Source organism: Macrosteles quadrilineatus, unplaced genomic scaffold (genome assembly GCF_028750875.1).
Source record: "Macrosteles quadrilineatus isolate MER2022 unplaced genomic scaffold, UCM_ALF_1.0 Scaffold_1__1_contigs__length_201487025, whole genome shotgun sequence".
Classification (NCBI taxonomy): domain Eukaryota; kingdom Metazoa; phylum Arthropoda; class Insecta; order Hemiptera; family Cicadellidae; genus Macrosteles; species Macrosteles quadrilineatus.
Genome location: NW_026542594.1, coordinates 58,017,305 through 58,279,685, shown reverse-complemented (window position 1 = coordinate 58,279,685; position 262,381 = coordinate 58,017,305). Strand labels below are relative to the sequence as shown.

The following is a 262,381-nucleotide window of genomic DNA, read 5'->3' as shown; positions in this document are numbered from 1 at the left end:
TTGAGAAACATACTCTTAGGATATGTTGGATACTTGGCTAAACGCTGAGAAAGCCAACTGAACTGTTGATGTGTCTCTGTTAAAAAAATTTAGTAATTTGTTTAACCCTTAGAGTGCCAGGCGAGAAATAAAAGTAACGCTCAAAAAATGCCGATGATTATTCCCGAAGGTCACGCTTAAAATGCCGAGCGCGATCTGGCGATTTTTAGGTTAAAATTTCGTAAAAATCGAATTTTCGATATTTCGACCAATGAAAATCGATGTATCGCATCTAGTAACTTTCGACTCAATGTTAATATATGGGTTAAAAGAATCCGAGTATCCATTCGGTTGTTATGACAACTGTTCGATCATTACGAAACGTCCGGTCAGCCGGACGTTGGCACTTTTGGCTCGTTCTAAAAACGTCCGGTCGGCCGGACGTCGGCACTTTTGGCTCGTTTTAAAAACGTCCGGTTCCCTGGACGTTGGCACTCAAAGGGTTAAGGACCATCAAACTGGGACACTCACCATACAACCATTGACTATTGGATACAGAAGCTACAACTTTCTAATAATAACTGATGTTTCAATGAAAATAGAGTTTCTCTGTTTAAATTAGTACTTCGGCCTACATAGATTGATTGATACCTAGTATAATTTAATTTTGGTTTGGGCAAACAAGAGAATACTTCCACAAGATATGGATTCCTTAAGACATTTGCAATGAAAATTAATTGGTTGTCAGCTTCTTCGAATTTGGACAATACAGTCATACAGAACTGCAATAGTAAACTGATGTTATAATGAAAATTAGAATAGGTACTGTACTGTAATGTCTAAACAAACATTAAACCTAGTGTCTGCATTTCAAATTTATGATTAAAAAACTAAAAAGTTATTAGACTGATTTCATTAAGGGTGTTTGGTCGTAAATTTTCATGTCTGATTTTTTGTTATTGTTCAATTGTACTAAAAATTAGAGATACAAATTTATAATATAAGAACAAATTTTTATTTTGAATACTAAGAAAGATATGGAGGGAGCTTGAACGTAGTAAATTTTTCATCTTTGGTACCAATTCACTGGGAGAATGGGTAATATGCGATTCTCACCAAAATTGGCATTCAGGTGTGGAAAAATAAGATATTAATCACTAGCTATTTAAAATTATGATTTTTTAAAATTTTAAAATAGCTGTTGTTTTTGGGGGAAATTTATCTGTATGTTGGAATTTAAAAAAATGTGATATGTTAATTCGTTTGGGCTGTGAATTCGTACCTTTGATGCCTTGCGCTGTCGGAGCACTACTCGTTAAGAGTTTGTACAAAAATTATTACAAGATATTCATTTTTTTAACACAGGGGCTTTAGAATACTTTAACATAACGTTATTATTAACATCTTTTAACATTGAAAGAATATGTTTATCGTTGTATTCTAAAACCCCGGTGTTAGTACACTCTCAACGAGTAGTGCTCCGACAGCGCAAGGCATCAAAGGTACGAATTCACAGCCCAAACGTGTTAACATATCAAATTTTTTTAAATTACAAAATACAGATAAATTTCCCCCCAAACCAAACAGCTATTTTAAAATTTTTGAATTTTTATTTTAATTATTAAAAATAAAATTTAACATTTTAGCGAATTTCTCATATAGGGAATAAGCTATTACCGTAGTACTCATGGTAAGACCTGGACTCGGGACCGATTTTTTTTTTCGTTTTGAGGTCCCTAGAGGCCAAAAACACCATCCGTTCAAATTCATATATATACATATATTTATATATTTATATATATATATATATATATATGTGCCCGTTAGCACTATAACTCGAGCAAAAATGATCCGATTTTGATGAAATTTGGTACAAACGTGTAAACCTATGTTTATTCGAACAAGTTCGCGATCCAGCATGATCGGACCATGGGAACAGGGGTTTACGGGGGGTTTACGGGGGGTTTTATGGGGTAAAAATGGGTTTTTCCCATTTTTGACCCAAAAAACATAAAATTTAGCAATTTCTTTCTAAACCATTTTGTAGAGCTTAAAAAAACAAATAATTTAGTATACTGAAGCGTTATTATGCGCCTAATGGTTACAGAGAAAATTTAAAAAAATTGTAAATTTAAAATTCCCATGTTATTCTTACGGAGAATAAGTAAACTGTTGTAGTTTGCTTATTTTGATCAAATTTGGAAAATGTTTTTATTTCTTACTAACTACTAACATTTTACAAAAAAAAAACAGCTTTACCCTCCCTGATGCAGCAAACCTAAATACTTGTTGTTCAGTCAAGTTGCCTTTGTTTTTGTATTAATTTTATATGTCTTTGTTTTTAACAGTCCGTCTGTAATTCCCATCACATTACCATATGTCAAGTTTCATTGTTGCATTCATTCATCGCGAATCACCTCTCATAACAACATGTACCGGTACTCATTATTTCTCTCATAAATTAAACCTCTATTATACCAAAACCTTCGACCTTTTACTCTTTATTATAATGACACCGCACATTTTTGGTCCTAGGATTATATCTACGAACATTTGTGCGACTTTTCTCAGTTTATTTTCAATGTCTCGGTTGAACGTATTTCATTCAGTTCTGCTAGTTCCACTCCGCATTCATCACTTCGAACTTCGACACTTCATTTCGTCTACAACTTCAGCTTCAAACGTCATGAATGAAAATGAAAGTAAGGTTATGTTTGTACTTCTTCGAAGACAATGAAGACAACTCATCGTAAGTTATCAAAGTAAATCAATATCAACCTGGAAATAATAAAGAAACCCTGATTTTATTCCTCAGTCGTCCTTATCCTCAAATTACTCCATCCATTTACAATATCTAGACTACTTACTTGTTAACTCATTGAACGATCTAGGCCTACTCCAATAACTGAAAGACTCTGTGACATTCATATCAATTTTTTAAACATTATACCAATCCTTCAGTGTTTATATTTTTTGTTGATTGGTTCCGAGTTTAGGCCCACAAACTGTTTAATTGAACTAGCCTAATTCATTATGTTTTATGTAACGAAGTGAAATAACTTTGGTGTCTTGTGTATTTTGACTGTATTTTTGTTCAATTATGGCTCCTGTGAACCTAGCCCCGATTAAGGTTTGTACTTATAAAAGACTAACCAAACAATTCAAAGTTAGGCTTGGAAAAATTCAAGAAAATATAGATTCTATTAATGAAAGTGCTAAAGCAAACAACCTATCCTCTGTGCAAATAAAATCACTTCATAACTATTTAGATGAAATCAGGAAAAAGCGAGACGACTTTGAACTAAATTTCAGGCGCGTTTTAGAACATTGTTCTGACGAAGAACTCGATGGCATTATTCTAAATGATGATGAAAACACTATTGGTGAATTATGTATACATCTTTGCAGTACTATAGAGTCACTAATCCCTATTGACAAACCTCAATCTCCCCCTCAAGAAATGGTGAATAATTCCAACTGTACTGCTTTCATGCAACCTGTCCGCCTACCGCAACTTGACTTGAAAACCTTCTCGGGAAACTCAACCGAGTGGATTAATTTCATCAATCTTTTTGATAGCGCTGTACACCTCAACACATCTCTGTCTCCAGTATCAAAATTTCAATACCTACTAAGCTGTCTAACTGAAGAACCTCTAAATTTAATTAAAAACTTAAACATCAGTGCATCTAACTACGAAATCGCATACAATTTGTTGCGCGATCGATACCACAATCACAGACGCTTAACTTCTTTACATTTAAATGCCATATTGGATCTTCCCATTGCCACATCTGAAAATACAAAATCAATACGTGAATTTCTAAATCATTTCCTGGAACATACACAATCACTTATTGCTTTAGAAAGTGACATCACTACCAATGACAATCCTTTGCTGTCAGCTCATTTGCTCCGTAGACTTGATAGAAATTTACGGCAAAAACTTGAACATTACCGCTCATTCAAATCATGTGAAACTCATTCGTTACCATCTGTGGACGAAATCATTAAATTTCTCAATGAAGAATGCTCAAACAGTGAAGATGCCAACCTGCACTCTTCAACTTTTTGTCACAAGGCTAATTCAGAGCCTGCCCTCACATCTAGTAAAAATTACTCCAAACCAAGCACCCGCTATACTGCACTTGTAAGCTCAGATGATCACTCCACTTCTGTAAAGACATTTCCATCATGCTTTGCCTGTCAACAAACCGATCACAAAATCTACATGTGTCTGGTTTTTGCTAAGAAATCTCCAAACAAGCGTTACAAACTTGTAAAGGAGCAAAATAAATGTATTTCATGTCTTGGCAATCACACACTCAAAGATTGTCGCTCAACAGGCACATGTCTTAAATGTAAACAAAAACACCACACCTTGTTACACTTCAAAAATGTTGTAAAGTCGGTGCAGCCTCCTCCTATAGCCAAACCCTCAAAACCTTCAACTGCTACACCTTCTGTAGTCGCTTCTGCTCAGCCAGAAATGTCGCTCTCGATTTCTCAGCCTGCAACTACAGTACTTCTAGGCACCGCTCTCATTAAAATTACCGCTACTAATGGAATCTCTCATGTCTTTCGATGTCTGCTCGACAGTGGAAGTCAACTCAACTTCATGACAGAGAGGGCAGCACAGCTATTAAACATCTCTCGTCACCGCTCTACTCACACAATCGTGGGAATCTCTGCATCGCAATCCTCGACAAAGGGACATGCACTCCTAGAACTATCCACACTAGGCAGTGAAGTAATTGCTTCAAATCAACTTTTCCATATTCTAGATAGAATTTCCGCTCCTTTGCCTCGTACTCAACTCTCTTTTGAGGTTTACGAACTGGTAAAACCTTTTGTCCTCGCAGATCCGACCTTTCATATTCCTCAGAATATTGACATTTTCATAGGAGGTGCTTTGTTTCCAGAACTTCTTACTCATCAATCCTACCCATTGGGCTCAAACCTTCCATTCGTTATTGGAACACGATTGGGATTTGTGTTAATGGGCAATGCACCAACTTTGTCTAATTCTTCTCCCACCTCATGCCATTCGTCTCTACTATCCGCTACAGACGAGTTACATAATACTCTACTTCGCTTTTGGCAACAAGAAGAGGTACCGCAGTGCAATCTTATCTCTGAAGATGATCGCCTCGCTGAAGATCACTTCAAATCAACTCACTCCCGCTCTCCAGATGGAACATATGTGGTTCAACTCCCTTTCAAGGACCAACATCAACCTCTGGGCACTTCAAAATCTGCTGCTGAACATAGACTTCACTCAATTGAACGAAAGTTTGAATCCAACTCTAATTTCAAGGAATTGTATACACAGTTTATGACTGAATATGAACATCTCGGACACATGGTCAAAGCATCCCCTTCCGATCTTTCGCAGCCACACTACTATTTGCCTCATCACGGTGTACTGAAGGAAACCAGTAGTACAACCAAACTTCGTACAGTTTTTGATGGTAGTTGCAAAACCAGTACCGGTGTCTCACTAAATGATATTCTTTTAACCGGTCGCAAACTTCAAATTGACATTTGTGACATTTTGTTGAATTTTCGTTCACATAATTATGTGTTCAGTTGCGATATAAGGAAAATGTATCGTTGCATTCAAGTTCATCCTGACGACCAGAAGTATCAGTTAATTTTATGGCGTGATCAAAAGACTCAAGAAATCTCCACATACAAATTAACGTCAGTTACATACGGTCTAAGCAGTTCACCTTTCCATGCCATCAGAACGTTACATCAACTTGCTGACGACGAAGGAGGGTCCTTCCCAGCAGCAGCCAAAGTTCTACGGGATAATACGTATGTGGATGACGTCATCTGTGGAGCTCATACACTCAACGAAGCTAAGCAATTACGAGATCAGCTGATTGAACTTCTTGCACGTGGTGGTTTTGAGCTAAGAAAATGGACATCCAATTGCCCAGAAATACTCCAAGATTTGCCTCAAGATCACCTAGAAACACCAGTCTTTTTGGAAGCCACTAATCACCCTCATTTTGCCATTCTTGGACTACATTGGTCACCCATTTCAGATTGTTTCACTTACAACTTAAGTCTCCCTGATGGTCCTCCTACAAAACGATCAGTGCTGAGCATTATAGCACGCATTTTCGACCCTACCGGATTTTTGTCACCCGTGACCATGTGGGCAAAAACCCTCATGCAAATACTCTGGTCACAGAGTATCCAATGGGATGACACTCTTCCAAATGAACTCACCGAAAAATGGCATATTTTCGTTGATGAAACCTCTCTACTTTCAAGTATTAAGATCCCTCGCTCGTTCCATTTCACTACCACATGTTCCTTAGAACTCCATGGATTTTCAGATGCCTCCGAAGTAGGATATTCAGCAGTTTTATACTTCCGCTGTCAGTTTTCAACTGGAGAAATCATCACTCGCAGATTCTCGCAAAAACACGTGTAGCTCCTTTGAAACGTGTTACTCTACCCCGCTTGGAACTATGTGGTGCATACTTACTTGCAAAACTCACAACCTACTGTTGTACAATTTTCAAAGAAAAGATTGACTTTTCTCAAACTACATTATGGTGTGATTCATCAGTAACCCTCACATGGTTACACACCCCTTCATATCGACTAAAAACGTATGTTGCCAACAGAGTTGCTCAAGTCCAAGAATTGATCCCCTCTCACTCCTGGCGCTACGTTCCCTCAACGGACAATCCCGCTGATTGTGCGTCACGTGGTTTGCTTCCCGCTCAACTCATTGATCATCCTCTATGGTGGAATGGCCCTCCATGGTTAATTCTTTCAGATGATCATTGGCCATCTAATCGCTTCGTTCCCATAAACTTGCAAGACACTCAAGAATGTAAAACTACTCCTCTAAATATCCTAGTTTCAACCCAACCTCCAGAAAGGGATCTTCTCTCCAAGTACTCATCGTGGTCCAAACTACTTAGAGTAACAAGCTATGTCTTGCGGTTTATCCACAATGCACATAGCTCTGACCGAAGACATGGGCATCTCACCGTCTCTGAACTTAAGAACTCAGAGCGTACGATCATTAAGTGTGTACAAGCTACATGTTTTACGAACGAATTGACTCTACTTCACAAAAACAAACCCAGTACCTCTAATCTTCAACGTTTAGACCCTTTTCTGGATGCTTCCGGCATAATTCGTGTGGGAGGCCGGCTTAAGAAGCTATCGCTGAAATTCAACGTCAAACACCCAATAGTACTTCCAAAGAAGCACCATATCGTTGATCTTCTCATAGACTTTGTCCACACTACTCACTTACATTCCGGACCACAACTGACTCAAGCAATCATTTGCCAAAACTATTGGATTCTTTCGGCTCGTCGAGTCATACGGACACGTATTCATAAATGTGTAAAATGTTTCAAAGTGAAACCAAAGAACATCACTCCACTCATGGGAGATCTTCCTACCGCAAGAGTAACTCCAGCTCGACCATTCACTACCAGTGGCATTGACTATTGTGGCCCATTTGACATGAAAGTTGTCAATCTTCGCGGAATGCGTCATATCAAAACCTACATCTGTGTTTTTGTTTGTTTTGTGACAAAGGCAGTGCACTTAGAAGTTGTAGAAGATTTAACAACTGAGGGATTCATCGCTGCACTCACACGATTCATCTCCCGAAGAGGATTCTGTAAAGATATCTATTCCGACTGTGGCACGAACCTCGTAGGCGCTGATTCTGCACTGCGTCGAACAATCAAAAACACTCTGCGCACCAAAGAATCTGAAGAACAACTATTGCATTTCACTTCATCCAGGAAAATAAATTTCCATTTCAATCCTCCTGCTTCGCTTCATCAAGGTGGTCTATGGGAAGCAGCAGTGAAAAGTGTCAAATACCATCTGCGCCGTGTCATGGGTGAACACATTCTTACTCTCCTAGAATTCATGACTCTGACTACACAAATAGAGGCAATCCTCAATTCCCGTCCTTTGACACCATTATCTAATGACCCTAATGACTGTTCAGCACTCACTCCAGGACATTTCCTCATAGGATCTCCGCTGGCATCAATTCCAGAAGAAGACCATGCAGATATTCCACTAACTCGGCTCAAAAGATGGCACCTAGTACAAGCTCTCCACCAAAGGATTTGGAAGCGCTGGCAACTAGAGTACCTTCATACACTCCAGCAACGATCCAAATGGACTCATAAAACAGAAAACATACAAGTTGGAGATCTAGTCTTGATTCACTCTTCATCGCCTCCTTTGTCCTGGCCCTTAGCCCGTGTCACACAGTTGCATCCTGGCACAGATGGACAAGTCAGGGTTGTTGATCTGAAGACTCAACACGGTTACCTTACCAGACCAGTTGTTAAAGTGTTCCCTCTCCCTCAAAACTAAGCCATAAAACTTAGAAAGACCTGTAAATAGTTGTAAATAATATCAAAAATATTCTTCATTGCTCCGTTTTTTGTACAATTTTGTGCTCATCGTTATAAAACTATCGTTTTATGGAGGCCGGTATGTTCAGTCAAGTTGCCTTTGTTTTTGTATTAATTTTATATGTCTTTGTTTTTAACAGTCCGTCTGTAATTCCCATCACATTACCATATGTCAAGTTTCATTGTTGCATTCATTCATCGCGAATCACCTCTCATAACAACATGTACTCATTATTTCTCTCATAAATTAAACCTCTATTATACCAAAACCATCGACCTTTTACTCTTTATTATAATAACACCGCACACTTGTTAAACTAATTCTATTTAAATCGGGAATAAATGTTATTTTTAAGTAGACATTTCAGTGTAAATCCAATCAGACAAATGGAAATTCGCTTAGTCTGCAGGTTTGCTGCGGCGGGGGTATTTAATTTTAAATAGCTAGTGATTATTATCTTATTTTTCCACACCTGAATGCCAATTTTGGTGAGAAACGCATTACTCATTCTTCCTGTGAATTGGTACCAAAGATGAAAAATTTACTACTTTCAAGCTCCATATCTGGGTCGCCGGAAGACTGCCCCCCGGAAAACTACCCCCCCCAAGCAGGTTCCTACGTCATATTGACGTCAGAGACCGGGGGGGCAGTTTTCCAGTCACGGACACTCCAATTTAGTTGTCAAACAGTTCTAATCTAATCTAACCTAACCAACCAAACTTGCTGTAACATTTCGGAAATCTGTTTTGTATTCACCACTTGCCTTTTCCAACGGAATTACTCAAATTAAAATTAAAATTACATAGCATGATTTGTCTAGGGGGGGTAGTATTCCAGTCCCGGACACGGCTTCCATATTGGTTAGTTAGCAGATTTTGTGACGTCACGTTTCACCTGGGGGGGGGGGGGTAGTTTTCCGGGGGATAGTATTCCGCATCCCCCCATATTTCGCTTAGTATTAAAAATAAAAAAATGTTTTCTCATATATTTGTATCTCTAATTTTTAGTACAATTGAACAATCACAAAAAATAAGATATCCAATTTTGACCAAACACCATTAATGGGGTGAGGTTCATTTGTCCGAGTTTTCAACTGTCCGAGTTTGTTAAAAATTACAAAATATTTGAAAAATCATTTGTCCGAGTTTTCAATTGTCCGAGTTTTTATAAATAACTAATAATAATTAGATAAATCAACTGTCCGAGTTTTCATTTGTCCGAGTTTATCAAATTATTTTAAAAAATATCGAAATATCAAGTGTCCGAGTTTTCAACTGTCCGAGTATGGTTTAAATAATAATAATATTTCGTTAAATCAACTGTCCGAGTTTTCATTTGTCTGAGTTTTTAAATTATTTAAAAAAATATCAAAATATCATTTGTCCGAGTTTTCAACTGTCCGAGTAGGGGCAACATCAAAATGTGACACTGCGCGCCGAGACTAGCGTGTCTAAAGCGCCTGTTCAGAAGTCGATGTGAACCCCTTCTGTGAAGAAGGAGTCGGGCATTGTGCGAGCCGCGAGAGGCCCTTACGTCGACTTAAGAAAATTATATTATTTTTATTATAAGACTAATTTTACAATTTTTAAATATAAAATCAAACTGTCATCACCAAACACAACCAACCAAACTTACTGATAATATAATAATGGTGGGGGTATTTTATATTATCAGCAAGTTTGATTGGTTGTGTTAGGTGATGAGACCAATACTGACATGTGTGGGGTAAGGGCGCAGTGGTGGGAGAAAGTGAAACCCCTCCCCCGCCACACGGGCTCAGCCCAAGGTCGCCGACGCCCCCTCAGTCTCAGTCCAAATCTGAGTCAGACAACATGGCGGACACCAGTGTGTTTAGTGTCGAGGAGCGTTTGGTTGCTTCTGTGTGGGTGCATGAGCGTCCTCACAACAGAAAAACAATGGAGGAAATCATGAATGACTTTGCAGTGCGGTTTGAGAAACCTTCACCGTCCCGGCAAACATTAATAGCGTGGGAAAAGAAGGTGTTTGCAACGGGATCTGTTCTCGACGCGCCAAGAAGTGGACGACCGATTACTCGAGTCGAAACCTGCGCTGCTGTGGAAGCTTCCGTTGCACGTTTGCCAATGAAATCCACCAGAAAACGGTCTTCAGAGCTGGGAATTCCACGAACAACAATGCAAGACCACATGGGAAAGGATTTGGATATGAAGTGCTTTCGGCCCCTGTCAGACAACGACATGGACCTTCGTGTGCAAGCGTGCCAGGTTATGCTTCGACGCTTTCCGAGGCACAGAGACAGGAAAAACGTCATGTTTAGTGACGAATGTGCGATTTACCTCAGTTCTCGCAACCGGAATGTTTATTTCTGGTCGAAAGAAAATCCTCACTTTTATGAGGAAGTTGAAAATAACCTGCCTCATGTGATGCTTTGGGCTGGGATAACTTCCGACCACCTGCTTGGCCCCTATTTTTTCGAGGGCACTGTTAACCAAGACAGCTATCATCGAATGATAAATGAATGGTTGGTTCCTTAACTAAGAGCACGGCGAATATTGGACACAGTTATTTTGCAGCAGGATGGTGCTCCACCACACTTTGCGCTGAGTGTTCGCCGCCGCCTGAATGAACTCCTGCCAGACCGATGGATTGGGCGAGGGTATGCGAACTGTCCTTTCCCAATGCCCTGGCCTCCAAGGAGCCACGACCTGACGACAGCTGACAACGCACTGTGGGGTTTTATCAAGGAAGAGGTGAGGAAACAGCGGTATGTCACAAATGACGAGCTAAGAGAAGGAGTAAGGGCGGCGTTTGGACGAGTCACACCTGAGATGCTGCGACGAATGAGCAAAAGAACATGGCGTCGAATCAAGCTCTGCCGAGACCACGGAGGTATGCACACCGACGTTTTGGACTAATTTTCTTGTTCACTTTTAAGTAATTGTCAATAAATTTGTGATTAAAGAAAATTCGAATGGTTTGACTTAATACCTATAAAACTTATATTCAGTGTAAATTGACTTTTCGGCCACCCTGTAGTGGCAGAATATTTCAGTTCTGGCGGATAACATGCAACTTGGGGTAGTTATAGTATACAGGTTCCTGAACGTAAAATCGCCCAGACCCCAATTTTTAAAGACTTCGGTCATGCGTGATGAGGAAATCAAGATAGCGGCCCTAAGAGGATGCTGGATCGTCATTAATTGGTTATAATACCCAATTGCCTTAACCAATTTTAATGAAATTAAACAGCACACATGTGTGTGGATACCATATCTCGGCCCAGGTTGTAAATTGTCGAGTTTAATCAAAACATTTGTAAATTGAATGAAAAGAAATAATAGTGTAAAAAGTCACCTAAATTATTAAAAATACTAGAGAACCGAATAGTTCAATGAGCCGCAATAGTGTGAAAAATAACGCCGAGAAAAACGTTATATGCTTAAATTTGAGTAATTCTAGTTACATCTTAGAGTTGTTTAAACACTTGTTAGAAACTAATTTTAAATATCTGTATTTGCGTCGTCAAGGTTCACCTACATTATTTCTGCCCTCAGTTTTAACTGATAATTAACTTCTAATGAATGCTAAATGACCTGCTTCAATTCGAGTTAACATGATGCTACAAAGTTTTTCCAGCATTGAGAATTGAAGAAAACTGTTGCTTTACTGATAACCTGTGTTAAGTATTTTAAGTTGGGTCATTTTATTTCTTTGATTTGAGACATCCCCCTAATAAAACAAATTTTCTCCGTATAAAATCCTGAAAAGTCGGGTGATTTAGTATCAACCATTTCATGTGATCCATTTTTACCCAAAAACTCTGGGTCACCAACTGGACAGCATAATCTGCTTTGAATAGGCTAAGGCAGCAACACCATTGAATGTTGGTTAACATATTTTAACGTGTTGTCTCTCAGTCACAGTATATGTTATTATTATTATCTCAGCCCCGCATCAGAACGTTCTCACGTTATTCAGTGGAGTTTCTCTTAATATCTGTCCAAAAGTTTTGAAAGTATGGATTCATTTGTCGAAATAGGTTGGATAACTCTTGTAGCTATAAGATTTGGATGGCAATTTTCATTTTCTCTTTTTAAACAGCGTATATTATTTGCCTCTCCTGAATATTTAAAATAAACTTTACCGTCACTCCTCGATTGTTGAAACACAAGGTCCGCCAAGATTTATGGTATAATCTTACTACTTGAACTTATCATAGGCAAGGCATTATTATAGTTTCTAATAACACAGAGGATACGCGTCCGGTAACCAGACGTGGATTAGGCGTCCGGTAACCAGACGTGGATTAGGCGTCCGGTAACCAGACGTGGATTAGGCGTCCGGTAGGGGGTCCCGGAACGCCATTACCACAATGATACGATGTTCAGCCATCAATGTTCGTGGTGTAGTGGATAGAGTGCTCGGCTGATATGCGAGAGGTCCCCGGTTCGAAACCCATCGGTACCTTTACCTTTTTGTCACAGATTTTGCTTTGAATGTAATTTCTTCTTAACTGTACATCTTTTGTTAGAATTTTCGGCATTTATAATTTTATGTTATGAAGAGAATTAAACCTTCATTTGATTTTTTTCACTATCAGCAAGTTTGGTTGGTTAGGTTAGGTTATGACAGTAACTGCCGGACGCCTAATCCACGTCCGGTTACCGGTCGCGTATCCTCTGCGTTCTAATAAATGTTTTGAAATATCTCGATCTGTCAGTGTCAGAAGTAAACATTTCTTGCATGCATTAATTTGATCTGACATGCAAGTTTACTTTACCACCGTGACAACACTGTGCTTTGTATATTTTATCACTTCCAAAGTAAGTTGCATAGCAGAGCTGGCAAATATTAGGCTATTCATCTCACCAAGTGAATGTGTATCTGGATGGGTATCTGTTAGACCAGGACTATCTTTTTCTACTCTCCTCATACGCATAAGATATCTTATTATTAATTGTCTCATCCTCCGTTTTCAATATTTCTTCTTTGAACTTGAGGCATTTTCTGTTCTTCCAAAAAAACTGATTAAATGTTTAACTTGTTCTTAACCTACTGAATATTACAAACAAAAAGCTAATGAGTTTCTTTTTATAAACAGCTGTTTTTTTATATTTTAAATTTTGTTCTATGTATTTCTTATGGGGAAAACCCGACCTTTGAGAGGGTCTCACACCCTTAACAGTAGGAATTTAAAAATTCTAAAACCTTATTGCAAAATTATTGAGACGAATCTTTTGACACCTTAAACGTTGAAATTGGTCCACAAATAATGGAGGAGTCGTTGCGTTAACAAAAAACGGCTTCCCGTATTATGTATCTATATAAAAGGCAAAGCCCTCACTGACTGACTGACTCACTCACTCACTCATCACTATACTGCGTATACTTCAAGTTGGCCGATGGACCCGGGACTACCTGTGGCCACCCCTATAATCCCTCGCAGTGTTCGCCGGAGCAGCCCGATGTCTAGGCGATGAGTCACCTACTGGCTGTGTTTATACAATGGTAAAACTTTTTAACAGAGTAATAATTTTACATTTTCAAAAGTGTATTTGAAATCTGCTAAAAAAGTTATGAAAAATGATATAAAACTCGACCTGAACAAAAGGATTTAGGCAAGTTATAAGCTGTAAATCAATAGTAATAGGTTAAGTTCGGGACTGTTTGGGTGAAATTAAATTGATCGTAGAATTTGTTAATAGTAAATCTGTTTTAATGAGATATAATAAGCCTAATACGAATCACAATAACAATCAGTCAAAAACGTTATATATACAACATGCTATATACTGTACAATGCAAAATACTATACAAAACAAATCATACGCATCAATAAAAAAACAATACTGTACAACAAATTATTAACTATTAAACCAAATTAAACCTTCAGTGGTCTGTAATTGCTTCTGATAGTTTCACTGGCAAGGTCTTCTTAAATATGGATTCTTGTGTTCTCTCTGCAAGAGAAAAAAGTAATTAAGTAAATAAGTAAGTAAAAGTAAGTTACGATTTGTTTGTAACCAAATTGACTGACGAAAAATTGAAAACCATTTATTTAATTTGAGCAAAGTTGTCAGCTGAAAAATTCAATTATGCTAGAAAAACATCTTTTCAAACTTCTTAGTAAAATAAAATAGAATTAAGCTAAAAAAAAAAACAGATTATACACGGTAATTTATGATAACTATAATTTTTATAAATAATAATACGTTTGTTTACAATCTAGTATTTTAATAAGTAGAAGTTTTTATAGTTTTAAATATTAAAATAATTTTATTTATTAAAACTAACTCTACAAAACTGATAAAAATACTTTTTTTAATAAGGGAAATAACTTACTCATTCAAGCTGAGCGACTCCCAAGTCGTCTTCCTCATCGCTGTCCCAGTCGCTGTCATCCACATCCGAGTCCCCTGGAGCCAGGTTAATGATAAGTTCCTGCACACTGGTATCGTCGAGACCTTCACTAAGCCAATCGTTGTCCATTTCAGTCTTCACGTGCTTGACACATTTTTCCCAGGTTTCGGGGGGATAGGAGTTCACAGCTTCCATGAAGAGTGTCTGAACGTCTGACAACTTGAATGTGGTGTTCTTTGATGCTACGTACCGCTTCAAATGGCCCCATACCATTTCAATGGGGTTATAATTACAATGATATGGTGGAAGTCTGATTACTCTAAATCCTAGGTCAGCAGCTTTCTTGTCAATAACATAGGAAGTAAGCTGAGGCTTATGAAGTTTGATGAGATTGTAGAGTTCAGGCTTACGCATATCTGGAGTAAATGGAATTCCACGGTTATGCAACCAGTCAATGTACTCCCCTTTTCTAGACGATGTTGTTGGTGCTGGATTATCCACCCGGGAATGATAGGGGGCATTGTCCATCACTATTGTAGAGCCAGCTGGGATTGATTTTAACAACACCTCAAAAAACCAGCCTTCAAAAACTTCGTGGTTCATCTCTTCGTGGAAATCAACTGTCTTTTTTGATTCAAAAATCAATGGTGGTGAGTTTATCCAACCATTGTATCCTCCTGCATGGCATATTATGAGTCTTTTCCCTTTTCCGAGCGGAGCATTTAAGTTGCAATCAGACTTGTCGTCCGTCCATCCCACCTCCTTTGTTGAGTTGGCGTTAAGCCACGTTTCATCGAGGAAAATTACATTTTTCATATCAACATTTTTCATTTTTCTTAAAAATCTACACCTAGATAAAGCAATACTAGGTTTTTCCATTAGCAGTTTTCTTTTGTTGAGCTTTTTCCAGCGGAAACCAAGGTTTTTCAACAATTTGGATAACGTTCGTAATGAGCCACTGAATAGACTTGCCTCACGAAGTGTGACCTGAAGTTTTCGGAGCGTTGGTACCTCTTTGCGTCTGTAATAATTTACCACGTGCCGACGAATCGCAGTTCTGTCAAAATCGTCCATGAGCGAGAACCGTGACTGCTTGTGCTTTTTCTTTTTTGGCGTTTGAAGTACAGGAGTCGAGTGGTTACATACAGCTACAGCTTCTTGTTCACTTTCTTCTGCCAAGTCCAGTTGAATGTCACTAGAATGAGATGTATCAGCACCAACACTAACACTTTTCAACTCCGCCTTTATTCTTCCCACGGTCCGTATCGACACCTGACACGCTTCGGACACTCTTTCGACAACTTTCTTTACGTCTTTTAGCGGCCCTTTGTTGTCGCGTTCTCGCTCGAAATACTGGAGGACAGACGCAATTATCGTTCTAGCTTGGGAATGATACACTTTACCCCGTTTCTCTGAAGGAGGCATTACATAAGAATTTACGGCGAACAAATTAAATTGACTACTTTTAAAATTATATTCACTATACGTCCAGAAATGTAATTCTAAATAAGCGCAAAAACACTGGCCGAATTTCACGTACTCACGATGTGCACCCCTCGACTGTCACTACACACACTGGTCATATATTTGCAGTTTTACTAAATGAGTCACAACCCCTCTTTTAGAAATAGTATGAATCATCTAGAAACAGACTTGTTTGCAGATTTTCTTGTTGATTAACTTTAGCATTGTAACACCCTTATCACATTAAATATTATTTTGTTTTGGTCGAGTTTTATATCATTTTTCATAACTTTTTTTGCAGATTTCAAATACACTTTTGAAAATGTAAAATTATTACTCTGTTAAAAAGTTTTACCATTGTATAAACACAGCCAGTAGGTGACTCATCGCCTAGACATCGGGCTGCTCCGGCGAACACTGCGAGGGATTATAGGGGTGGCCACAGGTAGTCCCGGGTCCATCGGCCAACTTGAAGTATACGCAGTATAAATTCTCCCACTTCCCATTTACCTAGGAGGCTGAAATTTGGTACACTGATTCTTTAGGCATTAAATAGGAAAACTAAGTTGTTTTTATTCTGATCAGACTCTCGGGCTCCACCCCAGTGGCTCTGGAGTTTCCCATGTTAACCTTATGAGTACTCATATTTAAATGGAATTAATGAATCTTAACAGCTGTTTCAATTAAACAAGTTGGTTCTGTTTTATGATGTTCAATAGCATTAAAGTTACAAGAATTACCAACAGGGTGCAGCACTATTATTTCTTTTACATTTATGACAACAGCTAATTTGCAAACCAAAAGGTGAGTGAGCGTAGCGAACGAACTTCAACCTGGAGGCGAGTTAGCGTAGCGAACAAGCTAGCCTGAAGGCAAGTGAGCGCAGCGAACGAGCTCCAACCTAAAGGTGAGTGAGCGTAGCGAACGAACTACAACCAGGACGTGATTGAGCCATGCGAACGAGCTCACTTATGAAGTAAAACGGGGCAAAGTCCGCGGGTACAGCTAGTATCTAAATAAAAAGGCAAAGCCCTCACTGACTCACTCATCACTAATTCTCCCACTTCCCATTTACCTAGGAGGCTGAAATTCGGTACACCGATTCTTTGGCCATTAAATAGGAAAACTAAGTAGTTTTTATTCTGATCGGGCTTTCGGGCTTTGCCCCAGTGGCTCTGCAGTTTCCTATGTTAACCTTATGATTTTTCATATTTAAAAGGAATTAATAAAATCTTAACAGCTGTTTCAATTAAACAAGCTGGTTCTGTTCTATGATGTTCAATAGCATTAAAGTTTCAATGATTACCAACAGGGTGCAGCACTATTATTTTTTTAAATTTATGACAACAGCTAATTTGCAACCAAAAGGTGAGTGAGCCTAGCGAACAAACTTCAACCTGGGGGCGAGTTAGCGTAGCGAACAAGCTAACCTGAAGGCAAGTGAGCGCAGCGAACGAGCTCCAACCTAAAGGTGAGTGAGCGTAGCGAACAAACTTCAACCAGGACGTGATTGAGCCATGCGAATACTTATGAAGTTAAACGGGGCAAAGCCCGCGGGTACAGCTAATATATATATATATATATAAGATAAGATACAGTATATTTTTTCATTTGTTTTAAAAACGACCATCTAGTAAAAATTTTTAGCCAAACATGACGTATTTATCAGTTGAAATTTGTTAAAAAATAGCTACCAGTAACAAAATAATTACAAAACATTTATAGGCCCTAGATTGTCCTTCTGTTTCCATGAAAATATATCAATAAAACTACAGTACTGTTTTCATTATAATAAAACCTTGATAAAACTTAATAATTTTGGGAGCAGAACCTGTACTTCATCTTAACCTCTGCTCTTTGAACTGAACTAGTATTTACAGCTGACTCCCTGACTTCAATTAATATATTTGTTTATTTACATTCTTCCAATAGCTCCATAAGCTTAACATACAAACTTTACAGGCCAGTGGGGCTAAGCCCCAAGGTTAAATACAAAACTGAATATGCCTATACTCTTAGACCACCCGGCCGGCTTCTATATCTCCAATATGAAAGCAAATGGAAACCTAATTGCAACTGGAACCTCCTATTTTGCCCCAAGAAATTCAGCTAAATTATTTTCAAACCCAAAAAAGCACCCCAAAGGGCAGATTTTGGGGGGTGGAAGTGGTTTTTGGGAAATTTTCAAAAGTAAAGGGGGGTCGTGTTATACCTAATTTTGAAAGGTTCTTGAGTCCTGAGTATTTTAGTAGAAAAAGTTTTAAATTATTTTCATCCCTATTTACAGGGTGTTCAAAAACGTACAAAAAATACCTCCGCCGCAGCAAACCTGTCGACTAAGCGAATTTCCATTTGTCTGAATTGATTTTCAATTAAATCTATTTAAATAACATAAGTTTTAGTGAGTGCCTAAGGTTGCTGCTACAAGGAAACTAATAAAGTGTGTTTTTTGGTAAAATATTTGTACAATGTCGTTGTGTCCAACATTGTTTGTATTAAAAAACTGCATGAAATCATATAAAAAATGAAACTTTATTTAACTTATGACTTGCTTGTAAAACTTTAATAATACAATATCTACTGTTTTTGTTTTTGTTTTTACAAATAAAAATTCAATCATATGTTAATTTACAAACAGTCTGTTAGGAGATTGAACATGCCGCCCACCTTGAAAGTACCACTTACAACAAAATACAAAAAAGAAACTATTTACAAAAAATGTCTTATCGATTGTCTTTGGCCTTTTCAATTTTCAATTGGTAATACACACAAGCGATTTACAGATCTCTTGAATGTTCCTGTAGAGGTTCGCACTGTAGCCACTCTAGTTTTTCCATCAAGTCCAGGATGAATATCTTCAACAATAGCAGTAATCCATTTTAAAGGTGGTAGATTGTCATCTTTGATTATGACTAGTTGACCAGGTTTGATATTATTGGCAGTCGTGAACCACTTTTGCCTTTGTTGTAATTGAGAGAGGTATTCCTTGGACCAACGGCGCCAGAAGTGTTGCATAAGCTGTTGTAATCGTTGCCACTGTGATAGACGATTTTCTTGCTTAAATGTATAATCTGGATCTGGTAAACTTGTAAGTGCTTTCCCAATTAAGAAATGACCAGGTGTTAGAGGAAGGGGATCTTTAGGATCATATGACAGAGGAGTTAGAGGTCTTGAATTCAGGCACGCCTCTATCATTGTAAGCACTGTATACATGTCTTCAAATGTGAGATTGGCGTTTCCCACAACCTTCCTTAAATGCTGCTTTACGGACTTAATTGCGGATTCCCAAAGCCCTCCAAAATGGGGTGAATTCGGAGGTGAGAAATGCCATTTGATGCATTGAAAAGATGTAGCATTTATGATTTGTTCTTGATGATCATTACTTTTAAGAAGGGAGTAAAGTTCCTTTATTTCGTTATTGGCTCCAACAAAGTTTGTTCCGTTATCGGAATATATGTGGTTACATAAGCCTCTTCGAGATGTAAAGCGCTTGAATGCTGCTAAAAAGCCGTCAGTTGTTAAGTTGGATACTAATTCCAAATGAATAGCCTTTGTGGTAAAGCAAACAAAGACTGCAATGTAGCCCTTAATTAATGAAAACTTTCGAAGGCGGTTTGACCGTAAATATATCGGTCCGCAATAATCAACTCCTGTAATCTCAAAAGGCTGTGATGGATTCGTTCGATGTGCAGGTAAGTTTCCCATTTCAGGTTGTGTGCATTTCGGCTTTGTTTTAAACATGGTATGCACTTATGGATGATTTTCCTTATAACGTTCTTGGCATTGATGTATAGAAGTGCTTGAGGACCCACATGAAGATTGCGAATGTAAAAAATATTAAAGACAGACGACATCACAACATCAAAAGGAACCTATTGCCGGCCTCTGACTAAAGTTGCAGTCCTTACCGTTGGAGGGGAAAAGATGTAATATGTTTCATATTGACTCATTGATTTGTGTTCTTTAATATGTTTAATTTATGCCTGCCTTCTTTATTTTAATTGAACTAACACATGTTTTATTATTATTATAACTTTGTAAATAATGTCCAATTTAAATAAAAAAAAAAAAAAAAAAAAAAAAAAAGATGTGTACTGTATTTAAAAATGGACATTATTTACAAAGTAATAATAATAAAACATATGTTGGTTCAATTAAAATAAAGAAAGAAGGCAGGCATAAATTATATAACATATTAAAGAACACAAGTCAATGTTAATATGAAACATATTACATCTTTTCCCCTCCAACAGAAAGGACTGCAACTTTAGTCAGAGGCCGGCGATAGGTTCCTTTTGATGTTGTGATGTCTACTATTCGTACTTGGCCATCGTGACCTGGGTAGACAGCCGAGATTCGGCCAAGGGGCCATGTATTTCTTGGGCAGTTTTCCTCAATTATTATTGCAAGATCGTCAATCTTTGGTGGATCCAATTTCTTGTGCCATTTGCACCGTCTTGAAAGGCATGGAAGGTACTCGTGCACCCATCTCTTCCAGAAGCCGTCTAGGAGTGATCTAACACGAGCTAATTGTCGTTTACACAGTTGGTCTTCGTTTAGGTTGATTTTGTAAGCTTCTCTTAGAAAATGGTTTGGTGTGATTGGTTCGGGGTCATTGGGATCCAAAGAAACATGTGTGAGTGGGCGAGAATTTATTATAAATTCAACACGAACCATGAATGTCTGAAGCTCTTCGTCTTTTGGGTACTGGCAGCGCATAACTCTCCTTAATGCGGTCTTTACAGACCTAACAAGTCTTTCTCAGCAGCCTCCCATATGTGGTGCTCGCGGGCAAATGAAATTCCACTTTATCCTGTAGTTCACCACGTCTTTTTGGATCTTTTCATGTTTGAGTGACTTTACAGCATTTCTAAGTTCCCTATCTGCAGCTACAAAGTTTGTGCCATTGTCGGAATATAATTCTGAGGGAACTGGTCTTCGGCTGATGAATCGTTGAATCGCCATTATACAACTCTCTGTGTTAAGAGAATGAGCCGTTTCGATATGAATTGCTCGAGTCGATAAACAGGTAAATAGGACACCATATCTTTTCTCATGTCTGCGGCCAACAGTAACTTCGATAGGTCCGAAATAATCCACTCCAGTGTAGAAGAATGGATGTTGCACTTTTGAGGTCCTTAACTGTGGTAGTGCAGCCATCTGAGGAGGATAAGGTTTGGCATTGTCTATGCTACACCTCATGCAGCTCCTTTGAACTTTCTTGGCGACTGATCGTCACCAAGAAGATTCGTTTAAGATCCAGAACTGTTGTCTAGTCATATTGATAACAGTCTCGATGCCCTGATGGAAACATTTCTCGTGAAACATTTTTACGATTAGTTTAGCCGTATGACTTTTGTCGTCTAAAATTATAGGATGCTTTTGTTCTTCGCTTATTTCTGGTGAACTATGTATTCTACTCGACAGCGAATATGTTCATTTTCAATTATTAAATGAGTCAAATAGGATTTAGCAGGCAATACAATTTGGTGTTTTCGACTTTGATCTAACTTTGCGTTGTCTAGTCGACCGCCTACTCGAATGATTCCGTCATCATCCTTAAATGGAAGAAGTGTTATTAGTTTGCTTTTCTTGTGAATTTGTTTTGAATATGACAATGATTGTAGTTCTTGAGGAAAGAAACGTTTCTGTTCATGTTTTATCCAATGCTTAAGACTGTGGTTTAATTCATCGTGTGTTAGAGGTCCTGTAATCTTTGAATCCTGAGTTTTACAATTTTTTATAAATCTCAAACAGTATGTGGTGACACGAATCAGTTTCTGTAACTTGGAAAACTTCTTCAGTATATAGTCATTATCTGTTTGTTTTTCATTTGATTGAACTATTGCAGCAGAAACTGTGGACTTTCTTCTTTCTGGAATGTCAGTTGAAGGTGTTATGGAAGTAATTGGCCAGTTGCAAGGTTCTAACGATAACCAATATGGCCCTGAATTCCACAAATCAGATCTTATGATTTCGTCGACTGTTAAACCTCTGGGTACGAGATCTGCGGGGTTGTCTTGACTTGGCACATGTCTCCAATCTTTATAATCACTTAGATCCTGGATTTTTGCAATACGATTTGCAATGAATGTTTTCCAGCATGCTGCTTCTGCATTTAACCAGGATAAAACAATTGTAGAGTCTGTCCAATATGTAACCCTTTCAATATGTTTGTTGACAAGAGCGGTTTTGACATTTGACATTAACTCAGTTAGGAGTAGAGCTCCACATAATTCCAATCTTGGAAGTGACTGTGTTTTCAGTGGTGTTACTCGAGATTTTGAACAGAGAAGAGTAGTTTTAGCAGTTCCATCGCTTAGTTCGTGTCTCAAGTAAATTGCTGCTCCATATGCCTTTTCAGAAGCATCTGAAAAACCATGAAGTTCAAAAGTTCCCTCTGTTTGGATCATTGTTACACATCTTGATACATTAAAATTGCTGAGCAAAGTTAAATCCTGTTTGAATTGTAGCCATCTCTTGTGTAATTGTTCTGGGAGTACATCGTCCCATTTCATATTTTGTTTCCACAGGTCTTGCATGAGTATTTTTAGCATTTATTATGATTGGAGAAATGATTCCTAAAGGATCAAACAGTTTTGCTATGTCTGAGAGCACAGTTCGCTTTGTTACACTTGTAGAAGCTGCCTTATTGTCTGTTGATGTACTTGTACTTTATTTTGTCAGATTATGCATCCAAAAAAAATGCCTAAGGTCTTGATTGTGCTATCATTAGAGTTGGGAAGTTTATGTGCTTTTCTTTCCACCATATCATCTGGAAGCTCTGCTAAAAGTGCGTTACTGTTGTTGTTAAACTTTCGCAAATTGAAGCCACCACACTTTAACATACCGAACAGTTGATCTCTTAATACCCTTGCTTCATTAATGTCGTCTGTTCCTGTCAATACATCATCCACATAAAAGTCTTTCATCACTACATTGGAAGCTTGTGGATATTGTGATCTTTCATCTTGAGCCAATTGTTGAATAGTTTTGATTGCTAAGTAATTCTCTCCAAAGGATTCTTAGCATGTCTCGTTGACTTGGATGGATCCAGATTTGTCGATACATCTTCTCTATGTCTGCTGTCAGAACGTAAGTGTGAATCCTGAATCTCAATAGGATAGAAAATAAATCATCTTGAAGAGTTGGACCAACCATAAGCGAGTCATTCAGAGATATCCCTGTTGTAGTTTTTGCTGAAGCATCGAAAACTACTCTTAATTTAGTTGTTGAACTGGCTTCCTTAATAACTGGATGGTGGGGTAAATAATACACTGGTTTGTCAGTATCATTTGCAGTAACCTTTTCCATGTGTCCAAGTTCTTCATATTCATGCATGAAGGATTTGTATTGTTTTTGCAGTTCACTGTTATGTTTAAATCGTCTTTCAACTTGATAAAATCGTTTGATTGCTAATTCTTTGGAATTTCCTAGGGAACTTGGATCTTGCTTCAGAGGCATTTTGACAGTGTAGCGCCCATCATCGCCTCTTTGAACTGAATTGTCATACATTTCTTCACATAGTTTATTTTCTGATGTCATTGTCGCCTTTTTTATAGGTTCTTCTTCAATTTTCCAGAATGCCTGAATATTCTTATCAAGGCTTTCCAGTATAGTTAGATGACAAGACGTTTCAGTTGATGAATTTTGATTGTGTACTTTGCCTCCAACTATCCAGCCGAGCTTTGTGTTCTGAAGTACTGGTGAATTTTGATTCTTTATCCTTCCATCTTCCAAAAGATCAAATAAAAACTCTTGTCCTAACAAAATATCAACTTTAGATGGTTTGCAGAATGTGGCATCTGCCAAAGTGATATTCCCAGGGATATCCCATTGACTTGTATTAACAGTGTGTGTTGGAAGTAACCCTGTTATTTTAGGAAGAACCAAAAATGTTGCAGTTGCTTTGTAACTAGAATTTCTTGACTGAAATGTTGCTTGTACCTTGTTTGTAGTTTTAGTTGTTCCTTCGTTTATACCTGTTACTAATACATTTGAATTTTCTTTCTTTAGTTTTAACCTTTGGCAGAGATTTTCTGTCATGAAGTTAGATTGGCTGCCATTGTCTAAGAATGCCCTGCACGTGTATTTAATTCCACTCGGACTTATAACATCCACCAATGCTGTAGATAATAAAATCTCTCCACCTTGGAAATTAGTACTTAGACTTGTTGTAGTGGTACTGGTATTTAATGCGTCATCACTACTTCCCTGCTTGTTGTTAAATGTAGCAGTTTTCTTTGGTTGTAATGATTTAAGCCTTGGGTCTGATGTGTTGTAATGAAGTGCAGTGTTGTGTTTCTTATTACAATGCTTACATCCTCTAGAATTGCAATGTTCTACGCGATGTCCCGGTTTTAAGCAATTAAAACAGAGTTTTGCTGCTGTCAATTTGCTTAAACGTTCTTCATGAGAAGCCTTAATAAGTTCGCTGCATTGATATACATGATGGTTTCCATCGCATATGAGGCAGATGGATTCTTTGACAGAAACATATGTTTTCGTGTTTAATTTATGAGGATGAGCCAAGTGTTGTCTTGGATGGGCAGGTTTGTTATGGAGTTGATATGACGTTGAGTTAGTGTGAACAATGCTGTGGTTGACGTTTTCTAACATTTGACATCTTTTTTGTAAGAAGTCTGTAAGTTCCTTTAAAGTAGGAAGTTAATTTGGTAGGGTTGAAAGTTCCCACTCCTTATGTGTGGATGTGTCAAGCTTTGTAGTTATGAGATGGACAATGGAATGGATCATTTTCATTAATCTTTATGTGTAACCCCTAAAAAGCCCTGATGTGAGTTAGAGTGCTATTTAGTAGGTGCCTTAAGCTTGTTGGGTTGTCCCTTTGTACGAGAGAAAGCTCAAAGAGTTATCTTACATGTTGCTGTACAATAAGCCTAATGTTTTGGAACTGATCCTTAAGTAAGCTTAAAGCTACGTTGTAGTTAGAAGCTAATAGCTCTAAGTTCTTTATTACATTAGCTGCATCACCAGTGAGTGCAGCTTTTAGGTAATGCAACTTTTGGACATCGTTTAAACTTTCATTTTTGTCAATTAATGCTGAAAAGGAATTAAAGAAGGGCATCCATTCATCAAACTTCCCAGAAAAGCTTGGTAGATTTATGGTTGGTAGTCGAACTGGAATGGACGAGTCTGAGGACTGTGTACTGTTATTTGAATTAGAATTGTGATTAACAACAACTTCGTTATTTTGTGGTGGTGGACACGTGTGTTGTTCAATAAAGTTAGCTATTTCTGCACAAAGCTCAAAATATTGCTGTTCAAACTCATCCCTTTCAGCTTCATGATTCAATTCTGAATCTGAATCAATATCTTCAATCTTAGATTGCACATTTTCAAATTCTACCCAACTTCCTTCTACCTTTTGTAGCCTAAGTTCTAATTCCTTTACATGCTGACTTCCTAAACATTCATCAAAAAAGTTTTTACATCTTGTAAGTTTAGCCTTAATATTACTTCTAGCTTTCACTAATTGTTGTAACTGATCTTGCTTTGGCATGGTTTGTTGAGCGGAGCGAGCGAAGCTCTTATACGTCGACTCTTATGCATTTCGTAATACGCAAACTCCTCCTAGACGGCTGAATCAATCGTTTTCAAATTTTGCATGGTGATAAAGACCATATCGGTGAGTGCCAACATCTATATGGCGTTAAAAAAGTCTCTCAGGAATCCGCCCCACTGGGTCTCAAAGTTTCAATGTAATCCTTATGGAAACAGTATTTGACACATAAACAAAAACATATGATCAGCTGTTGACTTTTAAATGCAGTAGATAAAGAAATAGCTGATGGCATTAATCCACGGATATTAGAACAGAAACGGTATGAATCATAAATTATAATCAAATGACGACACTAGCTTGAGGTCCGTGACGTAGGAAGTGGTAAAGAAAGAAGTAGTAAAGGTGAGCAGTCTGGAGTGTGGAAACTGTTTGTGACGATTAGATTTAGGTATCTGCATTCCTAAAATTCAATGGGAAGGGAAGAAAAAGGGTCCGCGACGTAGGAAGTGGTGAAGGAAGTTGTCAAGACGAGCTGTCCGGAGTGTGGGAACTGTTTATGACTATTAGATTAAGGTATCTACGTTCCTAAATCTATGGGAAGGAAGGAAAACGGTCCGCGACTTAGGAATTGGTTAAGGAAATAGTCAAGGCGAGCTGTCCGGAGTGTGGAAACTGTTTATGATGGTTAGATTTAGTTATCTGCATTCCTAAAATTCTACGGGAAGGGAGGAAAACAGGTCCGCGACGTAGGAAGTGGTGAGGGAAGTAGTCAAGGCGAGCTGTACGGAGTGTGGGAACTGTTTATGACGATTATATTAAGGTATCAGCAATCCTAAAATGCTGTTGGAAGGGAAGGAAACAGGTCCCCGACGTAGGAAGTGGTAAAGGAAGTAGTAAATGCGAGCTGTTCGGGGTATAGGATCTGTTTATGACCATTAGATTAAGGTATTTGCAATCCTAAAATGCTATGGGAAGGGAGGAAAACAGGTCCGCGACGTAGGAAGTGGTGAAGGAAGTAGTAAAGGCGGGTTTTTCGGAATGTGGGAACTGTTTATGGCGATAAGATTAATGTATCTGCAATTCTAAAATGCTATGGAAAGGGAGGGAAACGGGTCCATGGCATAGGAAGTGGTGAAGGAAGTAGTGAAGGCGAGATGTTTGGAGTGTGGGAACTGTTTATGGCGATAAGATTAATGTAGGAATTAATGAAGGAATTAATGAAGAATTAATGAAGGAAGTAGAAAGGCGAGCTGTTCGGGGTATAGGATCTGTTTATGACCATTAGATTAAGGTATTTGCAATCCTAAAATGCTATGGGAAGGGAGGAAAACAGGTCCGCGACGTAGGAAGTGGTGAAGGAAGTAGTAAAGGTGAGCTGTCCGGAGTGTGGAAACTGTTTATGACGATTATATTAAGGTATCAACAAACCTAAAATGCTATGGGAAGGGAGGAAAACAGGTCCGTGACGTAGGAAGTGGTGAAGGAAGTAGTAAAGGTGAGTTGTCCAGAGTGTGGGATCTGTTTGTGACCAATTGATTACAGGTTTTTTCAATCCAATTATGCTAAGGGATGGGAGGAAAACAGGTCCGTGATGTAGGAAGTGATGAAGGATGTAGTAAAGGCGGGTTTTTCGGAGTGTGGGAACTGTTTATGGCGATAAGATTAATGTAGTTAAGGTATTTGCAATCCTAAAATGCTAAGGAAAGTGAGGGAATCAGGTCGGTGACGTAGGAAGTGGTGAAGGAAGTAGTAAAAGCGAGCTGTTTGAGGTATAGGATCTGTTTATGACAATCAAGGTGTTTGCAATCCAATTATGCTAAGGGAAGGGAGGGAAACATGCTCGAGACGTAGGAAGTGGTGAAGGAAGTAGTCAAGGCGAGCTGACCGGAGTGTGGGAACTTTTTATGCCGATTAGATTAAGGTATCTACAATCTAAAATTCTATGGGAAGAGAGGGAAATAGGTCCACGACTTAAGAAGGGGTGAAGGAAGTAGTAAGGAGAGCATTGTAGAGTGTGGGATCTGGCAACCGTTTGTAGCAGTTAGATTAATGTATCTGCAATGTTGAAATGCCAAGAGACGGGATGGAAGCATGCCCACGAAATAGAAAATGGTGAAAGAAGTAGTAAAGGATAGCAGTACGGAGTGTGGGCAATGTTTGCGGCAATTAGATTAACGTATCCAAAATACTAAAATGCTATGTTAAGTGATGAAAACAGGTCCACGATGTAGGAAGTGGCTTAGGAAGTAGTAATGTATGAGCATAGGGAGAACCGTCTGTGGCAGTTAGATTAATGTATCTTCAATCCTAAAACGCTATGAGAAGGGAAGGAAACAGGTCTATGAAGTAGGAAATGGTTAAGGAAGTAGTAAGGCTTGCAGTGCAGAGTGTGGGAACTGTCTTTGGCAATTACATTAATGTATCTGCAATCCTAAAATGCCAGGGGAAGAGAGGGAAACGGGTCCACGACGTAGGGGGTGGTGAAGGAAGTAGTAAAGGTGAGCAATGTTGAGTGTGGGAATGGATCAATGTATCTGCAATGCTAAAATGCTATGGGAAGAGACTGTAGACTGTAGGTTAAAATGATTACGAAGCACGAATCGATACATATTTCGATACATGTAATCATTTACAATAGAAATTTACAACTGAGTTCACAACAGCTGATTTTTACTCCATGGAGGCTAAAAACGATTTTTACTCCCTAAAGAGTAAAAATGCTACTTTAGGCCCAAAACGCATGCATTAAAAACGACTGTTTTTACTGCAGCATGACAAAAACAATATAGCCTAATATGAACCCTTGACGACTCCGCTCAATTTTGTGGATGCCTCTGCGAACGCCACCTAGTTAATGTTTAATAAAACTTGAATGAATGTACAACTGAATAAATATTGCAAAGTTTGTAAGTACTTTAAATTTACCTTAAGGTCGTGGTTTTATCGTGGAGTGAAGGACCAAAAATGTACAATGTCGTTGTGTCCAACATTGTTTGTATTAAAAAACTGCATGAAATCATATAAAAAATGAAACTTTATTTAACTTATGACTTGCTTGTAAAACTTTAATAATACAATATCTACTGTTTTTGTTTTTGTTTTTACAAATAAAAATTCAATCATATGTTAATTTACAAACAGTCTGTTAGGAGATTGAACAATATTAATAGCTTGGTATAAAATAAATAAATTTGCCAAGTTTGATCAAAATATATCCATAAACAAGCAAACTACAACATTTTACAATATTCTCCATAAGAATAACAGGGGAATTTTAAATTTACAATTTTCTCCGTTACCAATAACCATAAAAAAAACATTTTAATATACTAAATTATTTGTTTTTTTGAGCTCTTTAAAAAGGGCTAGAGAGAAATCGGGAAATTTTGTGTTTTGAGGGTCAAAAATGAGAAAAACAAATATTTACCCCATAAAACCCTGTTCCCATGGTCCGATCATGCTGGATCGCAAACTCATTCAAGTTTATCCCTTGAACGATTCAACTTTTTGAAGATTCAAAAGCTGTTATCTCAAAAATGTCAAAGGCAACATGGGTTTCATTACAAACCACATTGTAGTCCTTAAAATTAGCTACAATTTTTGTATTTAATGTTTTTTGGTATCTTTATTGGTTAATGAGCTGTAGCAAAATTATTGTATTTTAATGTTTTATTAAATGGTATTCAAAGTATTTTCTGTTGTAAATGTACACGTATATGTCTCAATTAAAACTAATTATGTCTAAAAAAATAAAATAGTACCAAGATTGTTAATCTTGGAAGATTAATAAAGGAAAGAACACAACTGCAAATATCCTTAGTTATTTACCAAATACCCTTATTGTGTACACTGTCAAATAATGAATGTGGGAATGTAATGTGGTTATTTTCATCTAGCTTTTGGTTAAGTGTTAGTAGTATTTACATTTACATAAATAAGTAATGGATTTAGTTAAACTAATATAATTAAAACTTGATTCTTGACAACTGCCAAAGCCGACGATTTTTATCGCCAGTGTGGCACCCTGGGTCAATCTTTGTGCTACAAAAAACGTTGTGACACCGCGATTATTGTCGCGTCAGTGTGGCACCCCTCAGCGACTATTCCCGTCGCGATTATCATCGCGCGACAGAAACAGCCTAGTGTGGCATTACCCTAATAAATCAAATCAAAATCAAATCAAATCAGTTTTATTCCACAATATATACAAAGTTTACAATTTTTCAAAAAATAAAATACGAATATATATAGTCTTGAAGCATTATACAGTTCATTGTTTACGTAAAATTAAATTTACAAAGTTATTAATAGTATAAACTTAAATACTAGTTGAAATATGTTTGCTCCGGCTAGAATAATAACTAATGTAATAATGGAAAGGAGTCTACATAGACCTCAGTGGTCTGTGCATAGACTCGAGTTGTTAAAAATTATATTTTTTGAGCTAATTTGCAATTAAAGAAAAAGTGTTAAAATTAAATAAAAATTTACTATATGCTATGGGAACAGGATTTAAAGATCATATACAAAAAGGGAGTAAATATTCATTAAAATTGTTATCAACAGAATTTTTTTACGGGGAAGCCAATAAATAGAATGGAAAAGAATTATGTTGGTTGCAAGAGTTTGCAGAGGTCCTGTCGTCCAGTGTTGTAAGACAGTGGCAGGTCGCCTGTTATCAGTAGTGATAAGAGCCTCGGCCTCTTCATCACTGATATCCAATAACCATCTATTAACTCGATTTTTTAATACACCTATGTAGGGGAACTAAATAACTGAGTTGCTCTATACATAGTGGAATAATTCCAGAACGAAATATGTGCTATGTAGAAACAATTTGTTTTTGAAAAGGATTTGTGCTGCTGAATAGTGGAAATTCCAATTCTATTTGCATATCTTGTATTGTGAGTGTGGGTTATGGAAGTAAAAATTGAATTAAAGTTTTGAAATATAAACATTAGAAGATCTTTGATAAACAATTTTGCAATGGGGAATATTCCAGTTTCATGAAATAGTAAATCTGAGGGGTACAATAGTGCTACAATAGAGTGTAATAGTGCTTTGAATGAATAATTTGTTTGAATCCGCATTAATAGCCTACATACTGCTGCTGGGCTCATTGACAAATTCTTAAAGAGCCTTCCATTTTGTTCCATACAAACCCCAACTCCGTTTGTAGGCAAGTAGTACTTCTTCTCCACTATTATGGTATTGCTATTTTACTACCGCAGGTCCATTCACCTCTCGTACAGGTCCAGTAAGTTCCTTTTGTTTTATCTGATCAAACGTAACCAGTTTCACGCACACGCTCCTTGATTTCATGATGATTTTTTTTAAATTTACAAGTAGCATTTAAGCACATCAATATTCATTCAAAGCAATATTAGAACATTGGAACTATTGTAAAAAAACTAAGAATATTTGCACATGTGTTCTTTCCTTTATTAATCTTCCAAGTTTAACAACCTGGGTATTATTTTATTTTTTTAACATAATGAATTTTAATTGAGATCTAGACGTGTACATTTACAACAGAAAACACTTTGAATACCATTTAATAAAACATTAAAATACACTAATTTCGCTACAGTTCTTTAACCAATAAAGATACAAAAAAACATTAAATACAAAATATTGTAGCTAATTTTAAGGGCTACAATGTGGTTTGTAATGAAACCCATGTTGCAAATTTCCATCAACCAAATTTCATCAAAATTGGGTCATTTTTAATTGAGTTATTGAGCGGAGCGAGCGAAGCTCTTATACATCGACTTTTATGCATTTCGTAATACGCAAACTCCTCCTAGACGGCTGAATCAATCGTTTTCAAATTTTGGATGGTGATAAAGACCATGTCGGTGAGTGCCAACATCTATATGGCGTTAAAAATAACTCTCAGGAATCCGCCCCACTGGGTCTCAAAGATTCAATGTAATCCAATCTGATCAATGTAATGTAATCTGGAAGCAGTATTTGGCACATGAACAAAGATATATGATCAGCTGTTGACTTTTGAATGCAGTAGATAAATAAATAGCTGATAGCATTATTCCACAGATATTAGAACAGAAACGGTATGAATCATAAATATAATCAAATGACGACCTTAGCTTGAGGTCCGTGACGTAGGAAATGCTAAAGGAAGTACTAAAGGTGAGCAGTCTGGAGTGTGAAAACTGTTTATGACGATTAGATTTAGGTATCTGCATTCCTAAAATTCTATGGGAAGGGAGGAAAACGGGTCCGCGACGTAGGAAGTGGTGAAGGAAGTACTAAAGGTGAGCAATCTGGAGTGTGGAAACTGTTTATGACGATTAGATTTAGGTATCTGCATTCCAAAAATCATAAGGGAAGGGAGGGAAACAGGTCCGCGACGTAGTAAGTGATGAAGGAAGTAGTCAAGGCGAGCTGTCCGGAGTGTGGGAACTGCTTATGACCATTATATTAAGGTATTTGCAATCCTATGATGCTATGGGAAGGGAGGGAAACAGGTCTGCGACGTAGGAAGTGGTGAAGGAAGTAGTAAAGGCGAGCAGTCCGGAGTTTGGGAACTGTTTATGATGTTTAGATTAAAGTATCTGCAATCATAAAATGCTATGGGAAGGGAGGAAAACGGGTCTGCGACGTAGGAAGTGATGAAGGAAGTAGTCAAGGCGAGAGCTGTCCGGAGTGTGGGAACTTTTTATGACTATTGGATTAAGAAATTTGCAATCATAAAATGCTATGAAAGGGGAAGGAAACAAGTCCGTTGCGTTGGAAGTGGCGAAGGAAGTAGTAAAGGCTAGCGGTCCGGAGTATGGGAACTGTTTATGACAATTAGATTAAGGTATCTGCAATCCTATGATGCTATGGGAAGGAAGGAAACAGGTCTGTGACGTAGGAAGTTGTGAAGGAAGTAGTAAAGGCGAGCAGTCCGGAGTGTGGGAACTGTTTATGACGTTTAGATTAAAGTATCTGCAATCATAAAATGCTATGGGAAGGGAGGAAAACAGGTCCGCGACGTAGGAAGTGGTGAAGGAAGTAGTAAAGGCTAGCAGTCCGGAGTGTGGGAACTGTTTATGACGATTAGATTAAGGTATCTGCAATCATAAAATGCTATGGGAAGGGAGGAAAACGAGTCCGCAAAGGAGGAATTGATGAAGGAAGTAGTCAAGGCGAGCTTTCCGGAGTGTGGGAACTGTTTATGACGATTAGATTAAGGTATCTGCAATCATAAAATGCCATGGGAAGGGAGGTAAACAGGTCCTCAACGTAGGAAGTGGTGAAGGAAGTAGTAAATGCGAGCAGTCCGGAGTGTGGGAACTGTTTATGACCATTAGATTAAGGTATTTGCAATCCTATGATGCTATGGGAAGGGAGGGAAACAGGTCCGCGACATTTGAAGTGGTGAAGGAAGTAGTCAAGGCGAGCTGTCCGGAGTGTGGGAACTGTTTATGACGATTAGATTAAGGTATCTGCAATCATAAAATGCTGTGGGAAGGGAGGGAAACAGGTCCACGACGTAGGAAGTAGTGAAGGATGTAGTCAAGGCAAGCTGTCCGGAGTGTGGGAACTGTTTATGACGATTAGTTTAATGGATCTGCAATCCTAAAATGCTATGGGAAGGGAGAGAAAAAGTCCGAGACGGATGAAGTGGTGAAGGCAGTAGTCAAGGTGAGCTGTCCGGAGTGTGGGATCTGTTTATGACGATTAGATTAAGGTATCTACAATCTTAAAATTCTATGGAAAGAGAGGGAAACAGGTCCGCGACGTAAGAAGAGGTGAAGGAAGTAGTAAGGTGAGCAGTGTGGAGTGTGGGAACTGGAAACCGTTTGTAGCAGTTAGATTAATGTATCTGCAATGCTGAAATGTTAGGTAGGAGAAAGGATGGAAGCATCCCCACGACATAGAAAATGGTGAAAGAAGTAGTAAAGGCTAGCAGTGCGGAGTGTGGGAAATGTTTGTGGCATTTAGATTAACGTATCTAAAATACTAAATTGCTATGGAAAGTGATGAAAACAGGTCCACGATGTAGGAAATTGCTTAGAAAGTAGTAAAGTATGAGCATAGTGTGAAAACCGTCTATGGCAGTTAGATTGATGTATCTTTAATCCAAAAATGCTATGAGAAGGGAAGGAAACAAGAGTCCATGACGTAGGAAATGGTGAAGGAAGTAGTAAGGCTTGCAGTGTAGAGTGTGGGAACTGTCTTTGGCAATTACATTAATGTATCTGCAATCCTAAAATGCTATGGGAAGAGAGGGAAATAGGTCCACGACGTAGGGGGTGGTGAAGGAGAGTAAAGGTGAGCATGTTGAGTGTGGCAATGAATAAATGTATATGCTATGCTTAAACGCTATGGGAAGAGACTGTAGACTGTAGGTTAAAATAATTACGAAGCACGAATCGATACACATTTCGATACATGTAATCGTTTACAATAGAAATTTACAACTGAGTTGACAACAGTTAATTTGTTCTCCATAGAGGATAAAAACTATTTTTACTTCCTAAAGAGTAAAAATGCTACTTTAGACCCGCAACGCATGTATTAAAAACGACTGGTATTACTGCAGTATGACCAAAACAATATAATAAAACCCTTGATGGCTCCGCTCAATTTTGTGGATGCCTTTGCGAACGCCACCTAGTAATGCTAGCTAACGGACAATTACATATGTGTGTCTGAACGGATGGTATTTTTGGCCTCTGGGGGATGGGGGACATCAAAATGAAAAAGTAAATCGGTCCCGGGTTCAGGTCTTACCATGAGACCTACGGTAGTAGCTTCTTCCATATATGGGAAGTTCGCTAAAAGAGCTTGGAAAGTATGGATTGCCTTCCAAAATGTTAGCAGAGCTTTTGTACACTTGTAGGCTGGTGGCAATCCTGATGATGGATTTGTTCTGATACCAAACCAATCCAAAGATTTGTTGTACTTGTATATGACATAGCATTACACCTTGACAGCATTAATGACTGTAGTTGTGTACTTTTTACTAACAAGAACAGAGCTATTCGGAACACGAGAACATTCGGCCCACTGAGAATGCGTTTTATCAGGTAGAAATCTTAAACATCTTTTTCTTAAAATCTCCAAGACAAAAATTAATTGTCACTATTAATAATGCTTACATGTACCACAGCAGTATATTTTTTAAACAAATCAATTCTTTCTTTCATTTTGTTACATATTAAAATAAAGAAGACAAAAGATTCTGAGAAAAGAACTAAACATATGGGTAAAAAACAAACTTCTTAAGACTATAATATAAACAAACATTACAACTAGATTACAAAATTTTTGTTAACAGACATGACAATAACATATTTAACAATATACAAGTTCTAACTATTAATAGCTGAATTTCACACATTTTAAAAGTTCAACGCTTTACTTTCAATAATTTTTTATAGGCTAACTGGGACACATTTTAATAACTACAAAACTGGAATGTAATCAGACTTTTAAAGAATATACAGATCCAAATGGCCAAAGACTGTAGGCCTACTTGGATGTGAAACCAACATTTAAGTACATTGATCCATACTACACCAACACCTAAATGTGGATTTTTTTAGGAAGAGGTAAAATGTAAATGAAATATTTTGTTACAATGTTAAATGTTTTATGAAATATTAAGTTACTTTGATTTGTTGATTTTTTATAAATGTGAAAGTTAATGAGATGAAAGTGAAATAAAGGTATACAAGGCATTTATCTATGATCAGCCTAGACCGGGGATTATGTTAAAAATTTTGGTAATAATAACTCATTATTCTTACTAAAAACAACCAGTAATCAGAAAAACAGAAAATAAAAGCACAGCCTAATGAATTATAATAGAAGAAAATATGAATATGGTTATAGACCTAAATTATTTCAAAGAAACCATGATTATGATTATGGAGACACATACGAGTCTTCTTACTTGGATGGCTACACAACATCTCTAATATCTTATGAGGAATCAACAAGGAGACATCATGCTAACTCTCCTCGCAGCCAAAGTGAATATGGGCGACCAAGAAAATCCTCGAGAGAAAATAAGTACAAGTCACATATCCCAGAGAGTGACAACCGTCGCAAACATGATGACCCAATAAAAAATAAATCAAAACAAGCTAAAAACGTACAAAACTTGTTTTATCAATTTGATGTGGATACTGATAATAAATATAACAGAAGTAATAGGAAATCAAAGTCTCCCAAAACAGGGCGCTATAAAGATAATCATGATTTCAAGAACCTAGAAGGAGGTTTTGATTTTGAGAAATATTTTGATAGTACCAAACAGAACAGAAAACCCTCTAAAAAATATCCACTTGATGACAAACATATACAGGACAGAAAAGATAGTAACAAGGAACAAACATATTCAAAAAAACATGGGGATGAAATTAACATTAATAGTTCACTCAGTGAGGAAATTGAGCTGACAAACATTGACTATCCACTTTTAGCTTTTAAAGATAATATGTTGCAAGATAAAAGTAAAGCTTCAAATGTTGTTTATCTACCAACGGTATATTGTAAGGATAAAAAAGCTCAAAATAAAACAAATTTAATATCCAAAACCCATCAAGCAGATATGCAGGTGTTTACTGCAAGTATAGATGGGAAAAGGAACATCTTTACTTTAGAAAACAGTGATAAAAAACAAAAGCAAAAAAATGCTGCAGATAAGGAATTTAAACAGGAAGGACAACTACTGACTAAGAAAACTCTATCAAACAGTGATTTTCAAACAAAGACCTCAACAGAAACTCAAACTGAGGAATCTTTGGTTTTTGACCATCGTCCTAATGCTCAAATCCTTAAACATGCAACGTCTGTTTTGGGTTCTATACTTGGAAGGGCAGATTTTGAGTCTAAATTAAAAGATATTACATCCTTGTATAAATCAAAAGGAGCCAAAACAAACAATGAGTTAATGGCAAGGGAAAATTTATACTCATACCAAATCGATGTTGATGTGGGAAAAGTTCAAAATAAATTTGGATCTACATCAACAGCCTTGAAAACATATAAAATTAACAATGAAACCTCCCAAATAGGATACAAGAAAATTAAAACCCCTGTGCATGACGACTACCCAGTTAGAAAAGAATATATGAAAATAAGGAATGAGAATTCAATAATCACCAAACCTACTGTATCACGGGGTAAACAAACACCAAAATTCTTGTACAATGAAAAAAACAATATTTGTAAGTTTGATGAAGTAAAAAGTTTTGATCTAGAGTCATTAAAATGCCACAGCCAACCTGATTCAAAAGAATCAGATATTCAAGGAGTTTCAAGTCAGTTACCAAACTATGATGACGTTCTTGAACCTAGTTTAATAAAGCCAACTAAATGTAACACGGAAAAAGAAAAAAACCTAGAGGTTTCAAAACCTCCAACCTTTTATATTGAACAAACAAACAGTAGCATTATGGCTGGAAACGTTTCATCATACCCGCATAATATACAGGTTTTTAGGTCCAACATATATGATGCATTTAAAAAATCAACAACAAGCATTAAGCAATCAACTAAGGACCATATAACTTCTTCACCTGGCAAATCATCTTCTCTTTTCAGTCAGGATACCAGAGCTGTCGCTCATAGACAGTCTGGAGTCATTTCATGCAGACCTGACACTAAGTCTACAGATCCAATATACAAGGTTGAAAATATGGGGTTGTTTGCTGTAAAGCCTAGGGATGATTCTATAGCAAAGCAAAACTCTCATTCTGACATAAAGGAGTCTCAAGTCAAGGTCCCGTTCGGAAAGTGTTCTATAATTGGGAAGCAGAACCAGTCTGTCATTACTAAAGTCATAAGCCCAATAAGGGATTCTTCTTCAGCTGAAAAAGAAAACCATTCAGTCAGAAAAGAATTCAGAGCTGACAGGCTTAGCAGAAATTCAGAGATGATTAATAGTAAAACCCAGTCAGTTGTAAAAGAAACTAGAGCGTACAGCACAAAAATGGATTCTTCTTTGGCAGAGAGAAAACGCCGGTCAGTTGAAAGAAAACATGGAGTAGGCAGACCGAACAGGGAGTCTTCAGGTGATATACAAGATCAATCATTGGTCAGAGCTTCTAAAGGTGCAGGACTAAACTATGAAAAACAAGTAGAAGGCATTGAAAATATGGGTAAAAGTAAAGGTAGTTCTAGTTCTAGTTCTCATATTAACATTTTTAAGCCAATAAAATCAAAAAGTATTTTGAGAAAATGTCAACATTTTGGAAAGAGCATAACCATTGAAAATAAAACTCTATTGGAAGCTGAAAACTATTACACTCAGAAAAATGTCCATAAAATTACAGAAAATTCGGACAGTGAAAAAAGACAAGCATCTTGTGTGGATGCACAAAGGACAGATAAAGGGTCATCTAGTAGATCAGCAACAAATGTCAAAGCTTCCAAGTGTAGATTTTCAGGATTATATTCTAGAAATAAAAATAAATGTCTAGTTGGGTCAGAGGCAGTGGAAGTAGAAGATTCTAACAAAAAAAGATCTGTAATAAGTAAAACATTTTGGGAAACTGATAGTGATAGTGTGAAGAAATTGAGGAAAAATCTATATCATGAATCTCAAGAAGAGACAACTTCAAAAAACAAATCGAAAATACATTCCGTGAGTGGGATTAGAACAAATAAACATAAAGAAAGTTTGAGCGAAACAGAAAGAAAAAGTGTAGTTTCATTAAATAAAAAATTACTGTCAAACAAAAGAGACATCTCAACTAATAATGAGTCAGACAAGTCGTTCAAACAAACCCCTTCCAAGGCACGTTTCTCAGGTCAAACAATTGAGTCCAAAAACAAGAGTAAGGGGTGGAGCTTTTTAAAACGTTCAAAAGCAAAAATAAAACGTGAGTCTAGTTATTCTGAACTAGAACCTTCATCTGACACAACCAATCAAATATCTTCACAAACAAGTATAAAATCACAGAATAATACAGAATCTTCTGACACACACATACAACATGGAACTAAAAAGGAAAAGTCATGTGATTGTATTTTACAGTATATCCAAAAAGCAAGACAGTATGGTAATTTTTTCCTGGGTACAACTTTGCATGAACAAATTATAGGTATTTTAAAAGTGATATAACATAACACTTGGTTAGTTAGGTACTGTTTATTTACTGCTTTTTATTTTGGAACATCCAAAATTATGTCCTTCAATCAGTTTTGATGTATGTATAATTTGTTTTAGTGATAAATCTAAATATTTTATATCTAACCTTGAAGTTTTGTCAATTTTTTAATACTAAAATATTATTCTTTTAGCTACTTAATCATATTATCAATATTATCATACTAATATTACAAATGTGAAAGTTTGTGTGTTTATTTGTTTGAAGTTCAATCACGCATTGGGTTGAAATTTTGTATGATGATGGCTCACATTCCCAATTAACATAGACATATTCTTATCTCAAAAATCTTTTCGTGCTCTGGAGTTTCCCATGTTAACCATATTTAACGGAATTAAAGAATTTTGTCAGCTGTTTCAACTACATATTGGTTCTATGATATTCAATAGCATTAAAAAGTTGTAAGGTTTACCAACAGGGTGCAGCACTATTGATTTTTTCATTTTTTGTTACATTTATGACAACAGCTAATTTGAACCAAGCAGCAAAAAACCTGTGAAAACTTAATACTTTTTACTTTCTCCCCCTATACCATAGTATATGGAGTAAGTATTGTTTTCGTAAAAATGTTTGAGTTCGAGTTTTGAGTGGATATATTCGTTTTGGGTCCCCCTGGACCCAAAAAAGTGGTTTTCGAAGTGATGTCTGTGTGTGTGTGTGTGTGTGTGTGTGTGTGGGTGTGTGTGCGTTTGTATCGGGGTTCATTGGGGGACATAGATATGGATACACACCGACGAACAGAGGACCAAAAACCTTCTGCGGACACACACCACGTCCGCAGAACGTTTTGACAGTAAAAACCCATTCTACAGGTTCCTACGAATCTGGGAATACCACTTTTGTACATTAAAAAATATGTCCTCACTTCGACTGGTTTATCAGACTCAGAGTTTCGCAGTGTGTCCACCACGTCGCGCTAGTACGCTGAGCTCTTCACACAAAATCACACGTCACCCGTACCAAGTAGCATAAGGGGGACAAAATTTGAATTTTTTCATCACACGCCTGTTTGAATTTAGATCGTATTCCTGCGGACCTGGACGTAAAAATACCGCTTTTGCTAATATTACAGTGTTGTCATACTGAATAATTTACTGCAGGGTTGCCACATCGAACCTAGAACCTCCTAGACGGCGGGGACGGCTCGGATGTTTTAAGCAGAGCGTGTGTAATGTAGGCTACGTTCAAATACAACGTTTGGGGGACTTCAGCGCAAATTAGTCCTAAAAATAGTTTGGCTCGTTTAATTATAATGATATCTTGCGATATCTTGTTTACTGTACCTAATCGTTTCGTACAGTAGCAGAAACTGCTTTTTGGGAACATTATTCAGACATATTGAGATTTTGGGCCGAATCGGGTTTTTAAATAAGTTTTGATAATATTGTGATACACTAGTTTGCACCAATAAAAGGAAACTTTTAAGATCCCTGTCAGCTTTTGTATCTCACATAGTTTCTGAGATATCACAATAAAAATGTGAATTTTCTCAAAGACTGTAAGTTTTTACATGAAAACAAATATCTCAGTACAATTATGTTGTTATTTGACCAACCGACTACAAACTTGGTAGGTACCTTTAAAACCTCAGTAGTAACAACATTAGCAGAAATTCACTCAACACAACAGCGTGCTGCTTAAATGACTAATTTCTTTATCACTCTAAGTCAACTTTTACTTAGGTTCTTAAAAGGCAATATAACATTGTTTTAGAACTTTAGAACAAGTTAATTATGAGCACTAGGAATATGTTTAAGGGAACTTTAACAAAATAATATGTCAACATATGTCAGATTGTTGGCCAGAACTTTTAATCCGATTTGAGCTTTCAATTAAGAAACAGGCTTGTTATTGAATGTAATTATGCCTTATTATTAACATTTCGTAAACTATTGTAAATATAATTAGGTTAAGTGATGTAATAATGGTTTAGTTTACCTCTGTCAATATGGTCCTTGCGTAGTTTGTCACTACTGCAGTTTCGTGCTCGTGGAGCACATCATCAGGTGAAGGTCACAAAAAGTTAAAACATTTTCCTTACGTGAAGGTCGTCAATTTAACACACCGAAAAACACATAACACACGAACAGCACGAAAAAACATTTAACTTGGCCAATACATTAAAGACGTTACACACGGGGTCCGGCGCCGGTAGAAGGCAAGTCATGACTGACGTGTGTTGTAGTCGGTAGCCCCCCCGTCCTCACTTCTCTTATCAGAACCTTTTCTTTGGTCTTGTTCCAGGATGTGAATGGCGGTATTATAAATAATGTTTGACTGGAATGAGAGTTGTTCGTTTAAAATATGGTTTGGATGTACTTTAGCTGCTCGGTAAATCTCAAATTCTTTGATGGTGTCCATGTATTTACTTTTATGACAAGTATGCATTACTTCTAAATTTGTTTGTATATCGGTATAACTATGGTTTGAATCAATGATATGGTTGGCAAAAGCTGATTTGGAGTTCTTTCTTGGTAAATGTTCCTTAAATCTAGTTGCAAAAGAGCGTGATGTTTGCCCAATATAAAAACTGGGGCAATCATTACATGTTATTTTATACACTCCAGTGTTGTTTAATTTGTCGCTATTGTCAGTTTGTCTTTCTTTTAAATTACTGGACAGTTTGTTTGTGGTTTTGTAAGCAACTGTGATATTGTTTTTTGCTAATTCTTTTTTGAGAACATTATTAAGTACGATGCCATATTCTGCACTAACATATTTTTTGGGTTCTTTTGTATGTATCTGATTATCCTTTTTATTGTTTCTTTGTTTCCTAATCAGTTTGTCGATCAGGGCACTCTCATATCCGTTAGATACTGCGATGTATTTTAATATGTCTATTTCATTGTTGTAATTTTCTGGGCTTAGTGGTATGGAAAGCAGTCTATGGACATAGCTATTGTAGGCAGATAATTTATAATTATGGGGATGATGCGAAGTTGAATGAATTGTCTGGTCAGTGGTTGTAGGTTTCCGGTAAATTTTAAAATCAAACCTGTTGTTTGCTCTTGTGATGGTAACGTCCAGGAAATTTAATGTCTTATTTTTCTCAATTTCAACTGTGAATGTCAAGTTCTTGTGAAAAGTATTAAAGTATGTGCTGAGTAGCTTAATCTGCCTTTCATTACCCTGGAACACGATAAATGTATCGTCTACGTATCTGCTGTAATGGATGATTTTGCTCTTATAGCGATTTAAATCAGAGAATAGAAACTTGTTTTCAATTTTATTCAAAAACAGTTCTGACAGAACACTGGAAAGAGGCGACCCCATTGTCAGTCCCTCGTTTTGTTTGTAATATTTGTTATCAAACATAAAATAATACTGTTTTAAAACACATCTTGTTAAGTTTATAAGTTCGTTTTTAGCCTCGTTAGACAATGTAGAGTGTGTATTTAAATTATCTTTCAATATATCTAACGTTTCGTCGATTGGTACGTTAGTAAATAAATTTACAACATCAAATGAAGCGAGTATATAGGATCCCTTTATAGTCCAGTCAATGAATGATCCAAAAGTAGGTGTAGAGTGCGTGAGCAGGTAACTAAGCGATTCCTTCAGAAACTTGTTCAGGGGGCTTAGGGTGTTAACATACCAAAAGTCCTGACTCCTAGGTGGTGAGCCAGTGGGTGGAGGGGGGAAAAAGGGGGGGAAAAAGGTACGCATTTTGGTTTTTTTGATTATATCTCGAAAACTATCAACTTTTTGTATACTATAGTAAATTATAAAATTGAAGAAGATTAAATTTTCTACAAGAAAAGTATATAATGTGTTTATTTTGGTTCAACAGATTACGAGTTATAACTTATTTAATAGATATCTTATTAAAATACTCCTTCCATAAGAAATACATGTAAATTAGTATGCGAAATGGGGCGAATCCTATCCGCCCAAAGGAAATATAACTGATATTCTAGAAATATTGACAAAATTTCCAGTAATTTGACACTTTAATTATGAAATTTTGTCAAAAATTAAAGCGAGGGTGAGCGTTTAAAAATGGGATGATTTAAGGATTTTTTTATATTTCCAATAAAAAAACACCAAAACTCGAAATTTTGTTACCTCGCCCTCGCCTTAATTTTGGATCAATTTTAATGATTAAAGTGTCAAATTACTGGAAATTTTGTCAAGATTTCCAGAATATCATTTATATTTCCTTTGGGCGGATAGGATTCGCCCCATTTCGCATACTAATTTACATGTATTTCTTATGGAAGAAGATTTTAATAAGATATCAATTAAATAAGTTATAACTCGTAATCTGTTGAACCAAAATAAACACATTATATACTTTTCTTGTAGAAAATTTAATCTTCTTCAATTTTATAATTTACTATAGTATACAAAAAGTTGATAGTTTTCGAGATATAATCAAAAAACCCAAAATGCATACCTTTTCCCCCCTTTTTTCCCCCTCCACCCCCTGGCTCACCACCTAGGAGTCAGGACTTTTGGTATGTTAACACCCTAAGCCCCCTGAACAAGTTTCTGAAGGAATCGCTTAGTTACCTGCTCACGCACTCTACACCTCATTCCTTGACTGGACTATTAGGTCAATGTTAGATATTTTATTTACCAAATCAATTGTATTCTTTACACTATGATCATTTTCTAACTTGGTTTCCTTCCTAATAATAATAATCTTATCTAATTTCTGTGCAATTTTATATGCCGGTGACGGTCTATAATTAACTAAGGGCCTTATTGGGACGTTTTGTTTATGTATCTTTGGTAACCCGCGTAGAATTGGAGCTTGTGGTTTTGTCATTTTGTTTTGCATGATTTCCTCTTTAGACAAAAGGTTGGTACAGGATGAAATCATTTTATTTATATCCTTAGAATAAGATGCTGTGGGATCCCGAAAGATCAATGAAATCGTGGACTTTGTTTGCGTACTCTTGTCTGTCAAGGATGACAATACAGTTGCCCTTATCTGCCTTCGTGATAACAGCGCTGTTCTGCTGTAGTTTGTCTCTGATACTGGCAGCGACTTTTTTCAGAGGTTTGAACCTCGACAGATACTTATTTCTAGGGATAGGATTATTATTAGTTTTTCTAACTTTATTTACAATCATTACTCTGGTTGAGTCGTGAGCTTCATTAGTTTTTAAGCATAGACGATTAGATTAAGGTATCTGCATTCCTAAAATTCTATGGGAAGGCGGGAAAACGGGTCCGCGACGTAGGAAGTGGTGAAGGAAGTAGTGAAGGCGAGTTGTTCGGAGTGTGGGAACTGTTTATGACGATTAGATTAAGGTATCTGCAATCCAAAAATGCTATAGAAAGGGAGGGAAACAGGTCCGTGACGTAGGAAGTGGTGAGGGAAGTAGTAAAGGTGAGCTGTCCGGAGTGTGGAAACTGTTTATGACGATTAGATTAAGGTATCTGCATTCATAAATTTCTATGGGAAGGGAGGAAAACGGGTCCGCGACGTAGGAAGTGGTGAAGGAAGTAGTCAAGGCTAGCTGTCCGGAGTGTGGAAACTTTTTATGACGATAAGATTGAGGTATCTGCATTCCTAAAATTCTATGGGAAGGCAGGAAAACGGGTCCGCGACGTAGGAAGTGGTGAAGGAAGTAGTCAAGGAGAGCTGCCCGGAGTGTGAAAACTGTTTATGACGATTAGATTAAGGTATCTGCATTCCTAAAATTCTTTGGGAAGGCAGGAAAACGGGTCCGCGACGTAGGAAGTGGTGAAGGAAGTAGTCAAGGCTAGCTGTCCGGAGTGTGGAAACTGTTTATGACAATTAGATTAAGGTATCTGCATTCCTAAAATGCTATTGGAAGGGAGGAAAACGGGTCCGCGACGTAGGAAGTGGTAAAGGAAGTAGTGAAGGCGATTTGCTCGGAGTGTGGGAACTGTTTATGACGATTAGATTAAGGTATCTGCAATCCCAAAATGCTATGGAAAGGGAGGTAAACAGGTCCGTGACGTAGGAAGGGGTGAAGGAAGTAATGAAGGTCAGCTGTCCGGAGTGTGGAAACTGTTTATGACGATTGGATTAAGGTATCTGCATTCCTAAAATTCTATGGGAAGGGAGGAAACGGGTCCGCGACGTAGGAAGTGGTGAAGGAAGTAGTCAAGGCTAGCTGTCCGGAGTGTGGAAACTGTTTATGACAATTAGATTAAGGTATCTGCATTCCTAAAATGCTATTGGAAGGGAGGAAAACGAGTCCACGACGTAGGAATTGGTAAAGGAAGTAGTCAAGGAGAGCTGTCCGGAGTGTGAAAACTGTTTATGACGATTAGATTTAGGTATCCACATTCTTTAAATTCTATGGGAAGGGAGGGAAACAGGTCCGTGACGTAGGAAGTGGTGAAGGAAGTAGTAAAGGTGAGCTGTCCGGAGTGTGGAAACTGTTTATGACGATTAGATTAAGGTTTCCGCATTCCTAAAATTCTATGGGAAGGCAGGAAAACGGGTCCGCGACGTAGGAAGTGGTGAAGGAAGTAGTCAAGGCTAGCTGTCCGGAGTGTGGAAACTGTTTATGACAATTAGATTAAGGTATCTGCATTCCTAAAATGCTATGGAAAGGGAGAGAAACAGGTCCGTGACGTAGGAAGGGGTGAAGGAAGTAGTAAAGGTGAGCTGTCCGGAGTGTGGAAACTGTTTATGACGATTAGATTAAGGTATCTGCATTCCTAAAATTCTATGGGAAGGGAGGAACACGGGTCCGCGACGTAGGAAGTGGTGAAGGAAGTAGTCAAGGCTAACTGTCTGGAATGTGGAAACTGTTTATGACAATTAGATTAAGGTATCTGCATTCCTAAAATGCTATTGGAAGGGGGGAAAACGAGTCCGCGACGTAGGAATTGGTAAAGGAAGTAGTCAAGGAGAGCTGCCCAGTGCTCGGAGTGTGAAAACTGTTTATGACGATTAGATTTAGGTATCCGCATTCTTATGACTCTATGGGAAGGGAGGGAAACAGGTCCATGACGTAGGAAGTGGTGAAGGAAGTAGTAAAGGTGAGCTGTCCGGAGTGTGGAGACTGTTTATGACGATTAGATTAAGGTATCTGCATTCCAAAAATTCTATGGGAAGGCAGGAAAACGGGTCCGCGACGTAGGAAGTGGTGAAGGAAGTAGTCAAGGCTAGCTGTCCGGAGTGTGGAAACTGTTTATGACAATTAGATTAAGGTATCTGCATTCCTAAAATGCTATTAAAAGGGTGGAAAACGGGTCTGCGACGTAGGAAGTGGCGAAGGAAGTAGTGAAGGTGAGTTGTTTGGAGTGTGGGAACTGTTAATGACGATTAGATTAAGGTATCTGCAATCCTAAAATGCTATGGAAAGCGAGGTAAACATGCCCCACGACGTAGGAAGTGGTGAAGGAAGTAGTAAAGGCTGGCAGTGCAGAGTGGGGGAACCTTTTGGACAGTTAGATGAATGTATCTAATACTTAAATGCTATGAGAAGGGAAGGAAGCAGGTCTCTGACGTAGGAAATGGTGAAGGAAGTAGTAAGGCTTGCAGTGCAGAGTGTGGGAACTGTCTATGGCAATTACATTAATGTATCTGCAATCCTAAAATGCTATGGGAAGAGAGGGAGACAGGTCCACGACGTAGGGGGTGGTGAAGGACGTAGTAACGGTGAGCAGTGTTGAGTGTGGGAATGGATTAATGTGTCTGCAATGCTAAAATACTATGGTACTGTAGACGGTAGGTTAAGATTATTACGAAGCACGAATCGATACATATTTCGATACATGCAATCGTTTAAGCCCCCCACACACTACCAGACCAGATCTCCAGACCAGACCGTCTGGTCTGGCGTCTGGCACTTGTCTTATCGTGTGTGGGGCTGTCTGCAGACCGATTTTCTCGGACCAGACTGTCTGCGTGTCTGATGGTTGAACCCTCAGACCACAGACGGTCTGAGGTTCCCCCACCACTATTTTTGTCTGGTCTGTGAGTGTGTAGCGCTGTCTGTCAGACGGCCGACCATCGTGACAATCTTCATCCATTTGTTGGAGTTCTCACCACGGTCTCTCAATTACGAATTAGGACCGTCTGGTCTGGGAGTGTGTAGAGCCGTCCAAGACGGTCTGGTTGCAGCCAGACGGTCTGGTCTGGAGGTCTGGTCTGGTAGTGTGTGGGGGGCTTTACAGTAGAAATTTACAACCGAGTTGACAACAGCTGAATTTTACTTCATAGAGGCTAAAAATGATGTTTACTCTATAGAGGCTAAAAACGATTTTTACTTCCTAAAGAGTAAAAATGCTACTTTAGACCCGCAACGCATGCATTAAAAATGACTGTTTTTACTGCAGTATGACAAAAACAATATAATATGAACTCCCCATAATTATAAATTATCTGCCTACAATAGCTATGTCCATAGACTGCTTTCCATACCATTAAGCCCAGAAAATTACAACAATGAAATAGACATATTAAAATACATCGCAGTATCTAACGGATATGAGAGTGCCCTGATCGACAAACTGATTAGGAAACAAAGAAACAATAAAAAGGATAATCAGATACATACAAAAGAACCCAAAAAATATGTTAGTGCAGAATATGGCATCGTACTTAAAATTTAGAAGTAATGCATACTTGTCATAAAAGTAAATACATGGACACCATCGAAGAATTTGAGATTTACCGAGCAGCTAAAGTACATCCAAACCATATTTTAAACGAACAACTCTCATTCCAGTCAAACATTATTTATAATACCGCCATTCACATCCTAATGTTTATATAAACTCATTAGAAAATGTGTAGTTCATTTTTGGAAAGTAAATACTTGGTTTTTGCCACCACAGTAGTTGTAAAAGTATAAAAATTATCGTCCATCTGGCAACACTGAACTGAAGTGGAACTGATCTTTCAGACAAGGCCCAATGAGATTGCGTCATTACGATGCATCGATGTTCCTTGCAGTAACTTATCGACTTCTAAAAATAACACCAATACTTAACCGATTAAAGTTAAATAATACCATGCAATAATAACAGTTCATTTTTATTTGTTGTATGAACTTAGTTTTTTCAGAATTTAAAATAAAGCTATGACAATGAATACAAACCCTTTAAGAATCGCAATGCTTTGTAAAAAATTCAGTCTGGAAATATTTGAATTTTTGATAGTTCCCGCGGCAGGCACTAGGTAGACTATCGCGACTGCGCTGCCAAGTCAGCTGACTTGAGTGAGAGAGAGTGAGACAAAGAATTGGTTTAGAGAGATAGAGTAGCGCAGCGGCCGCGCGAGTAATGGTACTACGCGGCGGTCGCGCGAAGCTCAATTCGGCAGCAAAATTCCAGTCTGACTATTCTCAATTAGCATTTCGCTTCTTAAAGGGTTTGTATTCATTGGCTATGATCATGAAAGTAGTCTCCAATGTTGTTCAGTTCCTTAGAAGAAAAAATGTGTATCTCCTCCAATGAGTCAGCTGACAAAATTAAACTTGAGTCGTCAGCGTAGAGACATAATTTTGAATTTTTTTTATGAATTATCATATTTTCTATGCCCCTCAAGTAACACAAAAAGAGCAAAGGCATTGAATTATATAGACTTTCTCTTAAATTAATTTGTCCTACACACTGTGGTGATATATTGGATATTTTTAGTATATGGTAGGTTAACCGAAAAATTGGTTATCCAAAACGGCTTTCCCCCCTTAATTTCGGTTAACCGAGGTTCTACTGTATATAAACAACTTCTACATCAACAACATTGATCTTAATCAAGAGCTAAATACATTCTTACCATTTCAGGAAATACAGAAACACGATTTGAATTTTGATCGGTACTTCAGTTTCTAACATTTTGCAGAGATACAATAAATACATACAACCAAACAAAGGTTGAGGTAAGACTAGTTTCTGCATTCTTAGGCTAGGCAACGTAAAAATGAAGATTCTATGGGATTCACATACAAAACTGTAGGCTAATATAATTTATACAGATTTTGTGTATTTTCTGTAGAGACGATTTTTATTTCATAACTAGCTGACCCGACAGACGTCGTCCTGTCCTGGGTTTATGTCAAATGCTCGTTCATTTTCAAGATGAGCTCGTTCGCATGGCTCAATCACGTCCTGGTTGAAGTTCGTTCGCTATGCTCACTCACCTTTTGGTTCAAAATTAGCTGTTGTCATCATAAATTAAAAAAAATAATAGTGCTGCACCCTGTTGGTAAACCTATTAACTTTTTAATGCTATTGAACATCACAGAATCAAATTGATTAATTGAACCAGCTGTTAAGATTCTTTAATTCCATTTATGAGTACTCACAAGGTTAACATGGGAAACTCCACTGGGGCGGAGCCCCTTTGACGGATCTGCACCAAACTTCACACAAACCATCCTTGAATAATGCTTAATAATGCCTGAAAGTTTCATTACAATCTTTCGAGCGGTTTCGGAGTCCATAAAAGACAAACAAACATACAAACAAACATACATTGGATTTTATATACATAGAAGACGTATATAGTTAACATTAAAAAAAAATTATACAATACCGAACAAAACGGGAGTTTTGAACGTTCGTTTTTTTATTTTAAAAATTGTTAGAATATATTTTAATGGCAATAGACATTCTCACCAATCCAGTAAATATACGAAGGCAATTTCAATCTTTATATGTACTGTTGCTTCCTCGAAATAGTCCACGTACATTGGAATTTTAGCGTAATATACGCAATTAAAGACAGACAAAGAAAGTAGACGGACTAAAATTGAGATACAACTTATTTTCGTTGATTCTAAAGAACGTCGAAATAACAAAAAACTTGCTGATTCTACGCAATATACGGACAGAACTATGCTATTTATGCTGTAAAAATTACGTACATGTGTTAACTTCACGAATATAACTTAACCTTGAACTTAACATCTTTATCCGTCTGAGTTTCGGCTTTACTTGGGTGATCATTATAAACCAAAAATTCATTCCCATCAAGTTTTTAAATGACTAGACCCCTTCTATACGAAAATGTTGAAAATGGCACAACTCACAAACGATTGTACATTTTTTTTACATAGGTCTAGTGTTATTTAACACATTGCATGATTAGTTTTTTTTATTAAACTATTTAAGCCGAGTCCAGTTTTCTTTTTCGAGGACGCTACGCACGAGCCCGGGTTTTTTCTTAACATTTCTTCAGGCACCTACGGGTTTGTGGCATCAATAATTATTAGATAAAATCTATTAGTGATTTGGTGGGATTTGAACCCGGGACATTATCCCGTGCTCTGACCACTAGACCTGATAGCTCTCTATTATCTTAGACCTAGATATCAGGAAACTGTTAACATCCTCCTGGATATCGATTGCAATACTGGTTTTGGGCAGGAAAGGGATATTTGACATGCCACATGGCTATTTTTTCATCAAAATTCCAAGCGACTCCTTTATCTAAGAACTAAATATTAATGTCTTTAGCCACTTGATTATAGAATGTATTACTTTTTTAAGCTGGAAAGGCAGTCAAATTTTACCAGTTTCTTGATAATACTTTTAGATCTACTCCTTCATCATACACCTAAAGATATCTTACCAAAGGTACACCCCTTTTTTAAATCAATTCCGATAGTGTTTCTGAGGTAGAAAGGCAGTGTTATTTGACAGGTCACATGACTAGATTCCATTAATTTTTTTTAAGCTAACTCTTTTATTTAAGACCTATATAAATCTTAAATTCGCATTATCATCTTAAAAAACCAATACACTACTGTTCAAGGAACGAAATGCATTGTTGTTAAACATGTCGTAGGACTAGTTTATAACCTAAATCTCTATGTTGACTACTTTATCTTAGACATATAGATATTTTGATAACGACGACTCAGACCTCTTGACCTCTTTACCTCTTGTAGCACATAATCTACTACTTTTTCTGGCAGAAACGACAGTTTTATTTGATATTTTGCATGACTAGTTTCATAAGGTATTGAAAGTTTAACGTAGACTCCTATATCTCAGATTTATATTGAACGTTTGCACAACCCTCTTAAAGGTTGATTGCCTTAATGTTTTTAAGGGAGGAAAGTTAGTATTGTTTAAATGTTGCATGACTAGTTTCTAATCAAAATTGGCATGTAAATTTTTATTTATATTTTAGAATAGAAATATACAAATCTTAAAAATTGCACAACCTTCTTCATGTCAGTTACACTACAGAACTTTTTTAGGCAAGAAATGTAGTGATATTTGGCTTGTCGCATAACTTTACTGTCATAAGGAGTTTAGAAGTTCATTGAAACTTTTCAAATTTAGATCAACCTCTGATCGATTGTTTTATTGTCACCGTTGCCTAGCAACTATTTATTATTATTTTTGCTGATTCAAATTATTTATTCACATAACCATGAGTTGTAGTTGTGTTGACTATCAGTGTGCATTATTATTTTAGTGAATAGTGGTAATAGTGGGAATATTTTAGTGTGGTGAAAAATAGCGTTCGTGCCACGGGCCGAAATGGTTTTGCTGGTTCGAGATAGTTTTTAAGTTCGAGACGAAGTCGAGAACTTAAAAACTATCTCGAACCAGCAAAACCTCATTTTCGGCCCTAGGTACGAAACTAGGGTACTATTGTTAAATCTATTTTAAATTACCTGTTAATACATAACCAAAACCTTATTATCTGTAATCAGATGTTTTATCTTTACTTTGAAATGCTTGTTTTATATTTTTAGAATATCTCGGGAGCAAAACCTGTTACCTCTTAACCTCTGCTCTTCTAACTGTGAAATTTAAGTATTTACAGCTGACTTAAATTAATTTATATATTTACATTCTTTCAAAATGTAAACATGGACAATTTGGAAGCCCATGGGGCGTAGCCCAAGTGAAAAATGAAAATTAAATGATATAATATTGCATTGTCATCCATTTGTGAGCTATGTTACAAGTTTCTAGTCTCTTGCTCATCGGGAACTTCGTTTAAAATTGATTTAAAATGACTTTTGTATTATTTGAGGAAAATATGGTGCTCTACTCAACAAATATTCAATATAATATTTAATTCATTTAAAAAATGTGTTTATGATACAATAAACATTTATTCAAGATCTGATAGTCTAAGTTCTTCAACAACATCATCCATTTCATCACTATCTGATTCTTCATTCTTCTCTTCATTTGTTGGTTGGGACACCAGTTTTTTGTTCTTTTTCAGCCGCTTTGTCTTCTTTTTACCTTTAACAGTATTTCCCTCAACAGTCCTGAAACACAAAAACAATTGTGTAGTTTGCTGCTTGCATGCAGTTGCCTACTATTCATTCTTGCTCGTGTTTTCCCGTTCATTGTCGGTATTTTCACACAAATCAAAGTGAACGAATATTTGTTATCCCCGAAACAAACAGTTGCTTCAAAAACAACACACGTGTAGACGTCTGCTCGTTAATCGGCGAATAGCAAGACAACTAGATCGCCGAACATAAATTATTTCGCGATTGGCAAATGGCGCATGTCTCGGAGCCGCCTTAACTCTAGGTTCAGAGTTTTACTAGCCTATAGTGCTGGGAACAAAAAGGCTAAATGCATATGCAGACATAAAAACCAAATTAAAATAATCTGTAGCAGGTTAATGAATAACAAAGAGTGAAGGTTATAAAAGGGTGTAAGTTAATCAAAGTCCTACTGTAACTTACATTACTTTATTATGGATATTTTTGTTTTCTGTGTTTATATACAACATTAATATTTTTGTAAGGAATCGTCCCAATCTCTGGTCTTGTTACTATCTAATATTGACCTTTTGTTAGATAGCCCAATAACAATAGTATCTAGGTATAGAATTTATCCTGCTTGGAACTTTACCTTACATTCTGATTTGAAGAAGGGGATATAAAATACTTAACATTGACTTAAAAACTAAACAACAACTTATACTAATATTGTTATATATTCTTAGCCCTCCGAGTGTTATTTGTCGCTGCAGCGACACATAACACACTTTGTGTAGTGTTTACGGCAAAGGCTCTATGACTGACAAAATCGGATTGAACTGGATCGAGTTAGGTATTGTTTTATTTTACAGATTCAGAGCTTTCTCCGGAGGTCTGTCTCTAAGCGCTATTCATTTTAGTTCCGAAAATATTGTAGCAGACAGCTGACGTGTGTATTTGTAAACAGCTTGGTTAGACTCGGACCGATGACTGATGTGTTTTATTACGTTTATCATTGTTTTAGTGTTAAAAAACAAAAGTAGTGATATACGTGGTGCATTATAAGAAGATTTAAGTGATTTTGAAGGGCTGGTTGATGATCCTGAAGAAGTAGGTAGTGATATTGATGTAAATTATCAGCCAGATTCCTTGCTATGGTTAGACTATGCATTCTTAGCTAAACGCTATGTACTGAAATCTGTTTTTTGCCCATAACTTATTTATTTGCAAATCTACTTCCTTATATTATTATATATTTGTAATCCTCATAAAATTTTGAACAAAGTTGCTATTTTCAAATATTTATAGGCTTATAATTTATACAATTTCATTGAGCGCAAACTTATTATTTTTTTTTTAAATTTTCCCAAATATTTTTTTTTACCTAAAATTTTTTTTGAAACAAATATTCCTTATGTCCTATGTATAATATTGAAGCCCATGATTTTCCAAACAAAATGGTATATAGAACAGTATAATTAACATTGTTTTCAAGCTTATCAGATCCGTTTTAATAAAACCTTGCAAATGAGCAAAAATTAGGCAGACATTAAGGCCAAAACAAGGGACACTCGGAGGGTTAAACAATTGTCAGTTTACCCGAAGTTATCAGTGTCGCTGTCGCTGTCAGAGTCAGATGGGAACAGCTCCACAGGCCCTGAGGGTGTTGATTCTGCTGGCTTCTTTGTTGCTGGTCTCTTCATTTGAGGCAGCTTAAAGTCTCCAAGCTACAACATTTTGAGATATAAAATATATCATAAAAAACAAAACTACTGTAACATATAAAATGAATAAGGAGTCTAAATGAATCTAGTTTTACAAAATCAACTTGTGTTATTTGTATATTTTTTTCTTTTCCTACACCATTGGCATTAAATATTGTCCTCAACACTGCAGAACTCACATTGAAATGAAAACGTAAGGACTCAACTCAAGGTCTTTTTGACCGGGTTTAATAAAACAGCCTTTTTTGCTTTAAAGTGATTTCAACTCAGTTGACCACGGTAAGTGTACAACAGGTATATTCATGGATCTTTCAAAAGCTTTTGATAGTGTCAAACACTTCTAGAAAAGCTTAAAATTCTGGGAGAATAAGAAGAGCTCTTGATCGGTTCACTTCATATTTAACAAATAGGTCTCAATATGTAGAAATCTCATCTAACAGATAAAAATAAACGGTATCAGCATTCTGACACATACTTTCTCCCATAAGTTTATCAACAACCTTTATCATGTGTAAGCGGTGAGAGTAAATATACGGAAATGGGATTTGTTCAATTTTGTTCAGAATTTAAAGGACTATAACATACTAAATTTTTATCAAAATTGTTCGAGCCAATTTTGGGAAATCCGATTTTTCCGTTATTTTATGGGGTTTTTGTGGGGAAATAACATAATTTACAATAACTTTTGAACCGTAATTTTTACAGAAAAGGGATTTGTACCATTTTGTTCAGAATATAAAGGACTATAACATACTAAATTTTTATCAAAATCGTTCGGGCCATTTTTGGGAAAATCCAATTTTTCCGTTATTTTATGGGGTTTTATGGGGAAATCCCCATCTAAAATCAAAATTTCTAAAAATGAAAAAAAGCTATCAAAATTGTAAGGACCATAACCTACTATGTTAAATCAAAACTGGATTTTTGTCTAAAATCCTATTTTTTGTTATTTTATGGGGTTTTTATGGGAAAATAACATAATTTACCATAACTTTTGAACCGTAATTTTTACAGAAATGGGATTTGTACCATTTTGTTCAGAATTTAAAGGGCTACAACATACTAAATTTTAATCAAAATCGTTCGGGCCATTTTTGAGAAATTCCGATTTTTCCGGTTTTTTATGGGTTTTTATGGGAAAATCCCCATTAAAAATCAAAATTTCAAAAAAATGAAAAAAACGCCTGGAGATACCATGGATTAGAACCTACATACCAAATTTCATCGAAATCGGACCACAGGTGTAGTCTCTAGCTCTGTACACATCCAGACACACACATACGGGGTTTTACCGAATACTCGCAAACACCTAATTGTGGCATCTTTCAACCTGCGGCCACCAGTGGATGAAGGAAGGTGGTAGAAACATGTCTGCATCGATATTTTTAATGAACACTCCATTTTAACATCTAACATTCCAGTTTTTAAATTGTGGCACCATGCCACAAATCGGTATATATCAACAGTGTGTGGACAGGATGCCACTAATGCGTTGTAGTGCTTGAGCGGTGTGTGCGCCCCCCCTACTTCTCGCGTGCGCTGTTGCCAGTTCTCCGTTCTAGTTCCTTCATTCCGTTCTGTATTCATGTGGCTATGCCCTAGCCGCTGTAGCTCATTTCCCGCGCTCATGACGTCGTCTTTTATTAGTGTAAGGATTTTATATGAAGTTTTTTTCAAAGCTCCAATAATTTTTACAATTAATGGATTTAAAGTCAATGGACCAAATGAAATGTCGTGACGATTACATAAAACTACATGCTATTTTGTTGATATTTTATCGTCACATTGTATGTATGGTTTACGAACTGAGATACTTGGAATAAAGGCCTTAATGTGCTGGGTAAATTGTCAGTTTCATGGGAATATACAAGAAATCTATTCTATCTATATATTAATTACGTAAGCCGATTCTTTGCGTCAAAATTGTGGGCGACTGGGAAGTCGTAGAATGACGTGAGAGGGCTCAAATTAAAGGTCTTTATCCCGTGACGGCGGGAAAAATAGTGAAATTCCCAAAATCTTAACACAAAATTAGATATAACGTACAATGTTCTCCATAAGAATAGCATTATAAGGCATTTACTGCTGATTTTTGTTTACTTCAATCCAGCTGATCGTGATTTTATCATTAGCAAGTAAGCTTACATTTGGATTACTCATTTGCCAGTCAATTCTGCAATGTAATGTATACTATATAAAACCAACTATATAAAGGGATAACGTTACCTTTAATAATCAAGACTTTTTAGTTATGTCAAAGTTGAAATAAATTGTTTTCAAGATTTAAGAAACGATTCAAGATTAAAATAAGATCTTCTTTGTTTTTATTTCAAAACATATGTAAAAGATTTATTCCAATTTTTTTTTTAATTTACTAACATTTATATTTGAGATTTATTGTAGTGTTTAATCAATATTTTGTATGAAGTGGAATAACCTCAACGGTTACTCTTAGAAAACAATTTGGGAATAGAGATGAAGTAGGTTCGTACAGGTATTTAAACGAACCAAAAATATTTATGTCGTGATTAGTTTCGATAACTGGGTAATGGAACCCTAACTAGCCGCAAAATAGTTAGTAATTAGACGTTGACTAGGCCCTTTTTTGGTAGAATATGTAAATCAATCGCACCTTTAGGAGGATTAACACCACATACCTACTTACACTAGGCTAATAGTGTTTTTTTTAATGTTGATCACAAACAAATTTAGGTCCAAGTTCTGTCAATGGGATGCCTTTACTTAAGAATAATTTTGTTAAACCTTTACAAAATGAGCATAGACTTAGAAATAATAACTGGGTAGGGTATCTCAACACACCATTTTTTGCCTTTTTTTATTTGACGAAGACAATTTCCAATACTGTATTTCAATCGGGGAAGCCTTGTTATCAGCATTAACCAAAAAACCAAAGCTACCTTAATAAACCAATATTTATTCATAAACATGTTTGCTGCCTTTAGCAGTTAAACCTCTGGAATCATTCAAAGTCTTTATTGAACATAACGTCATCAACAAAAGCAAACAAAGACAAACAACAAACTGTTTTGTTTTTTTTGCGCAAAAGATATGTTGTAGTGGGATATCTAGGCCTATCCTGACATATAGATAATTTGATTCTGAGTTTGTTTAAATATTCCAACAATAATTCCTTTTCCGTAGCTTTTTAGGGACTATGTCCCTACAAGCCACTAGTTTACGTTAAAATACGCAATAAGTATGACTCCGTTTTTTCTGTATGCATATAATTAATTCATGGTAATGTAAAAGTATGCGTAACGAATTTTTCACCTCACTATGATGTTTTTAGCTGTTTTACATACATTTAGCTGGTTTATATTGGTGGCTGAAAGTTACGTTATGCTGGCCATGCCAGCTGTCATCGTCATATGGGGACCGAGCAGGGGTTTACATCCCTAGGGCCGCAAAATCACTTGTTCGCCTATTTACTTAAAACATTAATGTATATTAAATGCACAAGCAGTATCCATGGCATTGCAATAGACTTGTTTTTTGTCACAGCTGCCTAGACAACTATTTATTGTTATTTTTGATTTTGCTGATTCCTCAAAATATTTCACATAAATAAGAGGGACGTTATATTGCTAAACACACTTGGGTGAAAAATAGCGCTCGTACCACGAGCTAAAATGGGTTTGCAGCTCTCGATCGTTTCACGTTCTCGACTTCGTCCCGAACTTAAAACCCGATATCGAGTCGGCAAAACCTCACTGTAGGCCCTAGGTACGAAATATACTATTTTTTTACGGTGGATTTAGAGACCCAAAGATTCTTACCCCGTTGCGAAGCATGGGCAGATAGTTAGTTATAAGATTATAAAGTCTTTACTGTTTTGTCTGTACATTGCGTAGACTCATGAAGTGTTTGGTTATTTCTACGTTGTATATAATAAGACAGCCGAAACGAGTCTTTAGTTTATATCTGTACGTTTGTTTGATTCTTACTGTCATTGTGCCTGTAACGCCAAAATTCCAATTCACGTGTCCTACCTTGGGAAAACTAGAGTACCGTTCATGATCCAAATAGTTTTGTAATTGTTTGAATAAATTTGCCAAGTTTGATCAAAATATATCCATAAACAAGCAAACTACAACATTTTACAATATTATTTATAAGAATAACAAGGGAATTTTAAATTTACAATTTTTGAATTTGTCCTGTTACCAATAACCGTCCAAAAACACTTTGATATACTAAATTATTTGTTTTCTAAGCTATTTAAAAAGGTCTGGATATAAATTGGGAAATTTTGTATTTTTAAGGTAACGTTTCTCTCCATTTCATATATTAGTAACAATATGTATAGTATCAAATTCAGTAATAACATTGACTACTGTATTTAAACCTTAACACAAGTGTTTATATATTCATTGAGGCTACTGGTGCTACCGCTGATGGCTTATGCATGTGTACGTTAGTAGCTAGCAGACAATTTGCCAACTAGGAACATGAAATCAGCTGTTCCCCGTCCTCACTGTCGCGGTTGCTCGCCTAGCATGTCAACAGCTGACTGCTGTAAAAATTGGATGAGGCGACAGTAACTTTTTCTAGTACGCTTCTTTACCATGGCATCTGCCAATTCAATTTTGTCCTAAAAAATGTATACACATCTCTAAGATTTGTTGCCTACTAACAAGCAATTTAAATAAAAAAAAAAAAAAAAAAAAAACTATTGTTAATCATCCTGCAAAACTGCTAATAATTCATGATCAAATTTTCATCAGAATTCCGTTATAAATCAACGATCACATAACACCAATAGATGGAGCACATCTATATAACTAACATACAAGCAGTTGAAGCCAGGTCCGCCATCTTAGTGCAGGTTAGAAGTTTTAGATGCCAATGAAAACGGCACCAAAACTCAATGTCCAGCTTCAAAATAACTTGACATTTAGACTAAAGGTAAATCGTTGACACTTCGTGTGTAAGATGTCAATTAGTCTAGGACACTATTGGTTCTAATTAAAAGCTCAAAAGTTTATATTTTCTATTTTAAATCTTGAAATAAAGTCGGTACTTTTAAATGAGTTTTTAAATATGACATAACAAAGTTCGTCGGCTGCTACTGTTTTTATTTCTTCGTCAGGTAAGTAAAAAAACGGTGGATTTTGTGGCTAAAGAGCTCAATTTCTTGGATTATATATTTTTTTAAATTTTTATAAAGGAGAGTTGTATAAAGAGTTTCAGAAACCATCTTGTGACTTTGAAAATTTTTACATTGTAAACCAAACGCTAAACCTTTAACACACTTTAATACGATATAGATACATATATTATAAATTAATTTGTAGCTTTTTAGAATTTTTCTTTCGCCCAACAAGTTTTTGTAATTATTGTAAACTAACTTTTTCTAAGATACGGTAAACGCTAGGAAACAAATTAAAAGCGTAATTTAAAGGCCATTGTTCAACCGTCATGAATTGTTACATACCAACCTTTAGGGCCCATTGGTGACATTGGGGGGTGGAAGTCTAAATTTAGTTCATGACAATTACGTCAATGACCTTGAGCTCTGCTAGTAAGATGCTGTGGTATGGTAGCGTGTCGGGGAGAAGGGTAAAATTATTGTTCATGCTTACTCATTCGCTCTTACCCACAAACAAATTTATTTCAAGCCTAAAATGAAGAATGTAGATCTAACTTCTATATTCGTTTGGAAAACGTCAGTAAGAGGCAAGTCTAGACTGTTCCTATGTATGCGCGGTCCATCACTAGTTACTTTCTTTACTTATTTTTTTTGAAAGCCTATGTGTCGATTATGTATCTTGAGCAATGTAAAATCAAGATGACGTTGTTCAAACTAAGATATAAGTTTGGACTTCCTTGTGTGACCAAAATGGTCGCCTACAGAGCAACAGAAGAATCTACAATTTCTTATAAAATCAGTTTTATTGACATTTGCAGACAGTTTTATATAATTGTTTTAAGGAAACCCAAAATCTATTGGCAATCGTAAGTTAATATAATTTGAACTTTTTGCCTTATACAAATGAAATACCATGTGCATGGTCCTCTGGTCCTGTTAATAAAATTTTTTGAAGGGTTTCTTTTATAATTTAAAACTATGTCATTGCACAAGCATTTTCAAGGACTCTCTGCAGTTTTGCGTACTCTTGCAACTACTAATTCAAGAATCAGTTTGATGACCGATTAAAAATAATGTGTTTATACGTTATAAAGATTCAACTGTTAAATATCATAGTTTTTTAGGGTGGGACTGGAAATTTAGACTATATTAAAGATTTGCATTCATAGTAGAACATTATATACTTTAAGTAAACCAACAGAAAAAGATTGTTTAAAATTTTCAAGTTCATTTTAGAACAAACTGTTTGCTCCGCCTCCCAGTTAACTGAGAATTTCAAGAAGTAAAAACATATTAAATAAATAATAAGTGAAGTTAAATATATCCCACAGTGATTTTAAAAAAACATTACACAAACTTCACGGATGCCAATATACTTCTAACAACCTTACTAGGAATTTCCTAAAACTGATATTGTACGTTGAAAAAGGTTTATCTATCTATCTATTCTATTCTATATTTTATTCTATACTATTATAAAGAAGAGGGGGTGTCTGTGTGTGTGTTTGTATGAGCTAATCTAAAAAAATACTGATCCGCCTATGCTCAAATTGCACACAAATGAAGCTACAGCTCCGAGGATACAATAGAACTATTGCCGCTTCGATATTCACCTAGGGCTTTGCCCCGTGGGCTTTCAAAAATCTGAGATGATAGATTTAAAAGTAAATATTGATTGATGGTATCCATGGTAACAAAGAACAAACCTAGTAAGTTTAAAAATGTAAACAAGCAGAACTAACTAACTGTCAAATTTATTTTGATTTCACAATTCAACACAGCTGGTTCAAACCTTATTAAATACTGCACGAATATTAGAACAGAGGGGGTAAGGATTATAAATTTAAAATAATGATGTCACTAGCCTGAATGTAAACATTATTTAACATTACCTAAAGGAGCTGCCAAACCATATGTAAATGTAATTTCATTATTATAGGATTGTTTCGGTAACAGTACTTCATTTGTTTATGATCTAACTATACTGAGTCTGTTTGTTAATTATACTTAAATATACTTAATTTTGTGAAATTTTGTAATAATATTTATTTATTTTTATAATAATTCATTGTAAAAGAAATCATTCGATGGATATAGGAAATAATCAACATTCTATATTGCCTTATCAACCTAGGCCCTTATCCTGAGTTATGAGGTATTTGGTATTTAGTTCTTTTGATTTATTTGTTTGTAAACAGTAATATAACCCCCCTGCCCCAGCAAACCTATAGACTGAGCGAATTCCCGTATGCCTGATTATAATTTCACTAAAATATGTTAGAAAATTGCCCTATTAACATGTTTGGAACTATTGTGATAGGTTTTCGTTTACAGTGCAAACCATTAAACACATTCTTTTATTATAGGTATATGTGTGCTACACTATAGGATACCGTATAAATTAAAAGACCATATTTTCTTAAACCGTTTCCTCTCCCATCACTGCAATGATCATGTTCTACTTATATGCCAACCCCGTACGAAGGACGGGTATTCTACTAGTTATTAATAAAGTTGAGAATACTAAAGGTTCTACAAAACAAAACATTGAATAATAAAAATACATTTGTATGAAAGTAACAGATAGATTGACAAAATTGTAAAACGATCGTATAATATCTAGCAATATCAAATTATTTACAGTATCACGGTTACAACTTTTAAACTACTTTTGTTATGACTCAATGTTAACCTCTTTAGGACCTTTCATTTTATGCTTTTGTTAGTGGGGACTGGTTAAAACACCACAGTAGGTTTTACAAATATGATTGTGACATGATATTATAATCTGAACTAGATTATGCGTGTTGATAATAATATGTATTTTAATTTAAGTACTTTAATTGATTCGGTTATATGTTTACCTCATATAACATTTGAACATGGATTGAAACATTAGATGTCTTTGGAATACTCTGAGAATGAGAAGCAAAACATAACTTTCAGCAATGATGCATCGAAATCTACCTTTACTGACTGATTCAGAAATGTAATTGCAAAATATTTTGTCCACATGACTAAAATGTAAAAAAAAAAATAGATGTATCAGCACGAAATAGTTTGTAAGATAAAAAAAGCAGTCTAGGACAACTTATATAGCGTTCTAACCTCAAACATTGTTATTGTTTCAGTGTACAAATTCAATTGATACAAAATAACTACGTTACCAATTTCTGTTTGTAAACAAAAATCAATTTTTTAATGGTTGCGTTATAGCTATTTACATTACAAGTGTAGTAAGAGCGTTTTTACTTCACGCAGGTGAATATTGTGCAACGAGCGGAAGCGAGTTGCATAATTCACCTAAGTAATGTAAACAGCACGCTCTTGCGTAACGTGTAACGTACAAGATTTTACCTGACCCGACAATAAACATGGGTTACGTACAATATTTTTCATTATCCATTTCACTCATCTTCTATCAGTAACGTTCTTTTACTAACAAAAGCTAGGTTAGGTAGGAAAATACTTTAAGCATGATAATAACATTCAAGCGCACAGCTGATTTCTAGCGTCGAACATCGTTGGCTCCATAGAGTTATATTTTTTAAGTTAAGCACTCAATGTTATTTAAATGGGTTTCTTTACATCACCGAGTGAGTTTTTGATACTTTACATCACTCGAGAAGTAAGGAAGTTGTATACATCACGCTTGGGATAGGGAAGTTTAACATGGTGGGTTAGGTAAAATCAATTTAAATTATTCTTTACTACACAAATTATTTGTAATGTAAAACATTGTTCAGCACTCGGAGCAAAAGTATATTATTTATGGTACTTAAATTGTTTTATAGTACGTGGCAGTATAGTATTATTAGTTTATTAGTTGCTTGTTGCACTGTTCTACACACTGCTCAAGCTCTACAACTCATTAAGTGGCATCCTGTCCACACACTGTTGATATATACTGAATTGCGGCATGGTGCCACTATTTCGAGTGTAGGCTGGCGCGAGAATTGGCAACGTAGCATTTGGAAAGTTATAGTTCCGGCGGACGGCGCGAGGCGCGCTAGCTACCTGTATGGTTTCGTGTTCCACAATTCGGTGTGTACCTGCGCTACTTAAACTCACATCAACGAGTTCAAAAATACTCAATTGTGGCATGTGATGTTTAAACGACGTAATAATGCTGGAAAACCTCAAAAATGATCGAATTAGCTGTGGCACCCTGAAAAAGGTGCCACAATTTTTGAAGGTGCCACAGTACGGCCGTGTGCCTGTGAAGGATGCCACTATTCGGTGAATACAAACACACAGACACACACACACACACACACACACACACACACACACAGACATCACTTCGAAAACCACTTTTTTGGGTCCAGGGGGACCCAAAACGAATATATCCACTCAAAACTCAAACTCGAAAATTTTGACGAAAACAATACTTTCTCCATATACTATGGTATAGGGGGAGAAAGTAATAAAGTAATGAAATCAAACTCAGCTTATAGACCAGTCAAATTTGGGGTGCCTCAAGGTTCTATTCTTTGGCCTTTGCTCTTTTTGTGTTACTTGAGGGGCATAGAAAATATGATAATTCATAAAAAAAATTCAAAATTATGTCTCTACGCTGACGACTCAAGTTTAATTTTGTCAGCTGACTCATTGGAGGAGATACACATTTTTTCTTCTAAGGAACTGAACAACATTGGAGACTACTTTCATGATCATAGCCAATGAATACAAACCCTTTAAGAAGCGAAATGCTAATTGAGAATAGTCAGACTGGAATTTTGCTGCCGAATTGAGCTTCGCGCGACCGCCGCGTAGTACCATTACTCGCGCGGCCGCTGCGCTACTCTATCTCTCTAAACCAATTCTTTGTCTCACTCTCTCTCACTCAAGTCAGCTGACTTGGCAGCGCAGTCGCGATAGTCTACCTAGTGCCTGCCGCGGGAACTATCAAAAATTCAAATATTTCCAGACTGAATTTTTTACAAAGCATTGCGATTCTTAAAGGGTTTGTATTCATTGTCATAGCTTTATTTTAAATTCTGAAAAAACTAAGTTCATACAACAAATAAAAATGAACTGTTATTATTGCATGGTATTATTTAACTTTAATCGGTTAAGTATTGGTGTTATTTTTAGAAGTCGATAAGTTACTGCAAGGAACATCGATGCATCGTAATGACGCAATCTCATTGGGCCTTGTCTGAAAGATCAGTTCCACTTCAGTTCAGTGTTGCCAGATGGACGATAATTTTTATACTTTTACAACTACTGTGGTGGCAAAAACCAAGTATTTACTTTCCAAAAATGAACTACACATTTTCTAATGAGTTTATATAAACATTAGGATGTGAATGGCGGTATTATAAATAATGTTTGACTGGAATGAAAGTTGTTCGTTTAAAATATGGTTTGGATGTACTTTAGCTGCTCGGTAAATCTCAAATTCTTCGATGGTGTCCATGTATTTACTTTTATGACAAGTATGCATTACTTCTAAATTTGTTTGTATATCGGTATAACTATGGTTTGAATCAATGATATGGTTGGCAAAAGCTGATTTGGAGTTCTTTCTTGGTAAATGTTCCTTAAATCTAGTTGCAAAAGAGCGTGATGTTTGCCCAATATAAAAACTGGGGCAATCATTACATGTTATTTTATACACTCCAGTGTTGTTTAATTTGTCGCTAGTGTCAGTTTGTCTTTCTTTTAAATTACTGGACAGTTTGTTTGTGGTTTTGTAAGCAACTGTGATATTGTTTTTTGCTAATTCTTTTTTGAGAACATTATTAAGTACGATGCCATATTCTGCACTAACATATTTTTTGGGTTCTTTTGTATGTATCTGATTATCCTTTTTATTGTTTCTTTGTTTCCTAATCAGTTTGTCGATCAGGGCACTCTCATATCCGTTAGATACTGCGATGTATTTTAATATGTCTATTTCATTGTTGTAATTTTCTGGGCTTAATGGTATGGAAAGCAGTCTATGGACATAGCTATTGTAGGCAGATAATTTATAATTATGGGGAGTTCATATTATATTGTTTTTGTCATACTGCAGTAAAAACAGTCATTTTTAATGCATGCGTTGCGGGTCTAAAGTAGCATTTTTACTCTTTAGGAAGTAAAAATCGTTTTTAGCCTCTATAGAGTAAACATCATTTTTAGCCTCTATGAAGTAAAATTCAGCTGTTGTCAACTCGGTTGTAAATTTCTACTGTAAACGATTGCATGTATCGAAATATGTATCGATTCGTGCTTCGTAATAATCTTAACCTACCGTCTACAGTACCATAGTATTTTAGCATTGCAGACACATTAATCCATTCCCACACTCAACACTGCTCACCGTTACTACGTCCTTCACCACCCCCTACGTCGTGGACCTGTCTCCCTCTCTTCCCATAGCATTTACGGATTGCAGATACATTAATGTAATTGCCATAGACAGTTCCCACACTCTGCACTGCAAGCCTTACTACTTCCTTCACCATTTCCTACGTCATAGACCTGCTTCCTTCCCTTCTCATAGCATTTAAGTATTAGATACATTCATCTAACTGTCCAAAAGGTTCCCCCACTCAGCACTGCCAGCCTTTACTACTTCCTTCACCACTTCCTACGTCGTGGGGCATGTTTACCTCCCTTTCCATAGCATTTTAGGATTGCAGATACCTTAATCTAATCGTCATTAACAGTTCCCACACTCCAAACAACTCACCTTCACTACTTCCTTCGCCACTTCCTACGTCGCAGACCCGTTTTCCACCCTTTTAATAGCATTTTAGGAATGCAGATACCTTAATCTAATTGTCATAAACAGTTTCCACACTCCGGACAGCTAGCCTTGACTACTTCCTTCACCACTTCCTACGTCGCGGACCCGTTTTCCTGCCTTCCCATAGAATTTTTGGAATGCAGATACCTTAATCTAATCGTCGTAAACAGTCTCCACACTCCGGACAGCTCACCTTTACTACTTCCTTCACCACTTCCTACGTCATGGACCTGTTTCCCTCCCTTCCCATAGAGTCATAAGAATGCGGATACCTAAATCTAATCGTCATAAACAGTTTTCACACTCCGAGCACTGGGCAGCTCTCCTTGACTACTTCCTTCACCACTTCCTACGTCGCGGACCCGTGTTCCTCCCTTCCCATAGAATTTTAGGAATGCAGATACCTTAATCTAATCGTCATAAACAGTTTCCACACTCCGGACAGCTCACCTTTACTACTTCCTTCACCCCTTCCTACGTCACGGACCTGTTTCCCTCCCTTTCCATAGCATTTTAGGAATGCAGATACCTTAATCTAATTGTCATAAACAGTTTCCACACTCCGGACAGCTAGCCTTGACTACTTCCTTCACCACTTCCTACGTCGCGGACCCGTTTTCCTGCCTTCCCATAGAATTTTAGGAATGCAGAAACCTTAATCTAATCGTCATAAACAGTTTCCACACTCCGGACAGCTCACCTTTACTACTTCCTTCACCACTTCCTACGTCACGGACCTGTTTCCCTCCCTTCCCATAGAATTTAAAGAATGTGGATACCTAAATCTAATCGTCATAAACAGTTTTCACACTCCGGACAGCTCTCCTTGACTACTTCCTTTACCAATTCCTACGTCGTGGACTCGTTTTCCTCCCTTCCAATAGCATTTTAGGAATGCAGATACCTTAATCTAATTGTCATAAACAGTTTCCACACTCCGGACAGCTAGCCTTGACTACTTCCTTCACCACTTCCTACGACGCGGACCCGTTTCCTCCCTTCCCATAGAATTTTAGGAATGCAGATACCTTAATCCAATCGTCATAAACAGTTTCCACACTCCGGACAGCTGACCTTTACTACTTCCTTCACCCCTTCCTACGTCACGGACCTGTTTACCTCCCTTTCCATAGCATTTTGGGATTGCAGATACCTTAATCTAATCGTCATAAACAGTTCCCACACTCCGAACAAATCGCCTTCACTACTTCCTTTACCACTTCCTACGTCGCGGACCCGTTTTCCTCCCTTCCAATAGCATTTTAGGAATGCAGATACCTTAATCTAATTGTCATAAACAGTTTCCACACTCCGGATAGCTAGCCTTGACTACTTCCTTCACCACTTCCTACGTCGCGGACCCGTTTTCCTGCCTTCCCATAGAATTTTAGGAATGCAGATACCTTAATCTAATCGTCATAAAAAGTTTCCACACTCCGGACAGCTCACCTTTACTACTTCCTTCACTACTTCCTACGTCACGGGCCTGTTTCCCTCCCTTCCCATAGAATTTTAAGAATGCGGATACCTAAATCTAATCGTCATAAACAGTTTTCACACTCCGGGCAGCTCTCCTTGACTACTTCCTTCACCACTTCCTACGTCGCGGACCCGTTTTCCTGCCTTCCCATAGAATTTTAGGAATGCAGATACCTCAATCTTATCGTCATAAAAAGTTTCCACACTCCGGACAGCTAGCCTTGACTACTTCCTTCACCACTTCCTACGTCGCGGACCCGTTTTCCTCCCTTCCCATAGAAATTTATGAATGCAGATACCTTAATCTAATCGTCATAAACAGTTCCCACACTCCGAACAAATCGCCTTCACTACTTCCTTTACCACTTCCTACGTCGCCGACCCGTTTTCCTCCCTTCCAATAGCATTTTAGGAATGCAGATACCTTAATCTAATTGTCATAAACAGTTTCCACACTCCGGATAGCTAGCCTTGACTACTTCCTTCACCACTTCCTACGTCGCGGACCCGTTTTCCTGCCTTCCCATAGAATTTTAGGAATGCAGATACCTCAATCTTATCGTCATAAAAAGTTTCCACACTCCGGACAGCTAGCCTTGACTACTTCCTTCACCACTTCCTACGTCGCGGACCCGTTTTCCTCCCTTCCCATAGAAATTTATGAATGCAGATACCTTAATCTAATCGTCATAAACAGTTTCCACACTCCGGACAGCTCACCTTTACTACTTCCCTCACCACTTCCTACGTCACGGACCTGTTTCCCTCCCTTTCCATAGCATTTTTGGATTGCAGATACCTTAATCTAATCGTCATAAACAGTTCCCACACTCCGAACAACTCGCCTTCACTACTTCCTTCACCACTTCCTACGTCGCGGACCCGTTTTCCCGCCTTCCCATAGAATTTTAGGAATGCAGATACCTTAATCTAATCGTCATAAACAGTTTCCACACTCCGGACAGCTCACCTTTACTACTTCCTTCACCACTTCCTACGTCACGGACCTGTTTCCCTCCCTTCCCATAGAATTTTAAGAATGTGGATACCTAAATCTAATCGTCATAAACAGTTTTCACACTCCGGGCACTGGGCAGCTCTCCTTTACTACTTCCTTTACCAATTCCTACGTCGCGGACTCGTTTTCCTCCCTTCCAATAGCATTTTAGGAATGCAGATACCTTAATCTAATTGTCATAAACAGTTTCCACACTCCGGACAGCTAGCCTTGACTACTTCCTTCACCACTTTCTACTTCGCGGACCCGTTTTCCTCCCTTCCCATAGAATTTTAGTAATGCAGATACCTTAATCTAATCGTTATAAACAGTTTCCACACTCCGGACAGCTCACCTTTACTTCTTCCTTCACCAATTCCTACGTCACGAACCTCAAGCTAGTGTCGTCATTTGATTATATTTATGATGCATACCGTTTCTGTTCTAATATCTGTGAATTAATGCTATCAGCTATTTCTTTATCTACTGCATTCAAAAGTCAACAGCTGATCACATGTTTTTGTTTATGTGTCAAATACTGCTTCCATAAGAATTACATTGAAACTTTGAGACCCAGTGGGGCGGATTCCTGAGAGACTTTTTTAACGCCATATAGATGTTGGCACTCACCGATATGGTCTTTATCACCATGCACAATTTGAAAACGATTGATTCAGCCGTCTAGGAGGAGTTTGCGTATTACGAAATGCATAAGAGTCGACTAAGAGCTTCGCTCGCTCCGCTCAATTAGTCAAACTATTAACTTTTGTTTACGAATTAAGAGCTATAGCAATTTTATGATAATTTTCCCGACATTCACCATAATAGTGTAATAATAAATATGGCAACGTCAGCCCTACAACAGCTGTTTGATGGGAAAACATAGCTGGCACAGAATGAATTAGCAGAACGACTAGAGGGAGAGAGAGGGATAGAGGGGAGAGGGGAGATGGCATAACCAGTAACAAAAACAAATAATAGAGTGATATGTCAATGTCAGTTTTGAATGTTTTTACTTTGAAGTGAATTTGTAACTTATAATAACATTGGTTTTGTTTAGTGGAAGTTTAATAGAAAGTTAAATAAACATTGCCTATTCTGTTTGCAACTTATTTGATTGTGCAATTATTATACTGTGGCAGGAACATGACAACAATATTTGATTGTATGTAACATAACCTAGAGTGTCGAGTTTAGGCCAAATAGACTATACCCGGCTACAGTGAAATGCGAAACGGCACACGGAAGATTTCTCAGGTGCCGTTTGACGTCACTAACTGCTGACATCACTTTGAGGGAACACCAATACCGCAACGATACGGTTTTGAGCCATCGGCCTCGGTGGTGCAGTGGATAGCGTTGCCGGCTGATAATCCGAATGTTCCGGGTTCGAATCCCGCCGATGGCACTAACTTTTTTCAACAATTTTTTCATATCAGCAAGTTTGGTTGGTTTGGTTAGGTTATAACAGTTTAATTTTATAATTAAAAAATTATAAAATTAAAATTATAAAATTATAAAATTAAATTTTAGGCAATTATAATTTTATTTTATGAACAAAACTATTTTTTAGATTAGTAAACCTCTATTCGATTTTTCCATTATCAGCACGTTTGGTTAGTTTGGTTAGGTTATGACAGTTTAATTTAATAATGGAAAATTATAAAATTGCCTGTTTCTTCAGACGCAGCAGTTAGTGACGTCAGCAGTTAGTGACGTCAAACGGCACCTGAGAAATCTTCCGTGTGCCCCACCGCAGTGAAATGTGTTTTAATTTAAAATTAAGAGTTAAATGTGGGATTTTATTTCAAGATAATAGCATAGATAAAACATACTCCCCCAAGTAGATTTCTCATCCTTATGCAACAGCTGAAGACAATTTTATTGTTAGTTCTGTACGGTTTATGTAGAGGTCGTGTTTTGATTACAATTTGTTTCCAGTTATTACAGTCATTTAAAACCTCGTTTAGACAAATAATGCGATCTAATCATAAACAATAACTTGTCTCCAGTTATATAACCAAACAGTAAAGCACAAATCTAGAAATTAACCCTAAAATAATAGAAACAAAATTTTGTCGACACTAGCGCCCAGTGTCACTGTACATGAACTAGACACGAAAAACAAGCTTCAAAATTTACAATGGGATGACAAGTCTACTTGTATTGGTTAGTCTATGATAATAGGCCTACTACGTTTTTGATTGATATTTTTAGTCTGTCAGAGATGAGTGACTTATATAACTTCATTCCAAATGATTATTTTAAATTAAAATACCTTATTGCATAACTTATATTGGAGATATTTGCAATGAATGTATGTATAACTAAATTTAAAAGTTCAAAAGCCTTATTTCATATTGGTGTTTTAAAATTATAAGTTACATGTAATTATATTAAGTTATCTGTTATATATATATATATTTCTTTTTACAAATTCTGTTTCTTTATTGAATTGAAATCATTATTATCATCGACTCAATAGCCTACTAGATTTGTTTAGTCAAATAATTACCGTTTTATTGAAAAAATAGCCTTTTAAAGAAAATAAAATAAGGTGAAATTGACTAGGCCTAATAAAATTATATTTAAACTTACTCTACATTAAATTGCATTTTAAAAAAGGTTTTTGACTAGGCCTGATTAACGTATTATTTGTAATTACATTTATTTATAATAGAAAAAAGCTCGGCTCGGGCTCAGCTCGATTGAAAATCTCAGGCTCGCACACCTCTAGTTGGCACCAAAATTTTTGGTATGGTTTTTGGTTTTCAAAATAGATTATAGATAACGTTATCCCCAGTATTAATATAGTATGCAGTACATTGCAGGGTTAACTGGCTAAGAAGTAAACCAACTGAATACTGGCCTGGAGATATAACGCGATCACCTATATTAAAGCAAACAAACATTAGCTGTGTATGGCTTCCAATGCTATTCTTATGGGGAACATAAAGTTTAATGTGTTAAATTTTAAAATATCAAAGAGATCAGTGAGTAGGCCTACCAAATCGATGCATCGGTATTTCCATGCATGCTGAATCAAATTGCGATTTGATTCATCGAATCAAACATGTCGATGCATTTTGGATTCATTGCACACCACTACCGATGACAAATGGCATCTAGGACTAGGACGGAACCAGCTATCTTCAGCATTGAAAGCAAGCACTATAATAATAACAACTCGGCTACCCAGACTTAGTTTGTGAGGCAATCGGAATTTAAAATCTTACTGTGCGCTTAATGCATATATACAGAGCATTATTTATATAAATTTAAGTGCCAGGACTGGAAAAAACATACCAGCACTTACAGATACTATCGCCCCCCACCATTACCCCCGACAAATAAATTGTTTGTATCATTCAAATATTCATAGCTTTGTTAATCATACATTTAAAATGCTTTGTCACAAGCAGGCTTACGCCGATAGAAATATTAAGATTTAGGTTTAGACATTGAATGAATTTAACTGGAATCAAACTTTGAAATATAATTTGTGGTTGGACGATTTCCACAGTGCTTGTGAATCAAGCCCTGGCATATATTTACTTGTCACCTAAAATATGTCCTTCACTTCAATATTACTAAAACTAAAATCCAAAAGACATAGAATATTCATACTTGATAAGACTTTCAATTGCATAATTTCAAATGTTTATAATAGCATTAACACTTAAAGCTATAAGTCAAACTTGTAGGACATATAATGAGCAAACAGTGTACTACGGTACCTTGTCATTGTTGGTGACTTGTTTGGCATGTTGCCGCTGATGGACCTTGTTCCAGTTGTTGTAGAAGGTAGCGATAGGTGTTCCTCGAGCTCGCACGCCATTCTCCCACGCCCGCACAGCCGCAATATCAGCCAGTGACAGGGTCACTTTGCGTCTCTCAGTCTCAACAAACTTCCCATTCTCTTCCATCTTGGCTAAAACTTGCCTAAGCTTTTGGCTGTACTTGCCCACACGGCATTCTTTCACAAAACTTCTTAGCTGAAAGTTAGAATAAAACAAGTGGTCTATGAGAACAAGAAGGATTAAAATAAATACTATGTTCTTTGTGAAAACATGAATTAAAATTAGAATTTCCTTTCCAATAGGCCAAACTGTTTACAAAACAAGAAAATTGATGCCCTTAATATATTTTCTTGTAGGTAAAATGATAGCTTGTTGTCTGACATTGAATTATCTATCGTGCAATATCTCTGATTTTTTTTACCCTGGTCTTTTAACAGCCAGATTTTTTGTGCGCTAGCTGTGTTTTGTACGTTATCTTTTCCCATCTTTTTTGCGCGCCCAATTGAGTAATCAACTAATTTGATAAAGCATCGCTTGCAGTTGTCTGCTAAACACACGTCACCGTGCAGACGATGCATTACACCACACTTATGTAACTCAACTGATAATACAGTAGCTTGTATAAATATTTCATATAATTGGTAAAATAATTATAAACAGTTGTTGGACTTGTTGTTTCACGTTTAAAAGTGTAAATAAAATATAACCAAGAAAACACGATAACTTTGTAAAAACTTTTTGTAAGTAAATAGGGGGGGACCTGGGACTTACCTGGGACCTGGCCAGTCCGGGCATGTTACCTCTAACAATGCTTTATTTTCATTAATAATAAACACAAGAAAAATAAATCTAAATTTACAAATATTACTACAAATTTGGATTCTTTCAATAAATATGTTGAATGCCTGCTCCATCTTCAAATTCTCTAGCAGATCTCCATTTTTTTCAAGATCTTCTCAAGAACATGCCCGTTGCCCTTAAAATTGAGCAAGTAATCTCACTCTAATCCAATTAACTACCAGACTGAAAGCCCTTAACCCGATTTTCTGACAACCTAGTTACCTAGTCGCTAGTGCTCTTATCAGTGTTTGCAATTGTTGCCTAGGATTCCGCAGACTGATGTTATCATGGGAGTGAAAGAGGCATTCCGGCTGACGTACACTTTCTTTTCTTTTCTTCTGCATTTTTTATGACATTGTCATGAGGTTTGGGTTTGGAGACATATGAGGGAGCATCGGTGCCTATGACACGGATATCAAATAATGCTTCCCTCTGTGTCTCCCATACCCCTCAACATGCCAAGTCAGCTTTAATTGCAGGCCTATTTGCATTTCCATTATCTGCTATAAGGGGCCCTTTTATACCATTCCTTCCTGCCAGTTGCATAATGTTTCCTAAAGCATCGCTAATTTCATTGTGCCGTTTTATAATTAGGCTACCTACAGGACATATAAGGGCATGGTCTGTATTAAAGTCTTTCCCACAGCCATCACATTTGGTTGGTAAGCGGACATTACTCACAGATAGAACACAGCACTCACTGAACTCAAAAGAGGTTTTTAGTGCAAGAGATTGTAATAAAACTTCGCACCCTCTTTTTGAGGTTTCATGAATGTGTTTCGATTGCACTACTAGATCAGCGATCCCTATTCCTCCGCTTTTTACTGTTAGATGTAGTAATTCATGCTCTTCTTTACATAGGGCTTCTTGTAATCCAAACAGATTGGGGAAAAGTGATGTTCAAATAGTGTGCTGGATTGGACTGAACATTTCTAGTTAACACGTTCGCTGCGGGCCATCAAATGGCAGCCGTAGCCCCAGTGCGGCGCAGCCCGCAGCGTCGAACAAACCCGATTGCCGGGTGATTGGCTCTCATATTTCGGAATGACGAATAGCAAATAGCGAGCGGTGATGTCCTGCTTTATAACGAGAGTCGAGGTAGTTCGCTAAACATTCACAGATAGCAGCACTGCTTGGAACGTAGCCGTTCCCATTGTATTGCCTATTGAAGGGAGAAATACGGGACAACAAGTTGATTTTTAAGTTTGCCAGACGGGGATTTTATGGGGAAATTTTACTACCAACCTACAACACAACAAAAAGCAAGTCACCCACTACACGCTAACGTGGTATAGGTCCGCCTTCGACCGACGCTAGAGCAAAAACGAAGATATACGAAAGGCATTGCCGAGCGTATCCGATCGGTTACGGCAGCACCTGAACAGCGCTCGGCCCGTATCCGATCGGATACGCCCGCAGTGAACGTGTTAAACTTTTACTACTCTCTGAAAAAAGGTTCATATAGCTTGTAATGATTTTGTAGCAACAGTATGGGCTGATTGAGGGTGTTTTTCAGCAATCTTAGCAATATTTTAACACGCTGGGTCCAAGCATTAATCTTTTCTGTTGCAGATTCTTTCTTTTCTTCCTCGCAGCCAATAAAGCCTCATAAAAACTTGCTGCCATGAACAACATCCATTCCCTCCATTTGTTTCATAACTTTTTTGGGAATTTCAAAATCATTGTTCCAAATTAGTTTGGTTTTTTGGCTTGAGGGTAGTATCCATATTTTGGACCTATTTATTTGAGATTTTGCCAGCATTGTAGACAATAGACAATAGACAATTCCTGTATTACAATTTCATCAAGAAATGTTACAGCGTCAAATTTAAATGGTATAAGATACAAAGTGAAATAAATGGAAAAGCTTCTTCAGTGTTGTGTGTGTGGTCTTGCCATGCAAAGAACTCCTTTAGGGTGTAGAAAGCTTTTAAGAGTCAACGATATAATCTTCAGGATTAAGGATTCCTCCTACCATATTTTGGTTTACTACTCTAGATGCATCTTTTATTTTTACACATTGAACAAGTCTGTTGAAATAAGTTTCTGTAAACTGTTTTTTTTTTTTTTCATTTGTATCAAGTTTTTTACACTTGTTCTTTAAAGATCTATCGCATCGGATGGCCTCATTTACTAGCTCATCATACTTCTCCTCCTTCCACTCATTAATTCTTCTATCAATTAGTCTTCTGATGTCTTTTGTTTGTTTTATGATTTTTTCTCTCTGCAAAATAACATCAATGAAACATATTAATCTTTCAGAGGTTTCTTTTCCAGATACCAGCAACAATATTTATTCTGCTAGTAATTGTACAAATTTGTCTCCAACCGATCCATTTGGCAAATTATATTGCAATCTTTTAAGAGTAACGATCTTTTCCCAACGAGGCAACCATCTAGATGGTACTTGATCCTCAGAGATTTGTATTGGATTTACTTTAAAAAAGTTTGAAAGATAATCAGGAGATCTGCATTCAGTGTGTTTGGGTAGAATAAGAGTTATCAATGAATCATTACATTTTTTTGAATGATCTTTGTTCAAGTGATTGAGGAATCTTGCATGACTTTTGAAAATAATCTAACATTCAGTACATTTGTTTTTATTAGTTTCTGAATCAATAACACAATAATTGCTGTCTGTATCTATTTCCCAAGTTTTACATTTTGAAATAAGTAGATCAAAATCAGTGGCGTTGCCAGGTTTGGAGCGCCCTGGAGCCTAGAGTTGCTTAAGTGCCCCCCCCCCCTTTAACATTGAGCGTCACCACTACGTATTAAATTCCCTTACAATAATGGTCTTTTAAGATGATCATGTGTTCAATAAGCACCTAAAACACAACTTGTGCCATACTAAACTTTTATTTCACAATAAATTACCAAACAGATTTTGGCACTCGTGCCATCAGAAGACACTTTTCGCCAGTGAGATGTACTATATTTTTCGCCACACCACACATCACCATTCATTAAGCTGCATGATTCACAAAACATACATTTCGTACATTGTTTACTGGTTAGCCCTCAAAATGGTTTCCATCTGGTTTAACTGTTGAATGTAATTGCAAACAACACTGTTATTAAAAAAAAAAAATCATTTTGTTAGGTCATAAGTCGATAAGGAGTATTTTAGTAGTAAAATATAACATGATGATAAACACAAAGAAGTTTTTCTAATAAATAGCATTTGCCGGTCAGGGGCTCGTTTCATAATTAACTACAAGTTACAAGCTTTAACTTGTAATTTGTAATATCCACTAGATTTGCATTAGGCGATCAGCTGATTTACTAATAATATTAGTTGTAGGTAATTATAAAACAGGCCTCAGAACTATTTTATTCGGCCAAACCAGCGCACGACTTTTATAGCCCTTAATTTACTGTACAGCTAATATCCTCAACATCATCAGCTGATTCATTTTTGCCTATATGGAGGAAATAACACAAAAAACTAGTTTAGCCCCGCAACGTAAGTACAGTACCTATTGAAAACAGCTGTTGTTGCTGCAGCATATGATGAAATTCATCTTTACCCAGCCCTTAAGAAAATTTGTTTACAAAAATATAAATAACTTTAAACACAGCATACATTTTCTGCTTTATTTAGCCTAAGGTGTTGAGTCTTTAAGTAAAAACTAAAACCCATAAATAAAGCAAAGAGATATATATTTCACAATCTGTTAAAATTTTGTTTTGATTTGAGCATTAGTTTTTGTTTTATAAATTGCTACAAGTCGGGTGTTGTTCAAAAAGCAAGACAAATTATTTTCTAACTTGGTTTAATATGTTTAATGGTTTTGGTAGTTTAATAAGTAAGATATATTTTCCATTGTATTCAGTTATGATAATGTAACTAGCAACTTAATAAACATCACAAAACGTGTAAACCCCAGCAGCAGACTATACGCCTCTGGCGCCGCCTGGTTATAGGTGGCAGCGAGCGAGCACCGGGGCAACGATCACCTATTTATCTAAGAATATTATAATTAGGCTTGGACAGAAATGTAATTGTTTATAATAATAATATTTGTTTTTAAAATATTTACATGATCAGAGAAAATCTTACTTTAATTTTGTATTTAAATGTACTGTATATCAGAATTTTAAAAATATAACAGTTTTATTTTCCATCCTTCTCTGTTCTTATAACTAAAATATATTCTGCTGTCCCCATTCTAAGGTTCTTGATTGAGGTTAAGGCCAAGGGTATTGATCCTCTTCTGTTATTTTTTACTTTTAATGATAAAGTTGATCACTTGGGGAAAATTTAGAATGCATTATTTTGTTAAATATTTGATAAAAACGATTATAAATAACACTAACTTATAGGGATGGATGAGTCACGAAATTTCGGGAAATTTTCGGAAAAAAAATATTCCTGATTTTCGGGACGGGATTTGATCCGATCGTCAGCGATTTTGCCGCTTCGAGTGACGATAACACCGCTATCGCGAGAGATGTTCATGATAGTTCCGTGAACGCAGGAGGCGAAGTCAATTCGACGATCGCGCCGTGACCGCGGAGTCGGGGTCATACCGACGATCGCGCTGTGACTGCGGAGTCATAACGACGGTGGCACCGTGGCCGCGAAATCATACCGACAATTATACTGTGACCGCGAGTCATACCGACGATCACACCGTGACCGTGGAGTTATACCGACGATCGCGCCATGACGGTGAAGTCATACCAACGATCATACCGTGAACGTGGAATCATACCGACGATCACACCGTGACCACGGAGTCATACCGACGATCGCGATGTGACTGCGGAGTCATAACGACGAGGGCACCGTGGCCGCGAAGTCATACCGACGATTACCCCGTGACCGTGGAATTATACTGACCATCGTGCCATGACCGGGAAGTCATACCGACGATCATACCGTGACCGCGGAGTCATAACGACGATCACACCGTGACCACAGAGTCATACCAATGATCATGCCGTGACCGCGCAGTCATACCAACGATCACGCCGTGACTACGGAGTCATAACGACGATCACGCCGAGACCGCGGAGGCATACAGACGATCACGCCGTGACCGCGGAGTCATAACGACGATCAAAAGGTGGCCGCGAAGTCTGAGTCATACCGACGATCACGCCGTGACCGCGAAGTAATACCGACGATCATACCGTGCCCGCAAGTCATACCGACGACCACGCCATGACCGCGGAGTCATACTGAGGATCATGCCGTTACCATGAGTCATTTCTACCTCGAGTCACAAGTTTCTATACCTGTAAATTTTTACCCATTTTTTGGTTTTTGTAGATCAGTGCCTCAAAATGACTTTGTTATTTTTGTTTGGTAACTGCAAAACTCGAGACTTTCTTTTTATGTACAGGAAAAAATCCTGTCCCGTCCCGAAAATTATACTCCGTTCAAACAGGGGGATTAGGAGGCCCCAAGGATTTCCATGGGGTGTCCTAATCCGTCAGGTGCCACGGTTGTTTGAACGGAGTATAGGAAGGAAATAAAAATCCCGTCCCGAACCAAAAATTCAATCCCGTCCATCCCTACTAACTTAAGTATTTTAGTATAAATTAAATGGAAGGAATATTTTTGCTTGTATTTATAAAATTTCAATAATAGTCCGGGCATATTAATCATAAACATAATAGTGTACACTACTATACTAACCTGAATGACTGCTGGAACAATGACGTCAGGAAAGCTTATTCTGTGACTTTCTCCAGCACAGTATTCAAGTAACAGTTGGTACACTTGCTCAATGATAGCATCACGGAATCCATTTTCCCCCAAACCTGCCTTTGATACTCGCAACACACAAGTAAAGTCCATTGGTTTTACTGACATTTTCTTATTCTTCTTATTGAAATCTGTCAGTGTTAGAGCCTAATTGACAAAAAATTAAATATTATTATGAGCAGAACTAGTTTTTAAAATTTAATTCTATTGCCTCTACGTAAAAACTAGTCTTTAGTTTATAGTTTAATTGTTTTTTACAAACCATCTCTTGAAGGTCTTTTGAATTTGTTAAGTCAACCTTCAAACAAGTGACTTTACAAAAAAATCTAAATAAAGTACTTTCTCAACTTAGGTTTCTGCACATCTGCTTATAGCGATTTCTCTACAGGGAAATGAGTACCTATTTTACGTATGTAGCATATTACCTAGACCAGGGATTGACATAATTTTTCATTTTAATGTCCCCAGAGGCCAAAAATGCTATTACTTTAAATATCTTATCTTACTAATATTATAAATGTGAAAGTTTGTGTGTTTGAAGTTCAATCACACATTAACTACTGGACAGATTGGGCTGAAATTTGGCAAGATGATAGCTCACATTCCCGTTTAACATCTAGACATATTCTTATCTCAAAAATCCTTTCGGGCTCTGCCCCAGTGGCTCTGTAGTTCCCCATGTTAACCTTATGAGTATTCATATTTAAAGGGAATTAAAGAATTTAGTCAGCTGTTTCAACTAAAAAAGTTGGTTCTATGATAAGCAAACGCATTAAAATGTTATAAGATTTACCAACAGAGTGCAGCACTATATTTTTTGCATTTATGAAAACAGCTAATTTGAACTAAGCAGCAACAAAAAACTGTGATACACAATGAGAACTAACTGTCAAATTTATTTTTCTCTATTGTTTAGGCGAAGTGGTATAACATTATGGCTATGGTAGATGTGTAACTATAGAATACTGTAAATTTAAAGAAGCAAATTTTATCAAACTGAGTCCTCCCTCATTGCAAACGCAAAGCTTGAGTATAACTGCAATAAGCATTTTTTATACTATATGCCAACCCCGTATGAAGGACGGGTACTCTGCTAGTATATTATATATCTGGTTGTGTGTTGTGTCAACCAACCACACTGTGAAAGTACAGCTGATGTTAGTGTTGCTAATGATTTATTGTGAGTGAAGATGGAAGAATTTGTGATTTAATTCAAAGAATATTGACATAAACAAATTGTTTATTTATATTTAATAATTGGTAGTTTTGCAACTTCAAGATTGAAATTTTAAATTTTGTACAGCACGGGTACAACAGCTAGTATATTTTATATGGTTGTGTGTTGTGAGAACCAACCACACTGTGAACGTGATTACTTGAGTACTTCTAGTATTATTTCTGTGTTGACATATACTAAAATTCCATGAACACAGATATAATACTAGAAATAAAAATCATACTTCCATTGAATACCATAGGCTCTCAAAATCTATAAACAGTCATGTTGTTGTAGCTCCTAAGGTTTACAATAAACTTAACCCTTATCTCAAAATATGATGTCAAACAATTCAAGAGAAAGTTTTATAACTGGTTAATATTAATAAACACACTTTATTCACTTAATCAGTTTTTTTCTTGCCAAATTGCTTTCTAGATCGTTCTATGCACTTAAATACAAATCCCCACTCTCTATAATTAATAGTCTCTATAAATAATTTTTCACATTGAAACTATTATTGAAAACTAATTCTCTCTTTTTTAAATGATATGATTTATTCAGCATTGACTCCAGCATTGATTTATGACAGTATAAAATAGGTTTACGTACCTTACGAAACTTGTCGCTTGTAAGACTATTCAAGGATTGACGACGTAAGGTACGTAAACCTATTTTATACTAAGATATGATGTTATCAGAAATTATTTTCTATTTTATCTGTTATTGATGTTCCAGGCCAGCTTGGAAGAGAAATTGTTTGATTTGTTTGTTTAGTTGTTTTATTCTATAAATTATACAAATTAAGTTTCATTTGATATTTACATATACTTTAATTTGCTTCATGACTGTTGTAAGAAAGACTTAGTAAACCAAAAGTATGGCTTTTATTCATTCAAAATTACAACCATGTTTTAGTTCAGAACAAATACAATATTTACAAACAAATCAAATAATAAATATTATCAGGTGATAATGTTCACATCACCACATTCTCCCCCACTATTTTTCAAGGTAGGTATAGCATATGTAATCCTTTAGATATGACGGAGGCTTGACATTCCTCTTTGGACGTAGTTCCCCCACAGTCGTCTCTGAAGATGGGGTCTGAGATACCATTTCTTGAGTTTCATTTTGAACTTCATTGTGGTCAATGTCTGAATTTATATTTTCAACAATCTCTCTCTCAGTAGTGTTGTCTTCATGAGGTAGATCACCAGGAGGTAGGCCAGCGGGTGCAAGATGTCTCAGGGATACTTGTGATTCTGACCCATCTCTTCTTCTGACGAGAGCGTACTGTGGATTTGATTCCAAAAGTTGAACTGGCTCCAAAAGGTCATCATATTTATTAGATCTTACAAACTTTCTAAGCAGGACAGGACCAGGAGCGGATAGCCAAGATGGTAAGGAGTCTCCATTGGTAGTTCTTCTGCTATGTATAAAGAATCTTTCGTGCGGTGTGCAGTTTGTCGCAGTGCATAAAAGAGATCTGACTGATTGAAGAGCCTCCTGTAATACTTCTTCCCATGCAGCAACTGGCGGGTGTGGTTTTTCAAAGCTAGTAGGATGGTTCGCCATGTTGTTCCATTGAAGCGTTCAATCTGAGAGTTCCCTCTAGGGTTATAAGGTGTCGTTTGACTTGTAGCTACTCCGTACTTGTGAAGAAAGTCCGTCAGCTCTCGCGACATGAAAGATGAACCTCTATCTGAATGTACAAAGGACGGGGCTCCAAACATAAAAATAGATCTGAAAAACATCTGATAACTGTTGCTGAACTAATGTCCTTACAGGGGTAAGCAAATACAAAACAAGAATACTCATCCACCATGGTTAAAAGGTAACGGTTTCTGGTTGTTGATGGAAGAGGGCCCTTAAAGTCAATATTTAGACGTTCGAAGGGAGTGGTTGCCTTTATCAATTTGCCTTGGAATTGGTGAAATCTTGGCTTCACTTCTGCACATGTTTGACAAGCTGACGTCATCCTTTTTACATAATCCAAAGTGTAGTTTAGATTTTTAGTTCTAATCCAATGAAACATTCGAGTGATTCCCGGATGGCAGAGAGATTTGTGTAATTCAAACAACTTGGCATTATCCCAGCGAACCGCACATGCCCGAGAGAGCGTATCTGCTTTTACATTCTCCCTACCAGGTCGGTACACTATTTCATATTGATAAGGTGTTAGCTCTAGTCGCCATCTCATAACTTTATCGTTCTTGATTTTTCTTGTATGCCTCTTGTCAAAGATAAATGATAAAGCTTGCTGATCCATGTATAATCTGAAGTCTCTTCCGATAAGAAATGGTTTCCATTTTCGAAGGGCTTCGACAATGGCAACGGCTTCTTTTTCAACAGCTGAATACAGCTTCTCAGATTTGTTTAGAGTCCGTGAGAAAAAAGCAATTGGCCGATTATCTTGACTCAAAGTTGCTGCCACGGCTATGTCAGATGCGTCAGTCTCCACTACCAGTGGCTCTTGCCCATTCCTAGGAGTAATTACTGAGTTTGCAATGTCAAGTTTGAGGGCTTCAAAATCTGCAAGCGCTTCCTGTGACAAAGGAAAAGAATTGACTTGTGTCAGGTTTCTTATTTTATCAGAAAACCGATGTATCCATTTTGAATAGTGAGCGAAAAATCCTAGGACTCGCTTTAGTGAAACTTGGTCTTTGGGAACAGGAAGTGACAGTAGAGATTCTAACCGATCTGGATCAGGTCGAATAGAGTTATGGGAAACTAAATGTCCCAACAAGGTTATTGAAGACTGGTTGAACTTGCTCTTTTCGTTGTTGATTACAAGTCCATACTTAGTTACAGCATCTAAAAATGTTCTTAGATTCTCATCATGATCCTTTTGATCCTTTCCACATACGGTCAAATCATCCAGATAGGCATACACTCCATTCAGTTTTTCTTTTCTAATGATTTGGTCCATGGTCTTTTGAAAGCATGCCACCCCGTTGCTTACGCTAAATGGGATTCTTCTGAATTGAAAAAGACGACCAGCAGCTTCAAAAGCAGTGTACTTTTTCTCTTCGTCAGAAATTGGTATTTGATAGTATGCTTGCTTTAGATCAATGGCACTAAAAACCTTGTTTGTCGCTACAGTGGATACTAGATCATCTATGTTTGGTAAGGGATAGGCGTCTAACAGAGTAAATTTGTTTATCGTTTGCGAATAGTCCACACACAGTCGCTTGTAACAACTTCTAACTTCTCCCTTTGTCGTTTGTAACAACCAACACTTGTGCACGCCAAGGTGACGAACTAGGTTTAATGATCTCCTCAGTCTGTAGTCTTTCCATTTCTTGTTTTATAAATTGCATATCTTCATCTGAGTAACGTCGTGATTTTGTGGCTATTGGCTTACAATCTGGAGTTAAATTGCAGAATAGTTTGGGTGGTTCAACTTTGGCACAGGAGCACACCAACAGAGGAGGTTTCTTACCTCCAAACCAAACCTGTATATTTGAGTGGAGTTTCATGATATCATGTCGATAAGCACGTCAGTACAAAGATCTTCAAGAACAGTCAACTTAAAATTGTTGTAATTGTGATTCAACAGATTTAGGTTGATTTTAACAAACCCGTGGACGTTTGATTTCATATTAGAAGCAGCTAGTGATACTCATTATACATTCACATTGCTTAGTTCAAATTAGCTGTTTTCATTATACATTTTAATTTTGTTTAACTGAACAAACTTCAAGTTTACAAAGCTTGATGTACTCCCGGTGTCTATTAAGCAATTTGCTTTCAGGCCATTCACTTTAGCTTCAACTGTAGAGTCCTTCAATACTATTATGTATTATGTGTTGTTGCTATTAGTGCAGCTGATGTACTAGACGTCTTCTGTTTTACTTTAAAATGTTGAGTTGGATTACTTTTACAGACTCTCGCATAATGCCCTGTCTTGTTACATTTCCCACAAGTTGCTTCTCTGGCTGGACAGCGATCTCTAGAGTGTCTGTCATGCCCACAAAAATAACACTTGCCATCAACATTTTTAATAGCGGAAAACGTCGCTTCTTCCTTTTGTTGTAGTGGGAATTCTTACTGACAAGCTTGCTTTGCCAATTCATTCGTTGCACAAGTTTGCATTCCGTACATAGATTTTGGATAGCTCTCATTGAGCTTGAGCCATTTCAAGAGCTCTAGACTGTTCCACTGCTTCAGCTAGGTCTAAAGTTTTATTTTCAAATAGTCTCTGTTGTATGTATGATGAGGCTAAGCCATTGATAAAAGCATCACGAATGTAGTGATCCCTGTATTGAATTGCATTATTAACAGCTTTAAAAACGCAATCTTGGCTCAAAAGTTTCAGTTCCGACACATATTTGTCAATAGTCTCACCTTGTTGCTGTTTTCTAGTCATTACTAAATATCTTGAGAATTCATTCTGTTGTTTGATGTAAATTGAGTTAAGAACTCTCAAAGCGTCTTGGTAAGTTTCAGATTCCTTGATAAATCTATAAGTAGTAAAAGATAATCGATTAGTTAGTAGTTTCAAGTTTGTCCTTGTCTTCAACGAATTCTGTCATGGTTAGAAAGTCTTCGAATGTTTGTAACCAGTGCGTCCATTCCTCTGAGGCAGTTGGAGATTCCGGGTTGCTATGTACTATGAAAAGAAAGTTGATTTATGTTTTAATACAAATTTTTATTCTGTAGCAAATTATTGTGAGTTAGCTTTTTTCAGTGAAACAAAACAAAAACAAATTAATGTAAACAAAGTCATATGATAAATAAAAGAAATTAGGAAACAGTTGGTTGAACACAGCACCTCTCCCCTAAGTTTTAGAATCACATATTCATTCTTGTAACCGGTTGTTTTTTCCTTGAGCTTCTTCTTAAGGGATCACATCATTTGTCCGAGTTTTCAACTGTCCGAGTTTGTTAAAAATTACAAAATATTTGAAAAATCATTTGTCCGAGTTTTCAACTGTCCGAGTTTTGATAAATAACTAATAATAATTAGATAAATCAACTGTCCGAGTTTTCATTTGTCCAAGTTTTTAAATTATTAAAAAAAATATCAAAATATCATTTGTCCGAGTTTTCAACTGTCCGAGTAGGGGCAACATCAAAATGTGACACTGCGCGCCGAGACTAACGTGTCTAAAGTGCCTGTTCAGAAGTCGATGTGAACCCCTTCTGTGAAGGAGTCAGGCGTTGTGCGAGCCGCGAGAGGCCCTCACGTCGACTTAAGAAAAATTATATTTTTTTTATTATAAGACTAATTTTACAATTTTTAATTATAAAACTAAACTGTCATCACCAAACACAACCAACCAAACTTACTGATAATATAATAATGGCGGGGGTATTTTATATTATCAGCAAGTTTGGTTGGTTGTGTTAGGTGATGAGAGTTTAATTTTATAATTAATAATTGTAAAATTAATCTTATATAAAAATAAAATAATTTTTCTTAATTCGACGTGAGGGGCTCTCACGGCTCTCACAACGCCTGACTCCTTCACAGAAGGGGTTCACATCGACTTCTGAACAGGCACTTTAGACACGTTAGTCTCGGCGCGCAGTGTCACATTTTGATGTTGCCCCTACTCGGACAGTTGAAAACTCGGACAAATGATATTTTGATATTTTTTTAAATAATTTAAAAACTTGGACAAATGAAAACTCGGACAGTTGATTTATCTAATTATTATTAGTTATTTATCAAAACTCGGACAGTTGAAAACTCGGACAAATGATATTTTGATATTTTTTTAAATAATTTAAAAACTCGGACAAATGAAAACTCGGACAGTTGATTTAACGAAATATTATTATTATTTAAACCATACTCGGACAGTTGAAAACTCGGACAAATGATTTTTCAAATATTTTGTAATTTTTAACAAACTCGGACAGTTGACAACTCGGACAAATGAACCTCACCCCTTCTTAAGACAGGGTTTGAGGCTTCACCGTTTGGTAGAGGAGCTAGAGGTTGGTTAAAGCGAGCTTCATCTTCAGTATGGTTGTTGAACACATGATCATTTGCTCCCTGAAGTTCTTCATCTTGAATTGTAGACCCTAGAGGAAGTTTGATATTGATAAAGTAGTCCCTGTCGTCCTTCTCACCGCTTAAATTTGAACCAACCGATCTTATTTGATCAATGTGTCTCCTGTAGGTGGAATTTCCAGATTCAATATTATAGTGGCACGTGCCCAGTTTTTGTAGAATTCTTCCAAATCTCCACTTTTGTGGCGTTCCGTAGATTCTAAAAGAAACAGAGTCTCCTTCTTTAAAGTTCCTCCCATAAGATTGTTGGATAGTCTGGTCATTTGTGCAAGTATTTGAAGAGTTAAGAAGTGTCAAATCAAGCCTTGACCTCAACGGTCTGCCGATGAAAAGATGAGCAGGTGTTAACCCTGTAGTTGCATGAGGTGTTCTCCTATATGCCATGAGAAATCTGGCAACCTTTTGGTTAAGGGTACCAGGTTCATCTTTCATAGACCTAAGGGATTGTTTTAAGGTCTGAACATATCTTTCGACCTGCCCATTGGTAGCTGGATGATATGGGGCAGAACGTTTATGGCATATGCCATTCAGTTCTAAGAAGTTTTTAAATTCTTGAGAACTATATTGTGGACCGTTGTCTGAAACCAAGATATGTGGAATGCCAAAATTGCTGAAGAATGTTCGCAGGCAGTCTATGGTTTTGTTTGTAGTTGTAGAATTCATTGGAATAACTTCTGGCCATTTACTGTACGCATCCACAATAATTAAAAAGTAGCTGTTCATAAATGGTCCAGCGAAGTCAACGTGAATTCTCTCCATAGGTTTTTCAGGAGCAGACCATGGATGTACAGGTACTTTGGTTGGATCATTACGATGCTCTTGACAATTTTTGCAATTTCGAACCAATGTTTCAATATCATGGTCAATATTTTTCCACCAGACATAGGAGCGAGCTAAAGCTTTCATCCGAACCATACCTATATGTGCTTCATGAAGTTCTTGAAGAATTTTGTTTCTTAATGATTTTGGTATTACAACTCTATGTCCTTTAAATAAGCACCCCATTTGATAGCTCCATTCTGATTCAGTGTCTCTGAACTCACTTGAATGGTTTATGAGCTTTCCTTCATTAAGAGCTTCATAGATGTCTGACAGTTCCTGATCTTTTTGAGTTTCTTCTGCTATTAGTTTGCTTGAAACGGGAAGGGCTTGGAGTTGTTGTATTTCAAAAACATCAATGTTGTCTATTTGGTTAACATCTTGGCAAATATTTGAAGGTAAACGGGATAAGGCATCTGCGTTGGCATTTTCATCAGTAGATTTGTATTTGATGTCGAAATTAAAGGCTTGGAGGAAAACAGCATAATTTTGTAATCTAGTAGCTGCTAGAATTGGTATACCTTTTTTGTCACCAAATATATATGTCAATGGTTTGTGGTCGGTGAAAAGAGTAAAGTGATGGCCATACAGGAAGTAATAAAAACGTTTTACAGCAAAGTAGATGGCTAATGCTTCTTTCATTATGACACTGTACTTCATTTCCGAGGAGTTCAATGTTCGTGATGCCATTGCAATAGGTCTTTCAGACCCATCCGGATAAACATGTGAAAGAACGGCTGAGATGCCATGCTGGCTTGCATCTGTAGCTAAGATGAGTGGTAAGTTAGGATCAAAATGAGTAAGAAATATGTCTGATTTCATTTCCTCTTTAATGTTTTGGAATGTTCTTTCACAGTCCTCAGACCAAAAGAATTTCGTAGATGACTTGGTGAGATTTATAAGAGGATATAATTTCTCACTTATGTTTGGAATGAACCTTCTGTAGTAATTAATCAGACCAAGGACGTGTCTGACTTCATGTATGTTTGAAGGGCGAGGCAAATGGTCAATAGCTTCAGTTAGTTTTTGAGTTTTGTATATCCCTTTGTTGCTAATTTTATACCCCAAATACTCAATCTCATTTACCATAAAGCTTGATTTTTGTCTATTAATTCTAAGATTGTACTGCTTAAACCTCTCAAATACCTGTTTTAAACGGCTAAGATGTTGTTCGTTAGTGGTGCCTGAAACAACTATATCATCATAAAAGACTTGTACCCCTTCTATCCCTTCAACAACTTTTTCCATTGCTTTTTGCCAAATAGTAGGAGCTGCAGATATTCCGAATGGTAATCTATTATATTGGTACAAACCTCTGTGTGTATTTATTGTTAACAAATAACGATCCGACTCTCTTATGGGCATATGAAGAAAAGCCTCCGATACATCAATTTTACTGTAGGTGATACTGTTACCAATTTTAGATAAGATTTGTTCAATTGCTGGAACTGGGTACTCAGGGACAAGAAGAGATGGGTTGAGTGTGACTTTGAAATCACCGCACAGTCGTATGTTACCATTGGCCTTTACTATTGGAACTACTGGTGTTGCCCAGCTGCTGTAATCTACTTTAGAAATAATACCTTCTCTTTCGAGTCTATCAAGTTCCTCATTCACTCTAGGAATGAGTGCAAAAAGAACTGATCGAGCTTTCTTAAAAACTGGTTTAGCATCGGGTTTTAAATAAAGTTGTGCTTCCAATCCCTGAAGTTTGCCTATGTTTTTAACAAATAGGTCATTTTCATATTGTTTTAAAAGATTTTCCAAGCCCAAGTTATTTTTGGAACTCAGTTGGTTGATTTCTTGCCAGTCAATTTTTATTTGTTTCAACCAATCCCTACCAAATAGAGTATCACGGTCTCCTTCCACAATGTATAGAGGTAAAACTTTGGTCTGTCCATGATAGTTAACTTTTACCATAGTTACCTATTGGAGAAAAACAGTGTTTATTGTAATCTCTGAAAATAACATTGCTTGGTTGCAACGGTCTGTGGCTTGGAAACATTCTTTTAAAGTTATAGTGCGACATGATTGACGCTCCAGACCCAGTGTCTAATTCCATTGTAGTTGGTCGGTCATTAAGATTAACTTTTAGCAAGATCTTATCATTTGAACCTTTGGAATTATACAAAATATCAACAACATTGTGTGTGGGATCATGGACACATACTGTGTCGGATGTTAGATTTAACTCTTTGTGTACAGCTTTAACATTTTTAGCTGTAGAAATAGTTCCAAACTTTTTAGTTGGTAGTTTTATCACTGCATTTGGATTTGACAAACAGACTTTAGCAATATGACCAATTTTTTTGCAATAATTACAAAAGGTGTTGATATGTGGACAAGGTGTTGTATGTGATTTTCCACATCTGTAGCAAACTTTATTAGGATGGATGTTGTTACTTACTTTGTCAACTCCAATTGATATGTTATCACCACGGTGTAGTGTTGCTGCATCCTGGTAGGCTTTCTCGAGTGTAGTTGCCAGCTCCAGTGCTTTGTCCATAGTTGAGACCGATTCGCTGATCAATTTGGCTTGAATCGCTTCATTTCTCAATCCTTGTATGAACTGATTTCGTAATGCTGTGTTGAAAAAGTTGCCAAAGTTGCAGTATCTTGACAATCCTTTCAATTCCGTTGCAAAGTGCTGTATGTCTTCACCTTCCTGTTGACGTCTATTGTGGAATTTGAAAGCTTCTGCTACTTCGTTTGGTGGTGGTGAAAAGTGTTTGGTGAGTTGTTTAATTAATTCTTTATACGAAAACTCCGTAGGCAATTTAGGTTGTAACAAATCTCTAAGTGTTCCATAAGTTTTCTTTCCAATAACATGTAGCAGTGTTATTGTCTTGTTTTCCTCAGAAATATTGTTGAATACAAAAGCTATTTCTAGTCTTTCTAGGTAGCTGTTCCATGTTTCTTCATTATCATCAAAGGGTTCAAAAATAAAGTTCCTCGTCGCCATCTGCTATGTACTATGAAAAGAAAGTTGATCTATGTTTTAATACAAATTTTTATTCTGTAGCAAATTATTGTGAGTTAGCTTTTTTCAGTGAAACAAAACAAAAACAAATTAATGTAAACAAAGTCATATGATAAATAAAAGAAATTAGGAAACAGTTGGTTGAACACAGCACGGGTCAATTTGCAATTTGTCTGGTCTAAGGAATTTCTCCATTGTAATGGATAAACTAACTGAGTTTATCAATGAATAATAAATTGTTGTAAGAAAGACTTAGTAAACCAAAAGTATGGCTTTTATTCATTCAAAATTACAACCATGTTTTAGTTAAGAACAAATACAATATTTACAAACAAATCAAATAATAAATATTATCAAGTGATAATGTTCACATCACCACAATGACAATTTGTAAATTGCAATCTGACCCATCCTATTGTACTTTATTGTACCGAATGGAAATAAATATATTTGATTTGATTTGATACTTTTGTTTTGATTTTGATTAAATTTTGGCTTGAAGGTGTAAGGTGGGATAAACTTAAATGAGTTCGCAAACCAGCAAGATCGGGTCATGGGAACAGAGTATTATAGGGTTTTTAATGTTTCAAATTGGTTTATTAACTTTTTTTTTCTTCGATAGAACATCAAAATCTTCAATTTTCATTACAGCCATTGTGTAGAGTTGAAAAAAAAACGAATAATTTTGTACACAGGGTGTCCATCAGGCCAACCAGAAAAAAATCATAAGTAGGTAGTTCAGGTCGTACTTTTCATATAAAACTTTCCAACTTTCCAAGGTTGTTTAGTGCTAACACAGTTCACTATTTTAGTTCTCAAAAAAAGTTTACTCAGTTAAATGAACAACATTTTTTATTACTGTAATAATAGCCTGATGCAAGTATGCAATTTTTAATTTTTACTCTGATTAAATATTATAATCAGAAAATTAAAAACTAATTGAACTTTAACCTGATGTTTATGAATAAATCATTAAATAGTTATTTGTGTAACTAGTGGGCAAAGTGGCACTTTGCTGCACACGAGAGCAATGTTTACGCACTCGCCTGCGGCTCGTGCGGAATGATCTCGAGTGCAGCTAAGGCCTTTTGCACTCGTGTTACACATTATATTTTTCCTACAGTCACTATAAAGCATATAAATAATTAGTCTTTCAAAGACTATACAACACGTTTTTAGGTTCAGCTGGCAACACAAATGGAAATGGTGCCCTAGAGAAAGTAGTACCCTCGGTCCGTATCACTCCGCTATTTTTTTTTATGTTTTTGTAATTTGAAGTGGTTTTTTGTGGCTAAAAAAATGCTTTAAAGGTATTTTCTTGTTTATTAAGATTGTAGGAATGTTTTAAAAACGTTTAAAAGAAAAGTCCAGAAAGTTCAGAAATACCGAAACTATAAACACGAAATGACAAGTTAAATCTTAGTTATAATAGTCAATCACCTGCTCATAGTATTATTATCTTTAAGTGTTGCCAACCTATTTCCAAGCGTACACGGATTACGTGCATAATAGAACCACGCTGTTTTGTGTTCTTTCGTTGGAATCTTGATGTGCGGCAAAGTATAAACCGTACGGCAAAGTATAAATATGCAGCAATTAGCAGCTTTCTGTACTATAAACAATACAAGGAAGCCAACTTTGTCGGGTGACTGTAGGAAAATAAATAATGTATCAACACCAAAGTGTTTTCGATTCTCCAAACCAATAACTGAAAAATCTATTCTCAATACCAATACCATTTTTTTTATTTTACCAAAATTTCTGCTTGGATTACTACTCCAAACCCTGACTTTATGTACTTCCTTAAAGGATGTATTTTGGAGTAGTGGGTTGTTTTTTAAGTTGCCTAAAAAAAAATTAATGCAGCCATGAAAGATTCTTACTAACCAATGTAGTTTTAAGCCCTTCTAAACATATTAAATAAATACCATATTAAAGGTAGCTGAAGATATTAAAAAAATAAATCAAAAGAAAACTTTACTATAACTAGAAGTGTGCCATCCTGAATTTATCGATCAAGTCAAATTCAATGTAATATCATGATCATCTACAGCTGTCGCAAAGATCCTAATATTGCTCAGAGGTAACGGAAACATGATAATCGTTTCCCTCGGTCACAGAAACGTTACCATCGTATTCCCCGATCATGGCCTATTTCTGATCTGATCATTTCCTGCGGTCGTATAACATTGTCTTTGTCTTCCGCCATTGCGACAAAACCATGAACATATCCTGCGGCCTTTTACATATCATAATACTCTCCTGCGATCACGGAAACATTATGGACACCTTCCATACAGTAAAAATAACAGTAACGGTAAAATGTTGAATATCTCCCGCGGTCATTTGGACATAGCCAAAGTCATCTGCGATTGTGGCAAAATTCTGATCATTTCCCGCAATTTTGTGTAATCCTTGCCACTTGTGGTTACAGCAATCCTGAATCCTGAATATCTCCCACGGTAGCGGAAACATCATCATCGTCTCCTGCAGTCAAAGAAAAATCATTGTCCTCATCTGCAATCATGATTAATTGGAAATTCCCATTAGAAATTCAAAATTCACACAGCATATTTCCTGGTTTTTCCGGGTTCAAAAAACTCATGCATAAATCCCGGATCTCCCGGTCGCTGGACACCCTGTCTATACTGAAGTGTTGTTGTACTGTACAATTAAAGGTAACATAAAAAATTAAAAGAAAACCTTACAATTTATGTGTCATGTTAATCTTATGAAGGAAAAGAAAACTGTTAGAGTTTTCTTGTTTATGGATATTTATTGATCTAATTTGGACAATTTGTTGATTTCATCCCGTACTATTAACGTTTGATTAAAAAAAAAACTTTTGTTTGTAAAATAATTTAGTACAAATCTATCTAATCAGACAAAGAAATTTGTTTCGTCTGCAGTTTGCTGCGGCCAGGGTATTAACATATTCAATTAGTAAACAGGGTGGGGCAGAGTGGACTCCCTAGTTTCAATCAGTCGCTGAAGAGCGTGCACGCGAGTTAGCGGAGTGGGAGAGGTTTCATGTGGTGGGGGGAAAGACGCCATTGTTAGTAGTCACCATGCCGTAAACTGGCGAGCATCGTGGTTTTGTAGTCAAAACACGTTCTTAAAAAATAAGGATAGTGTGGTGGCGTGCATTTCGTAGACGGTTTGGTTTGAATTGTCATGATAGTGTTCCCGATACTAAAACCTTAAGGAAATGGATTACAAGTGTACGGGCGACCGAATCTGCAACTGAGGTTTACAAAGTTTGACCAAGGACCTTGGAAGCCCTTAAGGAAGCAATTGTTGATGTTATCACTGGAATAATGCCAGATATGCTGCGTAGAGTTTTTGAAAACTTCATTGAACGGCTGAATATGTGCATCGCTCGTCAAGGTCTTCACCTGGACGATATCATTTTTAAAACTTAATGAAAAATAAATGGCATTGTATTTAGATTTCAGAAATAAAAAGCTTTTGTAATAATCTTGTATGGTTTTTATACAGTTAACCGATCAAATCAGGGAGTCTACTCTGCCCCACCCTGTAGTTCAAGGTAGTGATGTGTCAAAACCATCGATTTATATAGCCTAACTGGATCGCGCCCTGCAACGAGAGTACAGCGCTGAAAACGAGCCGGCGCTCAATAGGCTCCCCCCACCACAAGTGGGGTTCCACGTGGCCCCGGAGACTGTCTCGTGCGTTGACTTTGGAGTTTAAATGATTCACGTTGACCTGTCGGATTTAAATGATCATTGGCTCAAATGAAAGCCGATAATTTAATAAATAATTTGATACTAAATGTTATAAACTAACTGGAATAGAACTGGAGTTATGGATCGTTGATTAAAAACAAAACCTGAAATATTTTTTTATTTTCGTTGTTTGGAGGCTCACAGTTCAGAAAAATCTTGTCTGATTTGAATAACTAATAGATCAAATTAAAGCCCATAATTTACTGATTATTGTTAGTCTAAAACATATAAAAAACATGAACGATACTGGAGATATTGATTTTTAATCAACGAAAGTCCTTATAAAAAATACATTTTATTTTGGCTGTTCACCTTGCGCTTGCTTGAAACTCGTCCGATTTGAATTACAAATAGCTTTTTTTTTCTTCCTTGTGGGGTTGGGGTAATAGCCTACCCCTAGCTACTTCGGCCTGGAGACCTATTGTAGCACTCTTTAAATCATTCTGACAGCCCTGGGCTTCTCAAGTAGCCCAGGAGCTGAAAGACACCCAGCTTCCTTATCTCTGTTGGTTCCAGAAATAACCTCCCCAGAGATGTAAGCCTTCTTTGGGCCAACGCTGGACAGTCCAGCCATAAGTGTTCTGAGGTTTCTACCTCGTTCTCGCAGAACCTGCAGAGGTCTGTCTGTGACCTACCTATGGTCCTGAGATGTTTTCTGATAGGACCGTGCCCTGTTAACACTCCTACTAGTAGACTAATGTCCCCTTTCTTAAGGCTCAGCAAGCCTTTCCATCCTTTATCAGTGGGGTCAATTAGTAATTTAGACGTCCTCATTCCTGGGTAGTTCCTCCAGGCCAGAGCCTTTTGAGCCTTGACCCAGTCTTGGACTTTGGCTACTCCTGAGCTTATGGTCACAGTAGGGTTCTGGTCCTGACAGTTGGTCCTCCGCACCCCTCCTGGCCAATGCATCGGCTTTTTCGTTCCCCTCATGCCCCGAATGTCCAGGAACCCAAGACAATTTGACTTGGTTCCGCTCTGCTAACATTTTGAGGGTATTTTTGCACCCTTTTACTGTTCGTGACTGTGTCACACATGACCCCAGCGCCTTCAATGCTGCCTGGCTGTCAGAGAGAATAAGGGTTTTCCCCTTTCTTAGATTCTTTCCAAGAATATTATTGGCACAGCACTCAATCGCCAGGACCTCTGATTGAAATCCTGTTGTTGTTCTGCCCAAGGCCAGGGATATTTTGGTTTTATTACCATACACTCCCAACCCTGATCTCTCATCCTTCCGACTTCCATCGGTGTAATAAACCAAGCATGCTCTATCAAAGTTGAAGTTACACTGTTGCCAGTTATCTCTTCCTCCTATAGCAACTTGGTAAGGAATCTCGAAGTCGTATTCCTTTGTCATGAGGTCTGGTATACTTAGTTCCATGTCCATGCTTGGGAAGTCCCTTAGGATGGACAGGTGACCAGACTGCCTCTGTAGATTCAGCTCGCCTCTGCTTCCCATTTTTAGGGCAGATATGGCTGCACATTTCTTGACTTCCAGCCCTAGTGGGAGCATGTCGAGTATTGCCTCCATTGCAGCTGTGGGGCAGGATTTCATGGTCCCACAGATCCCCGAGCACGCTAGCCTTTGCAGCTGCTGCAGTTTACTGCCAGCTACTGTCTGCTCTGCCTTAGGCCACCATACTAAGGCTGCATATGTAACCATTGGTTTGACTATGGTTTCATAAGTCCAAAGTATAAGTTTGGGACTCAGTCCCCATTTCTTGCCAAAGGTTCTTCTGCAGGCACCAAAAGCTCCTGTTCCTTTTGCAAGTACATAGTCCAAATGCCTGCTCCAGGTCAGTTTCTGGTCCAGGTAAACTCCAAGGTATTTTGTTTCCTTCACAAGTTTCACACTTTTCCCCTGAATTTTCGGGGCTGTTAGGTTTGTTCTCCTTCTCGTAAAGGAGATTATCACTGTTTTGTCAGGGTTAAATTGTGAGCCCCTCTTTGGAGCACCACCCCTCAATGAAGCTAACGGCTGTCTGGGTGAGGTTGTTCACTGTGGCTGCATGTTATGTTTTCCTCTGACAGTCAGCACTAGGTCGTCTGCAAAGGCTTGGAGGTCCATATCTCTCCTATCAGCCTCTCTCAGTAGATCGTCCACCACAAGAGCCCACAACAAGGGTGAGATAACTCTACGAATAGCTTAAATGAAAGCCAGTATTACACTAAAGATCCTTAGACCAAAACATTTGACGTATCTAAATAACTATATCTAAATACTATAATCCCGCATATGTAACTAAGGGATACAAATTCTAGACCACTTCTAGATGAGCTAGAGACTTGAAATCTTCGGTGGTCGTAGGTCTAGTGACTAAACCCCCGGAAAAAATCCGAAAAGTCGCATTTTCAAATTTTAACCCCCCCGAAATTTCGAATTTCCCCCCCATGTTATCCTTATGGGAAATAACATTGAAAAATACCGAATTTGGTACTCTCATATGAACCGCTTAGAAATGTGCTAGAGACTTCAAATTTGCGTAGTATTGTAGTATGAGATCTTATATTACCGGTGGAATTTGCAAAAGTCCAATTTTCAAATTTTAACCCCCTCAAAAATCCAAAATGGCGGACCTCTGAAAACGAAAAAAACACTTTTTTTTCAACCGGATGTAGCTCGAAAACGGTAAGAGCTAGAAAAGATTTGAAAGCATATCCAGGAACAGGAATTAAATTTTCTACAAAACCCTCTTACGCGTTTTCCGAAAATCGCACTCCTTCACCTTCAAAAAACGCCCTACTTTCAAAATTTGGTAAATTTTTATTACATTTTTACCGGTTTTCGCCATTTTTTTATACTTAAATAATTTTTCTTTTCAAAAATTATTTTTGCTTTGTATTCTCCTTACTTTACTTTAAATTTTACTCATTACATGTTTCTTCGTAACTTTACTCCTTGACCCCCAAAACTTAATTTTAATCTCAAAATTTGAAGGTTTTTTGCCACTTTTACGAGCCCCATGTTATTCTTATGGAGAATAACATTGAAAGTGGTCGACTTTGGTGTGCTCATCTGAACCATTTAGAAACGTGCTAGAGACTTGAAACTTGGTATTATTGTTGTAGGGGATCTTATATTAACGGTGAAATTTGCAAAAGTCCCATTTTCAAATTTTAACCCCGCCAAAAATCCAAAATGGCGGACCTCTGAAAACGATAAAACACGTTTTTTTCAAACGGATTTAGCTCGAAAACAGTAAGAGCTAGAAAAGATTTGAAAGAATATCCAGGAACAGGAATTAAATTTTCTACAAAACCCTCTTAAGTGTTTTCCGAAAATCGCACTCTTTCGGGTTCAAAAAACTCCCTACTTTCAAAATTTGGTAAATTTATTTCAACCTTTTACCGGTTTTCGCTATTTTTTCATACTTAAATCATTACTTTTTGCAAATATTATTATTGCTTTGTATTCTCCTTACTTTAGTTTAAATTTTACACGATACGTGTTTTTTCGTAACTTTACTCCTTAACCCCCAAAACTTAGGTTTAATGTCAACATTTGAAAGTTTTTACGAGCCCCATGTTATTCTTATGGAGAAAACATTTACCCCATAAAAACCACCATAAGTCCCCGTTCCCATGGTCCGTTCATGCTATAGATTTACTCTGGTTTACTTAAGGTTTTATCCCCCTATCGTATTTACAACCCCCCCCCCCCCAAATATTAAATCCCCCCAATGTTATTCTTACAGGTGCATAAGTCTAAATCACGTTTACACATTTCTAGATTAACTGGATATCTGAAATTTGGCATGATTGTTGATCTTGCGCCCTTTTCTAAAAGTGACATTTTACAAATATAACTCCCCCCCCACGAAAATTAGAATCCCCCCCAAATGTTATTCCTACAGATGCATCGGTCTAAATCAATTTTACCCACTTCTAGATTAGCTAAAGATCTGAAATTTGGCTCAATTGCAGGTCTTGTGCCATGGCCCTTTTCTATTTACCCCCAAACAAAACCGCGAGCCAAAGGCGAGTCACAGTTATAACTTGAGATACTGATCTTTAACTGTAATCAAATTTCAGAAAAATTCATATTTGCCTTCATTGGAGGCTTATGAATTGCTTAAACTTGTTTGATTGAATGATTGACATCTCGTATAAAAACCCGTAATTTAACAGTTATTTTAAGACTAAAACTAAGTCTTTGCTGCCTTCATTCAAACAGGAGATAAATGAAAAGCTATAAGACAGTGTTTAAAACTCCTTAGAATATATACAGGTGTCCCGGAACTCACTACCAATATTGTTCCTGAGTACGAAACATATCTAAATATCATATTTAAATAATTGTCCTCAATAAAAAGTCCTTAATAACTCATACAACCGCCATTTTCTTTTTCAAATATAAATTTTTTTCTATAAAGTGGTTAACCCTTTCAGTGCTATGGAACGATATATCGTTGTTTTAAAAAATGTCTAAGGGATTGTGGTGATGTGAACATTATCACCTGACAATATTTATTATTTGATTTGTTTGTAAATATTGTATTTGTTCTTAACTAAAACATGGTTGTAATTTTGAATGAATAAAAGCCATACTTTTGGTTTACTAATTCTTTCTTACAACAATTTATTATTCATTGATAAACTCAGTTAGTTTATCCATTACAATGGAGAAATTCCTTAGACCAGACAAATTGCAAATTGACCCGGAATCTCCAACTGCCTCAGAGGAATGGACGCACTGGTTACAAACATTCGAAGACTTTCTAACCATGACAGAATTCGTTGAAGACAAGGACAAACTGAAACTACTAACTAATCGATTATCTTTTACTACTTATAGATTTATCAAGGAATCTGAAACTTACCAAGACGCTTTGAGAGTTCTTAACTCAATTTACATCAAACAACAGAATGAATTCTCAAGATATTTAGTAATGACTAGAAAACAGCAACAAGGTGAGACTATTGACAAATATGTGTCGGAACTGAAACTTTTGAGCCAAGATTGCGTTTTTAAAGCTGTTAATAATGCAATTCAATACAGGGATCACTACATTCGTGATGCTTTTATCAATGGCTTAGCCTCATCATACATACGACAGAGACTATTTGAAAATAAAACTTTAGACCTAGCTGAAGCAGTGGAACAGTCTAGAGCTCTTGAAATGGCTCAAGCTCAAGTCGAGAGCTATCCAAAATCTATGTACGGAATGCAAACTTGTGCAACGAATGAATTGGCAAAGCAAGCTTGTCAGTAAGAATTCCCACTACAACAAAAGGAAGAAGCGACTGTTTCCGCTATTAAAAATGTTGATGGCAAGTGTTATTTTTGTGGGCATGACAGACACTCTAGAGATCACTGTCCAGCCAGAGAAGCAACTTGTGGGAAATGTAACAAGACAGGGCATTATGCGAGAGTCTGTAAAAGTAATCCAACTCAACATTTTAAAGTAAAACAGAAGACGTCCAGTACATCAGCTGCACTAATAGCAACAACACATAATACATAATAGTATTGAAGGACTCTACAGTTGAAGCTAAAGTGAATGGCCTGAAAGCAAATTACTTAATAGACACCGGGAGTACATCAAGCTTTGTAAACTTGAAGTTTGTTCAGTTAAACAAAATTAAAATGTATAATGAAAACAGCTAATTTGAACTAAGCAATGTGAATGTATAATGAGTATCACTAGCTGCTTCTAATATGAAATCAAACGTCCACGGGTTTGTTAAAATCAACCTAAATCTGTTGAATCACAATTACAACAATTTTAAGTTGACTGTTCTTGAAGATCTTTGTACTGACGTGCTTATCGACATGATATCATGAAACTCCACTCAAGTATACAGGTTTGGTTTGGAGGTAAGAAACCTCCTCTGTTGGTGTGCTCCTGTGCCAAAGTTGAACCACCCAAACTATTCTGCAATTTAACTCTAGATTGTAAGCCAATAGCCACAAAATCACGACGTTACTCAGATGAAGATATGCAATTTATAAAACAAGAAATGGAAAGACTACAGACTGAGGAGATCATTAAACCTAGTTCGTCACCTTGGCGTGCACAAGTGTTGGTTGTTACAAACGACAAAGGGAGAAGTTAGAAGTTGTTACAAGCGACTGTGTGTGGACTATTCGCAAACGATAAACAAATTTACTCTGTTAGACGCCTATCCCTTACCAAACATAGATGATCTAGTATCCACTGTAGCGACAAACAAGGTTTTTAGTGCCATTGATCTAAAGCAAGCATACTATCAAATACCAATTTCTGACGAAGAGAAGAAGTACACTGCTTTTGAGGCTGCTGGTCGTCTTTTTCAATTCAGAAGAATCCCATTTGGTGTAACCAACGGGGTGGCATGTTTTAAAAAGACCATGGACCAAATCATTAGAAAAGAAAAACTGGATGGAGTGTATGCCTATCTGGATGATTTGACCGTATGTGGAAAGGATCATGATGAGAATCTAAGAACATTTTTAGATGCTGTAACTAGGTATGGACTTGTAATCAACAACGAAAAGAGCAAGTTCAACCAGTCTTCAATAACCTTGTTGGGACATTTAGTTTCCCATAAGGCTAGAATCTCTACTGTCACTTTCTGTGCCCAAAGACCAAGTTTCACTAAAGCGAGTCCTAGGATTTTTCGCTCACTATTCAAAATGGATACATCGGTTTTCTGATAAAATAAGAAACCTGACACAAGTCAATTCTTTTCCTTTGTCACAGGAAGCGGTTGCAGATTTTGAAGCCCTCAAACTTGACATTGCAAAATCAGTAATTACTCCTAGGAATGGGCAAGAGCCACTAGTAGTGGAGACTGACGCATCTGACATAGCCGTGGCAGCAACTTTGAGTCAAGATAATCGGCCGATTGCTTTTTTCTCACGGACTGTAAACAAATCTGAGAAGCTGGATTCAGCTGTTGAAAAAGGAGCCGTTGCCATTGTCGAAGCCCTTCGAAAATGGAAACCATTTCTTATCGGAAGAGACTTCAGATTATACACGGATCAGCAAGCTTTATCATTTATCTTTGACAAGAGGCATACAAGCAAAATCAAGAACGATAAAGTTATGAGATGGCGACTAGAGCTAACACCTTATCAATATAAAATAGTGTACCGACCTGGTAGGGAGAATGTAAAAGCAGATACGCTCTCTCGGGCATGTGCGGTTCGCTGGGATAATGCCAAGTTGTTTGAATTACACAAATCTCTCTGCCATCCGGGAGTCACTCGAATGTTTCATTGGATTAGAACTAAAAATCTAAACTACACTCTGGATGATGTAAAAAGGATGACGTCAGCTTGTCAAACATGTGCAGAAGTGAAGCCAAGATTTCACCAATTCCAAGGCAAATTGATAAAGGCAACCACTCCCTTCGAACGTCTAAATATTGACTTTAAGGACCCTCTTCCATCAACAACCAGAAACCGTTACCTTTTAACCATGGTTGATGAGTATTCTCGTTTTGTATTTGCTTACCCCTGTAAGGACATTAGTTCAGCAACAGTTATCAGATGTTTTTCAGATCTATTTTTTATGTTTGGAGCCCCGTCCTTTGTACATTCAGATAGAGGTTCATCTTTCATGTCGCGAGAGCTGACTGACTTGCTTCACAAGTACGGAGTAGCAACAAGTCATACAACACCTTATAACCCTAGAGTTAACTCTCAGATTGAACGCTTCAATGGAACAACATGGCGAACCATCCTACTAGCTTTGAAAAACCACAACCTGCCAGTTGCTGCATGGGAAGAAGTATTACAGGAGGCTCTTCATTTAGTCAGATTTCTTTTATGCACTGCAACAAACTGCACACCGCACGAAAGATTCTTTATACATAGCAGAAGAACTACCAATGGAGACTCCTTACCATCTTGGCTATCCGCTCCTGGTCCTGTCCTGCTTAGAAAGTTTGTAAGATCTAATAAATATGATGACCTTTTGGAGCCAGTTCAACTTTTGGAATCAAATCCACAGTACGCTCTCGTCAGAAGAAGAGATGGGTCAGAATCACAAGTATCCCTGAGACATCTTGCACCCGCTGGCCTACCTCCTGGTGATCTACCTCGTGAAGACAACACTACTGAGAGAGAGATTGTTGAAAATATAAATTCAGACATTGACCACAATGAAGTTCAAAATGAAACTCAAGAAACGGTATCTCAGACTCAAACTTCAGAGACGGCTGTGGGGGAACTACGTCCAAAGAGGAATGTCAAGCCTCCGTCATATCTAAAGGATTATATATGCTATACCTACCTTGAAAAATAGTGGGGGAGAATGTGGTGATGTGAACATTATCACCTGATAATATTTATTATTTGATTTGTTTGTAAATATTGTATTTGTTCTTAACTAAAACATGGTTGTAATTTTGAATGAATAAAAGCCATACTTTTTGTTTACTAAGTCTTTCTTACAACAGGGATATAGAGAGGAAGGTTATTTTAACAAAAAGTAGCAAAACGGTCATTGGTGACCTGCATGTTCATAGGATACACTAACAACTACTTAGCTAATTATTTGAATTATTCAAATATTCATGTTTATGTTGGTGTCAGGAGTTGTTAAATTATGTGTAATAATTGTGTGAAATTATGTTGTTTTGGGGTTTTCTGTCACATATTTATGTTATTATGTCAGTGTCAGGAGTCGATCTCTTTCAATTTGATTGCATACTAAAATTTTATTATTACCTGTATTTTTTTTTGTAGCCTTAACCTTTGTAACCAGCTAAGTAAATAGTTTTGCGTTTAGGTTTTGAGATTCGGGATATAATTTTTTTAAGTTTCAGTTTCGGCTTTGAGATTCGAAATTTCTGGTTTTGACCATCACTAGGTGATAGAAAGAGGAATTACTCCTTTACTAGAAATGAACTCAAACTATAGGTAGGCCTAAATAAAAATTAAAAAGTTTACTCTTGAAAATGATCATCCCATAATCCTATATACTTCTAAAAGAACTTATCAATAATGATATCATTTAGTTTTAATCCATACAAGTTCCTGTCTCTACCTCAACAATGAAGGGCAGCACAGGGATGTACGTATCAGTGTCTTTGGATAGCCTCGTCAACATCTGACAGCAGTGGAACCTCAGAGGAACGTACTGTAGTGTTGGCACCAGCTTGATACAACCCGTGATCACCTGCAGAACAAAACAAGTAAGGGTACTGTTGGCACCAACTTGATACAACCTGTGGTAACCTGCGGAAAAAACAAGTGCCCTACTGTTGGCACCAGCTTGATACAACCTGTGATAACCGGCAGAAAAAAACAACTGGGGAGTTATAACAATCAATCCTTGTCAACATCTGACACCAATGGAACATCAGGTGAACATACTCTTACTGTACTGTTGGCACCAGCTTGATACAACCTGTGATCACCCGTAAAATGAAACAAATGATGTTTTCCACTGAATTAATTTAGTCAGTTAAATTTAAATAAATATAAACAATGTATCCGATGAAACACTCTTTGTAGTGGTTTTGAAACTCAAGACCATTTTAATCACCTTACAATTTGATAATGGGTTGATCAAGGATTATTCTAACTAAATAACCCACAAAGTTTTATTTATTCTATTCAAACATTCTTTTTTTCATTATTGTACATGAAATTAGCACATAGAATTGCTTCAAAATATTTTTATAAGACTACATTAAAAACTAACCATACTAAAATTTTTCCAATTAATACAGTGGTCTTGAAATTAAAAAAAATTCTTTAGCAATTTTTTTAACTTAATATTACTAACTTCTTTTTTAATGTTATCTGGTAAATTATTATAAAATTTTCCTCCAGCATATGTTGTTTTCTTTTTGTAAAACTCTAGTTTGTGAATAGGCATTGATATGTTTAGCCTGTTTCTAGTATTGTAAGAATGACTTTACCCTAGTAAACCCAACATGTATGACAACACAACAAAAATAAAAATATGAACGAACCTTGAAAGTCTATAGTTTATAAAATATGGTATTTTACTAGGTGGCGTTCGCAGAGGCATCCACAAAATTGAGCGGAGTCATCAAGGGTTCATATGATATTTTTTTTGTCTAACTGAAGTAAAAACAGTATTTTTTCATGCATGCGCTGCGGGTCTAAAGTAGCATTTTTAATATTTAGGGAGTAAAAATCGTTTTTAGCCTCTATGGAGTAAAAATCAGCTGTTGTCAACTCAGTTGTAAATTTCGATTGTAAACGATTGCATGTATCGAATATATGTATCGATTTGTGCTTCGTAATCATTTTAACATATTACAGTCTACAGTCTCTTCCCGTAGCATTTTAGCATTGCAGATACATTAATCCATTCCCAAACTCAACACTGCTCACCTTTACTACTTCCTTCACCACACCCTACGTCGTGGACCTGTTTCCCTCTCTTCCCATAGCATTTTAGGATTGCAGATACATTAATTTAATTGCCAAAGACAGTTCCCACACTCTGCGCTGTTAGCCTTACTACTTCCTTCACCATTTACTACGTCATTGGCCTGTTTCCTTCCTTTCTCATAGCATTTAAGTATTACAAATTCATTTATCCATCTGCTCAAACGGTTCCCCCACTCTGCACTGCCAGCTTTTACTACTTCCTTCACCACTTACGTCGTGGACCTGTATTCATCGCTTTCCATAGCATTTTAGTATTTTAGATACGTTAATCTAATTGCAACAAACATCCCCACTGTCCGTACTGCTAGACTTTACTACTTCTTTCACAATTTCCTATGTCTTGGGCATGCTTCCATCCCTTCTCATAGCATTTCAGCATTGCAGATACATTAAAACTGCTACAAACGGTTTCCAGTTCCCACACTCCACACTGCTCACCTTACTACTTCTTTCACCTGTTTCTACGTCGCGGATCTGTTTCCCTCTCTTCCCATAGCATTTTAAGATTGCAGATACCTGAATCTAATCGTCATAAACAGATCCCACACTCCGAACAGCTCGCCTTTACTACTTCCTTCGCCACTTCCCACATCGCGGACCTGTTTCCCTCCCTTTCCGTAGCATTTTAGGAACGTTGTGATCTTAATCTAATCGTCATAAACAGTTTCCATACTCCAGACTGTTCACCTTTACTACTTCCTTAACCTCTTCATATGTCACGAACCTCAAGCTAGTGTCGTCATTTGATTATAGTACCTGGGGACCGAGCTTTGCTCGGGGAAAATCATTAGTTCACTCTGAAAGCACCGTAGTATTGGAGATGCATAAATCCACACATCTACATCCTACACAATTTCCTACGTCATGGATCTGTTTCCCTCCATTCCATTGCATTTAAAGATTGCAGATACCTTAATATAATCGTCATAAACAGTTCCCACACTCCGGACTACTCGCCTTGACTACTTCCTTCACCACTTCCTACGTCGCGGACCTGTTTTCCTCCCTTCCCATAGCATTAGGATTGCAAATACCTTAATCTAATCATCATAAACAGTTCCCACACTCCGGACAGCTCACCTTGACTACTTCCTTCATCACTTCCTACGTTGCGGACCTGTTTTCCTCCCTTCCCGTAGCATTTTAGGTTTGCTGATACCATAATCTAATTGTCATAAACATTTCAAACACTCCGGACAACTCGCCTAGACTACTTCCTTCACCACTTCCTACGTCGCGGACCTATTTTCCTCCCTTTCCATAGCATTTTAGAATTGCAAATACCTTAATCTAATCGTCATAAACAGTCCCCACACTCCGGACAGCTTACCTTGACTACTTCCTTCATCACTTCCTACGTCGCGGACCTGTTTTCCTCCCTTCCCGTAGCATTTTAGGTTTGCTGATACCTTAATCTAATTGTCATAAACATTTCCAACAATCCGGACAACTCGCCTAGACTACACTTCACCACTACTCCTTCACCACTTCTTACGTCACGGACCTGTTTCCCTCCCTTCCCATAGCATTTTAGGATTGCCCATACCACAACATACCATTGGACAGCTTACCTTGACTACTTCCGTCACCACTTCCTACGTCGCGGACCTGTTTCCCTCCCTTCCTATTGCACTTAAAGCTTGCAGATACCTTATTCTAATCGTCATAAACAGTTCCCGCACTCCGGACTACTCGCCTTGACTACTTCCTTCACCACTTCCTACGTCGCGGACCTGTTTTCCTCCCTTCCCATAGTATTTTAGGATTGCAGATACCCTAATCTTATCGTCATAAACAGTCCCCACACTCCGGACTGCTCGCATTTACTACTTCCTTCATCACTTCCTACGTCACGGACCTGTTTCCCTCTATTCCCATAGCATTTTATGATTGCCTATACTACTTCCTTCACTACTTCCTACGTCACGGACCTGTTTCCTTCCCTTCCCATAGCATTTTAGGATTGCAGATACCTTAATGTATTCGTCATAAACAGATCCTAGACTTCGCACTGCTACCCTTGACTACAATGTATCGAGTAATCTTAAGTATAATCTTTGCTCAATATTAACAAGTGATGTTTTTCCTTTTGTACTGTATTTGTAATTTCCTAGTATACTGTGGGTAGTTGGCTTATTATGAGCACATGCTAAAACTTCAAATCTTTTGTTTACTTTTTACTTGTTATTTAATTCAGCCAACATGGTTACCTAGCAACCCATAAGACTAATGTTAAAAAAATGTGATTTTCAGTTTCATTTTTCTACGGATTCCTGAGAGACTTTTTTAACGCTATATAGATGTTGGCACTCACCGATATGGTCTTTATCACCATGCAAAATTTGAAAACGATTGATTCAGCCGTCTAGGAGGAGTTTGCGTATTACGAAATGCATAAAAGTCGACGTATAAGAGCTTCGCTCGCTTCGCTCGCTCCGCTCAAAAAATTATTTTCACACACTTATTTCCATTGGACTTAAAGATGGGTGACTTTTATTGATTGTGTACATCACATCACAACATACTGAGTTTGGTTTGGTTTGGTAGATGTTGAGCAGAGTATGGCTTATGATATACTACACAATTTTATTCACAATCAAGGAAGGTATTTCTGTGAATGCCAAAATTAAGGCCAGGTATGGTCAGATAACCCTCCTTGCTTAGCTTCAAAGCTCATTAACTTCTCAGGGAAGTTGGTACATACACAGTCGATCAATGTCTTTGTTGTGCTGGTCAGTCTTGTAGCTGGGAGAGGCAGTCGTATGAGTCCAACTCCAAACGTTGACAATTCTTCTTCAAATAGAGTGTTACTGTAATTTTCAATCAGTCTGTCAAAATTCACATCACCCACCATAATAACCTTCTCCTTCTCTGCGTGCAGTGTGGACAGTATTGCTGATATCATATCAACTGGATGTTTTGCCTTGTCCGTTTGGAGGTCTATAGATTCTTAGTAAGTAAAAGGTCATGTTTTTTGTCGTATCTTTGCCAATACACATTCACAGATAAGTTCTGTACACTGATCTCAGTTATCTCTTATATCAATTGGCTCAAATTTTACATCAGCTGTTTCATCAGCATAGACGGCAACCCCACCTAGTCTGTGGTTTTCTCTGGCAAAATCAGTAATTAAATTATAACCCACAAGTTTTGCTTGGTTCAAATTTTTTGATGATAGACTATGCTCTGTTAATATTACAGTCGTGGGGTGAAGTTCGCTTAGTAGGTGATTTAGTCTCTCAACTTTTTTGGAAAGCCCTCGTACATTGTGGTGCATTATTTTGATCTTATGTCTTGAATTTTTTCTTGTATTTGAGTATTGATGAATATTCTTGTCTTGTAGCTGGCAGGCATCTTTTTGAACTTTGTCCTTTTGTCTAGGCGTTGCTCTAAAAAAACATGTTCAGGTTGTTTTGGTTTATTGTCATCTGGTATGTGCATTGTTTTTACACTATTAAGAGCATTAGTTGTGAGACAGGAAGCCTTGTGTACCCTCGAAGCAAGCTGGTCATTTGGCACTACCAATAACAATTTTTTTTAACACATTGAACCAATTGGGTGATAAATCATTATAATCACATAAAACGCACATAGTTTTCTTTTAAGCTCTTTGATTGTCTCTTCCTTTTCTCTGTCCAACTCCTCAAAAGTGTTTTCTAGGGACTTGAGCTTTTGTTTCTCAAACTGGAGCTGGTTTTCCATGTTGGTTACTAATTCAAAAAGCTTGTTTTTCCAAAGTGATAAGCTTTCAATTTCACTTTGCAAAGTTTCTAATTTTTCTTCAAATAGTAACTCAGTTCCATTCTTTTTTTCAAAGATAAATTGAGAAGTGAGTTCTTCATTTTTGAGTGCTATGGCTTGAAGTTCTTGTACCAATGTATTATTCTTTATTAGGGGAGCATTACCAACCTCGGCAGCCAAGTTAAGAGAGGTTTCTAAGTTGCTTTCTTCTGTATTAAAGTTAACTACTTTATCATGGATATTTTTGGGATTCTGAGTGTGGGCTACAGATAAGGTTTTATAAATGGGTAGGCTATTGCTAGTAAAGTAACACTAAGTACATTTGCATTCTTCTATTTCTTTTGTTGTTAATTTCTTAAATTTTTGGTCAGTCCAGTTTAGACATTTGGAGTGGTACCATAATATGCAACTCCCATTACATTGGATTCCTTTGTATTTTACTCCTATATTACAGGTTCCGCATGGGTATTGAGGCACTTTCCCTTGTTGGTTTGAAATAACTAGTAGCCTGAAATATCTATTAGAAGTTATGTCATATAGAGAGCCTGATTCCTCAGGTACCTAAGTTAAAATCTCTGAATGAAATAAAATGACTTTTTGTTAATATTTTGTGCTTGATTAACTGACAATCAAGTGCCATGTCAATGTAAGCAGATGTTCTGTGTAGGTAGGCAGAGTGCCTAGGTCAGATGCTGAGGTTGTAAGTGTATGTCACTTGTCGGTCTGTCTTGGTGGCAAGTTTGCTGATGTGTTTGTTGAGTTGGTGGTGATGTGGAAAAACTGGTGTGTTGGAGATTGCGTGTAAGTTGGCTCTGACGTCACTTATTCTTTCTTGATAATTAGTTGTGCTGATTTTGCAATTTATTAGTTCACTTCAGATATTGAATTAGTTGTATTTTAAGGAAAGTATAGAAATTTTATTTAAATTAAATTTAAAAAATGATCATTAAATTAAATTAAAATTATGCCGACTGTTGTAAAAAAAAATAATAAGTCATGTAGAGAAGTAAAGAAATCCATGGAAGAAGAATTATTCAGTCAGCATTTCGAAACTTTCTCAGAAAAACGGCAGAAAATTATAATGCGCAATGCAGGACCTAGAGCAAAACATGGATGCTGGCTATCATGCTTGCCTCTGAAGAAACTTAATCTGGACATGTCCCCACAAGAATTTAGAGATGCACTTGGTCTACGTTATGGGAAAACACCAATAAACCTCCCATCAAAATGGGAAGGATGCGGAAATGAGTTCAGTACAGAGCATGCTCTAAAATGTCGAAATGGAGGTCTGATAATAAGAAGACACAATGAAGTAAGAGACACGATAGGTAACATGATGGATCAAGCCTGGGGAAACTGCATTAAAGAGCCCTTGATAGCAGAAGGCAGTCATCTCAACGGGAGTATTTCAAAAGTTCCAAAATCGGATGATCCAAAGAAAATATTGCCGATCGTAAGTTCCAAAATCGTAAGATCCAACGTTTATATTGCCGATCGGATGTTCCAAAATCGGAAGTTCCAAAGGTTATTTAGCGGGTCGGAAGATCCAAAATCGGAAGATCCAAAGAAAATATTGCCGATCGGAAGTTCCAAAATCGTAAGATCCAAAAGTACAGTCATAACTAGAAGTACAAATTTATTTCTTAAAGTAATCTTATGAAATAGACTGTCCGTTTCATTTTGGATCTTGCGATCGTATGTCGGGTCGGAAGATCCAAAACTCTAGTGATCAGATCGGAAGTTCCAAAACGCTAGAACTGTTGCGTCTCTCAGATTGAAGGCGTTTAAACACACGTCGTCACCAGCAACGTTAATGGTTATTTGTTTTGTTAATTGATGTTTTTAATTAATATTTTTGTATTCATATTTCCAAGTACACACACTTAAATACACACGCATTCATATATAGATGTATATATATATTTAAATATAGTGTTGGTATTGTTTACAATTTATTTACAGTCAATAGTAAAATAACTTATTTTTATTTTTAAAAGATGGTTTAAGTATTAACCTTGACAATAACAATACTAAAATTATCTGGCAAACGTCTTAAAGAGATAATTACTTATTTGTATAGAGTATGAAAATGTTTGTTTACGCCGTAAGAGAATCCATAATAAATCATTTGAAAAATGAAAAGAAAATGAATTTGTCGTGGTTTATTTGAGCTGAACTATTAAGTTATAATCGTGTACTAGTAACCAACGCTAAATATTTGAAGTTGTTTCCGGTTGTTGTAACAAACAGGTAGTTTCAAATTTAATTTAATTGAAATTTTAATGTTAAATTATATTTATTTTTTCCCACAACTAGCGAATGTCTGCTGTTACCTAATTCAAGTGAAATGTTTTTTTTTTCACAAGGAATGTGTTTTATCAGGAAATGTAAAATTTTCAACTGTATATCAAGCATTTGCGTATAATCAAGTTTTGTTGTAGATTCTATTTGTGTAAGTAAAAGGTTTTGTTGTAACAATTTTAAGTCATGTTTAAAAACATTTATTGTTCTGCAAACTATCGCTTAATCGTTGAAGATATCAGAATTGACTTATACGACATAGTTTTTTGGTCTTCATATGTATAAATAGCTGCACAGTATGTGAAGGGTTCAGAGAATTGCATCTAGTTTTAAGTCTTTGTAACAAAAAGGCTTAACAAGGTTAGAATGATACACATAATGATGGAATTCAACATATTTATACATGGTGTTACATCTGCCAGACTACTGTGCAGAGCATGTAAAGAGATACTAAATAAAGCAAATAAATCGGTACTCCTATTTGTAAAAACGGAAAAAAATTAAGTAGTGTCGTTAGCATTTTTTTTTTTTGTAAAAAAATAAATTCTAATGTTTCAGTGTAGTTGTAATGACACTGTCCATAGATGTAATTAGTGCCCATAATCATCGGTAATGCATCAGAGTAATAATGTTTTAGTACTACTCTGAGGTAATGCCAATGTTTTTCTGTCTTTATAGAATTAATTAATAAAGTGCTTTATTTTACAAATAAACATTCTTCTCAGAATATTTTAAACCCAATTAGTTAAACAATGGTCTTCGACAACCTCATTTTCACGCCTTTCTTTTTTAAAATAGTTCTCTCTAATAATGGAAAAATTTGGGTAAATAACAACCAAATGAAAACTGTTTCAAATTATTGCAAATTGCACTAATTAAGAAATTTTTTTATGCATTTGTTTTGATAAATATTTTTTCAATTAAAAGTATTAAAGTAAAGTAAAGTATTGTTTGTGGTTCAAATCTTTAAGCTCTGCTTGGGCCCTAATAACCCATAAGATAAGACCTACTTCGATGTTATCAGTGAGAAAACTCCTGGGTGGTGGTCAAGGTCAATTAATGCAAGCAGCTGCTGGTGATACTGCGATGTACGTGCCCAGTTAAACATACACATTCTCCAGCTATCTCTCTCTGCCTCTATTGTCTGTAATCTCCACTAATCGCCTAAAACATCCGCTGTCCCAAAAACAAAACGCAAACCATGTTTTCACCCTAGACGTTTCCATTCTTTGAGAGGAAATACCAAGACCGTTTAGATGTTTTTTCGTCGAAGCACCGCCTGAATGGGCGCTTTTCCACAATTCCATCATTAGTATTAACGTTCCACGATCCCAGTGACTAACACATCACAACAATAATGGTCAACAGATGATATCTATCATGAGTTTTTTTATTGAAGTTCATTGAGGAAATGTTTAATATGGATTGCTCGTACATGATATGAAAAAGTTTGTTAGGTACCTAAATTGAAAATGAGGGAATGTCTAAGGAAGACGAATTGACTTTACAATTTAATTAATCGTAGCGAAATTGAAAATGAACATTATTTACATGTTTATCTAATAAGTTATATGTTTTAATAGATTAACTAGGGTTCCAAATAAATGTTTTTCGAAACATGTTTGTTTTATTTAAACTTACTCTAAATGCGGTTTAGTATAAAAACTACTGTCGGAGAAAAAAGTTTATAAACACTCGAGTTTGGAGCTCTACAGAAAAGTAACCAAACTAACTTAGAAAAACACGTAGTATATATAAATTGTCGTTGTTTCATTCTACGTATTCCTGTGAAAACAACAATTTTTTAGCTCCTTTAGGAAATTTTTTATGACAATCGGAAGGTAAAAACTCCCTGTTTTTAGAGTATCAAAAACCATCTTATGACTTGGTAAATTCGCACAATGTAAACTAAAAGTCAGAACTTTATCAAACTTTAATACAATATAGAAACATATATGATGAATTTATTTGGGCAGTTTCAGAATTTTTACTCTACCCAAAAATCTTTTGTTGTAACTTTTGTAAATTAACTTTTTCTAAAAAACGGCAAACGCGAGAAAACAGTTGAAAAGCTTGTTTTGAAGGTGATTGGTTTTGTATTTGAAACATTGATGATGTTCAACCAAATGTCACTCATGTTTTTTTAGAGTCACTCATGTAAATCATAAGTGCAAAACGCATATGCTCTAGACTCTTAGAGCCTAAATAAAATAAAGGCTATGATATTTTGTCTTGCAAACCCTTAAATTTTACCTTTGAAACTATTTGTTTTACTTCTTATTTGTAACACTTTTATTTGTGTTTTAATTCAATAAAAAAAAACTTATATTTCAACTATACCTACTTTTATTCTGTCCAGAGGTTGTACTAAATATTCACCTTTTTCTTGTTCTTGTTAGCGTTTACACTACATTTTAATCAACGATCACATAAGACCGAATTTTAATACATTTCCAGAGTAGATTGTAAGTACGTTGGTTATTAGTGTGATATTATAATAGCCTGTACGAGGATGCGTCTATCGGCTGGGAGAGCTAATTATTGATAGAGGAAATCTGATGCCAAATAAAGGTCAATGAACTATAAACATGGCATAAAATTCACTACATCATAAAGTTGTATAATCACATTGTACAATGGACGAGCTTAATAAAGGACTATAGTGATATGTTAATTTTAAATGCAGATATATTTATTGAGCGAAGATCTTATACGCCGACTCTTGTGCATTTCGTAATACGCAAACTCCTCCTAGACGGCTGAAGCAATCGTTTTCAATTTTGCGATAAATACTATATCGGTAAGTGCCAACATCTATATGGCGTCAAACATATCTCTTAGGAATCCGCCCCACGGGCCCTTAAAGTTTCAATGTAATCCTATGGAAGCAGTATTTAACACATAAACAAAGGCACAAGAACAGCTGGTGACTTTTGAATGACGTAGATCAAGAAATAGCTGATAGGTAGCATTTTTCCACGGATATTAGAACAGAAACGGATTAGATCATAAATAATATAATCAAAATGACGTCATTAGCATGAATTGTAAAGTAATAGCCTTAACCTCGTGTTTCGACGTTTATTGACAGTTTCATTTTGAATTAAAAAAAAAACTTGTTTGCTTTGAGTCCATCCAACTAAATTAACAGTTGAAGTTGTGTTTCAAGGCTTGTTCTAGGCTCACTTAGGGAAACCTTATGTAATATTTTTAGTAACCCCTATATTAGTGATGAATTGGTTTGTGAATTAGTGTATGTTTTTTTTTTTTAATTGGGTTTTCTTTTACGAGTTTGTTTGGCTCTTCTACCCGACAGATTTTCATGATTGAGGTCTTAAATTGAAGGTATGCACGCACAGATTCCACATCAATCATTGGCATATATATATCTACAGTCCCACTTGGCTTATACGTAAACGAAATTCGCTCTCCATATATTTCTTATTGGATTTAAATTTGGGTTTTCTTTTTCGGCTTCGTTTGGATCTTCTACCCGAACGATTTTCATGATTGAAGTCTCACAGATTTCCCATCAAGCATCGGCATATATTTATCTACAGTTCCACTCGGCTTATACGTAAGCACGATATCATACTGTGCAATGTCATGGTGTTAACTAGTAAATAGTCGCTTGTTTGAGTAGAATTATTGAACAAAGTAGTTGAATATTTTAAACATACGGAAAATTGTCTATTTACAATTGGAAGCAATAGTTGATTTTATTAATACATTGCACATAATCCAGGTGGACTTATCGATGGTGGGGGGATTGAATATTTACATTCACACGTCGGCAATGATAGGGCCACATAAAAACGGTCCCTGCCACATCAATAATTAAATTGATAATTCGAGTTCCGTGAGGGCACTTATAAGTTGCTTGATATGATGCTTAACTTAATTGCACGATTATTTGCTTGCTACATGTAGGTGTGATTTAATACTCTTGTACTCTAACAATAAATTATTACATTGCACGGTCATATCCAACACAAGCAATACGATTTGTGACATGCAATCACAAAAATCAGAAACAAGCTGAAATCGAAATCTGTATTGGCAATTAAATAGCCTACAGAGCCACCAAATATCAATTTAATAGTTCAAAGTATTTTGAGAATTAGTTTTCTAGAAATACTGAGACATAATTACTACAACATCCATCACATAACTTAATTATCCATGGATTTACCTACTTTACTATTATAATTTTAATCAAAACTAGCCCGTGCTTCGCTACGGGGTGAGAATGAAGAAAAGAATAATTCAGTTTTTAAAATCTACTGAAAGAAATCGTTACAACACACTTGCCAGGAAACATATAGGCAAAGCTCGATCGTACTTATTGATTATTTAAATGCATATATTTTCTTAATTTATTAGCATACTATCACCTTATATAGTGTATTGCATTTAAAATATATGCAAAAGACTAATTCATTGGAGGGAAATTAAGATTTCCTAAACAAATTGGGCTTTTATCTACATACATATTTTACTTTATAAAAAGATAAGTTACTTCAGATAAATACAGTATAAGCCACAAAGAATACAACCTATTTGTTCCATAATACTTAATTCTATGTTCTAATAGCAAACAATAATATGTTAGCCTACTGAGAGTATTCTCAGAAGATTAACTCTTCTATTAGGAGTATTTCATTCTATCTATGTTTGATAATATTGTTGTCATGATGGTTAAATTTAAAAAAAAGGAGATGTAAAAAAATAATCATAGCATATATTTATGGCCAATACATACGCTAAGAGAATTGTAAAACTATACAAAGAGTGCTTCAAAGGGCATTTTGAAACTCCATTGATAAAATACAAACGGTATGTTAGTAACATGCCTTTACAAGATGTAAATTAGAACAAAACTAAAATGAATTAAAAAATCCGTTATACGTAATGGCTAATTTATGTGACAATATTTATCTAAGATAGAGCGAATTAAAATGTTGTTTTAAAACATTGTCTGAATATACGTCTTAAATATGATGTTGAAATGGTTTTTGGACAAAAAATACACAGATTGTTTTAATTGGGATTGTTAAAATTACTGATTGATTACAAACAATATTTTACTAAATATCTTTATGTAACATTAACAAAATTTAAAAGTAAAATAAAATGGTTTAAAAACTATTTTTCAACTTAACAGCAAAAATTTGAGTTAATGTTTATCGCAGCAAGAGGTAATAAGAACACGTGGTTTTTTAACATCGACTAAATATAGCTATTAAATATTATTGAGGTTGGAAAGGTTTTTGATCGCTGCAGATTACTTGTTTTCCATTTTTTTTTTTTAAATTACTTGAATAAATTGCACATTTCATTTAATTATTTATAACATAGGCTAGTCCAAAGTTAATCAGAAATGACATTTTATACATACATACTATATTCATATACGTTGCAATGAAAAGAGATTTTATTTTTAAAAATAATTCATATCACTTAAGAAACCCTATTGCCGTAGCTAGTATTAAACCAACCAGCATAAAAATACTGTTAAACATTAATAATATTCCAATTATTAAATAATTAACCTTTACAACAAAGGTTATAAATCTTTTTCTATAATAAAAAATACTTGCAGTTCTTTTTAAACTTACTTTACGTTTTACAAAAAAATTTTTGGGGTGAGGTAAGCATAAAAAAACAAGCTAACAATTATTTGTTTTTTTACAATAATACGTAGAATAAAACAATGAATAATTTTATTTAACCCGTGTTTTTCTAAGTAGGTAGTTTGGTTACTTTTCAATACAGATCTAAGCTGGAGTGTGTAAACTTTTTCCCCGACATTAGCAACGCGGCTGGTTACGGCGTACATCGCCTACAATCTGAGAGACGCAACAGTTCTAGCATTTTGGAACTTCCGATCTGACTAGTGGCGTTTTGGAACTTCCGATCGGCAATATAAACGTTGGATCTTACGATTTTGGAACTTCCGATCGGCAATATTTTCTTTGGATCTTCCGATTTTGGAACTTTTGAAGACCATCCATCTCAACGAACCTGCATTAAAAGCTGATCTAGCTTGTAGAGGCGCATGGGAGACTCAGATGGAGGCATTGTTTGATGTTCGTGTCGTTGACACCGATGCTCCATCTTATGTCTCCATCCCTCATCAACAAGTTAGAAAAAAAGCTGAAGATGAAAAAAAGAAAGTACACTAAAGCTTGCGAACAACGACATGCATCATTTACTCCTCTTGTCACAAGTGTTGATGGAATTTTTGGGAATGAGTTCCAAATGTTTTTAAGGGTTATGGCTGAAAAATTATCAGAGAAATGGAAAAAACCATACAGTTCAGTTTGGTAATAAGTTGGATAAGATCAAGAACAATTTGTGCTGTTTTAAGGTCAACCAGTATGTGTTTGAGGAGAACAAGAAAGAAATGGCGGTCAGCAAGAGAATTTGAAGATGAAGCTGGGATTCCAAATTTTTTCGTTTAAAAATGTATTGTTAATTTCTAATTTTACAGTCCTCTACTCTTTTTTGTAAAATTTCTATTATAATCTGAAGACTAAACGTATTAATATTTGTAAAAAAAAATTTAAAACGATTCTGCAATAATTGTTTGTTATTAACCAGCTATAAAAAAAATTGTTTCACAAGTTTACTTTTTCTCTTCTTCAAAATGTTGGTTTTGTTTGAAAAAAAAAGTTTTATTTCAAAGTTAACTTGCGGTATCAAGTCTGTTGAGTTACACTTGTTTTGAGTTGTGTATTTACATTTACAAAACTCTTGTACCTTGGTTGTCTTGGTTATCAGTGTCTTCTCTAGGATACTATTTCACATCACAGTAGTAAACTTTCAAAGTTGATGTTTATGTGCTTGGTGTAGTGTGTAGTGGAAGTGGGTCCTGCTAATTAGTTTTTCAAAGGTGTATTTTTGTCTTAGCCACTAAAAAATCACTAAATATTGGGAGCACTTACAAGCTGATGTGTTAGGTGACAGCCAACCATTACATATTTAACTCCTAGGTTGCAGCCCATGACAGGCATAGCTTTCAGTCATTTTTTAAAAGTTATATTCGCAAAGATAGTTAAGTATGATTATTTTACTTTTGTGTCCATTATATCAACTTATAGTATATTTTCAGTATCAATAAATTAATTAACAATAAAAGTCATACCTGAACAAGAGGGTAAAGCAGAGCTCGTAACGGACTCTTGTCATTGGTGGAACACAGCAGGTCCACCCAGAGTCTGAGGGAGTTGACATATTGCCAGTTGCAAACTGCCTGGATGCTCTCCTACGTAACAACACTTGTAATTAGGGATTGGTAGGTTTTTTCAATCGGTTGTCGGCTTCACCGGTTTTTGGAAAAAAAACCAGACCGGGTTTAAGGAAATGTTGGTTTTACAATATTACAAAATAAGTCTATAATCTATACTTATAATTTAACAGTATCAGCAATCTGACACATACTTTCTCCCATTACATTAGCTTGTCAACAACCTTTGTCATGGGTAAGCAAGGAGAGTAACTATGATTAATAGGTAAAATATAATAACAAATTGTATTAACTTTTGAACTGTAATTTTTACAGGAATGGGGGTATGTTTAGAATTATAAGTTGCATAACAGAAAATTTCAATCAGAATCGGTTTTTTAGAAAAATCCATTTTTCCATTATTTTAGAGATGGGCCGATACCAAAAATTGTCGATACCGATACCGATACCACCAAAGTACTCTCGATACCAATCGATACCGAAACTTCCGATACCATCAAAATAACAGCTGGAATCAAATAAAACATTAATTTTAATATGAACACATTTATTGTCAACGCTAAATAAGCAGAATATCTTCGTTTATACATACACATTTTTGTATCCATATTAGTGTGTTATGTATAATTTAAACAGACCCTATCCTATTTGAAACACAACAAAAAGCACAACAAATTGTAATTTGTTGGGATCATCTACACTTTCATCTTGGCCTAGGCCTATATTTTCTTCCCCAACTGTTGGTTTGTTCAATTTCCTGCGAAAAAATTAACATTGATGGTGGAGTTTCAGATGTTTAATGAGGTTAGAAGTCGCGAGAAATATCTTTTTTGAACAGTTTACATTTTGCCACATCACTACTTTCACTAATAATATAAAAAAAGGCCCGTACGTTACTTTTACGCTTACTCATATTAAATAAAAAACTATATCATTCATTAACTAAAATCAAAAGAAATTCAATTAGAACCAATGTGAAAAAACAATAACAAAACCTCAACAGTCAACATACGGATGGATCATACGACATACACTGTAACTGCAACACCACGATTGTGCATATAACAGGGCTACTGCATCTCTAAAACGCAAACTGTGATTGGTTTATCGTTGTCCTCCGATCCAAAACCAGCCAATGAGAAAGGTTCTAATAAGTTAGTAAAGACACTAGCACTCGGTGCGGCGTTCAACAACAATCCAGGTTTCAATGTCGCTAAAACATAGCACGTGATTGGTTGATCATCGTCGCAGGGCAGTAGGTGAGCCAATGAGATAGTGTCTATTAAAATGCCAAGAACACTAGCGCTCGCAGTGGTGATCAACCAAACCAAGTATCCATGTCCCTATAACATAACACGTGATTGGCCGAACATCGTCTCTGGATGGAAAACTAGCCAATGGGTCCTTTTTTATCAAAATGGCAAGGCCACTAGCGCTCGCAGTGGTGATCGACCAAACCAAATATCATCCCTAGAGTTGAAAACTAGCCAATAAGGTTGTCTCTACTACTAAGTAGGCAAACAGCTAGGATTCGTAACAGCAATTTACCCGCTCTGAACTGACTTAATCCGCACTGATTCATACAGTTCAGTGTCAGTATCGGTATCGAACCCAAAACAGGCAAGTATCAAGTATCGGTATTGGCCCACCTCTAGTTTATTTATGGGAAAATAACATAAGTTACAATAACTTTTGAACCGTAATTTTTACAGCAATGGGGGGTTGCACTTGTTCTTGAAAATTATAAGGACCATCACATACTAATATCAATCAAAACCAGCTTTTTTTCAAAAATACGATTAAGTTATCTTTTATTTTATAGGGGAAAATAACATAATTTAAATAACTTCTGAACCGTAATTTTTACAGTAATGGGAGTTATATTATTTTGTTAAGAATTTAAAGGGCTACAACGCTACAACATATTAAATTTTTATCAAAATCGTTCAGGATCCACTCAAAACTCAAACTCAAATTTTTTTACAAAAACTATACTATCTCCATGTACTAAGTACAGGGGGAGAAAGTAAAAGGAGAAATAGAATAACATTTTATCATGCTCAAGTATTTGGTGCTATTAATACAACATTTTAATTTATTATTTAGAGAACACTAAAATACTTTTTGCTAAAATATTATCATTTTAAATCTATTTTACGAATAAAACGCATTTGAAATTTGCTGAAAATTTAAACCCAATGATCAAGTAAGTGCTTCAAATAACTTTTAAATTATCACATTATAGATCTAAATGGCTTTATAAGTTTTACTTTTAAATACAGTCTCTTTTTATCGAATTTCCCTATAGGGAAGTAGCTATTACCGTAGGTCTCATGGTAAGACTTAAGCCCGGGACCGATTTACTTTTTCATATGATGTCCCCAGAAGCCAAAAACAACATTCGTTCAAATTTTTATATATGTATATATATATGTGTGTGTCCGTGAACACGATAACTTAAGTAATATTTGTCAGATTTTGATGAAATTTGGTTTGAAGGTGTAAGGCAGGATAAACTTGAATGAGTTCGCGAACCAGCATGATCGGACCATGGGAACAGGGTTTTATGGGGTAAAAATTGGTTTTCCTAATTTTTGACCCTCAAAACATAAAATTTCCTAATTTCTCTCTAAACCTTCTTAAAGAGCTTAAAAAAACAAATAATTCAGTATATTAAAGTTTTTTTGTACGGTTATTGGTTACGGAGAAAACTAAAAGAAAATTGTAAATTTAAAATTCCCATGTTATTCTTATGCAGAATATTGTAAAATGTTGTAGTTTGCTTATTTATGGATATATTTTAATCAAACTTGGCAAATTTATTGATTTTATATTAAGCTATAATTATATTACATAAAAACACAATCAATCAATCAATCAATCAATAAAATCTTTATTCAGAACGTACAGATACATCGTACATGAATGCGTCATTATGTTATTTTTAAATAACATAAAGGAATATATTACATAAAGTTAAAAGATTTTTATAATAGCAGTTTTTAGATAAAATAATACATTGCTTAAAGTTAGATAAAATAAATACATTACTTAAAGTTAAAAAAATCATCCAGACTATAAAAAGAATTTCCTATTAAAAATTGTTTCAGTTTCTTTTTAAATTTAATTGTGGATTGCTCCTTCCTTATGCTATCTGGGAGTTGATGGATAAATTTAATGCCAATATACTGAGGACTTTGCTTATTTTGTTTATATCTAGTATTGTAATTGTGGATATCCTGTTGTCGCTCTAATTTTGATTCATTATTTTTTACATAAAGAATTGTTTTATAGATATATAAACACGGAACTGTTAAAATTTCCAAATCTTTGAAATATTTTCTTAAAGAATTTTTGCAAGAGGTTCTTTCTAAATTTAGGATGTGTCTAATAGCTTCCATTTGTAATAATAAAATTCTTTTTAAATTTTGATTACTCGTACCCCCATAAATTTCAATGCCATAAGTTATATGGGAGTGAATGTGGGCATAGTAAACTGTTTTAAGGGTTTGTACATTACAAAAAGGTTGAAGTCTATTAATTATAAAGATTCCAGAACTTATTTTCTTACAAACATGATCAACATGTTTGGACCAGGTTAATGTTTTATCAACTATAAGACCTAAAAACTTGGTGTTATTCTCAAAGTTATTAAAAATTTCATAGTTTTTTTGAATTTTTACAAGAAAATTTAACCAAAGTAGTTTTGTTCTTATTTAGTAAAAGATTTTTATCATTGAGGAAAATGTTTACTATTGAAATGGCATTTTCTATTTTGGATTCTATACTGTTTGTATTCCTGTCATGTATTGACATACTAATGTCGTCTGCATATAAACATAGTTTGGTATTCTGGATTTTATTAGGTGTTCCTGCATACCTCCCAGATAACACAAGAATAGGAACGGTCCAAGAACCGATCCTTGAGGAACCGAGTATTGTACCTGCCTTAACTTAGATTTTATATTGTACAAATTTTGCTTCTCAACAAATCTAACACTGACATACTGTTGCCTTTCTTCCAAATAAGACCTTATCCAGTTTAATTCTTTACCATCAATACCATAATTTTTAAGCTTATTTATTAAGGTAGGCTGGTGAACACTATCAAAGAATAAGAATAAGAACTTTATTCAGCCAGAAAATATTTCATGCAAATACATTGGCACGTCAATTTTATAAATAAATAATATTCAACAGAAGTCCTTAACAGTCCATTGTCTTGACATATACTCTTCTATAAAATAAAATGATCCTTTACATAGAAAATAATTTAATTTAATTTTAAAATCCTTATCACTAAGCAGTCTTATATCTAATGGTAACTTATTGTACAACTTAATTGCAATCATCATTGGTCTTTTATCTGTCTTGGCTAGTCTTACTTTTGGCAAATTAATATTATTACAAAAACGAGTATTATAACTGTGCACATCTTTTCTACAGTCTAATAAATGAATATTGGCTCTAATATAAAGTAGACATTGTTGTATAAATAAAGAAAACAAAGTCAAAGATTTAAACTCCTTGAATAGATGTTTACAACTATGACACATATTTACACCAGCAATGACTAAGAACTTTTTTTGCATAATAAAAACTTCATTTGCATGAGGAGAAGATCCCCAAACAATCAAACCATACCTTAAATGGCTATGAAATAGTCCATAATAAGCCTGTATTAAAGAATTCTGATTCAATTCACCACACAAACATTTCATAGCAAATATACTCGAACTAAGCCTTGCCTTTACCAAATGAACATGATATTGCCAATTTAGAGTAGTATCAAAAGTTAGTCCCAAAAACTTTGGATGCAGATTTTCATTTGGCATCTCAGGAATTTCTCTAAGACTAAATACTACAGTTGATGTTTTATTTAGAATTAAATTATTTGCTGTGAGCCAGTTCTCAACAACATTTTTATTTAACTCACAGTTTTCTAAAAGTTGACTATAGTCTCAACTCCTGGTGATTACCGTGGTGTCGTCTGCGTATAAAACAATATCTGTAGGGACATTTACACTTTTTTTTTTTTTTTTTTTTTTTTTTTTTAGGGAGAGGAGGGAAAATGCTTTTACGCACACAGGTAGCCAGCCTGTAGTGTGAGACTCCTGAAAATTGTCAGACTACTCACTAAAAAACCCCCTCTACTCTGTTGGACACAGACCTGGAATTGTTTGTCACATTACTTCAAGTCAGGCCAACATGTGACCTAAGCCCTCAGGGCTCGCACCGTTTCTGGCATTTCGATTCTTAATGACCTACAACCGCATCCCGGTCAAGGTCGATCTTCTTGGCGCGGAGAATACCCTGGATATAATGTGACACACAGGTCCAATTGTCCTCACCCTCCGTCATAATCGGTATGACCGTGTCCACCGACAGCAGTCCTATTAATTGTTGAGCCTCCAGGCGGGGCCTTTCCCAGCGCTGGCAGTGGAAAAATGTATGTTCCACGTCATCGAGAATGCCTGGGCAGTATATGCAGTCGGGTGACACGGCTTTGCCCATCCTGAACAGGTACGACCGGAAAAAGCCGTGTCCCGTCAGAAATTGGGTGAGGTAGAAGTCCACCTCTCCGTACCGCCGATCAACCCAAGGTTGGACTTGCTGTATCAGTCGCCTGGTCCAGAGTCCCCGTGTCTCCTGTTCCCAGCCCTCCTGCCACAGCTGGTAGGTGCGGGTGCGTTCCTCTGTTCGTGCCTCGTCCTCCCCACGGCGCCGGTAAATTGCCTTTCTCTCCGCCGCCAAAAGTTTGACGGGGATGACTCCAGCAATCACCAGGACGGCGGGCTCGGACACTGTTCGGTAGGCAGATGCTACCCTCAGTGCTGCCTGACGCTGCACTCGGGCGAGCCGCATCCTGTATGCCTCCTTATTTAGTGCGTCTGCCCACACCTCCGCACCGTACAAGAGTACGGACTGGACCGAAGACATTAACAGCCTTCTACGACTGGACCGAGGCCCTCCGACATTGGCCATCAACCGGCTAAGAGAAGAAACCACCCTAGCGGCCTTGTCCGCTGTACGGAAGATCTGATCCCGCCAGCTAAGCTTGCTGTCTACCATGACCCCAAGATACTTGGCAGAACGAACAGTTTGAACCTCGACGGCTCCCACCCTCAACGGCACGATGGTGTCAATCCGTTTTTTTGTCAAAATCACGATCTCGGTTTTGCTCAGAGCAAGCGAGAGACCGTGGTCTGCCATCCATGCGTTAATGGTACGCATAACTTGGTTTAGCTTTAGCTGAGCCAGCTCAACGCTACGTGCAGCTATCAAAGCTGCAACGTCGTCTGCGTACCCAACCAAGACTGTTTCCTCAGGCATTTCAGACCTCAGAAGGCTGTCATAAGCGACGTTCCAGAGGTCTGGGCCGAGTATGGAACCTTGGGCGGCACCAGAAGTGACACTCATCGTCCGCGGGCCCTCCGCAGTGTCATACGTTAGGAGGCGAAACCGGAGATAATCCTCTATGATGCGCATGAGGTATGCCGGCACGTGGAAGGTGTTCTCCAGAGCATCCAGCATATCGCACCACCTCGCCGAATTAAATGCATTTCGCACATCGAGCGTTACGAGCAGCACAACCCTGCGAGAGTAGTGGGTAAAATCCTCAGCTCTCATCACGGCTTGCTTCACCTCCTCAATCGCATCAATCGTTGATCACCCCATCCTGAATCCATACTGACGAGGGGAGAGGTCCCCCGCAGCGACAACGGCTGAATTTAGCCGGGAACGGATCAATTTCTCGAGGACTTTTCCAGCCGTATCCAACATACACAGAGGTCTGTAAGAGGATGGCAGATCTGGGTCTCCCTTGCCCTTCCCAACAAGCACAAGCCTAGCTGTCTTCCAGCACAGGGGGAAAACCCCTTCAACCAGGCAGGCGTTATACATGCTCAAAAGGATCAAGGGGTTGGTAGTCAAAACCTTCTTGAGGACTTCACCGGGCACCCCATCGGGACCAGGAGCCTTGTTGTTCTTCAGGGATATGACGGCCGCCACCAGCTCTTCAGGGCTGAAAAGTGGGACGTCGTCCACCCTTCCATAATCCCGCAGTGGGCGCAACGCGTGAGCCGGGAAAAGGGACTCGACTATCCTCTCCATAGTGACCCTGTCCATGACGGAAGGTGGAGAGCGGGTTCCAAGTTTCTTGGTTACAAGTTTGTAACCCAGGCCCCACGGGTTGGAATCAACATCGTCCCTTAATTTATCCCAGCAACTGCGTTTACTCCGATTGATGGCTCGACGAAGATACCTCCTAGCCACCCTATAAGCATCCGACTTACGCCGTCTGTCTAGGGGTTCTCTAGCCCTGGTAGCAAGTCTTCTGGCCCTCAATGCCGCTCGACGCAATTCCGCAATCTCGGCAGTCCACCAGTACACAGGACGCTTATTGCACCGGTATCTCCTGCGAGGCATAGACTCATCGCAGGCCGAGACAATCAGTTTCATCGTGGATGTAACTAACGCCTCTGCGTGAGGCACGCCAATTGCAGGATGAACCACCGGCGTTCTTCGTAGGATGGCTCCATTGAATTTTGCCACGTCCAGTTTTTTAATGTTCCATCGAACGGGCACTTGACGAAACGCTGCCACTTGTCTCTGATGACCATCCAGGACGTCAAAAATTATGTACTGGTGGTCACTGGCCGTGTAATCCTCCAGGACTCTCCAGGCTCTGATCCTTGGCAAAAGAGACTCAGATGCAAGGGTAATGTCTGGGATCGTTCCCCGCATCCCAGGGCGCCGGAAAGTTTGCGTGTTGCCCTCGTTGACGACGACGAGTCCGGCTCTGGCAGCAAAGTCCAGAATGTACTTGCCCCGGGAATTTGTGAGGGTCATTCCCCACTCGACAGCCCTAGCATTAAAATCCCCACCCACGACGACGTGTCCTGTGGTATTGCGCACGCTCTCTTCCAGGCGGTCTATCTTCTCACGAAAGTCACGGATGGCCTCATTGGGAGTGAGGTAGACACTAAAGTAAGTGACATCCCGGCACCAAACCCAAACGAAACCTTGGCCCTTCGCGTGACCCCGTACTTGTACTGTAGCTGCATTACGCGCCCAGATTGCAGCAGTACCAAGACTATCAGGGAACCAAAAAACTGGGTCCCTATCACGGTACTGGTACTGTTCGCTGACTAAAAGCGCGTCGACATTGTGTTCTAGGGCAAACTGACATAGAAGTGCGTCAGCCGTCCTGGATCGCTCAAGATTGCATTGAAGGATTCTTATCTTCGTGGGAGGGCTTTCGCTTGTTGTAGTGCAGATTTAAATGCACTGCACTGTCCAGACCCAGCTATATGCTTCAAGTGTTTTTCAGCGAGCCCATTTTCTTTGCAAAGAAAACAGGACTCGACTAGGCAGTCCTTACGGATGTGACCGACCTCCCCGCACCGAAGGCAGTTCTTGCTTCGGTCGGGTCCCTTGCAGTTTCGGGAGGAATGGCCGAAACAGAGGCATTTAAAACACCTCTTTACTTCCACTCTCCGTCTGAGCCTGCAGTTGACCCAGCCGACTCTCAGATGTTGTAGTGCCAGCACCTTATTGGCATGTGCGTCTGCCATTTCGGCGACCGCCATCCGCTGCTGGCTCCTATTCGGTTTTGTGAGCCACACCTTCAGAAAAGCCGTTTGCCCACCAAGCTCGGGGATAGCTTTCTTCAGGGCTTCCACAACATCAGCCTCCGTCGACACACAATCAATGTCTCGAACCTCGACTGATGTCTTTGGCTCAAGAGAGCGGACGGTGCCCTGGCCTTCGACAGCTGCCTTCAGTTCGGCAGTAAAGGCTGCTTTGTCTTTCGACCTACCCAGTTCAAGGAGAACGTCCCCGCCCCGGGTTTGTCTAATCGACCGTACAACCGTATCGGTCTGCTCTGGCTTAGCATTGGCCTTGATTTCACCCAAGACCTCGGCAAAAGATCTCCCCCCTGAGGGTTTGACAATGATTGCCTCCATCCTGGGCTTTTTTGGCCGCAACCTTTTAGGTGCAGGCACCGAACCGGGCCCAGTTTGGGCCACGCCAGTTGGCTGTGCCTTCACTGCCTCATTTTTCATGGAGGCGACCTCCGCCCGCCTCAATTGCCTCTTCTCCTTTTTGGAAAGGCGTTTTTCCCAAACAGCCCCAGGTGTCTCCACCACTGACCCCTTTCGGGAACTTCCCTGAAGAGGGGTCGTGGGTTGCTGTGCCAGTTGGCGCCTCGCTCGAGATGCAGCTACGTCCGAAAACGACGTACCGTTGGGCACAGCAGACGAGAGGTCCGTCTGAGTCGCCTTGGCCTTTACCGTGGTCTTTTTGGTCTGGACGCCTTCTTCTCTTTTTGGAGGACTCTCCAATGTGGAAGGCCTCCGACGTTTTTTAGAAGGCAGCGCTCTTTCATCGGGCAGGGACACCACCTTATCGGCAATCTTTTCCATGGTCGCCTTGCTTACCAGACGGCAGGCAAAGACGAAGCCAAGGTCATCCTCTAGTTTTGCCATTCCATTTTTTACCACTTGGTTTACGGCTCTCTGGGTCCGGAAGGTGTCCAGCATAGCCTTAATCGTCTTTTCCATGTCACGGAGCCGGGTTTCAATGTTACTATCTGCGTCAAGATATTCCTGACGCAGAAGCACAATCTCAGAGCTTTCCGACCGCGACGTCGCTGTGTAGGTTTCCTTCGGCATCCCTACAACCGTTCCCGGCAATGCCAGTTCGACATCTACATCGCCAACATTTTCTGGACCGTTTCCAGCTCCACTTGCCGAAAGGGATCCTAACGGGGGGAACGTAGAGCACTTGAAAGGTGCAGGTGGCTGGTCTTTTTGGTCTGGACGCCTTCTTCTCTTTTTGGAGGACTCTCCAATGTGGAAGGCCTCCGACGTTTTTTAGAAGGCAGCGCTCTTTCATCGGGCAGGGACACCACCTTATCGGCAATCTTTTCCATGGTCGCCTTGCTTACCAGACGGCAGGCAAAGACGAAGCCAAGGTCATCCTCTAGTTTTGCCATTCCATTTTTTACCACTTGGTTTACGGCTCTCTGGGTCCGGAAGGTGTCCAGCATAGCCTTAATCGTCTTTTCCATGTCACGGAGCCGGGTTTCAATGTTACTATCTGCGTCAAGATATTCCTGACGCAGAAGCACAATCTCAGAGCTTTCCGACCGCGACGTCGCTGTGTAGGTTTCCTTCGGCATCCCTACAACCGTTCCCGGCAATGCCAGTTCGACATCTACATCGCCAACATTTTCTGGACCGTTTCCAGCTCCACTTGCCGAAAGGGATCCTAACGGGGGGAACGTAGAGCACTTGAAAGGTGCAGGTGGCTGGTCTTTTTGGTCTGGACGCCTTCTTCTCTTTTTGGAGGACTCTCCAATGTGGAAGGCCTCCGACGTTTTTTAGAAGGCAGCGCTCTTTCATCGGGCAGGGACACCACCTTATCGGCAATCTTTTCCATGGTCGCCTTGCTTACCAGACGGCAGGCAAAGACGAAGCCAAGGTCATCCTCTAGTTTTGCCATTCCATTTTTTACCACTTGGTTTACGGCTCTCTGGGTCCGGAAGGTGTCCAGCATAGCCTTAATCGTCTTTTCCATGTCACGGAGCTGGGTTTCAATGTTACTATCTGCGTCAAGATATTCCTGACGCAGAAGCACAATCTCAGAGCTTTCCGACCGCGACGTCGCTGTGAAGGTTTCCTTCGGCATCCCTACAACCGTTCCCGGCAATGCCAGTTCGACATCTACATCGCCAACATTTTCTGGACCGTTTCCAGCTCCACTTGCCGAAAGGGATCCTAACGGGGGGAACGTAGAGCACTTGAAAGGTGCAGGTGGCGGAGATGTCCTTACGTTTTTCGGTGGTGGCGACCTCTTAAGCTTGGAGCTTCGATCAAAGGGGTTCTGCTCCACTTCAGACGCTTCATTTTGCTCATTTGAGCTCCTATTCAATGATGTGTTTGTAGGATTTTTATTAAAACTCATCGTGTTTTCTCCAGCGCATCGTGCGGCAAGGAGCGGCCCGGAATCAGTCAGGAACGGGTATACCCTCGGGGACAAAAAACCCCTACCCCGGTTCCCCAGGGCCCGACCTCCGTTTGCCCAGCACCGGATACCTGACATGCCGGGGGTCGCCCGTCGCAATGCAGAGCCCGACCTCTGCATCCATGCCACACTCCCTGACCAAGGACCGAAGTGGCTGGTTTCTCACGACCCACTGATAAAACCCATCGGCAGTGCAGAGCACACATCAACCCCTGCAACACAACAGGGGCACTCCCAGGGACTCCCAGTGAGTTCGCCGGTCACCCTTTTAGTCGCCTCTTACGACAAGCCCGAGAAGGCTGCGGTGCTATTCTAACCCGGTACCGCACGGGGCAGGGACATTTACACTTAAGTCATTGACCACTATCAAGAACAATAATGGCCCAAGTACCGAGCCCTGAGGGGCTCTACAGGTTACAGGTTTACATTGAGACAGGTTATTTCCTAATGCCACATACTGAGATCTATTTTGCTGATAAGACCTAAATAAATCTAAAGCCACACCTTTGATATTGTAGTGCTTTAATTTTTCTAACAGTACTGTATGCGAAACTCGATCGAAGGCTTTACTTAGATCACAGAAAGTGATTGCAGCAAAGTCCTTTTTTTCAAAACAATCTAGCACCTTATCAACCAAAGAAATAATTGCTTGAGTTGTTGATAGACCTTTTCGGAATCCAAACTGTTGTTTGCATATCAAATCATGGGATTCCAAATATTCCATCAATTGTGTACCAACTACTAGTTCCACTATCTTAGATAAACAGGTACAATCGCAACAGGCCTATAGTTACCTATATCCTCATTTTTACCTTTCTTATAAATAGGAAGCACTTTTGTGATCTTTAAAACATCAGGAAGTATTCCCTGTCCTAAACAACTATTAATGAGAACTGTCAGTGGAGACACAAAACTAGTAATGGCTTCCTTAATCAAAGCATTAGTCAAACCATAGTGATCTCGACTTTTTTTTAGGAGCTAATTGCTTAACTACATCTATAATATTCTTTTCTGTTACAAACTTAAAACTAAATTCACTAATATTATCAGGTACAATCAGGTTACTTAAATATAAATTGAAATCACAGTTACTATTTACACAAGAACTAGGGCTAATCGAATCTTTGGCAACATTAATAAAAAAGTCATTAAACTCATCTGGTATAAAATAATTATTTTTACTACTATTTACAGTACCTTTTTTAAAGGCTTTAGACATGTCTAAAAAAGCACCAATAATACAGTTATCTTTATCCAAATTCTCTCAAATATCTTCAATAAAAGATATCAATGCTGTTATGGTGGACTTTTCTGTTCTATAACCATGTTGATCTTGGTCCAACATATTATTATTTTCAAAATAATCTATCAACTGATAAAGCATACTTTTTTCAAAAAGTTTAGAGAGTGATAGTTGTATAGCTAACGGCCTATAATTCGAGGCATCCTTATGTTTCCCTTTTTTAAAAACAGGAATAATCTTAGAAATTTTTAATTGAGTAGGATAAATGCCAGTTATTAGGGATGAGTTGATTACATGTACCAATGGCTTTAACAGTACTGATTTTGCTTCTTTTAAAATTTTGATAGGTATTTCATCATATCCTGATGACCACTTTGGTTTCAACGAATCAATCAATTTATTAAGTATCTGCTCATCTATTGTTCTGCATTTGAACTTGGTTTCTGAATAGTGTGAATTTGTAGTAGTCCTAATTGGGTTTGTTTTTAAATTTGGAATAACTTGAGTTTCCACCATATCAGCAAAGTTATCATTCAAAACATTTGAAACAGTATCAGGGTCCACAATCTTCCTACCATTGTGCTCCAGAATAATATTGGAAAATTGCACGCCTCTTTTGTTTTTTATTTCCTTATTCACCATACTCCATACAGTTTTGTTAACATTAGGAGAGCTTTTAATTTTATTGTTAAAAAGACATTTTTTCTTAGTTTGAATCATTAGTTTGTACTGTTTCTTATTCTCTTTTATATTCTTTTTCAATGCTACATTATTTTTGTTACATCTATAAGTATGGTATTGATCAATTATTTCCCTTCGCTTATAAATAACTTCATTGTCAATCCATTGGTTATAATTATTATATTTAAATATTTTAGTTTTTGGAAATCGCAAATTAAAGTAATATTTTAAAATATCATAGAAATATGTGAATTTTTCCTCTACAGGTCTAATATAAAGCAGGTTCCAATCCTCATTTGCAAGATCATCAAGAAACATTTTCATACTTTCCTGGCTAAATTTTCTGCCCTCCATGGTTAATTTTGAATTTTTATAACTTTTAACTTTAGGAATTAAAAACTTGAAAAGTTGCCCATCGTGATCAGATAAGGCAGTGATAAAACATTCTACTTTATAACTTTTATAATCTATGTTGGTGATAAAATTATCGATAGCTGATTCACCTGTTTCAGTTACTCTTGTGGGAATATTTACTGTATAATGAAGACCATTCATATTTAAAATATTTAAAAAATCATTTTTCTTTTTACCTTCCTTCAAAACATCAATGTTAAAGTCACCTCCGATCACAATATTTTTCTTTTTCTCATTTACTGTCCTCAAAAATTCATTTAATTTCTGCAAGTAATCATCTCTATTTTCAGAAGGTGTTCTGTATGTCCCTACAATTATCAGCTTTTCTTTGTCAATTTTTATTTCTATTGAAGAAGATTCAAATATTTTGTCCTAATTAAGGTTTTTAATAAGGTGAAAATTTTTATTTTTAAATGACATTTTTCAGATAGGTACAAGAATAATCACCCCCCCACCATTGTAATCTGTTCTAGCATACCAATTAGCAACTACATAGCCTGGTATATTTAACTTTTCAATTTCATGCTCCTTTAGCTTATGTTCAGTTAAGATAATTACTTCCAGGTTTAGTTCCTCAATTGTTATAATTAAAGAGTCAATCCTAGATTGAAGATGTTGGATGTTTTGATGGAAGATACTTAAGTTTTTGATTGCTGTTGATTTATTACAATAGTAGGAATTTTGTTTTGGAGTCTTAGTTATTTGATTGGCAACCAGGGCCATATTTGTGGTTCTAAAAAATTACTTTTGGAAATATGGTGGTCTTCATTATTTACATAGTCTATTATGCTATTGTCTAAATTGAGTACACTATGAGTGGTTGGGGTCGAGTGTCTGTTGAGTGTCATCTGTGGTGGGGTTGTCATCTCTGCAATAGGTTGAATAATACTTGTTGTCTTGATTGGCTCACTTGAAACTGTGCTCTGCTTTAACACTTCACAATCACCACACTGCTGTTTGCTCGTCTCACTGCTCTTCTGGTCGTTGTCGTTGTTAGCCCTAGTTGGGGTCGATGTATTCAGCTCGAAAGTGGTCCCATCTTTCCCAGGCGAGGAAGGAGCGGTTGATGATTGTACAACAGCAATAGACCATCCGTCTCGGTTAAAATTTTCTGATAAAATTTTATTCTTGCGTGAGGTTGCTTCTTCCTTTATGAGTTTTCTTAAGGTGTACTGTTCATGCTCAAGACCGTTGTTTAAAATTCTTCTAGCCGAGTTCTGCCGGTAAGTTACAATTTCAACTTTAGCTCCAGTTTCCCTTTGAAATTGAACAATGTTTGATATGAAGTGCTTGATTGGCACCTTGTCTCTGACACATCCTAATGGAGAACAGATAAGGTGTTTATAGTTTTCACTTTTGAAACACGCTGTTAGTTGTTTGAATGCTTCATCATAATCCTTCATTTTTGGCTTCCCATCAAAATCCAATTTTGTTACCAAACTATATACACCAGCACCATTGTCAAGTTTTTGATATAGTCGAGGCGCTGAGGGGATTTGAGCATGCATAAAAGTGTAACGAAATTTGACTTTTGATTGTTGCTATGGGTACCTAGTAGATGAAGAAAATCGATGTTGTCGCATTTCTTGGTGGTTAATAACATGGGGGGGAGGGGGTGAAGTTGGGGGGCCGCCGCGCACAAAATAGCTTATATCTCAAGAACCAAAAGTCATATGAATACGTTAGACATGTCAAACTGTGCAGAAAAATGCATTATACAAAGAGGTTATGTAGTAGTTTCACGGAAATTGACAAGAAGTTACTAAAAATTATATTTTTTAAATTTACGATAAGTATAATCAGAAGTATAATGGTTTTTGTTGTTGTTTAGAACCACTAATTTTTTAATTGACAACTTTTGAGAGTAGTACACAATAGGTAAATAGTACTTCTGTATAATGAAACTATTGCGGTACATAACTTAACAGCTATACAATCCTCAGATCCAATAAACATAACACAAACAAAGGCGCAAAACGCGTCGCGGTCATTGTTCCTGCTGCCGTAACTATTAATGGCGAGTACAATTCAAGCTGATACTTATATTATACTTTTAGAAAGATGGAGATTCTGAGAATTCATTTTCATATATTTATATAAAATAGTATTGAGCGACTATTATGTAGCGAGAAATATAGTTTGTAAAAGAAGAGAGTTCAAAATATATTTTGGTACTTGAACGTTTCCATCAACTGACCAGGCTGCACAATTGGTGCAACAGCTGTTTCGGCGATCGCGTAAAGGTAGTGTAAACGATACGAGTAGAAAATGTTAAATATACAAGCCTTGGTGAGTGCCTTAAAACGTAAGTTGTGTGCACTAATTAACCTGCGACAGTATTTTAATTATCAAAAACCACTAGTCAAAACTTAAAAAGAGAGGTTATTTTTTCTTTACCCCTCATTGTCTCTGGCAGTAATGCAACGAATCATCGCACCAATCGTTAACAATTAAATTGGCCCAAACAGCTGATTAGTTGAAGTTCGAAGCATTATAATTTTACTTCTTCTCTCTCAATCCTTGGTCTTATCTGGGTACCAGTGGTGGTTATATTTTGGCCCTTTTGTAATGGTACCATATATTTCACCAGAGAACAGTTACATGCCCATATAAGTAGATATCTATTATATATTATGTTTCAGTGATAAATGTAGAATATAATAATATAAAAATATATATTTTTCAGCAATGCTTTTAGGCGTAGTAGTAAGAGGTTTGCAAATTTTTGGATTATGCAAATTAGAAATGTCTAAATCAACCTGCAAAAATCATAAAAATAATGTTTTTTCCATATTATCCAAATGTTAAGGTTGTGTAAAATATGATTCCTTACGTAGAAATATCAATGTTTAAATACGCATAAAAATAAAATTATAAAAACTACAAAACTATTTTAATTACCAAATTTTATTTTATTGTTGTATAAGAAATAAATTTTGCATCAACAGTAAATAAATATTATACTGCTGTAACAATTCAGTATTTTCACAACAATTTTCAATAGAATAATTTAGTGTTTACCATATGTTTTTATTTTTATCAATATGTTAATCAATCTCCCTTTATCAAACCTTGTATAATATATGGCCAAACAGACCAATAGGTAATTGATTCAATACAATATAATATAGAACATTTTCAAATAACCTTATTTCATGTAAATATATAATAGCCTATAACTTTTTGTAACAAAATTGCTTAAAATTCAATATAATTTTACTTAAATAACTTGTCAAAATTCAAATTTAGCTCTACAGCAAATGGAAATTTGTTATAATATATGTGTGAACAGTGGCCTACAATTTTCCGTGATAAAGTCTGCATTGACATATGTGAATGCAACAATGCATCAAACCTACTTCACTTCCATGAGTGCTGAGCTAGTATGAAGATATAGGTAAATTGTAAACTGCATATTTTAATATAAAAATTTATAAAAAAAGTGCATATATTTGGAATAAATTAGTGAAATTTGATTAAGGAAGATCCATCCTTGTTAGCTGTTTTCATAAATGTAAAAAAGTGCTGCACCCTGTTGGTAAATCTTATAACTTTTTAATGCTTTTGCATATCATAGAACCAACATTTTTAGTTGAAACAGCTGACTAAATTCTTTAATTTCCTTTAAGTATGAATACTCATAAGGTTAACATGGGGAACTACAGAGCCACTGGGGTGGAGCCCAAAAGGATTTTTTAGATAAGAATATGCCTATATGTTAATCGGGAATGTAAGCTATCATTATGCCAAATTTCAGCCCAATCCGTCCAGTATTCAATGCGTAATTGAACTGCAAACAAACAAACACACAAACTTTCACATTTATAATATTAGTAAGATATAAATTCTACTGCATCAATTAATTGATAAATAAATAAGTGTAAACAAAGAAAATTAAAAATAACAACATATAGTTGGTGTTGGTAAACAGCCGAGTCAAAAATCTATATATATAATACGCTAAGCCGACTTTTGTGAACAGAACTCCTCCCTCATTTTTGGACCGATTTGTATGATTAAAGTGTCAAAATAATTGCCCTGATCCGTAGTCTTTTTCGTTTTTTGATATCTTTATTAGTTTGGACAAGATCATCCATCAAAGTTGGATTTTCTACCATAAGATTAAACAAGATTAAGATTAAACAAGATAAGATTAAACAAAACACATTTATTGGGAGTTATTGAATAGTACAAAAGAAGTATTTGCAATGTTATTTTCTGATTTTAAACTGGATTTTCTTCTGTATCATGCCATGTGTTGAAATACAACGTCCCAATACGAAATCAGTGGAAAATCCTTTTTTTCACAATAGACAATTATTTCTCATTGAACTATCTTATATCTAATCCACGGGTTGGTGTCTGACTTTTTCACACCTTTTCCCTATAGTTTGTCATAATATTCTAAACATATCATCATGGGTTCATGAGATTATTGTCATACATGCTTTCAATCGTTGGAAAAATCTTCGATGGTGTAATACAATACAAAATAATACAAGCGCAGAAGAGCACGGTGCCCATTTGAGCCGTGTCCATATTTTGTTAAATCAATAGTGGTTTACAGCAACTGGATAAAACATTTTACAATATTTATGTAGAAATATGTGCATGATTTAGAAAGTCATTAAGCTGGAAAACTGCAATATACTGCAGACTTTTCAGAGAGGTTACTTCGATGTATTCATTCAGCTTAGGGAAAACATAATAATGTATAAATATGTATATAAATAATAACTTGAACTCTTAGAGAGCCTTTGAATGTTATTAGACTAACGAGAAGGATTTTGCATGTTTACTAGCGCTACTCGGCAACAAAAACCATTTAATTTATCTCTAAACTATATATTCTTAAAGTGCACTGAATAGCCTAAAAATCTATGTAACTTACTCATATAATATAGTTACAAAATGATCAAACTCGCATTGTGACATTTATAACTCGGCTTATATTTCTCCAACAGAAAATTCATCCGCAGTAGAATTTTATTGTGCTCTTACCGTTTCTAATAACATCCAAACACAGAAACCTTGCCTAAAATGGTACCTATGTTGACAAATTATTTACTGTGGCCTATATTACGGACCGTGGCCCACTGGTTTGGTAACATTATTGAAAATAACACGACATTTTGGCTGTAAAAATGGCACAATGAGTAAATACTATTTAATCAACTACTGTCATGACGGAAAGTCGTATTTATTTCAAACTAGATCACATCATACTTTATAAGATACGTTGATTCACAATGTATGCATCAATATTTACGTAACAGACAATTTACATTATTTTTTGCTTTTTGGAAATGCTTCATTACTATGTAATTCGCATTATTTTTTGCCAATGAAGGTGCACGTCATATAAATTAGGAGGCCAATAACAGTTCAAGAATAAAAGCCAACATTACTTCAAGTTTATTCCACTACACCTAACATTCCGTAGAAAGATTATATTTGACAACTTTATGTAATTGATAAGGCTGAGACAACTAACTGACATCCCCCATTTCTAGGAATTCCAGCTTTAACAGTAACCCCAAAACCAATTTCTCAAAACTTCAAAATTTAAAAAACGCAATTAATATTATTATTGTTTTTACGCTTATTAATCTTTAAACAATGCTAAATGCTCAAAATATGTATAATTTCACTCAATTTATCGCAGTTAGATGAATTAGCGTAAGCCTTGAAAGTAACCGTCGATTTCGACGGGTTTCACCTAGTAAAATAATATTCGTTTGAGCAAAAGAACTGGTCACATGTTGAAGGAATAAGCTTTCTTTTGAAAACTCGTGAGGTTTGATTTGTATACAGGTATACAGTAACTGCTAGACTTCAAAAAATTTAAAACTTAATTTTTTTTTTTACTGACGACTTAAACTAAAATTATGGCTTCGACATTCCCTAGTTCTCAAAATTATTTTTCTTTCAACACAAAAATCATGAGAATCCGTTAAGTGGTTGATTCAGAATCGTTATATAAAAAACCTGTCACTTTTTAAAATATATGATACTCATAAGGTTAACATGGGGAACTGCAGAGCCACTGGGGCGGAGCCCTAAAGGAATTTTGAGATAAGAATAGGCCTATATATTAATCGGGAATGTTAGCTATCATCATGCCAAATTTCAGCCAAATCCGTCCAGTATTTCTCGCGTTTACTTGTCAGAAACATACATACATCCAAACTTTCTCATTTATAATATTAGTAGGATTACGTTATCAGTTCTAATATCCTTAATAACTAGTGGAACCCCGTCGAAATCGACGGTTAATCTTGAGGTTTTATGTAAATTCAGCTAACTGCGTTGAATAGAGTGAAGTCATTAAAATCTTAGTTACATGAAGGGAGGATAAGCAATAATAAGTATGACGATTGTGTTCCCTAAAAAACGTGATTGATGAATTCGTTTAACACAATATTTCCTACCTTTCTTTTTATCGGCTTTAGGTTGCCCAAAAGGTTTTTTAGGAGTCTTATAATTGTTTGTTCATGAGTTTGTTTCATACCAAAGCCACTTTCACTTTTTTTTTTTTTTTTTTTTTTTTTTTTTTTTATTTATTACTAACCACTAATTCCATCTGCTTTAGGAAAAGCATTCAGATTGTATCCGGATTTATAAGTAAATCTTCATCTTTTTTTGATACAAATATCTGATACTCCAGAAAGCAGTAACATTCTTACTTCGATCTCGGCAATTTTAAATCCTTCTCTTGCCACATCGACCCATGTATTTAATCATCCTGTTCTTACTTGATAATTCATTAACTTATGGGGTAGTTTTGCCTTGGCCGGAAACAAAAAACAGCCTGGAAAACAGTTTAGATCACATAAAGCTGTGCATGTATTTCGTGGATTGGAATGAACCATAATTGTAGGAAATTTTATCACAAATCTTGAACATTTGCGGAACCAAACCCATAACCTAGTCCAGCATTGGTAACAAATTATGCAAATGTGATGAGATGTGATGACACTGTTGTGTTTCCGAATGTTTTGTATGTAGTGAGGTTTAGATGCGTTGTTCAACCTAGCTACATGTCTACATCAAAGTAAAAACTGTGTACAATTTTTTTATTTAATACCTGAATTGACATTAGTTCACCTACTTTACCAAAACCATAGACTCCGTAGTTAGTCTATTCCAAAACTTGAACACAGCTCTCGTCCTCAACGTACTCATCTATGACACAATTTTCAACCCGATTATCAAAAACTGTTATACCAATAAATGAATCTCAGGTGTTCTTTCTTGAATTTAAAAATAAATGGTGATTGAAAGTAGGAAAAAAAGGCAAGTGCCAACCTTACAATATGTATAAGCTAACCCGATAAGGAATAGTTATATGTTCCTTTGAAATTTATAAGTCACACTTATTTCATAATTTAAAATTTTCTAAGAACAATAAAGCAAAGATTTTTGAACAAAACATTTCAAACGTATCATAAATTCATCATTTTGTTGAAACTATAAAAAACTTGCCATGCAGTGGAGAATCCATTTAAAATCATAAATAATAATGTAAATATCTAATTTTGACAGTTTCAGTATAGTCCAGTCAATGAATGCTCAAAAGGGGGGTGTAGAGGACATGGAGAGGGGGAAATTTTTTTCTGCGGGAATCTGTTCGGGGTAGTTAGAAGATAAAAATACCAAAAGTCCCCGCCCCTGGCCCTGCTGCTTCAGCGGGGGGAGGGGGGAAAGACCCCATTTTTTAGTTTTTTACTTCTACACTGAAAACCGTGCATCGTACGGAAAAAATGTAAATTATAAATAGAAAGATGATGAAATTCTCTACAATAATGGTCATATTCATTTCTTCCGTATATGCATTGGTTTAAAAGATATTCTCAAAATATTATAAATAATTTATAAATAAAAAACTTTTTTAAACAAAACGTTTTTAAACGCCCTAAAAAGTAGAAAATAATTTACAAATAATTTATAAATATGTTGGGAGAGTATAAATACTTGTACGATTTAAAACAAAAAACGTTGGGTGCATGCAATTAATTGATACTAGGTGAAGGTGTAAACTATCTATTGCATGCACCCCACGTTTTTTGTTTTAAATCGTACAAGTATTTATACTCTCCCAACATATTTATAAATTATTTGTAAATTATTTTCTACTTTTTAGGGCGTTTAAAAACGTTTTGTTTAAAAAAGTTTTTTATTTATAAATTATTTTATACTTTTTAGTTTTAATGTGTGTGCATGTTAAATCTATTTCAAGCGTCTATATCAGATTAAGACAGAGGCATGTGGGAAATCTAAGGTTTATTTGAGTTTCTTTGCATATAATTATGTATTAGATTGCATGTATGGCCTACCTACTAACTATAAATATATCAATCTATTTGATTTATTGTTTACTTTATATAATACTAAATAAATAACAAATGACATTATTAACAAACTCCTTTATATCTGCAATCAGATTGTTTATCTTTATTTTGAAATGTTTGTTTGTATAAAGAATCTCTTGGGAGCAGAACCTGTACCTCTTAACCTCTGCATTTTGAACTGTCAAATTTAAGTATTTACAGCTGACTTAAATTAGTTGATATATTTACATCCTTTCAAAATGTAAACATGAAAAATTTGGAAGCCCATGGGGCGTAGCCCAAGGGAAATATGAAAATTAAATGATATAATATCGCATTGTCATGCATTTGTGAGCTATGTTTCAAATTTCAAGTCTCTAGCTTATCGGTTGCATCGTTTAAAATTGATATCAAAATTTGTAGGAAAGCGAGCTAATAAAAACAAGCCCATGGGGCGTAGCCCGAAAGGAAATATGAAAATTAAATGATATAATATTGCAATGTCATCCATTTGTGAGCTATGTTTCAAATTTCAAGTCTCTAGCTCATCGGGAAGTATCAAAATTTGCAAGAAATCGATTTAATAAAAACAAGCCCATGGGGCGTAGCCCAAGGGAAATATGAAAATTAAATTGTATAATATTGCATTGTCTTCCATTTGTGAGATATATTTCAAGTTTCAAGTCCCTAGCTCATCGGGAAGTTAGTATAAAATCGGTTGCAAAATTTGTAGCGGACAAGAAAGCAACCTAATAAAAACGTTTTAAAATTCTTAAATAAATTGATTTTTCACACGTTTTTTGTCAAATAAGTATATATAATCCATTAGCCTTTTGTTGTTTCACATCAATCATGATAGAAAACAGGATTTTGAACAATAACCTATATAATATAATATATCAATCGTATATATTGTGTTAAAAATAGTTTATATAAATTTAAAAGAGTTATGTATATTTGTCATGGAAACAAGTAATTTTGGCATAATTATTACACTAAAAATTTAAAAGATTATGTTTGTAGCTATATTTGTCCAGGTTTATTTATATCAATTACCGAAACTAAGACTTAATACTATTGTTCATGGTCTCTCCATAATCCAATTCTTGTTCATACGACTCAATATCTGCTATCGATGTGAGAGTGCAGTGTATATATTCTTCATCATCCTCATAAATCCGAATTGGCATTCTATTTAAACGGTCCCCTTAGCAGTTCTGGCATAACGGCCAACGAGGAACATTTAATGGACATTTCATTGCATGTACATCTTTCATTGCTACAATCTTTAGTATATTTGCAAAAAACAAGCCCAACATTTCTCGTGGGTTAGGTGGTTCATTGGTTAAAACTGGGAATATATTACCTTTTTTGCGCTCCCAATCCCACATTTCTGAGGGTGATTGGTTTTCCAAACAGAATTGTCCTTAATTAAATGATAAAAAAGATTAAATGTCATATATTTCTAAACTGACAGCAATGTTTGAAAATCACCCACTCCTCCCTGAAACTCAAGACATCATGTCAACAGCATCTGGGGTTGTAGGAGATGAATCCGTTAACTGTTACGATGCTGTATTACGTAGTCTGCAAGTAATTAATCAAATTGTAATCATTTGCAGACAACAAGCTGTCACGGGAAAGTATGGCTCTCCCATTGTCCTTTGTGAGTTCAACCATCGATATCAATGATTAAAACGTTGCAGCAAAACCTTTGGTTCTGTTTCAAAGGATTTGTATAAGTTAAAAAAGTTATCAAGATTTAAAGGATTGTTAACGATTTGAACTTGCTCCATTTCCCTTTATTTAATGAGAGTGGTATGAGTAAAGACCAAAAATGTCTGCACTGTTCAAGTTCTTTGGAACTTGGAACCAACCAACAACAGTTTTAACGACTTTTAATTTGGTTATCGATAGGGTATTTCTCACGCATAAGGTTATATGGCAAAGGGGATCTTCAGTGTCTGCGATATGTGATGGATACGTGAGGTAATGCATTGTTGTTTTTGACGGATATAGCAATTCAGAAAACAGCACGAAGATGGCAGACCAAGAAAGACGCTACAGATTGAAAAAGTCAGTAGCAGTGGCGGTCCCAGGATTTAATTTCCGGGGGGGGGCTTTCGGTGGTTAACCCCCCCCCCCCCTCGGGAAAAATGTGGAATTTAAAGCACAATAACGTATTTTTATATGCATTTGAGCTCTAAAATATCTTCAAGCTAATAGTATTTATGTTAGCTAATAAAATATTTCGGAGAGGACATATACCTCCCCCCCCCCAAAGGGACCGCCACTGGTCAGTGGATACTCATTTGAACAGAGACACCGAAATTATAGTAACCAGGAACAGTTAATCACTAATCACTTATCCAAGTTTTTGCAAGTACTAAAGATTATAACAGTGCCAGATGTGCAATTTGTACATGCAAAAAATGTCCAATAATTGTTCTCCGTTATACCAGTACTGCTAAGGGAACTTTTTACATGAAAAGCCCATTCTGATGAATGAGCAAGATGAAGAATATATAGGCCTACACCGACTACTCACTTCGATAGCCAATATTGAGTATAATCAACAAGAATTGAATGATGGAGATGTCCTAGATGGTGGTTTTCAGTTCCAGATGGCACCAGTTTTTGGGACAGAAGTCGGACCCTCTCGTCCCAAGTGAGCCAGACCATGAACAATAGTATTAAGTCTTGGTTTCGGTAATTGATATAAATAAACCTGGACAAATACAGCTACAGTGGAGTCCCGATAATCCGAACTTCGGTAATCCGAAAGTCCGCTTAATCCGAAACCAAAAAATAAATTTTTAAAATTTTTTTTGAAAATTTTTTAATTTTTTTTTTTTAAATTTTGATTTTTTTTTAACTGTTGAAATTTTTTTGAAAACTTTTGAAATTTTTTTGAAAACTTGAAAATTTTTGGAAATTATTTAGGAATTTTTTTTTAAATTTTTGTTTATTAAACTTTTAACACAGTTAGCTGTATCTCGTCAAAGTATTCTGTAGCGGCCGGGCAAGATAGACTTTTTTGTTGAGTATTTTAGTAAATATTTCACAATTTTTGTTATTAACATTTTTTATTTTCGTCCAGGGTTCCAATCCCCCCAAATCACAAATGGATTTTATGAAGTGATAATGCTGCAGCCACTAGGTCTAAGTAATCCAAAAAACAATCCCAAAAAATTTCAAAAATTTCAAAAAAGTAAAAAAAATTGTTTCTAAAATTTTAAAAAAGTAAAAAAAACAAAAAAAACGTTTAATCCGAAATATTCGGTAATCCGAAATGGGCCCGGTCCCAACCATTTCGGACTAACGGGACTCTACTGTACAAACATAATCTTTTAAATTTTTAGTGTAATAATTATGCCAAAATTACTTGTTTCCATGACAAATATACATAACTTATTTAAATTTATATAAACTATTTTTAACACAATATATACGATTGATATATTATATTATATAGGTTATTGTTCAAAATCCTGTTTTCTATCATGATTGATGTGAAACAACAACAAGCTAATGGATTATATAAACCTATTTGACAAAAAACGCGTGAAAAATCAATTTATTTAAGAATTTTTATAATATTTTGAGAATATCTTTTAAACCAATGCATATACGGAAGAAATGAATATGACCATTATTGTAGAGAATTTCATCATCTTTCTTTTTATAATTTACATTTTTTCCGTACGATGCACGGTTTTCAGTGTAGAAGTAAAAAACTAAAAAATGGGGTCTTTCCCCCCCTCCCCCCGCTGAAGCAGCAGGGCCAGGGGCGGGGACTTTTGGTATTTTTATCTTCTAACTACCCCAAACACATTCCCGCAGAAAAAGAATTTCCCCCTCTCCATGTCCTCTACAATCCCTTTATTGACTGGACTAGTAGACCTTTGAATACAATTTCAATATTAACAGCTGGTTCATTAAAAGTACAGTAGTGTAAAATTATCCATATGGTCGAAATGTAAACAAAATTGCAGAGTGAACTTTAAAGGCCTCTGGGGCAGAGCACCAAGGAAATTTACATCGTTTCTCTTTTGAGGGCTCACCTACAGACCAATACCTATCTTTAGACACCCCTACCAAGTTTCTACGCCCAGCCGTTCTCTCAAATTAGCTGTGACAAAAACCTCGTTTTCCTCCATAAGAATAACATGGAATGGGAATTTAAAGGCCACTGGGGCAGAGCCCCGAGGGAATTCTCCATGTTTCTCTTTTGATGGCTCATCTAGAGACCAGGACCTTTCTTTAGACACCTCTACCGAGTTTCTACGCCCAGCCGTTCTCTCAAAATAGCTGTCACAAAGAAAAACAGTTTCAAATTAATATATAGATAATTAAACCACCCTCATTAAAACAATGTACACAATGTACGTAATAATTCCGGTCAGTTTTCTCCTTCTCAAAATGCCTCGCTGTACAGTACAGGCAACACAGGTCATTGATAGAGGGCCAATTGAGAACGGAAAGTCGTTTTCAAAAATATATGAAAGCTTGAACACTAAGGTACCATACAATCGCTGCACAACAAACACAAACTGTCGTACACAACTAGAACACGTGGCCGGTGATAGGTAGACAGTTGTTGAGAAGAGCGCGCGGGAACGAGGAGAGAGTGGTGTAGGCGCGGGGGAACGGGGAGGGACGGGCGTGCGCCCGCGCGCCGTGGGTGCGCGTCTGGGCACTGTACACTCACACAACGCCTCGCCACCGTATTTTTCCAATATTTTGTTTTCCATTACATCCCTTAACCGTTTAAGTTTTTTAATGTAATTAATTTTTTATTCATACTTCCATTAGTTGTCCGTCTAGTGAGCTAGTTTTTGTTGCAATACCACAAACCGCTTAATTGTAGTGATTTTTTAAAAAATGTCACATTTTTTATTTATAGCTTTTATGAAAATTGAAATAGCTCATGAAGTTAAGGGGCATTAAACAATGGTTTTTGTAATTTTTGGTGTCTCAGTCTACATCCGTTCTTAAGTTTAACATTAAAAGGAGAGTACACTTTAAAGCACTATATCTCACTTAATAAATGGGGGAAAAAATTTTAAAAATCATTTTTTTCCATTCTTATTAATAGCTTAATGAATTGGTAAGAAAAAAAATGAAAATAAAATATTTTTAAAAATGGGCCGAACACCCTTAAATTAGTAAATTCATTTGCCACCCTTTGTAAACTATTATTGTGAACCCTTAGTTTCTTTTCTTTGACCATCAATTTTGCATTTTAATGAAAAAAAAATTAAGTTTAGATACTGTACATGGAGTTTCCATTGTATTCCTAGCTTACACTGGTTACACTGCATAATTTAAGAGTAAAACCTCTTTCTAAAAATATATAGTTAAATGTAGTTGAAATCGAATTTCCTGAGTAATTTACGTCAGAATGTGAATTGTTTTTTTTTTTTACGAAGACATAATTTTTATGACCTTTTCAAAACTACATAAAATTGTTATAGCCAACCTCAGATTCGGAGATATATAAATTGTAGGGAATTTATTGCAGTTTCAGATGGTGATGGAAACGATCCACCACCAAAATATATTTTGAACTCTCTTCTTTTACAAACTATATTTCTCGCTACATAATAGTCGCTCAATACTATTTTATATATATATATGAAAATGAATCCTCAGAATCTCCATCTTTCTAAAAGTATAATATAATTCTCAGCTTGAACTGTACTCGCCATTAATAGTTACGGCAGCAGGAACAATGACCGCGACGCGTTTTGAGCCTTAGTTTGTGTTATGGTGTTATGTTTATTGGATCTGAGGATTGTATAGCTGTTAAGTTATGTACCGCAATAGTTTCATTATACAGATGTACTATTTACCTATTGTGTACTACTCTCGAAAGTTGTCAATTAAAAAATTAGTGGTTCTAAACAACAACAAAAACCATTATACTCCTGATTATACTTATCGTTAATTTAAAAAATACAATTTTTAGTAACTTCTTGAAAATTTCCGTGAAACTACTACATAATCTCTTTGTAGAATGCATTTTTCTGCACAGTTTGACATGTCTAACGTAATCATATGACTTTTGGTTCATGAGATATAAGCTATTTTGTGAGCGGCGGCCCCCCGGGCGGCCCCCCAACTTCACCCCCTCCCCCCCATGTTATCAACCACCTAGAAATGCGACAACATCGATTTTCTTCATCTACTAGGTACCCCTAGCAACAATCAAAAGTCAAATTTCGTTACACTTTTATGCATGCTCAAACCCCCTCAGCGCCTGGACTAATATGCTAAATGATCTCTGACACAATCCCAGGCAGTGGGCTTCCCAAATTCATTTCTAAACTTTACAGCTACACCTGCTGTCATTTGCCTAACATTACCGAAGTCCCCTGATATGCAGTGTGCGAATGCGACAGATCTATCACATCGCCTAGTCTTCAATACCTCTGCCATATCTTGATCAATGACTTGAATGGCTGATGATTTTCTATCTTGTTGTTCCTTTATACCAGACTTGCATTTACTTCCATAATGTATTTGTTTTTGTCGATAGTTGACTAAGGGAATAGGATTTGTCATATGAGACCATTTTTTGATGGCACTAACAATTAGATGTGCCAGTTTTGATTTGCCATAGTTATTAAGATGTAGTCCATGAGTAGTAAAGTGTGATCTTTTGGGAGTGCTTAGATCGGGATCACATCATTTGTCCGAGTTTTCAACTGTCCGAGTTTGTTAAAAATTACAAAATATTTGAAAAATCATTTGTCCGAGTTTTCAACTGTCCGAGTTTTGATAAATAACTAATAATAATTAGATAAATCAACTGTCCGAGTTTTCATTTGTCCGAGTTTTCATTTGTCCGAGTTTTTAAATTATTTAAAAAAATATCAATATATCATTTGTCCGAGTTTTCAACTGTCCGAGTAGGGGCAACATCAAAATGTGACACTGCGCGCCGAGACTAGCGTGTCTAAAGCGCCTATTCAGAAGTCGACGTGAACCCCTTCTGTGAAGGAGTCAGGCATTGTGCGAGCCGCGAGAGCCCCTCACGTTGAACTAAGAAAAATTATTTTATTTTTATATAAGACTAATTTTACAATTATTAATTATAAAATTAAACTCTCATCACCTAACACAACCAACCAAACTTGCTGATAATATAAAATACCCCCGCCATTATTATATTATCAGCAAGTTTGGTTGGTTGTGTTTGGTGATGACAGTTTGGTTTTATAATTAAAAATTGTAAAATTAGTCTTATAATAAAAATAACATAATTTTTCTTAAGTCAACGTGAGGGCCTCTCGCGGCTCGCACAATGCCTGACTCCTTCACAGAAGGGGTTCACATCGACTTCTGAACAGGCGCTTTAGACACGCTAGTCTCGGCGCGCATTGTCACATTTTGATGTTGCCCGTACTCGGACAGTTGAAAACTCGGACAAATGATATTTTGATATTTTTTTAAATAATTTAAAAACTCGGACAAATGAAAACTCGGACAGTTGATTTAACGAAATATTATTATTATTTAAACCATACTCGGACAGTTGAAAACTCGGACAAATGATTTTTCAAATATTTTGTAATTTTTAACAAACTCGGACAGTTGAAAACTCGGACAAATGAACCTCACCCCTTAGATCAATTAAAAATGTATTTTCTATTCTTGCTGTCAAGTAACTAACTGCATCCAGTTCTATGTTATCGCTAAGGTTATTAACTTTATCGTATCTATTGGGTATCGTGCAAACAAATAATGGTCTGTTGATGCTTATTTCCTTAAGTTTCTTTTCTAGGTTTTGGTAAAGTTCTTTTAAATTTCCATTTAGGCTGTCGTTAGTTCCTCCTAGAATAATTGTAGGATTGTTTTTTTCTATGGTAGCAGAATCTATGACTTGTAGGAGTGAAGTATTTGCTCTGACGTAGCCAAAAGTGTTTAAATTCCCTGCACTAAAACTTTCAATTTTTGCTAGCCACATGTCTACCTTGGCTATCAGAACAGAACGTTAAATTAATTTTGGGGCATGTAGTAGTTGTAGATGTATTGCATACTTTCTTTTTTCTAGTCAAAGGTGAAGTTTGGTCCCGCTGCACAAGGTCAATTACCGTAGGTCCACTTCTAGTATTGCCATTTACTGATTTATCTATTTCAGGTTCGTCTTCTAGTATAGAATATCTATTGGACGTTTCAATAGCAGGTTCTTTGTCAGATTTGCTTACAGTTCTTTTTTTAGTTTTCACTTCCACCCATGTTTTCCGGTTCTTTGTTTGTTCTTCTTTTTTTTCTGGCTGGTTCTTCATATTCAGTTTGCTTTAGTTCTTTGCCTTTCTTATCAATCATTAGTGAATACAAATTTGTCTGGTTTGTAGTTGGAGGGTTGGATAGGAAATATGCTATCAGTGCTCGTTTTGTAACTACTTCTTCCTCTGTAAGTTTGACTTTGTTAATAAAGTTTGTATTTAGTAATCCTGTTGTAACCATGTCGTTAACCAATGACTCAATGATCCAGCATGAAAAAACACGACAATCATAACCGTTGGGCTGCTGTGGTCCTTTTAGTGGCAAAAACGAGGCTGAAGCTGTTTCACCTCCAATGTACTCGGACAACTTCTTTGCAACCCTTTGCGCTGACGGCAGATTATAGTTACTGAAGAAGTTATTGGTCGTAGTAGTGATATTTATTTTCTACTTTGTCTAAAACCAAAACACTCCAATGTGTGCCACTGTCACCTTTACTTGTCTCCTCTGAGTCATTAATGGGCATGATGAGAACATTTTTATCTTTTATCTGTAAAGAATCCAGAAAGTGCTTAAAATCATTAGAATTTTTTACTGCATGAATGATTAATGGATTTATTATCATGCATGAAATTGATGATAGGAAAGTCGTGTTAAGTAGTTCCAAATAAGGTTGTATGGTTGTGTCCGAGAGCCAATTACTACCCAGTAACTCTGTAGTCATTATTGATTTTCTTGAAGGTCCAAAATCTGTCTGGGATGTGTTGGTAGAAACACTTTTATTTGAAATAGTTCTTTTTTTCTTTGTTTTGCAAGTCTTTTAGCTCCTCCATTAGCTTATCTATAGTGTTATTCTTATTTTTTATATCAGAATTTAATTAGCAGATGTTCATATTAAAGGATTTTATTTCCTCACTGAATTGTCTACATAGATCTTCTGACTCTTCTTCTGCTAGTTTTAAGGATTTTTCAATTTTACTCTTCTCAAACTTAAGTTGGGTATTCATCTCATTTAGTTCTACAATACTTGTTTCACTTTCAAATTCTGTATTCTCATTAGGCTCATAGATATATTCATCTACCTCTGGATCATTTAGGTTTGCTTCTTCAACAGCATTTTTCAGGCTAGTGGTTAGCCTTTTCAAAGGTAGAGTTTTTTTTTTATATTCATAGAATTTGAAAACATCATTTCCTTTACAGATTCCTGTCTGTTTAGTACCAAAATATGTTACATAGTATTTTCCTTCATAAATTTTATCAATTAAGGCAGGCCAGGGCTGGTGACCTTTTATTTTAGCAAATACTTTTTCGTTAACCGAAAACATTTTTCACTTCAGAATTTGTTGAAGTTGGTAATCCTTTTAATTTATAATTAATTTTCAATTTTTAGGGTTTATTTTACATCATGATATGTTATTGTTGAAAATATAAAATAAAAAAATAAGGTGTCAATATTCAACAGCAATAAAACTTGAGAAAATAAAATACAGTAGACTCCCTCTTATCCGGACTCCTCGGGACCGAGGCCAGTCCGGATAACGGTTTTTCCGGTTAAGCCGACGTCCCCAAAAACTCATTAAAATGTACCGTTTACGGTGATATTCGACTTAAATTTAGGAGAGCATTGTATTTAGACATGTGATCACTGGTCTAAAATATTTCCCACGAGAACAGTCGTTACAGTACCGCCCACTTCCTGCCGATCTAGTCCGGTTAAACCAATGTGCTGATAAAAATTGTCCGGTTAAAGAGATGTCATTTCCATCGAGTGTAGTCCGGTTAAACCGATGTCCGGTTAAAAGGTGTCCGGATAAAATGGAGTCTACTGTAGGCTTGAAAAAGGTGACACCTAATTCCAGATGATTTGCAACAATGATTTAAAAGAGTTCTATTGGCAATATAAACACAGCTGGAGATACTGTAATCCAAGGGTCAGTTCCAAGTAATAAGCTGTCTACAAGTTAGTGATGGGCAGGGGGAGTGGAAGTCCAGACGTCATCAGCAGAAACCTGTTGCATCAGCAGAAACCTGTTGCATCAGTCAATTGTAGGTTACTTCCTGTCTTGAGTGTGTTATTTAATTTAGTTTTTATAATATTGCAATAGTGGGCTGACTAAGTGTTACTAATTGATAATAATTAATCAGCTTTATAAAAAGTTTATTATATGGTCTTGCTGTTTTCACTTGAAGAATTTTCAGTTATTGTTAAAAACATGTGCTTTTTGCTCAGATTAATGTGAGTATTTTCGCAATTACATTTTTAACTTAGTTGTAACTATCCATTAAAAGTCTTATGTTTCCACTTATTAAGTAATACTTTACCTATGGTTTACAAATATTACTTTTGTCACACAACTTGTAATAGCGATTAAATTACTGAAATTAAAGACATAAAAATGTACACATCAACAATGTTGACCACTCAGCAGACACTTTATTAGTTTCCTTGTAGCAGCAACCTAGGTACTCGTTAAACCTAATGTTATTTAAATACAGTAGGATCTCGTTAATCCGGCCCTATATGGGAATTAGTAGGGCCGGATTATAGAAAATGCCGGATTAGTGGAAATGCATCAGAAATTGAAGTGGTTTTACAATAAACAACATTTTTATTGCTTACAAAAACTATGATAGCAATCATTTGACTTTTGGTACAGTATAGGTTTGATGAAATGTTGTTTAATGTATTATTGTGAAAAAGAAACAGTGATATGAAACAGCAAACAACCGTACAGTACAATATCAGACAATGAACAAAGACTGTACGTGTACAAAATGAAAATTACAGAACTATAGGCCTACTGTACACTTTACATGTAAGACCTACTTTAACAATAGCAAAATAGGTTGTAATATTTTTCTGCTTCTTTGCATTAAAAGAAAGTTTCTCCCGCCCAAGTTATTGCAGTTGCGTAGGCACCGAGCGCCGAATCCGTGTTGACAGTGTGTGCAGCTGCAGCTGTCAACGTACTGGCTCCGCCCACTCCACCCTCCTCATCCCCCTCCTCCACATCACTGCCGTCTAGAACATCTTCGATGCTCATCGTCTGTCATGATTTGACACTGCTCGTCGTCTGCTCCGTCTAACCAGGCGGTAACATCGGCTGATGTCAGATCTTCTGGATCGTCTACTAACTGTTCGGCTATTGCTTCTCTCAAGTCATTTAGCTCAGCATCTGTTGTCACTGTCGTTTGAGGATTTGATTGTCTTCTGTAATCCTCTAATAAATCAAGAGAAGGCCACAACTTCGCCCATGAACAACCAATTGTTTTTGTTGCAAGTTTTTTCCCATGCGCTTGCAAGATTAAAAACAACATCTTTCAGGTTGGTTTCCTTCAGAGCTGTAACAACACCCCCCTCTTTTGACAAAACACTGTACAACAGGGTTTTTTTTGTAATTCGTTTTTATAGTTTGGATCACAATTTGGTCCATGGGCTGGAGTATTGGAGTTACATTTGGAGGCAAAAATAAAGCAGTGATTTTTCCATCCCTACTTTTTAACTCATCCTCATCTAAATGTACAGGACAATTATTGAGCAACAAAAGGGCTTTTTGAGGCAGTTTCTGTGTTTTCAAAAACTTTTTTACCGATGAAACAAAAGTTTCATGAAACCATTCCGAAAAAAGAGTTTTTGTCATCCATCCCTTTGTTGAGTTTGTGTATGTAACTGGCAACTGTGTGTTTTTGAAAGCCCTTGGCTTTTTGGCTTTCCCAATAACCAGCAATTCTAATTTATGCGTGCCACTAGCATTACAACACGGCATAAAAGTTACTCTATCTTTGGCCAACTTGCGACCAGGGGTACTAGCTTCCTCTCTATGAACGAATGTTTGTTTCGGCAAAATACGGCAAAACAGATCACTCTCGTCAGCATTGTAGATCTGATCTGGACCTAAGTCCATTTCATCCACGATTTCTTTAAAGGTTCTGCAGCCGCTAAATCACACAAAAGCCTTTCTCCAGTCATAGTTAGCAATCAAATTCCAAAGCGTCGTTTGAATTTATCCAGCCACCCAGCACTTGCACGGAAGTCGTCCTTTTTCATGATTTTGTTATAAAATAGTTTTGCCTTTTCCATTATAATATCACCTGAAATTGGCGTGTGTCGGCTCCTTTCTTGCATGAACCAATTAAAGTGCGTCTTCTACTTGCGGAAATTCGCCTACTTTTAATGTCTTTCTTACCTTCGAAGATGATTCACTACTCCTCTTAAAGAATGATTTGATTTGCTCCTGCTTCTTCTTTATGTCGTTTATAGTTGCACGGCCGATATTGTATTCCTTAGACAAATGAGCCAACTTTTCACCCTTTTCCAAACGTTTTAAAATTGTATACTTCTTATCTAAAGTCAGCGTTACATGCTTACGTTTTCCCGACATCGCACTACACTTGTAGATTGTATAGTATATACACTGCACAGTACTGTACTCACAACACTACCTTCACTCAACTCACATGCCACGCACTGTACGCAACTACCCGTAGCAGACGTCAGTCGTCAGTGTACTGCTGTTGTGAAATATGGACACTCGCGTTTTCAAGTCTAGACATGAAAATTTACTGACTAATCGACCGAAACACAGTGCCAGATTACTGGACGTGCCGGTCTAATGAACGGCCGGTTTATAGAGACTCTACTGTAGATTAATTGAATATCATTTCAGGCAAATGGAAATTCGCTTAGACGGCAGGTTTGCTGCAGCGGGGGGATTTCCCACCATCGTCATGGCAATACACTTACAGGCAGAAAGATAGCTATTTCAGTATTTCGCAAACTATTTATTTAGGTATGCTGTTTTCAAATATTGGTTTTTATTTTGGTATTTTTTGTCAACGATGAAAGTGATGCAAGTTTATATAACTTAAAATAGGTCTTAAGATGAGGAAATTGTTAATACAATTAGAAATGTATATGTAAATACTTGATACTTGAGTATGATGAAATGTTTTCGTAAGATTAGTTTTTGTTACTTATTTTGGACAGTATTTCATAATAGTATTATCTATATCTATCTATCTATCTATCTATCTATACTTCTATACTATTATAAAGAAGAGGTGGTGTCTGTGTGTGTGTTTGTATGAGCTAATCTCAAAATCTACTGGTCGGATCGGGCTGAAATTTGGCATGATGATAGCTCACATTCCCGATTAACATATAGGCATATTTTTATCCCAAAAAATCCTTCGGGGCTCCGCCCCAGTGGCTCTGGAGTTTCCCATGTTAACCTTATGAGAAATGGAATTAATGAATCTTAACAGCTGTTTCAATTAAACAAGTTGGTTCTGTTCTATGATGTTCAATAGCATTAAAAGTTACAAGGATTACCAACAGGGTTCAGCACTAGCACTATTATTTCTTTTACATTTATGACAACAGCAAAAGGTGAGTGAGCGTAGCGAACGAACTTCAACCTGGAGGCGAGTGAGCGTAGCGAACGAGCTAACCCGAAGGCAAGTGAGCGTAGCGAACGAGCTAACCTGAAGGAAAGTGAGCGCAGCGAACGAGCTTCAACCTAAAGGTGAGTGAGCGTAGCGAACGAACTTCAAAAAGAACCGAAATTTCTTAAACCATGTCCTCACTCATAACTGCTATAAGCATTTGATACTTATATGCCAACCCCGTACGAAGGACGGGTACTCTGCTAGTACTATTATAAAGAAGAGGTGGTGTCTGTGTGTGTGTTTGTATGAGGTAATCTCAAAAACTACTGAACCGACTGGGCTCAAATTGCACACAAATGAAGCTACAGCTCCGAGGATACATATAGAACTATTCCCGCTTCGATATTGTCCTAGGGCTCTGCCCCGTGGGCTTTCAAAAATTTGAGGTGAGAGATTTAAAAGTAAATATTGATTGATGGTATCCATGGTAACAAAGAACAAACCTACAAAGTTTAAAAATGTAAACAAGCAGAACTAACTGTCAAATGAATGTTGATTTCATATTTCCACACAGCTGGTTCAAACATATTAAATACTGCACGAATATTAGAACAGAGAGGGTAAGGATTATAAATTTAAAATAATGATGTCACTAGCCCGAATGTAAACATTATTTGACATTACTTAAATGGAGCTGTCAAACCATATGTTAATATAATTTGAATTTCATTAGTATATGAATCTTTCAGTTACTTCATTTGTTTATGTTTATGATCTATTATACTGAGTCTGTTCTAATATTTGTGAAATGCTGTAATAATATTTTAGAGGGAATAATTCGTTGTAAAAAAATTGTTCATGGATATAGGAAATAATTAAGATTCTATAATCATTGCCCTATCAATCTAGGCTCTTATTCTGAGTTTTATGAGGTTTATTGTGATAGTTTTTCGTTTACAGTGCAAACCATGAAATACATTCTTTTATTATACCTTAAAATCTATCTTTGGTTTTGTATGGTAGGTAGCATAAATAAGTAATCACAGTAAGATTTAACAAAAACGTACTATTATCAAGTTAAGTAGTACAGTTAAATTTTGTTTCTAAATTTGGCATTTGGAAAACCATTTGGCATGTTTCTAAGAACCAACATTGTCTCTTTTGCATACTGACCCCGATGCAAGGCCCGGGTATAGCTGCTAGCAAATAGAATAGTAGCGCTGATTTGCAGTAGCTGTTCAAATGGCGCTACTAATTGCACCAACGATAACATTAGGTTTAACGAGTACCTAGGTTTTTGCTGCCTACAGGGAGGGCAACGAAGTGTGATTTTAAGGAACATATCATTAGCTTACTATGAAATAAATACATTTGCCAAGTTTGATAAAAATTGATCCATAAACAAGCAATATTACAACAGTTTACTTATCCTACTAATATTATAAGTAAGAAAGTTTGGATGTATGGATGGATGGATGGATGTTTGTGACAAGTAAACGCGAAAAATACTAACGCTAATTTTAACCAACTAGCAACAAAAAGTTGTGGTACACAATGAGAACTTAACTTTTTTTCATGGTTTAGGTGCAGTGGTAGAAAATTAGGGCTATGGTAGATACTGTAGGACACTATAGGATACCGTATAAATTAAAAGACAAAAATTTCTTAAACCGTGTCCTCTCCCATAACTACAATAAGCATTTATACTTATATGCCAACCCCGTACGAAGGACGGGTACTCTGCTAGTTTTTTATAAAAACCAAAATCTGTTGACAATCATAAATATGTATGTTTTAATATTGTTAACCTCCAAAACAAATGAAACCCCACCGAGCAATGCTTATTTCCGTGGTGGTGATGATAATAAATAAATAAATAAAATAAATATAAACGTCTTTATTAGCCAGCGTTTCTCTGATACATGTCAGTTTTTCAGAACAACTTTTGTCATTAACCTATTGCACTTACAACTAAACATTCATATCTTTTAAAAACTTTTTAAACTTAATCTTAAAGGTATTGTTGGATGCAACGGTTTTTAGGCTCTCGGGTAGTCCGTTGTACAATGTGGGTCCGAAATATGAGAAACTTTTCTTTCCGAATTCCAAGGTGACCCTTGGAAAGTGAAGCCTCCCACCATGACGTGTCCTAAATGTATGATCTCATCCCGGACAGAAAGCCGGGCAAAGAAAGTCGGGCTCACGGAGAGTCAGTACCCTGTGAGTCATGCAGCACGTCAAAAACCTGCACATGGCTTCCATGGGCAACATCCCGGCTGCTTCACGGAAAGGGGAAACATGATCAAATTTTTTTAAGGCAGAATACAAATCTGATTGCTGAGCTTTGAATTCGCTGTATTCTGCACATGTCTTCCTTAGTGATACTATTGCCATATGCAAGGAAGCAGTAGTAGACTACTGACAATATCAGTGACTGCATGAATTGAAGCTTTGCAGCCTCAGGCAGCATACCTCTGAACCTGTACAGACCTCTCAGTCTTCCTATTGCTCGTTGGGAGACATGCGTGATGTGATCTTTAAAATTCAAATTTCTGTCAATAATGACGCCAAGAGTTTTGGCTTTGTCACAGACTGCCAGACTCCTGCCATCAAGATTGATGCTCAAGCCATTATCTCTTAGTGTCTGTACTAGGTTCACAGGGGCAGTATGAAGTACAGTGCACTTGTCTGGATTTAGCCTAAGCCCATTAATGCTAGACCATTTGGAGATGTTCTCCAGATCAGTGTTGATCTTGTCGATGGCCTCACTCATGTAACCAGGCTCATAAGACAAGTGCAACTGGGAATCATCTGCATACAAGTGTGCAGTACAATGTTTTACACAGCTGGGAAAGTCAGTTGTGTAAAGCGTGTTAAGTACAGGCCCCAAACAGCTACCTTGAGGAACGCCCCGTTTTTTGACGAGGGGATACGATGTTTCACTACCCAATCTGGTAACCTGCATTCGGTCATAAGGTAAGAGCGAATCCAGGTAGTGATTCTATCACTAAAACCCATATATTTCATTTTGCAATCAGCATACTATGGTCCATAGAATCAAATGCTTTGGAGTAATCAAGCATGACAAGTGAGCTATGTTTCCCTTTGTCCTTGGCATCAATCATGTCACAGAATAAATTGTTCAAAGCTGTAGGCCTACATGTGCTATGGTTTTTTCTAAAACCTGACTGTAGTTTAGGTAGCAGCCTATTGTCATTCATAAATTGGGATATCTGGTCAATCACAATTTTCTCTAATATTTTAGATATTGCTGGAAGTATTGATATTGGTCTAAGATCTTCTACCTTAGTTGGTGCAGCTGTTTTTGGCAATGGCCTGACAATACTTTGCTTCCATGCATTCGGGAATACTCCACTGATGAGTGACTCATTTACAAGATGTGTGATTGCTTCAATAGCAAACGGACTCACAGCTTTTAACATGTCTATTGATATTTCATCACTGCCTACAGCTTTAGACTTTATTTGATTCATCACTAGTTTTACAGTTGCTTCGGTGACAGCACTAAATCTACATTCGTTTCAAGTTTCATCTTGTTTATTAGTCATATAAAATTTAATAATTTCTTCATCAGCCTTGATACCAGACCCCATTTTTGTAAAATATTCATTAATGTCATTAGCTTCAAAACCGTCAATAATCATAATCATAGACATGGTCTTACCTTCTTGTGTACAGTGATGGCATTCCTCAAGTGTATAGCCAGTTGCCTAATGTACAGAAAAGCGTGTTGATAAGAGACGGTCATATCCAGACAGAACATTTCAGCTAGAGATCGCCGCATGAATGTGACATTTGGTAGAGTAGACAATGACATAAACTTGCTGTTACTTATGTATGCTACATACATCATCTGCAAAAAATATATATTCATTAATGAATTTGATTTATTAATACATTGTAACGATAAAAATAACTGACACAATGGCCAAAAGACTGTAATGACTTCTTTAACAACTTGTGTTTGTTTTTAGCGAATTTCCCATATAGGGAATAAGCTATTACCGTAGGTCTTTTGGTAAGACCTAGACCTGGGACCGATTTACTTTTTCGTTATGAGGTAAACAGAGGCTAAAAACACCCTCCGTTCAAATTCATATATATACATATATGTCCGTTAGCGCGACAACTCAAGCAAAAATGATCCAATTTTGATGAAATTTGGTACAAACGTGTAAACCTATGTTTATTCTAACAAGTTTGCGAACCAGCATGATCGGACTATGGGAACTGGCTTTATGTTGGGTATTATGGGGTAAAAATTGGTTTTTCCCATTTTTGACCCTTAAAGCAAAAAATGTTTGTAGAGCTTAAAAAAAGAAATTATTGTTTCAAATCAAAATATTCTTTACTTGTTAATATATTTCATTAGGAAATTACAATAGCGTCATATAATAATATAACTTAAAACTAGTACATGGATTTTTATGGCTTAGTACATGGATGGACTGTGAAATTGCAAAAAACGGTGTTTAAGAGGAAACTATAAAAAAATTTATTTTAATGCAAGTGTTAAACAATATGCTGTGAAATTCAGTGCAGGTTATTAATGTAGATCGGATTCGAGGAATTCCTTCAAGGAGTAAGCAGGTCTGTCTATCAGCCACTTGTGAAGCTGTGTTTTCAGCGGTTTTCCCTTCAGTGATGGTGGTAGGCTATTGTGGACTTTGCGGCCAGTGTAGGATGGTTTTCTGGCGTACTGGGTGGTATGATGTACTTGCAGAATGAAGTTGTTTCCTTGCCTGGTGTTGTAAGTGTGAATATTTGTACTTTTTGGCAGGTCAGTCTCACTCACCAGAAGGATTACTGCTTTGATGTAGAGATTTACAACAGTCAGAATACCAAGCGATCTGAAAGCTTCCCTGCAGCTGCCTAAGGGTTGGAGGTTGGCGAGTATACGTATGGCTTTTTTCTGCAGCTTCAATATCCTGTTAAGGTTGCTTTCAGTAGTCCCACCCCAGACAACAAGACCATATTGTATATGTGACTCCATAAGAAAATGGTAGGTTGTTTTTGCTGATAATAAATCACCAATCCATCTAATTCTTCTCACCACGTATACACCAGTGCTGAGTTTCTTACAAAGATCATCGATGAGATTGTTGCAGGTAAGGCCATCTAGTGTGATTCCTAATAACTTTAAATTTTGTACAGTTTTCAGATCTGTTAGGTCAGCTATTTGCTCTGTTTTTACGGCTGAAATTGATGCAAACAGTTTTTGTATGGTTGAGGGCCAAATAATTTTGTATGCAGTAGTTTTTTGCTCTGGTGAGTGTGGTGAGAGAATCTATGTTCGGTTGCTCTGCACTGTTGTTGTGTAAGAGGAGAGTGGTATCTTCTGCGTACATGATACATTCAGAGGTAGTGTTTTCCTTGATCATGCTAGGTAAGTCATTTGTGAATAAAACATACAACATCGGGCCGAGCACAGACCCTTCTGGTACTCCTCTTTTGACTGGCTGTGGCTCTTATATGTATGTTTTCTTCATTCCATTGGATGATTCCTGAGTTTCAACAACCTGCATTCGTCCTTGAAAGTAGCTAGCAAACCATGCATTCGCCTTGCCTTTAATTCCAAGGGATGCTAGTTTTCTTGTGATGAGGACCCAGACAATCAAATGCCTTGCTGTAGTCAAGCATTACTGCTGAGGCATGTTTGCGGTCTTCTAGCTGGTCATTGATGAACTCAACAATATTTGTAACTGCACTTGATGTGGACCTATCCTTAATGAATCCATGTTGGTGTTGGCTGATGAGTTTTTCTTCCGCAAAAAAAGTCATTAGTTGGGTTGGAACAATTTTTTAATTATTTTGGAGAAAACAGATACGAGTGAGATAGGGCGGTAGTTTTCAACATCTATAACAGAGCCTTTTTTGTGTTTAGGGTATATTTTTGAGATCTTCAGTAAGGATGGGAACTGACTTACTAGCCAGTCCCAAAAACTTAGAGTACCTGAATCAGGTCACTGCAGAAGCTGAGGAACTGCTTGCTAGGTTTTCTTCAAATGAGCTACATTCTAATCTTGAAAAGACACAATATTTGACATTGAGTCTCAAGCAGGAAATTATACTAGATTCTGTCAAGCTTTTATGATTTCAAATCACATTGAGATGGTTTGCAAAAAGTTATCAAGAGTAGATTGCTTATTATCGAAATTAAAAAAAAAAAATTGTTAACCAAGAATATTTGAGACTATTGTACTTTGGTCTGTTTCAGTCCCACATATGGCATTCTAGTTTGGGGACATTCCCCTCATGTAGCTGATATTCTGACGATTCAAAAAAAGGCAGTACGTAATATTGCTAATTCTAGATCCCTAGCCCATTGTAAACCTCTTTTCATAGAATTAAAAATTCCAACAGTAATTAGTTTGTACATTTTTCAAGTATTACTCTACACCAAGTCAAACTTGCATTCTTTCCCCCTTAGATACGACACTCATTAGTACAACACTAGGGGTGGAGGCAAGCTCAGCATGAAACCTCATAGACATGCTAAAACGGGTGACTCCTTCAAAATCAACTCAATTTGCTTTTTTTAAATAAACTACCTGACAGTTCAAAATTTGTTAATTATAATTTTTTTTTTTTTATAGAATTTATAATTGGATAATTCAAAATCCTTTTTACAGCCTAAGTGACTTTATCAAGTGTAATTTTAATTAAAATAAGTTATTATACCTAATTAATTGTATTTTATGTATGAGATGACTTGAGTGGAAATATTAGAATATAAAAAGACAAAATGCTGAAATAGAAGTAACTGTGTGTATCACTCTTCTTGAGACATTCCAAACATGCAATAAGGTTCTTCATACACTCTTCGAGAGTTTCACCGTGACAAATGATATCATCAAAGTATGCTTCTACCTTTGATAATCCGTTTAGCAGTTGTGACAAAATTCGATTAAACTCAGAAGGGGCTGTTTTTATTCCAAAACTGAGACGATTCATGTTGAACATTCCTTTATGGGTTGATATTGTTTGAATCTTACTTCCCTCTTCATCAACCTTTAGATGCAAATAAGCCTTATGAAGATCCAACTTACAGAAGTATCTTGATCCGCGGAGACTATGTAGGACATCATCAATGCGTCGAATGGGGTGGTTAGATGAGACAAGTTTTGAATTGACCCCAAACTTGTAATCCACACATAGTCTGACTCCTCCATCTGGCTTTGGGATAACAACCAATGGTGATCCCCAATCACTTGATGCGACTGGAGTTATGATTCCTTGAGACTCGAGGGTTGTAAGTTCCTTTTCCACTCTCTCTCGTAATGCGAAAGGGACATCACGTTCCCTAGTAAAAACTGGTTTTTCATTATCTCTGAGTTGGAGTTTGACTTCAACATTGGGAACACATCCGATTCTTTCTTCAAAAATTTCTGAGTATTTTTCGAATATATCCTCTAAAGACGGTACTAAATTAACATCAACTGTATTAATCGGTGATTGCTTTCTGTTGCCTACCTCACTGAGTTCAATTCCTAGTCCACGAATCCAAATTCGTCCTAACAAAGCAGAATGACCAGCAGGTACTATAAATAAATCAGCATTTAATGATTTTGCATTGTAAGAGACTGAGACAGTTACTTTACCTTTAGGTTTTATTATATGATCAGTGTAGGAGCGAAATGAGATAGGAGTTGGTTGAAGTGGCACTTTAAGTCCAAGTTTATCAAAGTCCGTTTCTGAGATTAAGGAAAATCGTGCACCTGAGTCTACTTCAAATGTCTGAGGCTTGTTGTTGATAGTGACTGTAACCATGTATTTGTCTTAGTCTGGTCCTACTATGTAAAGATCTTCCACATCGTTGATTTGTGTGATTCCATACTCATCTGGGTGACTGAATTCATCTTCTGTGTAGTGAGACAACAGGGTGTTTGTTTTAGAGTTCTTCAGTAGAGACGTTATACACACTTTTGATATGTGGCCTTGTTTTCCACAGGAAGTGCATTTAAGATAATTCCGATTAGTTTTGCATTCATTAGACTGATGGTTTGATCGACCACATTTGAAACAAAGTCCATCAATACCCAAAGCTTTGTAGTCAACGTGTCTTTTTAAGCTTTTGTTATGGAAATGTTGTGATTGAGATCTATTGGAAACGCGGTCATCATATTTGGGAGTCTTAAATTGCTTGAAACTTTGATATTCTTTTGCCTTAGACCTTGAATGCCTATCAATTTTGTGTGTATCTGCATTTTCACTTGATGATTGTGTGACAGGATTACAAATTTAATTTGATTCATAGCGGGAAGCTTCTAGGGCAATTGCTTTCTTGAGGAGTGAGTCAAAACTGTTGAGATTAGTGTCTTGTAGAAGTTGTTCACGTATCCAATTGTCTTTTAGTCCTCTAATAAATTGAGGGCGGAGAAATTCGTCAGCAATTGAAATTTTACTTTCACATTCATTGCAAGAAGTGTAAAAATTACAATCATTCAGGTTGCCTTTCAGGGCTGTGACAAATTCAGAGATAGATTGATGCAACTGTTGTGAAACACTGAGAAAATAGTGTTGTGCAACAATATGAGATACTGTAGGTGACAACATCATTGTGAAATGTTCGATTAATTTTGAAAAATTAAGGTCTTTTACAGGATTGTCTGGGCCCAAAAGAGATGTCAGATTATTGTAATGTTCCTTACCAATGGATGAGCACAGGAGTTGAGCTTTCATCTTGTCTTCTTCAATGTTCTTCAAATTGTAATAATTTTCAAAACGTTCCAAATATGATTTGAATTTATCATTATTTGGATCAAAATGTTCAAAAGGATTGATCTGAGGAGTTGAAGTTTTATTACCTAGAGCTGCAGCCAAAACATTCATGAGTCTTTCAAATTGTTCTTCATTCATTTTAAGTTAAAATGTTTAACAAAATAAAATATCTTGAAAATAATAGAATAAAACAAGAATTGATAATAGTTTTTTATCCCATCCTCGTCGCCAACTGAGATGACTCGAGTGGAAATATTAGAATATAAAAAGACAAAATGCTGAAATAGAAGTAACTGTGTTATTTTTAAAGATCTGAATAGAAAAGTAAACAGCATTTGATAATTAACATTTTGGTTGCTATGGTAACAACTGATTCATATGTCCATAACAATGTAATATTTTGATGTATCAGAAATTTGATTGTATTTAGATGATTATTTTGTAAAATGTATATGGCGTGTCCTATTTCTTTGTAAAAAGATCAATGGAATAAATTATTCTTATTCTTTGGGTAAAAGATTTTTTGATGATAGTTGTTAACGGAATTAGAAGTTGATTTGCACAGTGTTTTACAGCTTTAGCTGGGATCTCATAAATTCCAAACGATAGCTTGGGTTTTAAGGTCGCTATAGCGTCTTTTACATCTCTGATGGTCAAGGGTTGAAACTGAAATTGGGGTGGGTTGGTATCTATGTATGGTGAGTAATTTGACTGTGTATTTGTGGTTAGGGGTTTTTCGCCAATCTGAGAGAAGTAGAGGTTGAGATGGTTGTAGGATTTTCTTCCAGTTGTCCGTCTATTTTTAGTTGAAATTTGTGTTCCAGTGATTGTTTGGTTTTACGCTCAGAATTTACGACATTCCACAAGGCTTTGGATTTATTTTGTGATCAAGCAATATGGTTGGTTATGGCTTTTTGTTTAAGATTTCTTAACTTTAGGTTATAATCTTTTTTTCTGGCAGTCATGATGGCTTTATCAGCAATAGAACCTGGACCTGAAATCTTTTCAGGGAGTTCAGATAGTTCTCTTTTATGTGACTTGCTTGACCGTCACAGTATGTTATGTGTTAGGTTTTGTTTTTGTTCTGGGTCTTGTCTTTTTAATGGGGCATGAGTGGTCCAGGGCCCTGCTCACTGTTTCTTAGAAATGTTTGTAGGCATCATCAGCGTCCTGAGAATATTTTACATTGTCCCATTGCTCCCCTTCTAAGGTTTGTTTTAGTGTGTTGAGTTTTGTTTTAAGCATGCTTTGCGGGTTTTTCATAGAGGGTGTTAACAGTGCATGTTTGCGGGGCTATAGAATACAGGGGCTGGGTCATGTCTTTGATGTAGCACTTGCCGACCTGGTCCCGCTTCCTACCTCCTGTGAAGTCACCGGGCGGTCAGTCGGGCCTGCTAACATTACGTGGCCAGCAAAATCTCACTCTTTTACACGCTTCCAAACCGTTGTACAAACATATTTCTCATATGAATCTTATATCGTTTTATTCTGCATTAACTGTAGAATCGAAATAACAAAACAGTTTTTAGTTTACTACAAGTAAATTGTTTTTATAACAACAAACGTAGAGAAACTACAATAATGGAACATGAAAAAGTCACTAAGTGAGGAATATTTTTATTTTAGAGTTAGACACAAACTTTCAGCGAGAAAATATAGAATCAGTATAGTCAATCAGTTCTACCAGAGTAATTACTTAACAATTTTCTTAAATACCCCTAACAGTGCATTAATAAATTGTCTCAAAAGACGATTGTTACAACTGAGTGCTGGCGGGTGATTTTGCCGCCCGCCACGCAATGTTTAGGTTGTTGTTATGGCAACAAAGCATCAAATACGCAGGAAATCAACTTCGCTTTTTCATTGTTATTCGCGTCTTCTGTTTGTTTCTGAAGATAGAAGACAAAATTATCAGAAGATGAGTAAGTGGCTAAAATCAGCGAAATAGGATACAATATATATATATATATTTATATATATATATATATTTATATTTATATATATATATTTATATATATATATTTATATATATATATATACATATATATATATATACATATATATATATATACATATATATATATATATATATACAGGGTGTTTCAGAATTCGTGTAGGATATTTTAGGGTATTGTTCCTGGGTAAGAAACAAATCCAAATATCATATTTAAATTGACCGTAAGTCCTTAGTTACTCATACAGCCGCCATTTTGTGTTTTCGCTTATTAATTGTTTTCTAAAAAATGGTAAGAGATACGAAATTGAAACTTTGCAAAAACATTTATGACAACTAGACAAAGCTAAATCATCGGTCAATTTAAATATGATATTTGGATTTATTTCTTACCCACGAACAATACCCTAAAATATCCGACACGAATTCTGAAACACCCTGTATATATGATACAACTATTAAAATAAAATACTATTGCATTAAAACGCTCTTTTACTTATTTTGTACGAATAAACACTTTGTTGTACAGACAATATAAAATTACCTAAACCATTACACATTCCTAAAAGATAGGCTACCCAACCAAGTGTATTACAAGATATGACAAGGAGTACCGGAATATCAAATAAGGTAAATAACATTATAATATAAGCCTTAAGGCTAAACATCCCAGGTTTAGTTCCAAATTCTGCCACCACGTCGCAGCACCAAAATGGAGTCATTTTGTGTTGGTGTTTATTGGTAGAATTTTTATCCGATTTTCATTTTGAAAACTGATTTGTGAATGGGATAAGATAACAATTCACGCCATTGAAGATAAATTTGAATTAAGTTGCTGGTTAAAAAAATTATAGTAAAATAATTGTGTTACAAAATGAAAAATGAAAATTGCAGGCATATAGTAATTTTAAAGACAATAATTTTTAATAAATTTTGCTTTTTAAATTGTTAAAATCGCTTGGCTGGTTTAGTCGGTATCGTTGTTTAAACATTTACAGTATTTATAACAAACGCGAGAGAGAGATGAAGCAGGTGCAGGACAGGGCCGCTGTGACTCATTCCAAGGTCACACTCACATTTGCTACCCCTCCCCACCAACAAGACGGCTGGGGTGTTGCTTGTACACCGGTGGATGACGGTTTCCCGCACTTCCATACACGAACAAATACAGAATTTAGGGGTTTTGATACGCTTTAACCAAAGCAAATTGCAAACAAAATAATTATTTAAAGTTTTGATAGTGTCATCAAATTTTTAATTTTATGATAATCCTATTTAGGCCTAATCAAACTGTAAAATTGGTGTAAATCCGTTGGAAAATATATAAATCTATACTGTACAAATAAAATTACAGCTTTGTCTGTACATTGCTTAGAATCATGCATTTTTTGGTTATTTTTACGTTTCATAGCCTAAGAAAGCCGAATCCAGTCTTATCTCAATTTCTGTCTGTCTGTTTGTCTGTTTGCCTATTCTGTCATTCCGTCTGTGACGCCAAAATGTCATTTTAAGCGGCCTACTCCTAGAAAACTAGAGTTGCGATCAAGGTTCTAATAATTTTTCTGTATTTACTGGATTGGTGAGAGTGTCTTTGGCTATAAAACATGGCCTCGCTTCTTTGAAAACAAAATAACGAACCATCAAAAACCCTATTTGGTTTGAATTTTGTCAAATTTTCTCCCAATGTTTACTATTACATTTTATGAAATAACGATCAGCCGTTTGGATTAGTTCTCACTTCTAGCTGTCACTGATATGTTTACATAAAAAGTTGTTTACAAATACCGCAACCATTTCCGATCAAGTTTTGTTAGCACATCCAAACCAAGTGAGATTAAAAACGTTGTGCCTTACTTAACCGGTTTAATTAATCGCAAGTGCAACGATTGTTCTTGAGTTTTGAAAAACCGGGGAAAATACTGTGAAACAGTGCTGTATTAGTGCTGGGAAACTTACATTTTTTTATCATCGTCACCAATAGCTTACAAAACAGCTTTCCACTCATTTACGGCGCTTCAAGGACAGTTGTGTTAAGTGCAAAGTAAAAAATCAGAACTGCAGTGGGTGATCGTGGATGTTGCTGCGATCTTGGAAGATATTTCTGATTTCGTTGTGTTGTGATCGTAACAGAGGTTTAACTTACAGATGTAGCTAAACTCACTTTTCCAATGGGCCACTGGCTGCCATTTTTGGTTTCTACTTACTTACATTTCGACAACGATATCGGTACTTTTCCTATTAAGGAAGTAAAACTACAGTCCAACCTCAGTATAACGAATCTGAAGGGACCGAACTGAAAATTCGTTATATCAAGGATTTCGTTAAAACGAGGTTCGTTATATAGAGGTTATGTTTGCAGGAATTTCGCTAAGTCGAGGTTCAGAACCAGCGTCGGTCAATATAGGCCGGGATTAGTCATCATTAAAACACAATTAAAGTAGCATAGGCTACAATACTTTACAGTACAGTGTTTACATTGTACAGTAGAACCTAAATTATCCGGCATAATAAAGGGGAGGGATCTTGAATATTGCGCAATCATGACAATGGCTTTGACCTTGGTACAGGTTAAAAACTGTAAGTTTAAAATCACAGCTTGTTCTAACCCTCCTAAAACCTAGCCAAACAATGTATTGCGTAGTCATAAACGATGTAAAGAATAAAACAAAACAGTAGAATGTAGAAAGTTTTGTAAGCTACCGCTCGCGATAGGCCGGTAGGCTACTTACAGTACAGTAGGCCTACTGATTTATCACAACAGAGGAATGTCAATAATAATCATTAACTATATCATTGGTGTTGCTAGTTGAAACAAATCGTATTGAAAACAATACAGTAAATTATTAGATAAGTCATTATAAAAGTGTATAATCAATAGCCAACTTAAAGATAATAAAAACACTCGAAAAAGGAATGTTAAAATAACGATGTTGCTATTCTTTCTCTTTAGTTTTGTTTTTATATTCTTTCTTAGGTTTCTCTTTATCCAAAAATTTGTACAATTCACCATAGTTACTTATCGCCCAATCACAGCTTACTAAACATTACGTCGTCATCAGTCCTCAGAGAATGAAATCAGTTCTCAGTTGCAACATAGCGCGCGCAGCGACAGCAGACAGACATGTGTAAAACGGAGCAGACGAATGTTAGCGCAAGCGATGACGTCACCTTTCCATTTCATTTGATAAAGAAACAGATTTTTCAAAAACAATAATGGGGTGGGGGATTTGTTATATCGAGGGAAAGACGTAGACAATTCGTTATGCAGAGGTTCTGACAATGATAAATTCGCTATATTGAGGTGTCTTATTTTAGCCGAAATCACAAAAAATTCGTTAAATCAAGGTCGTTGTTATGGTTTGTTCGTTATGTAGAGGTAAAATATACATTGTGTCTTATGGAGAGTTCTAGGGGATTTAAAAAAATTCGTTATATCAAGGAATTCGTTGTATCGAGGTTCGTTATATCAAGGTTAGACTGTACCAACGTCCGAAACCCCTGATTTGTGCGTTTTTCGTCACATTTCCTCCGAATGTTTGCTAGATATATGTACCGATTATCGTTTAGAGATTACGTAATCTTTTAAATAAGAAACCTTTGTTTGGATAAAGGAGGTTTCTTCAAACTGTCATTAATATGTTAACATTAAAAGTTGCTATTATTTGTACTATTAATGGAAAATAATTTTGATTTTCGAAAACTTAAAAAATTTAAAACCAAGGGAGATCAATAACTTCTGAACAGCACAACATCAAGTGAAAGTTTTTTTTTTTAGAAAACCATATAGTGAGTTTTTAAAGCGTTGTTAACGTTACATGTTACATAATTTGTGGCCTGTCTATTTATTTATTTTTATATTTGCCAACGGATTAACACCTATAATACAGTTTAATTAGAAGGACAGTTTGAATTGGTCGTAAGTACTATAGTTCTTTTCTTAAATGTGAACGTTGGTTTTTGGTACTGATACTTTTCCTTAGAACCGTTGGTACTAGTAAGAAACATTTTTACGTACAAACACATCACTATTTACAACTATAGTTATCGTTAAAGCTGCACCTTATTTCTTATTCAATTAAATTGATGTCTTACTGTATAAGTTTGCTGTGTGAAAAGTAACTTTCAATTACAGGCCTAACTTAGGGCTATGCCTCATAGATCTATAAAGCAATTCCTTGTATCATTATAAAATATGGACTAACACGATCGGGTGACATTTAATTGCGAAGCATTCGTTTTGGCTTTGAAACTGTCAGATATTGTACTTGCGAAGGTTTATATGTATTCCTATATAGGAATAGTTTTGCCAGCGTATCTGGAAAAATGCACACTAAATATGCAAACCAGCTCCTGTTCTGAATATAAGGTTTCAACTTACTACAAGATTCCAGTAGGCCCTACGTAGAACGGGCAAACAGCTAGTAAGTAAATAAATGCACAGTCCACAAAACATTGATACGTTAACAACGTAAAGCTTCAAAAATTCATGATGGTTTGCTATAAAAATATGTCACTACTGTTTTATCATTTTCATAGCATAAGCTAACATTTTCGAGTCCAGACAGAAAACGCAAAAATTAGAGTGCGAGAGTGTTTTGCGCCAACTCTCGCAATGCTGTTTTAGCGCTAACACTGCTCGCCATTTTAGTCATCGGAATGAGCATTCTCAGTTAAAGAAATAACATTTATGATTACTGTAATATTAATTGCCTGACACAAGTATTCAATTTGTATATATTACTGATTAAATAATCCGAAAATTAAAACTAACCCTTAAACCTGCAATTTATCAATAACTTCTTAAATAGTGATATGTCGATGTAACAGAAACATCACCACTGTCTTTCGTGGTCGTGACAAAATTCTGATATTTTTCAGAGGTAACGGAAACATTTTAATCCTCTTCCGCGCACACGGAAATGTCATCGTCGTCATGCTCGATCGCGGAAAAATCACTAACAAATCCCACGGCCGTTTGGACATTATCGTCGTCTCCCGCGGTCACGGAAACGCCATCTTCATGTGCGATCGTGGCTAATTGATAAGTCCTGGTAAAACACAAAATTTACGCACAATTCCCGGGTTTTTCCCGGTTCAAAAAATTCACGCATAATTCCCGGTCGGTGGACACCCTGACAGGCAAATGGACAGACAAACAGACAGACAAAAATTTAGATAAGACTCGTTTCAGCTTTCTTAGGCTATGAAACGTAAAATAACCAAAAACTCCATGATTCTAAGCAATGTACAGATAAAACTGTAATTTTATTTAAATATGTCTCTTTCCGACTTACAGAAAATACTTGTTTTTAAATCATAAACTAGTATCTGTAGAAATCAGTAGTCCAGTCTATATAGTAAGTGTGTCCGGTCAGAGTATGAATGCGAGGTGTGTGTGAGATGACGAAGCTACAGTCGCGTTGCAGGGCCGGGCAGAGCGGGTGGGCACTGGAGCTGCGCTACGCGGGAGGGGGGGGGGGACCGGAGCCCGAGAGAAATAATGATAATTTCTTTAAAAAACAATTCCTAAACGACCATTTGGCCGAATTATCTGAAAACAGCAAAATTCTTTTAAATTTTTTCAATACAAAATGACTACCTGTGATGAAAAAAAAATAATTACAGAAAAAAAAATTTTTATAAAACTTTTTTGTAAATAAATTTTAAAAAACATTAGCAAAAAAGCGTGAATGTCTTATACATATCATTTACAAAACCGTTTACAAAACAAAAATCTGTTAATAAATACGGACATTATAAGTGGTACAAATTTGCCGCAGAGGTGCTGCTATCTATCGGGCCAGAAACACAACTTTTTCAGGGATGTTTAGCCTTAAGAAGTCTACACAATTCTTAAAATACAGTTTTAGCACTAATTGCTTGTTTCACTAATACAAATAGTGCAATTGTTTTATCACGATCATAACATTTTTTTACTATCATGTTATAAACATGCAACAGCGCGATGCAGGCATGTGCAGAACGATCGAATGTGATCGCCAAGTTTATGAAGCCTTACTTCCTGATAGGCAATAAGCGACCTGATGGTTTTATCAAGAATTTTCATACTAATTATTGAATTATTAATTAATATTTTTCTCGCTCAAAGTTTGTTCCTATCCTAAAAATAAAAAAAATCCCTGCTTAGTGACATTTTTAAGTTCACAAGTTTGTAATCCTTATAATATTCCCCTTTAAAAAACATATTATTCAAATCAAATCGAATCAAAATTGGTATTTAATGCAGATTACAACGGTATAGGTTTCAATATGGACAATTGAATTGTGTAAATTTAGGGAAGCGTTTAAACAAGCGGTTTGTATATGATCCGCGTGCTTCCTACACCCGTGGAGGCAGCCCGGTGACGTCACAGCCACACGGCAGTGGGACCACTTTGCTAGTCGACGTGAGCCAGCCCCTGTATTCTATAGCCCCAGCATGTTTGTCCAGTCCACGGTGAAGAGGATTTTTGAGGCAGAGATGTTTGTGCAGATAAAGTCAATGGAAGTTGCACTAGTTTTTGTGATTCTGGTTGCTGGGAGGGAAGTCTTCTGATGTTGTAAGTGGATATTTCCTTAATTAAAAGTATATTTCCTGCATTATCTTTTAATCTGTCAATATTTATACCTCCCATTATGATCAATGATTTTGATTGGGTTTGTGTTGCATCTAGAATATTGCGAATAGTATCTAGGGCAGGGCCTATAGGGGCGTTTGGTGACCGGTAAACACCAAGGATATTTAGCTGGTTTTTATCAACCTGTATATTAAAGATGGCAACTTCAGAGGTGAGTTCATTGCAGTACTCAGCTACATTGACAGACTTGGCAGTTGTTAGTGAGTTAGTTCTCTTATGTAGATGGCAACAGGAATGGATATAAGCAAAACATAATCTACAATATAATTAGAAACATCAAGAGAAAGAAAAATATAAACCAAGAACACAACAAAGAAAGAAGAAAGAGAAATTCATTAACATCCCATTCAATACAACTCTTAACAGGGCTACAAGAAAAACTTTTCAAAATTCTGAATACAAAATTGGCTTCAAAACAAAAGATAACACTTTCAATATGATAACAAATAATATTACTACAAATAAAGAACATCAAGACATCTACGACAAAATTAACTGCACTGATTGTGAACACTTGTACATTGGTCAGACAGGACGCTCTTTTAAATCTAGATTCAAAGAGCACATTCAAGTACTTAAGAGTAACAACAGAACATCCATGAAATAAAACTTTGCTGAATACCTTTTATCGACCAACCACAATTACACGAATTTAAAAAACAACATGAAAATGCTTAAAGTTTTAAACAAAGGGAATCAAATGGATTCAACTGGAGAATATCTCATATACAAAGAAAATCTAAACAATCCAAATCTTATTATTAAAAAAATTTGGTTTTTCTTTTCCGAGTTCGTTTGGCTCTTCTACCCAACCGATTTTCATGATTGAGGTATCAAATTGAAGGTATGCACGCACAGATTTGCCATCAAGCATCGGCATATAATTATCTATAGTATTACTCGGTTTATACTAGGGGTGTGCGAATAGTGATTTTCAACCTCGAGCCGAGCCGAGCCGAGCTTTTTCAAAAATTTTCGAGCTCGAGCTTTTTTGAGCCGAGCTTTTTCTAGCGTCGCTTTATCTAAATTATTAAACTTTTTTTTCTTAAAAAAGTGCATAATAATAATTTTTCAGTCAAGTTTTAAATAAACACAATTTTATTTTAATATGTTTAAAAACATTGAGAATTGTCAAGACATGAAATAGTAGATAATCACGATAAGAACTGAACTGAACTAAATTAAGATGCAAGAAATAAAAGGATAATTGAAGGCCTGACGAGATATGCAGTGCAGACTGAGACAATACAATCAGATTGTCTTTCATAACAGAACAGCAACGCGACCTTGAATGACGACAAAACAACTAGCAAGTCGATTACATTATTATGTATATTGTAACTACTATGAATATTTAATTCTATTTTGTATAAATAAATACAAAATAAATTTAAGAACACGATTATTCTTGTTGTTTTCCATGCACAAAATATTTTAGTTTTATCAATTGTATTAATAAAAAAAGAACATAGTTGGTTTGGATCCAAAAAGGTGGAGAGACAAGTAAAAAGTAAACTTATATATTAAAAAAGATATAATTGACATATGGAGGAAATAGACCAAAACACTAAAATTAATAGAATAACACACAAAGTAAACAAGTTATGAAATAAAGAACACTATGAATTAACACTGTCACTCAGTTTTGTTATCTAGAAGGGTCGGGGAACTAATCAATAAATAGCCAAAACCAGTTTCCTCCCCTTCTTGCAGTCTCACCACCACCCCTCCCCCCTAAACCGGGAGGCCCAGCACTTTGTCCTTGAAACACTCTAGCCTCTGAAACAATAAACCCTTACACCCGTGTTGCTGTTTTGACAACAGGTTTATGAATGTGATCACTATTTTTTTATTTTCCAGAATTAACTATCAATTATTATTATTTGCAAGTTACAAATAGGAAACTACATCACATTATGGTATTCAATGTATTTTATAGAATAAAATGTTTGTTTATAAAGTTTGACTGGCCACACAATTTTGTACCTTTTTTATTTTGTATAATGTAACAGTTACCTTGATGATTATATGTATCAATAAGTGGTGCGTGCTGTAGTGAATGCTTTTTATTATCAAAATAAGTAATGAATTATTAATTGTTGATAATAATACATGTATTATTATCAAAAAAATGCATTACTTATTTTGATAATAAAAAGCATTCACTACAGCACGCACCACTTATTGATACATATAATCATCAAGGTAACTGTTACATTATACAAAATAAAAAAGGTACAAAATTGTGTGGCCAGTGAAACTTTATAAACAAACATTTTATTCTATAAAATACATATGGTAAATAGGGGTTGGTTTAAAGGAAATAAAATACAAAACAGATAATTAATTATTTTGATAAACATTACATAGAAAGGTTATAGGATTGATTGAACTAAAATAACTGCAGGGAAACTTATTGAACTTGTTGAAAGTAGAAAAGTCTTCAACCACTATCTGTTTAATCAGTACATTGTTATAGAGAGAGAGAGAGAGAGAGAGAGAGAAAGAGAGATAGCAGATAGGGGCGTTTGATAAGGAATCTGAAAAAGTAAACAAACAAGGAACAACGACACGACGATACTGTTTACAGCCTTATTGTGTCGCCCACTACATTTGCACACGTGACCACTTTTTGTTTCTTCCTTATCTTTCATCCGTCCCAAAATAGAATTCCTGAAATTGTTTGTTGGTATAATCTCCCCTCCCACACAAGGCGCAGTGCTCAGTGCGCACTGTAGGTTGTCACGGCAACCATGTGTCGTCATAGCGACTAGCCAATCACGCACTCGCACTGCGTTGTATATTACGATACGAATAGCTGTTAGAAAGACAACGCGATAGGTGGTCGTTTGTCTCTTTCCTATCTCCTCAAAATTACGATCGATAATCATTGCGTCTTGACTGAGCTGAGGTTCGTGCTTATCAAACCTCGAATGCATGAACAACGTAGATTTGTGATAACATTGTTCTCAATTATGACCCAAATTAAGTGTTTTGACTTAGTATAAAAGCTCGGCTCGAACTTCGAGCTTTTTCAAAATGCCTCGAGTCGAGCCGAATAATGAAAAGCTCGACCAAAAAGCTCGAAGATTCGAGTACTCGCACACCCCTAGTTTATACGTAAACAAAATTAGCTCCCCATGTATTTCTTATGGGAGTTAAATTTGGCTTTTCTTTGCCGAGTTTGTTGGGCTCTTCTACCCGAACGATTTTCATGATTGAGGTCTCAAATTGAAGGTATGCACGCACAGATTTGCCATCAAGCATCGGCATATATTTATCTATAATCCCACTCGGTGTATATGCAAATGAAATTTTCTCCCCATGTATTTCTTATGGAAGTTAAATTTGGGTTTTCTTTGCCGAGTTCGTTTGCCCATTCTGCCCGATCGATTTTCATGATTGAGGTCTCAAATTGAAGGTATGCACGCAAAGATTTGCCATAAAGCATTGGCATATATTTATCTATTATCCCACTTGGTGTATATACAAACGAAATTCGCTTCCCATGTATTTCTTATGGAAGTTAAATTTGGTTTTTCTTTGCCGAGTTCGATTGGCTCTTCTACCCGATCGATTTTCATGATTGGGGTCTCGAATTGAAGGTATGCACGCACAAATTTGCCATCAATCATCTACAAATATTTACCTACAGTATTACACGACCAGAACTTGATTTATTTTATAATTAAGATATGGTTACAAATCAATAGCTCCAGTATTTCCATGTTTTTCTATATGTTTTAGACACAAACTTATCAGTAAATTATAGGATTTAATTTGAGATATAGATCACAGAATCAGTTAAGCTCAAGATACTGTATTACTCAATCAAAAATTATAAATTTGATTATTTCTCGGATATAATAATTATTTTAACGCTGCGCAGCAGCATGGGTCCTCTAGTCATATTTTAAATAGCTAAATTCCTTAAAGAAACCCAATCTTTGACCAAATTTTAGAATTAAATAATCAGTACAGTAACAAAAAGTTTTCCAAATCCTGTCTGATTCTATAAATCATCTGTATAATCTAAATTATATTTATTTATATACAAACAAACAATACAAACAAAAGTTGAGTATTTAATGTTATTTTAAGTAGAGGTGTGCGGATAGTGAAATTTCATTTCGGATCGGATTTGGATCGGATAGTTGAGGCTCGGTTCGGATCGGATCGGATATTGGGAGGTTCGGATTCGGATATTTTCGGATTCGGATAGTTCGGCGCGGTTAATAATAAGCTGCATATGCATTTTTAACATATAAAACATTGTAAAGCTGTGTAAATATTAAATAAACATAAATGGTGATTTTGAATCATAAAATTTCAAATTAGCCACGTCAACAGTTTTTCTCTCTTGAAAATCACAATTCACAACATCTATTTTCAAAAGTTGGTTGCTTGAATTAAGTACACTAGCAGCCGAAATCTTCACACAACACTTAAGCTCAGCAGGACTGATGTCAAAACGTTTGGGTTTGTTTACTTGAGGTTATGTTTTATGTTGTTTCCTGGTTCTCACAAGACAAGGATTTCTATCTCAATTTTATTTTCACATTGTATTTCCTTACGTTTTTGGAACAGATTATTGGCCTTAAGTGGCATTCTTGGGGTTTGCCAAGTTTAGAAAACATCACTAATACACTAAACTGGGCTCTAGATTTGATGTTGTGGCAAGTTAATTAGAGCTATTAGGCTTTATAACTCTGTAAAAGGTGTGTATCCCTGAATTTATAAATTTCATTCTACACTTATTCACTGCCAAACATAATTCAGTAGAACCTTGATGAACCAAGAATTACACTAGCCTACATAACTTCATTACCCCAAGTAAAATACCAAGATAAGTTTTAAAAGTTAAAAAGTTATAAGTTTGTTAAAAATGGATTTTAAATTCAACAATTATTGCAGTCCATTATTGTTATGCAGTATGGTCCCAAGTTATTGTTTTTGATTTTGAAACATCACAGTTCATTTGAAAAAATTAAAGTTGAAGCAGCCCAAGATCAACAAGTCATGTACAACAATAGTTTTTTTACAAGCTTTCTCCAGACCACTGGGGAGGGTCGGGTCTGATAAGCCGTCTATTGTTCACTTCAACCCTCATTAGTGCCTCTCGGCTGCACTCAGTGGGGAACCCAATACCACAAATCAATCTTTTAAATGAATAAACATATTTGGTAATAATTGTTTTATTGATATTCACCTTGAAATTCCAATAAATTTGGTGTAAAATTTGACAAAAACCGGCTAATTTATTAATACATTACCAATCAAGTACATTGGTAATTAAATAATAGGTAAAAATTAACCAATTTTCGTCAAGTTTTACCCCCTGCTGTGCTATGTCACAAAAGCTGATAACGACATGGGCAACTAGGCAACTTGTTGAATGCGTGATGAAGGGAAACCCAAGAAATAGAAGAACAAAGAGAAAGTATAATGACGTTGTTATCTTTATACCCTTTTTACAATTGCTGTTATTGTTATTATCTTTATGTAAGATTTTATGATTTTGTTTTATAGGTTTATAAAATAATTCTTTTTAACCACGGGAATATCAATTTATAATTTATCAACGTTTTTCTCTTGAAACAGCAATACCGGATGTATAATAAAGGTCAATGACCTAAAATATCTTGATTGTGCAATATTGTATTTTGATGTTGAAATTCAAATCATGACAAAAGTTTGTATATTTCCCCTGGTCCCTATCATTTAATCATTTTATATAGGCTACACAATCAATACTAAATAATCGTGGTTAGTTCTAATTTTATTTTTGATTATTCAAAGTTTCTACACAATAAGACAATTCAAAGTCAAACCGGGCAATGAATACTCTAAAAACAACGTATCTTGTCCTGTGATTGGAATACCACTCGCCAGTCCTTTAGATTTAGGGAAGTAGTGCAAGTCTATATATAGCTTCAAGGTCGTACCCACCCCTTCCCCCCTCACGGCCTACTCGACTCACTGTTGCTACCCGTTACCCGGGCTCCTTTCGAGGTCATTGCCCAACCCCTCCCACCCTTCTATTGTGTTGCCTTTCTATTGTTTCTATTCTGACTTTTTTCGGGAAACATTAAATCTGTTGTTTACGTAACAGCACATAAGTAGGCTGGATTTTTATGATTTAAAACAGTACTGTAAAAAAAACTATTACGCATAGCGCCCCTAGTATCAGGAGACAAGCACGAGTTGACTATGGAAGTTCTTTTCTGCTTTATGTATGTTCGTTCCAGACGAATCTAATCGTAAAGCAAAACAACTGATAACGTTCCAGACGAATCTAATCATAAAGCAAAACAGCTGATAACGACTAAACTTGACATCGGTATTGCATCATACGGCTTCTTTGTCCTTTGCTGTTACGTCGTCGTCGTTGGAAACGTATTGCCGTAATTTTGTCCAGAGATACTAATGATGGTTATGAAGATTAAGTTTTCTGTCCAAAACGTCAAAATATGTTGTCTATCCGAAAAAGTCGGATATATAACGGATAGTATCGGATATCAAATTTAGGCTCGGTTTGGATACGGATATCCGAACCGAGCCTAAATTTGATATTTGAGTACGATACGGATATCCGAACCGAACCGAATCCGACCCGATTTTTCGGATAACCGCACACCTCTAATTTTAAGTTTGAAAATGGACTTATGCCCGAAACATGTCACTTCTATTAAAAAAAAATATAATATTCAGGGTGCTCAGTTGTACTTTATTTACTACAATAATTTAACACATTTATTCCCTATTTAAATTGAATTATTTTAACGAGTACTTAGGTTTGCTGCAACAGGGAGGGTAAAAAAGTGTTTTTTTTATAAAATGTTAATAGTTTAGTAAAAAATGAATGTCAAATTTGATCAAGACATGTCCATAAACAAATAAACTACAACAGTTGACTTATTCTCCATAAGAATAACATGGGAATTTTAAATTTACAATTTTTTTGAATTTTCTCCATAACCATTAGGCGCACAATAACGCTTCAATATACTAAATTATTTGTTTTTTAAGCTCTACAAAATGATTTGGAAAGAAATTGTGAAATTTTCTGGTTTTAGGGTCAAAAATGGGAAAACCCTATTTTTACCCCATAAAACCCCCCATAAACCCCTGTTCCCACAGCCCGATCATGCTGGTTTGCAAACTCGTTCGAATAAATGTAGGTTTACACATTTTATACCAAACTTCATTAAAATCGGATCATTTTTGCTCGAGTTATCGGGCAAAAATGATCGGACATATATATATGAATCTGAACTAATGGTGTTTTTGGCTTCTAGGGACCTCAAAACGAAAAAGTAAATCGGTCCCGGGTCCAGGTCCTACCATGAGTACTACTGAGTACTACGGTAATAGCTTATTCCCTATATACATTTACATTTTAAAATGTAAATGACAATGAGGTAAAACGACACAAAATAAACACCTCAGCCAAATTATTACTAACTTACAGTGCCAAAATTTTAACTAGTGTATACCTTGAGAACTGAGTCAAGAAGAGACTTTTGCTGATTAGTGGTGAGACGTAGAATACACAGAAACGCAATGACCCGAGCTGTCTCTTCATCACTGGTTGACCACAGACTGACCAGCTGTTTGAGCACACTCTTGGTAAGTGAGTGGTAGTATCCTAGGAACACCGTCATCTGATGTAAGTGCTTGAGTAGCACTGTCAGAATGTTGGCAGAACTTACAGCTCCTAGTAGCTATAACAAGCCATAGGACACAATAATAATATTGGGCTAAATAGAATAGATTTTTACAAAATATACTTAAAAAAGTGTCTTTCTTGTGTGCTGTAGTTTGAAAATGTTATACAGAACACTCTGTACGGTGGCTTATTCGGGTTACCCTTTATTCGCTCCTGTCTACCATATCTGATGGAGCTAGGATAGGGGCATAGAGTAAGAAAACATGTTATAAATCTATCAAATAAATAAGAAGACATATTTTTTATTTGTCTTTAGGATTTTCAGAATTATAACATAAAAACAAAATGAATTTGACATTGAAATTGCCATTCACTACTATTTTGAATATGATTTTTACAATCAAAGTGCAGGTTAGATTTGGATTTACATATGCTGTAAATGTAACATTGTGTAAAATTTTGGATTAAGTCCCGCGTTTTCGTTGAATTTGACTTTTTGAAACTTTAATAGGCTGCCAATTTGAAATTTTACATTGACCAAGTTGAATTTGTTCTTTGATGGTTCTTTTTTATCTTAACACACATCATAAGCCAATTTTCATAAATATCGGTTAAATAATCCTAAGATATAAAAAATGGCAGATATCTGGTAGAGCGTTTAGGGAAAAACTTTATTATTCTTGATTACCTCTTTCGTTTTGACTCATGAAACCGATTTCCGGAGTTTAGCACTTAACTTATTTTATTTAGTCACAAATATAGTAAAATCTCAACAGCCCAACATTCTCTAGAGTCACACATTCAGTTTCGCTTCAAGATTAGAATTCAGTAGTTTAAGCGGTCAACTCATTATTACCTGTTGGCGGATGTGACCAAAGAAGTTCTAAGTAGTTCAGGGAGTTTGCAGAAGTTGGTTTAACCACTTTTAAACAAGACTTTAAAGTTGGGAAAACAATGCTTTCCGATTTGCACATTTACTTTTGCCAAAGGTGGTTTTAGGGATACCTCAAATTAGTTCTTAGCAACTTTTTGCACAGTTACAAGTTGATACAAAATCATGCAAGTAAATAAATAATCAAAACTGTATATGTAAATTAGCAGGTATTGTTGTGGTCATCAAGTACAAACCTTCAGTAAATCAGTGAGATATGTCTTGATGAGGTTCTTCATCTTATTCCAGCGTTTACTCTTGGCAAGTTGGGTGGCCGAGGGGTTGTGGGAGCTCAACCCTAATACCTTGTTGATGGCAGGCTGCAGTTCCAACACACACAGTTGCACAACAGCGTTGAACACTGGGGAAATCAGATAAATAGTAATGTAAAATACCCGGGTATTTAAAACTCTGGTAAATACCCAAAATCCATAAATACCCGGGTATTTTGGGTATTTATGAAATCGATTGAAATTCATTTATATTCACCCCTAAATATGTTATTGTTATCATTACATGATAAATTAGGATAGTCTATAACACCTTTTACAGTAACATGAAGCTTTGCTAGTACCTTTTATTTAATGATTTAGCACTTTTTTAAATGAAATCAAGACAACACCTCATCAGAGAAATAGTGAACCTAAACCTACTTCTACTGTCATTAAATTATGATAGTTAAAATTGTATTGTGTAAATGGCTTGGAAGGCTCCCAAGGCCTGATTGACATAGGCAGACTGGCAGAATACTGAAAGTACAGTAGACTCCCTCTTATCCGGACTCCTCGGAACCGAGGCTAGTCCGGATAACGGTTTTTCTGGTTAAACCGACGTCCCCAAAAACTCTTTAAAACAGAAACCGTTTACTGTGATATTCGACTTAAATTTAGGAGAGCATTGTATTTAGATACGTGATCACTGGTCTCAAAACTTTCCCACGAGAACAGTTGTTTCAAAACCGCTCACTTCCTGCCAATCTAGTCAGGTTAAACCAATGGGTTGATAACAATTGTCCGGTTAAAAGATGTCCGGATAAGAGGGAGTCCACATTAAACTTTTCTGTGTTACTGCTTAGTTGGAAACAATAATATATTTGGATAAACCTACTAAAAAAATGTATCTACTGTTTTTTGGTCTAACTTAATATAATTTTGAAAGATTTATTGTGCTATAGATTCAAATTTTTTGTATCACAAGTTTATGAAATTAGTTTTTTTTTAATTTTGATACCATTGATACCAACAAAAGATCTAGAACAAAAATATTATTAAATCCTGCCATCCTACAGATTGAATTTTAATTATTTTCTTAAGTTGTTTACACATAGGCCACTACTAGGTTAAATTTTCCTGTCTTTCTAAATAATAATTATTACTTTACAAATTATTTTCCTTCACTTTCAATAAAATAAATTCATCTATCTATCATAGAAATTAAAAAATCACAAGTAGTCAGGACCAGTGCAACCATGCGACCAGGGTATTTATGCTGATTATGCTTTATGCTCAGACCAGGGTATTAATGCGATTATACCGAGAAGTAAAATGCTAGTAGTGACCATATGAAATTTTGTTTAACACATTTTATCATCATTTTACTATCCTTAGAGGGTAATAATTGCAAAAATAACATCTCAATCTTCTCTAACTTTAATACAAATTATAAATACCCAGTTTTTGGGTATTTACCCGGGCCTGGGGTGAATACCCACACTGGGTATTTACCCGACCCACATCACTACAGATTAAGAGACTGTGTAGAAGAGTGTTTTATGGCTAAAGACCAACTGGGAACCTTCTTTTGAAGTATTTTTAATTTAGTAGGTAGTCAATCCATAATCATCACCCCAAAGGGCATTATACAATCAAAATGTTGTAAAGCCAGAGATTAATAATAAGTATAGTATAAAAATAAAATGTGAGAAATAATTAGTTGCAAAACTACAGCCAGTTGACACCATGAAAAGGAAACGGAATCAATGTTACATGGCAAAGCCGGTGTAGCTGGTGAAGGACTGGGCACTGTGATTAATATCACCCCCAATTTTAATACATGTGATTAATAAAATTGGAAAGGTAATTATATCCCAAGGACAATCATACTTTAATTTATTAGGTACTAACTAGCAGAGTACCCGTCCTTCGTAGGGGGTTGGCGTATAAGTATAAAATGCTTATTGAAGTTATACTCATGCTTTGCGTTTGCATTGGAGAGGATACGGTTTGAGAAAATTTGGTTCTTTTAATTTACGGTATGCTATAGTAGTACATCTACCATAGCCATAAAGTTCTACCACTGCACCTAAACAATAAAAAACATGATTTTCTAATTTTTCTCAGCTTTTGGTTACTAGTTGGTTCAAATTAGATGTTGTCATAAAGGCAAAAAAAAAAATTAAAAGTGCTGCACCCTGTTGGTAAACTTGATAACTTTTTAATGCTATTTAATATAATAGAACAAACTTGTGTAGTTGAAACGGCTGACTAAATTCTATAATTCCTTTTAAATATGAATACTTATAAAAATAACATGGGAAACTCCAGAGCCACTGGGGCAGAGCCCGAAAGGATTTTTGAGTTAAGAATGCGTCTATATGTTAATCGGGAATGTGAGCTATCATCATACCCAATTTTAGCTCAAAGGCCTACTCCAACAGCATAACTCTGATAATATTAATTATAATTTAATCTAAAATCTCACTATGTTCCAATCACAGACTGTGATAATTATACAGCTAGATATAGTGTGTTTTCAAGTATAGTTCAGTATCGTTCAAGTAAGTGTTAAAGCTCATTGTTTTCAAGGATTCAGTACTAGATAGGTATAATTATTATTAGAGGCTATTATTTTTAGAGTTTAATTAGCCTACCTGAACTTCCGTCTATTCGGTAATCACCCTCTTTACTGTCTTCTTCTCCAGATACAGTTGTAAGAGCTGCTTGAAATGCTTTTACAATTTCTGTAATTACATTTGTAGATCTGCGGACAAATGGTAGGGTATTTTTAACATGTCAGAATGCAGTCTTATCATGAGGCACTTGTTTGATTATTCTTAACAATATCAAGTGTATGGTAACTCACGGTTTAGTCTGTATCTGATGCTGCCACTCTGACACCATCGCCAGGGTGACCAGTTGCCCAGAGCTGCCTGTCCAAGCCTCGCCTTCCTCAAAATCATCCTCATCACTGTCCAGCTGCAACAACACAAGTAGCCGATGCTTAAGAATAATTGAAAACTTGGGAATAAGCAGATTTGCCATTTTGTACATGTTGAGGGCTAAGGCTGTAAGTTCAATTTAATTATTTCAATTTCTTTATTTATTCAATACAAATACAATGACAAAGGGCTTTATAACATTAGGCTACAAAAGTCTCATAAAAGAGGCTTGTCCGTAGCATTTCTAAAAACATAACATAAAATATAGTTGAGCAAAGAAAAACAGTACCTAACAAAGTCGATAGGCTAATAAATGATAATATTTTTCCTAAAACTACTTAGCCTAACATTAGTATAAGTTTTAAAATTTAAATATCAATAGTAACAAAGAATTAAAATGACTATAAAGATTTTCATGACATTCAATAATTTTGATTTTAAACAAAAACACTGACAAAAATAAGCAAAATAATTTTTCATGAAAACTGTGTGAATTCTCTACTATTCAAATAAATAAAGATTTTTCAACTTAACCTTCAACAATTTATAAGTTTTTACCTTATTAAGAATTTGTGGCAGATAATTGAATAATATATTGTGCTGGTACCAAATAACTCCTTGTTCGTTTTGTTATACTTGGAACAATATAAAATTCCTTTCTGGAGTTATATCTATGGACATTTTTTGTTTACTTATCTGAATGGTAATAATCAATAATCAACAAAAATGTAAACAGTTTTTTCACTGGCAGAACACCTGTCAGCTGATAACACAGCATTGGAAATTCATTTTCATCACTCTGTATTCGAAAATAGCTCATTTCCATACAGCTGAGATCTTCGAAAATCGTCAATTTCCGTACACCAAAACAAATAGTGATCAGCTGACCTTTCCTGACATAAACATTACTTTCGCTACATAAACATTACTTTCGCTACACAAAACAATACTTTGCCTAACATCAACAAAGTTACAACAGAAGTTTTTTAATTTTTTTAAGTTACATGAAGTAGTTTTTTCATCGTGATGAAAAGTATCGTTCAATACTCGTCACGAAAGTCCCATTTCCAGGATGTTCAGAAAATGGGTTCGGCCATATTCACGCATATTTCCCGATTAACTTCCATTTTCCCCAAGGCATTTTTTTACAAATTGAATATATTTGATATGCAAAACTGGGACGGGTGGCGTCGTCCTGTAATCCAGCTACTAGGAGGTTACGAATTGTGGATATTTATAGGCATGCACTGTGGATGCGATACTCCCAGGTGTGGATTAACGTCCGCACGAGTGAGTACTACGACTATCCGCAGTACTATCCTGAAAATTAGACCAATTCGTACATACCAAGGCAAAAATGCGGTTTGGATTCCACTATAAACTGTAGGTCTCTTAGTTGCCATTAGCTGTATGGGCTATTAATTAACAGCTGTGTCTAAGGAATAAGTCAGCCTTAGTCACTAACAAGACTACAAGATTGCACCACTCATCTCCATTCATACTTGGCTTAAAATAGTAAAATACCTACTTTGTATGGTTGCCATTTCATTAAAAAGTATTAAAGTATTAATACAAACAAAATGGGTACACACACTCACGCAAGCACGCAAATCACAAAACAGCTTAAAAACATGCGCACATCACCACTTAACAAAGCACATCTATGTGGCAAAAGAGGTAAGGCCTCTAGCTGGGGTAGCGGTTAGGTGTCCGTTGGGGAAGGTGGCCACCAGTGAGAAATTATGAGTTGCAGTAGCGGCTATTAGTGCCGTAGCTCGTAGCTGTTAACCCCATGAGCTTGCCAGCATGAGCGTTAAAGCATGAGCTTGTCAATACCAGGCTTGCCAGATTTTATCATGTCAACATTACACGCAAAAAAAATCATAATGCGGGAAACTTGAATTTAATCAATGCTCGTATTTAAATTGAATATTAAGAACAAACAATTTTCTCGTTGATATCACATATTCCACAGAAAACTACATTGTTCTGTTAAATCACCTTTTTGCCAACCTTAGTGGATAGTTTGTAGCGAGTCGCTACAATAGCGCAAGTCACGTGACGCGGATGCGCGCGCAGTCGGCCCGGGTAGGCTAGGCACGCGCAGCGAGCCAAGAGACCAGTAGTGTAGTGTCGAGCGCCTGGAGCTGTACATCTAAACCGGATAAGTAACTGTAGCCTAAGATGTCTAGCTAATAGAAGTAGGGGTTGGGGAAGGGTGTAGGTTAGGGTAGATAGTAATTCAATTATGTAATTTATTAGGTTCTCGAAAGGTCGTGGTCGGGTAATTATTATCACTAATTTTGAATTCACATTTGCTAAGTCTAGTAATCTTTTTCACGAATTAGAATATGTCCATATATACAGGGTGTTCATTTGAAAACTTTCCATATCTGTTGTGTGCAAAGGTAAGGCTTTTAACACTTGTTTGTTCTCATTTCCCCCTAATTTGGACATGCCAAATCCAATAAAATTATTTTCAGTTTTGAAAAATGCCCCAAAAGGGCCCAATTTGGGGGGTAGGGGTGCTTTTTGAGAAATTTTCAAATGTAAACATAGGTTGTGTGATACATCAATTTAAAGGTCTAATCACCCCAATCATTTTGGTCCAAAAAAAGTTTAATTATCTTTAACCGTATTTACAGGGTGGGTCAAAACGTTGTAAAAAAGGACTTTGAAGTTAAGTACCGTATTACCCTAAATACTGAACGGAACAGCGCCAAATTTCTTTCCAAGCTTATTCTTGAGCTACTCTTTAAGATAACTTGTAGTAAGGGCATTTTCCAAGTTATTTTCTAATTTTTAAAAAATCTCAAATTTTAAGAATAAAAGAAAGCTGAAAACTCAAAATTCTTAAATAGCAATGTATAACAAATTTCATACCACAAAAAAGGTCATTTTTCAACAAACATTTTACGTACTTAAGTTTTCTTTCTATCTCTTACCGTTTAAAAATTGCAGTGGAAAAACATAATTTTCTATGGTAAAATTATAACTAGTTTTCTAATAAATCATATTGCACTTTGTTCAACGATGTAGTAGGATTCATAACAAATTGATCGACTACTTTTACGTGTGACAGAATTCATCTTGGACTCTTCATCCTGTTCTTTTCTCATTGGTAACTGAGCCAGTTTCAGAAAACTTCCTAACTAAATCATTTACAGACATATGACTCAAGGTTATACCTGGATATCTATTGTTAAACACTTTGCAGTTAACCTGGAACACTTTTGTTATGACCAATAAGTAAAAATAAAGTCTATTTTTTTAAGTTTACACCATATTTGATTAGGTACTACAGGAAATGGTACTTTTGAAATTAGTACTACCATTGACTAGTCAATGGTACTACAGAAAGCGGCCCACGCTTGGGTTTTTCTCATCAGCTATAAAACTTGTTTTTCACAAAGTAAAACGTAATGACTTGTTTGCCTATCTGCCTAAAAATAATTATGAATTGTTTCCTTCAGTTATTGCACTATTTAATGTGTCTAGAGACGAATTTTGGCTGTTTTATTAGAAAACTAGTTACAGTTTTACCATAGAAAATTATGTTTTTCTACTGCAATTTTTTAACGGTAAGAGATAGAAAGAAAACTTAAATACGTAAAATGTTTGTTAAAAAAGGACCTTTCACGTGGTATGAAATTTGTTATACCTTGCTATTTAAGAATTTTGAGTTTTCAGCTTTCTTTTATTCTTAAAATTTGAGATTTTTTAAAATAAGAAAATAACATGGAAAATGCCCTTACTACAAGTTATCTTAAAGAGTATCTCAAGAATAAGCTTGGAAAGAAATTTGGCGCTGTTCCGTTCAGTAGTTAGGGTAATACGGTACTTAACTTTAAAGTATTTTTTTAAAACGTTTTGACCCACCCTGTAAATACGGTTAAAGATAATTAAACTTTTTTGCACCAAAATGATCGGGGTGATTAGACCTTTAAATTGATGTATCACACAACCCATGTTTACATTTGAAAATTTCTCAAAAAGCACCCCTACCCCCCAAATTGGGCCCTTTTGGGGCATTTTTCAAAATTGAAAATAATTTTATTGGATTTGGCATGCCCAAATTAGGGAGAAATAAGAACAAACAAGTGTTGAAAGCCTTACCTTTGCACACAACAGATATGGAAAGTTTTCAAATGAACACCCTGTATATATTTCTCTGTTCATTATATTATAATTAGATACATTATGAACATAAAAGCTGGCTGTGATAGGCAGCTAAGGTAATATTGTGCACTTTGACGAGTTAGATTAATTCTTGCAATAGAGTTGGGTTACGACAGGAAATGTGCGTGATTTGGCAGTGGTTAGAGGAAGATATATAGGGCCCAGGTATCTTCATTTACACTCATACTACTCCACATCATCACATATGGGTAGCAGAGCGTCAAGATCCGGCCAAAAATGCAATTTTAACAGAAATAGAATAGATTAAAACGTGTCTCAGACCAGCCAAGTGCTTTGTTCAGACAGGAAATCGACAGGCTACAGGTCGGCACCACGTGGCAGCTAAGGAGTTGTGTAAGGAAATTTAAAAATCAATTTTAATGTGAATTTTTTAATTTCAAAGTAGAATTAGGAGAACTTGGATATTTTTGATTAATATTTTACCAAACCAAGTTGATGAATATATTTAAATGCATTTATGTAATCACTCACGAGTTCGACATCAAGTCTGAAAGGCAGTAATTGAACTAAATATACCTCGACGACAGGCCGAATGAGTGTTTGATGAATATTTTTATTACGGAAAGCAAAATATTAGGAGTCAAAGTGCACATCGGTATAGTTGACAGGCCACGACCAACAAATCAAAATTTCAAAATTGGGGGGATTTTAAATTCATCTGTATGTCACCTCCCCAACCCCAAAAGGTCATAAATATCCCCAAAAAATTTTTATTTCATAATTTTTACAGCCAAAAGGGTACTGCAGTGAATTAATTAGTAATTAAAGTAGTATTTTAAAACGTAGTCTGACATATTTTAGTTGTAACTCATCACCTTAATTTAAGTTGTGTTTAGAATTTAAGTTGTCCAGCAAAGTTTTGATATTTGAGGTGGCTAGTGAAAGTTGAGAGTCCATGTCATTAATAGGCCAGACAGACTTAGAAGATAACTGGAATGTTAGATAACAGAAGTTCAAAGATAAAGCGACGATTTAAGGCCAGATTTGTTATTTCCAAGCAAACATACACGATTTAAATATACATTACACACAGTTATTACAGGCTCATCTTAAACAAAAATACAAATAAATATATAAAATAAATATAAAAACAGAAAAACATTTAAAACGTAAAAAAAATATATAATAATAATAAATGTAAAAAAAAATGTACTACATAATTAAAAGAAAGCCAAGAGCCTGTGTACAACATTTGCTTGAGTAAATCGTCACTTCACAACATTTCAGTTAATTTAGGCCGTTAATTGACAATGTTGATTCCTTCTGAATCAAGCCAAAATCACAAGGTCAATTCATTGTTCACATCAACAAATTATTATCTTACATAAAATTTCATGTAATTTCGTACAACAATAACACAACAATCAGTACAGCAATAGATGTCAGACATAAAATGCATTACAGTTTTATATTTTACAGTTCACAAAATTTCATTCACTCGCAGCGACCTTGAACATGCAGGTCCGACACTACAACCAAACAAAAGAATTCCGACATACCATTATTTATTTATTTATTTATTTATTTATTTCCCAACGGATTGCACCTTTTTACAAAATATGTGTATACAATTTAGATGGCATTTGCAATATTACTAACTAGAAAAGTAATAACAATGGTAATAACAAAGTGATAATAAATAGTAATAGCAAGTAATAACAAATAGTGATAACAATAGTAATAACAAATAGTGATAACAATAGTAATAACAAAGTAATAACAAATATTAATAACAGAAGAATAAACTAAAAAGAGTATCAACAAAGAATATGAACAGCAAGTTTTAACGATGAGAAGACAAATGTGCAGATGTGCTGGAGTGTGGTTGCTCAAGTGATCAGGGAGACCTTCTTTTTGAACCGGGGGGGCTTCTCACCGAAGAAATCCAGTTGAGCAGCCGCCGTGCTACCAGCCTTGAGTAGACGGCTAATTCCGCTGTTGTAAGAGTAGTAGGCTGGGAGAAAGCGTCTGCTGAATATAGTCCTGGAGCGGGTGCCTCTGGGCGTGGTAATGTCGATACCACTCAGGATGTTGGGGCAATCGACAAACCCGTTAACCAGCTTGTAGAGCATGAATATGTCGGCATGATGACGTCGGAGTGACAAAGGCAGAAGATCGAAGGACTTCTCCACATCGTCAACCGGGGTAGTGCGGTAGGTAAAACCAAGTCTCGGTCCAAGCATCCGTATGAAGCGGGTTTGTATGCTCTCCAGTTGGCTGACGTGGTTCTTCTGGAAGGGAGACCAGATGATTGACCCATATTCCAGCAGCGGGCGTACCAGGGACTTGTAGAGCGTGATCAAGGTGAAGGGTGAGTTGAAATTCCTTGTTGATCTGAATATGAAACCAAGCAGGGAGCTAGCTTTGGTTGTAATGTGGGCAATGTGCTCGTGAGGGTTGAGCGAAGGGGTCATTGACACTCCGAGATCTCGTACCCTGTCCACTCTCTTCAGTGTAGAACCATTGAGGACGTAGTCATATTGGACTGGGGCTGCACCACGTTTGTAGGAGATGACGACACATTTCAAGACGTTGAGCTCCATGAAGTTTTCCTTGCACCAGGCGTCGATGTTAGTGAGAGAAAGTTGGAGGCGCTCAAAGTCAGAAGCTAATGACACCGAGCCAAATACCTTAATATCATCGGCGAACATGAGAAATTTGGTGAGGATGACGTTGCCAATGTCATTCATGAACAGGTTAAACAGCAAGGGACCGAGGTGGGACCCTTGCGGGACTCCAGATAGGACACTGAATGGCGTAGAAAGGCACCCGTCGTACTTGACTACAAGGGTTCGGTTGGTCAAGTAGCTGTTTAACCACTCAAGCAGGGCCCCCCCCACACCATATCCGGCAAGCTTTGCCACAAGGATGTTGTGATTGACCTTGTCAAAGGCTTTGGAGAGATCAAGGTAAACACAGTCAACTTGGAGAGCATCGCCAAAAGCGGCCATGACGTATTCTTGAAACTCCATCAGGTTTGTTACTGTTGAGCGTGAGCGCAGGAAGCCATGTTGAGAGGAGGAGATACATTTACGGAGATGAAAATAGAGGTAGTCCAAAACAATGCTCTCGTACACCTTGGCAACAGCAGAGAGAATGACAATGGGCCGATAGTTTCTGACATTTGAACGATCACCAGATTTGAAGATGGGGACGACAAAGCCACGCTTAAGGGCCGATGGGAAGATTCCAAGTGAGAGCAGGGATGTAAACCAGATAGCCAGATGAGGAGCCAAAATAGGGGCACAGTATTTAAGAACGCACGGAGGAATAGCATCAGGACCGGCTCCCTTATTAGGGTCAAGCGAGGCAAGTTTGAGTTGAACGTCTGAGGCTGTGATGACACATTTAGTGATGGAGAAGTTCCAGCCAAAGTCGAAGACAGGCGAGGGAATTTGGTTCTCCGTGAAGACGGATGAAAAGTAGTTTGAGAATAGTTCGCACTTTCCGGCAGCACACTCAGCTTCTCTACCATCAAATGATAGTTTAGCAGCAGGGGATGGACTGCTCTTGAGTCTGTTGACGTGAGACCAAAAAGATTTTATGTTATGAGGAATGTCGTCTTCAATTCTTTTTAAGTAGTCTCGATGACACTTGGTGGCTAAAGACTTGCACTGGCTTCTCAAATTGCGAAAACTTTCACGATGACGAAGATTTCCTGAGGTTTTAAGAAGTCGATGGGTGGCCTTCTTCCTTAAGACAAGTCGTTTTAGCTCCTCGGTAAACCAGGCAGGAAAGCTTGAGGATTGAAGCTGTTTTGTGGGTGTATGTTGAGATATGATTGAGCCAAGGTGGTCGCAGAAGTCAGAGAAGGCAGATTCGACATCAGGTAGAGAAGAAGGTGAAGGATAGTTAACGTTCTGCAGATCACGAAATACAGCGTCCAAGTTGCATTTTCTGAAGTCAGGTACAATCCTGACGTCCCTCGAGGCTGAGCGTTTCTGCAGCAGGATTGAGCAGGAGAGCGCAGGGTGATGAATGTCTTCGGCAACAAGAAGGTCGTTAGCGCGGATAACTGCAGTTGTAGGAGTAGATGAAAAAATGAGGTCCAGGTAGACACCTCTGCGATTTCGGATTTTGTTGATTTGGGAGAGGTTGTGAGTATAAGCTAAGTTGCGTAGGTAGTTTGAAGAGGAATCGCCTTCGCAGGAATCAAGCTCACCCCAGTCCGCTTCAGGTTTGTTAAAATCACCGAAGATAAGCACATCATCCACGAAGTTAGAAGATGAGAGGATATCCTCCACCACGTCACAGAAGTCGGCATAGACGATGGCAGGCTGGCTGGGGGGGATATATACAGAGCCCAACAAGATGCGACGGGTTCCAGAAGTACAGGTAACAAAGACGCATTCCGAGGAGCAGGCATGCAAGGGGACAAGTTGACATGCTAGGTGATCACGTACTGCTATGAGAGTACCACCACCACTGATCTTATTGCTCGTGGCCAAAGATCTGTCACATCTGAAAACGTTAAAACCAGTAAGGCCAAGTTCTGAAGAGTTCATGTCAGGTGAGAGATTCGTTTCAACCAGGGTGATAATATCGTAGGAGGAAGTTGTAGCACTGATTGAGAGTTCAGAAATTTTGCTTCTTAAGCCATTCACATTTTGAAAATAACAACTGAGGTGATGCGGTGCGCCGTTGGGAATTAATCGTTTTTTGAATTTTTAACAATCTGGGGGATGTTGTTTAGGAACCTTATGGTGAGATCCTTTTCGCCACGGGTGGTGCGTTCCTTTAATTCGGCATTGAGGTTTTGAAGGTGGGCGGCTTCACGGGGAGTTCTGTCTCTGGATAGCTTGACGGAAGAAAATCGTGGATTCGAAATGGTCCCAGAGCTGGCAAAATTCTTCATTGCAGTGATCACATCAGAATTGCTGCCAAGCACAACTTTAAGAGGCCGAGGTTTGTCAGGTTTTTTACCACCAACACGGAAAGTTTTGATCCCATTGCTAGAGAAATTAGGAATGAGGGTTGAGAAGAAGGAAATGGCCAATTCCAGATCATGTTTTTTCCTGGCATCAACATCACCCACAGATGATTCTTCCAGATTGTAGATCATTAAGTTTTTAGCGCGGCGGGTGCGCTCGTTTAGCTCAGTTATGGTAGTTTCCAGATCTGTGGAGGGGGATGCATTTTTGTCTTTTGATTCAAGCAGGGATACCCTGACCTCGATTTGATCCACTCTAGGTTCTGGTGCTGACAATCCAGTACGAATGGTAGCAACTTCGTTCTTTATATCAGCTACATCATTTGAAATGGTATCAATTTTATTTACTTTGTCTAGTAGAGTATCAAGTTTGCCCAGTACCGAGGACATTTGGGAGGTGAGTAATGCGAGTGGTTGGTTGGAAGTGTTCACACAATCTGTTCTGGTGCAGTGCCATTTTGCGTTGGTATTTCCAGAAATCCGCTGGTACTCTGTTTTGCTCATAGCAATGCAAGTCCTGTGAAACCATCGTTGACAGGGGCCATCGCAGCTGACGCCTTCCTCGGTATCAAAGACTTTTTTGACGCAAATAGGGCAGGAGGTAGACATGATGTAAGAGAAGAAACACGGCTCCCCAGTGACCCGACACTTGTTATAGTACTGCCTGCGCAGATCTAGAAGGCCGTGGATTTTGGACGTCCAGAGATTCCCCTGTGGCGAGTGGCGACAGGTTTGGTCACAACGAGAACGGTGGAAATGGAACGAAAGATGGGCCTAGGTTTGACGATGGGTTGATGTTTGGATGGTTATTGCAGGGCAGATTGTTAATTACTTGACGAGTCCATCAACATATAAACTCACTGTAGTTTGTTGTGCAAAACTCCAGCGGAGCCGAGCAGCCAAAACAAGGTAGGTGACAAGAAAATCAAAAATTAAGCGGAGTCATATCACAAGTAACACATTAAGTCTGCCATCTTGGTTTTTTTTTTTTGACCGACATGCCATTACCCTGCTACACTCTTTCGACCACCTTGATACCGTAATATGATACAAATTCAAATACTCGGCGATTCGCTGACTAAACGTCTGGAATATTTTGTTAACCGAGAAGGTAGTAAATTAAAATTAGAATACAGTATGGGAATTTCAGGCGCAACAATTGGACAATTAAAGAAACAAATCAAAATCACAAATCCATATTTCAACAGTGAAATACCATTATTGTTATGGATAGGAACCAATGACATATTCAGCAATACATCAATAACAATGATGACACAGCAATATGTATCATTGCTCAGGGTAATCAGGAAGCGTTATCTAGGCACCAGGTTGATACTGTTAGGATTACCATATTTCCCTAGGTCAGAATATACACCACACACAATAGATAAAATTACTCAATTCAACACATTTTTACACACATTGTCAAATCAAAATACCCAACCAATTTTTCTAACACATGTTTTAAATTCAAATAAATATTATTTACACATATATAGGCATTCAAATCGTAGGGATGACATACATTTGAACAATATAGGGAATCAGATCTTAGTCAAACATTTGACACACCAATTACAGTAAAATACAATCATAAGTCCAAATTCACACCATTTTTTAAATAATTTCTCTCTTTTTCTTATTAAATTACAATTTGCCCAGCCCAAACTCTTCCCACCTGTTTGGTAAAATAGTTGATATTAAAGAAGTTGTTAAGGATTGAATTTTTGTTTACTATTCAAATAAGAGTAGATCAAGGCAAGATGTCCAAGATTTACGAGTGGGAAACAAAACCCACGGGGGTATCATGGATACGAGAATTTGATGCGCAAAGCGCAATTCTACAGTGCGAGAAGTGGGGCTTAACCCCAGCCAAGACACTGGAAGAGAATAGGGTCATTTTAAAGAACGCGGTGACAACACAGGTGCCAAGTGTACCAGACACACCAAAACCCACAGAACAAAACACACCCATCTTAGCGGATCAGACGGCGGAAATGATTAGAATCACAGCCCAAGCCATAGGCAATTCAATCGCTCAAGCCTTATCACAAAACAAACCTGTAACACAATCAACACACACCCACACAAACCCGAGATTAGTTGACGATCTAGCGTCGAAAGCTCCCAATTGCAACGGCACTGACACAAGCAAATTGTTAGCCTTCTTGAAAACGGCCATTCAAATTGAGAAATTAAAGTTAGCCGACGACAAATCAATCACAATAGCATTGTTACACAAAACAGCAGGGCAATTAAGGGATATTTGGACCATGGCATTGCAGGAGAGCTGGGAAGTCAAAGGTAAAACAATTCCTACTATAATTAGTACCTTTCTGCCAGAAAGGGCAAAGCAACAGCTCCTGACGCAAACAGTTTATAGGGTGCAGGGTCAATTCGAGTCACTTTCAGATTTCATTATCCAGGTGAAAGAGTCAGCAGAAATCCTAATACCAACAGAATACGACTTACTGGAGGTAATATTGACAGGTATAAACGCGACAAATAGGGCACGTCTTGCAGGGTTCCCGCCGCCGACCAAACTTGATGATTTAATAGCGCTTATCCCAAAATTAGAAGTTGTGAGACAGTTAGAAGAGGGTAGCAACTCGCAATCACGCCGATAGGAAACCACAGCAGAAAATAATAGGCAATTCACACCTCAAAATAGGCAATTCACACCTCAAAATAGGCAATTCACACCTCAAAATAGGCAATTTACACCACAATACATGCAACAGCCACATGGGCAACCAAGATTTCCACATCGACCACACACGCAGCCAAATACATACTATAGGGCACCAGTGCACAGCAGTGCATATCACGGCGCACCGAGGCAGGTCAATGACGCCAGACACTACCGTCCGCCCACCAACCCTACAGACCAACACACACCTACACACAATACACAGTTAAACTCCAGAGGAGGCCGATAATTGGCGCTCTCGCACCTCTGACACCTCACAGCGCCTATTCACACACACCAATCAACCAAAACACACACACACATAGCCATAAAAACAAAAATGCTCCAAAATTTCCTAAATTAAAAACATGTACAATACCAATTTTTTTCGGCGACATTGAAACAAATGCACTCATAGATACAGGTTCTACGACGTCAATTTGCTCACGATCCTTTTTTGATAGAATCAAAAATAATCACTCAATTACAAAATCAATCACTCCGATCAATCAATTCGCTATTTCAGCCTCAGGCGACAAGGTAATGTTCTCACACATGGCAAAGCTACACTTTAAAATTAGACACTTCTCTTGGACATTCAATTTCCTAATAGCACCTAAACTGCCAATAAACATTGTATTAGGGTTAGATTTCCTCACAAAAACAAAAGCAATCATAGACGTGGCGAATCACAATGTAACATTTCCATACGGTACAAGACCGGTCATGGCCATATTACACACAGACCAACACGATAGTAATCTACAAGAAGACAAAACTTACACCTTGGGCGATAATTTGACACCAAACCAGATACAACAAATACACAAATTATTACAGTCATTTCCAAACACAGTATCGAAAAGATTAGGGCAAACAAAATTGATACACTACGACATAAAATTAAAATCTCAGCAGGTTGTAAGGAGTAGGCCGTACCAATTCGCACCGCCAAAGCTCAAAGCATTACGAAAACAAATCGACGACCTATTACAAAAGGGCGTGATAAGACCATCATCCTCCGAATACAGTAATCCAGGATTTGTAGTCCCAAAAAAAGGAAACAAAACGCGATTTGTAGTCAATTACAAAAAGCTCAACGACTTGATTAACTTAGAGTCTACGCCAATGCCAACCGTCGAATCAGCATTTCAGTATCTAGGTCAAGCGAAGTGGTATACATTATTGGATTTGAACAGCGCATACATGCAAATACCGTTGACAGAACAAAGCAAAAAATACACAGCATTCGTCGTCCCATTTGGGGAATTTGAGTTCAACGTGGTACCATTTGGATTAGCCACAGGATCACAGGTTTTGACAAGGTTAATAGATAAAATATTTGGAGACATAAAATACAAATACATTTTCAATTTTTTCGACGACTTGGTAATTTATTCAAATGGGTCATTTTCAGACCATCTCAATCAAATAAAGGAAGTAATAACTAGATTACAAAACGCAGGTCTCACGATCAACCCAGAAAAAATGACTGTAGCATCTAATCACATCGAATTCCTAGGCCACATTTTTCGCAACGGCACAGTTACATTTGACACACAAAAAATTAAACCAATTCTTAACTTCCCAACCCCCAAAAATGTCAAACAGATTTCTAGGCTAATCGGGATGACAGCGTATTACGCGAGATTCATACCGAATTTTTCACACATTTCGGCACCATTAAACAAACTCAAACGCAAAGATACACCATTTGAATGGGGCTCTGAACAGGAAGCCGCATTGCAAAGTATTAAAAAGGCTCTAACGTCACAACCAGTTTTGAGACTCCCAGATTTCAATAAAAAATTCATCCTACAAACAGATGGTTCAGGCACAGGACTAGGAGCGCAATTAGCACAGGAACACGAAGGTAGTTTATTACCAATAGCCTACGCGTCGAGACCACTGAGCAAACACGAAGTAAACAAATCCACAGTCGAATTAGAATGCCTAGCAGTCGTGTTCGGATTGACAAAATTCCAACAATACCTCGAACACAGGGAGTTTACACTTCAAACAGATTGTTCAGCATTAACTTGGCTTCTAAATCATCCACGACAAGTAGGTAAAATTGCGCGATGGATAACATTCATTAACTCTTTCCAATTTCACTCAGAGCACATAAAAGGCAGTGATAATCCAGTCGCCGACTGTCTATCTAGGCTATATGAGGACGCCGACACACAACCAACAGTAGTAACACTAAACGAAGACACTAACACACATTCAGTAAACATTTTGATGAGAATCCCAGAGGCTTTCAAAAACATCGACGAACATCAAAGAGACGACCCCGCGTTGATCAAAATTATTAGGGACCCACATAGAAACCAGGCATATACAGTAAAGGACGGAGTGTTAATGCATTTAGCACCCGGCCAAAAGACACCACGAATAGTACTCCCCACGAAACTAATTGACATGATTTTTACATACTACCATTTAGCACCTACATCAGCACACCTAGGAATCAAGAAAACTATACATAAAATAAATCAATTTTTTTGGTCACCAAATTTAAACAAAATAATAGCCGACAAAGTCAGAACATGTCTCTCTTGCCAAAGATCCAAACAAGCTCCGAACACCAGGGTAGGCGAATTATCATCCGATCTAGCAACCAAACCATTCCAAAAAGTGTACATTGACTACGTAGGCAAACTTCCTAGGACAAAGTCAGGCAACTCATACCTACTATCTGTGGTAGACGCATTTTCAAAGTTTGTAATTCTTTTACCAGCTAGAAACGCGACAGCTGCCACCACAACTACACTTCTCACAAAACACATATTCTCACACTACGGTTTCCCGCAATACTTAGTATCAAACAACGCACCATCTTTCAAATCGAAACAAATGAAGGAAATGTGTTTAAACTTCGGAATCAAACACATATTTACGTCACCGTACAACCCAAGCGCAAACAACGTAGAGAGAGTCAATAAAAATCTTAAAGTTGCTATGAGGATATATCACAATTCTGACAACCAAACATGGGATCAAAACATTCATTGGTTTCAAATAGCATTTAACTCCGCTCAACATGAAAGCACCGGTTCGACACCTGCAAGCTTATTTTTGGGGAGAGAAATTAACCATCCACTACAATTAGCCTGGGATTTAAATAAATTAATTGGGGAAGAATCTCAACCAACCACAGACAATCGCTGGCAACATGCACTTGATAACCTACGGAAGGCAAGAGAAAAACGCACACAATACTATAACAGCGGTCGTCAACCCAATCCTTACAAAGTAGGCGATTGGGTAATGTATAAAATGCACCCACAGTCCAAAGCAATAGACAACGTCAATTATAAACTCCAATACGCCTGGTCAAAACCGTGCGTGATTGACAGTTTCTCATCACCAGTGTCAGTAAAGCTAGTAAATCCCTCAACAGGTAAGATTGTGACAAAAGCCCACATTTCACAATTGAAACGATTTTTTCAGCCAATTTATTAAAAAAAACGTCGTCAAAGTGCACAATAGAACCTTAGCCTAGTTTAATTAGTTATAAGTAAAACATCTAGCAAGAAATCTCGAGTAACTTGACTGACTACAACAATACTTCACAACAATACTGTACACAATACAACTCCGGCCCCGGCTGATAGGGTGTTGGGAGTTGAGTCTAAGCCGTACTTTCACAGAGGGTGCGGCTACACCTCTCGACGCACCGCTTGGCCGGAAAGCCGGAAGCGACAACACATGGCAAGTTGGCAGCGAAACACGTCATAGTGTTTGTACTTAATGTATGCATTTCAAGACCCCCGTAATCAACAACCTTTTCAATCCCCTTAAAACCTACAATCTGAGCAAACGACTAATTTTTTTTTAAGTAATTTTTTATTTTTTATTTGCTCAAATTGGCTATGACGGGAATCGTTCGCCATAACACATTCTTATGACAGATTGCAACTGTCATATGAATAGTGCAGCCGACAGCTTACTTATGACAACAAACACTCACTAACAGTACTGGACTGAAAAATGACAGCACATGAACGAGACAACTGACTACAGACCAAGCTAGACTTTAAACTATGGTAATTAGGCTAAGTGGGACTAAGTGGAACTAAGTAGAACTAAGTAGAATTAAGTAAAATTAAGTATTTCAGTGTTAATGTAAACAATTGAGTCACAAAGATAAATACGAGATAGCATAAAAAGTATTAAGTAAGCAAAGTCATCCATGTATATTAAAATAAGATATATGGTATTTAGGCGTAATACAATCGTTATCAAAGTAGATAACAGCGCACACTACAATCCATATGTTTGTAAATAACAAGCAGAATTCTGAGCGTAGAAGAAGAGTTTGTGTACTATATTTGTAAAGGGTAATTTAAATGTTTATTATGTGTTATACACTTTTGCATGCGTTAAAATAAAATACAAAAAATATATAAATATATTTATGTTGCTGAGTGACAGAGAAGAAATGGACTAGTAGGGAACAGACAATAGCAAGCGCCAGACACGAGATAACACCGTCGTTATCAGTACAAACATCTGTTCCATTCATACCTCTACTTCCGCCCTATATAAATAATCAAACCAAGCACCGATCAATCCTTCACATTGAAGGAACATATTAAAACAATATTTGTTTAAAAAATTAAGTTGTGCTAAGCCGTCGGTGGAATAAATAATTATTATTTAATACCTCTGTGCATAATTGTTGACAATTGGCACTAGAGGAGCTTCGAATGAATGTACACTTACAATAACACTATCATTCCTTACATCAACCAACAGACTTTCGAAACTCCATTCAACCACGAATAGCATCCAAACTGAAAGAGTGTATAATGTGTGTCACACTAGTTAATTAATTAATTATTAGTAAATCAACAGAAATTTAGTAATATATCTCCCAGTCAATCAAATCCATAGCATTTAAGTAGATAAACATTAGATTTTTTCCCTTTTATCCTCAGTAAATTAAATTTCTTTTTTATTAGGTAGAACAATTTCTTATTGTTAGTAAATTCATTTAGATCATAAGTATCAATAGTAAACTTAAGTAGAGTAGTCGCGATGAATTTTTACCGAATATCCAGGGAATATATCAGTGATAACAAAGACCAAAATAATTAAACATCAAACAAACAATCTCCAAATTCACATCTGAGTCAACGTATCATCAACCGCATATCAACTTCAAAACTCAACATCATTTATTCAACAGTAAGAGACGACCAGCGATATAATTAGCGCCCCGAACTTAGTAAGGGCTCAAGAGCTAATTACGAAACTACGTCACATCACATCACAACAGTATACCTTCAAGAACTTCAAAACATTGCTCCAGCTTCATTCTTCAATTACACAGCTTCATTCTTCCAACTACTCAACTTCAAGAAACTCATCAAACTTCAGCAACCTTCCATATTTACCAGCAATTACCAAACTTCAGTACATCCATCGAATTTCATCAACCTTCAGTATTTCGACAACATTCCCAAATTCATCATCATCAGCCATATATCCAGTTTCATCAGCAAACAGATCCTTCTCAACCCAACTTAATGAAATCTATCACTGATATACGCCCGCCCACATTTTTTTAGAGCAGGGTTAGATTAAGCAATCCCACCAAACATAGTTATAAGAAATTCATTCAAAACCATAGTTACCTTTAGTTTAGGAAAAAAAAAATAGTTAATAGTTTATAAGCAAAACCGACACACATTATAACCTCAAATGAGCCAAACCAAAAGGAGTGCAGAAAACTGTTGGAACATTTCCACACCGACACCGATGTCACAACGACACAATCTCACGGCAAGCACAATAAAAAAAAAAAAAAAAAAAAAAAAAAAAAAATTCTTCGTCCTTCATCTTTCCCAAACCCCAAAATCACCCCAAAACAAGAAAAGAAAAGAAAAAAAAAAACAACCCCACCGGGGGGAGGATGTAGCGAGTCGCTACAATAGCGCAAGTCACGTGACGCGGATGCGCGCGCAGTCGGCCCGGGTAGGCTAGGCACGCGCAGCGAGCCAAGAGACCAGTAGTGTAGTGTCGAGCGCCTGGAGCTGTACATCTAAACCGGATAAGTAACTGTAGCCTAAGATGTCTAGCTAATAGAAGTAGGGGTTGGGGAAGGGTGTAGGTTAGGGTAGATAGTAATTCAATTATGTAATTTATTAGGTTCTCGAAAGGTCGTGGTCGGGTAATTATTATCACTAATTTTGAATTCACATTTGCTAAGTCTAGTAATCTTTTTCACGAATTAGAATATGTCCATATATATATATTTCTCTGTTCATTATATTATAATTAGATACATTATGAACATAAAAGCTGGCTGTGATAGGCAGCTAAGGTAATATTGTGCACTTTGACGAGTTAGATTAATTCTTGCAATAGAGTTGGGTTACGACAGGAAATGTGCGTGATTTGGCAGTGGTTAGAGGAAGATATATAGGGCCCAGGTATCTTCATTTACACTCATACTACTCCACATCATCACAAGTTATTGCAATTTAAACATTTTGTCTATCTTTTTAACCTGTTCAATATGAGCAAAATTCTTGTATGATGTGAGATATTAGTAAAATACCATTTTATTGACATGAACAACACTGTTTGTACATGTAGCTATGTTAAAGAATTTTCAAGGGTCAGTGATAAGGGTACAAAGGTATTTAGCCATCTTAGAGTGGTCATTGGAATTGAATTAATCATCAATAATATTACAAAGCATTTGGAAGTTGGGAAAGTTGCACGGAATTGTGGGTTAGGGGTGAGCTGGTAATATGTTGCACCATTTTATGGTCGCCACTAAGCCTTCATAATATTTACGACGGCAGTTAGTATTTAACTGTTTTGGCGCCGAAGCCCTGCTCTCAAACTCCCCCCCCCCCCCCCCCCGTTACAGGTCTAGTCATTGGCCTTGCAATTCAGTCTTGGGCCGGCTGCCCTGTGGTTCAGCTCGGTGTGTGTGTACTGAAGTTACTTTCATGATTTTTACGACGGCTTATGAACCGTAGTTAATTCTTATTCGTAAAACATACGAATGCTTAGTGTTTGCATCAGTTTTTCTTCAAGACTTTTTTATACACTAACATTATTATTTTGTAATTTATACTTATATCTTATTATTCTTATAAAATTTTTTGGCAAATATAATGGTTCATAACGATTGTGGCGTATTTGGTGCACACATTGGTGATTTAGTCATGTGATTTATGATCGTTTCGTTGGCCAAATCGTTCATGTTGGAAACGACAACTGGACACATTAATTAAAACAGAGGAGATAATTTACCGCAATTCACAGGCCCAAAGAGCCAGCTTTGATGATTGTTTGATTAATTAAAGCATTTTTACTACAGAAATATCTTAATCTTTCAACATGCAATATTTAATATGTAAGTCAACTGGACACAACGTGAACTAATATTTGAACAACTTTTATAAAAATAAGTTTATATACCTTGACAAAATACAAATCATACAATATTGTGTTGGTTATTGTGTATTTGTTGTGCTCAATAGTGTTTCCCACGCTCATCTTCGACTCGCATGTAATACACTATCTCGCCCCGAAATGGGTCACTTACGTGACTAGTAGTGAAATATACTATTACAATAGCAGAATCAAGCTTAGTGATTATCTTTAATATTCTTGTTTGGACCGTCTGCAGTTTCTGTAATTCTGATATTGAGTCATTTCCCCATGATCTTAATCCATATTTAAGAAGTGACTCGCACGCTCAAGTGTAGGAAGAGTTTCTTAATGGTTACGGGTTCTTATGGTTAAGGTTTTGTTGCAACAACTATGCATTTAGGACAACAAAATTAGTTTAAAAATTCCCACCTCAAGTTTTTCAGGAGGTTGATGGACTTGATCCTCATTATCACTTTTCTCTGCTTCTGATTCACTATCTGACACATTAAATTGAAGAAGTTTTTTGTCGTTTGCTTCTAAATACTTGTAAAATTCAGGATCTGTCTCCTTCAGTTTAGAAAGTGATTTCTTATGCGCTTTATCGTCAAAAAGATTGGTATCTGCATCATCTTCATCCTCTTGATCTGGTCTATCATAAAAACTCTCGTCGCTACCTGTAAATAACTAAAACAGTAGTATGGAGGCTGTTAAATAAGAAATTAACTAAATAACAATTATAAGCATATGCACAGTCAACAAATTCTAAATTGATATAGGCTAGGACAGAACATATTTATTGTCAAAACTTGAGAACTGTACCAACATAATACCTGAGATGAAACATTTTATGGATAATGTGTACAACGGATTGAGTGATAAGAAATGTGAAAAAAATACATATTAAAAAGCATTTGGCACAGTAGATCATAAACACTATTAGCCTAAATAGAAATGTAGTTGGACTAAGCAATACAAGTCACTCCAATCGAGGACAGGATGGAGTACCAAAGTCCTATTATGACTCATAAACAAAGGGTAGACCTATAGCTATGGATTAGTGAAGAATGGAGGCCAAGCAACTTGTGAGTTGTGGTGTAACATTTTTACCGGTATGTACCCAAAGTTTAACAAATTAAACCAAACCACTATTAGTTCAATTATAAGCTCTGGTTTGCAGTTTATCATGGGCGTACCCAGAGAGGGCAGTTGCCCCCTCCCCCATCCCTAGAAGCAGGATAAAGTATAAAAAAATGTTAAGTTATGGGAAACTTATTGGCATAAAGACGTTCGAAATCATTCCAGGATCTAATTACGCCTGATGTGAATTGAAAAATAATACTGTAAAGAGGCCGAAATGGAAATGGTCTGATGGGGGGTTGTGTTTGATGAGCGTCGATAGGAAAATATTTCAGAAAAATTGCATCTCAATATCAAACCAAATCAAATCAAATCAAAAATCACTTTATTCACCTTTATAAATACAGGAATACATTATTAGGGTACGAATAGTATTCCCCGAATGGACTGCAAGTCCGTGCTCGAGGGAAGAGCTCTTACCAGCAGGAAATAAGTTTTGGTTATTGTCCATAGGTCAAAAACATGTGCACACTGTTTATAAATAATGTGTACATCTGTACTTAATACATATCAGGAGCTCTTAATCCTACTAATATTATAAATGAGAAAGTTTGGATGTATGGATGTATGGATGGATGTATGGATGTATGGATCAGGGTGTCTACTATATTCTGGATAAAAAATTCATGGACAATTCCCGTACATTTAAGGACACTTTGCCGTAACCTTTGTCGGTGTCATTAGGCCTACCGAATAATTTTCCTGATTTGTCAAACTTTATTAATCTTGTTATTCACTGTAGTTGTACCAGAGAGAAGAGTAAATAATAATAGATAAGAGTTAAAAATTACAAAATAGAAATTTATTGAAAGTAAACAAACATAGGCCTACCTATACTTTAGGTAAAGCTTTTATAGTGTAACAGAGAAACGCAACCATTGTCTCCTGCGATAGCGACAAATATCTCCATCAGTCACGTAAACTTCATAACATAGCTTATCCGATCCAGGCCGATTAATTTGGCATGATTCGCCCTGGCACAACGTTAGGTTCTCGAATACTTTTGAAAAAAAAATCTTTAATGCATATTGTTACTCAATTCTTAGTAAAAAATCAAGGTATGGTAAGCGGCTATTAATAAGCAATAAGCACAGAGTAAGATTATTGTATTTTCATTTGCAAAGTTAATATCGACACATAGCAATCATTAGTTGTTTATCTTAGGCTCAATTACATTTTCTTAATATATTTTACAGCTCTTTCAAGAATCAAAATACCCAGGCCTAGACCTAATTATTTAGGAGGGCATATATAAACTGAGTAACAAACAATGAGGTTATAATAGCATCAAAGTCACTATCATAATTGTAGTTCATAAGATTTTGATTGCTTAAAGCATACAACTCAATAAATAAATATATGGGAAACAAAAAACATTGAAACCTGAATAGCCAACAATATAAGACAAAGATACAGAAAATGCAATGACATAATTTGAAACCAAGCAGGCCTACATAGTGATAAAACATTAATGCAAACAACAATTGTGGTTTTGTCAATTGAAAGATAAAATATCCATAAAAAAGGGTTTAACTTACAAAATAAGACTGTAGATTATTTAAATGTTTAATATGAAACCATAAACAGTTTTATGGCACTAGGCACTGGCCGCGGCAAATTGATCTTCAAGCCAAAGTACAAGTAAGAAGTGAAATTTAACAGCCATTAAAAAGCTATTATTTTCACGATAAAATAGGTTTGAGATCTAATAATAATTACCCTAGTAATAAAAAAAAGAAGTTGTAAAGGAATAAAAGTGATACAACTTTTATGAGCTAGCTGCTGAGTCAACAGTTCTTGGAAGTACTTGACTTGACACTTGATTATGGTGATAAAATATTAATGGGTTTGAGATTGTTAATGGGATTTTTATTGCATAATTACTCTAGTAATAAATTATGAAAATGTAAACAAACATCTGATAAACCTTTTATGTGCTCCTAACCAACTAGCGACCAATAAAATTATGGCCCATTAAAAATTTAAGGACATAGTCTGGCATTTAAGGACAATTCCCGGTTTCCCTGGATTTCCCGGTTGGTAGACACCCTGATGGATGTATGTTTGTGACAAGTGAACGCGAAAAATACTGGTCGGATTGGGCTGAAATTTGGCATGATGATAGCTCACATTCGCGATTAACATATAGGCATATTCTTATTTCAAAAATCCTTTCGGGCTCCGCCCCAGTGGCTCTGGAGTTTCCCATGTTAACCTTATGAGAAATGGAATTATTGAATCTTAACAGCTGTTTCAATTAAACAAGTTGGTTCTGTTCTATGATGTTCAATAGCATTAAAGTCACAAGGATTACCAACAGGGTGCAGCACTATTATTTCTTTTACATTTATGACAACAGCTAATTTGCAACCAAAAGGTGAGTGAGCGTAGCGAACAAACTTCAACCTAGAGGCGAGTTAGCGTAGCGAACGAGCTAACCTGAAGGCAAGTGAGCGCAGCGAACGAGCTCCAACCTAAAGGTGAGTGAGCGTAGCGAACGAGCTCCAACCTATAGGTGAGTGAGCGTAGCGAACAAACTTCAACCTATAGGTGAGTGAGCGTAGCGAACAAACTTCAACCAGGACGTGATTGAGCCATGCGAACGAGATAATCTTGAAAATTAAGAAGTTAAACGGGGCAAAGCCCGCTGGTTACAGCTAGTAAATATATATATATGCTATATAAATATATTGTATACTAGAATTAGTTAACAATAAACAGCCTTAAGCAACAATAAAAATATTAATCTATGAAGAAAAATTTATTTTGATGGCTATTATGGCAGCGTTTGATGTCAGAGATTAATTTAAATGTAAGGCAAGCGAATTAAAGCCTCTGCAGCCTCTCGTCCCACAGTCATCAGCCACTCACAGACCTTGCTTTTATACACAGCGACACTGCCTGATTCTGCATCAGTTATGTTGGGCGGCAAGTTGCGATAAAGGATGTGAGCTATGTAAAACACGTTATTTTTCAACAAACTATATGCTAGTTGTGGAGTGCGGTATCCAAAGTTATGCCTGTGTCTAGTGTGATAACTGTGTTGTAAGTTAGAAAAAATAATTTCCTTGTTGTTCTTAATGAAAAGTAATAGTGTTTTGATAAACAATTGTCTAATATTTAAAACTGGGAAATCGGAAAAAAGTAAATTCGTTGAATAATGTTTTTAAGGTTTTCTGGGTTACGTGAAGAGGAGCCAATGTGGCAGCAGATACACTGCCCCACGCCAGTGTATCAAAAGTAAGTTTTACAGTGTATGTGTGTAAAAGGCGTAGACCAGTTTCCTCAATCTTTGCTTTACATAGATAATATGAGGAGACCATGTCATCCTTTGATCAATGATCACCCCAAGGTACTTGTATTGGTCCACACGATCGACTGTGTCACATCCGCAGGTATTAGACCACAGATCGCCACATGAGTGAAGATAGAGTTTTCTAGGGCCAGGGTCACGAGTTCGAGATAAGAAAACTGGCATGCACTTGGTTTTTGATACATTTAATGTCAATGTATTATGATCCAGCCAATTTTTTATTTTAAGTAAGACAGATGCAGCTTGATGGTAGACATCGTCCCACGTATTACCCGAGGACACTACCGCTGTGTCGTCAGCAAAAAGAAACAATTTACCATTGACTCTTAACTTAATAATGTTATTGATATACAGGGTGTTGAAAATGTCTGGAACCAACATTATATCTGGTGAGAGGTTAAAGAAAAACAAATGATATTTTGTGTACGGATATACTATGGTTTTACCTATCTTTTGGTGCCTTATGAAAATTTTTACCACTTATAGGGAACGTCCTGTGGAGGATGCAGTAAAAAGTTTAAATGGAAGCCTATGGTAAATGATACATCATTTTAAAGGCCATTTTTTTCTGAGTAAGGAGCCACAAGTTTCATCTCAAAAGGACCACCCTAGCGAAAATGGCGACTGTTTGAAATTTAAAAATTCCGTTCCCTATAAGTGGTTTTTAAAATTTCAAACAGTCGCCATTTTTGCTAGGGTGGTCCTTTTGAGATGAAACTTGTGGCTCCTTACTCAGAAAAAAATGGCCTTTAAAATGATGTATCATTTACCATAGGCTTCCATTAAAACTTTTTACTGCATCCTCCACAGGACGTTCCCTATAAGTGGTAAAAATTTTCATAAGGCACTAAAAGATAGGTAAAACCATAGTATATCCGTACACAAAATATCATTTGTTTTTCTTTAACCACTCACGAGATATAATGTTGGTTCCAGACATTTTCAACACCCTGTATATTAAAAAGAGAAGAGGGCCTAGGTTACTTCCTTGGACGACACCATAGTCAATGTTAGTGATATCACTATTTTCGCCATTGATAGTAATGAACTGTGATCGACCAGTCAAATAGCTGCGGAACCAGTCAAGTGATGGGTTGTCAACGCCTATCAACTGCAGTTTTGTGATTAATTTATGCCTATCAATAGAATCGAATGCTTTGGCCAAGTCTAAAAAGGTTACAAGCACACGTTTTTTATCATCAATTTTTTCATATGTTTTGAGATATTAAATAAGGCATGGGTAGTGCTTACGTTAGCTCTGAACCCAAACTGTGCGTTGTCAATGATATTATTTTCCTCGAGATATACAACTGTTGCTTGACACATTTTTCAATTATCTTGGATACCGCACTAAGTAAAGAAATAGGTCTGAAATTTGATATCACATTCTTTGGGCCTGATTTATAGATCGGGATTACTTTGGCGATTTTGTAAGGATTTGGAAAAGTATTAGTTGATATACTTAAATTTACAATGTGAAATAAGGGTTGGTGTAAGACGTCTAGATTATGCTTTATCAGTTTAGAGGAAATGCCATCATCACCAGGTGCCGAGTTTCCTCTGATTTTGGTGACCACGTCTAGTAAATCTTGATGGGTAATTGGTTCCAGTGAGAACTGGGAGTTCACAGCGATATCAGCATCCTCTATTTCGACAGGACCAACAGGCTGCAAAACCCCGGCAAGCTGGGATCCGACGGAAGCAAAATATTTGTTTAAGTTATCACAGATGGAGGGGACAGTGTCGCTGTGTGCGCCAAATGCGCCGACTGGAAATTTGCATTTGGGATCTGCCCGGCCCGCTACTTCGTTCACTATATTCCAAAATTTCTTTGGATCTCCTTGAGCGTCATTGATTTTATTTTTGTAAAAATCGTATTTTGCCTTTTTTAGTGTAGATTTTAATATGTTTCTGTATCTAACATAGCGCGCACGCAGTCTAGTATTAACGGGGTGTTTATTGGTTAGTCTACTTAATTTGTCTCGATGACGTATTGATTTTAAGAGACCGTTAGTTATCCACGGTTTTATCTTGAACGTTTTAGCGGTAGTGGTAACGGTAGATGAATTACGTTCAACAGTGGAAATAAGTATATCATTAAAGATTTTTGCGGCGGAATGGACATCTATTGATGTATAGATTAGATCCCAGTTTTGAACGAGGAGATCTTGCCTAACATGTTCCCAGTTGATTGATTTTTGAGAGTGGTTGTTTACTCTCGGATTGGTTTTGGCAGTACTTTTGATTTCGAGACAAATACTGTAGTGGTCTGTGACTGAGGTCTGTAGGACGGCTGAGTTGGCTGTAAAGTTGGGCGGAAGTTTGACAAAGTAATGATCTATACACGTGTTACTTATTGGCCTTGTTACTTTGTCTATACACTGGATGAATCCTAGGTCACTCAGTATGTCTAAGTAACAGTCTTCCAAAGAATTTAATTGAGGGCTCAAAATGTCACAGTTGATGTCACCTGCAATTATTTTCATGCTAGAACAATTTGTTGAATTTGTTATATAATCATGTAAGCTATCAATAAAAATTTGCAAAGACTAAGCAGGACTGCGATATATGGCAGTTAAGTTACAATTCACGCCTGCCCACTTAAAAGTCAAGGAAAGACTCGTAGCGACACCGCCAATTAATAGCTGGTTACAGGAAGTTGATAATGAGTTGTCTATGTATATTACTATTCCATCGTTCTGATTCAAGTTGTTGTAGCTTCTAAATATGTTATAGCCATCAATAGCCAACAAATCACGATCATCACTTAACCAAGCTTCAGTCAGAATAATACAATGAAATTTGTTATACCCTGAAGTGTTAATAGTAGGTCATCTATGTTTTTATTGTAGCTCCTGATATTTTGGTGAAAGACTCTAAACTTACAAAACGAGTTACTACTATCTAAATTATCATAAAATAATTTGTGATTCGGATTAACAATTTCTTTACAAATAACAAAGGGAGATTCATCGTAATCTATGTTCATTATCGGACAGAACTATCGCTCTGCCAGCCAGTGGCGCAGCGTGCCGTCAACGATATTCGTCAAGTTCAATGGGGAATGTATAGAATCTTTGCGTCCCGAACATAGATGGAAGTCAACAAGGACGAAATTTATTGTTGCTATCCAACTATTACATCGCTACACTATGGAATAAACTCCAAACTATTTAGCGATTTTAAATATCAAATCGTGCTGGATTTCAGAAAATTGTTTAGCTATTCGAAATAAAATCATGAACTGAATTCCAGAAAATAATGAAATAATTTGAAATGTAAAATATTTGATTAAATATGCTGATTAATATTTTAGTTAAGGAAAGTATTTTCAAGGAATTATAACAAAGAATAATTCAAATACTCTGATAAATAGTGGAATGAGTATTTGATAGTATTCGAATGTAATTATTTGGATACCGTAGTTGTATAATTATATGAGTCGGCTAAGTCTGACTATCTGAGCAAAAAAGAAATTTTTAGATAAGGAAATGCCGATATATATTAATTAATTTTGGAAAAACAATTCTCAACAACAATACTTCTTAACAATGAGCTCAGTTACTCTAAAAAATAGGAAAGTCAATAATACATTTTAACTAATGCACGTGATAAAGTAATATAACGATTTGTTTAAATACATGATATACAAAAAAAGTTAAATAATGTAATAATGTAAATGAAGTAAACTTTTTCCCATAGGTTAGGCCAATAATACAGTAAAATAACAATTAAAGTGATAACATAAATTAATACAAATCCAGATGAAAATGATTACGGGATGGAAATGCAATTTGCAAATGTGTTGGTACTGCAGATTAGAAGATATCCAATTTAATATCAAGACAATAAGGATTGATAGTATAAATGAAGTAAAAAAGTTACTTTAAATTAGATTGGTCGAAAACTTAGATATGTGAGACATGTCACATACCTGATGTATAGTTAATCTATGCGTCAGTGTTAGTGGTCTGGGTAGCTGTCGGTGACCTTGTGGCGGGTGATGTCTCTGTTGACTCGGGTGACGGTGAGCTGTGGTCGGTGGTGGATTTGCCTTGCAGTGACGTCACGCTGTCTAGGTGTTGGAGGCTGGTTATTCGAGTCGTCCCTTGGGTGTTGTTTTGACGAGAACTCGGCCATCGGACGTCCAGACAGACTCCAGTTTCCCTTCCTTGAGTAGGTCGCGTCCTTTGTTGAAGATTGTTCGCGTGTGAGGAGCCAAATGTTCATTTATGTAGATTTGCTGATCTGGGAAATTCGGGCGTAACTCCGATGCCAGTAGACTTCTTCTGAAACGTCTCGCTGCTATCCACTCGTTTTTGACGATGTGTGACACAAAAGAAATTATAATGGGCTATGTTCTGTCGTCCCTGTTTTGGCTCGGAAGCCAGTGTGCCGCGTTAATGTCCGAGCGATAATACGGGACATTGATAAGCTCCGCGATGTGTGCTATCACCTTGAACACATCTGATCCTCTCGGCAACTTTGGCACACCTAAAACGATTACGTTTTTTTTCCGTAGATGTTGTTGAAGATCAAGCATGTCCTCCTGAGTTTTGGCTAATTCTTCAGAAATACGTTTGTTATCTTCAAGCAGTTGTTCGACGTCCTTCTCGGTATTGCTAGCTTGTGTTCCGACACGGGTAACTTCCACCTTTAAATCACGTATTTCACTGTTAATACTGTTAATGTCCGTTTGCATTTGGTCCAGTTTGGTATCATTGCGGTCCCATCGCGAGTTCATTTCGGAACGAAGTGCGGCAATAGCGTTTAATACTGCTGTTTGACCACGATCAGATTCAACACTTTCACCGGTCCTTGGTTCAGACGGAGTTCCAAAAGAACAATCTTCACACTTCCAGGTCTTGGGAGATTTCTTCTTGTATGTGTCTGCGACGCAAGTAATGTGGAAAACTGATTGACAGTCCGCGCATTTACATCCGTCCCAAGTTTAAACAATATCGTTTTCACACTTTTGACACTTCATTTCGATAATTTAGAATATTAATGTTAACAGATCAACGCGTGGGTTCACTGGAAACACTGAAAAAAGATAACAAGCGAACTGGTATAAATCACTTAGTTAGAGACAGCAACCAAGCACTGGCCGACAGGCGATTTCTAGGTTAGAGCGCTATCGGCAGGAGCTCCGATAAACCGATCCGTTCGCATCGACTGCGCGATAAGAACTGAATTTCAACAATTTAAACAAAAGTACTCTAAAAGTTTTCTTTAAACCCAAAAAAATGTTATTAGTATAAGATTCAATTTGATGATAATCTAAATAGTTTCTGATACTTGTAAGCAAAAAATATCTATTTACAGATTATACCTGGTTTAAAAGGTATTTTGACATTTTTTGACTCGAATGTTATCCATCAGTTTTCCTTTAGTTTAGATAGGCTATTCTCCAATAAAATAAAACTTTGAAAAGTAGTAACAAGCAGACCAATCTCTTACATGTAACAACTTTCTGTATTGCAATGAATGAATTTAAACAAATTTTATATGATTTTATTTTGTTTTTAGCGAATTTCCCTATAGGGAAGTAGCTATTGCCATAGGCCTGGGACTGATTTACTTTTTCATTTTGATGTCCCCAGAGGCCAAAAACAATTTTCGTTCAAATTTGTACATATGTAGGCCTATATATATATATATATATATATACTAGCTGTACCCGCGGGCTTTGCCCCGTTTAACTTCATAAGTATTCGCATGGCTCAATCACGTCCTGGTTGAAGTTCGTTCGCTACGCTCACTCACCTTCAGGTTGGAAATCGTTCGCTGCGCTCACTTGTTTTCAGGTTAGCTCGTTCGCTACGCTTACTCGCCTCCAGGTTGATATCCGTTCGCTCACTCACCTTTTGGTTGCAAATTAGCTGTTGTCATAAATTTAAAAGTCATCCCTTTTATTGTTTATAATACTTTGATAAAGGTTTTTATGTTTATTTAACATTGAAGAATTTAAACGTTGTTAAGTGCACAGGTGTGCTGCGATTGGGGTTTAATACATTTGGACTTATTCAAAAGTAAAATAGTTTTCTGTGCTGCACTCTGTAGAAACACTGTAGCACTATTTCAAATCATGACTATTGCTAATACAGAATGTTGTGATTATTCAAACCTACAAAATAGTTGGTGAAAGTAAACATCTGCTTTTGAATTATATTTATTTGTAAACATTGTAGATCAAAAAGTCTGACATTGGCCCACTTAAAACCCTCTGGGGCAGAGCCCTTTTGACGGATCTGCACCAAACTTTACTCGAAACATCCTTGAAAAAGATGCTTAATAATGCCTGAAAGTTTCATTACAATCTGTCGAGCGGTTTCGGAGTCCATAACGTATATACATATATACACACATACATACATACATAGTTCCTCTTTTATAGATATACAGATACTAGTTGTAACCCGCGGGCTTTGCCCCGTTTAACTTCTTAATTTTCAAGATTATCTCGTTCGCATGGCTCAATCACGTCCTGGTTGAAGTTTGTTCTCTACGCTCACTCACCTTTAGGTTGGAGCTCGTTCGCTACGCTCACTCACCTTTATGTTGGAGCTCGTTCGCTGCGCTCACTTGCCTTCAGTCTAGCTCGTTCGCTACGCTAACTCGCCTCCAGGTTGAAGTTCGTTCGCTACGCTCACTCACCTTCTGGTTGCAATTAGCTGTTGTCATAAATGTAAAAGAAATAATAGTGCTGCACCCTGTTGGTAATCCTTGTAACTTTAATGCTATTGAACATCATAGAACAGAACCAACTTGTTTAATTGAAACAGCTGTTAAGATTCAATAATTCCATTTCTCATAAGGTTAACATGGGAAACTCCAGAGCCACTGGGGCGGAGCCCGAAAGGATTTTTGAAATAAGAATATGCCTATATGTTAATCGGGAATGTGAGCTATCATCATGCCAAGTTTCAGCCCAATCCGCCCAGTATTTTTCGCGTTCACTTGTCACAAACATACATCCATACATCCAAACTTTCTCATTTATAATATTACTAGCTGTAACCCGCGGGCTTTGCCCCGGTTAGCTTCTTAATTTTCAAGATTATCTCGTTCGCATGGCTCAATCATGTCCTGGTTGAAGTTTGTTCGCTACGCTCACTCACCTATAGGTTGGAGCTCGTTCGCTACGCTCACTCACCATTAGGTTGGAGCTCGTTCGCTGCGCTCACTTGCCTTCAGATTAGCTCGTTCACTACGATAACTCGCCTCCATGTTGAAGTTCGTTCGCTACGCTCACTCACCTTTTGGTTGCAAATTAGCTGTTGTCATAAATGTAAAAGAAATAATAGTGCTGCACCCTGTTGGTAATCCTTGTAACTTTAATGCTATTGAACATCATAGAACAGAACCAACTTGTTTAATTGAAACAGCTGTTAAGATTCAATAATTCCATTTCTCATAAGGTTAACATGGGAAACTCCAGAGCCACTGGGGCGGAGCCCGAATGGATTTTTGAAATAAGAATATGCCTATATGTTAATCGGGAATGTCAGCTATCATCATGCCAAATTTCAGCCCAATCCGACCAGTATTTTTCGCGTTCACTTGTCACAAACATACATCCATACATCCATACATCCATACATCCATACATCCAAACTTTCCCATTTATAATATTAGTAGGACTAGCTGTAACCCGCGGGCTTTGCCCCGTTTAACTTCTTAATTTTCAAGATTATCTCGTTCGCATGGCTCAATCACGTCCTGGTTGAAGTTTGTTCGCTACGCTCACTCACCTTTAGGTTGGAGCTCGTTCGCTACGCTCACTCACCTTTAGGTTGGAGCTCGTTCGCTGCGCTCACTTGCCTTCAGGTTAGCTCGTTCGCTACGCTAACTCGCCTCCAGGTTGAAGTTCGTTCGCTACGCTCACTCACCTTTTGGTTGCAAATTAGCTGTTGTCATAAATGTAAAAGAAATAATAGTGCTGCACCCTGTTGGTAATTTTTGTAACTTTAATGCTATTGAACATCACAGAACAGAACCAACTTGTTTAATTGAAACAGCTGTTAAGATTCAATAATTTAATTTCTCATAAGGTTAACATGGGAAACTCCAGAGCCACTGGGGTGGAGCCCGAAAGGATTTTTGAAATAAGAATATGCCTATATGTTAATCGGGAATGTGAGCTATCATCATGCCAAATTTCAGCCCAATCCGACCAGTATTTTTTGCGTTCACTTGTCACAAACATACATCCATACATCCATCCATACATCCAAACTTTCTCATTTATAATATTAGTAGGATAGTAGGATATCCCTCCAAGTGTCCCTAGTTTTGGTCTTAATGTTCGCCCATTTATTGCGCAATCGCAGGGTTTTATTAAAATGTATCTTAGAAACTTAAAAACAATGTAAAGTATACTAGGTTTTATTCATCATTTTGTTTGGAAAGTTATGGGCTTCAATGTAACATATTTAAAACATTACAAAAAAAATGTTCAACAATTTTTGTGGGGTTAACATTTCTCAAAAATTATAAAATAAATGAAAAAATTTATGTTTGCGCTCAATAAATTGTTATAATTTATAGGTCTACAAATATTTTAAAATATTAATTAACTTTGTTCAGAATTTTATGAGGATTCCAAAAATATAATAATATAAGGAAGTAGGTTTTCAAATAAATAAGTTATGGGCAAAAAACAGATTTCGGTACATAGCGTTTAGCTAAGAATGCATAGCCTAACCATAGCTAGGAATCTGGCTGATAATTTACATCAATATCACTACCTACTTCTTCAGGATCATCAACCAGCCCTTCAAAATCACTTAAATCTTCTTATAATGCAGCACGTATATCACTACTTTTGATTTTTAACACTAAAACAATGATAAACGTAATAAAACACATCAGTCACCGATGCGAGGTTAACCAAGCTGTTTACAAATACGCACGTCAGCTGTCTGCTACAATATTTTCGGAACTAAAATGAAAAGCGTACAGAAACAGACATCAGGAGAAAGCTCTGAATCTGCTGAAAAAAACTATACCTAACTCGATCCAGTTCAATCCGATTCAGTCAGTCCCAGAGCCATCGCCGCAAACAGTGTTTGTGAGTCGCAAAAGCGACACATAACACTACAGCGGATGTGTTATGAGTCGCTTTTACAACACATAACACTCGGAGGGATATACGTCCGTAAACGAGATAACTTGAGTAATTTTTGTCCGATTTTGATGAAATTTGGTTTGAAGGTATAAGGCGGGATAAACTTGAATGAGTTCGCGAACCAGCACGATCGGACCATGGGAACAGGGATTTACAGGAGCTTTTATGGGGTGAAAAACGGTTTTTCTCATTTTTGACCCTCAAAATACAAAATGTCTTAATTTTTCTTTAGAACTTTTTAAAGGGCTTACAAAAACCAATAATTTAGTAGCCTATATCAAAGTGGTTTTGTACGGTTATCGGTAAGGGAAAAAATTCCAAAAATTGTAAATTTAAAATTCCCATGTTATTCTTATGGAGAATATTGTAAAATGATGTAGTTTGCTTGTTTATTGATATCTTTGGATCAAATTTGTCCAATTTATTATTTTATACAAAGCTATTAATATTTTACTAAAAAACAGCTTTATTAGTTTCCTTGTAGCAGCAAACCTAGGTACTCGTTAAACGTAATGTTATTTAAATAGATTTTATTGAAAATCAGTTCAGACAAATGGAAATTCGCTTAGTCGGCAGGTTTGCTGCGGCGGGGGTATTGTAATAGTTACTACAGTAGACTCCCTCTAGTTGGGCCACCTCAGGGCCAGACCACTGGCCGGACTACAAAATGGCCAGACCAACCGGATGTAGCCTAGTGCATTTTACATAATAAAAATAAAAATAATAGTATTATGCAATCGTGATATTAAGTCATTTAACCTTGGTTCAGTAATAAAAACTCTAACGTTTAAAATCACGCTTACTCAAGCAAAACAAAAATTACACAACACTGTGCTTACAGCAATAAATCACGTCAAGAACAGAACAATAGAAAGTCTAGTACTGCAAGCTACTGCTACCCAGGGCTAGAGATATACAAGGGCTAGGCCACGCGAGCTCAGAAAGTGATGCCAGGTGGCTCCCCACCACTCCGCCGCTGTGACATTGGTATGAAAAGAAATGTTTAGAAACCAAATTGATATGGTTTTATTCAACTTAATAGTCAGCTACATTTTACATGAGAGAATTGCACAAAACTGTAAACATTACATACATAAACAAAACAGTCTTAAATAAAACAGCTGAATAAATATTTGACAGTACAAAAGGAATCATATTACATAACATTCACCCCATCTTTTTTTTAAATGTAATCCCTTAGATAGGTGGGAGGTCTTCGGACTCTAGTGGAACGACGCAGGTTTGTTTCTTCGTTATCCCTCACAGAAGTAGGGGTCACGGTCTCATGCAGAGGGGATGTTTCGATTTCAGATTGAATAGAGTTCCCAATTTCAGGTTGAAGCAGATTTGATTCACGTCTTAGGTCTTGAAGAGCAGGATCTAGTTCTTGACTGGGATTTTCCGAAGTCTCTGGCTCATCCTCTTGTTGGATAGCTTCAGGAGGAACAGCGAGATGTCGCACCGATACCAGAGCCTCTCTACCATCTCTATACTTGATGCGAGCATAGTCTGGATTAGCCTCTATCAGCTGAGCTTGTTCCACTAAAGGTTCATATTTGTTATTTCTTACATGCCTTCTCACTAATACTGGTCCTGGATTCATGAGCCATTGAGGTTGAGAGGTGCCATAAAATGATCGTCTCTGGTGTTTGAAAAGTCGTTCATGTGGGGTCTCATTCGTAGCTGTACATAGTAACGAGCGTATACAATGCAAAGCTTCTGGCAAAACATACTCCCACTGTTCTGTCTTCAGTCCCTTGTTTCTCAGAACAAGAGATACAGTCTTCCAAATCGTTCCATTATATCGCTCAGCTTGAGAATTACCTCGAGGGTTATAAGGTGAAGATCGGCTAGTGGCGATTCCTTTAGAGTGTAAGAAATCACTCAGTTCTTTTGACATGAAAGCAGAACCTTGGTCGGAGTGGACAAAAGCAGGCATACCAAAGATGGTGAAGATTGATGTAAGTGCTTTGATGACAGAAGATGCTGATGTGTCCGAGCAAGGAATAGCAAACGGATATCTTGAAAACTCATCAACAACCGTGAGTATGTATTTATTCCTTGTCACAGATGGTATTGGCCCCTTAAAATCAATGTTAAGTCTCTCGAAAGGAGCCATTGCATGGATGAGTGTTGATGGGGTTTTTTGGTAGAACCGAGGTTTCACTTCCGCACAAACAGAGCATGAAGCGGTCATTCGCCTGACATCTTCGATAGAGTAAGGGAGATTTTTACTTTTTAAGAAATGAACCATCCGTACTATTCCAGGATGCCCAATGTCACAATGAATTCTACGGAGTTTTTCGAAATCTCTACAAGAGATGGAAGATGAAACTCGTGAAAATGCATCTGCTACTACGTTTTCCTTGCCAGAACGGTACACTATGTCATAAGAGAAAGGTGCTAGTTCCAATCGCCACTTTAAAATCTTGTTGTTCTTAACCTTTCCCGCGTGTTTCTGATTGAACATATATGACACAGATTTCTGGTCTGTAATTAATTTAAACCGTCTTCCAATCAGGAAATGCCTCCATTTCTGTATTGAATCGAATATTGCGAGGGCCTCTTTTTCCACAGCAGGTAGATGTTGTTCACTCTTAGTTAGGGTTCTTGAAAAGAAACATATTGGCCTTCCAGCTTGTGAAAGGGTAGCCGCTATAGCTGATTCAGATGCATCTGTTTCTACAGTAAATGGAATATTCTCTTCAACTGCAGACATACTGGAGTTCGCTATTTCTTCTTTTAATGTCTTAAAGGCCAATATTTCTTTACTGCCTACTGGGAATGATTTGACTGTAGTAAGGCAATGAACCTTTTCAGAGAATTTAGGAATCCACTTTGCGTAATAGGACAACATGCCAAGAGCTCTTTTAAGGCTTGCATTATCAGTTGGAACAGGGAAATTCAAGAGTGATTGCAGGCGGTCAGGATCAGGACGCATGGACATGTTTTCTACAATGTACCCCAGAACTGGAATGCTGGTCAACGAAAACTTAGATTTTTCTTTGTTCAGGGTAAGATTATAGTTTTTAGTTGCTTCCATGAATCTCTGTAGGTTTTGATCGTGTTCTGCTTGGCTACGACCACAAATAGTTACATCGTCCAGATAAGCAAACGTGTCTAGTAGATTTTCATTTTCTATAATCTGATCAATAGTTCTTTGAAAACACGCCACACCATTAGTTACGCCGAAAGGAATTCGAGTGTATTGGTAAAGTCTCCCATTAGCTTCAAATGCAGTGAATGGTTTATCTTCATTCCGAATAGGTATTTGGTGATATGCCTCCTTCAGATCGATTGTACTGAACACTTTGTATTGAGCAAGCTTAGAGACAAATGATTCAATGTGAGGTAGAGGGTAGGCATCAAGCTGTGTGAATTTGTTGATGGTTTGAGAGTAGTCAATACAGAGACGTCTCTTGTGCCCATTGTTGACCACAATCACTTGTGCTCTCCAAGGTGATTTACTCGGTTCAATTATTCCTTCTGATATAAGCCTACTTACTTCACTTTTTATGAACTTACTATCATCTTCAGAGTAGCGGCGGGACTTGATGGCTACAGGCTTGACGTCATTAGTTAGATTATCAAACAGTGGTGGTGGTGATACTTTAGCCCTAAGTAGATTGCAAACATTGAAGGGTGGGCGTTTACCACCGAAATTCAGCTCCACAGCAGAATGTTGCCGAAGGATGTCATGTCCAATTACAACATCGGCACATAAATCAGTTAAGATGAGCAGCTTTGTCAGTGGGTATTCGTGGCCATCGCACACCATGTCAACAATACAGTGGCCAAGAGTTGATGAAACATGACTTGTTGATGCCATCGATATTTCATGCTTTGTTGGGTATTTAGAAATATTGAATCTTTTCACAGTAGCTTCAGATATAAAACTGTCGGAACTCCCAGTATCAATGAGTGCATCTACTGGTTTGCCGTTTAACATCAGTGACACTGTAGCTTTTGAAAGACATTTTTGTGAGGCAGCAACAAGAGAAGAAGACATTGAGTTTATTTCTGTCTTATCACTTTGAGTTGTTTTACCCTTAAATGTCCTACTTTGGTTGCGAGAATTGCAAACTGTTGCCCAATGGCCTTTCTTGTCACAAATATTACAAACTGAGTCTTTGGCAGGACAGTTGGCTCGAGAGTGTCGTGACCGTCCACAAAAGAAACATTTTTCTCTTCTTATCGAGGATAATTGGTGTGAAGACGAATCAGAAGCTGCCTGAGAAACATTTGTATCAGTAACATCAACATCTTTAGGAGTTGACTGAGATATAGAGTTACAAGGGCTTGAAATATATGAAACCGCCTGATTTTCAGCTGATTCCAAGGTAATGGCTTGATTATAAGCTTCTTCAAGAGTCAAAGTTAGATTTTCAAGAAGTTGAATAAATATTTGACAGTACAAAAGGAATCATATTACATAACAGACGTCACGTCGATACCTCGGGCTCCCAGCACCGTATATCTTTGCCTGTGTGAGCGCTGGTATTACCGCACATTTAGCGTTTATTAAGCTCTATGTTGGACATTTTTTATTAGGTATTTATGTATTTTATAAAAGTAATTGATTTTCATCAAATAGGATTACGTATAACATCAATTTTAATAAGTAAAAAATTAACTTTAGTAAATATTTAAGGACGGGAGTGGAATGTAAAGCGATGGCTAAGATTACTGTAGTTATTGATCCAATGCATTAAAGTTACTGTGTTATATCTGTGTTCGTATTGCTCGAATGTATCTTAATGTATGGATTATTAATTGTAGTTATTTATTACTTATTCATACCTTTTAGGATTCATTGAGGTTATATAAAATACATTGAGGTTGTATAAAATTACATAATTACCTATACTTAGTATTTTGTAACTTTTACAGGAAGGAAAAGAATTTCAACTAATCAATTACATTTTATTATAGGCCCTACATATTTCAATACATTAAAATAACATATAGTTGCAAAAATACATAAGTTGCCTGACTAACTAACCTCAATCTCTGTTGATCAATAACTAACAAGTCAATTTTTGGTGTTATTTTACTTTATCAGTTTACATCGTGATTATACGTTGTAAATGTTTTGTTACGATATTATTTATTGTGCCTCGACTGTAATGTGACATTACTTTGAGAACCTTGAGACACTATTTTTTAGCAAGTTTTTGTGAACTTCATTGACTGTTTACCAACAACAAATATCGCGGGTATGACTTTATCACTTTAATCGTATTTATTAGTAGTAAAAATTGTACTTATTTAGTTTATAAACTGTTTTATGTGGATATACTTACTTAATTTGAGGTCTGGGACATTACATTTAGCCCGTTTTTGAAACATTTCGTCACAATTAACAAACGATTTAATCGCCAAATGAAAAAGGCACAGCAGCATTTTATAGAAAAAACAATAAAATATTTATTTTTGTATATTTGCCTTTATAACTATGTATATTCATGTAGGGGAATAAGTTTACTTTCATTTTATATACAGTAGTTGGTTTGTGGGGTTTAAAAAATAATATATAGCCTACGTGTGACTGTGAATAACAAAATGTTTTTCTAGACAAATATAAACATTTATTAAAACCCTTTGAGGTCGAATTTTTTCCACATTATCTGGCGAATTTAGCTTGCCATTCAAGCAGTCAGGAAAATGGTGCCCAGTGACCTATACTCGCCATTCTAATAAAAAAATAACTTTTTTGATTTTTGATTTTTTTTTTTTTTTTTTTGTTCGTGTAGGTCGCCATTTTGAGCAGTCGGCAAAATGGCGGGCGGCGACCTATACTCGCCATTCGACCGCAAAGGGTTAAAAGTCATACACATCTATTGAAATTATCAGTATCCATAAACAATTCTTACTTCATTTGATCTCCACTATTATTGCCTAAAAATATTTACTTTTACTTTATCTCTTGATGATACATTTATTTGGTTTTTATTTGAAATTTGTTGTGCAAAATCGTTAAACTTGTCATTTTATTGTTTTTGGGCCATAACTTTGTATAAATGGTAATTGGAATCTTTTTTCATTTCCATGTAGGGAAATAAATTCCAAACAATTTGTATATCTTATGAAACATTTTTGGTTCATGCAGCAAATTTTCTACCTTCTGACAATATTTTCTACAATATTTTTAATATTTATTTCGTTGCCATTTTCAAATTCTTCATTTCATTACGAACACTTCCAGTTGGAAATAATAAATATGGTTCATAGGTTTGATCTGTTGGTTTAGTTTATATGAATTTTCAAAAATATGACTGCAAAATCGCCAAAAATGCCTTGCCACTACAGAGTTTGCCCATTGCAAGTTGGAGGGTTAACGAAACCCGCTTTAAAAATCACACTATAAAACTACATTATTATAAACACAATTATTAATATGCGCGTAGATGCCGGGCGACATATGCACTGCCGTGCTAGGCTACCGTCACGCCGATGTATCTCCGCTACGTCACTGTGGAGGGGCGGGGGAGGGGAAGAAGGATCAGGCGGCGACCGCTAACATCAAAGGAGTGAGCCAGCCCTTGTATATCTCTAGCCCTGACTGCTACCGTAGTCAGCATAGGCTACAACTAAATGTTGTTTCAGAACATAATAATGTTGATAAAAACATTAAATAACTCATAAAACAGCATAGTACTTAGTCTTAAAGATAATAACGACAGTCGTAAAATAGGATAAAGATAACAATGGATGACGTAAAACACCACTTATGCTTTGTTCATTGGTTTTTCTTCATCACTCTTTCAATTACATTTATATATAAAATATTTAGAGCTTTAAAACAGTTGATTACAAACAACAGATATTTGTAAAATCTTCTTTATACGAATTTTGCTACGATGCTGAAGACTATAACAGTTAAATAAAAATAAAAAACAGTCAAGTTGAAAAATTATGTAGGTGCCTATACATATATTTTTAAAGTTATTTAAAAATAACATCTATTTACAGTAAGTGCTTTTAACAGTTAATTATAAACAACAGATAGCCTATTTCTAAAATCTTCTTTTACGAAATAGTTCACCTTTGGACCGGGGGAGGGATACGATAACAACAACGTGAGTCATCTGATTTCAGGCCCTCATGTCGTCTATATAGGGTAGACGCGTATCTTATAAAAATACAAGAAGTGCGCTTGCAAATCCAAAATAAATATATTTGTTTATAAAATCGAATCGAAACTAAAACCGCACTGATAGTGTAAATTATCGGAGCACAATAATAACCGAGTACAAAGTCTACAATGTTTTTTTACAAGTATGAAAACTTTAAATGTGTTAAATCTGATATGCCCGTTTAAACCAAATACTTTACAATATCGCAGTTACATCGTGTTTACTTAATTTTCTTGTAATTCTATGTAGACTACAAATATGTAATTATTTTTATAATATTTGACTAATTAAAAAAAATTTACCAATTGCACATTTAACCCAGTACTAGGGCTTATAATGACCAAGACCCGAAGCGGTCGAGCGCGTTCTAATTGGGGGTAGGCTCCACCGACCCGGCCGTCCTAATCCCTCAGCCGCTAACAGCTTTGGCGCGGAGTGTAGACTGAAGAAAAACTATTTATTAAATGTTTTTGGTATTTTTGAGGTTATGTAACATTTTTTTACATAGGTAATATGCAACAATTCACCCATAGAAGCACCCGTCAACTAAACTGACATGAATTGTTTACTTCTATGACCGCAAAATAAACATTCATGTTGAATCCTGTCGAAGGTCATTTACCGACGACGTGACTTGTTCCCCTGAGACCGGGCCGGACCATCAGCGGCCGATCCAACCGAAGCCTAACTAGAGGTAGTCTACTGTATAGCCTATATTAGGGTGTTATAAATGGATAAGAAAAGTTGGCATAAACATAAATGGGCCATTCTTCAGAAAAGGACAGATTTCAATTTTTTATTTTTTTTTTATTTTTTTTTTATTATTTTTATTTTTTTAGATATTTTAATGTATGACCCTTTTTAATATTTACCCATTGCAATGGTCACACTAAATAAAAATGGCTTTCCCAGATTTTTAGTAGTTAAAAACTAGCATGTCCACGGAAGTGACAATCACAACTGCAAATTTTACAAATAAAGTTAAAAAACAAACATAGATTCTAGCAAATAGGTTAGGAACAATGTTTGCTCTTATTTTCGTAGAGAAACACATAAACTACTGTAAATTAGTGTATTAGGTTTAATCGCCATTTAAAATAATAGTTGTTAAGTGCAGCAACGCGCGCCGGGTAACTGCTAGTGTCCACAGAAGTGATGATTTAGCATTTTATGCCTATAGAGTCTAGCAAATAGGTTAGGAACAATGTTTGCTCTAGAGTATCACATAAACTACTGTAAATTAGTGTATTAGGTTTAATTGTCATTTTAAAATAACAGTTGTTAAGCGCAGCAACGCGCGCCGGGTAACTGCTAGTGTCCACAGAAGTGATGATTTAGCATTTTATGCCTAACATAGAGTCTAGCAAATAGGTTAGGAACAATGTTTGCTCTTATTTTTGTAGAGAAACACGTAAACTACTGTAAATTAGTGCATTAGGTTTAATTGACATGCATAATCTATCTATCTATACTATTATAAAGAAGAGGTGGTGCCTGTGTGTGTGTGTGTTTGTATGAGATAATCTCAAAAACTACTGAACCGACTGGGCTCAAATTGCACACAAATGAAGCTACAGCTCTGAGGATACATATAGAACTATTCCCGCTTCGATATTGTCCTAGGGCTCTGCCCCGTGGGCTTTCAAAAATTTGAGGTGAGAGATTTAAAAGTAGATATTGATTGATGGTATCCATGGTAACAAAGAACAAACCTACAAAGTTTAAAAACGTAAACAAGCAGAACTAACTGTCAATTGAATTTTGATTTCACAATTCCACACAGCTGGTTCAAACATTTATTTAAATACTGCACGAATATTAGAACAGAGAGGGTAGGGATCATATTTAAAATAATGACGTCACTAGCCTGAATGTAAACATTATTTTACATTAGATACTTAAATGGAGCTGTCAAACCATATGTTAATGTCATTAGGATTCTTTCAGTTACATAATTTGTTTATGTTTATACTCAATTATGTTGTAACAGAAGTGACATTGAGCGCGTTCTGGGAACATGTACCGGTGCACCGGTGCCGCACCGGTGCAAAACATGTGTCGTTCTGGGAGACCGGTGAGTTAACATAGCAGACAGCTATTTCCTATTTTTTCTCCACCGGTGCAAGATTTATGCATCAGAGAAATTGTACGGTGCATAATACACCGGCGGCCTCTGATTGGTCAGTTTATTTGACAACAGCTTGCAGCTACGGCAAGATGACGGGTCCACCGAATAATGTTCATTAGTTTTATAGGTTATGTTGCGTAATGAGTAAAAATTTGTTCAATGAGGGGGTAATATAACGTAATAAATAATAAATAACAATTTTCAAATAATTTATTCCGTGAGGGCAAGTCTGTTTGTTTGATTTAAATATTATAAAGCAAATAGTAGGTGGATGTGTAAATTATAATCCAAAGTGTACCGTAAACCGGTGAATAACCGTTCTAGGATACCAAGACTCTTGCCCCGGGGCGATACCGGTGAGTAAGTGTTATATATTATTATATCTATAAGTCTGGACTCATTAATTAATTTTATTTCTATTTACAGCTGATGTAATATTTACAATTCTAAGTTTGAGAAATGAATAAAAACAAGACATTATTTTTTCTTCTTACAATTATGTGTTATAATTATTTAATTCAATAAGTACGTAACAATGGCGACTCAGAGGTGAAAATAAAAAGATTTAGGCATTACTTACAAGCTTAAAGAGAACAGGACATTCTAAATGGATAATCAAGAAGTGACTGAACATAACAAAGCAATATTGGAAACATTACAAGCTCAAACTGCTGCTCTTGCCCATTTAGTAAGACAACTTGCAAGTCCTAGACCAGAAAACAATGGAGAATATAGTAAAGTCACAACACCCATCTTAAATTCTTCAGTAACCTTTGAATCTTTCGATGAAAAAGTGGAAACATTCAAATCTTATAAAGAGAGATTAGAAAACTTCTTTGAACTAAAAAAGTTACATGGAGAGTCAAATGAAATCAAGGAAACAAAAGCAAGAATATTGATAAATGCACTCGGTGCAAAATATTATTCCCTTCTATCAAGTTTAACAGCACCTGACCTTCCATCTTCAAAAGACTATGAAACCTTGACTGATTTACTGGAGAAACAGCTCTGTCCACAGACAAATGTTCTCACAGAACAACACAAATTTTTATCAAGGGAACAAGGTTCTAATGAATCAATTTCTCAATACATTACAGTTTTAAAACAGCTCTCTATATCTTCAAAATGGAATTGCCAAGAAAAAAATTGTGGGAAACCAGTAAATAGCATTTTACAAGCACAATTTATTCGTGGACTTCGTGACAGTGAAATTCGGGAACAGATTCTCCAGCAAGGAAACGACATCAGTTTTGAAAAAGCAGTTGAAATTTCACTAGCAATTGAAGCTGCTAAAATACAAAACAAGTTATACGGTACCGATACAGATGTTAAACAAATTTCTAAATCCAGATCATCGAAAAATGTGTCTCGTTTCGATTCTATGAGAAATAAAACTAGAAAAAGCCAACAATCATCTAGAAACTTCAATAGAAGAAGTCTGCTTACAGAACTTGGATTAGAAAATACGTGTTTACGCTGTGGGAAGAATAATCACAAAGCATCAGATTGTAGATCCAAGAACCTTTATTGCAAATCTTGTGATAAGCAAGGCCACATAGAGAAAGTCTGCATTTCATCTCTTATAAGGCAGCCAATAAAGCAAATACAAGAATCAGAATCTGAAAGAAGCGACGTAGATTCTGAATATGACTGCAATCAGGTAAAAACTGTACCTATTTATTACAATTTAGGTGAACCTCGAGACGATCCTTTTGTAGTCACAGTCAAGGTTGGTGGAAGCTCAAAACAATTTGAAATTGATTCTGGCAGTCAAGTTACTATAGTATCATTAACTGATATTCAAAGTTTGAAACTGAATTGTGAGTTGAAACCATCAAATGTAAGGTTTCGTTCATATACAAATCAATCTTTTTCCCCAATAGGTGTAGCAAGGGTACCAATTTCATTCAAACAGATTAAAACTCACGGTAATTTGTATGTTGTAAAAGGGAACTACACTCCTATATTAGGTAGAGACTGGATTAGAAAACTAAACGTACAAGTATCAGCGGTTAATTTAATAAATACTGGTAACCGTTTGGACCCAGACAAGAATAATATCGAATCAATCAAAACTAAACTCTTAAACAATTACAAAGATGTATTTCAATCAAATATAGGTGTCATTCCAAATTTCAAATGTTCTTTAAAACTGAAAGAAAATGCAAAACCCATATTTATGAAGCCTAGACCTATTCCTTATGCCTTGCTAGACAAAACTAAGTTGATCAAGGGGTCCTAGAAAAAGTTGATCACTCGGCGTGGGGTACTCCACTAGTTATTGTTCCTAAGCCAGATCAATCTGTAAGGATCTGTGCAGATTATAAAATTACACTAAACCCTCAACTAGAAGATACTCAATATCCTATTCCCAGAATCGAAGATCTTTTAAATAAATTAAATGGAGGAAAATACTTCTGTGTTTTAGATCTGCATAAAGCTTATTTACATGTACAGTTAGAAGAAGAAAGTCAAAACTATGCTGCAGTTTCCACTCCATGGGGAACTTACAAAGCAAAACGACTCTTTATGGGTATCACAAATGCACCAAAAGAGTTTCACAAAATCATTGACCAGGTAGTATCTAACTTAGATGGAACTATTGCATATTTTGACGACTTTCTCATTCAAGGGCATTCTTTTGAAGAGTGCTATCAAAGACTAGAAAAGTGTCTCCAGACGTTGAGGAAATATGGTTTACATGTAAACATGAATAAGTGCAAATTGTTTCAATCTGAAATAAATTACCTCGGACATCGTATAACAAGTCAAGGTGTCACTAAATGTCAAAATAAAATAGAAGCTGTTACGAAAGCACCTCGTCCAACAAATGTAGAGGAAGTTAGATCATTTCACGGGTTGGCACTATACTATGCGAAGTTCATTCCAAATGCATCTTCAATAATTCATCCATTAACTCAGCTTCTAAAGAAAGATGTTAAGTTCAAATGGAATAACAAATGTGAAAACGCGTTCAATCAAATCAAAGAAGAAATCACAAGTGAAAGAGTGTTGACTCCATTCAATCCGGACTATCCTGTTACGTTAGCTACGGATGCAGGACCTACTGGTCTTTCAGCAGTACTGTCCCATGTCATAAATGGTCAAGAAAAACCCATCGCATTTGCTTCCAGATCCTTAACTAAAAGTGAAGCGGCTTATAGTCAACTTGACAAAGAAGCCACTGCTGTGTATTGGGGTATTAAGAGATTTTACCAGTATCTTTACGGCAGAAAATTTATATTGATTGTAGATAACAAGCCACTTCAACAAATATTCAATCCAAGGAAAGCCATGCCAGTCATCTCAGCACATCGATTATTAAGGTACGCCCAATTCTTAAGTGCATTCGATTACGAAATCAAACAGAGACCATCAAAAGAACATACAAATGCAGACTACTTTTCTCGAAATCCAATTCCTCTGGATGTAAAGTTGGTGAACTTCCTTGAAGACTCATACAAGGTAAATCAGACAACTCTTGACATGATTACAGACACCTCAGCTATTACCGCAGACACAATCAGATTAGAGACAAATAGAGACCATGAATTACAAAGCCTTAAAAGAAAGCTTCTTGAAGGAGAAATAAAAAACCCAGAATTCACCCTTCATTCTGGTATTATTATGCGAGGGTCAAGGGTTTACATCCCTAAAACACTTCAACCAGCAGTACTAAAAGAATTACATTCATCTCACATTGGAATATTGAAAATGAAGAGCATTGCTAGATCATTATGTTATTGGCCTGGCATAGATGCTGCAATCGAAAGCATGGTAAAATCATGTAAAAGCTGTGCTGAAGTAAAAAACAATCCAGTCAAAGCCCCTCCTCACATTTGGGAAGAACCTCAAGAAAACTGGCAAAGGATTCACATGGATTATGCCGGCCCTTTCAAAAATCACTATTTCTTTGTGGTTGTAGATGCCAAATCAAAGTGGCTGGAAGTAAAAATGTTCTCAAAAGCCCCTACCTCAATAACAACAATACATGCACTGGATGACCTATTTTCTCGATATGGACTTCCTTACACCATTGTTTCTGACAATGCTTCTATATTCAAGTCTGATGAGTTCACTAAATTCTGTCAGGATAACGGGATAATACAACGTTTCTGTGCACCAAACCATCCTGCAACAAACGGTCTGGCTGAGCGATCAGTACAAAACTTGAAACAAAAACTCAAAGCAATGACTGAAGATACAGGAAGTCTGATGGAAAAGCTGAATCTTTTCTTATTTAAGTACCGCTCAAGCCCTCTTAACAATGGTAAAACGCCTGCAGAACTATTTATGAACAGGACTATACGTACTAGGTTATATCTCATACGTCCTATGGGAAATATAACAAGAAAAATACCTGATGATCATTCTGCCAAAATAAGATTACTAAATCCAGGAGATAGAGTTCAAGCCAGAAACTATGTAGGATCTACACAGTGGAAATTCGGTACAGTTTTACAACGCTTGGGAAAACTTCATTATATCATCTTATTAGACAATCAAAACAAAATAAAGAGACATATTAACCAGCTCAGAAAAACACAGGTTGAAGCTAGTGGGTTATCAAAAACACCAAGATATTTTCATAGATACCAAAAAGCAACCCAAATCATACCAAGTCAAACAAATGTTTGTAACTCTCCAAATGTCTTGCCATGGAACACACCTTTAGGGGATCCTGCACCATCAAGTCCCTTTTCTCCTCAAATCTTACCTCAGCCTCCAATGGATTCCTCAGAGATAACCACATCTGGATCAAACATGGATTACACAATGTCAGAGCCACCTCAGCCACCTGTAGGTGCTAACCAACAAAACATTGAAGAACCTTCAGCATATATTGAAAATATTGTAGAACCACCTGTTCATAACCAACCACCATTGCAGTTAAGACGATCTTCGAGAATAAGGAATTCTAAGAAATGTAGTTGTTGCAAGTGAATGATGAACTAACGTTGAAGTCAAGTGGGGGAGAACTGTTATATATTATTATATCTATTAGTCTGGACTCATTAATTAATTTTATTTGTATTTACAGCTGATGCAATATTTACAATTCTAAGTTTGAGAAATGAATAAAAACAAGACATTATTTTTACTTCTTACAATTATGTGTTATAATTATTTAATTCAATAAGTACGTAACAGTAAGTCACCGGTTAATCTGCACCGGTGCACCGGTACATGTTCCCAGAACGCGCCCTATGTTAGCTCGACGATCAATTAAAACTCTAGTTTCACATGATATAAACAACTAATAACTGAACAGAACAAAACCAAACTGATTCTATGTTCAAGATGGTTACTTCTTCTCTGTAAAAAAATAGTGGTGAAAGTTGGCCAGTGCTGCCTGGTGGATTTTTTTGAACTAGTTATGCCTGTCCACAGGTGTGATGCAGGCTTTGGTGACCGAGTTTCTTTGTTTTTTTTTACCTTTAATAGAATGGAAAAAGTAAAATAAACAAAAAATTATTAATATCCAATGTCTAGATAGCCAACAGCAATTGGGTTTAATAATTTTTATTTCAAATTTGTTAGTAAAATCAGCTAATCTTAAGCTAAACCTAGAGGAGGTGACTGTCCACAGAAGTGATATGTCACCTTCTGTGGACATAAAATGTTCATTAAATTTCATTTAGATTTTTTTCTTCTTTACATTAAGTATTAAAAAAACGTTTACCTACATATTTAACAACAAATTATGTATTTACTAGCAGAGTACCCGTCCTTCGTACGGGGTTGGCATATAAGTATCAAATGCTTATAGCAGTTATGAGTGAGGAGATGGTTTAAGAAATTTCGGTTCTTTTTGAAGTTCGTTCGCTACGCTCACTCACCTTTAGGTTGGAGCTCGTTCGCTGCGCTCACTTTCCTTCAGGTTAGCTCGTTCGCTACGCTCACTCGCCTCCAGGTTGAAGTTCGTTCGCTACGCTCACTCACCTTTTGCTGTTGTCATAAATGTAAAAGAAATAATAGTGCTAGTGCTGCACCCTGTTGGTAATCCTTGTAACTTTTAATGCTATTGAACATCATAGAACATAACCAACTTGTTTAATTGAAACAGCTGTTAAGATTCATTAATTCCATTTCTCATAAGGTTAACAAGGGAAACTCCAGAGCCACTGGGGCGGAGCCCCGAAGGATTTTTTGGGATAAAAATATGCCTATATGTTAATCGGGAATGTGAGCTATCATCATGCCAAATTTCAGCCCGATCCGACCAGTAGTTTTTGAGATTAGCTCATACAAACACACACACAGACACCACCTCTTCTTTATAATAGTATAGATTATCTTAATTTTTATTTATTACTCCTTGGTGACTGTAATCTGTCCTTTTCTGAAGAATGGACCAAATAATACATAAATAAATACAGCTAAAAATGTGAATTTTAAAGCTAAGAAGCCTGACTCCATTGATGGACGTAAAGCCACTCGATTAAACTTAAAATGAAAAGATATTTTATCGATCTAGGTTTATTATATTATTCACGTCTCAAAATAGTGTAAAAAGGCTAATTCTAGCATATCATTATTATATTTTTTGGGGGGAACCCCTCTTCATGGAGGTATTCCAGACCCCCCTGGATGGGCCACCCCAAGGACCTCTATTTTATACCTCAGGATACGCTACTGCCCCCCTCTAGTTTCAATCCTGGGTACGCCCATGCAGTTTATGCTCACAGTTCAAAATCTCTCAACATGCAGCTTATAACAACAGCTAGTGAAGGGAAAAGCTCCGCTAGGCCTAATTGTATGTTAGGCCTATGTCTCCTATTACTAATAACTAGGTGAAACCCGTCGAAATCGACGGATACTTTCAAGGCTTACGCGAGTTTTAAAATCAGAAAATAACATTGCAACTTCTTTTGGGCTATTCTGTAACTCCCAATAAATGTGTGTTGTTTAAAATACAATTTTTAAATTAACAGCTGTTTTATTAAAAAGTATTATCCACATGACCAAAATGTAAACAAATCTGTTGACGGATCTTTAGAGGCTTCTGGGGCAGAGCCCTAAGCGAATTTACGTAGTTTTTCTTTTGATAACTCATCTAGAGACAAAGATCTTTCTTTGGACACCACCATCAACTTTCTACGCCCAGCCGTTCTCTCAAATTAGTGGAGACAAAGTTTCCAAATAAGTATTTAGATTCCCCATGTTAATCTTATGGGAGAAAATTCAACTTTGATGGGAGATCCTGCCCAAACTAATAAAGATATAAAAAAACTTAAAACACTTTGCAAAACTACAGATCAAGGCAATTTTTTTGACACTTTAATCATCAAAATCGGTCCAAAAATGAGGGAGGAGTTCTGTTCACAAAAATCGGCTTAGCGTATTATATATATAGATAGATGCCAAAACTATACAATTCTATGAGCTTTAAACTTCTTACCACTTTCATTTTCTGCTCCATTTGCTCTATTGTTGTCATCCAAGCTTACACTCGAATCATCACTCTCATTTTCAGAATCTTCAGGTTTGAGTTTGTTAAGGACTTTTTTGTTTTTAGCTATCAGAGAAGGGACAGATCTCATTTTATTTTTGGACGTTCGTTTCTTAAACACACTTGTCTTCTTCATAGTTTTTTTAAGGTCAATTGTCATTGCATCAACCTGTAAAGAATGTTAGGATAGTTAAAATAAAATTCCTTTTAAGTATGAAACAATAAAATATTTATCTATGTTCTAATTATAATATAATAGCATACAAAAAGAAAACGCAACACCACTGTGTTACTTAGCCAATGAGCATACGCTTTTAACTTGTTCCCTACCAATCACCTCATATACGTGACACTGCGGTCATTGCCATGGACCGAGGTAGGGCCTATACATTTTAATATTACACATAGACCAGGTGTCACTTGGTTAACAGTACAGACCACGGGCCAGTGATGCAGCAAAGTAAAGAACTGTTTTGCGAACTATCATTATGACGTCACTAATCATCATATCCGTAGACCAAGTGACGCACATGTGTGACAAGCATCCCTGTATACAACTGCAGAGAATTCAGGGCCTTCCATAGACGGTTACGAAGATATAAAGCTTTTAATAATGTATGCGATGGCAGTCTATGGGTAGAAACCGGCTGTCGCATGATGTGGTGTTGCTGGTCCATATGAATGAAATAATTAACTTAGTACTACTGTGGTAGCGAACGTGTTAGAACAAGAGGTCAGGGCCGATTTACCAAATAGGCATGGTAGACACAAGCCTAGGGTACAAAGCAATGGCTTTATTTGGGGGGCGCCAAAAAATTGGAAAATAAAAAAATTGGTGGTTGTATTTGCATGTGATCACAGTAAGTTAAACTTCTAGTAATCCCTCGCGGCCGTGTAGACCTCGTAATCTTTTCCTGCGATTGCGGCAAAATGTTTATTATGTACCGGTATATCAGTTATAAGATTAAACTGTCATAACCTAACCTAACCAACCAAACTTGCTGATAAGTTTAGTGAAAACATTGAATGAGGGTTTATTAATAATCGGTATTAGAATAAGTAAGTTGCTAAGTTTAGAAACTGTAGGTACCCACCTTCTTTTTACTTTGTGTCAATAACTTAATACTAACCTAACCTAAGTAACTTAAGGAGAGTCAAAGTCGAAATTTTTTAATTTTTTTCAATTTTTACTTTTTATGTCCTTTTTATAGCACAGAATGTTTTCTTAAAAATGGTATACTTACATTTTTAATTACTAACCTAGAAATGTATAAAAAAATATATTTTCCATAACATTGCAGTAAGTTAACGTTTTAAAGGTAAAACTAGTAGATCCTTGGTTGACCCTTGGAGGCTTTTCTTGCCGATTTCCGCAACTTTACTTTTTAGAACTTTAATGTCATTTTTTTCAGGACTGGTAATACAGCTGTGAAATCTTTACCATGTAGTCTTAGTGACTTATTATAAACACAGACATTTAAGGATTTCATCATATCTTTAGTAAAAGCATGTAAAAAAAATAAAAAATTTTATTTTTGAAACAAATATTTTTAAAATCTATAAAAACCCATAAAATAGTTATTTTTAATTTTAAATGAAAAATCTTGTGTCTGTCACTAGTTAATTAGTTAATATAAAAGTATACCAAGTTTCACTATCCTACCTGTTCTAACTCCTGAGAAAAATGACATTTAGTTAACATTAGGGCCTACTAAAGATAGGACCTCGGACTCCCCTTAACCAGGGTTTACCCAAAATCGGTCATTTTGGCACATGGGTTAGGTTGGGTTGGGTTAGGTTATGTTAGGGTAGGGTAGGTTAGTTTATTATACTTATATTTAATTTGTTTTACCCAAAAATGGGTCATCTTTTTGGCACTATAGACCTATAATATTATTTATGATTTTTCAAACCTGGTTTCCTGGGTAAAAAGGGCATTTGCCAAAAGAGTGTTTAACACATTCGATGCGGCGGGTCCACCGGTGGACCCCGCGCATCTCAGCTGAGGAGCGGGGGGTCCACCGGTGGAGGAACGCGCATTGCATTGTTTGCCCGATCAGTGTGGTTCAGCCATTGTCGGGGGAACGTTGTAATCTTTACCAGCCTGTAGCTTATAATGCGAGCTTTATTCTGGTGTAGGTTGGTACAAAGATTTCCCGTAAAATCCCGTCTGGCAATGCTTTTGTCCTGTTTTCGGGGATTTTCTCAGTTCGAGCCGTATTACAAAGACTCTGGTTATTGATCCAGGCAGTGCTGCTCCCTTTGGGTGTTTCAGTGAACTACGTCCACTTTCAGAGTAACGCAGAACAATCACCACTGCTCTTTTGTGATTCGTCTTAACCCTTTGAGTGCCAACGTCCGGGGAACCGGACGTTTTTAAAACGAGCCAAAAGTGCCAACGTCCGGCCGACCGGACGTTTTTAGAACGAGCCAAAAGTGCCAACGTCCGGCTGACCGGACGTTTCGTAATGATCGAACAGCTGTCATAACAACCGAATGGATACTCGGATTCTTTTAACCCATATATTAACATTGAGTCGAAAGTTACTAGATGCGATACATCGATTTTTGTTGGTCGAAATATCGAAAATTCGATTTTTACGAAATTTTAACCTAAAAATCGCCAGATCGCGCTCGGCACTTTTAGCGCGACCTTCGGGAAAAATCATCGGCATTTTTGAGCGTTACTTTTATTTTTCGCCTGGCACTCTAAGGGTTAATGAGATATTTCAATACCAATAGGCCTAGCGATCGCTGATTCAGTTAGCACGTCGGGGCTCTGCCCGGGCCTCGCCGCCATTGGCGAGCGCCTGTTTAAAGGTTTTCAGCAGCGAATGTGTTAAATACACGATTTTCAGGATGAAATAGGCGATTCCCCCAAAAGTTCCAATGGTAAAAAAAGCTTAAAATCGTCGAATTTAGGAAGATAAGGCAAAAAAATGCAATATAACATAAGTACTTATTGTAAGTTCGGTATTACCCTAAAATCAGTAATGCTTACCTAAGCTACACCATAATCAATCAACCTAAGTAGGCTAGGCTAGATCTATGCAGATATTTCAACTTAGTAAAGAATAAATTACAGAAATGTATAAGGCCTAGCTAATTTGCTTTAAATAGTGAGACTTAGGCCTAGGCTTTTAAGTACAGCTCGGCTTACTAGAAATTTCAGATAAACTCAAACATCTTTGTTTTTGACAGTCGTTAGATAAACACTAACTTAATTAAAACAAACTTAACTTAGCACGTAACCAAATTAAGTTAACTTGTATTACTCACATGCACGTAACAAGTTTTCGGGTTAGAATTAAGTTATACGTTTCGCTTAGCTTGTTGTTTTTCAATTTAAATTATCTTATCAATCTTGTTTGTTTTGATTATTTTAAGGTTATGTTTTACTTACGCTGTCTGACTTGGATTGGAACAAACTGAACAAACACGACACGTGCTTCGCTGTGCTGCTTTGTTCCTTCGATCCTTCCGTTCCGCTTCCCTGATCCTATCCTAATAAACTCGACGTTCTGTACCCACGAGCATCTCAGCTTCCACATGCACAGAAGGCATTGGAACAGTTCCTGGGATAACAGCTATTTGTGTAATAGCTTCACTGTATATCTTTATTGGACCTGTTTAGATAGTTGTTTTAGGCCGAGCGCACACGGTGTGACTGTTTTACAACTGTCGTTGCAAACCAGTTGCGCTTGCAACTGTTTTGCGACATCGGCAATGTATTGCAGTGGGGAGCCGCACACGACGCAACTGGTCGTTTGCGATTTTCAAAAAAGTTTGAAACCAGTCACATGCAACGGTGGGCCCGACGTTGCAGCAACCAGTTGCACGAAACCACGGGGTGTTTTTGTGGTGTTTGGTGGAAATGTGTTGTTATTTTGACGGCCGTATAGTGTTCATCTCAAAATGAATGATCAAGAATTCAACTTGAAGCTCGTTGGAGAAGTGGAGAAACATGAAGTTCTGTACAACTACAAACTGCCAGGATATTCAAGGAAAGATTTGACTGATTAAGCAGCGGCTACACTTGCCCGATTCGGTTCGGTCCTTCCCGAATTTGTGAGGGGTGGCTACACTTGTACGAATCGTTTCGGTCCGGCCGGAAGAGGTAGCTACACTTGTACGATATTTTGAAGGACACGCACGAGCACGGGGCACAAGTACAGCAATACAGAAGGTGTTTAGTCAAAGCCAATTAACCGAATAGGCATGGTAGGCACGTGCCTAGGGCGCGAGGCAATTGGCTTTTTTTTGGGGGGGGGGTGCCAAAAAAATTAAAAATATAAAAAAATGGTGAATGTATTTGCATGCAATCGCGGTAAACTTCCTATAATCCCTCGCGGCTTGTACTTGTTAGTAAAGCTTTGCCAAGGAATAATACCCTCATAAACCTATAAATTTGGTGTGAATAACAACGAGCAAATACTTGCCTAAAGAGTAAATACTTGTTTTTCAACAAGTTATCAGTAACCCATGCTTGTTTGAGTTTACTTGTTGATAAATGCATGTAACACATTCAGTATAGTGTAGGCCTAATACATTTATTTAAATGATGATGTATGGCTTAAGTAATTTCCGCAAAATAATGCATGGGGAGAAGATGGAACCTTAATTCAGAAGTCAAAAAACATAGATAATAAAAAAAAATAATAATTTTCAACTGAAGTGGAGGTGTATTCCAGGGGTGTCGCCTTGGGGGGGGGTAGGGGGGGGGAGCCTCCCCCCCCTAGAATCTGGGAAAGAGAAAAGTTGGGAATTTCCTTGCCACGAGTTGGGACAGTTGGGAAGTCAGATACAAGAAAAATATATTTTTAAACTAAACAAAATTTAAATATTTACGAAAATCCATCAAAGGTAAAAATTTCTTTGACTTGGACAAATAAACTTGACGCTTCTTTGATTTCATTTAACTTTGATTAAACAAGGCTAAACCATGGCTAAACACGCCTTATTTTAAGAAATCAATAATCAATTAGTGGTAACTTATAGCTTGTTGGAATTTCGTTACGAGAAATTTTGTTCCTTTTGTTCGTATGTTGGCTACCTTGATCCTGTCCTGTGTTGATGATTTGAATGATTCGTCTGCGAGACTGCGAGTCGAGTTTGAATTTTGAAAGTGCAAGCAATGTAGCTCTTCTGTTCAATTATGTTGTTTGTTCGTGTTTACAAGAAATTCAAAAATATTTTTCACGTCCGTCACATGAAATATTTTTTATACCTTTTTTGTGGTATTTGGAGCAGGCTAACTGACCGGAGTACCGGTACTTGCTAATAAGCATTAAAATAACATTAAAGATAGGTTTTGTGTATCGGTATTACCTTTAAAACTCTTATTTTTTAATAACCTAAATGGAATATTTATTCTCTGAATATATTTAAAAAATCTACACAAGTTATTTACCATTCCTAATTATGGATTTACAAAAATGAATCAACTAATCACTCTGAAACAGATCTACGTGGACAAAACATAACCTAAAATTTGATGTTTGACTTTCACCCAGTTTGATTTTTGTCTAAGTTCTAGTTTGATGAAGATGAAGGTTAACATTTTTATTGTATGTATAAGTTTATTATCAACCAAGTTGAACGTTTTTATTTTATACGAGTCTTATTTTAGGTTTATTCTTTTCTAGACTAGAATAATATTATTCACAACACTGATATTAATATTTCATCATTACAAACTTGTTTAGGCCTACCCTAGTTGTAAGTTTTATGAAAGTTAAAATGTTGATCTTAACTTCTGAAAGTATTTTAATTTCATTATTTTGTAATAAAATATTTTTTCTATACTAATTTGTACTCTGAGGCTTATTTTATATCCCTAAAATTTTAAACTGCTACGTCTGCTACCACAATGGTTTGTTAAGTTTTTTGGATTTGAAACATTACTTGTTCAAGTTTTTTGAAGTCATAAAATTGCATTATGAATTGGTAGAAGTTTTAGAAATTGAGTAATTTTGTATGTAAAACTAGCTATGTTTTGTTAATGCAAGTTTATAAATACTGAATTGAATGTTACTGCAGTGTAGAAATAATAATTTGTAGATTTTAGCGAATTTCCCTATAGGGAAGTAGCTATTACCGTAGGTCTCATGGTAAGACCTAAGCCCGGGACCGATTTACTTTTTCATTTTGATGTCCCCAGAGGCCAAAAACACCATTCGTTCAAATTTTTATATATCTATATATAGATATATATATATATATAGATATATATATATATATATATATATATATATATGTGTCCATCCGCACGATAACTTGAGTAATTTTTGTCCGATTTTGATAAAATTTGGTTTGAAGGTGTAAGGTGGGATAAACTTGAATGAGTTCGCGAACCAGCACGATCGGACTATGGGAACGGGGGTTTATGGGGGGTTTTATGGGGTAAAAATAGGTTTTTGCCATTTTTGACCCTAAAAACACAAAATTTTACAATTTCTTTTTAAACCATTTTGTAGAGCTTAAAAATACAAATAATTTAGTATATTGAAGCGTTATTATGCGCCTAACTGTTACGGAGAAAATTCAAAAAAATTGTTATTTTAAATTTCCCATGTTATTCTTATGGAGAATAAGTCAACTGTTGTAGTTTGCTTGTTTATGAACATATTTTGATCAAATTTGGAAAATACATTAATTTCTTACTAAACCACAGTACCTTTTAATATTTTACATAAAAAATACTTTTTTACCCTCCCTGTTGCAGCAAACCTAAGTACTCGTTAAACTAATTCTGTTTAAATAGGGAATAAATGTGATATTTTTAAGGAGACATTTTAGTTTAAATCCAATCAGGCAAATGGAAATTCGCTAAGTCTGCAGGTTTGCTGCGGCGGGGGTATTTAAAAATAGTACAGAAATTGGTTTCTAAAAAAAAAAAATAGTTGGGAAATCTATGTTTAGCAGTTGGGAAATTTGAGGCTTCTCCCCCCCCCTGGAATTTAACCAAGCAACGCCACTGGTGTATTCTTTTGTTATGTTCAAGCTATGTGTTATTATAGCTAGCTGCTACAAACAGCCTACGCCTGACGTTATTTCTCAAATAAGGGTGAACCCAATGTTCCCTCTGTACCCTACGGTGCTTTCTGTATTCATAATAACTAATGACGTCTTCTTCGTCTGAGTCTGACATTGTTATTGTACTTAAAAACACTTAAAAACAAGGAAGGCCTTTAAACAACGTCACTGCACTTACAATATAACACTCCACTGATTGCAGAATATACGCAACTGTAGTTGTAACACAGTTGCACCGTGTGCGGACAGAAGCTCTTTTTCAGTTGCAAACTGGTTGCAGTCGCAACGGGTTTGCAACGGTTGCTCTCAAAACAGTCACACCGTGTGCGCTGGGCCTTAACAGTCGCAGTTCCGAACTGTGCATTGTGATTTTAAGGTGTTTATTCTTTACTGTTTGTTTATTTTTGACTTGAGCTGCTTGAAAAGCTGTTTTATGATTATGAAAATTAAAGTGTTGTGAGTGAGCTGAAGCTGATTATTTGTTATTAGGTATTAACAATAATTAAATATTTTGCGTGCTGTGCATGAATTATTTATGAAGTTTTAAATGTTCACTTATCCTATCTTTTTCGGATTCCTCAAGAAAGAGTGATTGTTAATGTTATGTTGAGTTGCGTTTGTGTGTGAATTTGTTAGATTGGAGTTTTGGTAGTGGTAGGTCTAGGTTTATTTTGATTAAGTTAGTTGGGCCTTTCAGTGGAGTTTAGGTCTAAGTTAATGCCTTTGAAAAAGTTAAATTAATAACTTATCAACTTATCTATTTATAAGAGTATGCCTAAGTTTACCTTAGAGGCTAACTTAGACTAGACCTACCACTACCAAAACTGCAATCCAACAAATTCACACAACAAACACCTAACCTAACAATCACTCTCTCTTGAGGAATCCGAAAAATATAGGTTAAGTAAACATTTAAAACTTCACAAATAATTCATGCGCACAAAACATTTGGCTAATTGTCAATACCTAATAACAAATCAGCTTCAGCACACTCACAAAACTTTAATTTTCATAATCATAAAACACCTTTTCAAGCAGCTAAAGTCAAAAGTAAACAAACAGTAAAGAATAAACACCTTTACAAAATCACAATGCACAGTTCGCCACTGTAACTGTTGAAAAAAACCACTATCTAAACAGGTCCAATAAAGATATACAGTGAAGCTTTTACACAAATAGCGGTTATCCCAGGAACTGTTCGAAGGCCTTCTGTGCTTGCGGAAGCTGAGGTGCTCGTGGGTACAGAACGTCGAGTATCCTAATAAATCCCTGTTCTGTGTTCTCATTCGGCAAAGGCTATTCGCACGTCTGTTCCAAATGGCGCCATATTACGTTCCTAATCCAGTTAATTTTTGTAACTGTTTTGGAACAGGTTGCACGCAAAGAAAACCTAGTATTAGGAACCGTAAATCTCATTTTTAGCCGAAATGGATAAAATAGACTTCGCGATTTCTCTGCCCGCAATATAAATACTGATTATGAAATGAGACTGATCCAAACGTCATATTGATGGTCCGTAGATCCATGAAGTCATACTTTATTATAAAACTAGCTGGCCCGACAGACGTCGTCCTGTCCTAATGTGGTTTTATGTCAAATACTCGTTCATTTTCAAGATGAGCTCGTTCGCATGGCTCAATCACGTCCTGGTTAAAGTACGTTCGCTACGCTCACTCACCTTTAGGTTGGAGCTCGTTCGCTGCGCTCACTTGCCATCAGGTTAGCTCGTTCGCTACGCTAACTCACCTCCATGTTGAAGTTCGTTCGCTACGCTCACTCACCTTTTGGTTGCAAATTAGCTGTTGTCATAAATTAAAAAAAAAATAGTGCTGCACCCTGTTGGTAAACCTATTAAATTTTAATGCTATTAAACATCACAGAATCAAACTGTTTAGTTCATCCAGCTGTTAAGATTCTTTGATTCCATATGAGTACTCATAAGGTTAACATGGGAAACTCCAGAGCCACTGGGGCGGAGCCCTTTTGACGGATCTGCACCAAACTTCACACAAACCATCCTTGAATAATGCTTAATAATACCTGAAAGTTTCATTACAATCTGTCGAGCAGTTTCAGAGTCCATAAAGGACAAACAAACAAACATACAAACAGAACAGACATACAAACAAACATACATTGGATTTTATATATACGAGCTGTTGGCCCGTCCTACGTCGGGAATAGAGTAGCCAATTAAAACTGTAGCGTGTCTAATACTAATTCAAGCATAGTACAAAATTTATAGTAAAGAAAAAGCTGCCAAGATGAATTAAAAGTGTTTTCATTGTTATTTTCCCAACCTTTCCTCAAAAAGTTGCGTAGTAAAATAATTTTCATAAGCTTTCTTTTAAAGATTCGTGAGCTTCAATTCGTATACAGCAATGGTTATAGAATCTTACTTATTTCCTATAATCAATGACAAAATCACAGAGTAAATAAACTAACCTCTTAGCTATATAGAATATTTTTTTAATCAACCAGCTGTTAGTTATAACAAAATATATTGCACTAAAACAAACTATAGTTATTTGTGCAACTAGTGAGAAAAGTGAGCAATTGACTCACTCGAGAGAAATCCTTACTCACGAGCCGTAGGCAAGTGAGGAATGGTTTCTCGAGTGAGGCAATTGTACTTTGAACTCGAGTTGCACATTATACTTTTCCTACAGTTACCATAAAACAAATAAATTGGTGAAGAAACATAACCTATTTTTACACAGAAGTGAACTTTTAACATAACATTTAATGTAAAGTGACAAATACAACAGTACAACAGCTGACCAGCTGATTTACAGCCAGTGCTGCCAACGTATTTCGCGCGCATACGACGTTGCCTGCATGTTACGCGCTCACTATTTCGCGCCTTCACGTTGCAAATCTGGAGTGAGACAAAGTAATTAGAGTGAGACAATGTTAACATTGTCTCACTGATGAGCGAATTGGCCACTTTGCTTTCTCAAATCAGTGAGAGAACATGTACATTGTTAGGTAACTGTAGGAAAAATATTTTAAAGACTGCTCAAAAAAAATAAATTAGAACATGTACTGACAGTGAGGCACGAGATGAGCCCTGGCTGAGACCTGGGGCCCATTTCATAATAAAATACAAACTAATATTATTAGTAAATCAGCTGATCGCCCAATGCAAATCTTATGGAAATTAAAAGTTACAAGTTGTAACTTGTAACTTGTAGTTTATTATTAAATGGACCCCAGGTAGCACGGCTGTATAGAGCGTAGTATCGTCTTAGTTGCGGGCGTTGCTGTCCGATTAGAAACAAAATACCCGAGTTTGAGCTGAATTTATCGGCAAACACAACACTCACGTTAACAAACGTTACACAATAATTTAGCTTGTTTAGTTATGCGTTTATTCATATAACCTATAATAATAAATGTTTGTTTTTAACATTTTTTACAGTGGTTGAAATGAAAAGATGCCGATCAAAGCAGAAACCAAACCACATTTTCTTAGGTATTTATAGTTTTTAATCGGACTGTAGACAACTATATTTTTCTTCATGTTAGTTTTTACTTCAATTTGAATACTTTGAAACAACTAAACTACTAAAACTGTTCAATTGAAATAACTGTTAATAACAGTTAAGTTAATTAATTAACTTTAAATCTAACATTTAAAATAATGGACTATTTATTTGAATAAATCTTAAAGAAAATTATTGTTTTCTCTTTTAGGAATTTTATAGATAGGCAAAGATAGTGTGTTGGAATCTCACATACACATTATGTCAAAGGGAGTGTGTGTTATTCTTCAAAATAAATAGGTTATATAAAAAAAATTAAAAAATATTAAAAAGCTTTAAATTTAATTAATTGAGAATATGCGTAATTTATTTGCTAGTGTTTTAATTTAATATCTTAAATAAAGTACATCAAAAATTAGGATATATTATTTTTTTTTTAATCTTCCAAACTAGTAGTTCAAATATGTTGTATAGTTAATAAAAAATATAATTTTATAATATAGTTAGAATACCATACCATTGTTATTTAGAAAGAAGGTTCGAAGTCGTTACTTAGTAAAAAAACTATGTATTGGGTGAATTGACTTCTCTATTGTTTTGTTACTTTACAACGGACAGTTGCAATGCACCACTTGCACGGTGGTTTTACTCGACGCTGTCTCACCTTGAACTTGGACTCGTCCTATGAGTCATCCTTCCTCTCTTACCCCTATCCCTAATTTCTTTAGTTAGTTTAGTTCCAACCTTCATTTATGAGTGCAGAGTGGTTATTACGTCTGTGGCTATTTTTCGAGTAGTTAAAAATGCATAACACGAGAAGTCATGGTTCAACTGTGCACAGTAGTGAACGCGAAGTGATTCGTGGAGTTATCCAGTGTTGTGATCAGGAAGCGAAGGACAAGTCTTTGTTGTTTCCTATTTCAAAGGCTACGGAGCGGGCTGCAAATTACTGCAAAGTTTCTCAAGATACTGTGAAACGAATCAGAGAGGAAGGGAAGCTGACACCTGATTCAAAATTGAGTACCCCTGGAAAAAAAAGAAAAAGACCTGATCACCGCAACGCTACTATTGATGGTTTTGATGGACGTGTCATTCTGGATGTAATAAGAGAGTTTTATGTCCAGAAAAAAGTGGTTCCAACTTGCAAAAAGATTTTGCCAATTTTAAAAGAAATGATAAATTTTGGATGGAGTGATTGGACTTTACGCCGTGTCCTGAAAGAAATGGGGTTCAGGTGGAAAAAAATCAAGTCCAGGAGGAAGGTTTTAATAGAGAGAAACGACATTGTAAACTGGAGATGTAAATATTTACGAGAAATAAAAAAAAATCAGAGAGAATGGCCGTAAAATCTTTTATCTGGACGAGACGTGGGTGGATGGAAACTTGACGTTTAAAATGTTGGCAAAATGATGAGATTGATGGAGTGCTGTCTGACATGAATTCATCTAATAGACTTATTATTGTTGATATAGGCTCGGAGGATGGATTTTTAACTCGAGGAAGACTGATTTACAAAGCTAACAGTACCACTGGTGATTACCACGGTCAGATGAACGCCAATAATGTTGATAAATGGATACGGAATCAAGTTATTCCAAACTTACCTGAACATTCCGTACTGGTAATTGACAATGCTCCATATCATGGGGAGCAAGAAGACAAAGTGCCAACAAAATCGGCCACTAAAAAAAACAATGCTTGAATGGCTCCAAAGGCATGGTGAAAACTACGATGAGAAGTCCACCAGAAAAGCAGATTTATTAGAAGCAATTCAACGTTTGAAACCTCCACAAAAAATATTTAAAATAGACAAACTCCTGACAGAATTCGGACACACAGTAGTACGACTGCCGCCTTACATGTGCGATCTTAATGCTATTGAGTTCGTCTGGTCGAAGGTTCACCATGTACGATCCAGAAATACATCAGGAAACATGTCATTAAGTTCTCTGCAAGAACTTGCCATCGAAGCTTTGGATAGCGTCAGTAATGTCATATGGAAAAACTTTTGTCACCACGTCATCAATATTGAGAAGGACTACTGGGCCAAGGATGGCTTGATGGAAGAAGCTGTGGACGAGATGATCATACATCTTGGGGAGGAAAGTGACGAATCTTCGTCCAGCTCTGTGGATGGTAACAACGATAGTGGTTCTGAAGACAACGAGGACATGGACTTGGCACAACCTCTTCCATTAATGTAAATTGTAAGTAATTAATTCGTAACAATACATCATGTTCATGTGTGTTTTCGTGTAAATAAAAATTGTGTAACTTACAGTTTTCATTGTGTTTTAGTTTGTAGACTACCGTACTAAAATAGTGGTATTAATCTATCGAATATGAGTAGTTAGAGTAATTGATTGAATAAAAACGTAAATCAAATAAATATGAAACCAAAACCGGTAACATAAACTTTCATTATAATTTTCTGTTTTGATGTATAGGCCTAATATTGGTCTGTAAATGTAAAAATACACTTTACATATTTAAATTTAAAAAACACATTTGAAATTGCTGAAATATCAATAATTAACACCCTGTACACTATTAACACAATTGGTTGACATTTATATTCAAATTAAAATGTTACTTGCACGCACAAACGTATTCGCTAACGTCAGGGCCATCTGACGGCTACTAGCGCAGTAGCGCCTTCATACGCAAGGTAGGCCAGGGCGCAGGGCTCATCTCCTGACTCGACGTCAGTATATTTAAATAAACACTCATCCTCTTACCGAATAAATGAACGTATCAATGATTATAACATTACACATAGTTTAAATAAGCCAATTCTACGTATGTAATTTCATTTTTAGCGAATTTCCCATATAGGGAATAAGCTATTACCGTAGTACTCATGGTAAGACCTGGACCCGGGACCGATTTTTTTTTTCGTTTTGAGGTCCCTAGAGGCCAAAAACACCATCCGTTCAAATTCATATATATATATATATATATATATTTATATATATATATTTATATATATATATTTATATATATATATATATATATATATATATATGTGTCCGTTAGCGCGATAACTCGAGCAAAAATGATCCGATTTTGATGAAATTTGGTACAAACGTGTAAACCTACGTTTATTCGAACGAGTTCGCGAACCAGCATGATCGGACCATGGGAACAGGGGTTTATGGGGGCTTTTATGGGGTAAAAATGGGTTTTTCCTATTTTTGACCCAAAAAACATAACATTTTGAAATTTCTTTCCAAACTATTTTGTAGAGCTTAAAAAAACAAATAATTTAGTATATTGAAGCGTTATAATGCGCCTAATGGTTACGGAGAAAATTCCAAAAAATTGTTAATTTAAAATTCCCATGTTATTCTTATGGAGAATAAGTAAACCGTTGTAGTGTGCTTGTTTATTAACATATTTTGCCCAAATTTGGAAAATGTTTTTATTTCTTACTAACTATTAACATTTTACATAAAAAAAAACACTTTTACCCTCCCTGTTGCAGCAAACCTAAGTATGTGTTAAACTGATTCTATTTAAATAGGGAATAAATGTGATATTTTTAAGGAGACATTTTAGTCTAAATCCAATCAGGCAAATGGAAATTCGCTTAGTCTGCAGGTTTGCTGCGGCGGGGGTATTATCCAAATGCTGAATTTGTGTCGCAAACGCTGAATGTTTACAGCTGTTACGTTAAGCAAATGGTATTACTGTATTATACCAAAAGCTAGAGTAGAATGTTAGCGTCGGCTGCTAGACTTTTTAAAATTTTAAACTAAATTTCTAAGAAACTGGAACTCTAAACTAAAATTGTGGCTTCGACATTCCCTAGTTCTCAAAATTATCTTTCTTTCAACACAAAAATCATGAAAATCCGTCAAGTGGTTGATTCAGAATCGTAAAATTAAAAAACCCTGTCACGTTTTAATATTATAGATAGATTTGTTGTCAAGTCTTGCTAGGAAATACATTACATTATTAATGAACCACACTTAATAAACATATGTTAAAATGCAAATATAATAATTCCGGCTTTGTTCTGGAAGTAATAGGTCATGCACTCTGTGATTAACCTTAAGAACTATTTCAAACCATGTCCATGGATTTTAACGTTTGATATGTGTCAAATTAAAGGTATTCTTACGTAGATGTACTAATAAATACCAATACGTCTCAGAATGTTACGAAAGGGCATCACTTAAGTACAGTTTAGGGCTAAATTCTTGGAACAGTGGCGCTATCTGTCATCATTAAATTAAACTTGATTTACTCTGTTTACAACTAAACATATATACTAAACCTTAAATCCTGACTTGATCATTCTAGGTGGAACCCCATTTGTGGAAGTGGTGGGGATGGAGGGAGGGCAACAGCGAAAAAGACGAAAAGTAATATAGCATAGAGTAACGCACAGAATTGAATCCATAGAGAAACTTATTTTCACAGTTTTATAACATAAACGAGCAATTTACTTGTACAATACCAACGTACGCATCATATAAATATAATAATTTTATTCCATTGATCACAATTTTTATAACTTGATTAAGTATGGTTGATCTTTGATTAATCTTAGGTTGTGAGGAATCAAAACTACACATCTGTGAATGTAAAATTCAGATGAAGGCTTAAAATATTGTTTTAAAATTTCATATAATTAATAAACTAACCGAAATTTCATAGTTTAAGAAACGCTTAAATGAACTTAGAATACGTAAACATGATGCGTTTGTTTACGAGGAAAAGTATTTGATCAAAATAATAAAAATAAATAAAATGATCAAAAATCTTTATTAATGCCAAAACCACACTAACTTAGATTTCACTTAGAGTTAAGTTTGATGTTACATCCAAAATTCGATCGATGTTACATCAAATCACATTCACAAATTTCCAACATGGCGGATTTCAGAATCAGAGCAGAGACAGAGTGACCGCCAACTGCGGTCACTTTTTTTCACCCCTCCTCCATCCCCACCACTTCCACAAAAGGGTTCCACCTAGCATGATCAAGTCAGGATTTATGAGCTTCTTAAAATCCGTCCAGCCGTTATCGAGTTATGACTGTGAAAAGAAAACTGCTTGCGTTTTAATATAGACAAGAGCATGCCGAAAAATTCGAGTGAAGGTTTACTAATCGAAAAATGGTTATGTTCATAAAATAAAATTATAAATGCCTCATATTCAATTTTATATTTTTTTATTTAAACTGCCATAACCTAACTAAACTAGCCGGTGCGATACCAGGGGCTCCTGACGACGCAGACTCCCGACGACACAGACTTCCGAACTGTGACGTCACGGCCGACCACCCCTCTCTCTATCTGAGTGGAGTGGGAGAGAGTCGTTGTGGCAACGCCCCCGATCCAGCCGATGGCTTGTCCTCCACACGAAAACCCCTACAACACTATGACGTCACAGCCGTCTATCCCTCTCTCCGGGTAAAGTGGGGAAATGTGAGTTTTCGTCCGCGATTTTGATGTTGTCGATTTCCACTAAATTAACGATATAATTGTTTTAAATCAGATTTGTAAAGCATGTCATAGACATATATTTTTTTTATATTGTTCATTCCCACTAAATTAGCAATATATTTTAATCAGATGTGAACATAATTTTAAGAAGACAATGTGCTGAATTTACTCTGACTTTTAATGTAAACCTGTAGAAGTTTCAACAGCACATTGGGTTATACAACGTCACACAGCTGATTTAAACCAATAATTTAATTCAGAATAATTGTTTCGTTTGTTTAAACCATCGATCTCTATTGAGATCGATGGTTTAAACTAATTGGTGGGTTTATTAATTATAATACTGTGTTATTCACTGTAGGAAATGGGGATTCTATAATGGTAGGTAAACAGACCAATGCTGTATTATTCAAGAGTATTTATGTTCAATAAATTATTATTTCGCCACACTACAATATTTTAACAAACTTCCCACGCAAGGATTTAGGCCTAGTCCAGAAAACAGCTGTTTGCCGCCAGCTTTAGTCAAATGTGGTTTCATTACGTACTAATGTATTGTAATGAGTTTTTATACCGGACAACAACCAGCTGGATGATTACATTAGACAATGAGTGGTTATGAACAAAAACATAACCTCTCTTAAAGGTTATGAGTAGTGATTGTTAGTCCTTTAGTCGGTGGATATATATATAAGGATTTTTTATTGTTAAGTTAGCTTAGAGTGGCATGGTGAAAAATATCTTAAGTCACTCGTCCAAAATGTGTTTACCGGACTCGTATGGTAATCCCATACGACTTCGTGTCGCACGGGAACCTATTTTCAGGACTAATAGCGTAATATACTTAGTTAGTGAGTAAGTACTCACTGTTTTGACGAACTTACTACGCAAGGATTTAGTCCAGAAAACAGCTCTTTGCCGTCAGCTTAATCAAAGGGGTTTCATTACGTACACTGTACTGTAATTAGTTTTAACGGACACCAACCAGCTGATTATATACTGTATTTGGCAATGAGTGAGAGTGTTTAGTTTATAAGAAAAAACATAAGCAAATTCTGTTTAAGAATTTTCTATATGAACATTCAAGGTTTCGGGAATAAATTGGAAGAACTGGAAAGTTTTTTATGTGACCTCAATATACATGTCATATGTCTATGTGAACACTGGCTTCGGAAAGAACAGGTTAACTTTCTGGTTCCTGAGGGTTTCTTTTTGGGCAGCAGTTTTTGTCGGGAAAGACACATTCATGGAGGTGCACTTGTTTTACTTAGGCGGGGTGTGATAGACTCTTTCAACACTATTAATTTGGACAATTTTTGTGATGAAATTAACTTTGAGGCTACTGCTGTAGAGGTTCCGAATCTAAACTTAATTGTTGCATGCATTTATAGGTCACCTAATGGAAAGACAGATGTCTTCATTGCGCAGTTGGAGAAAGTACTGAGTTATTTTATGAGCTTCAAACGCAGAATTATTATTGCTGGTGATTTGAATGCGGAGTTTGATGTCACTTCAAATAAAACATCTGCCACTGAACTCTCTGACTTACTGAGGCAATTTGACCTTTACTGTGCTAATCTAATGCCTACACGAGGCAATGTGTGTCTCGACAATATTATGACGGATTTATCTCCTTCAGAATATTCAATCTCGGCTGTTAATCCTGGTTTTTCTGATCATGATGCCTTAAAGTTCGATGTACATCTTTCTGCAATTATTAGAAAAATTTGTCCAAATCCTAATCCAACTATAGTGGAAGTTGAAATACGTCCCATCACTGCACTGAAATTAGATAAGTTTAAATTGGCTTTAGCTAATATCGACTGGTTTCACTTACTAAATGATGTGCAACATGAGCCTGGAGCATCTGTTGCTGAATCTACTTTTGATAAGTTTTTTGAAAGGTTTTTGCTTATATTTAATGATTGTTTACCTACCATTACCAAGAGGATTATGAAGAATCACAACACAATCACTAAAACCAAGCCTGTGAAAAATAAGTGGTATAATAATGAACTGAAACATATGAAGGAAGAAATATTATTGTATTGTAGTATTTACAAAGAAACAAAGGATGGTGAAATTCTTGAGATTCTGCGAATGAAGAGAAGAGGGTACAAGAGAGCTCTGCGGGATGCCAAGATTATCTTCAATCAACAGAGGATCGACCAAGCGTCTAATAGCTGCAGTATGGCCTGGACAATAATAAATGAGGCTGCGGGAAAGACATCCAGACGCAACACTTGTGAGATCCAGCCAGATGACTTCAACGACTACTGTGTGTCTGCGGTTGAATAAATCAGTGCCAAGGCTGGTGCGTGTGTCAATGGTGCAGTGAAGTGTTTGAAAATATCTCAAAGGCATTGGCCTATAAAAAGCTGTGTGTTCTCTCAGGTCACATGTGATCAAGTGTTAGATGTTGTGAAATCACAAAAAATATCAGATACCAAGGATGCATATGGCCTAACTAGTAAGTTACTTTTGTCTGTTATTAATTTCATTATTGTTCCTTTAACTTTCTGTTTTAACCTATGTATTTTTGAAGGAGTTTTTCCAAAAGTTCTTAAGTTTTCAAGAGTTGTACCTGTTTATAAGAAAGGTAAACCTAGTTTGGCAGCAAGCTATCGTCCAATATCCTGTATTCCTATTTTTGCCAAAATCTTAGAGAAAATTGTCAAGCACCAACTTTGTACCTAGTTTTTTTGAAAAAAATAAGCTATTTAATGATTGTCAATTTGGGTACAGGGAGGGGCGATCAACAGTTATGGCAATTGATAGGTTAGTCAATCAACTGATATCAGCCATGGAGGGTAGCTGTCAGGCCCTGGTCACATTGTGCGATTTGAGTAAGGCGTTTGATTGTGTCTCACACCCAGTTTTGCTAAAAAAGTTGGAAGTCTATGGTATCAAAGACTTAGAGCTTAAGTTTTTTGAATCGTATCTTAAAAACAGAACACAGTTGGTAGATGTCAATGGTAAACGCTCAATGGTTGTAGATATTAACCAAGGAGTCCCGCAGGGTTCAATTCTCGGACCAGTTTTATTTTTAATTTTAATGAATGATGTTAGCCAATATGTAAATTGTTTTTCCTGTGTTTATGCTGATGACACTTCCTTGGTTTCATGTCATAGTAACTCAGATGCTCTAATTCATGATGCTCAGATTAACTTTCAGAAGGTTATTCACTGGTTCACAGTAAATGGTCTCTATATTAATGAGGATAAAACAAAAAGAATGTTGGTGTCCCTAAACAATGAAATGTGTAATGTTGATTGTTCTGATAGTGTAAAGCTGCTTGGAGTAATTATAGATAGTAAATTAAAGTGGAAAGACCATATAGATTTTGTGTGTAAAAAATTGTCTAGAGTAATTTGTTTGTTGAGTAATTTAAAGAGATTTGTGTCTGTTACATACCTTAGGATGGCATACTTTGCTTATTTTGAGAGTATTTTGAGATATGGTCTTATCATTTGGGGAAACGGTATAGGCATTAATAGAGTTTTAATTAAGCAGAAAAGAATTATTAGAATATTGGAAAATGAATAAAAGTCAGAACACTGCAGACCTTTGTTTTTACAAACTGGTATTTTTAACTGTGATAAATCTGTATATATTTGAAGTCATTAGAAATTTAAGAAAAAATATTGATAATTTTAGATTTAGATGTGATGTTCATGATTATAATACTAGATTTAGGGACAAAATAGATATTACTAGATGTAGGTTAGGTATGGCACAAAAATACCATGATTATTTGGCTGTGATATTATACAATAAATTACCAACTTGCCTAGTCAATTTAAAGTCTGATAAAATGTTTCTAACTAAATTTTACAAATGGCTACAGGAAAATCCCATGTACTCGGTGGAGGAATACTTTGAGCGAGAAATTGTGATAGTTTAGGCTTGTTTTGTTATTTTGTTCTGAGATGCTTATTAATTGTTTTGTCTTTAAATTATTTATGATTCATGTTTGTTTAATAGTCCTTAGGCCAATACCACACAGTACCTGACTCGCCATATAATTTCTTATTTTATTTAGCTAACTTATTAGGCCTATTTTAAAATGACAAGACCTATTGTATTTTGTATTTACTTAACGGTCAATAAAATTCTTATTGTCTTATTGTCATAACCTCTCTTAGAGGTTATGACTAGTGATTGTTAGTCCTTTAATCGGTGGTAATATTATAAAGATTTGATCGGATTTAGTAGTATGGTGTAAAATATCGTACGCCATTCGTCCAAAATGTGTTTACCGGACTCGTATGGTAATCCCGTACTCGACTTCGACTTGCACGGGAACGACCACACTCGTTCCGTAAACTCCTATTTTCAGGACAAGACAAGTAACGTGATATACTACAGTAACATTTTGTTATGGAAAGGGGAAAAAATAAGGTACTTAGTAGGTAGCGTAGGCATAAGACATTTATACTACTTACCTAATTCAAAAACAAATTGTAAAGTTTTTTGTTAATATTCTACGTTTTATATCTTAAGAAATCAGGAATTATCTTAATTTCTGTAGTTTTTTTGTCTATCGGTGACGCCAATGTGCCAATTTATGCTGCATTATCGGGGAGGGGGGGGGGGGAATAGAGCACCGAGCATGACATGAGTAATTTTCACCAAAGTATTACAACGTTTTATGACATGGTGTTCATACACAGGGTATTACAGGGTGTTCATTTGAAAATTTCCATATCTGTTGTGCCTTAAGGTAAGGCTTTTAACACTTAATCGTTCTCATTTCCCCCTAATTTGGACATGCCGAATCCAATAAAATTATTTTCAATTTTGAAAAATGCCCCAAAAGGGCCCAATTTGGGGGTTAGGGGTTTTATAAGAAATTTTCAAATGTAAACATGGGGGGTGTGATACATCATTTAAAGGTTTAATCACCCCGATCATTTTGGTGCAAAAGAATTAATTATCTTTAACCGTATTTACAGGGTGGGTCAAAACGTTTTAAAAAAGGACTTTGAAGTTAGTTACCGTATTACCCTAACTACTGAACGGAACAGCGCCAAATTTTTTCCAAGCTTATTCTTGGGCTACTCTTTAAGATAACTTGTAGTAAGGGCATTTTCCGTATTATTTTCCACTTTAAAAACAATCTCAAATTTGAAGAATGAAAGAATGCTGAAAACTCAAAATTCTTAAATAGCAAGGTATAAAAAATTTCATATAATTATAAAGGTCCTTTTTAAACAAATATTTTACGTATTTCAGTTTTCTTTCTATCAACAACTCTTCTAACACGCAATGTGTATGATATTATGCTGCACTCTTAGCATTAGTTATTTGTTTTACACACTTTAAACAACTTCTCTACATTCTTGACAAAATCTTAAAGCTGATTTATTCTTTATTGTTGAATTAATTTATAAAAAAAAAGTATACAAAATGGGTATTTCATTTCTAGGGTTCACGTTCTGGGCAAGTTTTCCCCTCTCCATAACAGATTTCTTTTGTCGTGATTCTTTTGTGCTCTATTAGGTTTAAGTGTTTTATTCAATAGTTTGTGTTAAAAATAAAGCAGTCTTAATAATGTGTATTAATAATTTTCCTGAACTAATCACAGTAGTTACAAAATTAAATAATGTATGTAATGATTTAAAATAAAAGGTAAATGTAAAATTTGGTACAGAGTTTTTAGCTTTCTTTTATTCTTCAAATTTGAGATTTTTTAAATGGGAAAATAACACGGAAAATGCCCTTAATACAAATTATTTTAAAGAGTAGCTCAAGAATAAGCTAGGGGAAAAAATGGCGCTATGCCGTTCAGTTGTTAAGGTAATACGGTACTTAACTTCAAAGTCCTTTTATAACACGTTTTGACCCACCCTGTAAATACGGTTAAAGATAATAAATTTTTTTTTCACAAAAATGATCAGGGTTTAATAGACTTTTAAATTGATGTATTACACAACCCGTGTTTATATTTGAAAACGTCTCAAAAAGCACCCCTACCCCCCCCCAAATTAGGTCCTTTTGGGGCATTTTTCAAAATTAAAAATAGTTTTATGGGAATCGGAATGTCCAAATTAGGGGGAAATGAGAACGATTAAGTGTTAAAAGCCTTACCTTTGGATACAACAGATATGGAAAGTTTTCAAAATAACACCTGTATATAAAATATAACAGCTGTATAACAGCTTTATAACAGCTGTATATAAAATCAGCTGATTAAAGAAAAGATTTGTTCTTCAAATATTCAATGAAATGTCTATATGTGTCTATTTAGCAACGAGAAATCAGTAGTTTATGGCAGTGGTTTACAGCAAGAAGCTGCATTGTTTATATTTTGATTCCATACTAAGATTATCCCATAACAAATTTTAGTGGACTAGTATTTTTTTCTGATGCCTGAATTATTTTAACCTCAATTTTAATATTGCTTGAAAATAAACCTGAACTATTACGGGATGTATTTTTAGTATTCTTCGGGTGACTACCCAAATATATAATTACTAAATAGAAAACATTATATTATTTTGCAATCTTTTATCTATAATACTCAAATTAATTGGTAACTTCCATATTTAGTTTATGGGGTTTCCAATAATTCAATCCCTCCTTATTCAATCCGATGCTCTCGGGTCAAACACCTATTCGAGGAACCGAAATGTTTTGGAATTTGAGTGACGCATACAGTACTTATTGTCGCCCCTCCTCCTACTTTAGAACGAATCAGATCGTTTTTCAATATCAGCACAGCCCATATTACCCTAAAGCCACTCAAAGTTTTAGTTGTTGAAATGTTTTAAACAGAGGAGATTGATCGGGAAGCTGAACGGGGTGTGGTGGGTAACGGGATATTAAGCATCGAAGTCACTGTATAAGTCGTGGACAGGGCATCTCTGAACAAGGAAAAGGCCTACCTCTGCTATTGTGGGGTGGCCCGCCTGGCCGACCCTAATTAATTTCGCTTGGCTGCGCTCAACAAAAACAACTACTATACCCAATACCAAAAAGTATGAAGTGGTATATTTTTTTTCAAATTTGTCCAATGTTGGGAAAAGCCGCTATTCATTTTTAATCGTGATTTTAGGAGGTTTCCTGTAGACCGATTTTTGGCAACTTTTAGTATGTCACTCTTCAGACCCAACACTACAAAATAAAACTACAAAACGTTTTCTTCCAATTTTTTTTAACGTTCCCTGTGTCAGTTTTTTTTAGTTTGCTTGGACTAACAGAGATTTGGCAAAATAACAAAAAAATGACGTTTTATTGTAAAAAAATTCATATTTTCGTATCCATAAGTCTTAGAACCAGATTGTTATACATACATTATATGGAATTTAATTTTCTACAACATTGGCGTTAGATATATTTCGCTAAAACGCACCAAAACGGAGATATAGGCGAAAATCTCTAGAAAGTACCGATTTTTTCGATTTTTCAATATGGTGGCGGGCGTGGAGGGGGTAGAATTGTGCATTTTTTCATTTTAAACACCTACTTACCATCCTAGACAACATATAAAAAATTTAGACTTACCGGACCGTTTGTAAGTTAACATACCGTACCTCTATTCACTGGACTAACAGTAGTAACACCAATATAGCTTAAAAAGTTGATAAGTGATAGTTCACATAATTTTTAGCACATTTGACGGATATACCTTTTTTTGAATTTGTCATATTATAAGTGTGTGAAAATTAATACATCTGTGTATCAATATCTACTTATCTCATTTCTTTTCAATGGAAGTTATACCATTTCAATGATACCGGTACTTAAATGGGAAGTCCTACAGCTGTAATAAAACTGTGCATAAATTTGTCTTACGATTAAATTTGCTACCAATTGATATTGTACGACAATTAATCTCTACTATTGTACTCATGCTGTTGGACGATTAATGGTAATTAATTGTCGTGTCAATATCTTCTTTGATATGACCCTAAGTATTTTTAAGGACTTTTAATGAGTTGTATTAATATTGAATGACTTTAAAATACTAACGACCCATGTTTGTTCGCTAATTCAACTGGCTTACTATAAGCCTAACATTATTATTTCTGTAAATAATCGTTACGATTGTTTTAAACGTTTAGACTACTGGAAGTGAATAGTAGCCTACAGAGAGAAAAAAAAAACAGTTGCAGGCCTACCGCTTGGTTTAGAATATTCTCTTTCTTTTATTCTGGTAGGCGGGAAAACTCCGTAGGCCTAGGCGATCCAAGGCAAGTTGCATTAGTTTACTTTTAACTAAGATTATAGAATCTTCATTTCCTACCATAGACTACACGGTATTATAATTGATAAACTAATTACTTAAGCAAACCATTTATTCTATATATTTTTCTAGTATGCTATAAATAAGCTGCGTGACGTTGTACATCCAGTAATCCAGTGTGCTGCTGGGAGCTCCGGCCTGTTTACATAAAAAATACCCAGCTAGTTTAATCCACAAAAAAAAACAAAATAAAAAATCATAGTGTCTTCTTATTTTTTCCATTAATACAAATCAATGATTAATTCATAAGCCTAAACAGCTACTCAATCTTTTTAGTAGTTTACACGTGTTTGTCATGATAGATGAAAAACTTCAACACTTTTCCAATAATCATTTTTTTTTATTTATTAGAAGTAAACTTTATTTTATAGTTACGGCCCATTAAACGTGTTTATATACAGCTACGTCATAATACTTTATCTATTTATTGATTTTATATACATTATATTGCTCATTCTGTTCATCGAGTTTTGGCAATGAACAACATAAAGATTTCGGGCGACTATTTTAATAATTATAATAATTTATTCTAATCTTTATAAGCGGAAATATATGTGTAAGGCATGATATGTGTCAAAACTGATTAAAAATATATTGCTAATTCAGTGGTAATTACGTGCCATCGGCTGGACCGAGGACGTTACCGCAGGGAATTAAGTGTGGAGGTTAAGCCGTCGGCTAGACCTAGGGGGGTTGCTACAGAGAATTACGTTTGAGGGTAAGCCTTCGGCTGGACCGGGGGGAGTTGCCACAACGACTCTCCCCCGCTCCACGCAGATAGAGAGAGGGGTGGTTGGCCGTGACGTCACAGTTCGGAAGTCTGTGTCGTCGGGAGTCTGCGCCGTCGGGAGCCCGTGGCGCGTTCCCAACTAGCCAAACTTGCTCATTATGAAAATATCGAAGACAATAAGGCATTTTATTGACCGTTAAGTAACTACAAAATACAATAGGCCTTGTCAATTTTAAAATACATAAGTTAGCTAACATAAAATAAGAACATATGGCGAGTCAGGTACGGTGTGGTATTGGCTTATGGACTAAACATGAAACATATCTATATTTATAATACCCCCGCCGCAGCAAACCTGCAGACTAAGCGAATTTCCATTAACCTGATTGGATTTACACAAAAATGCCTTCATAAAAATAACACATTTATTTCCTATTTAAATAGAATTAGTTTAACGAGTACTTAGGTTTGCTGCAACAGGGAGGGTAAAAAAGATTTTTTTTATAAAATGATAATAGTTTTGTAAGAAATAAAAGTATTTTCCAAAATCAATCAAAATATGTTCATAAACAAGCAAACTACAACAGTTGACTTATTCTCCATAAGAATAACATGGGAATATTAAAATTACAATTTTTTTGAATTTTCTCCGTAACAATTAGGCGCATAATAACGCTTCAATATACTAAATTATTTGTTTTTTTAAGCTCTACAAAATGGTTTAGAAAGAAATTGTGAAATTTTGTGTTTTTAGGGTCAAAAATGGGAAAAAGCTATTTTTACCCCATAAAACCCCCCATAAACCCCCGTTCCCATAGTCCGAATATGCTGGATCGCGAACTCATTCAAGTTTATCCCGCCTTACACCTTCAAACCAAATTTTATCAAAATCGGACAAAAATTACTCAAGTTATCGTGCGGATGGACACATATATATATATATCTCTATATATAGATATATAAAAATTTGAACGAATGGTGTTTTTGGCCTCTGGGGACATCAAAATGAAAAAGTAAATCGGTCCCGGGCTTAGGTCTTACCATGAGACCTACGGTAATAGCTACTTCCCTATAGGGAAATTCGCTAAAAGGGGAAGTTTGTATGTATGTATGTATATATATATATTTGAACGTTATGGACTCCGAAACCGCTCGACAGATAGTAATGAAACTTTCAGGCATTATTAAGTATTATTCAAGGATGGTTTGTGTGAAGTTTGGTACAGATCCGTCAAAAGGGCTCCGCCCCAATGGCTCTGGAGTTTACCACGTTAACCTTATGAGTACTTATATTTAAATGGAATTTAAAAATCTTAACAGCTGGTTCAACTAAACAATTTGATTCGATGATGTTAAATAGCATTAAAAAGTTAATAGGTTTACCAACAGGGTGCAGCACTATTTTTATCCTATACTCTAATACGAGCAATGTTTGCTTGTATGTATGCTTGCTTGCTTGCAGAAAGATCTCGAAAACGGCTCCGACGATTTTCTTCAAATCTTGTAAATAGCTTATTTTTGGCATAGAAACGAGTTTACTGCACTTAGAACTGCCAACAAAAATCTAATTACGTAGAAAAATGAAACTGAAAGTCACATTTTTTTAACATTAGTCTTATGGGTTGCTTAGTAACCATGTTGGTTGAATTGAATAACAAGGAAAAAGTAAACAAAAGACTTGTAAGTAGTCTATCCACAGTATTTTAGAAATTACAAAATACAGTACAAAAGGAAAAACATCAGCTGTTACTATTAAGCAAAGATTATACTGAAGATTACTCGATACATTGTAGCAGGACTTTTTTTTATCTATGATTGTAATAAAGGCTAGCAGTGTGGAGTGTGGGAACTGTTTATGACGATTAGATTAAGGTATCTGCAATCCTAAAATGCGATGGGAAGGTAGGGAAACAGGTCCGCGACGTAGAAAGTGGTGAAGGAAGTAGTAAAAGCAAACAGTCCGGAGTGTGGGAACTGTATGACGATTAGATTAAGGTATTTGCAATCTTAAATGCAATGGGAAGGGAGGAAAACAGGTCCACGACGTAGGAAGTGGTAAAGGAAGTAGTAAAGGCGAGCTGTCCGGAGTGTGGGAACTGTTAATAAGGATTAGATTAAGGTATATACAATCCTAAAATGCTATGGTAAGGGAGGGAAACTGGTCCACGACGTAGGAAGTGGTGACGGAAGTAGTAAAGGCAAGCATTCCGGAGTGTGGGATCTGTTTATGACGATTAGATTAAGGTATCTGCAAACCTAAAATGCCGTGGGAAGGGAGGGAAACAGGTCGGCAACGTAGGAAGTAGTGAGGGAAGTAGTCAAGGCGTGCTGTCCGGAGTGTGGGAACTGTTTATGATGATTAGATTAATGTATCTGCAATCCTAAAATGCTATGGGAAGGGAGGAAAACAGGTCCACGACGTAGGAAGTGGTGAAGGAAGTGGTCAAGGCAAGCTGGCCGGAGTTTGGGATCTATTAATGAAGATTACATTAAGGTTGGAACGTAAGGTGCCAATTCCACTTAATTGGAGTTATGTACAATCCTAAAATGCTATAGGAAGGGAGCGAAACAGGTCCGTGACGTAGGAAGTGTTGAAGGAAGTAGTAAAGGCAAGCAGTCCGGAGTGTGGGAACTTTTTATGACGATTAGATTAAGGTATCTGCAAACCTAAAATGCTATGGGAAGGGAGGGAAATAGGTGCGCGACGAAGGAAGTCGTGAAGGAAATAGTAAAGGCTAGCAGTGTGGATTGTGGGAACTGTTTATGATGATGAGATTAAGGTATCTGCAATCTTAAAATGCAATGGGAAGGGAAGAAAAGAGGTCCACGACGAAGGAAGTGGTAAAGGAAGTAGTAAAGGCGAGCTGTCCGGACTGTGGGAACTGTTAATAAGGATTAGATTAAGGTATCTACAATCCTAAAATGCTATGGGAAGGGAGGGAAACTAGTCCACGATGTAGAAAGTGGTGACGGAAGTAGTAAAGGCAAGCATTCCGGAGTGTGGGATCTGTTTATGACGATTAGATTAAGGTATCTGCAAACCTAAAATGCCGTGGGAAGGGAGGGAAACAGGTCGGCAACGTAGGAAGTAGTGAGGGAAGTAGTCAAGGCGTGCTGTCCGGAGTGTGGGAACTGTTTATGATGATTAGATTAATGTATCTGCAATCCTAAAATGCTATGGGAAGGGAGGAAAACAGGTCCACGACGTAGGAAGTGGTGAAGGAAGTGGTCAAGGCAAGCTGGCCGGAGTTTGGGATCTATTAATGAAGATTACATTAAGGTTGGAACGTAAGGTGCCAATTCCACTTAATTGGAGTTATGTACAATCCTAAAATGCTATAGGAAGGGAGCGAAACAGGTCCGTGACGTAGGAAGTGTTGAAGGAAGTAGTAAAGGCAAGCAGTCCGGAGTGTGGGAACTTTTTATGACGATTAGATTAAGGTATCTGCAAACCTAAAATGCTATGGGAAGGGAGGGAAATAGGTGCGCGACGAAGGAAGTCGTGAAGGAAATAGTAAAGGCTAGCAGTGTGGATTGTGGGAACTGTTTATGATGATGAGATTAAGGTATCTGCAATCTTAAAATGCAATGGGAAGGGAAGAAAAGAGGTCCACGACAAAGGAAGTGATAAAGGAAGTAGTAAAGGCGAGCTGTCCGGACTGTGGGAACTGTTAATAAGGATTAGATTAAGGTATCTGCAAACCTAAAATGCCGTGGGAAGGGAAGGAAACAGGTCGGCGACGTAGGAAGTAGTGAGGGAAGTAGTAAGGCTAGCAGTGCAGAGTGTGAGAACTATCTGTGGCATTTATGTATCTGCAATTCTAAAATGGTATAGGGAAGGAGGACAAACAGGTCCACAACGTGGTGAAGGAAGTAGTAAAGGTGAGCAGTGTGGAGTTTGGGAGTGGATTAATGTATCTGCAATACTAAACTGCTTTCAGAGTAAACTAATGATTTTCCCCGAGCAAAGCTCGGTCCCCAGGTACTTATATTTATGAGAGCAGCTAATTTGCAAACAAAAGGTGAGTGAGCGTAGCGAACGAACTTCAACCTGGAGGTGAGTTAGCGTAGCAAACGAGCTAAACCTGAAGGCAAGTGAGCGTAGTGAACGAGCTCCAACCTAAAGTTCAGTAAGCGTAGTAAACGAACTTCAACCAGGACGTGATTGAGCGATGCGAACGAGTTCATCTTGAAAATGAAAGAGTATTTGACAGAAAACCAAATTAGGACAGGACGACGTCTGTCGGGCCAGCTAGTATAATTTAAGACAAAACTATTAATAAACATTCAGAGCAAAATAACAAAATGACCCCGCCGCAGAAAACCTGAAGACTTGGCGAATTTCCATTTGCCTCATTGGATTTACACTAAAATGTCTCTTTAAATAAATATATCACATTTATTCCTTATTTAAATAGAATTAGTTTAACGAGTACTTAGGTTTGTTGCAACAGGAAGGGTATAAAAGTGTTTTTAATGTAAAATGTTAATAGGTACTGTAGTTTAGTAAGAAATTAATGCATTTTCCAAATTTGATCAAAATATGTTTATAAATAAGCAAACTACAACAGTTGACTTATTCTCAATAAGAATAACATGGGAATTTTAAAATTACAATTTTTTTTTTATTTTCTCCGTATCCCTTCGGCGCATAATAACGCTTCAATATACTAAATTATTTGTTTCTTTAGGCTCTACATAATGGTTTGGAAAGTAATTGTGAAATTTTGTGTTTTTAGAGTCAAAAATGGGAAAAACCTATTTTTACCCCATAAAACCCCCCATAAACGGGTTCCCATAGTCCGATCATGCTGGTTCGCGAACTCATTCAAGTTTATCCTGCTTTACACCTTTAAACCAAATTTCATCAGAATCGGACAAACATTACTCAAGTTATCGCGTTCACGGACACACACATAGGCTATATATATAAAATTTTAACGAATGGGTTTTTTGGCCTCTGGGAACATCAAAATGAAAAAGTAAATCGGTCCCGGGTCTATTCTTACCATGCCACCTACGGTAATAGCTTACTTCCCTATAGGGAAATACGCTAACAAGCCTAACCTATCACAATTTCTAGCTCAAAGTATTCCTCCACCGAGTCATGGGATTTTCCTGTAGCCATTTATAAAATGTAGATAGAAACATATATTATCAGACTTTAAATTGACTAGGCAGGTAGGTAATTTATTGTATATCACAGCCAAATAATCATGGTATTTTTGTGCCTTACCTAACCTACATCTAGTAATATCTATTTTGTCCCTAAATCTAGTATTATAATCATGAACATCACATCTAAATCTAAAATTATCAATATTTTTTCTTAAACTTCTAATGACTTCAAAAATATACAGATTTATCACAGTTAAAATACCAGTTTGTAAAAACAAAGGTCTGCAGTGTTCTGACTTTTGATTCATTTGCCAATATTCTAATAATTCTTTTCTGCTTAGTTAAAACTCTATTAATGCCTATACCGTTTCCCCAAATGATAAGACCATATCTCAAAATACTCTCAAAATAAGCAAAGTATGCCATCCTAAGGTATGTAACAGACACAAATCTCTTTAAATTACTCAACAAACAAATTACTCTAGACAATTTTTTACACACAGAATCTATATGGTCTTTCCACTTTAATTTACTACTATTAATTTACTCCAAGCAGCTTTACACTATCAGAACAGTCAACATTACACATTTCATTGTTTAAGGACACCAACATTCTTTTTGTTTTATCCTCATTAATAAAACAAAAAGAATGTTGGTGTCCTTAAACAATGAAATGTGTAATGTTGATTGTTCTGATAGTGTAAAGCTGCTTGGAGTAATTATACTGCTGCTTGGAATGAAGGTTTACTAATTGAAAATAGTTCTGTTCATTAAATAATATTGTAAATGCCTCAAATTCTAACAAAAGATGTAATCGCACTCTAATCTAAATCTTAAACAAAGAGTTAATGCCTCTCCCTCTGGTAGGATTCGATCCGGCTACCTTAGGTTCAACAGAGCCAACCACAAGACCGGTACGCTATCCATTACACCACCGAGGCCGTTAGCTTATTATCATCACTGTATCATTGCGATAAGGTGTTCGAGAGCTAATGGAAAAAAGTAACTGTTCCCTTTGCTTTATTCTGGAATACTGGAACTGCAACGGGACCGGGTTGTTGCGTCATTTTGACGTGCGAATAGTCACTTCGTTCTCGTTCTGTTACTTCTGCTCCCTCTTTTGCTGAAACACAGAACTGAACTGAACTGATGCCAGCCAGATTGGATTTGAGTATTTGAGCAATTAGTAGTTTAGTGTTCTGTCAAAGCAATCCGTAAATGTTATAAGAACATACTCAGGGGCAGGGCCGCTGAATTTTTATTCAAGGATTAGTTTTGCCAACAGTGTTATTTGGAGGCTTCTGATTGGCTGAGGGAACAGCATTAGCGCAACGATACGGTTTGATGCCATCGGCCTGGGTGGTGTGAAAACCATTAAAATTCATTGTCAGATTAGTGAAGTGTATGGCGAGAACATTATGAGTAAAGGAAACTCCTCAGATAATGATGAGATGGTAAACCGACTGTTCTCTCTCACTTTTTCATCGACTTTAGGAATTTAAGGAATTTTTGTTATTAAGATGTAATAAATTTATTTTTCTTGTACTGACTTGGCTAATGCA

The 262,381-nt window shown here is 36.4% G+C and overlaps 3 protein-coding genes across 5 annotated transcripts; 1 reads left to right on the top strand and 2 right to left on the bottom strand.

Moving 5' to 3' along the window:
* The first annotated feature begins 4,468 nt into the window (after positions 1-4,468).
* On the top strand, positions 4,469-6,427 carry LOC128997306 (uncharacterized). The gene has a single exon (XM_054422942.1). It carries the CDS (start codon positions 4,469-4,471, stop codon positions 6,425-6,427), a length of 1,959 nt encoding a protein of 652 aa, XP_054278917.1.
* Positions 6,428-14,721: 8,294 nt separating this feature from the next.
* On the bottom strand, positions 14,722-15,555 carry LOC128997299 (uncharacterized). Its single transcript, XM_054422930.1, has one exon. The coding sequence runs from the start codon at positions 15,553-15,555 to the stop codon at positions 14,722-14,724; it is 834 nt and encodes a 277-aa protein (XP_054278905.1).
* Positions 15,556-51,819: 36,264 nt separating this feature from the next.
* Positions 51,820-234,289, bottom strand: LOC128983208 (nucleolar complex protein 2 homolog). 3 transcript variants are annotated; one of them, XM_054402415.1, is made up of 14 exons: positions 234,153-234,289; positions 230,699-230,918; positions 200,882-201,126; positions 181,154-181,266; positions 180,942-181,051; positions 178,270-178,433; positions 176,969-177,196; positions 155,824-156,012; positions 116,718-116,837; positions 102,147-102,278; positions 78,320-78,535; positions 71,770-72,027; positions 53,583-53,710; positions 51,820-52,037 (listed from the first exon to the last, which is right to left on the bottom strand). In XM_054402415.1, the coding sequence occupies exons 2-14, from the start codon at positions 230,907-230,909 to the stop codon at positions 51,875-51,877; spliced, it is 2,277 nt and encodes a 758-aa protein (XP_054258390.1). In that variant the 5' UTR covers positions 230,910-230,918; positions 234,153-234,289; the 3' UTR covers positions 51,820-51,874. The 3 variants fall into 3 exon arrangements, with proteins under 3 accessions (XP_054258390.1, XP_054258391.1, XP_054258392.1); XM_054402416.1 differs by having other exon boundaries at positions 234,029-234,159; XM_054402417.1 differs by lacking the exon at positions 234,153-234,289 and adding an exon at positions 233,751-233,853.
* Positions 234,290-262,381: the final 28,092 nt, after the last annotated feature.

Coding starts and splice junctions, on each gene's coding strand:
- LOC128997306 (XM_054422942.1), top strand. CDS start 4,469: ATGTCGCTCTCGATTTCTCAGCCTGCAACTACAGTACTTCTAGGCACC.
- LOC128997299 (XM_054422930.1), bottom strand. CDS start 15,555: ATGAAAAATGTAATTTTCCTCGATGAAACGTGGCTTAACGCCAACTCA.
- LOC128983208 (XM_054402415.1), bottom strand. CDS start 230,909: ATGACAATTGACCTTAAAAAAACTATGAAGAAGACAAGTGTGTTTAAG. Junction 181,267..200,881: donor AACCTCCTGAAAAACTTGAG/GTGGGAATTTTT, acceptor GTGTTGTTGCAG/CTGGACAGTGATGAGGATGA. Junction 116,838..155,823: donor CCATCACTGTACACAAGAAG/GTAAGACCATGT, acceptor GTTGTTACGTAG/GAGAGCATCCAGGCAGTTTG.